This window comes from Dromaius novaehollandiae, chromosome 27 (genome assembly GCF_036370855.1).
Source record: "Dromaius novaehollandiae isolate bDroNov1 chromosome 27, bDroNov1.hap1, whole genome shotgun sequence".
NCBI classification, from domain to species: domain Eukaryota; kingdom Metazoa; phylum Chordata; class Aves; order Casuariiformes; family Dromaiidae; genus Dromaius; species Dromaius novaehollandiae.
The window spans coordinates 3,061,460-3,305,252 of NC_088124.1; the positions used below are offsets into that span (position 1 = coordinate 3,061,460).

At 52.9% G+C, this 243,793-nt stretch overlaps 16 protein-coding genes and 3 long non-coding RNA genes across 47 annotated transcripts; 10 read left to right on the top strand and 9 right to left on the bottom strand.

The window, feature by feature from the left end:
- Positions 1-3,819: 3,819 nt before the first annotated feature.
- On the bottom strand, positions 3,820-16,880 carry MAPK13 (mitogen-activated protein kinase 13). Of its 2 annotated transcripts, XM_026111873.2 has the most exons (12): positions 16,664-16,880; positions 12,030-12,159; positions 11,591-11,649; positions 10,450-10,558; positions 9,226-9,255; positions 8,760-8,807; positions 7,681-7,795; positions 7,253-7,324; positions 6,600-6,679; positions 5,991-6,069; positions 4,476-4,652; positions 3,820-4,125 (listed from the first exon to the last, which is right to left on the bottom strand). In XM_026111873.2, the coding sequence occupies exons 1-12, from the start codon at positions 16,780-16,782 to the stop codon at positions 4,046-4,048; spliced, it is 1,098 nt and encodes a 365-aa protein (XP_025967658.1). In that variant the 5' UTR covers positions 16,783-16,880; the 3' UTR covers positions 3,820-4,045. The 2 variants fall into 2 exon arrangements, with proteins under 2 accessions (XP_025967658.1, XP_025967657.1); XM_026111872.2 differs by having other exon boundaries at positions 3,820-4,652.
- An 820-nt stretch (positions 16,881-17,700) lies between these two features.
- On the top strand, positions 17,701-27,042 carry LOC112990266 (uncharacterized). The gene is made up of 2 exons (XR_010385282.1): positions 17,701-18,832; positions 23,188-27,042. It is a non-coding gene; the product is annotated as an uncharacterized LOC112990266 (long non-coding RNA).
- MAPK14 (mitogen-activated protein kinase 14) lies at positions 19,515-47,512 on the bottom strand. 2 transcript variants are annotated; one of them, XM_026111875.2, is made up of 12 exons: positions 47,222-47,512; positions 38,602-38,731; positions 35,016-35,074; positions 34,531-34,642; positions 33,970-33,999; positions 33,458-33,505; positions 32,884-32,998; positions 31,748-31,819; positions 23,595-23,674; positions 22,940-23,018; positions 22,424-22,597; positions 19,515-21,962 (listed from the first exon to the last, which is right to left on the bottom strand). In XM_026111875.2, the coding sequence occupies exons 1-12, from the start codon at positions 47,335-47,337 to the stop codon at positions 21,895-21,897; spliced, it is 1,083 nt and encodes a 360-aa protein (XP_025967660.1). In that variant the 5' UTR covers positions 47,338-47,512; the 3' UTR covers positions 19,515-21,894. The 2 variants fall into 2 exon arrangements, with proteins under 2 accessions (XP_025967660.1, XP_025967659.1); XM_026111874.2 differs by lacking the exon at positions 23,595-23,674 and adding an exon at positions 25,797-25,876 and having other exon boundaries at positions 47,222-47,508.
- LOC135323760 (uncharacterized) lies at positions 40,236-43,304 on the top strand. Its single transcript, XR_010385283.1, has 2 exons — positions 40,236-40,508; positions 42,005-43,304. It is a non-coding gene; the product is annotated as an uncharacterized LOC135323760 (long non-coding RNA).
- Positions 47,513-47,669: 157 nt separating the features above from the next.
- SLC26A8 (solute carrier family 26 member 8) lies at positions 47,670-70,217 on the top strand. Of its 7 annotated transcripts, XM_064498176.1 has the most exons (22): positions 47,670-47,880; positions 49,133-49,236; positions 50,531-50,787; positions 53,283-53,422; positions 54,212-54,328; positions 55,253-55,428; positions 55,934-56,098; positions 56,799-56,948; positions 57,365-57,447; positions 57,827-57,974; positions 58,885-58,998; positions 59,243-59,320; positions 60,340-60,435; positions 61,588-61,694; positions 63,198-63,267; positions 64,061-64,153; positions 64,245-64,379; positions 65,663-66,022; positions 67,284-67,338; positions 67,468-67,658; positions 68,800-69,059; positions 69,624-70,217. In XM_064498176.1, the coding sequence occupies exons 3-21, from the start codon at positions 50,618-50,620 to the stop codon at positions 69,013-69,015; spliced, it is 2,664 nt and encodes an 887-aa protein (XP_064354246.1). In that variant the 5' UTR covers positions 47,670-47,880; positions 49,133-49,236; positions 50,531-50,617; the 3' UTR covers positions 69,016-69,059; positions 69,624-70,217. The 7 variants fall into 7 exon arrangements, with proteins under 7 accessions (XP_064354246.1, XP_064354245.1, XP_064354249.1 ...); XM_064498175.1 differs by having other exon boundaries at positions 68,800-70,217; XM_026111887.2 differs by lacking the exon at positions 47,670-47,880 and adding an exon at positions 48,316-48,623 and having other exon boundaries at positions 68,800-70,217.
- A 2,991-nt stretch (positions 70,218-73,208) lies between these two features.
- SRPK1 (SRSF protein kinase 1) lies at positions 73,209-101,234 on the top strand. Of its 3 annotated transcripts, XR_010385284.1 has the most exons (17): positions 73,209-73,569; positions 73,658-73,718; positions 85,346-85,464; positions 87,231-87,339; positions 87,601-87,688; positions 87,897-87,984; positions 89,468-89,574; positions 90,283-90,448; positions 91,559-91,584; positions 92,077-92,290; positions 92,535-92,963; positions 94,242-94,342; positions 95,265-95,372; positions 96,724-96,793; positions 97,397-97,489; positions 98,704-99,783; positions 100,325-101,234. XR_010385284.1 is itself a non-coding variant. In XM_064498181.1 (16 exons), the coding sequence occupies exons 1-16, from the start codon at positions 73,224-73,226 to the stop codon at positions 98,886-98,888; spliced, it is 2,310 nt and encodes a 769-aa protein (XP_064354251.1). In that variant the 5' UTR covers positions 73,209-73,223; the 3' UTR covers positions 98,889-101,234. The 3 variants fall into 3 exon arrangements, 2 of the variants coding, with proteins under 2 accessions (XP_064354251.1, XP_064354252.1); XM_064498181.1 differs by having other exon boundaries at positions 98,704-101,234; XM_064498182.1 differs by lacking the exon at positions 73,209-73,569 and adding an exon at positions 81,652-82,007 and having other exon boundaries at positions 98,704-101,234.
- Positions 73,929-81,020, top strand: LOC135323761 (uncharacterized). The gene is made up of 2 exons (XR_010385285.1): positions 73,929-78,869; positions 80,359-81,020. It is a non-coding gene; the product is annotated as an uncharacterized LOC135323761 (long non-coding RNA).
- Positions 101,235-102,056: 822 nt separating the features above from the next.
- LHFPL5 (LHFPL tetraspan subfamily member 5) lies at positions 102,057-104,401 on the bottom strand. Its single transcript, XM_026112033.2, has 4 exons — positions 103,955-104,401; positions 103,003-103,239; positions 102,617-102,654; positions 102,057-102,284 (listed from the first exon to the last, which is right to left on the bottom strand). Exons 1-3 carry the CDS (start codon positions 104,364-104,366, stop codon positions 102,638-102,640), a joined length of 666 nt encoding a protein of 221 aa, XP_025967818.2. The 5' UTR covers positions 104,367-104,401; the 3' UTR covers positions 102,057-102,284; positions 102,617-102,637.
- Positions 104,402-105,782: 1,381 nt separating this feature from the next.
- On the top strand, positions 105,783-106,498 carry CLPS (colipase). Its single transcript, XM_026111886.2, has 3 exons — positions 105,783-105,940; positions 106,083-106,205; positions 106,300-106,498. Exons 1-3 carry the CDS (start codon positions 105,851-105,853, stop codon positions 106,435-106,437), a joined length of 351 nt encoding a protein of 116 aa, XP_025967671.1. The 5' UTR covers positions 105,783-105,850; the 3' UTR covers positions 106,438-106,498.
- A 36-nt stretch (positions 106,499-106,534) lies between these two features.
- On the bottom strand, positions 106,535-111,228 carry ARMC12 (armadillo repeat containing 12). The gene is given in 5 exon segments (XM_064498110.1): positions 106,535-106,888; positions 106,966-107,295; positions 107,389-107,523; positions 107,614-107,783; positions 107,786-111,228. Coding segments are annotated over 5 exon segments (1,185 nt in total). The 5' UTR covers positions 107,982-111,228.
- A 1,171-nt stretch (positions 111,229-112,399) lies between these two features.
- FKBP5 (FKBP prolyl isomerase 5) lies at positions 112,400-146,989 on the top strand. Of its 2 annotated transcripts, XM_064498273.1 has the most exons (11): positions 112,400-112,530; positions 130,308-130,436; positions 131,298-131,442; positions 131,761-131,903; positions 132,851-132,965; positions 138,630-138,786; positions 139,912-140,002; positions 141,261-141,344; positions 142,661-142,846; positions 143,896-144,135; positions 145,374-146,989. In XM_064498273.1, the coding sequence occupies exons 2-11, from the start codon at positions 130,332-130,334 to the stop codon at positions 145,479-145,481; spliced, it is 1,374 nt and encodes a 457-aa protein (XP_064354343.1). In that variant the 5' UTR covers positions 112,400-112,530; positions 130,308-130,331; the 3' UTR covers positions 145,482-146,989. The 2 variants fall into 2 exon arrangements, with proteins under 2 accessions (XP_064354343.1, XP_064354344.1); XM_064498274.1 differs by lacking the exon at positions 130,308-130,436 and having other exon boundaries at positions 112,453-112,530.
- Positions 146,990-148,713: 1,724 nt separating this feature from the next.
- Positions 148,714-155,650, top strand: TULP1 (TUB like protein 1). Its single transcript, XM_064498343.1, has 14 exons — positions 148,714-148,760; positions 149,420-149,465; positions 150,932-151,052; positions 151,166-151,315; positions 151,479-151,667; positions 151,777-151,890; positions 151,992-152,126; positions 152,281-152,390; positions 152,559-152,729; positions 152,815-152,927; positions 153,037-153,145; positions 153,235-153,333; positions 153,579-153,750; positions 154,544-155,650. Exons 1-14 carry the CDS (start codon positions 148,714-148,716, stop codon positions 154,675-154,677), a joined length of 1,710 nt encoding a protein of 569 aa, XP_064354413.1. The 3' UTR covers positions 154,678-155,650.
- A 3,775-nt stretch (positions 155,651-159,425) lies between these two features.
- Positions 159,426-178,484, top strand: TEAD3 (TEA domain transcription factor 3). 5 transcript variants are annotated; one of them, XM_064498302.1, is made up of 14 exons: positions 159,426-159,555; positions 165,794-166,047; positions 169,119-169,183; positions 170,947-171,009; positions 171,141-171,203; positions 173,436-173,447; positions 173,709-173,846; positions 174,039-174,082; positions 174,189-174,250; positions 174,617-174,750; positions 175,015-175,188; positions 175,364-175,504; positions 175,988-176,140; positions 176,268-178,484. In XM_064498302.1, exons 2-14 carry the CDS (start codon positions 165,912-165,914, stop codon positions 176,379-176,381), a joined length of 1,299 nt encoding a protein of 432 aa, XP_064354372.1. In that variant the 5' UTR covers positions 159,426-159,555; positions 165,794-165,911; the 3' UTR covers positions 176,382-178,484. The 5 variants fall into 5 exon arrangements, with proteins under 5 accessions (XP_064354372.1, XP_064354373.1, XP_064354374.1 ...); XM_064498303.1 differs by lacking the exon at positions 173,436-173,447; XM_064498304.1 differs by lacking the exon at positions 171,141-171,203.
- A 697-nt stretch (positions 178,485-179,181) lies between these two features.
- Positions 179,182-183,690, top strand: SMPD2 (sphingomyelin phosphodiesterase 2). Its single transcript, XM_064497941.1, has 11 exons — positions 179,182-179,425; positions 180,235-180,322; positions 180,588-180,684; positions 180,752-180,828; positions 181,107-181,200; positions 181,293-181,382; positions 181,690-181,772; positions 181,881-182,013; positions 182,119-182,223; positions 182,309-182,465; positions 182,873-183,690. Exons 2-11 carry the CDS (start codon positions 180,273-180,275, stop codon positions 183,214-183,216), a joined length of 1,230 nt encoding a protein of 409 aa, XP_064354011.1. The 5' UTR covers positions 179,182-179,425; positions 180,235-180,272; the 3' UTR covers positions 183,217-183,690.
- On the bottom strand, positions 183,678-196,432 carry MICAL1 (microtubule associated monooxygenase, calponin and LIM domain containing 1). The gene is made up of 26 exons (XM_026111861.2): positions 195,933-196,432; positions 195,213-195,425; positions 192,226-192,506; positions 191,915-192,122; positions 191,646-191,762; positions 191,318-191,419; positions 191,082-191,237; positions 190,859-190,959; positions 190,390-190,647; positions 189,896-190,011; positions 189,668-189,794; positions 189,328-189,400; positions 188,818-188,965; positions 188,554-188,741; positions 188,315-188,424; positions 188,131-188,181; positions 187,901-187,966; positions 187,449-187,617; positions 186,543-186,625; positions 185,930-186,407; positions 185,586-185,653; positions 185,329-185,427; positions 185,143-185,236; positions 184,961-185,060; positions 184,730-184,803; positions 183,678-184,647 (listed from the first exon to the last, which is right to left on the bottom strand). Exons 3-26 carry the CDS (start codon positions 192,484-192,486, stop codon positions 184,517-184,519), a joined length of 3,378 nt encoding a protein of 1,125 aa, XP_025967646.2. The 5' UTR covers positions 192,487-192,506; positions 195,213-195,425; positions 195,933-196,432; the 3' UTR covers positions 183,678-184,516.
- A 404-nt stretch (positions 196,433-196,836) lies between these two features.
- Positions 196,837-206,384, bottom strand: LOC112990151 (inositol 1,4,5-triphosphate receptor associated 2-like). 5 transcript variants are annotated; one of them, XM_026111696.2, is made up of 18 exons: positions 205,894-206,384; positions 203,720-203,801; positions 203,249-203,289; positions 203,016-203,171; positions 201,943-201,992; positions 201,544-201,620; positions 201,310-201,373; positions 200,729-200,804; positions 200,391-200,418; positions 199,597-199,737; positions 199,350-199,481; positions 198,803-198,950; positions 198,385-198,437; positions 198,056-198,150; positions 197,776-197,826; positions 197,637-197,695; positions 197,473-197,553; positions 196,945-197,087 (listed from the first exon to the last, which is right to left on the bottom strand). In XM_026111696.2, the coding sequence occupies exons 4-17, from the start codon at positions 203,135-203,137 to the stop codon at positions 197,519-197,521; spliced, it is 1,131 nt and encodes a 376-aa protein (XP_025967481.2). In that variant the 5' UTR covers positions 203,138-203,171; positions 203,249-203,289; positions 203,720-203,801; positions 205,894-206,384; the 3' UTR covers positions 196,945-197,087; positions 197,473-197,518. The 5 variants fall into 5 exon arrangements, with proteins under 5 accessions (XP_064354116.1, XP_025967480.2, XP_064354117.1 ...); XM_064498046.1 differs by lacking the exon at positions 198,056-198,150 and having other exon boundaries at positions 196,837-197,087; positions 203,249-203,337; positions 205,894-206,380; XM_026111695.2 differs by lacking the exon at positions 198,056-198,150 and having other exon boundaries at positions 196,837-197,087; positions 205,894-206,379.
- A 3,305-nt stretch (positions 206,385-209,689) lies between these two features.
- FANCE (FA complementation group E) lies at positions 209,690-215,031 on the bottom strand. 2 transcript variants are annotated; one of them, XM_026112056.2, is made up of 13 exons: positions 214,600-215,031; positions 214,083-214,332; positions 213,406-213,767; positions 213,137-213,300; positions 212,621-212,665; positions 212,271-212,330; positions 212,018-212,161; positions 211,819-211,942; positions 211,110-211,185; positions 210,884-210,950; positions 210,641-210,766; positions 210,292-210,392; positions 209,690-210,100 (listed from the first exon to the last, which is right to left on the bottom strand). In XM_026112056.2, the coding sequence occupies exons 1-13, from the start codon at positions 214,616-214,618 to the stop codon at positions 210,097-210,099; spliced, it is 1,542 nt and encodes a 513-aa protein (XP_025967841.2). In that variant the 5' UTR covers positions 214,619-215,031; the 3' UTR covers positions 209,690-210,096. The 2 variants fall into 2 exon arrangements, with proteins under 2 accessions (XP_025967841.2, XP_025967840.2); XM_026112055.2 differs by having other exon boundaries at positions 213,137-213,767.
- Positions 215,032-215,081: 50 nt separating this feature from the next.
- Positions 215,082-218,078, bottom strand: LOC112990285 (probable E3 ubiquitin-protein ligase makorin-1). Its single transcript, XM_026111913.2, has 8 exons — positions 217,999-218,078; positions 217,277-217,396; positions 216,853-217,145; positions 216,516-216,604; positions 216,197-216,387; positions 215,853-215,963; positions 215,642-215,771; positions 215,082-215,567 (listed from the first exon to the last, which is right to left on the bottom strand). Exons 1-8 carry the CDS (start codon positions 218,067-218,069, stop codon positions 215,412-215,414), a joined length of 1,161 nt encoding a protein of 386 aa, XP_025967698.2. The 5' UTR covers positions 218,070-218,078; the 3' UTR covers positions 215,082-215,411.
- Positions 218,079-219,099: 1,021 nt separating this feature from the next.
- PPARD (peroxisome proliferator activated receptor delta) lies at positions 219,100-243,431 on the bottom strand. Of its 9 annotated transcripts, none has more exons than XM_064498290.1 (9): positions 243,285-243,337; positions 241,762-241,870; positions 238,032-238,120; positions 225,441-225,675; positions 224,360-224,511; positions 223,397-223,535; positions 222,491-222,693; positions 221,711-222,164; positions 219,100-221,466 (listed from the first exon to the last, which is right to left on the bottom strand). In XM_064498290.1, the coding sequence occupies exons 4-9, from the start codon at positions 225,574-225,576 to the stop codon at positions 221,219-221,221; spliced, it is 1,332 nt and encodes a 443-aa protein (XP_064354360.1). In that variant the 5' UTR covers positions 225,577-225,675; positions 238,032-238,120; positions 241,762-241,870; positions 243,285-243,337; the 3' UTR covers positions 219,100-221,218. The 9 variants fall into 9 exon arrangements, with proteins under 9 accessions (XP_064354360.1, XP_064354359.1, XP_064354365.1 ...); XM_064498289.1 differs by having other exon boundaries at positions 241,762-241,947; XM_064498295.1 differs by lacking the exon at positions 241,762-241,870 and having other exon boundaries at positions 221,711-222,161; positions 243,331-243,425.
- Between the last annotated feature and the right edge of the window lie 362 nt (positions 243,432-243,793).

Here is a 243,793-nt window from a genome sequence, read left to right on the forward strand (position 1 = left end):
GGACCCATGCACGTTAAAGGTTAAAAGCACTAGAAGTGATTAGCCCAAGCCACAGTTTATTTCAGTTGGATTTGCAAGTGCTCAGTTGCCCTTTCTAAAACCCTGGTTTTGTGTGGAATATCTATAACCCTGTTCAGTCCCACTGACTTCAGAGGGGATGACACATGCTTGCAGCAGTATCAGCTAAGTGATATATATGCTTAAGGCATTCTTTTTAAACCTTAGCATGCATATCATTAACTAAAAAAGCTTTTTAAAACAAAGTGTTCTGAAGAAAGATCTGAAATAATGGCTGATAGCGGAAGGACTATAATTTTCCCAGTGACATGTAGCTAAAAGGAGTTAAATCACCTTTATTCAACCAAAAATGAATGGGGCTTAAAGATATATACTAACCTTTCAGTATTATTTAATAGAACACAATCCAACAAAAAGGAGTTATCAATCATCCAAAGTGTTGACTGAATCAATTGTGAAGCAACATTGGCTGAATATTGCATTATTAAGCTGCATAAAGCCACGTGCTCAGAAAATGGCCTTGTAGAGAGAATTTAGGCAAATATCACATATACCACATTCATTTGGAAACAGTGACATTTTCAGAGTGTAGTGATGCTGACAGTCTTGAACATAACTGCAATTAATGCAGTGAGTATTCATCCATTTAGAGGAAAGAATGAATTAATACTGGCTATTTTGGTCTTCATTCAATCTCTCTTTCATCTCTTGTTTCTCTTAGTAGGAAAAAGAGAGCCATAATCATGTTACCAGCCAACACTCCACTGACCCACGATAATGGGAACCTGCAGAGGATTAGGAACACTTTCCCTGATAGCTTAGGCAAGATTGAGACACGGGAATATGAAAACATATTGTCACCATTTTTACAGTATTGCATTAGAGTTTCTCAGACATATTTATAATTTCCTGTGTTTTCCTTATATCCCATTATCACATATTTTAAAAACCTGAAAATGATCTAGTCATGAAATGTCTAGTCTGTTACTTAGAATGTGAAATATATTCTATTTTTTTTTCCTCTGGGATGAAATAAATGTACTGTTTTCTAAGAAGCTGGAGATATTTTCCAAAAGATCTGCATTGGAAGGTTTCTAGGTGGTATCCAAAACCTGGTGGGTATTGTCTCTCTGTTGAAAAAATTCTAGTAAGTTTGCAGTATCTCTAGAGAAAGAAAAATAATTTCTTCATCTGTTTTTTCTTTCCCACTTACATCTAAGTACCTAATAAATAAGTCCCATAAATTTGCAACTCACAGAGCTAATGAGCTGTCCAAAACCTTATGTAAAAAGATTGTTTGCAATGAAGGCTTCACTTTCCAAATATAAAAATTAGTGCTTCCTAAACTCAGAAATAAGTGCAGGAGTAACACACAAAAAAATTTTAGGATGAGCATCTGTATGTTATGTGAGGTAGGCACAAAGAAATTGTATCTGTATAAATTTTTATCATACATCCTTAATATAAACATAGCAAACATACTTCTTTTTCGTGGCTTAATTTATGGAATTTTGGCTATTCACTTAATGGCTGAATGATTTTTATCACCCAATTTTGTATTTAAAAGTACATAAACTGCACAAGGGGAAAGAACTAACGAAAGGAATGTACATCAATTATGTGTCAGTGTGGGTCATCTAATAGGTGCACCTGCACCTCGGTGTAAGATCATTTCTTCCTTTGACTAATAGCATCTGTCAGGGTCACGCACACACCCTATGTCTTGTGCTGATTCTTTAGTATTTTAAACCTTGGCCTGAGTCACTGATTCTGTCAAGTAGGTATTTTTCAAGTACCTTTCATAAAATGTGAATATGAACTTTTTTTTTGTAAAGTAGTTCATTCCTCTTGAGTAAAAAGTGTTTTGAAGTACTATATGGACACTGATATAGTTAGGCTTTACGAAGGGACACTGTCTTTCTCCTATCAATCCACTCCATTTCCTACTATCTGTCATTCGAGTTCCTGTTTGGTACATCACATAGAAAACAGAAATATGTGCATACATCCACAGTTCTTGGGCTTGCAGAACATGAACTCGCCACACTTGTCAAGATACAGGAAAATGCAGAGAGCAGTGAGCCTCCAACGCCTAAACACCAAGCTGCTTTTTACCAGGGCATAGGCAGCTTTGTGCATGGGCAGCTTTATATAGGTGCAGCCCTCCAAGATGTGTAAGGCAGCTGCGCAGGACTCTTCTCTGACCTCTGTTAAAGATTATGCAGTGGACAGGGCAGCCAAGTCATATGCCAGGTTCAAAAAGACAGTATTTCAACTGTAGGAAGAGGAAAGAGTGGTCCCTTACGCTCCTGTAACCGTGGTTCTTCAAGATGCAGTCAGAAGGACCCCACAGCCTGCCCGCCATCCCAGCTTTTTGGAGTACGTTGTAGCAAAGACATTGAATTTCAAGGGAACTGAGGGATGTCACAGCTGCCCTGTGCTTGCTGTCCTTACCTAAGAGTGCAGCGAGGCACAGGGTGCATACATGGCCCAGACAGATATGACTCAAGGGGAACTGCATTTCATCAGTGTGGAGCACCTGTGCAGCCACATCAGGATAACAAATCAGAAATGCAAAACCTTAAAAGGAAACTGCAGTAAAGGGGATCTGTGACATTTTAACTTATCCACTAAAAGACATTTTCTACACTGTCTTAGTTTTTGTGAGGTATTCTGTTTACTAAGATTATCTTATGGATATAATTTATAAAGATACTGAGTGAAGGAGCTAATTTGATAACTAGAAGTTATCAAGAAACCAAGAAACTAAGATATCTGAAGATATTTTCTGTGCTCACTGACCAAGCTGAATTATTGTGTTCCTTTTCCTGCTTATGCTAGATTGTTCATGCAACATATTTTTATGCTTTTTTCTCCAATATAGGATTTTTTTTTGTTACTTACTTTGGGAGCAAAGCCCCAGGACTGGCATTTGACTATTAAAAAATTTCCAAGTGCTTCAATATTGAGGAATGAACAGGTCTTTCAGGCAACAGAAGCAGAGGATCCCTAGCTTAGCTGATCCCTCAAAGTGGAGGAAATGAGAATATAAGGGGTCACATCACTGGACTGTGTGACAAAATACCAGCCCTGCTGAGCGATAAAGGCAGTCTGTAGCAGGCAGGCAGGGGTAACTCCAGAGAGAGCATACTCGGAGAGAGATAAGCACAGCTGAGAAAGAACCGTTGGAGAAACCAGGCTGAGGATAAAGGAAGAGGCCCTGATAAGGGCAAGCTGGACTGTCTGCATTATAACCCAGCTCCTTGGGATATGAAGTCCACAAAGATATGAAAGTGGACATGATCTCCCAGGTTACGTTTGCAGCTAGCAAGAAGAAGGTGGCACTGATCAAAATCCAGGGATGGGAGAAGCAGAGAAAGAAGAGCTAATGGCTGTCCATAAGTGGAAGCACCCTAGTAGGGAGTTTTGTGTATAGCAAGTGGCCAGGTCAGAAGTTTAGAGCCTCTCCAAACGTAGACTCATTCCAAGATGGATTAAATTCTGATGATGTCCTGGGAGCCTAAGTCATCACAGCAACCTCGCTGTGCTGCATGCAGTTTGTCTGCTAAGAGAAAGGGGATGGCATCTAAGTTAGGTTGGATAGTCTTGTTATGCTTAATTTCGCTATTTTGGATTATTTTGCTTGGTACTCACTTCCCAATTTTACCTTTTTCTTCATCTTATCCATAATTAATGTACAAAAACTTGTTACTGGAAAGAGTAATAAGAAAAACAATGACACCTCTGATTTCTCAAGTGGATGAATATATAAGCAAAGAAACACCAAGTAAAATTCTCCCATTTGGAGTTTCAACGAGAGTGTATTTATCTTTAGTGTTGAGAACTGTTTGAGTTACATTCCCCTCTGTTAGTACAAAGTCCAATGCCCACAGCATGGTGTCATCCTTGTGTTCACACACAAGGAAGTCCTACAGGCCAAATGATAATTAAGAGCAAGGCAATGTGGTGCAAATCCCATCTGTCATTCAGCACAAGAAACGAATTCCAGTCACAGCTGCTTCAGTTGCTACAATGACATTCCACTTCGCCTCTTTGAGTCCTTCCGTGCAATTGGACTGAAGGACAAGATTTCCTTGTAAATATGCTCTTGAAAAACAGAACAAAATAATCGTGAATATCACTACCATGTTACTGTCATTTGATTTTAGCGGACACAAATGAAACTTTGATCATTACATGGACTAAGAGGAAGTATTCAGCTGAAAGGATATGACAGGTGTAAGCTGGGAGGAAGAGAAAGACAAAGTGTAGAGATCTTAGCTGAATGCATAAAGACAAGAGCAAGGAAAGGGAGACACACACTGTTTATCACTGAGGCATAGTAGTAAAGCCAGCCTTACTCAGCATGTGCACAGGAAACAGAAAAAAGAGGCAGGAAAGTCCCATGCTAGCCAGGGACAGGATGATGAGAACTTCAAAGAAGATAAACTTCTTACTTCTCCACTCATCTATTGAAAGTTTTTCATGTTCCAGAGAATCATCATAGGACTGTTGTGCTTCTGTCTCCTCCTCAGTGTCTCGAAACTGATCAAAATAGGGGTGGGCCAAAGCCTCTGTGGCTGTAAGGCGCTTTTCCACATCTAGCTGCAACATCTTGTCAAGCAGGTCCACTGCTGCAGGAGGAGACAGGAATATTGCTAAGCAGGTACAATGCAGAACGGCTATCCCGTGCATGAATCCCCAAAGTGATAGCACTAGTGATTCCAGTACTACTGTTTCCAGACATGAAAAAGAAACAGATTCCTCAACCTGGCCAAAGTAGCGTGGAATTCCCATTAGTCAGGATGCAAAATCCACCACACAGCATCCTCAAGTAGCTCTTAGCAAACAGAAGTCTAGTTCTGACTAAGGTGTAAAATAGGCAGAAATAACAGATTAATCCTGAATAGGCCTTGCTGCATGGATGGAGCTGCAAGAACACAAACAGCAAGCCAGTAACTTCAAGATAGATATTTTCAGTTTTAATCATTTGCTTTCACTATGACCCTTGTAACTCAAAGTGGTCTTAACATGAGTAATCTATAAAGAAATCTATACCTCCCTGCTAAACAGGAAGGCAGGAAACTCAGATACCAACCAGTCTGTCAACCCTTTTCCCCCTTGGTTTTAACAGCTTAATGCTTTCTTCCTCTCAGCTTTTAGAAGTGTTTTTCTCACTCACATCTATAAGCTGCGTAGGGAAAGAGCTACTTGTAGGAGATCAATTTTTACCCTGAAAATTGCACGTTTCAATTGCCTGCTAAATATCGAAAGGTACAGGTGTTTAACACACAATTATGATCTAAGCTGTACTCTTCCCACATGAAGAAATGAATACTTGAATGGACTACGGAACTTTTTTGGCTCTTTACCAAAACTTATGATGCCTTGGATTCAGGGCTGGGAAATAATAATGAAAAAGAAGAGCTGGTTTGTTCATTTGAACGCTACTAATGGCAATATCACCTGCTTGGCTACAAGCAACAAGCTTGGAAACCAGTATTAGCCAAAATTCATCCTAACTCACACCAAATGGAGCTGAAAGTGTTACAAGATTACATGCAACTTTCCTAGTCCCACAGTTTGCACCCTGCAACCTAGACATCCTGTTATAAATCATTTGCTCTCTTCTGGCTGGCTGATGCAAGAGTCAAAAGTTTATCTTTTCCTAAAATACTGTATTTTACAGGCCATGTCACTTTAAAATAATAATAATAAAAAAGAAACAGCCAAGAACAGCAGAATATTGCTATTGTAGTGCTATTTTATCTCCTACAAGATAAAGAATTATTTTGCTTTTAGCTTACACACATTTGCCCTGGAGAGGGCTAGCCTGCTGCAGGGGCATAATCTGCAAGGGAGGAAGTAGCATGAAGTGATGAGAAAGAAGAGAAACAAAATTGCAGCTGTGATGTTCAGCCTACCTTATTTCTAGCAGTAAAAATATGTGAGAAGTACTGAAGATGACTTACCCTGAGGATTGGCTTTGGGGAAAAGCACAGACAAATCCTTCTTGGGAATTTTTGGAAGGGACTTGATATAACTTTTAGCCTAAAAGAAATAGGAAAGCACAGCACACACATTTACTGCAAGTCAACAAGTGCAAGGGAGCTGTAAAGTAGAGCTTTTGGTTTAGGCCTAGATGAGCAATGGAGAATGAAAAGAACAGCAAATTATCCTAGATGTCACACTTCAACAACCAGCTTGTGAGGAACTATTTTTATCAGTTCTTTGAGATACACAAATACTCCCACCTAGAAAATGGCCAGACGAAAGGAGGGAGATGCTTTGCTGAGCCATGAGGCACCTTACCTGGGAGTCCTAACTTCCAGTGCCTACAATCTACACGTGTTCTCAAAGCAACACGGTAAACATTAAAGTCAAATACATCAGATGTGCCACTAAAAGAGAAATGTCTTCCCTTCCCTGGCAGGAGGGAAAGATTCTCTCTCTCTCTCCTGTTCAAATGACTGATTTAAAAGCAACATCCCTCCCATCTCGAAGACAACGTAAAGTCAATCGCTCTCCACCATGCCTCTGACAGCAAGGCTCTGAATAATAGCCACAGTGAGCTTCCTTACCGCTTTGTCTTCCAGCTTCTCCACGAAATCTTCTCCTGGATACCCCGTTACTTTCAGGATCTGAGTCAGTTGATCTAGGTCTGGCATGCTGCATTAAAGATTATCGATCTAGGAGCAAGCCCCGGACCCTACCCAACAGCTCAATACTATGTGGAGGAAGGCCTGAGGACCTCTGAGAGGTATGAGTAGGTTACGATACAAACCCCGCAGAGACACACAAGCAGAGACTCACTATCCTGGCAAAAAGAACTCCAAGACAGCTTCTCTTTCCGAGACGCAATCTGTCCACAAAAGGATTCCTTTGCTGGCACAACTTCATCAACAGAGAATTTTGCTGGCACAAATCTGCCAGGGTATATGCCCACAGGTTTTGGGATCTCCCTATGCAAGGGTTTGGGGATGAAGCTGTGGCTATGCAAGGTTAGATCCTTGATGTACGGTACACTTAGCCAGCACAGAGGTGTATTTCCAGCGGTGGCTTGGCCCTTCCACTGTTTCCCTCACCAAAAAGACCCCACTAGTCCCCTGTGACTACCTCTTAGTAAACCAGACCTATACCCCTTTCTCTTGGTAGCTTCATATTCATAAAAGCATTTTCACATGTGCTAAGAATTTACTGCCCCCCAGGGAACAGGTTCCGTTTGAAAGGATACAATCTTTTCCTTTAAAGAGCGTTTTCCCGGTCAGCATTTCTGCCATGATACAGCCAATAGACCAGATATCCACTGTTCAGGGAGAAACAGAAAAAAAGAATGATACAAGCTTCAAGGAAGAAATGATTGCTGCGGCTGTCTCCTGCTTTTTCAGTCTGCAGAAGGCACTGATTTCAATTTCACTCTCATTTTCCACCCTCCACTGTTCTTTCTATGCTACTACAATCATTGCCTTCAGCTTTTCCCACAAGCGCCAGCTTTGGGAGCCGTCCAGCTGGGACCGTGTCAGCCCAGCTCTGCTCTAGGAGAGACGTTGATGATAAAGAACAAAAACATCTGGAGGATTACATGAGATTTGACCCAGGCATGACAGGGGGATCTTTCAGCTTGTCAGCAGACAGTCACACAGCTGAAGCAATGCAACTCACCTGTCTGGTTGTAATGCATCCAGTTCAGAATGACTTCTGGTGCTCTGTACCAGCGTGTAACCACATAGCCTGTCATTTCAGCATCTGCGTGTCTTGCCAAGCCGAAGTCTAAAATCTGCAGTTCACCAAAGGAAAAGGGAGAAGGAAGGGCAGGAAAGAAAAGAGAAATCCTACAGGCAAGTGAGAATCTACTTCTATGAGGAAATGAAACACATCCAATCAGATAATAATGAAGTTCTTACTATAACAGAGCCACCCATGGGATGGTTCAAAGAACTAACAGGTTTGTCTTAATTCCACTGTAAATTGCAAGCAGGCTGCAAAACCAGTTGTCGTGTGAAGACCCTGAGGAAAGGGATCTGTGTTGTGTGCTTCCTGGGATGTCACTTCCTTTCTTGAAACTTAAGTTTCAGCTCTATGAGTTTTTTTCATTGAGTTCTTCTATAACCTGGAGGGCAAGGCATGCTCCCAGGCCAATACGGCTCACCATATCCTATAAAAACACTCTGCAGCTGACAGGGAATGACCTTTCCCTCAATACTGGAGATGAACATGGTATGACCCAATCTTTACAGGCAATAGAGCCACTCCCTGTAACACACATTAGAGAATGTATGCTAGACCATCACGCCACACAGCTGTAAGCAATCCCTTTAGAGCAATGCTGAAAACAACTTCGTTTAGAATCACAACCATCCTCTTTCAAGTCCACGTCAAAGAGAACAAAAGGGTAACTGTGGTTGAATTCAGTTATCCTTCAGGGATCATTCGTCTAATGCAAGTATTGCTCAGCGGTATTGAATTTATTTAGGAAGTCATTATGAACTTCAGTACAGCAGGAATTACAGTGACAGGATGTTCATTCCAAGTCTTGGGCCCTGATTCAGCAAGTTACATAAGCAGGGGGGTATTTCCCACTGACTTCAACCAGCGTGTAATGAAATACCTTGAATCAAGTCTCAGAACACAAGAGGAAACATGACGATGCCTGAATGCCAGGATTCCTGCTCACGAAGCAGTTCAGCAGCAATCTGACACGCTACATGCTACAAGCTGCAAAGTGGTGCTTTTTCACCTACCTTTAGTTGACAGTCTTCATTCACAGCCAGATTGCCTGGCTTCAGGTCCTAAAACAGACAAGATCAGAATAATAAGGACATTATGACCTGCACCTCATCAACATGAGACTTAGTCAAATCTCAGCTTGCCTTTGATGGTGTACCGCAAACAATACAGCAAAGACAATGTGCCTGGTATATTATACAGCTCTAGATTATGGAAATGATTTTATTTGTTCTGAAACAGTTTTCATTCTAAAAACATCAGCTTGTCAGAAAATACATCATTTCCTCAAAATACTGCACAGGTAACGGAGCAAATCCAAACAAGTATAAGGTGTAGGAGGGAAAAGAGGGAGAACTCTAGAGAGAACTAAGAAAAGATGAGACTATTAGTGAAATGATGTTTAGGAGTTTATTAATTTTATGACTGAGCTGTGTTTCTCTCAAATAGACAAAATTAGAATAATAGTGCACATGAACTTACCCTGTGAACGATTCCAGCAGAATGAATGTACTGAAATAAAAAAGAGTCACAATATGATCACCAGCAGACAGATCTTTCTTTTCTCCAAAAAATCAGAGAAAGGAGAGCTACCAACATGAATTTGCTGAAAACACAATCTCTGGAACCTTCTGCAAGCCCCTGGCCCTCAGTGCTAACTCCACAGTAGAGTTTACAGTCACAAAGGAGAAACAATGTCTGCTAAAACAAAACAGCCTAGCCAGCAATCTGAAATTCTGCACTGAATTGCTGACAGTATTTTGCAATTATACTGCCAGCCTAAAGAGGCATAGAACAGAAGAGGCGGTATGGAACAATAGTTCCTTAGAGGAGTAAATATTTTAATAGCTTAAAATTTATCAAATAAAGGAATCAGAATCACAGACAAGAACGTGGTCAGTAGATGACATGAACATTTTGTTGTTCTGTGTGATAAACCATATGAAAAATTCAGTCTCTTTGTTAAAACACAAAATTGGGAGTAAGGTTAGAGTTTTGAAGACTAACTACATGGCTTTTATCGCACCAGTTAAACCCTTTGTATATTCTTTCCCCCTTTATTTGAAGTCAAGATAATGGCAATCTGGAGAAAGGTGTTATTAAGGTGAACTCATTAATGCCTTTAAACCACTGTTTTGACTTTAGCTGAAGGGTATTAGAGAGGGGAGTATTAAGACATTATCTCTACCTTTCAGGGTTTGGAGTGATTGTTTTCTGTTCCCCCAATGCCAGTTAAAAAAGAAGCATATTCCTTGCTCATGGTACTGGATAGAAAATTATTCCCTCTGTCTTCTTTGCTAAGAGCCTGAATGAAGAATTTAACAGAAGCTCCATTCGCTAAAAGCCTCTTACTTTCTACATACAGTTTTGCTAGGAGCTTCGGCAAGTCAAACAGTAACCCAGTTGCTGTCAGGGAAAAACATCACAAGGTCTATGAGTGCTGGATTATTTCAGTAACTGATCGACTGATGTGAAAGAGCACTCATTTTGGTTGATATGTGCTAGAACAAGAGTAGTTCAATAACAAATATCTGTTATCAGTGGATGCCATTAAAAATACAAATCTTCCATATGATGTTCAAAAGGTTATTTGTTGTGGTCAGCCCAGAGGTGATACAGAACAAGATCTACTCCCAGAGGAGATAGGGTGAGTCACTACATCTGCTGGTACCCAAGCCTTGTTGTAGTGTCTCTATATCCACCTACCTTCAACCCTTTCAGCATTTGGTAGACCAGGTACTGGATCTTTTCATCACTGAATTCATGTCCCATGATCTTTTGTAAATCTGTCTGCATGTATGGCATCACCAGGTAGCTAAAAGGCAGGAAGACAAGGCCCTGAGTCTAGAAGAAAAACATAAGGAACCGGGCTAGCCTTGTTCTCACTTGTTTTGCTCCTGCAACTGTGCAACTTACTGCAACTAAGACTGGCTGTTTTAACTATGTTCCTGGTTAACTAAGATGGCCTGCAGTGATGATGGAATTTCTATGTGCTCTCAAAATTGCTTTCTCCTCCCCTCAAATTAGGTACCTAACATCAAACATGAACAAGGATTTTCCAAACTTTAATGGTCCTGAATTAGTTTACTTTACTCAACTGGTGTTCAATTCCAGACTGTCTTACACCATCTGGTAGCTGAAACATTTTGTGCAGCTTTAAAGAGAATCTTGCAAAACTGCTGCATTGGGTCCCAAATTTATCCCTGTAATACTCCTCAACCCTGCCTCAGAAGACAACATCTAGCTCTATTCAGTTGTTGGCCTGCCTGCTGAGACTGCTAATTAGTTGCCAGTCCTCCAGTGGGAACCGCTCTGAGAATCATCAAACACTTTACGTGTAGCTTGCTAAATACGCAGCCATCAGCTGAAATCCAAACCCGGGCATACGCTGTTAGTACCCAAGGACTGGGAAGTGAAACCAACTGGTCCAACCTGACCATTAAAACTGAGGGAAATGCTAAAGAAAGAACAGCCAGAATTAAGGTAAAAAATAAATCAGATCTTTAAAATTCTCTCTGTTTAATTATTCTACAGCCTGATAAATGATACTGCTCCCATTCTAACTACAGCCTCCTGGTTCAGCAGTCACATTGCCGGTGCATTAGCATGTATCATGCTACATGTGACATACTCGTGGAATATAGTGCCTCTGAGTTATATATGTTGGTAACCGGCACCGACCTTTGCTTTTGATTCCCCTTGTTATTTGGGGATGTCTGGCTTTAGCGTGGTCCCTTTCCAAATCAGCCTGCAGAACCGCACCTCAAAACAATATATTATTCAGATACCAAATCTGAAAATGTCTTGGTTAATGACTGAATCTAGATAGAGCAACCCCCAAACTTACAAGTCCTGGAATCCATGGTAAGAGGGGGCAGACGTGAAGACATCAAGCAGCCCAATGACCTGATGGATAAAAGAAGTCCAAACTTAAACCTGGAGAGCATTTGCTGTGGAAGTAAGCCTCACGTAACAGCTCTCCATTGGCACATGCACGTGTGACCATTGAGAAGTCTATCTGAGGAACCTGAGAATTCCTCACTGTGACGTGCAGCTACTTTTCCTCTTACTAATACATGAGAGCACCCATTACACGCATCTGTTCAAGTCTGGTGCCAACCAGGTGCAGTAGGCAGGTAGCAGTTACAAACCCCAAGACTATGTGCATGTGCTCAATGCAGGGACCTCTCAATTAAAATAAAGGTGCTGCCACCAGAAAAGACTTGCTCCCCAGCAGCAAGAAAGTTCCCCCTACTTCAGTGGAATGGAGAGAAATAAGTACTTACATTCTCATGTTGCATATGCTTCAACAGCATGAGCTCTCTGTACGCTCTCTTGGCAAAGGTCTCTGACTGGAACGGGCGGCACAGCTTCTTGATAGCCACTTTTTCACCTGTCTTCTTGTCTATGGCTGAACTGCAGCAGACAAATACAAACCAGTTGTGACTTTGGCCATGTGTTTTAACAATACTTTACCACAATACTAAAACAAGTTCCCTCCTAGAGAAGAGCCAATTCTGGACTTCACAAAGGAGCAGCAAAGAAAGGCCCCTTGATCTTTCTGCGCTGGCAGACAAATACAACGGAGTTCTGCACACACAGGTCTGCTGCGTGACTTGGGTCAGCCGGTCACAGCCCCTGCTCTTTGGAGGACTAGCAGGATGCCAAGTAAATTATTAGTGGCTAGTCTTCATTCCCTTTAACACTTGCTTTAACCTGCAGAAATAAGCTGTGAGCAGTGAGAAGAGGGAAACACAAACGGTTAAAGGTCAGGATTAGCTATAATTCTGCTCCGTATGCCTTCTCCTTCCTTAACTCACGAAGATAAGGGAACAAAGCAATTTCCGCTTTGCCATCTGCCTGGAGGCTGCTGTCTTTTAAGGTGGGTCAGCCTTCTTTACAGTCTTCTGGAGCAAAGGCAGTAGATGTCACCCTCTGAAAACATAAGCTACTGGATTTAATTCTTCAGAATCCAGAATCTTTGATGCTCTAAGTACTTCTGTATAAAAGCAGTTCCCAGCCTGACAGTGAGATTCTTTTATAAAGCTATCGAAAACATGGCACAACAGCCTTAGCTGGAGACAAGGCTGAAAGAGATGGGTTCTCTAATTACATTTCAGAACTGGAAACCAGGAACCTTCAGCTTTCTGTTCCTAGCTCTGCTCTGACTTAAGGTAAAATACTAGTATTTTATGAGTCTCACAGGCTTGTAATTTTGAGACAACAATGCTAAACTGACTGTGTTAAAACAAGGTTACTCCAAAGGTCATAATAATCACACGTGGATTTAAAATCTGTGAGTATTTGCAAAATGTTCAGAACGTGAGAAGCACTGTGTGGCTTTTGGTACTGTCCAGTCAGAGAGAGGGAGAGAGAGTAGTGTCTCATACCTTGAGATGTTTTTTAAGGTCAAAGCATTTATTAATATTGCTAATATACTCTCAGGAATCACTTGTAAGGCCGCATTGTCTCCATCTTACATCTTGGTTTTCAGGGCTATGAAGGGGAGTCTCCATGCACCCCCTTACGCATTGCTGCCTCAGCCCTTCCCTGACCCCTTCAAGAGGCAAACAGATGAAGGAAGGGCTTTCCAAGCCAAACCTCACCCTGGCTTTCCAGAGCAGTTCCCACTGCTTTATTAATCCTTATCTCATCTCACAAGGAAACTCAAGGGCAATAAACTGGCATGTTTATTTCCATGGCTTTTAGCTGTACAGCCTAACCAAGCCCATGTGAATGTTAGTGTTAGCACTTTGCACACTTCCTCCACAGGCAGCTTCAGCCTCACACAGACACAGTCCTTCTGCTTCCTTCTCTGAAGAGATGCAGGATTTGCCCCCACTGCTGTCCCACACCGCCAGGCTCCAGCCACAGCTCCTTGCTCAGGACTCTCCGAGCCTGGGAGGGGCAGGTAACACAAAGCTGTAAGGCAGAGGCAACGTTACAGTGATCTCCAAAGCTGTCACTCAGATGCAAGGGCAAAGCCTTCATAAATGGAATAAACAGGAAAATAACAGTCTATAATAACACAGTACGCCTGGAGTCAAATGGTGCATTTCACTGGGTTTAGGGCAGACCTGGAGTAGGATAGGCTGGAATATCCTGCTCAGCATGGCTTTCCATTTGGGTTAAGAATGGAAAGAGGTTATCAGTTCCTTGCTGCAAATCTTGGAAGTCTGTTAAACAGCTTGCTTTAATTGTTAGCCACAAGTCATCAGTTGTGGTGTGTTTTCCAGCAGTCTGGCCTATCAACAGCTCTCATCTAGCAAGCAGAGACAACATCTCTGATACTGTCAGATAATCTCTCTGTTTTTGGCCACTAAGGTCCCTTCTAGCTGCTCTAAGTTGAGAGTGATGAGAGCAGATGTATCCTTTGACAGCTTCAGTACAAGTGATGTAGCCAAAGCATTCAGCTGGAAAAAGCAAAGGAAGTGCTGGAATAGCTACACAGGATAGCGCCAGTGCTGAAGAGATGACATAAGAGTATATCTTATGCGGAAAGTGAAAATTTATCTCAGTTTCAGGAGGACTCCAGCAGGTATCAACAGAAGGGGCAGCACAGTATAGAAGTTCCCTGAGGAGCAAGGGAAATAAGGGGAAATGACTTGGACCACAGTCAAACAGCTTCTGCAGACTGCTGCAGTACCCAAGCCAAGTTTCCTATTCTCAGAGCATCTGTTTTTTCCTCTGTTCCTAGCTTCTGGCCTACAGGGCAAATATCTAACCCCACCATTCAACAGTTTGTCAACACAGGAGACTTTGGGTGATGTAGCTTCAGTCTGCCCACCATAAACAGCATTACTTTCACCCTTGCCATAAGTCATAGCTAAGAGTTAATTCAGCTGACACAACCAAGAAGATCCCACAATGTTCTTACCAGCATAGGTTTAATGAATAGCTGGAAGTTCAGAATGATGCCAAGGCCAACGTCAAGACAAGGGCACGCAAGCACTTTGCAGGCCTGCAGAGGTGGCCTGGAGTGCGGCTGAAGCTCTTACCGCAGAGCGTGGGACCCCAGGTGCTCCAGCATGCCGTACTGACAGCTATGCTGGAAGCCAAGGGACAGAGCCACTGTCCCTGGATCTGCTGAAAGAGGTTGGCAAGACCAATGCTTGCTATGTTAGAAGACTCTCTTTGCAGAGTTGCATTCAGCTGAAAGCCAAGCTGCTACAGATTTCAGAAGAATTAATGAGGGAAAAAACATGTCTTTCCTGTTTTTCCTGAATCAGTTGCTCAGCTATCCTAGACCACTCAAGAATCCGTAAAAGCAGACAGCTTGACTATAATGCTGCGATAGAAAGCAGCTTCCCACCAATTCCCAGCAGAGGACAGCAAATCCTAACTCCACACACTTCCACTTGTCTTTGCACAGGCATTGGCACCAAACCTGCTCGGTCCAGCACGCATTGTCCATGCCAAATTAATGCCGTTCAGTACCCTGAATCTAGTTTAGTGCACACCCATCCTGCCCTGAGATTCTCCAGAGCAGCTGAGACATTCAAAGGGACCAGTAAAGGATTTGTTTTGCTGTTTTTTTTTCTGGTGGGGAAGGAAAACTTGGAAGGATTTTTCTTCATGTTTTTATCTTCTCATTCCATCCCTTTTTCTTTTTTTTTAGCCTTCCTATTTGACTTTACTTCTTTTTTCATATATAAAAAACAGAAAACATTACAAATATCAAAAGTCTCAAGTGCAGTCTTTCCTGATTTTGCCGGACTCATTCAAGTGTCTCAGAAACGCACCTTGCACATTAAAAACAAAGTAGAAAAAGAAAACATTCACCGCCTCTGTGTGCGACATAAATAGGGAGCCAGGGGACAAACCCAGAACTTAGGCCCTAGGGTTTGGGGATTCCTGCAGTGACAGACAGACACTTTGCAGAACACCTAGAAAAGGGGACACACCTCTTTTGCTCTGCCTGTCGTGTAATGAAACAAGCACTAAGTTCAGATACTATCAATGGACTGCTTCACATTTAACCCTTTTAAAAGTCAGCAAAGTCTTCCCAGATTTATAGCAGTGTAACTAAACAAGATCTGACTTTCTGTGTTTGTTTGCATTGCAGGCACCTTTGCCCAGCAGCTTCACGCTGCTCTCTTGGTGGTGGAGGATTATCATCGACCCGGCAGGAAGTTCCAATCTTTTACTTCATCTCAGTTTAAAATAAATTGTATCTACTTCATGAATTCAAGCTGGAAGCAGTAACAAGAAGTCATATTTAGCAAGTTTTCTCCCTAGATAGTCAGACATCAGCTGCCTCTGACTAGCAGCAACTAACGTTTGCCTGACCCGTTACTGAAAGCACGCTGAGAAGGACGTGCCTTGACCATCGCTGTCTCTAGAGGTTGGTGCTTTGTTTCACTACCGAACTCTCCCAGTATTTACAAACTGTTTTCAAATATCTGAGCTTTATTTCCCTTGCTGCCAGACTGACACAATTCCTTCCTTTCCATAGGCTAGAGACTAAGGCAGGCTTGAAGGCTCCAAGGCTCCCAAAGTCAAGGTAATATCACGAGCTGGTTTTGTTGCGCCTGGCAATGCTGCCCACCTCCTGTGCCCTCAGATCACCCCGCCGGCTCTGCCTGTCGGCGTGTGCCAGCCAAGGGCAACAGGAAGCCTGCACAGGCGAGCTCAGGTACGAGACGAGGCTCTCCCCTCTCTGCCCACCCGGAGTAACCATGGGAGGAAACGCCGATTTCTTCAAGCAACCAGGTCTCTAAACCATAGCAGGTCACTACTCACACCAGGGCACCCAAGGGAGGCAGGAGACAAACCACCTTCATCACGCATGCAAACACCCTTCATAATGGAGGGGTGCTAAGAAGCACCTCCTTGTTTCCCCCCCCAGAGCGATACTTTAAACCCCCCCAGCCTGCCCCTTGCTCCCGCCCGCCCGGAGGCAGGCAGGACCCCCACTCACCACACCGAGCCGTAGGCCCCGGACCCCACGGGGTGGATGGACGTGTATCTCCTGGGCAGCTCCCAGACGGTTTTGTTCACTTCCTGTCTAAAAAAGCCTCTTCTCCTTGCGATGCTCATCGCCCGGCGGGTGCGGGAGTGACAGCCCCCCAGACTACCGAAATACAGCCGGACTTCTGGAGCAGACAGGGACACCGAGGCCTTCTGTGCACGGCAAAAAGGCTCTAACTAGTTTCCTTCTCCGTTTTCAGCTGTTGTGAGCGTGAAGGGACATGTCTCTCGGCCCTCCTCCCTCCGCCTCCACATTGGCTGAGATGAGGCATCAGGTTTCCAGTCAGACACGCCTCGACCTTGCACAGGTACTTCTGGACTCTCCCATAGGAGCCGGGAGCGCCAAGCCCCAGCGCAGACACACCTCCCGCTCACGCGCCCCACGGCAAGCTCTGCGCAGGGACGGCAGAGAGGCAGTCCCCGTCCAGGACGCGCAAACGCCGGCCGCTGATCTCACCGCTTCTGCTGCTCCCGGGAGTGGCAGGGAGAGCAACCAGGCTGCCAGCGCACACCAAGAAACGCCTTCGTGGGGCTAGGAGGGGGTCTCGTGAAATCACCGCTCTGAACAAGTGGATGAGTAAGAAGCTGTTGAGCCGGGGAATCTGGGGTCACGTTTGATGCAGAGGACAAACCACAGCACCTCGTCGGACAAGAAGGGACGTTCTTCTCTCCAGCGGACGGAGGAGTGTTCCAGGCTCGCGATGAAGGACACCGGGAGTTTTGGGTGTCAGTCTGATCACTGGGATAATCCACAGAAGAGCAAGGAAGTTATGGTGATTTTCTCCTAAGCTCCTGGCCTGTTTTCCCAGCAGAGTAGATGCAGTAAAAGCAGGCTGAGGCTCTCTGCTGGCATCAGGTGACTGCAGGTTCCCGAGCTGCTGGGAGATGGGACCATCCCGAGAAGTGCGCATGCCCGAGGCTTCGCTGGGTCTTGTTAAAATTGTTCCAGTTCCATTTCCTGCAGCAAGTCTAACCCCTTCTCGGGTGTTCTTGGACAGCACAAAAGACAAATTTACTGCTCTTCTACTGGTACCACGTCAGACCAGTAGACCCAGATGGCCTGTACGAGAAGGCCTATTCCCGGTAAGCAGAGAATGCTTCAATATTTTGTTCTAGCTTTACAAGAATGAGGTGGTGCTTTGAAGGTGCATCCTACATACTTTCCAAAGGAAGTGACTAAGTTGTGTCTTAACGAGCTAGACCAGCTTTGCCCTACACCCCCAGCCCTCATTTCTGCTTATATCCCCTACTAGCTTACTACTTGTAATCCTTAAAGGTGTCCCTGCTTTTAGCATGTCTATACAGCAATATTAGAGCTCGGATAGCTGATGAGTAGAAATTATGGAAAATGGTGCCATCAGTTTTCAAGAGAAGATTCATTTTACCTGGGTGTAGGTGACCACTGCAACATATACTGTTCTTGAAACAGCAATGGTAAGGTCTGCTTTTTTTTGTAAAATACAAATTAGGGATAATGTGCTGTTAAAGTTTTAAATTTGCATGTGCATACAGATGTAAACAAACCCTACACTGGCTATAGCAACACTACAGTCAGGAAATAAAAGACTGGTTTGGTTCTATAAATATACCTGTGAGCAAGAGGTATCACAGCAAAAACTATTGGTACATAAAATTACGTATGAGTTGTATGTTTGCTTAACACACATCTCTTGCTCAACTATCTGTGCACACACACAAAGTTAATCAGCGCACAATTAAGAAGTTATAAATATCTAGGACATGTCTTGGCTGTAACAAGATGAATCAAATCAAGTGACCAATTTAAAATCAAACAGGAAGCCTTGGGGTATTTTGAGATAATCATTTCATTTTGTAGTTGTAGTTTGTTGTTTTCCAATTTGATTCTCACCGATTTTAATATTTTTTGCTAACCAGGATAATATTACAACTGAGCACATTCAGGAACTGTACCTTGGGTTTTTTTGATTTGGGTTCCTCCCCCCCTCCAGAAAACAATGAATGACATGTCTTGCTTAGTATTTTTTCTCCCCTTTTGATTTGTACCATAGTGAGCAAAGGTGAAAACAAGCAGAAAGTAGTCAAGGAAAAAAAAATCTTCGTAACTATTCAAATCAACTGCTGCACAGCTTTGTGACAGGTAAGTGTACAAGTTGTAGATTTCAGCTATTTAATTTGGATCAGCATGTGTCTCCTTGTTTTATCAATACCTGGGAACTTCAAACATTGAGGCTTTTATTAGAGAGTTTGAAGAATGCAGCTTTATTCAGTCATTCTTCTGATTGTTTTTCTGAACAAATGGCACGGATACATGACAGAAGTTTAAAATCTCCATTATGGACAGCCATGATTGATTGCTCTTACAGGAGCCTCTTGCTCCTCTAAGTACCTTTTCTACCACCAACTAGATGACAGCTGAAGAGCAAGACAAAAACTCATCTCTTTATAAAGAGCAAAAAAAAAAAAAATCTACACTACTGGAGAAGAGATCCAGATCTGGGCAAGTAGCGGAACACTGGTCTACTGTGTTGAATAAAGTCCTTCCTAGACTAAACAGAGAACAAAAATACTTTTACTGGTTCCAATACTCATGGTCAGACTATAAGCTAGTTTTGTATCAGTCAAAGAATTCACCTTGGAGAAATATGGACGTAGAAGTCTAGTGTAAGCAGACAGAGTAATAAAAAAGGTGAAGAGCTAACCAATCTTGCCCCCTCACTATCATACACAAGTTCCTGTATGACACAAGCGAGAGATTCATACCTTGCTAAAACAAAATGTTTAGCACGAGAGGTTTGTAAGTACCATCAGCCCAGTAAATCTGAAAAATAGGTTTTATTTTTAAACCAGTGGTATTGTGACATCTTATCTGGCATAACCAATTACAGCAAAATTCATGGATAGAAACAATATAGCAGATCTCTTCTTTGAAGTGCATCCTCCTGTTCAGTTTCCGGGCAGCTGAACAGCATTGCACTGAAGGTAGGGAGTGCATGCCACATGGGCTCCCATTAGAGTACAGACTTCGAATGAAACATTCCCACTCACACACACGCGCATACACACACATACACACATACACACACACACACACACACACAATGTCTATATTTTTAAAAATCTTTAGCAATATTTCCGCATGAAATCACACTGTAGCATCTACACATAAAATGGCTGATAAAAATAATCTTGCTGTAGGTTTACAGAGAATATCTACATTTTCATTTGAATACCTGGACTGCTGGTCCAGCAGAAAGGGGAGGTTTTCTGTCTTGATTTTCTTGGTCTGGGGAGAGTTCTATCCCAGAGCATGAAATAACTGCTCTCTCCATCTCACCCCAAACTTCTGTAGAGCGTTTGACCTGAAGAGATCACTGGAAAGTAGCCTAGGAAGAATCAATGGCTTTATCATTCATGTCCCATCCCTTTGTGCTGCCTCTTCAAACACAGGGTAAAAACACTAAAAACAGTTTCTTTCCGTCCCATAAGTAACGAGGATACAAAATACTGCAAAAGCCTTTCTCCTCACATACACAGGTACATTGTCCACACAGGATGCCTGCAACAGATGAATGTCTAAAAATGCCTCCTCCCCGAGTCCTAAAATTGGGCTCCTGAGCTCCTCAGGTACAGTGCTAACACAAAAATGCTGGAAAAAACCTCCCTCCTGCCAGTCTCTAACTCTGGGCATTTCATTCATTCAGAGTCCTGTAAAATACAAAAGTATCTGAACCATTATTGTATTCAAACATACTCCCTTTTCCTATTTCCTCAGGCAGAGATCAACCTGCTAAAAAGCAGCCAAGCAGCTCTTGTCCAAGAAGGTAAAAGAACCTCTAGTAAAATGCTATTTTTACTTTTATATACATATATATATATTTATATGTATATATATGTATTTATAGATTTAGACAGCGAAAGAGAGATTGTGGTTTTATGCCTGCTTATTTCTTTGCTTTGGATTCCAACATTTCTAAAAAATTCTCTTCAGGAAATAACTTACATTCCAGCACAAGATGCCAATTGTTTCTTTGAAGAACACTTTTTACACTTGATCTCACAAAAGACTTCCATCCCAATCTCTCTTTCTCTGAAACCATAAGACCAGAACAAAGAAAAAGGTGCATGTTTATATGCTGTATATTTTATCCTTTTCCCATCAGAGCCTTCCGAATGGCAGGTATTTCACACTGAGCTGCAGCACAAGAGGGAGGATGCTATGATTACATGGCACTGGCTGAGGTACTCAGTAAAATAGCTCACTGATGATTTAACTGCCCCAGTGCCATCCCCAAAAAGTAAAAACAAGAACCAAGTAGCTCTACATGCACATACAGCTATGACATGCAAAAACACCCCACCTCTTAAGGAACAAAATACACAAACATGTGGCTAGCAAGAACCTTCTCCAGCCTCTCTTTCCTGGGAACTAATGCTGGGAAGCCTCAGAATGAAAGGAGGGGAAGAGGGAGAAATACAGGAATACCCAATCCAGGGAGAGACACTTGGAAGGTTATTTCCTGATTACATAGTGTTCATGCCTGGCTATCTGGGAGCCTTCACCCTGAAAACAGCAGGGTCAGATTTCCACTCCAGACTTCCTTTCCCCTCTTTCCCCATTAGTTTAAGGCACAAACATATTTACAATTTCTATCAAAACCTGCTCATGTTCCAAGACAGCCATTAGAAGGCCTGTACATTCTGCTGTACACTGTACCAGGAAAATCTGGATGTAAATCAGCCACCTGGCATGGAACAAGGGCATATCTCAACCCCACCTTCAGTCCTGAAGAAAATGGAGGACTCTAAGACCAAAACCCAACTTTCATTACTGTGAGGTTACTTAACTGTAGAACTGATACAATGGCAACGATCGTGACCAAACCTTATATGTCACCTTCCCCGCCTTGCCCCACCAGTGGTGCAAACTTGTTGACCACTGTCACTCTGGAAAGAGCAAAGAGCAGTCAGAATAGGTCTTCAGAGGCTTGTCCCAGGCTGTACACAGAATACAAGAGAGCATGCAGCATGTTTACATAGATTCAACTTTCTTCCCTCCCCCCACCCTCCCCAATTCAACACACACAAAACCCCTCCACCAAGGAGAATATTGTTGTGACGAGGCACTTGAATATTTGGAGAGTCCCTATGAAAAGGCCTTCCCCTCACAGTGAAGTGGGACAAACAGAAAAGAGCAGTTTCTCAGGACTCCATCTCCTCTTGGTCAAGCGGTGGTGGCACAAAGCTGATTACTTCATCATAAGTCAAGCCTGGTGGGAAAGGAATGACAAAAACTTAAGACTGTATTAAAGATATACCTCATGTGAGAAAACCTGCAATAATCTTAAAGGTTCTTCCTAGCAATATTTCAAAAAGAAAAATACGCTTTAATTTAGAAGAAAAAAAAATGCATATATCACCTCAAAGACTAACATACTCAGTAAAAGATACTTCCAGAGCCATGAGGACATGTGAATAAGTTTGAAACTATAAAGATACGAGCAACTGTGTTACCTACATGTTTGGATGCTAATAATAATAATTAGTTACCATAGATCATGCTAATTACGTACACACCATGTGATAGATTCACTCAGTGCAAGGACCTTAGAACGACAACATTTTCATCAGCTTCTTTTGTGCCTCTAACTCCCAAGGACTAGGTGAACTAACTTATAGCATGTGCCACAAGAGAATCAGGTTGACACACTCCCCTCTCGCCAAGACTCACTTTTCCATTCCTCAATCTCAAGTTCTCTGCTTTCAAAAGACTGGTCATAGGGGTCTGCCACTGGTTCATCATCTGGATCATGATACTGAGCAAAGTAGGCGTGAGCCAAGGCTTCAGCTGCAGTAATTCGTTTGTCTGTATCCAGTACCAACATCTTCTCTAGCAAGTCCACAGCTGCAAAAGCCCCAAAACAGAAAAAGAAAGGATTTTACACAGTGAGCTGTGTGACATTTTTATTTTGCAATTAAGTTCATAATAGGCCAATATATACGAGGAATCTACAATTTTTCAAGACCTGCCTCACCACTCCTAATTTCTTCCTCTCATATCCTACAGCCTATATATACTTTTCACACTTTCAAAAGGGCATATATCTCTTTTCCAAACTACTTTTGCAGTCAAAACAAAACTTGAGAAAAGTCTTGGTATCGCAGGACATGCCAAGTTCAACTTCATTAACAACGTGTGAGACTTTTAATGCCAGGAAGAGCACAAAATTTAAAATGCAAGCCTTACCTAGTGGATTGGCACCAATAAACACATTTTCAAAGTTCATTTTCGGCATATAAGACAAAGACTGAATGTAGTTTCTTGCCTGTGGAAACAAATATTCTGTTGAGCTGTAATACCACCGAGCCACCAAGACAGAGTACACTTCAGTCATCCTAAAGCACTGCTTGCATATGGCCTGTCATCTTACTTTGCTTCCTCTTTACTTACTCTGATATGTACTAAGCCCACCAATGTTATCCTTTCTCAAACAGAGGCCATTCAAGATAGCGAAGGAAGAGCTCACATTACTTGAAGTGCATGCAGGACCGAAAATGCATTTATGCGGATCTAAGCATGGCTGCGAGAGCTGACTGCCTTGGAGTCCCCATAAGGCTTGTGCAGTATTCCATCCTTACGGTATCTGTTGGCAAGCCATACAGCTGGCATCCACACAACGCAAAACCAACTCACACTCAGATTCTCCCACGTCTCAAAGTCAGTGGCTGAGTATGCACTGTCCAAACGTCAAGTTTTCATTTAGTACAAAGATCTTGCTGAAGAACAGGTAGTTAATTCAATACCCACCCCATGCCACATGCGAGCATTTCATTTACAGAAGCAGTGAACACTAGAAGTGATGACCTGCACTGCAAACCCCCCACATCTGCTCAGGTCTCACCTCATGGCTGGGCATCCTGTTAATGAGATATGCAGGGGGTGTTCCCGTCAGACGCATGATCTGCTGAAGCTGGTTAATATCTTAAGTGCCTAGTCAAGGGCTTTGTTAAAAACAGTGCAAAAAACCATTTCAAACAGAAAACAGCTGCATACAAAGCATCTCTTCTGCAAACTACAAGGCACAGACCAAACAGGCAAGGTCCACTAATTTTGTCAAATACTTGTGAGAAGTTTAGCAACTGGACTAGTGAACACTTAAAGCAATGGAGAATTACTGATCACTTGCTAACAGGGTCAGTACAGAAAGGAAGCATTTCTGTCTGCCACTAGCAGAACTAAACTACAGCATGATCACTTTCACGTTTCCCAACACTTTAAGCCATCAGAGTAGAGATCTCCTTTGGCTGAAGCAGCTCCTCAAAAGGAGGAGTCCTTGCTTTTCCTAGGCTGCTGCAGCTACACACAACCCAGGAAAATGAACAACAAAAACATCTTATATTCTGCACTGGTTACAAGATTCTTTTTTCTTACTGCATAAAAAGTTCTTAAGCTCCTTGTGGTGCAAAGTAAAATCAGCTCACAATTGACACCTCCTTCTAAACAGCCATGAATGCACTCTGATATGTGGGTGAGGTGACAGAAGGCAATAAATGCAAAATTAGCAAAACATTAGCATTGCATAACACAGAGTTAGCTGATGTCAGTGAACAGGACAGAGAAAATAAGAGCAACGAAAGTGATGCAGGAAGAAAACAAATACAGAACTCATTACAGTGACACACTAAAGCCCCTCAAATACTTCACAGCTTTGCTATCTTCATATAACATAAAAATATAGCAGAAACAGTACCTCACTTTTTTTTTTTTAAACAGATTCTTGACTTGGATTTAACTAAGACTAATTCTTCTTTTTATTGCACAAGGTTAAAAGAAAAAGATATATACTTCAATCTTACATATACAAACCAATCTTATGTTTAACCTAGTTAACCGTTAAAGCTTGTTTCTCTCGCTAATCCCCTGAACTTCAGACTACCCTTCATCAGGGTCCCATAAGGTCAGTTCACAGATGCCTGAAGCCACCTGCTTTACTCAGTTCTACCTTTCCAAAAGACATCCCAGTGCTTTTTAAATTGGCATGGTATTCAGCAAGTTTACCAATTCATCTGGCAATTTATAGCTACCCTAATGTTTTGCACTTACCATCACTGTTACATGAGAAATGTTACAAGCTGCAGTACAAAATAATCTTCTCACCACTTTCCACTGCACTGATCATCTATTACTGAACAGCGATGATAGCTTGCTGAAGCATGTTGCTAGTTACCTCTAAGCAAGTTCATTGCTCTCTATGCACCAACTTGTTCACCTGTACTGTTACAGCATTCCTTGGTCTAATTTCTGTGCACTTCATTTTCAGAAACAGGTAAAGTTAAATGCTGTTTAATGCTACCTTCACAGAATTTCACAATCCAAGATTAAATCAACTAATACAGAAAAGATGGTAGGGCTGAAAATATGGGTCACCCTTCAAAAAGGAATCTCCAGACAGCTTTTTGCTGTTATCTTGATAAAAAGGCCCCATGCAACAGCACCCTTTAAATGCATGGCGTGATTGCTTATATACTCGGCAGGCTGTATACTGCGTGCCTTGAAAACGGCTTCCGCAAAAGAGCGCCTAAAAGGCATTCGGGATTTTACAGCACAAAACTAAAGATGGTGGGAATAGTGTTTCAGAAAGTAATCATACATGAACACCCAAAAAGGGACGGTGTATGTTTAGAGGATGACACACTTGCTACTGTTTAAAGTTTCCCTCACCAGAAAGATCTTTGGATAGGCAATCTGGAGGAGTAATAATTGAGACAAGTCTCAAGCTCTTAGTTGTGAAAATGCTTTCCCAGTAGCATCTGATCATCCAACATATCATGAGGTAAAAACCCACAAACTGAAAGAAAAATCACAAAGCAGTAACATGAGAATATGGAAGGAAGAAATCATACCATAGGTAAAGTTAAGAGGAATAAAGATCAGATAACACTCAGCGTATGAACTCAAAAGACATCCAGGAGTGAAGAATGACAAAGGAAGAAAAACAACAGAAAAGAAATTCCAACACGTACTACAGAGAGACTACAGGAGGGCAACACACAAATCTGGGACTTCCAAAAGGGCAGATATTACAATCAAAGTGTAAACTCACAGACTCTGAGGAGATTTTCTTCAAAAGCTCGGGCCCTGGGGTTCCAACGAGTCTCAAAATGAGCTTCAACTGATCAATATCTAATGATGGACCATAAAGGAAAATGCTGGGACAAATCAAAATGAAAAGTGCAAAGTATCAGCCTATAAACGTTGAAAAGTTAATGTCTGCCAAGGCCTCAACTAAAACATGATTTTAAGCAAACTGTATTCATTCCTCTTATATAAAATTGAGTATCCCCTTTTAATACAACTCTGTCTATATCATACAGATTGAATGACTTGGCTACAAGTATGCCACATGCATTGGTCACTGTGTCCTTGACTATCATGGAGCAGGAGACAAAACCTTTGCCCCACTGGCAAAGGATCAGTTTGCATGCTCACTTCATCCTTTTAGACCCCACAGCCAAAGCAGCAGCAGTTAGCAGTATTAAGTTGTATTAGTGACAGATGAAGTAAAGCAGAAGGCTAAAAAGTATAGGCGCTAATATTAAAAAAGAAAAAAAAGATTAAGGCCTTTTGTGAACACACTCCAAGATAAATTCAACCACTCATTAAAAACTTAGCAAGTAAGAAAATGACTCGACCCTGCTCACCATCCACAGCTTTGCTATAGCATCTCTAACCCTGATCGGATGGATGCACCTTTCTCGCACCCAGACTAGCTGCTAGAGACAAGAGCGGCGATGCAGCCAGCAGAGGGTGCTCGCTCTTACCGGCTCCCACCAGGGATGAGCAGGGCCAGGAAGGAAAAGGAGTACCTGGATCTTCCCTCTAACACTACAGACACACAACTGGAGGTTTGGGGAGGGAAACAGAGGACCACCAGAATATGACCTCAAGTTTAATCTCTCTATGCAGAAAGCTCCTGGTCATAAAACTGCAGATGGAAAGAATGTTCTATCCAGAACTCTGCTTCCACCAGGCCACTTATTCATCTGAGCTGTCCTCTTTAAAAAGGCAGAAAAACTAAATATTTGGGATACCTGACAAAATATAAACTTGGGAAAAAATCCATTAAAGAAAAGTTATACATCTAATACTCAAGACAGTAAGGAGACACAAGGTATCTTTTTAAAATCATTAGAAGAATAATCCATCCCTTCTCTGAATTATCCTCCATGATGCCTCTCAAAGCACACTAGTGATTTCAGACTGTCTGTAATGTTCATATTTGCCCTTAAAATTACATCAAACTCGTTACATATTTTCCTTTCAATAAAAATAGTCCACTTACTAGAAAATGTTTTTCTGGAATCAATGCCTTCCTGATGTTATAAGATACAGTTACAATTCCTTGTTATAACATCTTCTAACTCAAATACTACAAGAATTCTATGCTTGCTTCAGAAATTATCTCACAGTGAAATAATTCTATTTATGTAAAAAGCAATTTTGCACCTATCAAGAGATTTTTTTAAAGAACCTGTTTTTTAAAAAGCCTCAGAGTTCTGCTAATACTGGCAAACTGTGTGTGTAGTAAAAATCAATACTTTGCTAAAACCGTTATCTTTTAATGTAAAACTTGGTCTACAATTTTACATCTAAAAGGAATGAAAAAATGGAAATAGCACCTTGTAAGAACACCTGAACTAAGTTCTCATTGTTCACATTTGAAGTTGCTTGGCCGATTCCCATCTACTTAAACACTCGAAAAAAGGCTAAATCCTATGTATCTAGTTGGATTTAGCTTAAATGGCTAACTCATAATTAACAACACTTAAAATGAAATCAGTGTATCTGCTGGTGCAGAAGAATTACCAGAGGGTGCTATACAAACTTAAATTGGCTTTTCTTCAGTGCCATATAAAACAGCCCTTGTACCTCTCACTTATTCTTGTGCATGAAGCAGTTGTGCAAGTTTAGGACTGCTGGCATGCCTCAGAAGTCACATGCCATACTTCAGTTTAAATATTTAAATTCTTTTAAAGGCATTTAAAACCATGTGCACCAGGTGTGCCAACAATATTGTCGCTCAGTTTGCTGTCAGCTCTCTTCTCAAGGGACAGTATGCTATTGGAATACACTTGTGTAATATGCTTCAGTGCCTTCTCAGATAAACAAAAGACAGAATGTATAATGGACACTGCCATATGCATGCCCAAACCCAACCACTGCATCTAGTTTTAGGCCTGCCGTCTACAACCTGCTGAATTACAGCATTCATTTAACTACACGACCTACCAGTGTTCCTGGGAAATGAGCCATAAGCAATTAAAGACAGGAAACATGTTTAGTAAATACAAAGCAAAAGAAAAAGAAAAGTGCATGGAGAAGGAAAGCAGAGCATGCAAACCCCCAAAACCATCACAACAGGTACCCCCAAAGACTGGTCAGTCTCAGTGATTCTAAAATTCAGAAAACAGTATTCCATCACCATCAGTAGCAGGCATTGCAAGAATATAAGAGCTTATCCAGGTAAAGCAAAGTTTGAAAGGTGATGTAGCTGACTCCACAAGCAAGAATAAGATATATCAGGAGAATGTGTAATTTCGAACTGGTTAGTTATGTTGAAATTCCCATCCTACTGAGTAAAAATAATAATAAATATTCTTCACAGTTTAAACAGAACACAGTCAACTTAAAACATACAGGAAAAGAAAATTGACTAAACTCATCAAAACATTGAAGGTTTTATTTGTACATTATATCATTTTAATACAACTTTAATTGTCACACTTAAAGTCAACTTTCCTACTTGTTTGTGTGAATCATTCATATTATGAGCGCTGTAAGAAAATTAGGAATACACATTTTTAACACAAACTGATCTTGGCATAAGACAGGTATGATAATCAATACCAAAAGGAAAGTCTCTAGCTATGTCTGACGTTAAAAACTTGAAGGACTTTGATTTTTGTTATCTCAACTTCTTGTCTCTGACAAAAAAAATCAATATTAATGTCTTTCCCACAACCCTCCTCCCCCCTTCTTTATCTCCTAACAGAGATTTTGACAATGCTACAACTCCAACTTTCATCCAAATATTGCTCCCCACACACACATTACAATAGGAACAATTCAAGTTAGTTCACATTCACTTACAGAATAAGCTATAAATATTGTAATGATCCTGCAGATCACAGTTTTTTTTCTAAGAGTATCTACAATTCTTGCTTTAAGTCACTGATAGCCATGGTCAAAATCTCTACAAATTAGATCCCTCAGACCTTAAAACTAAATTTGGCATTAGTTTATCATGGCATAATGATCACAAACACCAAAAATCATCTCCAATTACAGCTTTATTACTTACCAGAGTGAATTAACTGTACACCTTGCCTGTACTGAACCCCACTACAAGTAATATATGCACCTCTGGGCCGTGTAAAGGAATATCTGGTGGACTATAAATAATATCACACAACTGCTAAATCCTTGGTGAAAGAGACCAATATTTGAATCAGAGAGCCATCTAGAGAAGAGCATGATTGTCCTGAGCATGCTGAAAAGGCATTACCTATTCATTCATTTTGAAAAAATTAAGCTATAGAGTTGAGAAGATTGATGTCTTGAGACCAAAAAGTAACAAGAACATCACTTTTTCAGTTGCTGGAAGAGAGCAGTTTCTAGCTTCCCAAACATCCAGAAAACATGGCCGCATTGCCTCAAACTGCAATGTTAATCCCCTAGAACTGCGCTGGACATATTATGTCCTCAGCTACTAGAAGCATGATAAATATACTCGAGATTTAAGCATGCTAATACTAATTCCAAAGCCAGCAAATGCCTGATGACACTGGAGGAGGAACACACCTTGTTGATTAAGCCGCAGCAAATCTGCGGGCACAAAGAAACTGCTAAGAGCCCAGAAGTACCCAACAGGATCCAGGTCTGGAAAATTCCTAAAACTCTATCAAAAGAAGGCATATATAAGGATTTCAAAGAGCTTTCCAAGACAGAGAAAAGCTAGAACCCATCATTATCTTAGTTCTACTTGCTGTCTTTAGATGTCAGCAAACAGAGTGAAAGCTGATAGCTTGTTGCCTTTCTGGATCCTTGGATATGTGCTACATGCACAAACAAGATACATAACTACAAACACCGCTTCCCTTATAATTCTAACCTCATGATCAAACAGCACGTGTATTATTTAAAGTGGGGAACCACACAAGCAAACTGTAAGAACTATAGTACCCAAAGGCTTCTCCACCATGGAGAGGGGCTGGGCCTTATTCTTCTTAAAATATAATCTAGTACTGATTCAGAAAAGAAAAAGCATCTAATGGGATTCAAAAGTGTTACTACGATTTGTGGAAAAAAGAGAATATTTAAAGTAAAGACTTGCAAGCATCTTCAGGGAGATATAAATTTAATGAAGTATCTTAGTATGACAAAGCAAACAATCTCTAAAGCAAAATTTATTTTGCATAGTGGCTATTTTTGGGCTATAATTCACAGCTAAAAAAATTTGGAGAAAAAAATTCAGGCTTGGAAGGAAGAAAATCATTTTGTTCAATTCATAAAGAACACATTGTGAAGCATTTCTTACATGCTGCAAATCCCATTAGAAACTATTTTATTTACAAGCATCAAGTTTTAAAATCTAAGATGTCACTGTTAACCTAGAACATCAATTGTTGATTTCTCATTTTTTCTTGAAACAACAACAACAAAAAAATCCACCCAAGCCAAATTATCCATGCTAAATCAGCTAATAGAAATAAGGCAACTTTTTACAGCTTCTAAGCCACTTTCATGTTAGTTCTGCTTCTGTCTCTCACAAGAGAAAAATATGGCAAAGATGACTAAATAGTAGAGTACAGCTAGTTCAACAAATTCAGAGAGATGACATATGAGAGATTGTAAGACAGAGACAGGCAAAAAAAGAGGAAAAAAAGGATAAAGTTAAAGCACATTGAAAGAAGAGATGAAACAAAGTGTCAAAAATGGAGTGAAAGTCACCCTCCCCCCAACCCCTAAAGAGTTTTGGAACCTAGATGCTTTCCAAAAGTAACATAGTACACAGAAGATTAACACTTCCAACACTTGTTTTTCTTGTAAATAAATGCTAACATATTTCAATTATTTTATTAGTAAATACCAATACATTAACAAAGTTATTAAAATAAACAAACTGTGGTTGAAAGAATACTTTAGAACATAATTTTGGTAAAAAATGGGCCAATATCATCCTCTCTGGCAAATAAAGCCCAATTTTTAGGCAATGAAGAGTCTTGGCAGAAGTGAATTACCACTATATAGTATGTGGCTGAACAAACTAAAACTTTCAGCATAAAAATGTGCATCAAGTCTTCATTCTAAGTTCCTGGGGAAAATATGCCCAACTCCTACAAAAAATTATTCTGCCTCATTGATTTGCCAGAACATCCTACCCAGTCCACTTCGGTGCCACAAAAATAATTCTGAAAAGATTTTATACAAGCTTGAGTTTTCACATCAGTACAAGCATACAGTGAAAGGCAGCACACAATCTATTTACACTCAAGCATGGAAATGGAACCTAAACATTTCTGAACAATTTGGAATGAGATCATCAGCACTACAGAACCTGCAAATCTACTGCTTTCACAACATACCATCAGGATACAGAAGAGAGGCCATCCCTTCCCAGAAGGGATGCTTCACATTTGTTAGAAGCCTGAAGCATGAGAGAATTCACAGCAGACAGACAACTTCATGCAGTTATTTTTTATAGACTCAAAGAGCAATGTATTTAAATAAACTTAAATTAAAGTAATTCCCAGAAACAAACAACACATGAATAATCCTAGTGATGCTAATAGACAATAAAAAGGAAGAGCTCTGCCTCCTTGCACACTGTAATGATTTCATGTGCAGCAAATCAAGAACTCACCTCATACTGTGAGTAAAAGATGACATTAATAAAAAAACAAAACAAAACAAAAAACAGAACCTGTTTCCTTGAGAAGTATATGAAAATCTCTAACTTACATTTCAAGAAAATATATTACTTTCAAAGGATACGGTCTGTACCAGGGAACAACGTTCTTCCAGTCAACAGTTCAGCCATAATGCAGCCCACTGACCAAATATCAACTGAACAAAATAAAATAAATAAAAAGAATGTAATGCAGAAAAATAAAATCTCAATAGAATCACCCTATTCAACAAGTACAAACAACTTTTTACTTCAATAGTCTTATGGTGTTGAAACAATCTGGGACACGTTGCAAGCTAACTGATACTGTTCAGTAACCACTTCATCTAAGACTTGTCCAAATAACATAATACTACTAGATCAGGTAAATTTTCCTTCCTGAGCATAACACACATTGGACACCAACGAGCTAGGGAGGAATCTACAAAATGGAAGAAGAAACCGCCTGTTCAAGATAGCTTTGAGGAATGAACTTGCATATGGTCTTACGTAAGTTCTACCCAAATGACCACTAACTATTATATTGCAGATGACAGAAAAGTCCATACACATGTAAGAGGAAAAAAGAAAAGAAGAAAAAGTAGTAAGATATGAAATTAGCATAGCACATTATTTCCATTGATTCATATGGAGATACTCTTGTACTAGAATAACTATTCCCAGAATTATTCTTCTTCTCTGTACCTGACCTGAAAGTATTTTAGGGGAGGGCGGTGGGTTGCTGAGAAGCTACTGGAAACTGGGGGGAAGACATAGCTGGGAAGAGGTGGCTAAGAAGAGATGAAGGGAAGGGAACTTGATATGCATTCTCAGCATTTCTTCATTCCATAATTCCAGACATTTTGCAGGGTATTCCCAGCAGCTTCCTCGAAACACACCTTTTTCTCATCCAGATACAGTCCATCCACTTACTTTAAAAACTACTGTGCTAGGAAAAGTAAGGAGTAAGCACTGATGACATTTTGCTGATTGCCATTTCAAAGGATCAGGTTTAAAGAAATCTTGTGAATACTGTCACAATGATTCATAACTTATGCCTATTAGACTGCGGACAAAATACGTAATTCTATGCCTGCCTTCTTTCAACCACCCTAACTGAAGTGTAATTACTGTAACTGCCAGTTTATGCAATCAAGTGCAAAGGAACATGTTCATAGGACAACCTCATTGACTTTAACTAAATTCAGGAACTGAAATGCTTTGTACTAGTTAAAGGTATTACCTGTCTGGTTATAATGCATCCAGTTCAGCATGATCTCAGGAGCCCTGTACCACCTGGTAGCCACATACCCAGTCATCTCATCATCCGTGTGTCGGGCCAAGCCAAAATCCAGGATCTACAGAACAGAAAGACATCTGCCAACTACTGCAATGGAACAATGCAAACTAGTTAGAGCAAATAACCAGGCAATTCTTGGACTGGGTGGAGGAGAGGTGGTGCAACTGCAAAAGCAGATTATGAAACTACATTTCACAACCTGTTAAATAACACTAGCCTAGAAAAGCACAGGACTCAGCCAGAGTTGCATCTGAATACCTTATCTCTAAAAGAACTAAACCCAAACTAAAGCTGGTAAGTCTTTACTTTCATGATGATTCATTAAATACACGTAAACGTATACAGAAAAAAAATGAATTCTGCATAAACATCCTTACAGCCCTTTACAGCTGGGAAAGACATGATTAATTTGGGGCATCAAAGTATTTCCATGGAAATTATTTTGTTCCTTTAATTCCAAGAGACATTCACAAGGCATTTGTTCAAACCACAGCCAAACCAGTTGTCATTAGATTACCTTCAGCTCACAGTCTTCATTTACAGCTAGGTTACTAGGTTTTAAATCCTAAAAATTAAACAACATCAGCATTAACAGCAGAATGTATGTCACTGCACAAGCCTAAGTAGATAAAAATGTAAATTCAGATAGAAAACAGATTCTAACTGGCTGTCAATATCAACTCTCCATACTTGGGAAAATAATTTTGTCCCAGAGCCAGCTATCTTTTCTGCAGTCCTCAGAAGTGTCATATATAAGCAAAAACACATTAATGGCTTATCATAACATTGCTGCTGTAGATACATATTATACAAATAGGGAACCTATTTGGAAAGATACAAGACAGAGGCAGGAACAGAAACTAAGGATCTTGACAACCACTACCTTTTTCTAACCATTTGACTGTTTAGCTGCAATAATTTTCAGAAAATTTCTTCTCACTTCTAGAGTTGCTACATTATAAGGTTCAGTGCTACATTCTTTAAACACACTGCTTCAGTATAGGAAGTAATCTTAGGATAAATACTCACTCTGTGTATTATGTCAGCTGAATGGATGTACTGTAAGGCAAGATGACAGATTTTACAGAACAGCACAAGTAGCCTTCTTCTCATTTCCTCACTAGACAATACTGCCCTACCCCGTCCCACACAATTCAAATAGTATAGTTTGTTTGCAGAGGGAACCAAGTATAGCATATGTCTGTGGGTTTCAAGGACGTAGGTGTTTCAGTCTCCCCTTACGAACACCCTGCCACCAAAAGTGGAATGACAGAAGTAGAAGAGACTGAAGAAATGGAAGATGCACAATCAGAGTAGATTAAAGGACAGCATAATTCATAATTTTCCAGACTCTGCCCCCAGTAATGTATAGGGCTATCTTCTTAACTTTTACATAGCTTTACTGATATAGAGCTCCAATGAGGTATGAAGAAAAAGAGCAATAAGAAAAGATTATCCTCTAATACATTAGGAAAATTAATAGATGCTCCACTATGTAGTCATATGAATCTCTGAGGATATCATATTCATTAAGAACTTCAACCTGCCATTGATGAACTATCAACATTCAGCGAGGACAGATGCAAGTACCTTCAGTCCCCGAAGAATTTGATATATGAGGAACTGCACATGGTCATCTGTGAGTTTCTGGCATTTCACAATGTTGTTCAGATCTGCTCCCATAAGGTGCGTCACCAAGTACCTACGAACAAAAGAAAATACATAGGCTATGAAGCAATCTCTTCAACGGGATTAGGATGAATACTCCTTATGGCCCTCCAATGGCAGGGCTGGCTGCCCCAAAGCACAGAGTTGCATGAAATAGTTCGTGACACATTAAATAACATGGAAGATAACATGGCCCAACTCCTACAGCACTGGTGAACAAAACGCAAGTGAACAAGTCTGAAGAGTCCAATAGCTTAGGATCTCCTACTATCTTTTGTGTTAGATTTCAGAATTGTTTGAGAATAACAACAGATAAAATGAAGGTGGCAAATATTCCTGTAATAGTTTGGGAGATATAAGGAAGATACAAAAGGTGCTTTGTTCCAGTCTGCAGAAAAGTTACCTACACATCATTGAATTCTTCTAGTGACTTGGCAGGTGTGAACACATCCAACAAACCAATCACCTAGAAAGGAAAAGGTAACATGAGAAAGTTCATACATTCATAGTATAGTATGATACAGTTAATAGGATCCTTAATGGAATAGGAACTATTCATTCCAATAGATTTCTCATTTCCAGCTACATGAATCATTTGGGTGAAGAAAATTTAGTGTTCAAACAACATCAGGAACAAGGGTTCAGCTTTTGTGTAAAAATTATTATGGTTACAATATACAGCTGTCTTCTCACACATTTAAAGCATCAAAAAGGAGGCATCACAAATCAACGCAACAAAAGGGAGGTGTAAACACTGGTGTACAATGTCTTATTTCAAAAGCCAACTAAAATTTGTCCAGACAAACCATACACTGAAAGCAGTTTGCTTCCTGCTCAGCACTCAGTCACACCGTTGATTAGATGGTAAACTCAGAATGGGGAAGACAATGTCATTTTTTTCATTTGTACTAAGTAATGCCTAGAAAAATTCAAGGATACAAGCAACGAATAATAATGACTATACTAGAAAGCAAGTCAGGAAAATAGTGTAATGCACTGAGGACCCAATTTGCAGGAACAGCTGACAGCTTCACATTGTCACTTTTATTTTCTGCCCTAAGAGCATCTACTCCACCTTTCACTTTACAGTGAAACTGTTCTAACAAAAAAGAGTAAAAAGGTATGAATGTGTCACTTTGGAAAAGAATAACTATATCTTATTTTCCCATAAATATCTTCTAAGTCATTTACAGCATTAAAAAAATCCATTTGGTGGACTGTTTTAATTCACTGAGATGTGCTTTTAAATCCTATTTTCCTTCCCTTAATAGCAAATAATATTTTATATTAGGAATATATGAGATAATGGGAAAGGTTCTCTCCATCCACCTCCAAAGAACCCCTCTACCCATTTTAAGTCAGCATCTCACTTGACTCGGATACACATTGCTTTGCTATCAAGCACATTTCTGCAGCTTCAGTAATGGTTCAAATGTGAATAAGAAACTAATAGCAGGATTCCTGTGTTTTCCATTGGCACCACCCTTCCTCCCCATCCTTTATGCTTGTCAAGGATGTCAAAATTGTTAACTTTAAGTAGATAACTGAGGACAAAAGTTTTGAGGCGCCTAGACTGTATTTCTAGAAAAAAAGAGCAAGTGAAGTAGGAAATAAAAGCCTCTATCTAATCTGATCTGCATCGTATATTATAGATTACATGTTCATGGAGGAAACTGAAGAGAGAAACCACTTTCCTGCCTCTTTTCATACATATCACTCAGTAACTCATATCATACAGTAACTCCATTTCTAGACAGACATTTTCTTCAAACTGTAATATTTGCTTCCATCCAGTATAGTAAATTCTCATGCTTATGGTTTCTCTCTCCAGTGGACTCTTCCATATCAGAATTTATTTAAAGAAAAATTCAACATTATCCATCCAGTTTATCATGAAAAGAAAAAAACTGACTTTGCTATCCAGACATCAGCCTTTTCATTTATCACTTTTATCTTCCTACGCTACCATATCTTTCATTAAAGAAGTTTCACAAACACTTAAATATGGTTATTCTGCTATGCGTCACTGACTCAGTTCTAAGGAATCACGGTCATCACTAGATTCAGAACCTAACTGCTACCCTTTTGCTTTCTCCTCTCAGCATTCTAGGTTGTCACAAAGCTTATTAACTTCATATGGCACCAGATTCAAGTTTCCTTCCACATCTGCTCAGTGTTGTGCTTACAAGCACAACAAGCCCTCCTGCAACTTGAAAATACAATGCAGACACACTTGAGCGCTCTGCAGCTCCATTTATTTGCTCCAGATGAACATGACCAGCCTAGATACAGGATACAGGAAACTGTCCTAAACTGGAGCTCCTTAAAACGCCATACCTACCAGATTTGCTAAAGTGTTCTGTGCCATGTAAAATCAAGTCTTTTGCTTCCAAGCCCAGATCAGACCGGTCAATAAGGGCATTAAAAAGCCTGCCTGAACTGGCTCTAAACATCTCTGTGTCTGCAGCATTTTTAAACAGCAACCTAGATAAACTTCCCACAGATAGGTGACAATATGATGAACTCATAAGAAACACTTCTATACCAAAGCAACCTAAACAACATCCTTTTATTCCTTATTCTCAAAGCTATGTAGGCTCCTTGCAATACTAAAGCAAAAATATTAATAAACGCCAGACAAACTGTTTTAGCACCAGTTGCAGTCTAATTTGCACTGCTTAATCCTAACAGCTTAGATTAAAAGACTAACACTCTTCTTTTTAAACATACATTTGAAGCTTTCCGCTACAACTGTTTGGAGAACATTTCAGTTCAGAGAAGGCCCAGAAGAAAGAAAGAAAGGAAAAAAAAAAACAAAAAACAAGGGAATGGGTACTACACAGGATCAAATATTACCTTCCACTGTTAAGATAATGGTATCAAATACAATCTTTCCACATCCAGGCGCTGAGGAAGCATTGTTGAGAAGCATTTTACATGGTGCAAAGATGCATTAAAAGTTCCAATTATACTAGCCACGCTAAAAATGCCAAGATGATTTAAGGGATACCAGTCGCTGACTGAGGTGGTTAGAAGCCACAACACGCAACCGCCTCTACCACAAAAGCAGGAATTCTGAACAGACTATACAGGGAGAACCTTGCAATGAAATTAGCCTTGTTTTTTGCACTAGATAAAGATACTAGGCTTGCTCAGCCCATTTCCAAAACAGTATTTCCTTTCTGCTAAGCTGTAGTTCACTTGGAGAAAAGTCAAGACCCTTCCTCCTGACACTGTCAGCTCTACAGAGGACAAGTTATGCGACTTTTTGCTCCGCTGAATCTGCATGCTATATAAATATGCTGATATCTTAATGCCACAAACAAAGAAGTTTACAACTGTTTTCTAGACCAAATGGAGGTTATACTGAAAAATGATTAGACACGATATAGTACAGCTCAACATAACATTTATCAGATTGTCCTATTTTATTTCCTTTTTGATGATTTAAACGGATGGCTTGAAAGAAAGGACATCTGAACTTTTTTCCATTTTTTTCCCAGCTTTATCCACAGGAATCTAGAGAATATCTACTCCACACCCTTCCAACGTAAGGCAAGCCAAAAAAAGCAAAAAGGAAAAACCCTGCAGAATACACTACTAAAGTCAACTTTGAGTTGTTTTTTTGTTTTGTTTTTTTAAATAAATTCTTAACGTCACAAAATCTACAGCTTGTTACAGCAAGAGAACAGGAGAATGGAAGCACATCACTTGTGACCTAAACTCTTAAAACAGCAAGAATTTGCTAGACAGCAATTCCCAGATGATTCTAGACAATATTAGACTTTTTAATACAAAATTGGTTATGTTCTACTTTTTATCTGCATGTTTTACTTCAATCATAATCCCTTATACTACTATAAGCTTTGTACTTAGTATTAGAAAAACCTGCACAACAAGATTCTTAAATGCAATCATGCTGGATATTCAGGCTGATGCTCACTGGAGGGTCCAACTTTAATCCAGCTTTTCACACCATCTCCTTCAACTTACATTTTCATGTTTCATATGCTTAAGTAGCCGTAGTTCTCGGTAGGTCCTTTTGGCATGGATGATAGACTGAAATGGTCGGGACAGCTTCTTCACAGCCACACGCAACCCAGTTTTTGTGTCAAAGGCAGAACTACAATTAAAAATTAACCAAATTAGCAAAATGAGCTATTTACAAACACCTCCAAACCCACAGTTTTAGCAAGTACCTGGCGACTGAGCCACAATCAACTATTTCCCATTTTTCCAATGAACACCATTTATAAGCACCCTGGTCCACAACCCCCAACCTTGCTCCCCCCAAATACCCACACATTTACACAACTATTGATTTATACAGAAAATGTTTAGAAGATGAGAAGTCTTGTTCACACAGTAAAGGAGAATAAGTAGGTCTAAAAAGAAATTTTATAGAAAAGAAATGTTTGTGTTTTTTCTCTCTAAAAGACAGTTATGCTCTTGAACACAAATACGGCAAAAAAAACTAAGGAGAGAAGAAGTACTTGTAAATATTATCTGTATTCCTAAATATATTTTCATACACCACACATCATCACAAAACAATTTGCTATGCTCAAGATACTATCTTTTGTGGTTTAAGTCCATACAAAAATCCCAAACCTGCTCCTAATATAATCAACCATGATGGTTAATAATCTCAATTGAAGTGGGAAATCAAACCTCTTTTTAAATCACATTTAATCCTAAATCTCCTGTTATATAAAAAAATGCATGTGAACAATGTATAGCTGTACGATACCAACATTTTTTCCTTTAGCAGAAACTCTGTACATCAAAATGTTTCGTCTTAGAACCCATGATGACTAACTCAACTCTATTCAAGAACTTTTTAAAATATTATATGTATTTCATTCTCACATTGTAAAATCATCTTTTGAAACAAATAAATTGCATAAAGACCTATTTATTTATAATAATCAAGAGCAGAATCCTGACACTTAAAACAACAGTAAGTTTGACACATGAAGAATACTGCTACGTTAAAACTTCTTGTTCACTGCATCTGCAGTCTTCCAGAGCTTAGGACTTATATTGGAGGAACTAAAGTAGGTGTTTAGCTGTGAACTAAATTACTCCTCTTTCTTGTCTCCTTTGACGTTCTTATCTAAAACTAGCTCTGGTTTGTCAAAAAGGAAGGAGGAGGAAAAGCAGAGGATGTGAAATCGAGGTTACACTTGATGCATGATAACAAACAAGGAGAAAGTATAAAAAGGAGAAAGTCAGAGACAACATTTGTTTATTTTCCTGCTGCATTTTGATTTAGGCCAGACTCCTGATTCCATTTAAAAGTGAGTATGCACTAGTTCTTGATAAACATTAAGTAAAAGGGAAAGCCTTACATTTATAAACAAAGTGTGAGGCAGCTCCAGTAACAGGAAGTCCAATACCAAACACAGAGGGGGGAAAAAAGAGTAGTCCAAAATTGTGTACACAAATAAATTTACAGTTGCCATTTATTCTTAAAGCAACTAATTGGACTTCACTTGCAACAAGCACCTTACCCAGAAGTTGTACAATTTCCAAGGAATTTGCTTTATGAGGCTTATGAGAAATAGGAGAACTAGACAGCAAAATATAAACTTATTTCTACAAGTAATAATCCTTCTCCTAGGTTCTGCAAGAGAATGGAAAAACCCACTGTGCAGCTATCATGGAAGAGGAGCATCTCTTTCTGTATAAGGGACATCAGTGTACAAATGCCTGAAAGAGTTCTCTGGAAGAGAGATGAAAATACAGCTAGAAACAAGATCACAGGAGCACCAAACTGCCATAGTTGAATAAGTGAAACCACATCATACCGTCTCAAAGAAAGGAAGAAAAGAGTAGATTTCATACATATGTGAGCTATCTTCTAAACCTCATTCAGCCTGGACAAACAAAATAAGCCAGTAAGCATTCATATTTTAATCTCGATTTCAAATTATTAACTTTTCACACACTACTACAACATGTCTCCATTTAAGCTGCAAACACTGCAGGAAACATAAAACACTCATTTTTAAGTTTCATGAACAGTGTTTTGCAATATACAGACACACTTAATTCAGGGTCTAGTTGTATGGCAATATTTTAACAATACTCAAGGTGTTTTCTAGGACTTGCTGCAAAAATAAGATTAGTCATCATAATTCAACCCAGACTGTTGTGAATTAGTCATGAATCTTTACCAGCTTTCAACCATTTCAGCTGCAAAAGGCAGCATATACTAGTATCTCTTTCATCTTGAAAAGAAGGGGATCCCCTGCATATTAACCACCTTCACAGCTGTTATCTCTATAATCAGATTTCCCTCTCTATTTCCACAAGATTCTCTTTAGAGATTTCAGAAATACAGGACATAATGCAAGGTATTTGAGAACCCACTGGAAATCAACTTCACCTCATTTTAATGACATTTTTGGGTCACATCAAGTCGTCAATCTGTAGTAGTAGAATTACAATCAGAAGAACTGAGAAACTAATCCCTAGAAATTAGTAAAATCTACCTCATAGCTAAAAAGCACATTTCATAGAAATCTGTCACCTTTAACTGACAAATAGCCTTCTTAAATGATCTACAACCTTCTCAGTTCTTCATGCTTCACCAGCTAATAATGACAAACACAGGATTCTCCCTTTTTACCATGCCCAGGAGTAATACTCATTGAAATTATATTAGGCATGAAGATAACTTCCAAGACTAATATTAGGTCACCCCATTTGTCTCTTACAAGGGCTTTTCCTTTGGAGTCCCATAGGCATATATTTGCCTCCACAACGTTTGAACTTGGATAAACCAAATTCACAGAGCACATCCAGAAGAGTCTACAATGAAAATCTACTACAAATACCCGTTATTTAGAACTTATAAAGTCTCTGTATGGTTAACGGGCTTCCTGTTCTGTGCATACCTTAATCTGGGTCAAGCCTTTATCACCATCACTACTGAAGACCCTTGCTCTGTATTTCTACAACTTCTCTTTTGATGCATATCTCCAAGTGGAAAACGTGATCCTCAAAACTTATCTCCACATTGCTGATTCAACGTTTAACTTTAAGGAGAAGAGCAGTAAGCCAGATAGCTCAAAAGAAGAATATATTTTGATTCACCATAGACAGGACAATACTAATCATTGAAGGTCTGTATAGTGTCCAGCAAGTAAGGGCCCCACAGTGAGCTATAGATTTTAGATAGTATCATAACACAAATAATATTCTAGTAATTCAATTTATTTTTCTTATTCCAGAAATTCTTAAATATCTACAAGAGCTAAAAGGTATTTTGTCCTCCTACTTTTGCAAAATTCACAGTTTTTCTCATATTTTATAAAAGTTGAAACAAATATGGTTGCTTTACTTCACAGATGTAAATCACAAAGAAATTTTTTTCCTTTTCTTCACACAGGAATTATTTATGGCACCAGAGCATAAACTGAGCTTGTCAGCAGAAATCCGGGGAAAGATGGTCTGCTAAGAATTCCCCCAAGTGAGAGAGAGACAACTGTGCTCGCTGAATACAACTTGCCAAGAGCTGGAAGATAGAAGCTTTGTAATATAAAGAACAAAGGCAGCAATCAGTTCATTCAAAATATATGAACCAGCTGTATCTTTACACAGGACTGGTGACACCTTCCTTACTTTTGCAGACTGGGCTACCTACTCACAAAAACAGAAGGGTAGGGACTGCAGAAAGATACTCCTGTTTAACCAGTGTAATGACACTGTGTACTAGCACAGGAAAGAAAATCTCATATTATTGCATGTTTGCAAACTAGAGTAACTCTTGAAGTCAGAAGAATTTTAAGCTGGGTCATATTTGGTGCCAGCAACTATTTCCCTACAGATGAAGGCATGCCGAGTAATTTTTTGCCAACACAGATAACAGCCTAATGGTTTTTACAAGTACAGAATGCAAGCGCTACACAACAGCTGTCATGTGGGAAAATATTTTAAAAAACACTGAGATGGCTTTCATCACAGACTTAAAACAGCTGTGTTACACTGATCATATTTAAGCTAAAAAAGCCCAATTGGGGAAAAACTGCATGACCCACATTTGAAACAAGACCAACACAAGTTCAGAATTTATCAGAGCTTCCATGTTTTATGACTTGTTATATACTATTGCACTATGGCACACAAAGTGCCTCCACCTCACTCAGAGTGAGCCACAACTACAATTCGGAGCTAACCTGAATAGAATCTTGAATATAAGAACAAGAATAAAACGATTATTCTAGAGAACCTATTGACTGATTCTACTTGAAGCTTCTCAGACGTAATATTTTAAAGTTGTCTGAGAAACCAAAGTACATGCAAAATTACTTAAAAGTACAATTTAAGATGGATAATCAGAATATTAATTTTTGTGCAAAGACTATTTAGCTCAAATAGTATTCCACTCATTGCTAGTGCCTATGCAAATACACAAGCTAACTGAAACTCTCTTTAGTGGTACTCTTGAAGATAATTTATGCATCCCTAGTTAAAGACAGAAAAAAGTTTATCGTTACAACCAGTCACTATCAAGTTCAGTCCATACATGCATTTCAATCAATTACCCACCCGACATACTATAAAAAGTTGTAAATCTTACTCTCCTCTGTTATGTTGGCTTCTACTTCTAAATAAGCTGGAAAAAAAAATCTTCCAGTAAGAAAGATATGTGATAGGTGCTTTAATATACAAAGTTCCCATCAAGTTAACACTACTTGCCTTCACTTTCAGAGCTGTGCTTACTCCTTTTCCATGTAAGACCCTCTCCTAGTCCATCTCCCTACCCACACGTGTTCTGCTTATACTACCACTTCATCCCACCCATAGCTTTGTATTCTTTTTCATACCACTCTTCCTGTATCTGCCACACCTTGCTGGAGAGGCAAACACCTGTCCCTCCAAATGCCCTCACATCCTTCAATACAGGATTAAGTCGAAAGATGCATATTGGCCCAAAAGATCTGCAGAGGAGCTGTTATCTCAAAAGTGATATTTAGGGTTGTCCTTCATTTCCTCCAGAGTCTAATGTTTTTAAATTCTTACATTCACAGTATTTTCCCTTTAGCTTAAAAACAGAGAAATTATCTCGGCATCTTCAAAATACCCAGGAAAGTCAGAGTCAGTGTTGGTATTCCGGTGTTTGACTCACAGCCGGGGGGTGGGGTGGGGGGGTGGAAATCACATTATTATAATACATTTTTTAAAATCAATTTTTTTGAATGGCTAACCTAACAGTCTACCAACGAGAAAAATTAAAAGATTCTTATGCAAAATTCTGGGGAGAAGTAGGCCTTGGCTGTTTAACTCCTTTCCAATTTAAATAAAGCCAGCCAGAAACCCTGCAAGGCAACTCACAAAACAGTTAGAGTACATAGATATCAATACAACGCACAAAGCACTGTTGCAGAAATGCATCAACCAAATAAATGCTTTAGAGTATATTGAATTTGCCTTCATAACATTTTAGAAACTGATTGCACAGAGTGTCAAAACACCCAACTGTTCGTTTAGCTTAGAACTGGCTGAATTAATGCCTTTTGCACTGACTTCCCCTAGCACATAAAAGAAATGAAGAGATCCTCTAGCTAAACTGTGAGTCACTGATCAATCCCAACTCCATTCAGCAACTTCCCACTGCAATATGCTGCATTACCTAAACCCCCATCTTTCTTACATGAAGTACTGCAAGACTGGCGCTTCAGGAACCCACATTTGTTCTACTGCAGACCTTGTTACAGATTTTGACAAAATCTTTTTGATGCAAAAAAGTGGTGTGTTATATGAATATGCAAAACTGTTGCAAGAACAAATGTAATAATATTTCATACAACAGATGCCACAATAATTATTACATGACTTAGCAGTGAACAATCTGAGCATACATATCAATGTTTTTCAAAGTTTTGGAACTAAGTCCCTACTTGCACTTCTATACACTTTCAGTTTTTAAAAACAGATCCTGAAAAGTATCTGAGTTGTCTCTTTGAGCATCCTTCTTCCAACACTGCGCACAATACGTCAGAAAACATCGGAATATTTGCCCTAACTTTAAGCACGTGACTTGGGTGCCTTAAGCTGCCTGAAGAAAATGCCTCTCTCTCTCTCCATCCACTGACTTCAAAATAAAGTCAGGTTCTTATCTGCAGGTGTCCTAAGCCACACTTAAACCACACACTTAAATAGCTTACAGCAGACAGCTCCATAATCTAAATGATTCATTTGCTGGCTCAGTTATTCATTTTTTATTTTTTTTTCCCTACTCTCTAGAAATTCCTCATTTTTAACTCTTTCACCTTGATAGGTAAATAAACAGCAGAATATCCTATTATATTCTAATACAATAACGTGATAGACATACCGGGAAGTATGTTTAACCATCCAGTTTAAATGTGGTTAAAACCCTGCAATTTACTATCCCAACATACACGTACTCCCCCCAAAAAATGTCTCAAACGAAACTAGATAGCTTTTTCCTGGAAAAGGAGGGAGAAGAGGAAGAAAAAGAAAAATCTTTAAACAGGCAGAGAATGGAACAAGTCATCTTAGGAATATCATAAATACCATGCATCACCATTTGCAGCTTAACAATGTTAAAGATCAAAGAAAATAATATATGCAATTTTTATTTTAATCCTGACATGCTTTCCATACTACTAGTCTTTCTGAATTGCATGTTTTCTGAAATATGTATTTTTAGCAGAAAAACATCAACATGGACAGTATTAAGACCCATGTGCCACATGTCTGAAATTGCTTCCAATGAAAAATTGTTTCATCTGGTCTGAATGCAGTTGCACAATCTTTGAAAGTTTTGACACAGCAAAACAGGAAATTCATGATGCAAACTCTTCAGTTATTGGTTGTGAAAACAAACATTGGAAGTATGACAAGCACAATGGAGATTGTGGGGAGGTGGAAAAGAGAAGAGGAAAGGGTTAGATTGTGTAGGGCAAACCTTAAAAATACAATGGACAAGGCATTCAGCAAATTAACTTCCTATTATACTTAGTGAGTTATGAAACTAAGCGGTTAAAGGGGTATTTATCAGCTAGGGCAGTCAGGCCCTTCTTCACTAGAACTAAATCTTTCTAGTATAAAAAACTGTCAATACATTCAGTTAATCTTGCTAATAGAATGGTTTAGCCTTTGTCTTTTATGAAATGTAAGCATTTATACATTTGGTGAACAGCAATTTTAAGAATACATGTTATTTAAACAGAACTTACTAACAATTTTATAAGCCATTGTTATCTTAAACTTACTATGTTAAAAACAGCAGAGAACTCTTTCTTTAAAACTGCAGCATGTGCAAAACAACTCTTTATTAGTACAGTTTCGGTATGCATTCCTCTTTATGATATTCATAATATGACACATAAATTATATTCATGATATAAAGTTGCACATTATGCTAATGAAAAAACATGCATGTCTGCTCAAATACAGCAGCAAAACAGATGTGCAACCATTATGCATTCGCATTAAAAAATTCTGATCATAGTTTGACAGAGCCAAAGAACGGAGAATAAAAACTAGAATATTAAAGAAGTTTCTTAATAAAAGGACACAGTAATCTGTGAATACTTTTATGCGACTCCATTATATGACTGCTAAAGTCTAGGTGTCAAACTGATTCAAATTTATTTTAAGTGATGTGTGCAGCCCAGTTAATTTACGTTTAATGAGCCAACATCCTTTAGCAGAGAAACTACAATTGAAGGAAGCATTGTTGTATTTAGCACGTGTAACCTGTCATACATTTTGTTCATATTAGGTAAGCATTAAAAACTAAACTCTTTTCCCTTCCAGGATCTCCACATTTCTGCAGGCCTGATACCAGGACTTTGCTCTTCCCAGGCAATGCATATTGCAGTAATTCTGTCATTCTACAGCAAGAGAACAAGTTTTCCTGTGTTGATCTACCAAGAAAATAATATCGATACTCATAAACCTACTGTTACAAGTCAGGGATGCAAAAAACGTCCTCATAGCCCTCCGGCCGTCATCTCTGCCTATCAAAAGATCCCGGTTAAAAATGCAGTTGCCTCAGATACAACCTATCCTTCGAGTCCAGCAAAAAAATAGAACTAGAGCTGCCAGACCCTCAGCTCTGCAAAGCTACCGGGGACTTGCCAGCCTCCATCGCTCTCCACCCCCCACCTAGTAACTGGAAGAAGGCACAGTGAAATATGTCTACATGAGATCACGCTGGGGTGGGGGGGTGGGGGGGTGTTGGGACATGATTATCTTCCCCTGCAAAAATGTTTTAGTGCCACCTGCCATGTGGTGCAATCCGACGCATTCCACAGACAAGACAGTGGCTCCCCGGCAGTATCGCTGCGAAACCGAGGAAGAAAGTGGTTCTCGGAGGAGGTTGACCCAAACCCGGGGGGGGGGGGGGCACCCCCAAGGAGACGAGCAAACCCCCTGCGCTGAGCCTGCTCTGCACGACGAGCGCCCTGCACGCGTCCCCGCGAGCCGGGGCAGCTCTCCAGGCGGGCAGAGCCCCGCGGGTGCCCGGCAGCCTCCTCACCCTCGCGGCGGTGCAGGGCGGCGGGGCAGCGGCCGAGGCACCGGCCTGAGGCGCCCCCTCCGCCCCCGCGCTCTGCCCCCTCCCCGCACTCACCAGACGGAGCCGTAGGCCCCGGAGCCGACCGGGGAGAGGTTCTGGTAGCGCTCGGGCACCTCCCATACCGTCTTGTTCAGCTCCTGTCGGTAAAACTTGGGCCGCTCCTGAGACATCTCGGCTCCGGAGCCCGCCCCGCCCGGCCCGGCGGGAGGGGGAGGCTCTGCCCGCGGTTGCAGCAGCACCACTACCACCGCCGCCACCTCCAGCAGTAGCAGCGGCTCCTTCCTTCCTCCTTCCCCCTCCCCGCCTCGCTCCTCCGGCAGGCGGAGGCAGCCGTGCGGCAGCAATGCCCTCCCCCCCGCCGCCGCCGCCGGCCCCTCACGCCGCCGACCGTTGGCCGCCGCCCCGCCCGCTCGCGCGCGCCCCCTCGCCTCGCGCCGCCGCTGCCCCCTCCCGCCCTGGCGTGGGGGGGGGGGGGGCGGAGGTCTCGCGCGGGTGGCGGCGCCGCTCTCGCGCCCCCCCCGCCTCGCGGGCGCGCGCGCGCTGAGGTGACGGGGGTGGAGTGGGGGGGGGAGTGGGGGCGCCTCGCGCCCGGGCGTTGGGAGGCGCCGCGCGCCCACCTGGTGCCCTCGCCCTGTCACCGCCTCCCCCCTTCTCTCTCGCCCGGCTCGCCGCCCGCCTGCCGCGGACCGCGAGCGGCGGCACCGCCCCGTGAGGTGAGGCGAGGCGAGGCGAGGCGCGGCGGGGGTCGTCCTGCCGGCAGCGAGCGGGGCGCAGGGCTAACGGACAGGGCAGTGGAGGTGGGGGGGAACACTCCCGTCGCAGGTAGGACGGTGACGGCGAAGGCGACACCACAGCGACTGCCCCACCCCCTGCCTGCCCGCTGCGCCCCGCCCCTCGCGGCACAGCCCCGGCTGGGCTGAGGCTGAGGCGACGGCCACCGCCCCCTCCCGTCCCTATCCCGGGCCGCTGGGGCCCAATCGCTCGGGGCGGCCGCTCTCGCGAGAGCTGGGGCGCCGAGGGCAGAGATGACCCAATATGGAACCAGCGCGGGGGTCCTCTCGCGAGAGCGGGAGAGGGGGCGGGAGAGGGGGCGGGGCCTGGCGGAGGGCGCCAATGACGTCGCGGAGGGGGTGGGGCAGCGTGGTGGGGGCCCGGGTCTCCCCCCGCCCGGGTCCCCTGCGCCCCATAGCGCGGGGCCGGCCGGGCCCAAGGCCCGGGATGAACCTTCGCCGCCACCAACAAGCTAAATTTCCACCAGTGCTTCCCCTTTTTTCGCGTTTTCATGGACCCCGCTTAACTCTGCTGCACAGTTGCCCTTAGGGCGTGCTTGAAATAAGAAGAAAAGGAAAATCAATGAATAAACCTACTTAACACAGCATTTCTGCAAGCCCCGGGTAACCTCTTAGGGTCACTGCTGAGTAACTGCCCATCGAGACATATCTGGAGCTGCCCCTAGGTATCATGCTTCCGGAGTCCTGCAAGCCAGTCTGAATTACTCTCGTAATCCTCCTACAGGCACTTTGTCCCCTTTTGGGGGCTTCACGCCACCAGTAATGGGGAGAACTAAGCCCCCTCTGCCTAGATTTCCTGGTGCTTGTTTCCCAGTTCTATGTTTAGAGAATAAACTATTTCTCAATACTGTAATACTGCCTTACACTATCAAAGATATGTACCTGCTTGCTTTCAAGTATGTGCCTAAGACCAGTTGAAATCACTGGGTGCTGCAGGCTAAGCATGTTTTGTAGTGAAGCCCACAGTGTTTTCACCAGGTAGCAAGTACAGAATTGCATAGCAAGTAGTGCGAGGGATTTGCGTATAAGGCCCTTTGCCGTTTGATCTCAAGCTTGAGGAGGATGAGTTTTGTTAGCAATATTGTGCAAGACAGACATGTTCTGAATGGAATATGCGAACTTGCTTTTAAAACGATGGCTTCCCATCTCAAAAACCTTCTTGTTCTCTACACAGGCTAACAGAATGGGACCCTGTCCTCTGCCTCTATGAGTCATCGTTGAAGTCCAAATAACAGGAGTGAACAAGAGCTGAACTTTACCACTGCTTGTGTCTAAAAGGTAGCTTACTTTGTGGCATGCTGGGCTTTTTAATGCCTTTCATCAGCAGACTCTAGCCTCTTGTTAGTTTTGCTTTTATTATTTTACCTTGAAAAGGTGATCATGTTCAAAGATGTCACAGATAGGTAAGACTTTAAAAGCTTGTACTGGGTCTGAAGATCAAATGAATAAAAATGGCTCTTAAGTCTATCTAGGGAAGATCTAGATTTATCTTCTCTGTAAGAAGAGGGAGGAACTGTGCCCTAATGATGGAGTGTGTTTGAGACTCGCCTACCACCAGCTCTTTCTGGGGTTTAGAGCGACTGGGGTGTGTGTACATGTCTGTGGCTGTGTCTCACAAGACAGTAGAGTCAGTGTCAAGAGTCCCTGTTGCTGTATCAGAAGTAGCACGGTTCAGTGATGCAAACCGCTAGACATGTACACTGACCCTGGCAGTTCAGGAAATGAAATAAGAGGAGGAAACTTTAATCCCAATGAATTTTTTTGCAAGTTCTGCTACGCTTAGACTACTTTCTGAAGAGACTCCTACTGCTAACTCACAGCCTTTTTATATTTCCTCCTTTCCTGCATGTTACTACATGTTATCACACTGCTTTATGTGTAGTCTCTGTACTTGCACTTCAGAACTCTGGATTTGAATCTTTTTCTGCTTTGGCTGTCTGTATAAGACCTTTGCCTCAGATCTTGTCTTGCACTGGACCTTTACTTACTCAGTATTCCCTCAGGGAACTCACGTCTTACTTACTCTGAGTAATAGGGATTGAACTCAGATCTCCTTCACGATATTAAAACACTAAGGAATGGGAGTCAGATACTCTGAGGATTATAAAACCTGAACTATATCAGATACAGATTTTACACAGCAAGTTGCAGAATTGATATGGCCTCAGATTTAGCTGCTCTCTATATGATTCAAATCTAGACCTTTTTCCTCCAGGGCTGGAAACAAGGAGATTTAGAACTGGTTCTCCAGCTGCAGTAGGATTGTGGAAGGGGATCCAGTTTCCTAAACACAGGCCTGGTTTGGGGATCACAAAATGGAGGGGACCCAGACTGGTCCTTCCCACGGAGCTGGAACAGGCCAGGTTCCAGAAGGACCCAATGTTCCTGAAAGTGATTTGGCAGTTGATTTCTCTGATCCTAAGAGCAGCAGGTCCTTCATGGATTTCAGTTCCAAAGCTTTGGCTTTTTGTTCCACAGGAGTTATGCTGGGATGGGCTGATCACATATTATACTTTTTATTGTTTTTGTTTTTAAGAGAGACTTCAGTAATGACCCCGTTTCTTTCCTTCAGCCTTACTGCCAAGAACAAGCTCTGTGATTTTGGCCTCCAGCATTTGCTGTTCCTCTGGTTTTGACTGTCCATGATCAGAAGGACTGTATGGAGCTAGATGATGATATCGTTAGGGCGTACGGACAACCAGCAGTATACAGAGTCCAAAGAGAAGTACAAACTGAGGAGCACTTCCAGACATACTTTGAAAGAAAGCTCTCCTCTACCCTGTGCGGAGAAATACAAATCCCTGGAGTCCACCAACGTCTCCAATGCAGGTGAGTTATATGCAAGGAATTTGGCAGATGTGAAGAAACTACGGCGCCTCTTCAAGCCCAAGTGTAAAAAAAGGTGCTAACTTTCCGCTGCTGGTAATTAAAATGCTAAACTGCCCTGACTGATAACTGAAGCAGCACACCCAGGTATGGCAATTCACACCTGAAGCATGAGAGATCAACTTAGCACTGCACTAAGAACGCTGCCATTTGCAATCTGCAAGAGTCTCTGTTCACTTTAGGACTGTGATAGCATAAGGGATATATGCACTGTAGAGAGAAACTAGCAGTAGTTTCGGTCCTCTCCAGTGCTTCCCTTAGCCCAGTTGGCATACACAAGCTTGCATCTGCTTTCTCTGGTTTGTGGATTTTGCTACTTTTGTTTCTTAAATTTCAAGACCCATTTTCTGTTCCTTCTTAGCTGGGGATATGGAAAGTTGCATAATGGTATGACTGAGATTGGCCAAAGTACTTTTTCTTTATTTTGGAGCTGTGTTCCTGTATTCTTTGAGAATAATGGGTGAGGCAAGCATACTGATATAGCACTAACGCTTCAGCAGCCTGTTTCTCCCGTTCTGGGACGTTATCTGCCAAGATTCTCTTTTGGGCATTGTACTGGAGTTAGAAGCATCTCTTCTTCCAGAGGAGCCCTGCAGGCTGCAGGCACACCAGAAGGCAGTCTCTTTTGGCAGCATTTGAGGATTCCTGATATTCTTCCAGCAAGGCAAATATAATCAAAAATAGGAAGCTCTTTCATCAGCTTCCCTTTCAGTTTTGTTTGATTATGAATACTCTCAGTTTTCTTTCTTTGGATCCTGAGGGGACTGGCAATGGTTATGGTTGTGTCTACTCTGCACAGCCCTCATGAGAAAGCAAATATAAAATCTCTGATTCATCATTTATCCAAGCTTTGTTTCAGCAGTTCACAAGAACTAAAATGTATATTGAAATTTAAAGTGTTGTTCTGGGTCCGTGGCAGGACTTGAGACCCAAGGCTAGCCACGGGTGAGCTTCCACAAGACGTGCTGAGCTTGCTGCAATCTAACAGCTCGCTGCAGCCAGAAGGGACAGGACCACACAGGGAAAGAGAGTTGGGTAGTCAGACCTCCCTCCTTCTGTACAGCTAGCTCTTATATCAGCTCAGCTATGGGTGGAACTGCAGCCTAAAGCTGTGGATTGTGTTTTACTTATGCTACTGTGAAGCAATTTCCTGGTGGTAAGTGAAGGCAAATGGAATCGTAATTTGAGTTGCTACTGTGTTTTCTAGTTTTTCATTCATCTTGAAGACTTGTCATCAAGATTAATCTCTGCGATAATGAGATCTGCTAGATTGTGGAATAGCCGCCTGTTCCAGCACTGTCCTTTCATATATTAAAAAAAAAAAAAAAAAAAAGGAGATTGGATAAAGTTCTGGAGCCAGAGAAACAAAATTACTTGATGGAGAGGGTTGAACTGTGCATAATTATGATGTGATCATCAAACAATCTGCCCACCCAGAAACGCCTGATGCAACAAAATAAGTCCTGTGCGGAGATCAAAGAGAGAATTTTGCTTTTAAGTTATAGCTAATATTGTTTGAAACTTTATCATTGTATTTACTGCTTAGTAAGAAAATCTCTTTATTCCCTCCCCCAACTCCTTGTTTAAGCCCCATGTCTATCTTGCTTCCTCATACTCTTCCCTGTTGCTTCCCACTTCCCTATCTCATGTTTTCTCTGTTCTCCATTTTGTATCCACTTGTCAGCCCAGTATATTGTCACTTTGGATAATAAAATGATGGAAGGGAACTCAATTCTGTGACATTTACTGGAGTTTAGTCTCCACAGCCACTCTTCAAGGCTGCCTGAAGCCCTGGGCGGACGCTGCATCGCTCATATTTGGTTTGTAATTGGAAAATCACCAATACTGCCAGTGGATTAGAAAGGGGAAGAAGGAGCACAGGGCTGTGGGGTTAGTCAGGGTTTACCTACTGGAAATTCTGATTCAGAAACCTATAGGGAGATTAACTGTTGTAGGTCAGGTCCTCCTTGCATCCCCGTATTAAATACTGTAATACAGGAAGCACTTCACTGTTCCCCGAGAGGTAGGAGCAGCTTGTCTATTTTTTTTTTCCACGGATGTAGTGTTTTTATATTTTCCTTCTAGCCTAGAATAGGAGGAATCAAAATACCATCTCCCATTTTTCTTCTGTGTTAATGAGGTCAAGTAATTGATGCATTTGGAGCTCTGGGCTCTGGAGCCGAGAGGATATCATGGGAAAGGCACACAGGGTATTTGCGATTCATCCGAATGGAATGCAAAGGCATGGGGGTGCCTGTGTAGGATTCATGTTATGTGCCAGCTGGAGCTGCAAAATGCTCGTGCCTACGTGGGTCGCGGTTATATGGTGCCTGCAGAGAGCTAGCCATAGCAGCGTGGAGAGGATGAGGCCATGCAAAAGCGCTACAGAGGTGGAGATAGTCAAAGGCATCACACGTGACTTATCTGATTCTTTGCAGCTTCTCCTGGGGAAGGTTCAGAAAGATCATACTCAAGCTGTTTCCTGTCCTGAATTGGCTTTTTTCGTATCGGTTCAGAGAGTGGCTCTTGAGAGACATACACGCGGGCTTAAGTGTTGGGATGTTTCAGATTCCTCAAGGTAGGCAGGGGGAAGAAAATACTCTTGCTTCCTTTTGTATATCATCATTTTCATATTTTAATTTTTACGTCCTGCATATTTTCCTGTTCTTTCTAAATGTGATGGGATTATGTGGGAACTTTAATCATACAAGTTCCATAATTCATTAACCAATTTGTTTGCATATTCTCAGGAAAAAAAAGAAGGTGTTCTATAATCAGACAGTACCTGGTATAATTTCAAGGGCAGGACATTACTTTTTTTCACACGCAAAGTTTCCCTTAAACTAACTCAAAAATATAGACAACAGCAGCATTTTCCTATATTGGGAACAAAATAACATGGTCTTTAAGATCCACCCTGCAAAATCAAGTGTGTTAGATGCTCACATGCATAGCCACCCCACTAGCAGGTAGCCTAAAAGGAAAGTCATTTTGGTTCTTCACCGAGTTTCTAGTTAGCAAGTGCCTATGTTGTAACACAACTGTTGTTTTTTGTTACTAACTGGCCTCAGTGGCTTTATCAGCTCCTGGACTCCCTAAAAAATATGTGGTGGGAGTTGAATGGCCTTCTTGCCCACTTGGCCTGTTGGCCAGTTGGCATGTTTAGACCCAGACTGGCATGTGAGAGGTAGTGTAACAGAGACCAGCACTCACGCTGCCTCTGTTGTGATGGTTCCATTAAAAATATAATGGGATCTTCATTAGGGTGGTCAGGTTTTCATCAGCAAAATTTTAGTAAAAAATATTAACCAGAGATAGAGATTTTTCCCAGTTTGCTTGATTTTAGAAATAGATTTTTGCTTTCCAGGACTGTTAGGAGTTTTGCTGACCAGGTTACCTTTGCCAGTTATCAATGGCTTCTATTCTGCGTTCTGCTGCTCAATGACATATGTCATTTTTGGGACTTCACATCATATCTCAATTGGTGAGGTTTATTTTGTACTGCAAAATGTTTCTACAGGAGTTAGAGATTACATGCAAAGCTGTTTCAAAAGCTGGGAAGATGTCCTAATTTATTCATTTGTTTAATCTCATGTGCCAATGTTATTTAGGTGAGATTCCAGACCCCCAAATTCTCAATTCCTCAGTTCCACTTCTGCAGCTGATTTATGGTGAGAATTTCAGCAAGCCAGTCAAGTCTCAGCTGCAAGGTGCTTTAAACCCCTGCACAACAAGAGCTACCACAGCTCCTGCATCACAGACAGCAGTGCAAAAGGAGACAGCTGGAATGTCTTGGAGGCGTCTCCTACATAAAGTAAAGGGCCAGCACAAGCTGCTTCCCATTTACCCCCAGGATGTGACTGTGAATCATGATTTAACTCCTGGTCAGCCCCTGAGGCCATGCAGTTTCTTGCCATGATCGAACTGTTGATGGTTTTGCATTCTTAATTTATTCAGACACTAGATTATTAAAAAGATGTTTACATCCAAGAAGGCCCTTCACATTATCATAATAAGGGGATATATGGAGCTCCTGGCCTCTTCGGTAACTTGGCACTTCTGTCTCTGACTGACTGTATTTCTCAGCCTTTCTGGCAGCTCGTGGCGATGCATCCATTTTGTGTTTTATATCAAAATATTTTTGTCATGCACCTGACCAGCTTAAGAGGCTTCACTTGTAAAATTGTAGAAGGAGTCTGAACTTTTCAGATGGGACTTCAGGAACTTTAGGTGCTTGTTCAGAAATAGTAAGTTATGCAAACGGATTATATACGTGAGTGAAAATAAACTGTCTCGTACTGCAGAGACTGATGGTGGGAGGGAGAGATGGATGTGTGGTTTTAAGACAGACCTTTCTTGCAACACCTCGTGCAGTTCCATTTTCTGTTCTCTGTTCTGTTGGTTCCAGGCTCATTCAGCATCCTAAATGCAATGGTGGCAAACATTCTGAAGACTCTTAATTTCAGCGAAATATCGTCCTCTAATGGCTCATTAGCCAATTTCTCAGACCCTACATTTATGAAGAATTACATGGAGGCCTTGACACTTACTGCATCAACAACATTTTTGACTGGCATCATTCAGGTAGAAGATGAATCTATTTTAGCTCCGTAAGGATGTACCCTTATATGCATTCTTGTACAAGTGAAAGAATTAGAACTGCTTGCATATTCTAACCACAAATACTAAGCTCGGCACATTTGAATACATATGTTGTGCAATATGGAACATGAAGGTCTGCTTCTTCCTCTCACAATGTCTGAAAAAGATGTGTGGTATGTTCAAGAGGCATGTGTCCATGATTAATACATACATGTGTGAAAGAAATGATTGTCTTTTATGTTGGCCTATTCTCCAGCATGTGGACCCTTAGGTAGTCCCGCATAACTGCACACACTTGATGTAAAGTGCTCTCATTTTGGTGTGGCAGTGTCTTGCTCTTAAGCACGCATGATGAATATAGCATGTTGCAAATAACTATCCATCACGTATGGCCGTGAAGAGTTATGCTCTTAAAATATGGAAACTAGAAGGGCGGGTTAGACACTGATAATTATATCACATCTCGCTTCTCATTTGTTCACTACAGTTGCTGTTAGGCTGCTTTTGCCTGGGGTTTGTCACAACATATTTGCCAAAGACTCTCATTGATGCTTACCTCACTGCCGCAGCATTGCATGTCATTGTATCGCAGTTTACCTTTATCTTTGGCATCATGATTGACTTCCACAAGGGCCCCCTGGACATTTTCTATGTGAGTAAATTTATTATTGGTCAAAAAATATGCATGTTTGCTGGACAGGAAAGAAAAGAACAGCTTCAGAAATTGAAGGCAATTTTTGGCTATGTCAGTTGGTGGGGGACATTTGTGCAATTCCCAGCTGTGGTTTACTTCACCTTCCTGTTGTCTTGAACAGCATATGGAGATTATTAACTTGTGGGACATGCAATAAAAACGGTCTATGTGCACATTTTTAATCACTAATGTAGTTCTAGAATTTTCAGCATGTCTATAATTGTTATAGAGGAAGGGCTATAAGAAAAGGTATTTTTTCCACAGTCGATCATCACAGGCAAACTTTTGGGCACACAGTATCTTTATTATATACCAGAGACATACAATCAGCAGACTCTAAGCTAAATACAAATTAAAGCCAATTTTTCTTAATTTAATAATATTGATCAGACAACTTGAAAGAAGCGGTAGTGTAGGAGAGAGGGGAATGATGGTGCAGGGACAGATCAGAGTTAATTGTGGCAGTGTTTTCTCTGCAGGCACCAACAGGCAAGATGGATCTTTAAATACTGTTTTGTTCTTAGCATCTCCCCACTGAAAACACCACTGTGGCAGAAAGGATGAGTTCAAGTGTCAGGGCAACCTATGTCAACCTCCCAGAATGTAAAAGTAGTGGTAGTATCTGATTCTGGTCCTCTCTGTGATGTTTCATTTGCAGAATCTATTTCATTACTTCTTAGTTCTCCCAAAGGCGAATGCCACCAGCATATTGCTATTTTTGGTTTGTGTGGGCATGCTACGAGTCAGTAAATATATCAAGATAACATATAAGCATAATCCTATTGCATTTCCTATGGAACTTCTCTTGGTAAGCCTTCTCCATATTTCTGTTGTGATACCTGAACTAACACAGAGCTCAAGAACGTCCTGTCCGAGATGATGCTGAGGGTCTGAGTCCCATTAACAGCTTTGTCCCTGATGAGCGGGGTGGCTTTCAGCAGTGACTTCCTATCTTTGTTCTTCCCCTGGTACTGTGAAAATAAAACATTACAAGGGGCCATGAGGACTAATTATTTTGAACTGCTATGGGAATGAAAATTACTTTATAGAGGAGCCCTCTCTGGAAACCCAGCTCTAGACTTCTTGTCTTTAGTACTAATGAAACATCTGTGGTTAATTCCTTTAAATACTCCTACAAGATTAACTGTGCTTAGATATATTGTGTACAGTTTCAGGAGCAAATGCTGAATAACCTCTGATATTGCTTCTTGTTTTCTTTTCCAGATTATCACAGTCACAATTATTTCTAATTGTATTCATCTTCACGCTGAATCTAGTAAGGTTGTGCTCAGTATGATTCCTCACAGGTTAGTTACCTATGCCGTTAATGAGATTGTGCTTTTGACATACAAAAGAGATGTTTCAGCCTGTTACTGCAATCTCACCTGGGCTGATTTTGCACTGGGAAGCCCAGTTGTAGGGATAAGTCTTCAAGAGCTGTAATTGCATCATTGTTTCAGAGCATACATAACAGAATGTAAACCACAGTTTTCCTTATTAGATTGACGTTTTGTCTGCACACAAAGAAAGGAATTTGCATTTAGTGTGAGATGGAGGCAAACAGTCTTACAGATTTAGAGCATTTCCTGTGGGGTGCAGAATGCCTCTGATGTTGATGCGGGGTATAGGGTTATTTTGCACAGAGTTCACAGCAAGTCTAAACTTATCTGTTCTCTGATCCTGCAGGTTTCTGCCTCCTACACCGCCAGATTTATCAAACCTCAACAAGATTGTATTCCATGCCTTCTCCCTCGCTATTGTAAGCTACTTCCTTCTTGTTTTTGTGGGAAAGAGATATGCTTCACTTCACAACTACAATATTGCCAGCAATCAGGTGAGAACAAAAATGCACATACTTCCTAGGCCAAGAAGCAAACTGAACTCTCCTAGTAAAGCCATGAACTACCTGAGAGTGGTAGAAACACAGGTTTTGCAGCAACTTGCATACCATCCTGCATGAAAGAGTAGGCGTTATAAGCCCATAATGTGAAAGCCAAGGTATGCCCTTTTTTGATCAAGAGGCCTTTGTATATCCCCACTGAATGGGATGAACCTCCCACCGCTGCAGCTGAACCCTGAGGACCGTTGGTGTTTTGAATCCATAGTGCTATAAAAACACACAGCATTAATAGCTGAAATTCTAAATGTAGTTCTTTTCTGTATCTGGCTAGCTACCATCCCAGTATAAGGATCCTCTACCCAGAGTGACTGCTTTGAGAGACTTTTAAGCTATAAGTGTGTTAGTTTCCAGTGGGCTAGAATTAGTAAGCATTAGCTGTTTTGCCATACTCCCTGTTTAGCTTGTTGTGATGGCTTGGAATATTTATTAGGATGGAATTAAGCCAGTAAGGAAGCCAGCCTGACTTCTTGTAGCCTTTTGGAATAAATATCAAGGGAATGTCTTTTCCACTCAGAGTTTGTCCAGGTGCACTATGCTGTATACTGAGATTTGCTATGTGTCAGCTTGGAAGTCAATCCTTTATAGCTTTGGAGTTCTCAGTGGATTTCTTTGAAAGAAGGAACTTGATTTTTGGGGCCTCAGCTGTGAAAACTTTGTGCTTTTAAAGATAGCTCATGTAACCATAGCAGACCTTGCTTTTGAGAAGGTCTCCTAAACTTAGCAAAATAGTTGAGCAACCAGCAAGTATGAGCATAAAAAAATGTGATTTTTTATAAGTTACTTCTGTTAAGGTAAGTCATTCATTTGGGGTTTTTTTCTGCTTCATCCTGTTTCTGTTTTACAGGAGCTAATAGCTGTGGGGCTATGCAATATTTCCAGCTCATTTTTCAAAAGCTTTGCTGTCAGCTGTGCTCTTTCTGGAACTGTCATTCAAGAGAAGACAGGTGGAAGAACACAGGTGAGCTGGGCTGGATTTGTCAAGCTTCCAAATACCATACGTGCTTCACTGCATCATGTAAGTCAGAAGTCAGAAGTATTCTGGCATTTGTACCATCCTTTGCAGCACGCCCGCAGCCTTTGTTAAATGTCCCATACTTATTTTTCCCAGTCTGTGGTGTTAAACAGACCATATCTACTTGTTCAGAGAGGACAAGTGAGAAAATGGTTTTGGAAGGCCTCTCTGATGAAGTATTTCTATTCAGTTAGCAGCAGCGATTGGAGCATCCATAATGCTGGTGTTTGTGCTGAAACTAAGATACTTCTTCCAGGCTTTGCCTAATGTAAGTGAATGTGAGACTGTTATGGTAGCAGCCTACTTATTTTCTGAGCATAACATAAAATTTTTCTGGGACAATTAGGGATTCTGCACTAGAGTTGATTGTTTTCGGGAATTGATGAAACCAAAGCAATGGCTTTAAACTCCCCTCAATTTCAGAAGGCTACAGTATTAGATAATAAATATCGCATCTCTGTCCCATCTCTGACTACCAGAACAAGCTAAAATTCGTTGGCTAAAACAGGATTGAAATTTTATTGCCAGGATCTACAATTTGAATGTTGTATTTCACTTTTGGTCTCCCATCTTGCAAGCTTTTATACACCCATATAACACAATCACAAGTGGCTACAAACATTTTGTTGCTGTAGATTATTCAGTCTTGAGTCTCTACTCATCTCTTAATATGTTATCTGGACTTTCTTTTTTTCTGTCTTTTTTTTTGAGAAACCACTGTCACAGAGCATTACTTCCTGATTTTTCCTGGCCTCCTTGTAAGATGGGAGAATAAATCCCTTTCCTAAAACTAGCTGACAAAACAGAATTTAACCATCTACTTCTCTTCAGTCTGCTTTTCCCTGCCAAGAGGGGCTGTTTCAACAAGTGGTGTCAAGCAGCTTCCTAAATCTGGCTATGAGCTGCCCATGCTGATTGAAACCATTCTTTGAAACAGCAATTCTTACTTCTATAGATAGCGTTGGCCTGTCTCCTAGTGTTGCAGGAGGCATAGGGATTCACTGAGGAACACTGTAATGGAAACTACACATAGCATTTCAAGAGGAAATCCAGTTGTATTTGCAGAAATTATTGTGAAATCAAATGAGGTTATACACTAGTTTCATGTTGATTTGCAGATCAGAGGAAAACTGTTACATACATCCACAATAATTATGGAACTAAAGCTCTTACAGGATTTTAATCTCGAGCAGTTTAGCCACTGCTTGGGTATCTGTTGTCTAGCATATTTGTAGTTGCAAAGAAAAATTAATAAGATAATAGATGCTATTTTTCTGATTTTCACAGGGTGTACTGGCTGCTATTGTGGTAGTTAACATGCTCCCATTTCTTGAAAAATTTCTGGACATCCCAACCCTTTGGAGACAGGATAAGTATCATTTAGTAAGTGACAAAAAAGCCCATCTAGGAACTGGAAGGTGCTTTAAAGGGAGAAATGCATATTTTGGGAGGGCAAGGCAAACAGTGGTCATTCTCTTAGAAATGGGATCGTTTGAAATAGCCATCAGAAGAATTGTACTGAAACCCCTACAAATTTGCTTGCAATTTCTTCTGTACAGGCAGAACTGATCATTGCAGCTGGTTCCCAGATCCTCTGAGAAGGAGATTGTCTAACTATCAACTGGGGCCACATTCTCTTGTGAGCACTTGTGCAGGATTTCGCTCTCATTAAGAGAAGGGCCCCCAATATGATACGGTTTCTCCTGACTATTGAAACCTCTTAAAAGGCTGGAGATTTGAGCTGCGTGTCAGATTTATAGTTCCTGGGGTCTGAGGATTGTGAAGGCTTAGCCAATACTCTATTGATGGCAGGAAGGATAAAAAATCTGCCAGGTCTGCTTCTGTCATTTCCTGAAAGTGATTTAATACAGCTGACCGTAGCAGGAATCATTCCTTTCCATCTGTGCTATGGGTTTCAGCATCAGAAGTTCTTTCGTTAAAGACCAATCTATCTGGGGCTCTCCATGTAGTTTCGTTTCCTCAGAAACAAAGTGCTTGCCAGGAGGCAAGTTCTCAGCACCTTGTTTCAGCCACACCTGGCTATTTGCCTCGTTCTTCCAAGGCAGGCCAGTGCTGTGGAGGCATCTACACAGCCAGCATTGCAACTCTGGCTCCATGCTGTATGTCCCCAGATGCAGGGCAAAGTAAGGGGGAAGTCTGTCTTATCAGTAACTGTAGTTGAGTTATGTGGTTTGAGGTCCCACACCTTTTTGCTGTGATCATGGTTTGTGACTGCTTTGAAGATTGGCTTGTTCCAGAGGTGACAACAAAATTTTTTACCTATTACCATTTCTAACCTCTTTTTCTGCTGCATTTTGAAAATGCCACCCAGAATAGCTCAACTGAGAAGTCAGCCAGGCCTTCTGAGTCTTACAGTAGCCCTGCTTAGCAGATGCCACCTCAGACATATCTATTCAGCACAGAATGAAGTGGATTTGACTGAATTTATACCTCTGGGATTGTTGGCTAGGGCTGAGTTTGGAGGTCATTTCACATCTTTTTACTACTAATATTCTCTCTGTCTCTTATTCAAAGGTTATTTGGCTGGTAACTTTTGCAGCAGTCCTATGTCTTGGTCTTGATGTTGGTTTAGCAATCTCCATGGGATTTACCTTCTTCGTAATCACCGTTAGGTCACACAGGTACTTGTAATTTTTACAGCAAAATACTGACTTTTCTTAGAGTTGATGTTTATGTGTAGCTGTATATGTGAAAATGGAAAAGCAGCTTCTGTAAACACTTCAGTCAGACCTTCTGGAGTCTCTCTAATGCTATCTGTCACCCTAGTGCATAAACTAGTAATCTCTTTCTATTCAAGTTTATGGGCTCTGGATCAGTCCTCCCTACAAGTGTGCCATGCAACTGGAGAAGACTGGTCACTGTGGTGTAGGCATAGCAAGGAAAGGTGATCTACATACACACTTCCATGAGAGATAAAATGAGATATTGTATCTTTATTTCAAATGTGTTTCTCAGTCTTCATTGACATTCTCCAAGTTGCTCTGTCTTCTCCCTAAACTCAGTCGCTGATAGGGAAGGGAGATTGCCTCAAACAGACACAACTAAGCTTATTAGCTACTAACCCAACCAGCAGAATCACTCGTAAATCCAAGCCACATCTCATGAGATTTACCATGAGAGGGAGGTGCTTGTCTAAGTAGACTGAAGTCTGTAGAATAACGTGCAAAGAGTTAGGAAAAGCCTCAGCTGCTGCCGGTATCAAACTGCTTGTGAAAGCTGTTCCAGAGCGGCTCTGAAAGAACGCTTTCAGAGCGCTGGAACGATGGAAAGATTTCAGCTGGTGTCTGAAACTCACTGCATACCTCTGCTCAGAGTTATCCTCTTGGGTTTGCCTTGGGATTTAATGAGCATTGTGAAAGGGCAGTTCTGCAGCCGTTGTTCAATTAAGCATCTTCATTGATCATATTACCCGCAGGGTATGTAAAACTGCTTATCAGTTTCCGAGGAGTTGAGGGCTTTATGCTGACAACACACAGAAAAGCATGGAAAGTTACCTGCAAACAGATGTCTTTGAATAGAGTGTCTTACTTAATGTTTTCCATACTCAGGGCCCACTTGCATTTTCCAGTGACTGGACAGCCAGTCACATGTTTATTCCACCCATGCCATGAACTGACCAGAATCTGCCCAAAAAACGTGCAGCAGCACCACTAGCAAGTCCCCAAAGTAAGACATTCTCCCTAGAGGCAGGCTGTATGAATTGAAGCAAAATGCTGTGCTAATACTGCTGCACGACCTCTGGGTCAGACCTAGCCTGCGTGTAGCCAGCTCCAAGCCCACGTTATAACTGCCTCTACCTGTCTGTGTAGATGCATCTTTGAGGAGGGCTGTGGGGAGACGGAGAGGGAACACACTTCCTGGTGTAATAACAATATTGTGAGTGTTCCAGAGCTAGAAATGAGACATGATATATTTTTGAGGGCACCAGTGTACCTGAAGGGTGTGCTTGTGTACTGCTCCCCTCCTGAAAGAACCCTAATTATGAGTGAATAACTTTCTGTATTCACACCCCTCAAGTTGCACTTGGTGTATCCAGTGAAGAAGAGAGAAATGAAGATCAGGCTTTTAGGAACAGATGGTTTCTCTCTGTTCTCTGTGAAAACCTAATAAACATCTTGTTTCAGGATGAAGATGGTGGTGCTGGGACAGATTCCAAACATGAATATTTATAGAAGTTTATCCGTCTACAGAGCTGTAAGAGGAAACAAAAAAACAAATGTTCCATCTCTCTATAATCCAGCTTCTTTCCTTAAATGCCTAGGGGTGACCATTTAGACTCAGCTCATTTGATTCAAACTTTTAAAATCTAAGAACATTTAAGTGTCTTTAATGAGAAGTGCTCCTGATACCTAGCTCAGTCTGCTTGGGCCAGGTTGAGCTCCTAGTATCCGTGTGTGCGGTCGCCGCAGTGGAAGCCGCAGCGCTGTCATTTCCAGAGCTGTTGGGAATTTTTTGCTGACCTGCTTTTCTCAGTCTGGTTTTGTCCACACTACATATGTTTTCACAATAACAACTGTGCACATGCTAGACTGACTCACAGATTCTCCTGGCGATGGGACAACAGGTAGGGAGGGCTCAGGCCTTTTTAACACATTGTCGGCAAGACCTGCACCAAATGGAGTTAGGCAGTGCTGCAGTAAAGGACTTTGCCGCATGAGTACGTTCCCAGTGCTGTGCTGATGGAGCTGAAAAGGTGGAATTATATAAGCTTATGATATAACAGTTTGGCTTGGTTTATATTATAGCAGGCAACTGCCATCAGTGGTAGGAAACCTGCTGGAGGTATGTTTTTAACTGCAAGAAGTGTAGATTAGTTCATGCTAATTAGGCCCATGCTACCGATACCACTACCAGGATGCAATGTGAAGGGACAAATTCTGTCCTGAGGGTGGGACCTTGCAGTCCGCTGCCTAGGCAGTGTTAGCTGGAAGGGGGATAATAGCTGATGGTAGGTATAACCCCCACAGAGCCAACTCTTGTTTTACAGGCTATGGAGATTGAAGGTGTTAAAATCTTCCAGTGCTGTTCTTCCATTTCTTTTGCAAATATGAAGCACTTCAAAAACTACTTGTTACGCAAGGTAAATGACACTTTTCCAGTCAGCAGAAGTTTCTAAGATCCTGCATTAGGCAGATAAAACTCTGTCCAACAAAACTGTTTTTCTTTTTCAGATGGACATGAAAGCGGTGCCTCTTGATGAAAATGAAATGAGGGCTTTAATTTCAGTTAGTCTGTCTGACACTGCAGTGCAAGGAAAAGATCTTAAATGCGCTTGTGTCTGCGATCCACCTGAACCAGCACCTAGGGTCAGCTTTAGAAAAATATTTATCTAATCTGTCTGTTTGAGGTGCCTGGTTTTATGTTGCTAAGAACAATGTTCTTAACTTGTCAGAAGGTAAAAGGCTGCAAATGTTTATATAAAGCATATATATATTTGCTGTTTGAAAATAAGCAAACATTACCACTGTATTTCTTCACACTTACACTTTCTGTGATAGAACAATACAAGCTCAGCTTACTGGGTGCATGGACTAGCTATTGAAATATTCAGCATATCCACTCCTCTCCTCAGCTGAAAGAATGAATTTTGCCAGGCGCTCCAGTAGGAATCTTCTTTCCCCACAGAAACGAGAGAACTCCCTTGGTTATCTGAGGGATTTGTTCTGCTCTCAATATTGCCAAGCACAAGTACTAAATACCTCAAAGGCAGCTACAATCATCACAATCAGAGGATTTCTTGTGTCTTTACTACAATTGGCTGATGTATGTCTTCTAGAGAGTCAGTCATATCCCTCTTTATCTGAATTTTCCAGTTCTTAGACAAATATATGGAAGGAACTTAGGGAATGGACTGTCCTCAGAAGGTATTTTTCAAATAGTCACACGTGATTTGTAAAGGTCCTTGTATAAGAAATGACTTGAGAGAAAGTAGTTTGGGAAAGATGCAGTGCTGAGGTGCTTAGGAGTTGAAAGTGATAGTGCTGATTTAACATCATCTTCCAAAGTGCAAAAATGCAGAGTGACTTTTCCTTTCTTGTATCACAAAAATTAAAGAACACATTTGGAACTATGAAGAAAAAAAGATCAGTTAAATTTGCCCACTCTGTAACCCGCTGCCATAGAAAGAAAGTAGCTGAACAAAGGTCTGCAGAACTCAGCCAGTAAGGGTCAGCTTACTGTTGCTCAGAAAGGCAACATATCTTCAAAATTCAAAGAAGGAAAATAAAAAGTCTTCTTATAGTGGGAAGAGATGTTGCGTGAAGCCGTGGGCACTGTCTTTTTTTTTTTTTTTTTCTTTTCCTTCATGAAAGTTAAAAGTAACAAGTAATATTCCAGTGTCACAGGCCATTTCAAGGTGTGGAAGAGTGAGGTAGGCACTGAAGGCACTCTGCTAACCACATCTGAGGCTTGCCTGAGTCACCTACTACTTTGCATACTCTTGTGCTATACTTAGTGTTATTTCAGAGGTGTTTCTACCATGAGAGAAGAAATATCATATGATTTACAGTCTTATTTGCAGCAAAAAAAATTTCCACCCCCTAGGCCCAGTTCTTCCAGCCACTGGCGTACTCTCCCTTTTCCGTCTTAGATACCATACACAGAGAAACTGGTGAAGCGACATCACACAGACAGCGGTTCCTCATCATCTTCAGTTAATTTGGTGCATTGGTCAAAGTATGGAGATAGACCCAGCTCTAGGACACTCTCGGTGGGAACAGCCCAAGCACAGTCTGCATCCCCAGGGCTTAAAACAGGACTTGAGACTGAAAAGAGCCAGGACGAAGGGAGGGGAGCTTGCCTTTCGTCACCCTCTGCGATAGACGATTCCTCAGTGCTGCTGCATCAGGAAGAACAAAAAACGCGTTTGCTGTGTCCAGTCCACACCATTATTTTAGACTTCAGCATGGTACAATTTGTTGATTTGCAAGCCTCAGACTTACTGCGACAGGTAAGCAACCTAAATGCATGTAAATGCAAAACCTGAAGTTTACTCGATGTCATATCGCTTGTTAGCCTAAAATGCCCTGCTACGTAACAATCTGCATATCTTCCAGTTGGCCTTAGAGGGTGCAAGATTTAGCTATTGCATTTCACAAATTAATAGCTTCCCAAAGAAACACACTTTTTTTTGTTGTTTTTAAACAGAAGGCCCATGTCCAATACAAAGGACATGCAAAAACCTGTCATCTGTCGTCACTGGTTCCAGAATTATATAAACTAAAACCACATTTATAAAAATGTCTAATTTGTTTTTCCCATTTTGGCAGTTTATTTTTTCTTCTAGCTGGACGCTTAAAAAAATCTCTCTGCCTTAGAAATATCAGATATAAAACTACCAGCTGTCTTCTCTGAGAGTGATTTTGTTATTATTGCTGATTGCCTAATTAGCCTTCTCTTTGAAGTATGCCTTGAATTTCTTAGCCTTCAAGTGGGGATCCTAGCCAATGGAGATATATTTAGCGAAAATAAATTTCATGTAGCTGTGCCTCTCAGAAAGATGCAGTTCCAGATGGATTCTTACTCAGCTCCCTCAAACTCTGTAGCTCAACTTCAAAAGGTTTCTGTTTGATAACAGGTTAGACTAAGACTTCTTGGGAATAATTGTGCACTGAGCTGATCTCCCAGAAATCCTTGAAGAATTATTTGCCATCCATTTAATAGTTTTCCCCTTGAGAGTCTTGAGATCTTCTAATTACAAAGGGCTGGGTATTGGGAAAATGGTGAGAGTCTATCCACTCTAAAATCTGATTCCTTTAAGACTAAGGTGATCTATCAAAAAATGTCGGATGTGAAAATTGAGGCAACCAGAATTACAGGTCATGTTTGAAAATAATAGGTTCCCAAACCCCTTGTTTACACATGGGCACGGCATCTGTATATGTAGATTCATTTCACGTTAGCCTGTTCCTATGAGAACTTCTTGTTTAAGCAAAGAAATAACACCGTGTGCTGCACAGCGTACTGTAGGAGGGCCAGAATGGGATCTGGCTGTGACCTGCCCTGGTTTTTGGAGTCAGCATTCATCAGGATCTTGGACACCTTGCCTGTTTAATGCTGAACTAAGAAGCAGGATTTGAGACATTGGAATAAGGGTATTCTCCAAAGATGTAAAATTAGAAGGGAGTTTTTCTTTCCCTATTTATGTCTTACCTTCTAGTGTGCCTGTATAAAGCAGAGTTGCTAATGCCAGTCTGGAATTCTTTCCACAGATCTTCTATATGTTTCACAATATTGGTATTACAGTCCTGATAGCCAGCTGTCACTGTGAGTATAGTATTTGTTTACTAATACTGACTTATCATCGGGGTAAATTTTAAAATTCAGTGAAATGTTTTAGCCATACCACTTGGTGTGACTTTTGTTGATTTGCTTATTTTCCCCGCTTTCTTACAGTCTCTGTGATAGCAATCTTTGAGAAGAATGATTTCTTTGACAGCTGTATCACCAAAGAAAGGTTTTTTCTAACTCTACATGATGCTGTGCTGGCCGCTTTGGAGAAGCATCAAAGGCAAGAGGAGCTAGAACTTGCCAGTCGACCTACTGAGAGAGAGTTTGCTGAAGAAGCATTCGCTGAGCAGCAGAAGGTAGAATTTTAGCTTACATTTAAGCTGCCTTGTTGTTAAGCTATCCTATCAGTAACTTAACAACCTTGTGATGTGGCAGAGGAGACAGGGCAGAGGGGATGCTCTTTTGAATTCTCCTGGTTTTCACATGTACTTGGCTGTTTGCAATGGATAAAGATAAAAAAAATTGATAATCCAATTTGTTCTTTTGAGTCCTGTGCTCCTGTTTGGGGGAGGCACCTGTGTGTGCAGCCTGGAGAGGAGTTTTGTGGCAGGGGATGATTTTGTTGCATTTGTCTGACAGAGCAAGGACTCTACCAGGGCAGAGTGAAAGCTCCAAGTTTTCATTCCAAAGGTTACTACACCAGCTCTCTTGGGGCTGATGGAAGAAATGAAGGACAGTGTTAGCCAGATTTCCTAAAGAAATGAAGCTTATGCACATGCTCTTTCTGTGTGTCAGTTCTCTGCAATAATTTTTAAGCTCACTGGCGCTCTCAGCCAAGTTTGGAGAGGGTAGACAGTTGCAAGTTCCAGGAAAAGCCCTTCTTGTGAGTACCAGATTCCAGTAATTGCCCCACCTAGGGAAAGAACCCAGCCTTGGCTAATCCTCTTATGCATACAGCCCAGCTGGGCTCCTGTAGCTGATGGAGGGGAGAATGAAGGAAAAAAAATCCAGATCTGCAGGAAAGTGGGCTTCTTGAGTTCTGCTGCTCATGGAACAGCTTGCTTAACTCTCTAATCTTGCCATTGTACAGAATGGTCTAAAGCAAGCTTATCGACCTTCCTGACTGTCTCCCCCCTAGAAAAATCTTCATAAGGATGGAGGTGATGGTATATATTCACTGGTCTCCTTTTAACAGAGGTGTGGGGAGTGTCAGGAGCAGTTTCCAGGCAGGAGGTGCCAGTGGTTTCCCCAGAGTCCACTTTGAGACGAGGCTGGGCTGGGTGTGCAGAGGGGACCGACAGCAGCCCAGCGATGCGAGCTTCGGCAGCCGCTGTGAGCTCACTGCCTTGGCAGCTGGGGATTTGAACTACCCTGTGCTCCCACGCCAGCATAGCCCTCTTGCTGCTCACGTGACGTTGCCTTGGCATGGGAACTGCGCTGGACTGGCTCAACACATTGGCCACCCTTGGCCTACAGTAATCTTTGTGTACATTTCAGGAAAGAAGTTTGCTCTTGGAGAAGAACAAAGATTTTTCCTCTGTGAAGAGCTCTGAAAACGAATTTCTGCATGACGAGCCAGTATCCGTTATCTCAGGCTCAACTCAAAATGAAGTAGAGCCAAGTTCTCTCCAGCAGTATGATACTCCAGGCCTTCAGCTGGATTTACAGCACACAGGCTGGGAGGAGAGATGGAAGTATACCAGCAATCCCTGAATTACAAGTGTTCAGGAACTGGGATTTCAGTAGAGAGGAGAAAGGTACAGTTAAGCGACAGTTCAGTTCTTACCAGCATTTGATCCTGTTTTTTTTTTATTTTGTCTTGTTCAGAGTTCTTAAAATAGACAACTTGACTAATGCCTCCATTAATTCTGTTGTTCTGAACAAAAAGCAACATTTATATGATTACTTTGAAGTGCTTCCAAATAGATATGCCACCCATAATGGAGAAAGCAGAAAAATGTCAATGTACAAGATAGAATTAGCTATAAAGCTTGGAATTATCAAATGACTCGCGCTTGTTTTCCAAAAGTCTGTAAATCTTAGTTTAAGTGCTCTAACTTAGCACTTTTTATATATTTATTGCTTGCTAGTAAATACATCTAATCTGCCGCATTTCAACAGGTTACATGCAGGCAATTTCATTATCTTCCGATGTGTGTAGAATTATGTGAATCTTTACAGAAAAGCATTTTACTATTAATATTCCACACTTTGATACTGTCTGCACTATCATAACATGACATCAGTCCTCTGAGTATTTTTTCCTTGCTCCCTCCCTGATCGACTATAACTAAATCCTGGTAAACAATTTTTCTTTTCAGGTTTTGGTAGTCCTTTACTGAAATAGTGAAGAATGGAGTAATGTATTCGCCTCATTCTGAAGAGCCAGCAAAATTAGAATGAGATACACTTAGCACTTGGGGGGAAAAAAATCTACTTCTTAATTATTTTTTCTTTAGATCAGCCATAGAGTTTGAAGCAGTAATATCAGTACAGATGTGTGAACTAGGATTGCACTGAAAGCAGATGCTTTTAACTATAGGAGTAATATAGCTCACAAGACTTTACCATGCCCTCAGCTGGAGGATTATCCCATGGCTCAGACTGCCTAATGTGGAGAGTTGTAGGTGAAACTAATTTTAGATGGGTAGCCAGCACAGTGTCTGTGTACCATTCGGACCCTACTTTAGGGGAAAGATTGGATTTAAGTGAGGCATCCTTTATGAACAGATCCCATGCTCTGGCCTAAGTTCCTTAACCTGTGAACAGCTCTGACTTTTGCTGCTGGGCGTTGTGTTGTTTCTCAATGTGGAATAGCAAGGTGGCTTCTCTGGATTCTGCTGCTTCTGGCTGCTAAGTTTTAGCAATGATACAATGGCTAATAGGAATTTTAATATTAAACTATCTCTAATGTATTCCAGTGAGTCCTTCTCGTCTTTTTTCTTTTTTCCTTTAAGTTCTTACTGTTTCCAAGTAGTTTCTGGAGGAAAGACATAGTACTGCATGTGTAAACTGCAGTGGTAAATGACTTTAGTGAACATTCTGGGTAGAGTTGCTTACCGTGGAGGAAACTGAGTCCTGGAGCCCTCATACCTTTTGGACTGAAAGACAGGAAAAACTGAAAGCTTAAATAGTATTGAGTAATTCTCAAACCACATATGCTTCCCTGCATTGTTTTGGACAGTGGCTTCAAGCCAAGCTCCTCTCAGTGCTGTTCAAAACAGAGTAATACGAAAACCATGAAAAGCATGACCCTAATTTCCAGATTCTGTTGGCTCTCCTGTGGCAGCCTTGATTTAAGATGAAGTGGCTTTCCTAACTCTTGGCACCATGGCAAGTCTCCATTGCAAACTTTGGAGATTTTTTTGTTGGCTTGCTCAGCAAAGATCTGAATCTTTCCTTCCCACCCCCATGACTGTGCACAGTTGAGCACCAGGGGACAACTCAGACGTCAGTATGTTAGCTTTCAAATTATGGGTATTCGTGCTGCAAAACAAATATCTCGCTGAGAGGAAGTCCAGACAATCCTGATCTTTTTCCCTTATAGCTGTGCAGTGATTTAACTCTGCCCCTGCATACATACACAAGGCTTCTGTGTTTAGCCAAGCACAAGTCCCTGGACACAGGCTGTGAAGGGACAAAGCACGTACTTTATGGCCAAGGACTCCACCTATACCTCTAAAAAGCCACAGAAGTAGAAGTCAGAGTTCAAAGGCCTGTCTGTAATCATGTGTTTGTAGGCAGCTTGACGTTCTCACCTGACCTAGTTGCAACTACAGTTGTTTGGTGCACATAGCAGCTCTTTTGATGCCCTTCCCAGCTAGCGTGATGCCGTGTTTTTGCAGCAGGGCATGCTGCAGAATCCCAGGCAGCTCTCCCATGGCACTGAATTAGAGGATCCAGATCCTGGAACATCACCATGCCTACTACCACTGCAGAGTGCAAAGTATATGTAACCCCCCGAAACCCAATTGTCATTTTATTAACATTTTACATTGGTTCATACTGGCTAGAAAAGACATAAAGCAGTAGAGGAACCTCAGGAGTTGTGCACAGAGTGGCAGAAGCAGTTCTCGGGGCGATGCGCTGTGGTGTGTCACACTGCACGTGGAGCTATGAAGAAAGACGAGATAAACCGGTTGTGTGTGGGCATAGTTGGGGACATTTATGCTGCTTTAACAATTAGTGCCAGGCTGTTGTGGAAAGACAAGGCTGTCCTGGCCTGGGGTCAGCAACCTTCGAGGCTGCCGCTTCCGATTCTGTTTTTCTATCCCAGATTGGAAGAGTCCTGGAAGAAACTCAGCGGTGAAGATGCTCCTACCACTGATGAGTAGTGTCGTGCTTCTGTGCGAGACCTCTGCACGAGGCTCCCCGTTCAGACCGCAGCGCAGGCAGCTGCCCAAGGGACCGCGATACCCGTCTCTGCGCTCGCTTCGCTGTGTTGCTTTCCAGATCTGGCCACGTGCCACCCTTGATGTCCTCACCTCGGGTTGCTGAAGCCTGGCCTAGGCCACAGGAAGTAGGAAGCACAGCAGTAGTCATGGCAGGTGTGAACACCCCTTGTCGGAGCCAACTCTGTGAGTCATTTATTACAAATACGGGACAACAGATCCCACTTCAGGCACGGGAACATGCCACCTGTAAATTGAGATTGTAATAGTTTCTCTGCCAGCGGACTGTTTATATTGCGACTTCTCTGAGGTAGGAATTACCTTACAGTGTTGCTGCATGGTCGGTACTAGCAGAGGAGAGACTCCGTCATGCTTAAAGCCTCTCAGCTCGAGCTTAGATTGAACACAGTAACTGTGCAAAGAAGGTCCACATTTGGGAGTAGGGCTGCCCCTCTCCCGTTGCATTGCACTAATATCATGAAAACTAGTGTTGTAGTTTTTCACTTAAAACTCTTTGCAGGGGAACAGGTAGAAGGACTAAATATTTCATTCCCAGAGCTTGTCGTAATAAGGCAACAACTAGAAATTATGAAGAGGATTTTTGTGTCTTCCAAAATTGCACGCTTGCGTATCTGAGACTGTATTTGCCTTTCCATGGAAATATTTACAGTCTGCTGCCAAAGGGCCACTGCTCTTGGGCACGCTTCACAACGCCAACTCCTGGCGCCGAAAACCAGTGCGCACGTTGCTTCCGTAGCTTTTTCCAGCTCCATGTTGGTGCCTCCCTCTGCTGGCTGCGGGGCCGGGATGGGAGAGCACCGGAGCACAGCGCGCGGAGGCCCCGCCGTGGAAACGGGGCCCACGTCCCCGACCAGCACCCAGCAGCACGCGCCAGTGCCCGAACTGCGGGAAGAGCTCGCGACCAAAACGGCGTCCAACGGAACCGCAGAGGGGAATGGACGATTGTGCAAGTTCTAAGCAACATATAACCCCCTGCATACGCACAGGGGTTTCTGCAGTACTCAGAGCAAAGACGCTACCATAACCCCGTAGCCTGCAAGTGCAATGTGTTGTGTGATACAGATATTAAATGACGCCGGTGTCCCAGCCCTGACTCTCATGGTGGCTCAGTGCGTTGTACGCGCGGTACTGACAGATCTTCCCCCTGCCAAAGTTTATCTACAATGCCGAGGGAAAGGCTACGACGTTAGGGGAAGCCAGGCACGTTGCGGCCAGCAGGGCGCCGCAGCCGGAGGCGCCCCGTCTGCGCGAGCTCCCCCGGGCAGCGGCTGACGGAGGTCCCCGGCCGTTGTACCGGGCAGGCCGCACCGCGCGGAACGCCACGGGCGCGTCCGCCCTGATGTCACGGCGCGTGGCGACGGCCCTGCGGGCACCGGCGGCGGCGCGCTGCGCCTGACGTCACGCGCGCGGCGCTGACGCCACACACGCGAGCGCCGACATCACAAGCCCGCGCGCGCCCTCGGCCGGCCCGGCCGCGCTCTCCGCTGCCGCGCGTGCGCGCTCGGCACCATGTCCCTCCTGCAGGCGCCGCCAGGCCCCGCGGCGGGCGGGAGGGGGCGGGGCCAGGAGCGGGGGGGCGGGGCCGCCCCGGGCAGCCCCGGCTCTGGCCTCTCCCCCAGCAGCAGCGCGAGCGGCACCACCAGCACCGCCACCAGCAGCAGTAGCGGGGGCGGCGGCCGCCGCCATAACAACGACGAGGGCGAGGCCGCGTGGTGGCGCGCGCCGCGGCGCGCGAAGGTGCCCAAACCGCGCATGCTCCGCCCGGCGCGGCCTGGCGCGGCGCAGGGGACGGGCCCAGCGCGCAGGCGCGCGGGGCACCCGGGGCTACCGGCGCTAGCGGCCATGGAGCGGAAAGGTGAGCGCCGCGCCCCCCCCCCCCCCCCGGCCGCGCGGCCCCCCCTCGCCCCTCCACCCCCCCCTCACGCCTCTCTCTCTCCCCGCAGTGCTGGCGCTGCAGGCCCGAAAGAAGCGGACCAAAGCCAAGAAGGACAAGGCCCAGAGGAAGTAAGTGCGGCCCCGGCCTCCCGCCGGCGGCGCTCGGGGCCCCGCGGCTCCCCCGCCGCTTTGTTAGGCCCCGCGGGGAAGGGGCTCCGCGGCGCGCTGGGCCGCGGCGGCGCGCTCGGGCCGCGGGGGGGGCTGGCGGCCGGCGCCGTGCGGCGGGGGGGAGCGTGGTGTCGCCGCAGGCCCGTTTCGCGGCGCCCGGCGGGGGTGGGGGGCGCCCCGCGCTGCGGGCTTTGCCTCCCCCGGGGCTCCCCGGCACCGTAACGGCGACGGTTGCCGCCTGCTCCCGCTGTGCCCCGCGAGCCGGGCCCGGTGGCGGGGCCCCGTGCCCGTTTCGCTCCGTGTCCTGCCCCGCTCGGTCGTCCGCAAACCCTTCCGGACCTGCCGACTGCAGCAGCCGGCTTCTCTTCGCTCTTTTCCCTGATTTATTATTATTGTTTTTTCCCCCCGCCTTAATCTTGTCCTGAAAACGTTACAGTGTCCTGTTTGCTGCTCTGACTTCGATGCTCTTGTGTGGCTTCTCTCCCACCGCAGGAATCTCACAGATCTTTATATGTGGTGAGCTGCTGGATGCAGATAGAAAAAACTAAAAGATCTGGAGTAAATATTAAACAATGGCTTTAACAGAATGCTTTAAGTGCTGCACTCAGGGCTGCTGACGGATTCCTTTCTAGTGAAGGGTGGTGTGAATCTTAGAGCCAGTCCTGTATGCTCATAAAATGCTGCTTTTCTGTGCAAAAACTCTGGTACCTACAAGGTTTTAGACTTGCTGGTGCCTAGGAATCAAAGGCATTTACCAAGGCTTGGGGGGTTGGGAGCTGGATGGGTTTTTTTAGGCTTAGAGTAACACTTTCTTAGTCATTTCCTCTGACAGATCACAAGGGTTTTTTTCAATTTTCTGGTCGATTTTTGCCTGCAGCAAGGATTCAGTTGGTTTGAGACAGGGGTTCTCAGAGGTGAGGAAGATTAGATGCAGCTCTTGGGGGGGGGGGTGTATATATATATTTCTGTGCTACTTGGTAGACACCGCCAGATATCTTGAAGATAGCATGAGGACAATTTTAAAGACCCTGTTCTCCTTCTATAGTATTATGTGTCTTAATTTCTGAATGAGTAATCATTTGTTCAATTATATGCCTGCCTGCTGTCTTTCTTTGTCCAGCTGCAGATAAGCAATGCTGACTCTACCAATAGAGTTCACAGTTGCAGTTGGTAAGACTGTTACTTGTATGAATCCTGAAACTGCTGAATGATAACTCCCAGTTCTGGCATGTATTTAAAAAATCCTTTTTAACCAAATAGCTAGAACTGGTACTTACTAGCGCACTGCTGGTTAGCTATCGATTTTGCTGCCAGCCTTGTTTTGAGTGGGCAATACTATTTGTAAAATGCTGTGCTTGTCTTCTTAAATTGCACACTTTCCCAACTCTGTTTTCTAGTATCGTAGGTTTACTGGATCCTACCTCAGAAATTAAAGAGACTTGCTTGTGCATCATGCTCTGTGTCAGACAGTGAAAAGAACCCAATGTTAGCATCTAATTTAGAGGCACAGTACCACAAGGTTTATGCTAGTTAAATGCAAAGCTGTTCTAGTTAAATCCTCTGAAATAGGCTTAACTGGGTTCTTGTAAGACTTTTTCATAAAACCTAAACTTGCATCCTGAAACACATGCAATGTTCTTTTAACATCTAATGTTCAGTGGTAGTTGGTTGGATTATACACTTTATTTTTTTCTATATGAAAGATAGGGGTTTTTATCCTTTTTTACTAACTTTAAAAAAGTACAGATTGGTAATTATTTGAAGCTATCTCATTATAGGTAAGTATAACAATGCAAAGAATGTTCTGAAGAGATTTGAAGTAATTCAAATTATCTTTCACTTTAGAAATGACCTACACCTGCTTCAAATTTACTATCAATCCAGTCTGGTTAAAAAACAGAGAGGAAAAGCTACTTGTAAAGAAAAGGTTCAAACAAATGAAAATCGACTGTGCAAAGTGCAAAGCTAGAAAGTTATCTCAGTTTCTCATCCTCCAGTAGTTAAAATTGCTGCTATTTAGGTTCAGATAAGAGGGTTTTACTTAAATAACCCCTTTAGGCTGGTCTTAAGTGCTAATTACAGTTCCATGTGTAAGACTCTTTTTTATGGGGTGGTCAACAAAGTTCTTTATTTTCTGCAGTTTCATATTGTTCCTCTTTCTTCTACCCCTCTTGAAGTTTATTTGACATCGGTGGAGGAGTAAGAGCATTGATCCAAGTGTACTCTTTTGCTGAAAGAGAACAGGCAAAGATTCTTGGTAGTATGAAGGTGAGAACCTGTGTCTTCCTTTTCCGGTGAAACTACCCAAAGTCTTGTGGGAACCTGGAAGAATCATCAGATTGGCTGTCTCAAATCTTTGCTGAGAAAAGTTCTGCTTGACTAGCCTGCTATTCTGTCGTATGCCTCCTGTAGTGCGGTTGGAAGAGTAATGTGGCTGTGCACCTTTTGGCCCAGCTCCCGTTTCGGTGAGAATTGAGGAGGAGGAGGAAGGACAGGGAGAGTGACGGCTGAATGACTTGGAGGAACAAAAAGCAAGCGTAAATATAGGGAGATCCTGAGTGCTAACGTTGACTGCCACTGGGTTGCTTTGTGGCCTTGAGTGAAGCACTTATTTCAGTTTCTTCTTATCTCGGTCCTTTCTATCAAAAAGGCAGGGAATTGAAGTTGCTTTAATCTAAATTATTTTTAGAAGGTGAGAGAGGTGAGTTTCCACTTGGTGCTCATCTTAATATTAAGAATATGTAAGGAAGTGTGCACGTCAAAGCTTAAGTTGTTAGTAGGATGTTGAGTTTGGTGTGTAGGATATTGCAATGCATGTTGTTGCCGAAAGATAGCTGTGGCTGAAAGTTATCTGGAAAGTGTGTGATATATTAATTTTATCACTTCATGGGTGAGAGGTGTGAAGATCTCGGGCACTGTGAGTCAGTTGTTCCCAAAGGCACCAAAAAGCCAAAATCTTTTTCTTTTTTAAAAAAGGAGGTTGCATGCTTACAAGCTTTTTCCTTACTAAAACTATTATCAGTTTGACCATGAACTTTTCAGAGGGGTGGATCTTGTGAGGTTTATTCAGATACTTAGTTTTGCCTGATGGTCAGAAATACAGCAGATTTTGCAGTTGTTTAAAGCAGTTACTAATCTCACTAGAGCTCAGTATTGGTAAGCAAACATTATTTGTAGAATTTGTACTGGTCTTTAGGAAGATCAGGGAGCTGCACAGTGTTTTTTCCGGGAACAGTTCTTGTCCTAGGTTTCATCTTAATGCTTCAAGGGAACTGAAAACAATACTTCTGTATTCTGGTATTTTACGTGCAGTGTTGGATGGGGAACTCCATGAATGCACCGAGAGAAAGGTGCGATGGGAGCCTCGACCAGTTAGGCTTTCGTGTGGCCACGAGGCGGCTGCTGCTTGCTTCGCAGGCCCATGGCACAGAACAGACTGCACATGTAATTGTCCTAATCCTTTGGTTCATTAAAGTAGTGTCTGCGTTAGGAAGCAGTGCCAACTAACAGGAGTTTAAAAGGTTGAGGGGCAGGTTGTGTGTGTGGTTTTTTGATTTTTGAGGACCCCACATACTGTTTGGAGGGGATTGTTGCTGTGAATTCGCTCTAGTCTGGACAGAGCATTCATTAGTGCCTGAAGTGATTCTGGTGCAGATAATCTACGCAGTTTTGTCCAGGAGATATCCATTTCCTATGCTGCAAGACTGCTGCACTATGTGAATCAAAGCCCGGTAAGTGAGGAAGAGCAGGGATTTGCTTCAGAAGTGTGTTTCTGTCTGAACTGAAATACAAATGTAGCTGCGCTTTAACTGTGCCTCCAGTAAATTATAATGGGATTAGGTACTTGTGACTGTTAGTGTTTTGCTGGCAATTATGATCTGTGAGGTGTTTGTTTCTTATCTGCATTGTATATTGCAGACACAGAAGATCATACTGTTCTCTCTGTGTGAGGAAGAATCACTCCTTAGTATACCGCTGAGCTTAAGATATAGGACTTAAAACTAGACTGAAAAAATTATCCAAATTCAAAGCAGTTACAGCAACTGAACTACTCAGTTTCTTGTCTGTTTCTATATTCTGGTTCATTTCCTCTGGCATGAAGAACTTAAATGTATTACTGGAACCAGCCTACAAGCCTGTATGATGTCCAGATAATGGGTATTTTGCTGGCAAGCCCTGGTAAAAATACTGTTTCATCTAGTCTAGCGTCTTGCTTCAGCGGTGACTTTTACCTTATGTTTCAGTAAGAAGTTGGCCCACTTGTGCACAAAACCAACAGTTCTGTGTGCTCAGGGAATGAGGGCTATTGAATTGTTCATGCCTCAAAGCATGAATTATTACAGTAAGCATGAATAACTGCAAAGGTAACGGTAGCCATACAGTTACGGTATGTGACTTGTTCTGAAAAATGTAGGTTGGCTGTAGCATTCTGCCTCTGGGTGCCCTGGTTAATTTATGTGATCCTTTATGGGCTCTGGTGAATGGGGGATACTTTTTCTTTGGACTTTGAATAGTTCCTCAAGTTCTCTCTACCACTGGAGGGAGAGCAAGAGCAGAGTTGAGTTGGTACAATGCCACTGTCTTGGCTCCCCTCCCTTTCCCCAAATGCATGCAATATTCAGTATTTTCAGGAAGCAACTGGATTACAGCTATCTGTGATTCTCTGACCAGCCTCTTGACGTGCAGTGAAGCCTCACTTCTTTCTTTCTTCTCCCTAACGGAAAAAACAAAAGGATTTCTTGATGAAGAGAGACTAAGAGGTTGGTAATTTTTCCATCTATGCACTCTGGGAAGCAGAAAGCTCCTAGTGTTTTTATACTTTTTCAGTTTGTTATTGTATATCTTGCTTACGTGACTTTTCTGCTTTCTTTGGAAAGCCTTGGATTTATGACAGCGCTCTCGAGTTCCTCCTCAGCTTCCTTCTTAAACCTTGCCCTGGATCAAGATCTCGAATTATGTTTTCCTCGCTTGTCTTCCAGAGTTAATACCAGGGCTACAAATTTCATAAGTATTTTAAACATACGTTTAAAGTAGAGTCAGAACTTGAAGCCTCGCCCACAGGATTTTTCATTCAAATACAGACATGATCATCAGACTTCAGAATGACAGGAGGTAACTTAAAGCTCTGCTGGTTTCCATGGAGGGCCCTTAGTTTGTGTAGCTGAAATAGCAGACGGTTCTACAAACAACTCGTTAAGTACTTGTGTGGGGGAGTAGGTATTGGGAGCAAGAAACTTAATTGCTTTTATTATTTGTACATTAGTACCATTCTCATGTGAAATTCATTATGACTGATCTTCAAATTGAACTCCCACTGATCTACTGAACAAAAGTATGTATTGGTGCCTCTGAGTTCAGTTCTTTCAAAACTAAATGTTAGACTATCTCCAGTCCTCTACATTCCTAACAATGGTATTCCTGTAAGTTTATAGCACTCAAATAATTGGCCTTCAACAGCAAGTATTGCAGATCTGCCTTACTGGCAGAAAATGCCAGTTCTTTATTCAGAAAAAATATGGATGGGAGAGTGAATGGTTTGCATGTAATTACAAAATAATGTGGATTACAAATTCATAACTCCCCCACAAAATACGCTTTACAATTCCCCCTTCCAAATACTTTAATATGCCTTGAGCAGAAAGGGTAAAGTGCATGCACGCAAGAAAGTACTTCTGCAGTTTCAGACCTGAATTCATACTGCAAGTTTGAATCTAAACAGTTATTTACTGAATACTAGGTTTGCCTGCGGATCTCCTGCGTGTAAGCACATTGGGGGCTGGCAACAGAAGCAGTCATTCTTCAGACTAGATGTGCCTTAACATGATCTTGAAATTGCAGGCACACTGAGGAATAATAATGAGATGCAGTCTGGCAAGCATACTTCCCTTAAAGAGACATTGTCTCGATGCACAGATGTAAAAATAGGAGAGAAATTCTAAATGCTGGCTTTTCGCCATGCCAGATGGAGCTTCAGTCTATTTTTCCCCCCCCCAGTAAAAGCAAGAAAATCATAACAACACTTGAAACAAGATCTTGCTGCGGTGGGTATACAATCATGAAAATCACTGGCTGGATGGATAAGGTGGAAAGCAACACGACCTTTAGCAAGACTCGCAGAGTATGTTTTAGTACTCTTATCTGTGTCACCTACAGTATGACCTGGATTAGTCTTAAGTTCACTGAAATGAAATCTGTTTGGGGATGTAAGTCTTATGTGGGTAACTTGATCTCCCGAATAAGGAGTGACAGTGTTTATAAAGATTGTGCTGCAGGCTTCTTAAAAATCATCTAGAAAGCAATTGTCCTCAGTTATCTACAGATGCAATTTATATCATATCTGCAAATATCAAAGGAGTGGAAAACTGAGGTAGAGAAGAGAGGAAGAAGGAGAGAGTGTATATGCAAAAAAGTTGGCGCATCTATAAGGATGATAGTATGACAAAAGCAATTTGGATTAAATATATGCTGTTCTCTCTGCTTGATGGCAGAAGGGTCCATATTTCCCTCTCTTCTAAGCAAGTAGATGTGTAGCATGTATAGTATTTCTAATGTTTGGGGGACAAGGGAAAATACTGCTTCAAAACTCTTCTGTTTTGTACAGGAAATACCAGAAGTCGCTTATACATAATGCCCTTAAATAGGAGAACCGAAAACCTATTGTCAAGCATATTATGTAAGTTGTTGGGGTGGAGAAAGCGAGTTCTGAGTTTTGACAGTGAAGTTTCATGCCGAGACTTGGCTGTTTTAATGTCTTCACTACTAATTTAGAGAGAGCAGCAAAGGGCCTAGCGCTGGTGTCGCTCCACCGCAAGCAGTGTAAAGGACGTGAGTGCAGACAGTGCAGTGAAAACCAGTCGGCATGATTGTCGTCGTCGTCTCCCTTCTTGTCCTCCCATTGCTAGTGGATCTGCAAGAACGTGTGCTGCGGTCGAGGCTTCTTAATGTTGTTTTTACCTTATTTTTACTGTGTGGACCAGAGAAGGGATTTTATGGGAGCCCGGCAAGGGAATGCAAAAATGTTTTCTCTAAACTCTTTGGATGCTTTGTGAGGAAGGAGTGATTGACTGAAATCGTAGTTGCTGCAAGTAATCATTACTGTCTCTGCTGTGAAAAGGAGGCGAGCAGAGGTGTTGTGTGATGTATTCAGTGAGTGTGGAGCAAAATACTGGCTGTCGTGGAAAACTTTGCATGTTAGCACCTCTTCTAATAGGAAGAGGTTTGGCAACTCTTATTAAACTGTATTAGAAGGATGTTCAAACTTAATTCTGTGGGTTTTTAAGGTGAAAATATTTCAGACAAACAGCAAGCTGAGTTTATTAAGAATCCAATTCTTTAAGCCTGCCCGTTTAAAACTGCAGAGCCAGCTTCAGAGCGTCTTCCACTGGCAAACCTTTCTCAGTAGCAGAGAAAATCTCTTAAATTATTACTTGGTAACGTCACATTGTTGCGGACCTGTTTCCCTTATCACTTACACAAACCAGCAGGGTAAACACGCACAGGAAATGGGTCGTAATTCTTGTACATCACTGGAGGAAGATAATAATTGCCTGCTCCTGCGAAGAATATTCAGTTACCTTTTTTTAAGATCTGGTGAAGATTTGACCGCTTCTCCCACTGTTTTGTCACTTTTAGGCGTAAAGGATAAGTTCTTCTTATAACTCTGGATGGAGAGGTTTGGGATTACTTCAGAAAGCGCATTTTTACTTTGAACACCCTTTCTCTCCTGTGCGATTGCTCTGGTATTTCTGTATCAGAAGGGTTGGACTGTTGGCAATTGCTGTGAACCTTGCATTCGCCAGAGCTTTGAATCTAGTGGACTGTTGAATAGGCAAATAAAACCGGCTTGTTGAGGAAGATGAAACAAAGTATCCGACCGAATTTCTAATTTCATTAGGGGGAAGATTGAAACAGGTAAACATCAAGAGCATGAGCTGAATCCGTTTACGCACAACCCCTAACACGGCTGAATTTGCAGGAAGATCAGCTGAGAGCAGCCGCCAGCCTTGCTGCAAGGCCCTGTACCTGCAATGCAGTGCTGTGCATCTGCAGCTAGGTGGTGGAGGCAAATCCCTTCCCTCCCTCGCGCTTGCACAAAGCTTTGCTGCGTTCGAAAAGAACCAGCCCTCAGCCTGCCGCTGATGCGCCTCGGCTCCCCGAGCAGTCTGCCATCTCATTTTTAATGGCTCTTTCGAAAACTATTGGACTGTCTTCAGGGATACCTTTATCGATGGGAGGCCGTGCTTCGTGCAGGTAGGTTGGCCTCTCTGTCTTTATTTTTTTTGTCATGCGTGAGTCGCAGTTCAGGCATTCCGGCGAGAACGAGGACTTTTGGGGGTCTCTAAATATGGGTTTGCATGAATTCCATAAAAGAAATTGCATTTTGCCTTAAAGCATTGCTGTTCCATCCTGTCTTTTCTTCCTTGAGTAAAATATGACTGTGTAGCTGTAGAGAGACACTGCAAATCCAGTTAATTCTGTTGATTAATTAGGGCATTGAGGCAGCATAAGTAAAAGGTGACCAAGGTATTTTTAAGTAGAATAGGGGTAGATATCTATAAACCCTAAAACTGTTGATTTTTTTTGAAGTGTAAATTATTAAAACCATTTTTCATAAGCTTTTTATATAATTTATCTACACTTTGCAGTATTACTGACAGCTGTTTCAGCTGTCTTTAAATACAGGATTTGGATCTTTTTTGCTCTCTTTAGCAGCCCTTTGTGCCTGTTAGCAGGCTGCTGTCTGAGTGAAGGCTGCAGACATGAGGGTTGTGCTTGTGTGTGTCAGTTTTTTCTGTTGTATTAATATATATTCTGCGCTGATTAATACTCTTCTTTAATCCCTCTCTGCAGTTGACGTGGTCAGTTTAGGGGAAGAAGGTGGTGGGCTCAAATGACAGCTAATGAATTTTCCCAGGAAGGCAAAGGAGTGAGATGTGTTTTCGAGGAGATTTGAAAAGGAAATGGTATTGCCAAAACGTATGCAAGCCAAACACAGCCATGTATTAGATGAGTTGGTATAATAGAATATATTATACAAGCGAAGGGCTTCCTAGGAGCGCATTCAGGTCCCCAGGACGGGCTCGGATGCAGGCTGGAGGGTGTGTCGTAGACGACGCTGTCAGCAGTGTGATTTGTGGGCTGCCCCTTAGGAGGGTACATGCAGCTTCCGAAGGAATGTTTTTACTGCTTCCAGTAACTTCTTTCTCTACGCACGCAATTACTGTTATCCAAAAGCACTGTGACTGCAGAAGAGCGTGACATTTCTGTCTACCTCTGTGATTCTTGGGACGAATGTCCTTCTGAATCTGTTCCTACCCCCTGCGTTTTGCACACAAAAGTGAAAAACTTGAAATGGCTTTGGAGGAATTACGCTCTGGTTCCTGTGCTCCGGGTGTGGCTGCTGGGCTTAAATTCTCCCCCGTGTAATTCTTTGTGCTGGTCGTCCTTACCTTGTCCGCACAATTTGGTATCTCCCAGCATCCAGTCTCTCCTTCAGCTGGTCTGTCTGTATCCTTGCATTTGCTGCCTGCTCTCGTTTGGGAATAGTTTGTGAGTTTATCCATAGCTCAATTGTTCCTAAAGAAACGCTGCAGTTTTGAAGTAGCTTTTTGACCTGATCTCTGAGATTTTGTTCAGTTGTTGATAAATGTCCCATTAGCCTGACAGCAGTGTAATGGACTGTCTGGCAGTTTTTTGGCATGTAGTTCGAGACCACTGATCTATGTTGCTTATCTGGTTCTGAATCCTGAAATCAAGAGGCCTTACTAGACCTGACAACAGACCCAAAGTGTCGGGTGATATGGTTGGGCTTGGGATGACCTTTGTAGCTGCTCTTCACTTCAACAGACTTCAGTTCCAGATTGATCATGGCTTAATTTGAAGCTATTTACAGATGCGAATGAGTGAGTGTTCCTTTCATACTCCGTGAATATTTAAGATTACATAGCGTTAATGTATTAAACAGTGAAAATCTCAGCAAAGTTCGTGCATAGGTAGAAGCTGAACGTGCCTTCTGCTTATAACTACTGAAAATTGAAATATTAAATTTTTGTCAGACGGTTCCAGATCAGCTGGCATGGCCATGATGTGATGCACGTGACTCCACCTGGGTTGTGAGCTGCAGAAACTGCATCCAAAAGCCCACATGTATTAGCTTATCTACTAACACAACCAGTGGTCGTCTCAGCAGTTACTCCTTCTCTGCGGAAAAGGAAAGTTGAATTTGTAATAGTGTTGGAAGGCATCAGTTATATCTACTGCTTTACTGGAACAATAGTTTGAATACAAGAAACTTCCGCTAATTCACACTGTCAGGGAAGCTGACTGTAAAGAATGTTATCTTGTGCTTGTACGTCATGGTATAAAGAAATAAATTGTTGGTTGCCTACCTCTCTGGACAACTCCAGCCTTTTTTTATATGTCGTACTTCTAAGAAAAGAAAGCTTAATGTTGATATCCTGCAGCACTTTGCTATTAAATCTTGCTAATATAACTGGACTACAGGCACTGTGTGTATTTTAAATGCTCATTTTCTACAAAACCATTGTGAAAATCTTTTTCTTTAAGGCTTCATAACTCTGTAGGGCATTAACTTTTATTTACTTTCTGTTCCATATTATCGTGCCATGAACTGTTGCCATTGCCTGTAGGCAGTGTGCTGCCATGAAGGATTAGGAGGGGAGTCGAGCGTAATTTTAATGCATGAGAGCCATAGGCTGACCTTTGCCAACGTGATCTTCACAGGCAGAAACTTAGAGTAGCATAGCATATTGCGTGAAAAGCTAAAACGGACAAAATTCAGGTTTTTGTTTATGAATGTAGGAGTGAAAAATACACCACCTGGGTGCCTGATTTCTATCCCTCACAATCACAAGCTCGCGGAAGGCTTTGCAGCACATCTGCTCTGCGCACTCCCACTCGCCGTAGTTCACGCAACGCACATAGGTAGCACTCTAACAAACTTCAGATCTTCAATGAAAAGACAAACTAGAAGGGTAGCATACCGCGTGGGAGCAGAAAAAATCAAGGGCAATGTCAGGTGGCGGAGAGACTTCTAAGGTGTTAGAAGCTGAAGGATTGTTAGCTCTGCCTTTCATCTCTGCAATGTCAAAGAGACAAAGGGCACAAGTTCTAAAATACCAATTTAATGTTTTTGAAGGTGTAAGCGTTAATTGATATTAGTCTTTAAAGTGACATGCATCAGCATTTAAATCTTCAGATTTTATATGAGGTGTCATCTTAAAATTTGCTTTAGAAAATCCTCAGTGATGAGTAAAGGGCTGGGAAGGGTTTCAAAGGGACTGATATTTTGATGGAATCAGTAGGTTTGTAATTCGTTATCCCGTCTGGGCTTTTCTTCCTTCTGCTATAAAAATGCATCTAGTGCATTAAGTTGTATTTCTCACTAGTACATGAAAAATTATTTATATCTACCTCGATACTAGTTTAGGAATAAAAGCATGTAAATACAGAAGTCCTTTTTTCTGAAGGCTGAATATTGCATCTCCTCCAGTACCAGCAATCTCTCATATAAAACATAAGCTATTGAAGTCTAACGCTAGTGAGACTTGGAACGTGCTCTCTTCCAGGCCTGACACTCAGCATCGGGGCCCTGCTGCTCATTCTGAGAATGATCTTCCAGAACAAGAGGAAGAAATTCTGGGATCAGATGATGATGAACAGGAGGATCCAAATGATTACTGTAAAGGTGAGGACTTGCCTGCTTAAGGTGCAGCTTGCTCGATGTAATCTAAAGATTCCCTTGATTCTCTGTCTGCTACAGAGAGTGAAAATATGCAGTTTCTTTGCTTATTTTAAATGCTTTTTGAAATTGCAGATGATAAAACTATGTTCCATGATTGCCTCTGTTTCTTTCTATTTCCGGTTAGTTTGAAAAAATGTTATCAGTCAAGGCCTGAGATGGAGAGCTCTGTTTTTATTGCCTGTGTTTAATGATGTTAGCTTTTCCTCTGTGCTAGAGGATTTATAGGTGTTTTGAAAACAGTAAAAGTGAGTAGGTATTCAAATCACTTTCTAATTCTTTTTTTTTGTTTTTTAAGATCATCATCTAAGTATCCCTGCTTTAAATAATTTATATATGTGTCTCTGTAAATATCATCTTACCTCTGTTTCTCAGATAGAAACTGAGATACAGAACAGATGGAAGTATCAGAGTATCTAATTCAATACCAAAAGGATCAGGCTTTTTTCAGAGTATTTGCTGTATTTAAAAAAAAGAATCCTGATCATGGAGTTTTAACTGAAAAACTAGCTGAAGTTTGAATGTGTGCCCCCAATTCCAGTCACTTTATAAGCCTACTTCTGTGCTTACTATTTATGTATGTATTGGGTAAGGTAGAGGGAGAACCCTGTAACAAACAGGTTATTCATGGGTTTAAAAATGCAAAGTAAAAATAGCATGGAGAGCTTCAATTGTAATGTTTCTTACACTTCAGTGCTTGCCTTCAAAGGGTTTAAGTTTTAGCATGCTACCCAACTATTTGTGGGATTTTTGTTTGTTGTGAAGCAAATGGGAAGAAGAAACGCCATTGTGTGGATTAGTGATCTATGCAGCTGCCACTATTGCGGCTGAAACCTTTAAGTGAAGAGAAGGGACTTCTGCTACTTGAGCTAATGAAATAATTGATAGCAATTACATGTATGTTTTGTTTGTGAACCAGTCAGTCGAGAGAAATAAATCTCCCTGGCAAAGCGTGCGTTTCATGGATATTTGCAGGCCACAGCTGAATATTAAGCATCCGGAATCTAGGGTATAATTCCAGATTCTGTCAAAAAATTGTTCCTTAACAATTACAGAGCTTTTTGCTCTAATCTGTCTTCTAGTTCCCCTCTTTCCCTTGCATCCTTCTCTGGCTTTTTATATCGTTATATTTCAGTCATGGTATTTTCCTGGGACTGCCTGGTTACCAGCTGAGAAATACTAGGGATACAGGGAGGGAACTCTCTGATTTTCAGCTGTGATGTTAACTGTTGGAGCGCTTTTCGTTCAGGAAAGCAGTAGCAAGGGAAACTCCGCTGGGGTCTGGGATGGAGTATTCTTCACGGGGATAGAGCGTGCAAAAGCAGTGTTAAGATTTAGCTGTAAGAGTCTTAAAAATCAGTTATTGAACATCAGACTGCAGTTTTCAAAGGCTGTCAGCCTGGTAAACTTTAGATACTACAGTGATAATCTCCTATGTTGAAAGGAGGGAAAGTCAGTCGTTCTAGTTCAGTAATATTAAAAGAATATTTTTCATTCAACTCCAGGGCTCTTTGCTGCTGTTTCCCTAACATATATTGTATGCTTGTTCTAGCAAGATCCAATTAGAGAAACATTTGCATTTCTCCGTATGATTAAATATTTAAACACATCAAATGCGTGCGCCTCAAGTTGTGGTGCTTGTTCCACATACCTGTTCCTCAGCACTTGTGTGATCTCTTGATATATCAACTTCCCACTGTTTTTTTCCCTAGGTGGCTATCACCTTGTGAAAATAGGAGATCTCTTTAACGGGCGGTACCATGTGATTCGAAAGCTTGGATGGGGCCACTTCTCCACTGTATGGCTAGCCTGGGACATCCAGTAAGTCTCTGTATTTAGCTTGTGTTTCTGACAGGAATGCACAGGAGTTGCACAAGCAATTAATTTTATGAAAAATTAATACAATGATGTATGGAGGAGACCCAAAGACTATTTTCGAAAGAGTGTTTAAATCTTATTTTTCCATGATGCTTGAGTCTTAAATAAGTAGCTTTTATATGCAAGAGAATTAGGTTAATCCTGGAGAATAACTTCTTTGTGTGAGCGTTAACAGTCTCCAATTTACTTACCGTGTGTGCTTAGAGGGAAGAGATTTGTGGCAATGAAAGTGGTGAAGAGCGCGGAGCACTACACAGAAACAGCATTGGATGAAATCAAGCTGCTAAAGTCGGTGAGTGCCTCAGAGTGGCCTTCATTTGATTTGTTTTTGGAGTTCACATTAGTCAGTTAATGTGCCTGGTCTTTTGGATCATCTAGTTGAAAAGAACTTGGGTAGGGACCTTAGCAGTTATTAGTGCAGCAGATGTGCACTCCAAAAATATATTCTCAGCTAGTAATTGCCCTAAGGAGCACAGATTTAATCCTCTTTCTCTCTGCAGGTCCGCAACAGTGATCCAAATGATCCAAATAAAGAGAGGGTTGTTCAGTTATTAGATGACTTCAAGATTTCAGGAGTTAATGGTTCTCGTATCCTTTTGTGGAAGATAGCGAAGAATTGCATAAAGGTGGGAGTCCCCTGGGCGGCTGCTGTGCCAGGGGCTGGTGAGCAATACCTAGGCAACCCCTTCGCTGCCTGAGGAAATCTGCAAAATCATTGCCCTGTGTGGGCCTTGAAGCCGCCTGCGCAGCTCAGATCTAAAGTGACCGTTCAGTCTGCAAGTCTGACGTCGTATGCGTAAGTCGTGGAGACGGTGCTGCTTAGTCATGCTTTTAACATGAGAGATGGGATGGCTGCGTCTGATTGTGAATCAGCACTAAATAACTAATGCTGAAATTTAGTTAGTCCATCTATCCCCACGCCTCAGTTTTACAAGCAGCTAGTAATAAAACTCCTTATTTAAGTAAAGCGTTACAAAATGTTAAGATCAATAAGTAAAAATAGCAAAGGTGTGCAGTCTGTAACTTGATAATAAGGAAGTTTTCTAGTTAGGGAAGCATTTTACCTTCGTCCTTGACCAACATCGTTAACAGGTTTAAAGTGTATTGCTTTGAAAATCCCGTGTAGTTCAGTGAGCAAACTTCTAATAGGGGGTCATTTATGGGAAGTCTTAATGCACCCTTAAAATTTGCAAGTTGTGTGCATTTCTGCTTTGCAGAATCTTGAACTTCATTTCGGTGAGAATTACTAGACTGCTTGAGAGAATCAGGCTGTAGGTTATAAATTTTCTAAAGCTTTTAGAAAACTGTAGTCACGTAATATATTTCCTCTTATGTTAGCTCTTTTCCCTAGAACCTAGCATTGAGTCAGTTGTTACTTTATATTGTATTTCTTGCACTCTTGTGAAACATGCATGCATGCTTTCTGCCAATGTAGGAGAAAAATAACCTAATAAAATTCTACGAGTTTGGCTTTTAAAGCAAAAGCAGAATACTGAATGTGTCCCTAGAGTAGCTGTTCAGACCTGGCAGACAAAAAGAAGTTAATGTAAACACTGAAGTCCAGGCTTGTAAAAACTTTGTTTTGCTGGTAAAGAAGCAAGGATAAAAATAACTTAATTGTTCTGAGGGTGACTTATCAACTGGAAATTTAGTTATTTTTTTGAGGTAACACTGAAACAGAGAGATATGGGTTTAAATTTGCCTGGGGCAAGAGCCTAAACTGTTCCAAACTTATGTTCTCAGCTTGAAGCTCTTTCAGTGCTAGCAGGAAATACTAACGCATGGTTGCTTGTGCATCTGGCTTCCACCCAGGGTGTGATACTGCTACTGCTGCTTTAGCACCATTCTTTTGAACTATCTCTGTCCCTCTGTATTTAAAGGTTTTATGTAACAGTACTGATGTATATGTAAAAGGATGGTGCTGTTCAGGAAGGCAACTGCTCTCTAAGCTTAGTGAGAAGGGAGAGGGTTCTTTAATATAGAAACACGTCACTGGTATAGATTCCCCAAGCCTGTGAATTCAGGACTCATTGGATTAGGATGTTGCTCTTTTTCCTTGACCGAGTTCCAGATATCTGTATGGTGTTTGAAGTTCTAGGGCATCATCTCCTGAAATGGATCATCAAATCAAATTATCAAGGGCTTCCGCTCCCTTGTGTCAAAAAGATCATCAAACAGGTATGTTTCACTTCTCACTGCACTGTTTGCCTCAACTCGGTGAGAACTTTTTCATTGGGGAGAAATCCAAGAAAATGAGAGTTAAAAATCAGTGGTATAGCCTGTCATGCAACAAATATCATTTTTGGGTTAATATTTCCTTTCTCTACTGCAAAAACTTTCTGCTGCAGATACTTCTTTTCTGTCACTTAAACCATGATGGCGCAGTGGGAGGCCAGCTTTGCTTTTAACCTCTTCTTACCCTGTTCATTCCTCACAAGTGCAAGTAGTTCTTCTTATAACTTCTGTCGCAGTAAGCATGGTGCTTAATGATGAGGAAAGCAAGAGAAACCTGTTCCCCCTAGTGTATTGCTTAAGGAGAAAGATCTTTCTACGCTGGAGGGTGGAAAGGGAAGGAAAGCATGATTTTATTATAGGGCATTAAGGTTAGATTTTCTCTGTGGTAAGCTAAGTTGCGAAGGTAAAGAGACAGTGTTTTAACTTTATAGTTGAAATCTGTATATGAATCTAGAAACTCTGGAACTCGGTAATTAACTCTTACGATATCAGTGGTTATCTGGAATATTCTTGGACATAAAAATCCTTCCAGTTCACTAGTCATCCTGGGCAGCTACTGAATTCAGGTTTTGTATTTTTCCTTTCTCTTCATTTTCGGTTTGCTTATTCTTTGCTTTTTCTAATGGTTGGTTTCATTCTCCCCATCTGCAGGTTCTTCAGGGTCTTGATTACTTGCACACAAAGTGTCGGATCATTCATACAGATATTAAACCTGAGAACATTCTTCTGTGCGTTAACGACCAGTATATTCGCAGGTTGGCTGCGGAAGCAACAGAGTGGCAGAGATCTGGGGCTCCCCCACCATCTGGCTCTGCAGGTGCTTTTTTTTTTTTTTTTTTTTTTTTTTTTTTTTTTTCCCCCCCCCCTTCCTGAAAACTGGTCCTCTTCTCCAAAAAAGTCATAACTGATCTCATAAGGGAAAATGTCCCACTTTGCATTAAGTACAGTGGACCAGTACTGCAAGCAACTTTGGAAAAGGCAGCTGTAAATTGTGAAGCTAGTCATAAGTTCTAACTCGATGACACTCAGGAAACTAGTCATTTGCATCAGAAAAATGGAGGAAGGATAAATTCATGCTGACACCTGCTTTTAATGCAGTTGATCTGACACAGATAAAGTGGTAGGACAGTCATTTAAAAAACGTGTTAGCCTTTTATGGAATGCACTGCATAGATGTGGTTGCACTCAAAATAGTACTTAAGGGAACATGTGGTGAGGCACTTCTCACATTTTCTACAAAAGCTTATCTCCTTTCACTGTGAGATGCTGGAAATGCATTTTGGGGAAGTCTCAACAAGATGATTTACCTGTTAGAGTTGTCATTTGCATACATCTGGGAAGTTTAAAGAACAGTAAGTAGTTTCCCTGACATGCTAGCATCCCTGAAGAGCAGAGAGCAAATTCTCTTTTGTTCCTAGTTCTTGTTTTTCATGTTCCTCCTCAGAATTTCTGTCTGTACCAGTCTGCAGGTTTCAGGAACTATTACAGTGCATGCTGCAAGGCCCTGTCTGTCATAATCTTGCAGCACCAATGTTAGCTAAGCCCACCATAACATAGCTTAGTTGGGTTAGGTCAGGGAAGCTCCCTTTGGTATTTTAATGTTTCAGTTTGCATTTTCTCAGTAAGATGCATAATGCATGCAGTAAATAAAGCTGCATGACAGGCAGTTTGTCTTTGGTATCAGTCAGGCAAATACTATCTGGGATTTTAATTGCACATTTACTCATGTTTTTCTCAGTTTTTTTTTTTTTATTCTTGCTATACCTTTGTAGAGAAATGAAGGCTTCAAAATAAACATATGTTGATCTCTTTAAAATCTTGTTACCAGACCACATTGGAAAAAGCTTACCTTTACATAGGAGCATAGTTGCAGGGTTTTTTATATAAATGTACTAACTCGCTACCTTCCTTTTCCTTTCTGTTTCAGTGAGCACAGCACCACAGCCAAAACCAGTAAGTGTAACAGCTTTCATCTATAAGTATGCATCTATTTATATTATCTCTCCATTGTTTCATAACGCAGTTAGCATTAAGAGAAAGCAGCGTTGTAGCCATATCAGAAGGAAAAGTGTGATTTGTTCATGTTTGTCCTTGGAGATGCTTATTGGGTTCAATGCTGTCTTGGGGATGCAAGTAGTTCTATCTCAAATATGTCACCAGCACTAGCAGTGGTTTTGGTGGTCTCAGAGTACGTTGGTCATCTGTGATCCCTCATTTGGAGAGCGCTGTAGATTTCTCAGGTTAGGACAGAGATGCCCTGATATGGCAACAGACAACAGCTCCAAGGGACCTTGTATCTGCTGTGTATTTGGGAGAACTCCAGAGTTCTCATCCCATACTGCTTCCTTGGCTCTAAAATAAGTGAAAACCTGAAGCACTCCAAATTTATTGAAATATGAAACAAAGTCAAATGTTTGAGGTGTTCCTCTGCTTGCTTCTGTGTAGGCTGACAAAATGTCAAAGAATAAGAAAAAGAAGTTGAAAAAGAAGCAGAAACGACAAGCTGAGTTGTTAGAGAAACGAATGCAAGAGATAGAGGAAATGGAGAAGGAAGCAAGCCCTGGGCAAACACTGCCTGAAGAGGAAGAAGAAGCTCAGAGCCCTCTGGAAATGCTGTTAAAAGTTAGCCCACCGGATGAAGGTGTCAGCAAAAAGACAGGTATGGACCTAAAGTATTGCAAGAGCAGCACAGGGTTGCTGTTGTCATTCAACCTTCTGTATATTACATTGCACCACTCTAAAGAGGCTAGGAAATTTTTTTTATTACAGATTGAATTAATGAATGACTGTTCTGTTAGATTTTGAGGACAGTCTGTTTCTGAAGGCTCCCTGAACAGCTTCAGCCATTATTTTATTAAGACATTCTGCTATCTTAAGAATCTTCTCATTTCTCCCTCTTCCAGCTGAAGTCATTGTTCAAGAGCAGTCTATTCTAATGGAAAGCAGTGCAGAAAAATGCGTACCAGAAATAAATTGCAACGGAGTGATACAACTGACGGACTTCTCAGGCTCTGGCAATCAAGGGTCTGTGCGACTTGAGGATGACCTTCATAATGCCAATAGCTGTGGCGATTGCCCTCTCACGCAGAAGGAGGAGAGCCTCCGTAGCTGTAATTACAATCAGCGTAATGGTGACTCAGAAACCAGGCCTCAAGAAACAATGTCGGACTCATTCGTGCCCTTAGTTTCGGAAGATTCCATGGTGTGTCAGCCCACGTCGAGCGAAGAGCAATCATTCAGCGAGCAGGAGATTAGCCATTTGCAAGAGAGCATCCGGACAGAGATACCTTCAGAGGATGAGAATGAGAATAATAGTCCCTCAGAGAACAAAGGTACAAGAGGAGCCCTTCGAGAAAGGGCCCCCCTCCCCCTTGGTCTGGGAGAATTGTATTGTAGCACTTGGAGCACTCTTTCATTATATTTAGAAACTTAAATCTGCAAATTGTCACCAGTTGTTAGAATATGGGATAAGTACAGTTAAGTCTGTTCTGATAGTTCTGCTTTATCACGGAGCAAAGGTAACTCCTCACTTGAGATGAATAAATGTTTCCCTGGAAATACAAACCAACCAAAACAAAGCTTATATAGTGTAAGGAAGACTGTTTAATAGTTCTGTTTATATGTAATTTGCTTCAGGCAAAAAACACTGCAAGGCCTGTAGGTTTAGGAGAACACGGTGCACAATAGTGTACTGCAGTTAAATAAATAAATATTCTTAAGAACTTGTATCGATTGATAAAATTTAAAACTCTCCACTGCTTTTTTGAGTCAAGGTCTGGTCAAGTATATCTGCTTGGAGAGGAAGGGAGAAACTAACACTTGTGCTTTTTTTGCCTTTTTTTTTTTTCTTTTAAGTTTTCTGTAGTGTTTTCCTGGTGGCAATGCTGCTGGGGAGCTTCATGCATGAAAGAGGAGCGAGTGAAATTTAACGATATGGAAACCGGGACCTTACTCAGTCAGATGCCCCTGCTAGATTACTATGTTTATTTTGCTTCTCAGAACTGTCTCCTGGCTTGCTTGAGAGCTATAACTGGATATAATTTAGTGACTTCATATTTTTGCTCTCCACCATGTCCGTCAAGGTCTTTCCCAAAACATACTTTAGATCTTGTAGTTGTCTGTTTTGCTGCTATGGGTGATGGCTACGGTGAGAAGATGCTGTCATACTTGGACTCTACTCCTTCAAGGATTTAGGAAGACTTCTTATGGGTTCAGAGGCTTGTTTCACTTCTGGCAGTACCCTTTTTTAAAAAGCTTGCCTTAATATAGACAAACTCATTTTCTTTAAAGCTATGCACCACTCTTGCATACACTTGCCTCTTCTCCCACTGTGCAACACAAAGTCTCTGTGCTGGTTATATTATCTAGAATATTCTAATTCTTTCCTGTGTTTACCAACCTTTGAGGGTCTTAATGTTGGTAGCTCTTTTGCTCAAATTGCACAGATGGATGTTTGTTTATTTGTTTGTTTACAGCTAGCTTCAGGGAAGGGAAAGTTCTGACCAGTAAGCAATATCCTGCCTGAGTAGGGAGAGGGCTATAGGATTTGGATGACAGATGGTGACACTGCCCATTTAGCTTTAATCAGCTGTTGTGCGTATTGCCTTTAGGAAAATCGACTGCTGGGAATTTCCTTCTTAATCCCCTTGAGCCCAAGAATGCAGATAAGCTCAAAGTGAAGATAGCTGACCTAGGAAATGCCTGCTGGGTGGTAAGTTTAAAATCTTTTCACATTGCATGCTTAAACCCGCTAATTCATTCCCAGTAGGCCAAGACTGAAAAGAATCTGTAAAATAGAATCTATTTTATACCTGCTTGTAAAAGTAGTGATAATTTGAAACTATGTTGAAAAAAGGAGGAGAACAAAGTAAGTAATGGTCTTCTAACATAGCATTTCAGCCTGTGTTCTGGGTGCCTCTTTGGTCACCAGATTATTTGAAAGAGGCCTTTGGCCAGTGTCCTGTATGATCTGCCCCAGTCTGTATTCATGAAACTTCTGCACGGTCTGTAGCTCCCCTGGAGAAGGAGAAAGTTGAAAACAGTTGCTCTGACGTGCTAGTTCTGTAGTTTATTAGCTTGTCAAGCTGTTTCAGTGGATTCATAAGCACATGAAAGAGACTCATAAATAGCTTTATTCTCCGATGGCTGTGCTGCACTATTTTTAAATGTTTGTCACTTCAAATAGGCAGAATAGAATCTTCCTTTCTTTTTCTCTTTTTAATGGCAAAATGCTTGAGATCTTAAAGACTGATGCAAACTCAAAATTCCGTATTAGGCTTGCAGCAGTTGGTGAGGTGCCGTCTCTTGCAGTGATGTTGCTTATCTGTTTTAAGGTAGATGAATCTACCTGACCTATCGTGACCTGATAGTAGAGAGTACAGCTTCTAAAACAGTCTTCCCTGTTTGGCTGTTATTGCTTGCTTTCATCTAAATTGCTGGACTCTCTTCCTTAAGGAAGTGTCTTGTGTAGAGCCTTTAAATATTTCCTTATATTCCTACAAGTATTGTTTGAGATGTAAAGTTCAGATGAAACATAATGGGAATGAGCTCTGACTTGCTCTGGCCTTCCAGGTTATTGATTCTTGTCCTTTAAAAGCTCTCTAACCATTTAATAAACCATTTCTTCTGTTTAGCACAAGCACTTCACTGAAGACATCCAGACAAGACAATACCGATCCTTGGAGGTGTTGATAGGATCGGGGTATAACACCCCTGCTGACATTTGGAGCACAGCATGTATGGTGAGTGGTGTCATCCCGGGAGGATTTTTAGGTGGTGCTGCAGGGCATTCTGGGAAACTCAGGTGTGCTCCAGACTACAGAATTACTAGCTGAGTCTGGCCAAAAACAGGGGGGGAACCCCAAAACCACCAATACATATTCAGCCAACTTCTAGACTTGCTGAATACCATGTTTCTATACTGAAGTCAGTGTTTCTTTCATCTTTTATCACCATATTTCAAATATAGCTGTACTTTGAGATCGTGCTTCATGGAAAAGCAAGAGAAATATGCAATTCTGAAGATGAAAGTCTTTTTTGTAAAGAGTCTTTCCACTGCATCAACCACTGTTTCATAGATGTCTTCAGTATAATTTTATATTTTAGTCTCATACATCCTCTGCCTTGTTTGGAATCACTTTGTAATCTCTGAGTAATGCTGAGATGAGGCTGAAGCTGTTCCCGTAATAGCTAGCAAATGTAGAATATGATGATTTAAAAAAAAAAAAAAAAAAACAGTCTAGTCAGTTACTACATGTGTCTTTGGTGTCCCCTTTCTGTATCTTCTACAAATTACAGCTCGTTTTTCTATTTTAAGCTTGGAAAATATTGAGTGAACTCGTTTTTGCTGTCTCGGGAAACAAGCTGTGATTTTGATGAATGTGGTAAAAACAGAATGGAGTAGGGTCATGTTGTCTCTGCAGAACTTATGGTCAAAATCATGCAGCGCTGACTCTTGAGTGCCTAATTCCATAGTTTGGCTACAGCAGTCCTCAAAGAAAATTAAGAATACAGAAAGTCATAGGTACTGTTTTGAGTAAAAGTGAATACATAAAAGGATTTAAATTCCATGATGTATTTACCCTTTAGGAGTGGTAAATTGAGAAATGAATGCAAACATTTTTTTTTTCTCATTTAAAATGTGTTTTCACATCTGAGAATGAATGGTCTGAGATGAACTGTGTTGAAAAATGTCTTTTTAACATCTGAAACTTTGCAGGGAAAGAACCGTAGTTTAAAAAAAAAATCTGTAGAGTTGGAACATGATATCAAGTTTTGCAAAATGCTGTTGAGGGGGAAGAGGGGCTAAGCATGTGAAAAGCCTTCATTTTGTACAATTACAAAGTTAATATATTACGAACTCTCCATTTTACTATGATCCAGAATTCATCACAGTTCTGAGTCTATGAAGTTTTTAAATGCAACGAAGTAGTTGAACATGTTAAGATGATAGTGGTGTATTAGAGTTTTTACAGGTTAGTCTTCCCACCGCTGTGATTCTGGCATGCAGAGGTATGCAGAATCAACCTGCAGTGCTTCTAGCAATGTACAAGTGCATTAAAGTGGTATAACATATGCTTTCTGTTTATTTAGGCCTTTGAATTAGCAACAGGAGACTATCTGTTTGAGCCTCATTCTGGAGAAGACTACTCACGGGATGAAGGTGCGTTTAAGTCTTTCCTTCTTAATTTGGGACATGAGATGCAATGGAGGCTTCTTCAGAATGAGAACCTTCTCTTAGAAGTCTGCAATATAAAAGTGCCTTGCAAAAAGATGTTCACCCAAATTAGTGATGTTAGAGAACAACTGTGGTTAAGGCTCTGCAGTGAGACACCATGCAATAAGAGTCCGTGTTCTTGTTCTGGTATTTACCACTCCTTTTACCACTGTCCTCTCTATCTTGCTTCTGAGACTACTGAGTTCCTGCAAATGGCCCTTACCTCTTCACACACACCCCCATATGTCATCTTTTTCCTTGTCCTTTGTAATCTGATTTCAGGTTCTGTCTTCCCAGTGCATCTGAGCCATGCTTGTAAAGCTCATAGTGATACCTCTGAGATTATGGTTAGGTTATAATAACACACTGGGATGCAAGGGATGCTTAACTATATTGTGCATAACTCATCTTACTTGTGGATCTCAAAGTAATTTACAAAGGAGATTAAGTGTCTTTTGTCCTCACATCCCAGAAGAGGAAACTGGGATGTGGGGTGGGGATGTCTTGTATGGATGTATCATACTGTCTTTTTCTTTTGAAAATACACAGATCACATTGCATTGATCATAGAACTTCTGGGGAAAATACCTCGCAAGCTCATTTTGGCAGGAAAATATTCCAAGGAGTTTTTCACCAAAAAAGGTAAAAGGAAACAAAGCAAATGTCACCTTGCCCCCACCCCATACACAAGAGTGCCTTTCTAAAAATACCAATTAAAAATAATCTCAACAAAGACGTATCTTTTAAATCTTCCCTCTGTTTTATGAAAGGCTTTTTTAGCAAAGCTGCAACTAAATGTAAGGTATTCTTTTCTGCTAAAAATATACTACATCCCCATACTTGACATCTTGGTGTAGATCAAATGCGACAGGTTGAAGAACAGTTCTGTAAGTAGCTCCTCAGATTTGAGACTGCTTCAGATAGCTGAGCTTTGTCAACTAGAGGTGTTTACTTGTCTGAAGTCTTCTCTAGACAGCTTTGTTCTATTTCTAGTGTGACAGTCACTTAAATGGTACCTTGCATCCTGAGCCACGTTGCTTCAGATTATAAAGATAACTGCTGTTGCAGGCCCTCTGACCTAGTCTAAGGGAAGAGGCCCTGTACGTGGCAGACAGCTGTCTTCTCCGTTCAGGCTGGTAAACCCAGAGTCTGGTTTTCAGCACAGAGACCTTCTGCCCTAAACAGGAAACCCGACACATTTTGCCATGTTGCTAATCTTAAAACCCTAAGTACACCAGAAATGTATGAAGACTCAAGAACAAATTTTTCACCTAGTTTAATACTAAAAATAGCCAACCTTCTTTTTCGTAGTAGTGTATCACTTCCTCAAACAATGCTGCACATATTCCAAAGTCTACAAAACAGTGTATGCCTGTCATGTCAGCCTGTATAATTAGTGATTAATAAAGTTAATATATGCTGGTATTAGATCAGAAATAGCAGGAGGGAGAAGGGAGCCTTCAAGGACTACATTTCTAAAATGGCCTGCAAAAGCAGATAGGAAAGTGATCTGAATTGTTTCTAAACTATACTGTCCCAAGCTGTGGTGTTGGTTCCATGTAGAGTAAAGACCTTGAAATCCTTCAGCATTTTCTGGGTGTCTCCTATGTTCTTTGCTTTCCAGTCACAGAACTTTTCTTCAGTTTTAGCTGCTTAAATGTTTTGAAATGAGCTACTTAAACCTAGGTTTTAGTCTCACTTCTTCCTTCAGCACTCCCCACACCTTTTGCCTTTGCCTTTCCTGTGCTAAAATACTCAGTTTCTGGACTCAGCCGGTCATGCTAGCTGCTTGGCCTGTTTCGGTCAGCCCCTCTGCCGCTATGATTTGCACTCAACGCATCTGTCTTGGTTTTCAGGTGATCTGAAGCACATCACCAAACTGAAGCCGTGGGGCCTTTTCGAAGTTCTGGTGGAAAAATACGAGTGGTCCCAAGATGAGGCAGCTGCATTCACAGACTTCTTATTACCTATGTTGGAGCTGATCCCGGAGAAACGAGCTACAGCAGCGGAGTGTCTCAGGCACCCCTGGCTTAGCTCCTAGAGGCTTCAACCCAATGCCACAGCACTACACTCTCGTTTACAACATAGCATACACACACCCAGCTGCCCCTTCCCAAATCCATTTTTTTTCCTTGTTCATTTTCAGTGTGAAGTTCTTCCTTCAAGGCTTCCAAGATTTTAGATAAAATCTAACGTGTTCTGCTGAGTTTGCTTGTGTGACTCAATGGGGACTCTCCTCAGCCAGTGGGCATCATCTGTGTTTTGCCTTGATAGGGCTTTGCCAAAGACTAATTGACTGGAATATGAAGTTTTTCCTGAGTCTCCTCACTGTTACGCAGCATGTGCGGTAGATGTGAGCTCATCTGTGCTGAGATAGCTCCCTTAACTAAATTTCAACTGTCCTTTGTTTGTGAGGGGGACGTGAAGATCTGAACTCATCCTTATCTCACTGACTCAGGAGTCAATTTCCCACGGTTTATCCAGTAGCTGGCAATGGGGTGAGAAGTAACAGAGGGCACCGAGGTGGTGTTAATTCCATGTAGAGCAAAGACCTTGAAATCCTCCATCATTTTCTAGGTGTCTGCTGTGTTCTTTCCTTTCCAGTCACGTAACTTTTCTTTAGTTTTAGCTGCCTAAATCTTTTGAAATGAGCTATTTAAATTTAGGTTTTAGTATCATTTATTTCTTCCCCCAGTGTGCCCCTGCCCCTTTACTTTTTCCCCTCCCTGTGCCCAGATAGTCAGAATAGTTTCTAAATTCAGCAACGTTTACTGTGTGATTTCAAATGCCTGAGCCTGTGACTAAAAGGTGACGAGGAAAATAAGCAAAAGCTGGAACTGACTAAACGCACAATCTTCAGCATGCAGATGGGAGCACCCTTTGGCTGCAGAGAGGTAGCCTTGTTGCAGGCAACTCTTCCAATGTTTTAGTGAGCTGTAAGTTTTTTCTTTTTTATCCCTTACTGGCACTTTTTTGCCTTGCTTGAGGCAGTTGCTGCATCCGTGAGAGCCTGGCTTTCACTAATGCGGTGTACTCTGGCTCTTACTTTTTGACCATTCACTTTTTCCCAGATGAAGGGTGGCAGCATCTGTATCACAGCCACGCGATAGCCCTTGACTTGGAAACTCAACACTTGAAAGCCCAACTGAAAAATTTCTTTTGTGTTAACTTGCTTCAGGTGCTGGCCTTCAGAAATAACTTCCCAGACTGGGATTGCCTTTCAGTTTCTGGGGCATTAACACAAGGAGAGCTAACATAGGTGGGAGAGAACTGACTGACTTTTCCATGTAGATACCGAATTAGAAGCTGTTTCTAGAGATACCCTAAATAAAATGTTCTGTTGATTTACTGTATAAACTTCTCAGAGGGGGTTGGATATAATAAGTAAATGGGTTAATTTTAATTAAAAGTTGAATCATTGTGGTATTTTGCAAGTTCTATGATGGTTTCTTCTAGACTTGTCCATCCTTATTACAGATTCAGTGCATCCTACTCTAAAGCAAGATTTGGCAGTGTTGAGACTTCAGAGGCACTTCCTCACCCTGGACCAAATGGGCCTTTGGATTCGTGGTAGTTCTCAGAGGACAGAAGTACTGCAGGAACATCCTGGAGGCCAAGCAGCTGCGCTCTGAGGCGATACGTTGCCAAAGCAGCCGAGATGACTGTTGCGTGTCACTTCTCTGTTTGTGTTTGAAACTCTGGTTCATGAGGATTGTTCATTCATGAAACTTGATGTCATTTTAATCCACTTGAAAAGCATTTCTCCAGTCCAGTGCCTGATTCGGCTTATTAATGCAATTCATGCTGCATGCTCCTTTAGGGATAGGTCAGGTTCTCTATGCATCTAAGCTAAAATTAAAAGAAGGAAACATACCAAAAGAGTTTTAAAATGCCGATTTGACTTTTTTCCCCTTTCATCTGGAGTTTTCCCAGTTCAGTGTCGCTTCCATATCTGTTACAGAGGGACTGCAGCCAGGACTGGATTCTAGCGTACCTACTGTCTAAATACTGTGAAGATATATTGGCAGGGCACACAACTTCGGTTGCCGTCTTGGAAGCTCACCCAGTCCTGCGTACTTCGAACTGGCCGATGAGAATCGTTTCTAGCAGAGGTCTGCACACTTTGCCGAGAGCTTCTGCCCGTCCTTCCCTGCCCTCTGCCACCCTGACTGGAGGAGGACGTTTTTTTACCCAGATAGCCAAGGCTAGAGCCAGCTTGGGAGCTGACGACCCACAGGATCAGCTGTCAGGATTCAGTCTTGTACCTTGTGCTCGTTCACTTGGGGGTTGTTAAATTTCCAAATTGCCGTAAAGTGCTCACACTAAAGGATTTGTACTTGCTGTGTCAGTCTAAAACCTGAAGGAAAATACATTTTTATTCTTTCTACTTGGGTGCTTTGTCTTTTTTTTTCTTTGTAAAAGCGGTACAATAAATAGATTATTTAGTATTCCTCCTATGTTCCCTCTGCAAACCTGTTCTTTCAGAGCTGGTGAATTTTCCATGTCTGATAGCACTTAATTTTGTTTCCCTAGAATCAGATCCAGGGAGATGGCACAAATAAGGGTTTTGTTACTGGTACTGTGACCCCACTTTTAATGGGGAAAAGCAGTAAATATCAGGATAACTGCTGGAATTTACCATTCTAAAATGTTTTCCCCCACCCCAACTCCTTTCCGCTGTCTTCACTAGCATGAAGTCTTAACAAAACACCCCAGAACGCGCGGCCTGGGCTGGAGCCTGCGGCAGGCGGGTGTCCGATGCGACGTGCAGCGATGGCTGAACCAGATTAGCAGCAGGTTCCCGTGTGCAGCGAGCTGATGCTGACACTCACCATCTGCTGTGGTTGGAAAGTGCTGTTCCCTGGTGTGCTGGGGCCAGCGGCTTTTTGCCAGAAAAGTGCCCTGCTTGAGGGGTGATGTTTCATTTACTGTTGCCCAGAGTGGGAGGTAAACGGAGTTGTGGTAGCGCTTTCCTTGCAGGGTAATGCAGGTGGCTGCTAGCTGATGCTGGTTAAGTAGCATTTTCTCCGTTCACGTGGATTTTTGAAAGGTGATGTGAGAGAGGCTGAATCATGGGGGGGTTTTTCTCTTTTTTTTTTTTTTTTCCCCCCAAACATGTGCAAGATCATAGGGCCTCCCTGGGACCCGGTGCAGGATTTCCCCAGCCCCACGATCATCAGCATCAAATCGAAAACAGAATTTCTTTCTTTTTCCTTTTTTTATTCAGAAGGAATTTCCTGGAAAGAAGGTATACAAACCCCGAGAAGAAGCAAACTGCACCCCTTTCCCTGCCCCGTCCCCAGCATTGCTGATGGACTCTCCGACCTGCGTCCGGTTCAGTTGGGCTTTTCCCACCGGAGAAGGGGAGCGGAAAACGGTCCCTCATGGGAACAGAGCAGCTGCAGCAAACCCACACGCGCTGATAAACTTAACGCTCCTGCAAAAGTCAGTTTAAAGAAAAAGGTTAAGTTCCTCGGAGGTGACCGAGGAAGGGCTCTAGGTGTCCCTGGGGAGAGAAGCAGGTGACCCACTGTCGAGCGGGGCAGGACCGCAGCTTTTAAGCTTTTTTTGGTCACTCAGCAGGAACTTCTGCTTTCCTGCTGCCAGGAGGCAAAAGCACAGATTTCCCGTCTACCTACAGCTAAACCCGATGCGAATACGGCACCAGCATCACCGTACTTGTCACCCCCCCGCCATCCTCAAAACGCACCACTGGTAGCACAGACACGCGGGAGAAGTGTTAGAATCGGTTCTGCGGACCTCACTTACTGCGGCGATCGGCGCTATCGGTCACTCATTGCCTTCCTCTGTAAAACAAACGATAATCGCGGTGTTAACGGGCCGTGGGAAGGTAACAGGGAAGGTGCAGGCGTGTTTCCTGGCTGGGTCTCAAGGAGCGGGGAAAAGCCCCAGCATGCACACACAGCCGTGCTCTGCTTTTTGCTCATGCCATAGGGGGAAAAATGCAGGAAGAAAAGATGAAGTATTTTAATATTGAGCTGTTTTTAACGCCTCAAATGCTGAATGTCGGGAAATGTGATGTTTGATGGGGGGCTGCTGCATCCCTGGCCGCACGCCTTCCCTGCAGGTTAGCGAGCCGGGAGCCAATGCGTGGCCTTCCCAGGGGATCTGTACTCGGCCCTAGCCCCATTTACCTTTATTTTCCACTTTAAAATCCGACGGGAGGAGGTTGTCCTGCCGGTTGCCCAGCACGAAGGCCAGGAAGGAGAGGATGAGGGCGTCGAGGATGCCGATGATGCAGAGGATGTACGCCCAGCGCACCGTGCAGGCGCCCAGCGTGTACTTGTCCGTCTTGTCCCCGCACATGCGCTTCACCTCGGCCGAGTCCCAGCCGTCGGGGTAGATGAGGCAGCCGATCATGAGGCCGGTGGCTGCGGGCGAGGGAGGGAGACGGGCGGCTGCGGGTGGGGGCTGCTCCGTCCTGCCCGCCCGAGCCGCTTTGCAAGGACAAGAGCTTTGCAATAGCTGCTTTGCCACCAAAACCAGAGCCTTTCGGCGGGGGCCGTGTGCCGCACGCGAGGCCTCCGCTCGCAGAGGGGGAGGTCGGCGCGCCCCATCTCCCCCCAGAGCCCTTTAGTTATTGAAGCGAGACCCGCAGCGGGCCGAGATGTTCTCCAAGCAAAACCAGGCAGGTCTGCAGGCTCGAGCCCCTTGCCATGGTTTTCCTCGTCCATCTCCGTGCGGGATGCGGCTGCACGGCCCCCGGCACGGCCGGAGATCCGCCGCCCGCGGAGGGCGGCTGAGCTGCTCCCAAGCCTCTTATCTAAATCCTGCCCCGAGCTCGCCTCCTCCGCCGGGAGCCGGCGCGACGCCCCAGCTCCGGCCGCCGGGGCCCCCAGGCACCGTCCGGGCCGCGGCCGAGGGCCGGGTTGGGTTTCGGCGGTGCTCGCCGGGGCGTCTCGGGTGTCCGCTCCGGGCAGGCGGCCGGAGAATGTGATCCGTGCGGCCTGGCTCCACTGCCCATACCGCTGCCCCGGGGGGGCCTGTTTCGGCTCTGCCCCCCCGCAGCGCAGGCGGGACCCCTCGGCCCCGGGGGGCTCATTCCCCCCACCCGCGGCATCTCCTCGCCCCCCCGGCCCCGCTCACCTGCCGCCAGCTGCATCCAGGCGCAGACCTTGTAGACGGTGGCGGCGTTGCAGAAGAAGAAGAGGCTGAAGCAGAGGATGGAGCCGACGATGAGGAAGGTGGAGATGCCCACGAAGAACATGGCGGTTTTGAAGGCACTGGAGGGGATGGTGCCGAAGTCGAGCGGGCTGCCCTTGCAGATGAGCTCGCCGGTGAGCGCGTTGCCGATGCAGTAGGAGAAGAGGCCGAAGTAGCCGGCCTGCGGCGTGTCGATGCTGTCGCCGATCCAGTAGGGCTGGATGAAGGTCACCACCATGAGGATGGAGAAGCAGAGGGTGAAGAGGGCCCACAGCACCCCCATGGCCCGCGCGTTGCGCACGTAGTTGGTGTGATAAATCCGCGCGGCCTCCTGCGCCGGCAGCAGCTTGGGCATGGCCCCCCCGGGCCCCGCCGCGGCCCCCCCCCGCCGCCCCGGCCCCGGCCCCGGCCCCGGCCCCGGCCCCGGCCCCGGCCCCGGCCCCGGCGAGCGGCGGCGGCGGCGCTGCGGGATGCGCCGAGCTGCGCCGCGCCGCCCGCCCGCCCCCGGCTGCGCCGAGCGCCGGGCCCGGAGGCGCCCCGGGATGCACCGGGAGCCCCCGCCCCGGGAGCGACCCCGCCCCGGGATGCGCCGGGATGCGCCGGGAGCCCCCGCCCCGGGAGCGACCCCTCCCCGGGAAGTGCCCCCGTCCCGGGATGCACCGGGATGTACCGGGAGCCCCCGCCCCGGGAGGGACCCCGGGATGCGCCGCCCGCCTCCGTCCCGGGATGCACCGGGATGCACCGGGATGCACCGAGTACCCCCGCCCGGGAAGTGCCCCCGCCCCGGGATGCACCGGGAGGCGCCGCCGGCCACCCCCCCCCCCCCCCGCGCCGTGCCGTGCGCCCTGGGATGCGCCGTGCACCCCACAATGTGCGCTGGGATGTGCCGTTGCCCCCGACCCCGTGAGCCGTGTGCCCCGGGGTGCAGCCTGTGTCCCCAGCGTTGCACCCCGGGGTGGGCTGTGCACCCCAGGATAGGTCCTGGGCCATGGGGTGTGCCACGTGCCCCCCGCTGCGCACCTTGGGATGTGCCTCGGGCTGTGCTGCGGACTGCCGCCGTGTGCCCCCGGGAAGCACCCTGGGTTGCTCCCCCGCTTGTGCTTTGCACCCCTGGGTGGCCATGGGTCCCCGCCACGCGCCCGGGCTGCGTCGCGTGTCCCCACTGTGCACCCAGGGTGGGCTGTGTGCCTCGGGAGGCATCACATCCTCTGGGATGCACCGTGGGATGCACGCCGGGATGCACGCTGGGATGCACCGCGGGATGTGCCCTGGGATGCACTGCAGGATGCACCATGGGATGCACTGTGGGATGTGCTCCGGGATGCACTGCAGGATGCACCATGGGATGTACCACAGGCTGTGCCCCGGGATGCACCATGGGATGTGCCCCGGGATGCGCCCTGGGATGCGGGCTGGGACGCACCATGGGATGTGCCCCGGGATGCGCCCTGGGATGCGGGCTGGGACGCACCATGGGATGCGCCTCAGGATGCCCTGCGGGATGCACCGCACGATGCGCCCCAGGGACCACCATGCACCCTGGGCCGCCCCCTCTGCCCTCCCAGCTCTGCCGTGCTGGGGATCAGCTGGTGCAACTGGAGTCCCCTGGCACGGGGTCCCTGGAGCCGGCTGCGCCTGGGCCCTGGCAGCGCTCGCCCCGGGCCACGCCGGCGGGAGCTGCAAACGGGCTGAGGCGTTAATCATTGCCGAGCGCAGCGCGAAAGCTGCGCCGTTCCCAGAGCCGTTTTATCGGGTGACCCCGCCGAGCCCGTCGCCGGCGCCAGAGCAAACACGGCGCGGGGATAAAGCGGGGGCGCGGGCGGCGGCGGCGTGCCCACCATGGCGCGAGCGCTGCTGCTCTGCCTGCTGCTCGTGGCCTCGGCCCTGGCCTCGCCGCTCGCCTCGGAGCAGGGGCTCATCTTCAACCTGGTAGGACCTCGGCGGCCCGGCGGCCCCAACGGCCCCGGGGGGGTTGCAAGGGGGTGGCGGGCGCCGTTCGCCAGGGCGGCGGGCGCTCGCCGGGGTTTGAAGGCGGCAGGGGAGGTGTGACCCCCCCCCCACCGCCTCGCAGGACACGGAGGAGCTCTGCCTGCAGAGCATCCAGTGCAAGAGCGGCTGCTGCTACCGGAGCAGCGCCCTCAGCCTGGCCCGCTGCATGCCCAAGGCGGCCGAGACCCAGGAGTGCTCCCCCCAGGTACGCGGCCCCCCGGGCTGCTCCACGGCGCGGGGTCGGGGGGGGGACGGGGGGGCCGCCCCACGCGCTCTGCCCTGCCTGCCTCCCCCCGCAGAGCATCTACAGCGTCTACTACAAGTGTCCCTGCGAGAGCGGCCTCACCTGCGACGCCGACGGCAGCCTGCTGGGCGCCATCACCAACACCAACTTCGGCGTCTGCAAGGACCCCGGGGATGCGGAGCAGCGCCGCTGACCCCCCCGTGCCCCCCCCAGCCGCCCTCTCGCGGCGGGGCCAGTAAAAAGCATCTGCGGCCGAGCGGCGTTTGCTTTATCGCCCGCGCGGGGAAGCCCTAGGGAACGCTCTCGGCATCGGCGTCGGCGTCGGCGTTGGCGTCGACGTTGGCGTTGGCGTCGGCGTCGGCGTCGGCGTCCTCCTTGGCGAGCTGCAGGCTGAGGCTGGCCCTGCAGGCCTGCAGCTGCACCTCCTCCTCGGGGTGCACGAAGAGGGCCAGGAGGCGGTCGGCCAGGCGCGAGGCCTCGCCGAAGAGCGCCCGGTGCAGCGAGCGGGCCCCGCAGCGGCGGCGGGCGGCCCGGCCCGCGGGGCTCAGGCAGCCCTCGCCGAGCACCTCCAGCAGCACCAGCGCCTCGAAGAGGAGGCCGCCGGGCCGCGAGGGGTGCAGCAAGCTCAGGAAGTCGGGCTGCACCTGGGGAAAGGGGGCGGCGCTGGGATCCCCTTAACTCTGCCCCTCGGGGGGGCCACCCGGGACCCCCCCCCCAGTACCTGGCAGCTGAGGATGTCGTAGAGGAGCTCTTCCTTCCGGGCCATCTTGATGAGCAGCTTGAGCACCTGCACCTGCGGGAGGCAGCCGGGGGCGGTGGGCCGGGACCCGAACCCCCCTCGGCGGTGGCCGTGGCGGGGCCGGACGCCGCGGGCTACCTGGGCCCCGGCGGTGCCGCTCTGCAGGAGGTGCAGGAGGGCCGGGGCGGCGCGGCGCAGCGGCGGGTGCGCGTGCTCAGGCAGGGGCAGCCCGTTGAGCAGCCGCAGCCCGGCCACGTGCGTCTCCGCGTCCCACGTGGAGGTCACCAGCTCCAGCACCTTGGGGACGTACTCCTGCACGGGGGGGGCGGACAGCCGAGGTGGGGGGGGGGGGGCTCAGCCGTGGGGGACCCGCGCGCCGCCCCCACCCCGGCGCCCCGAACCTGCCTGGATTTGGACCCTGAACTTGGGGATGGCGGAGAAGGCCTTGAGGGCGTTGAGCGCCTGGACGCGCACCTCCCGCTCCCCGTCGCCCAGGCAGGAGGCCACGGGGCGCAGGTCCTCGTCGGCGCAGGCGGCGGCCTGCGGCGGGCGAGAGGGGCCGGGGTGAGGGCGGCGGGGGCGGCGCGGGGGGGCCACGGGGGCGCGGGGCCGCCCCGCCGCGGGCCTCACCTCGGCCTGCAGCAGGTAGACGCAGCGGGCGACGCCGTTGAGGAGCAGGGCGCGGGCGCCGCCGTCCTGCCGCCGTGACAGGGCGGCCAGCAGCTCCCGCAGCTCCCGCGAGTCCCCTGCGCCCGGGGGCTGCGTGGCCAGGCCTGCGCGAGCCGGGCTCAGCGCCGGGGGGGCACCGAGGCCCGGCCGGGGGCGGGGGGGGACACACACGGCGGGATGGACTCACGGGCGATGCTGAGGGGCTCGGCGTCGCCGGGGGGGCTGCTGAGCCCCGCCTGGATGGTCTTGTAGAGCAGGTAGACGGCTCCGGCGCCCGTGGCCACGCTCAGCACGTAGCGGCCCGTCCACCTCTCCCAGCACGCCGCCATCCTGCTGCCACCCCCCCCGCCCCGGGCCCCCCCCCCGGCTTTGTGACCTCAGGGCCGGCACAGCAGGGCCGGGGCGGGGGGGGATGCATTAAATACACATAGGAAACGCCAGCCGAAAGCTCCCGGTGGGACCCCCCCGCCCGGGTGTGGATGCTGCGGGTGCTCCCGGCCCCCCCGGGGGCCATGGGACCAGCAGAGGGCAGCCGCGCCGTGGCCGCCGCCACCGGTGTCCCCCCCCCCCCCGGCCCCGGGGACCCCCCCGGCGGTGGCTCGGCCTTGGGAGCCCCCAAGCCAGGGTTTCCCCCCCCAGCCTGGAGGGGCCCCTGGGGTCCTCAGCCTCTGCCCCCCACCTTGTTATTTATAAGGGGGATTTTTGGAGGGGTGCGGGAATGGGGGGGAAACGGGGGTTTTGGGGGGCTGAGCACCCACTGGCTGTGTCAGTCCAGCCCAGCACGATGCAACCCCCCCCCCCCAGCACCTGGGGAGGAAAAGCCACAGCGAGGAGGAGGAGGAGGGAGGCCGAAGAGCCGCGGCGGAGGCCCAAGCGGTCACCTCACACCGCCGCAACCCCCCCCTCCGCCCCATTGCAACCCCCCCTCCGCCCCATTGCAACCCCCCCCGTGCACGCCGCCGGCAGCACCCGTGGGTGCCGGGCCGGGGGGGGGGCACGGCGGCGGCGGCGAGGCCCAGCGTGCCCTGGCGCGGGGCTCCCCGGAGGCCGCCGGCGCCGTCCCCCCCCCGCGGCCGCGCTGTTTGGGACGCGAGGGTACAGGATGTTCTGTTCTCGCTCCGCTCCCGGCCGCCCGCCTCCCTCTCTCCTCCTCCCCCCTTTCCTGCCGCCCGTGGCCTTCACCTCCTCTTCCCGCGCCGCCTTTAACCCTTCTCCCGCTGCCGCCCCAGGGCCGGCGGCGCTTTTTAATTTCCCCCCTTTAATTTAGCCTGATTCCCACCCCGCTGCACCCCGCGGAGTATCCCGGCTCCGCGAAACCCCCGGGAAGGGCGAAACGCGGTGCCGTCGCTCCCAGGCAGCGGGATGCTGCGCCGCGGGATGCAGCCCCGGCTTGGGGGGTTTCCCCCCAAATCCCGGCCCGGGTTACGCGGGAAGAGGCCTGGGGATGGAGCTGGCTGCCTGTCGCCGTGCGGCGCTTTCTTTGGAGGAAAAGCAACCTTTCGAGCAAAAAAGAAGGAAAAAAAAAGCGGTGAAACGCTCTCGGGGTTTTTTTTTGCTCCGAGCCAAAACCAAGTGCTGGTGACTCAGCCCAGATGGGAGAGCAGGGCCCCCCCCACGCCGCTTCGGTGCTGCTAAACCGGGTTATGGGGGGGGACATCGTTTGGGGGGCTTCGCGGCGCGGGATCCCCCGAGGATGCTGCGCCGAGCCGCGGGAAAGCCCGGCCGGCTGAGGACTGCGCAGCTCGTGTCAGCAGTGGGCAGCCGTGCTGACGCTTCCCGGCCGCCGCAGGGAGGGGAAAAGCAGCAAACCGCTCTGGCAAACCCCCTCCTTGCAAACCAACCCCCCCCAGCTGGGGCCAAACCCCGGGGCCGCTTCCCGCCGGAGCATCCCGGCGCCTCCGGGCGGGCCGTGCCGAGCCGAGCCGGTCCCTGCCGCCGCGGCGGAGGTTGGTACAGTTTGTTACGTCCAGGCCGGAATGTACTTTGTGCTAAAAGTGGCCCGAGTCCAGCTCTGCAAAGCGGGACTTTATTTAGACGCCGTGCTCCAGCCCCGCTGCATCCTGCCGCCGCTCGCTGGGGGGGCTCATCCCCCCCCCCCCCCCCCCGCCACAGTGGGGAGCTGAGATTTCCCGGCGCCCGTTCCTGCGCTTCATCACCCAAGCGGGGTGTCCGTGGGGCCCGGACCCCGCTCCGGCCCCCGGCGCCGGGATCAGCCGCCCGGCGCGACGGGTTTAACTCGGAGCCCGCGGACGGCTGCCAAGAGAAGATAAAAAAAACCCAACAACAGAAGAAAACCTGTTTCCTTTGATCTCCCACGTGCTCAGCGATTCACCGATGCGGCTTTCCGATTCGAAGCCAGGCGGGAGGCACTGCTCTTCCCTCCTCTCTCGCTTGTTTAAGGCAGATTAACTGGGGTTATTTTTAGGGAAAGGCACGGATGAATAAAAATATCCCCCTTTCTGCGTTTTGCTCTCCAGGTGCCGGGGGCCGCGGGGCTCTCGCGGGGTTCAGCGGGGGCCGCCGGGCGCTCGGGGCGGCCGGAGGGGTCCGGGCACCGGCGGGACAAGTGCGGCCAGCTGCACGGCCGGGGAACAACCCGTCCCCCTGGCAGCGGCCGCAAAGCTCCCGAGATTATTTATGGGTCTGCTGGCTCCGGAGGAGCAGGTTTGCTCCGAGCTTGTGTTACAGGCCTCGGCGGCCGGGGCTGGGGCGGCTGCCGGCCCCGGGGACATTCGGGACCCCCGAGTGATGCACGGGGGGATACAGCATTTTGCAAGGTGCCTCGGCAAGGGTTTCGCCCCGGACGTGCCGCTGCGCTGTTTTTGCGGAGCGTTTTTTTCCCTGCGGCTCCGGCAGCACCCCGGGCTTGGCAGAGCATCTCCCGAACGCTCCTTGCCGCAGCGTCCAAACGCCGCATGGAGAAAACGCTCCCTGGATCAAATGTGCCATGCATGCAATGCTCCAAGGATAAAACACTCCAGGGATACGCTATTCCATGGATAAAAGGCTCCATGGATAAATGCTCCGTGGATAAATGCTCCATGGAATAAACTGCTCCATGGGTAAAATGTGCCATGGGTAAGTGCTCCAAGGATAAAATGCTCCATGGATAAAATGCAAAGCACATCCCCACCCCATTCCCTCATCCTGGGGTCTGCACATTCCCATCCCATTCAAAACGCCTCCGCGTTTGCCTCCGGAGCACCCAGCGCTGCTGCAGGATCCGGCGCACCGAAGGTCCCGGCCGCGGCGGCCGTGAGTGGCGGCTCAGGCCATCACTGGGGCGTCAGGGCTGGGGTGCCCTCGCACAGCGCCGGGGCTGTGGGACCCAGGCACGGAGAGGGGGTGAAGCGAGGACTTTCCTGGCTTTTGGAAGTTTATGTCAGGCTTTAATGCACGTGTGTTTTCTATTTTTTGTTTTTTTAATTGAATTTCCCTTTTTATGCGGCTGCAAAATTAGGAAGGGGGGGCGGGTTTGCAGCACACCTCTGCCCCGGCGGCGAGGCGGGCAGGAGCATCACGGGGCCTCGAAAGGCCACTTAGAAAATAAAACTACTCGCCAAGTATTTTGCTTTTTTTTTTTTCTTTTTCCTAAACAAACAAATCGGCCGTTTCTGTGGCGCGAGGGCAAACCAGCGTGGCCCCCCCGGCCCCCCCCCGGCTGCTCGCTCCAGGCTTGGCGCTACCGGCCGGGGCCGCGCGGCGAAGCTGCCAGCCCGGGGACCGCGCGCTCGCAAAGCCGCAACGTTTATTTGCTAAGTGGAAATTTAAAGCGCTGCGAGGCAGCGCCGGAAACGTTTAAAAGCCGACGGCCGCGTCGGGCTGCCGGGCCGCTGCCTCCTCTTCCTCCCCGGCGCGATGTCCCCGCGCTCTTCGTTGCTTTGCCCCCTCGGCTCCGCCGCTGCCATCGTCCGAAAGCCCAGAAGCGGCGATAGGATATTCGCTTAAAATGCGTTTTCTTTTTCCTAAGCTCGAGCGGTATTTTGACGCCGCTCTTAGAGAAAATCTTATCTGTTTTACACCGAATAGTGACATTTTTTGCTTGTCCCAGCGGTCGAGGTGTCCTCGCAAAGAGCGCCTTTCTGTCCCTGGCCTTTAGGCATGGGAGCACGCTTATTTTTCTAGCGTGGTTTTAACCCTAATAACCCCCGGGGCATTGCCCACCCCCCCGGGGCATTGCACGGGGCTGGGGTCCCCGGGGCATTGCACGGGGCTGGGGTCCCCGGGGGACACTGCAAGGACCCGCAGCAGCCCTGGGGACACTGCAAGGGGCCGAGGTGCCCCCGGGTGCTGCGTGGGGCCGCGGTGCCCCTGAGGCTTTGCACGGGCTTGGTTGATCCTGGGGGCACTGGATGGGGCCAGGATGCCGGGGGGGCCATTGCATGGGGCGGGAGCCTCCCCCTATCCCTGGGCATTGCATGGAGCTCCCCGGGGCATTGCACGGGGCTGTCCCCCCCCCGACCCCCGGGCATTGCACGGACCCCCCCGGGGCATTGCACGGCGCCGCCCCCCCCACCCCCGGCATTGCACGGCGCCCCCGGGCCTCGCCCGCCCCCGGGCATCGCGCGGGCCGCCCGGCGCTGGGGTCGCTTTGCCGCCGCTGCCCGGCAAGTGCGCGGGGCGGGGCGGGCCGGCAGGGGGCGGGCCGGCGCGCGGGAGAGGGGGGCGGGGAAACCTCCTCATTTGCATATCGCCGCTACTCGAGCCAATGAAGAGGCGCTGCGGGCGCCGTCGGTCGGGACGGGCAGGCAGGGCGACCAATGGGACGCGGGGAAGGGGGCGGGGCGCAGCGGCCGGGGAGACTCGGGCCGGCGCGGGCGCGCGGTGCCACTTGGAGCCGGGCGGCGCAGCGGAGCGTGAGCGGCTGCGGCGGGGCAGGTAGGGCCGCCGGGGGGGCCCGTGTGGGGCTGGGGGGCTCTGCGTGGGGCTGGGAGGGGGCTGCATGGGCCCTGCGTGGGGCTGGGGGGGTTGTGGGGGTCTCTGTGAGGCTGGGAGGGCTCTGTGTGGGGCCGGGGGGCGTCCCTGTGGGGCCGGGGGGGCCCTGTGCGGGTCTGTTGAAGCTGGGAGGCCCTGTGTGGGGCTGGATAGGGCTGGGGGGGCCTGTGTGGGGCTGGGAGGGGAGCTAGGTATGGGTCTGGGGGGGCCGTGTGTTGGTCTGTGTGGGGCTGGTGGGGGGGGCCGTATGGGTCTGGAGGGCCCTATGTGGCCCTGCATGGAGCTGGGGGGGGCCTATATGGGTCTGCATGGGGCTGGCAGAGGGGCCCTCTATGGGTCTGGTGGAGCTCTGTATGGGGCTGGCAGGGGGGTGTCTGCATGGGTTTGTATGGGGCTGGTGGGGGGGAAAGGCATGTATGGGGCTGGGGAGGCATGTATGGGGCTGGGGGGTGTCTGTATGGGTTTGTATGGGGCTGGTGGGGGGGAAAGGCATGTATGGGGCTGGGGGGGTGTCTGTATGGGTTTGTATGGGGCTGGGGGGGGAAGGCATGTATGGGGCTGGGGGGGCATGTATGGGGCTGGGGGGGGTGTCTGTATGGGTTTGTATGGGGCTGGGGGGGGCCTGTATGGGTCTGCATAGGGCTGGTGGGGCAGGGCCCTATATGGGTCCATATGAGGCTGGGGGGGGGGCTGCCTGTGTCTGCAGCTCCCTGGGGCTGGGGGGGTCTGTGTGGGGCTGGGGGGTGCCAGGCCTGCGCGGGAGGCTCCCCGAGGCCACGCTGTGGGAGCCCGTGGCCTTGCCGCGCTTCGTCGCCAGCGCTTAGCGAAAAAGTTCAATTTTCCTCTTTGCTCCCCGCGTGGAATTCCACTTGTTTCCGAAATCGCGCGGCGTCTTCGCGCCGGGTGACCGCGACCCTCGCTGCGGGCGACCCGGCGTCTTTTGCCACCGTGTCGTTCTGCAAAACGCGCTAAAATTGGAGTCGATGCCCCTTAGTTTGCGCTGATGGGGTAGTACCCAAGCGAGGTTGCTCTTTCCCTCAGTTACGAAGGCACAGAGTTGGCATAAAATGAGGTTCCTGCGCTTGGTTACTACTGTTTTCTCTAATAACATCAACCAAAAATATCATATAGGGTGTAGACATAAATATATAGTTTCATTTGGAGTAATTGTAGCAGATTGCCCAAGTTAAATGGGATTTTTGTTGTTTTTTTCCTCTCTCAGCTCCCACTCTTTTCTCCCTCCTCTTAATAGACAGAATAGCTCTTTCAAAGCTACTATTTTCTAGCATGTAAATGCATATTCAGATAAGTGTATTGTTTTCACAAAAGAGTATTTTACGTGATGAGCTGGGAGAGCTTTTGAAGGATAAATTCGCCAGTCATGCATCGCGGCTCTGCGTGCTGAGCTCCGGCGGAGGCTCCGGCGCTGCAGTCAAGTTTCTGTCTTCGCTGTGAAATTGTGCATGTTAAACAAACAGGGCTTTGCTACGGTCGGTTAATGCTGCAGATGAGGCTGGTGAGCTGCTATTTCGTGGAATTTCCTTCCATCAGACAAGTGTATTGAACCTAAGTTTATATTAAAAAAAAAATCCCCCCTGCGTCCCCCCCCCCCCCCCCCCCAAAAAACAACCAAGAGTTGATACTTTAGTATTTTAAAGGTAATGCTTGTTTAAATGCTAGCTCTCTGTAACGAGCCGTTAAGCTGGATTCGGGACATCTGTTGGGGGACCAAATCTGTGCTAGAAACTGGGATTACAAGTAAAAAGTGGAAAGCACAAATTGTTCTTTCCTGCAAAATGTGTCGGAGCCACGTTGCTTCTCCTTTTTCCTCGCCCTGCCCCGTGAATACACAGAAGGGGAAGAAAGCAAATTAAATCTGTTAGATGGAGCTTTTATCTGGCTTTTATCGGCAGTTTACAGAGGTGCAATAGGCTTTGACCAAACTAAGGTTTTTCTAATCAGAATATTAACCAAGGATTTGCCTTCAACTTTGAAGCTGTTGAACGTTGTAGTTTGTAGTCTGAAATGCATAGATTGTTATCTCCAACTTTGTGTTGTATCAATGGGATAAAACTTGCTTGAGGGGGTGTAAACACCAGTGCGGTGAGGAAATGCTTGCTGCAGTTTGCGAAGGGTTAACTAGGAGTAACGGGGTTGAGTGAAAATAACTTTTCTGCGGTGCTAAGAGCTTTACAGAGCAAAGATGTACTGCTAGCGCTTGGCCCTGCGGAGTAACGTTATATAGGACATGATGAATGAGGACAGTAACATCTGAGAAGCAGGAGGATGAAGGCAGAAAAGGATGAGATGTTACAGTAAAACTGCGTGTTCAGGGTTGCCGCAGGTCATCTTGTGCTTCGCGGTGTGCTTGCAAAATGAGTGGAGCCTTTCTGCAATAAGAGGAGAAGTGTTGCTGGTATGGGGGAAACTGGGGGAAACCGGGAGCAATCTGCTCTCCTTTCTGCTCCCAAATCGTGTTATTTGGGGGAAATAACTTAAACACCCCATCTCATAATTATCTGTGAAATGGGGATCAATATCCCATTCTCTGGGATTCTCGTAACAGTAAGTTGAACCAAAAATGTTGTTTGGCTGAGCAAATCTGTAAATCCCCGTTTACAAATGCCCCTGTTTTTGGCTCTTTGCAATGCTGCAAAACGCCCAAGGTTTTGTGCCTGGAGGCACCGTTCCTGCGCTGAGGAGGACGCGGGCCCCAAAGCAGGCGGGAGCGCGCGGCCCGAGGCCCTTCGGCAGCCGGGAAAAGGCGAGAAAGGGCGGCTGGGAAGGTGCGTGTTGCTCCCCTGCCGGGAGAGACATGGGAGCAGGGGTCCTCCCGAAGGAGGGGTTTTTAGGAGAGCGGCACCTTCGTTGGAGGAAGGCTGCGGGATGGGTCCTGGACGAGTTAAGCAAGCGGTGCTCGGACTGGGGAGAACGCGTGATGGCATGAAAAAAGCAGATTTCTGGGGAACTGGTGCAGAAGTTATCACTTCTGCTGAAACTCCCTCGGGGGGAGGGACTCGCGCGTGACCTGCGGTTTTGGGCAGAAGGGGACGAAAGGACGGGTGTGCAGGGGGAAGGTGCCTCCCGAGGTCTCTGCAGCGTGTCTGTGAGCGGGTCCTGGTGCTGGAGGGGGTCTCGGAGGCCCCTTGGGGCTCATCCCCCAAACCAGGAGCGGAGGGATTTGGAAAGACGTGGGCTACTAGCGATGCCCATGCCGCTGCCAGCCTTAGCAGAGGCATTGGCTGGGCACGGCTAGAAGCCGAGAAGTTGCTTTTTCCGTGGGGAAATGCACAAAAAGGAAGATGTTTTGGGACGGGGAGAATTACCACTGAGTTTCCCCAAGGTCCTTTGGATACTGCTTAGTGCCGTCTACGTACAGCAGCTTGCGAAATACATAGCAACTGCCTCCCCCCCTTTATGTTTTTTAAACTAAGGACAGGGAATCCCAGCTTCCCAGGTCTGCACAGTACGTATCCGAATTATTTCAAGGTCCTTTCCCAGTGCTATTAGCATCTCTCCCACTGAGACGAGCTTAAAAAATAAGGACAATTCCCAAGAAAAAGACTTTTAAGCTGGAGGAGACTATAGCGGGTGAATAAGGGCTGCCAGCAAGGAGATTTCTAGAAAGCCTGAACCAAGCAGTGTTGTTCAAGAACATCAGTACCTTGCTGTGTCATTAGGTGGGTTTTAATTACAGGCTTGCAAAAGACACTGTGTACCAGGTGGGGTGAGAAGGAGAAAGTTTGCTGTAAGGCTTGATTGGAGATAGTCAGTATTAAGATTTCTGTCAGTCTTGCAAGTCATCTGGTTGCAGCTCCTCGTATTGATGTTCCTGGCTGAGCAGAGAAAGTACCTTAATAAAGTGCTTGGAGAATAATTAACTCTGCTGGGTGAGGTTAGGGAGAAAGAGTTGCATTTTGTTAACGTTTTTACCTAAATGGGATTATTTTTAGTGCTGTCGGAGGACCTGGATGTTTTATGGCAGTTGAACTTTGGTAAGCCGTGTGCTGGAAGTTACTCCGTTTGCTTTGGAGCTAAACCCTTCCAGAAATGTCTCGTGGAGCATGTTTTTGTGTTTCATTGACGTGTCTTATAAATGTGTGAGAGGGGACTGAAATTTGAATGGCGCTGGGTGGTTCCTGCTGCGCGGGGATGCGGCCGCCGTCGGGAGGAGGAAAGGCAGATAAACATGTTTCAAAAGCATCCCTGGAGGTTGCGCAATGTGGTGTGTAAATCTTTAATCTCCTGCTCCCTGGATCCCTTGGTCAGTGTTTGGAAAACAGCGTCGAATGCTATCCAGAAAGGAGCAGGCATGATTTAAAATTGCAGTCCCTGGGAATAATTTACCAGCGGTGAAACGGGACGGATATTATTTACTTGCAGTGGGCTTCACACTTAGCAGCGCTCGGTGCTTTTTCCCCACTGACTCTATTGAGATGCCAGATTACTGTGATGTAAAATAACAGCTTCAAGGTCTGCCTCTGAATTTAGCTACGCTGCACGCAGTGCATGTTTTGAAGTTGGAAAAACCCCCCTGCGCCGGCCGCGAGCCCCTCCGTAGCGAGCGGCTGTTCGGACTGGGAACGTTTCGGAGAGAGCTGGGGCGAGGACTTTGCAAAAACTTTTTTCTTTCTTTTTCAAAAGCAGGCTGTTATTTAAATTGGGGCATAATGACTTTTCCTGGCTAAAACTTTGTGCATTTATACCTACCTCTTGAGGGAGCTGCAGAGCTCTAACCTCCATATATCATTCGCATCAGTGGGAAATAATAAATTACTTAGCTAGTTCTTTTTTTTAAGGCTATATATTCGTGGGTGTGAATTGGTAATGAGTGTTGTAATGTATGAGTTGCTAATATAAATTTTGTCATATAGCTGACGAGCTTTTTCCATAATCGGTAATTGGGGTTGAAATAAGTATTTCTGCTTTTGCAAATGACTGTGTTTGAAAACTGGGGAAATAGTGAAGTAGTAAAGTAACCATCAACAGCTAAGAGGTGGGCTGATGAGAGACTGCAATTAAATCATCTCCTGGCTGAGATGTTCTGTGTTCATAAATAGTATTATTGCTTTTAGAAAATGAGCCTAATTAAAAATAATCCCATTTCAAGTACTTTTGATTTATGTTAGATTTTGTCATTTACTGAAATAAAACCGACTCGAGGAAGCCCTGTCTCGTTTTGTTTGCAAATAATATTTCTGGATTGCTACCTCGTTCCCAGGACGTAGGGCTCGAAGCGCCGTCGCGGAGGTCTCGGCTAATAGTACTGGCAGGTACCTTCCCGCTGGCTTATTTGTGGATCGGAAGGGGAAAACGAACTTGCTTGCTTTTTCCAGCTCTGGATCTTAACTCTGGAAGAGCCGCTCTGAAGAGAGCCGGTGTAATGGGAGGAAAAGGGGGGGGGAAATGTTCTGTCTGCGTCTCCAGAAGACGCGATGCCTGTCAAGAAAAATTGGTGTTAGCACTCTATTAAATGAGCGCTTAGCCAGAAACACCAGCTTGCTCAGTGGTTTGACATTCACTATATTCTGTCAGCATGTTATGTTAGCTTAACTTTTGTTTTTTATTTAATGTGTTTTTTTTTTTTTGAAGTTGCATAAAGCTCACACTTCGGTGTACATTATGGTAACTTGACATTAAAATGGAATTCTGTTTAAAGCAAAGTGTTGTTTTTTTTCCTTTCCAAATACAGCTTTTCAGTGATACCTTGTTGAACGTGTAGGTACCGTGTCACCTCCCCTGCTCCAGCTGGGCACGCGGGTGCCGTCAGCCTGCGCCTTGCACCCGTTTCCACCCCTCTCGGCGGGTGGCAGGCAGGGAAAGGGGTCGCCCGAAAAGCCGGGCGTTGACGGGGAGTCAGTCCTGCGGCCGCCTTGCCAGCCTTCCGAAAGCGCTCCCGAGATCCGGGGGGATGAGCTCCCGGGGGCTGGGAACATCTGCGAGCTCTTCTGGCCGGACTCCCAGTGCCACCTCCCTTTTTCCAGGCTGGGCTCCTCCTGCGTTCGGAGGAAACTGAGTTGCCGCTTGTGGCATTTCCTTGTCCTCTCCAAGGAAACCTGATTTGGCCCTGGAGCAGGCTTGTGTTTCGAAACACGCCAGGAACTGCTGTTTGCCTTAATGCAAAGGGCTTATGTACCATTTACGCCCCTGTGGCTTAAGGAGGTCTCGACCGCCTGGGTATTTCGGGGGCTGCCCCGTCGTGGTGTCTGGGGCTTGCGCATGGGATTATGACCAGTTAAATACAGCATTTCTAATATAATGAGCATACAGGCAACTTGCTGCTCGAATCCCTGCTTAGTTAGGCCCGTGAAGAGCTCGAGGATTTTGCAGGGTTGGGTGGCTGGCGGTGGTGCTGCTGGTTGCAGGTGTGGCAGGCTGAGGGGTTGGAGGGACTGCCATGGTCCAGCCTCATATGACTGAAAATACACTCATTTGTTGTAGATAGCCCTAAACCTTGTTTGCAGACATTGAGATGCTTTTACAGATAGAAAACTAACTCTAACTTAAAACTAATTGGCCTGTTTATCCTGGAGAAAACACTGAATTGGAATGGAGCTGGCAAACAAGAGTAACGTTTCTTGCTTGTTCCATTTTGTATTTATTTTAGTTCCCCCAAGATGTCTTTTGAAATTAAATTTGCTCAGCATTGGCATAATCGTTGCCACAAAGGAGGCTTTGAGCCTGGCTGTCCCTGGGAACAGATTTAAATGAGGGCTGACAGGTTGAGGTGTACCGTGGTGTGCCGTACAGGGAGGAGAAATTCAAACTGATCGGCCAGAGGAAGAATAATCCTTTCTGATATCCAGAAAAGCCTGGTCGAGTCCATTTTCCCTGGCGGTTCGCTGCTTGTTGTCCCCAGTCTAGCTGGGCCCTGTGTTTTGATGGATGTACAGAAATAAATCCTCCTCTTGGGGGGGAGGAAAAAGCACAGTCAAAGAAGCCTGCCCATTTTAGATGGCAAAAACAGAGAGAAGATGCCAAGGAGTGGGTAGTGGGATGTCAAGTACTTTCTCACTTTTTAAAGATGATTTATATAACCTGCTTGGATGTGTTTTTTTCCTCTCCAGTTATATAATCCTAATTTATGAAAGCATTAGGAAATTGCATTCCCTACTGTTATGTGATCATCTATATATAATGGCCCCTAAGCTTGTTACAGTGCTGCCATCATCCCATCTACCAGCAATCTCCGGAGCAGCCATGGCAGGTGTGCACTATGTATTTATATTTTTTTGCACTCATCCAAGGCTGTGTCACCCACTCAAGAAACCGAAGACTGGAGGGTTGGGAAACAGTATATTGGATTGCATGTGCGGGGTGGTGCTTGTTTAAAAACCCGCTCTTTCCTAGCCTCTTTCCGCTGATAGAAAGCGGAAGCTTTGTCGATAGATTAATCGGATTGCTGTTTCCCGGCTCCCGTCGGTAGTTTTGGGATGAGCCCTCTGGGATGTGCAGCTCAGCCACGTGTGGTTAAGATCTGTCGTGACTTTTCCCGGGGGAGTGCCCGGCTCCCTGGTTAGCGAGAGCCGTACTCGCAGCTTAAATCATCTCGTGGCTGTTGCTGCCTCAAGAGCACGAGGGATACGAGGCAAAAGCCAAAGAGTGTCAGATTTGTAAAACCCTCCTAGATCGCATCCAGCCCCTGGAATCTTCTCCCTCTGGAAGAAGAACAGGCCGTAAATGTTTATGGGGTTTTGCTTCCGTAGTACGTTAGTCTCGGAATAAAGAACGAGGAGGGGGGGAAAGGTGCTGGCATCGGCTTTCTTGTTTTTTTCCACTTACTATTAAGGCTGACAGCGTTTTGTCTCTGGGGCAGGGTACCGCACGCCGAACGTTATGTAAGAATACGGGCTCTTAATGGGCCCCTTGTAACGCGGAGGGCAGTGGGTTGAGTCAAAAGCAGCTTTGTCCGTGCAAGTCCCTATTTTGAAGCAACCTGGAAAAATTACAGCCCGGGAGCTTCTTTGGAGGTAGAACTTCGCTTCGTTTTGTTACTGATGCCTTGCTAAATAACCAATTAAATAGCCAAATTATTTTTCATAGACTTATGTTGCGCTCTAAACGGCCATGCAAAAGGGACTTTTGAAACTCTGCAGACTGTCGCTCCTGTTAGCGTAATTCAGCTAACGTTCGAGAGATGCAGACAAGCTGAACCAATTTTGCTTTCTGTAGAAATATTTATTCTGGCACCAGGCGAAGAATAGTGAGCCATCCTGCTCACTTGTTCCTCTTGCTGCATCTGAAATTTGAGGGCAGCCTTTTATTCATCATATTTTAAGAACTAGTTATGACTTGGATCCTAACTGAAACCACTTCAGAAGCTTAAAAATATTATCTAGGCAAAGTGATTGATCCAGCGTGACAGGAACACGTGCCATCACCTATGTTAGCTGCGTTCAGTAGTTTCCTTTCCCCCCTCTCCTCCCTTCGTTATTCTTTTAATTAAAAGCCCCCATTGCTGCCACCCTTCTGTTAATTCCAAAATTGCCTTGGGGGGGAGGTTTGGGAGGGATATCAGAGAAGGTAAATACTATTGGCATGTTGGCAGGTACTGCTACCCTGTGATAAGCCCCTCTTGCTTATAGTGCTGTGCCTCGGTGCTGTGACCGCATATATAATCCATAGGTGAGGCTACAGAAGAAGCAGGTCTGGGGCAGGGATGCTTAAGAGAAGGTGCAGAATGAGCTTGAAACGCTGGGCAATGGTTGTGGAGTGGAGAAGAGCTGTGTGCTCTGGGGGACGGCGGTGGCTGCTGAGAAGAAAGGATGCTCGGGGGGAAGGTGTCTTTTAAGAGCAGCTTTTCTCCTCGGCTCTGCAGCATCGCTGAAGCTGCGTGTGCAGATAGCCTTGCCTCCGAGCAATGGGTAAAGCACGAGGAGAGCTGGAGACTGTCCCTGCAGGTCTCCGTGGCTGACACGTAGCTCTGGCAGCGTTGTCCTGCGCGCTCGAGGCAGGAGAGGTCTCCGTGTCCTTGCACAACCGCGCTCGTGCAGGAAGAGGATGGGGCCACGTCAGACCGTGCAGCTGCACCGTGTTTGACGGGTTCATCTGTCCCTTTGCTCTCGTGGCAGTGTTCGGCGCTGTCCTCGCGCCCGTGTCCCTTCCAACACCCGCTCCGCGTTGCCCGTGCTGGGAAGGGGTGCGAGGTGGTGCTGGGACACGGCTGGCGGTGGAGGACTCCTGATGGTGTCCAGCGCGTGCTGATGTGATGGGCAGGAGCTTTTGGGGGCTGCGTGGGTGCCCCCAGCACGCTGGGGGTGTTGGGGTCTCCGTGGCCTGGCAGGGCTCTTAGGCACCGTCTGCGCTGTAATAACTTGGTGCATTTTGTATAATGTGGACGTCTCTCCCTCGAAGCTGGCAGAGGGAGCAAGAGCAGGGAAAAGGCTATGAGGAGTGTGGTTGTCGGGGCGTTTTGGAGTTGACGTTAGCAGGGGAGCCCTCAAAGGAGACGCTAAAAACCCAGGTGCCCTTTGGATGTGTGCTGGATGCGTAAGGTTGAAATGCTTTGGGCCGTCCAGCTTTCGCATCCGTGATGGCAGTGCCCCCTGCTCCGCTCGGGGACCGCGGCGCGGCTCGCTCTTCCCGGGCCCGGGAGAGGCGGTGGGGATGGTCCGCGAGTCCCCAGGAGCAGAAGGAGTTAATGCTCCGTAATTCCCCTCGAGCAGCCCGCGCTGTGAGCTAACTCTGATAAATGAGTACACGGAGTTCGCTTTAGTCCACAGTGAGTCATAATTCACACTGTGCGTTTAACAATTAAGGTTCAGCAGGGTACTCGGCAATTAAAGTGGCTCTGTTTGTTTTTTGTTTTAATAAAAGTTGCCATGACTTACTCCCGGTGATGTTAGCTCCTTGCACAACGTGTGTGCTAGAAGGTAGATCAGTCCATGTGAGTTTTACTCCAGCAGTGATCACTTTTAAACTCATAACCTTTCTTTCTTTAAGGAGGGGGGGGAAAAAAGTCAAATGGCCAAGTTTAAAAAAAAAAAAAAAAAAATTGTTAATTCAAGCTGTGACACATTCAGAAAGTACAAATCTGAGAAATGATACTCTGCTTTTGAGTAGACCTTTACGCGTTTGAGTAGCTCTGCTTGCGCTGCTGATGGTGAAAGGGAGGGATGGGGAAACACAATTCCCGAAATACTGGTAAGTGTGAGAGGTAGTTTCCCCGTCCCTTAGAGGCCATGTGTATAACATTTGGGCAGATGTATGTCTGGGATTGAGCTGAAGTTTATTTGGAGCTGCCTTTGTGTCTCTAATCCTGAAGTGGTTTCAGGAAGAACACTATGTGCCTTCTTGGGAAGCGAGTCAGATCTCAAAATAAATGACTAATGAAGTAATACAGCACTGAAGATTTCTTTTTATCAGATTTGCACAGCCCGGCTAGCGGAAGAATCTTCTCTTAATGGCAACTGAGCAAAGTGCAAATTATTCTGTTTGCTTTTAGTTGTCCTAATACAGATTTGAAAGCCTGCAGCTGCGTAACGTGGACGGGAAGCCTGGGCAGCAGAGTTGGCTTGGAGAAGGTTGTATTTTCTTAGAAATCCTAATTGCAATTTGTCACTGACTCAAATACCATCTCTCTCTGGATCTCTGCTCCGCAGGCTGGTGTTAGAGGCCTCTTCAAACACTGTCACCTGGGAAAGTCACTGATTTATTTTCTTCCTGTTTCCTACTACATATAAACACGTTGTTCAATAAGTATTTATTTTATCGGAGAAGAGTTTTCTCAATCGGAGCGAAGTGAAACCACATTAAAACAGTGAAGAGAAACTTTGGCTGTTGCACTAATTGGGTCATTCTTCCTTATCTCGTCCCGGTGCAGCTGCTCATGGCTGGTGGCGGCCGGCGGACGCGGCTGGGGCTTTGCAGAGATGCTCGCCCCACCTGGTCGGGGCCAAAAGCTTTACAAGTAGCTCGAGATTGTGGCCCAGGTCCCTTTTGCAGCGTTGCATGTGCTGGTTTTGGGGCTATCTTTTGTGTGTTAAAGCAACCAGCTCCCTCGTGTTGCAATCTGAAACTTTTAGGGATGTTGCGGTGTTGTGGAAGTGAAAGTACTTTGTGCTAAGTGGATCTTAAAGAAAAGAAAGGCGGGGGGGCAAAACCAGCTTTTATTTCTCTGTTCTGTTAACTTTCAGTGTGACTCTTAGCAATGGTCAATAAAAAATTGGACAGGCTAGAGGGCCTTTTTTTTTTTTTTTTTAAGCTGATGTTAAGATACTAAATGGTGTGTTGTGGGGAAATAGCAAATAAATCCATCTTTCCATTGCTGTGGGGAATAAACTTAGAGGCTCCGTGCGCCAAGTGTTGTTCCCGCGGTCTCTGCAGAGTCGCACAAGAGCCCCGTGGAGCAGCCCTTGCGCTCGCCTCTCGCAACGCTCTCCTTTCCCGTGAAGTCCAGGGATGAGGAGGAGCCGCTTCTCCTTGCGTATCCCAAGTCACTTGGTTTCCCTGGCCCTTCCGTGCAGGAGAGCGATGTGGGTTTTCCCGGCTTTAAAAGTAGGATGGGATTTAGCAAAGACGGCACCCGCGTGCGGGTGATTCCTTGCTTGCGTTGGCTCGCAGAGGAGCCGGCTGCCGAGGGTGCTTCTCTCCGCCATCCCGTCACCTCCCTCCTGACGCTCGTGGACTGCGGTCTGGGTTATGCCCATGGCACAAAGCCGTGATCTCAGTTCTCTCTTCTCGTTAAATCCTGAATTAGAAAGCAGCGTGTGGGCTTTCAGTTTTTTCTTCCAGTGACTTCTGCGAAATTCCTGTTCGGTGGCGGGGTGGGTTGCCGCCCAGGACCCCCGCTGTTCGCCAGGCGCCTCCGGCTATCGCATGGCGTTAGGGCAAAATCCTTCAAAACGAGACCTCTTGTTTTTCCTTCCCCCTCCCTTTACGCTCCTGCCCGCGTCCAAGAGACGCTTACAAAATTAAGTTTCCATTTGGAGCTGGAAAGTTCCCGGTATGTTGATTTCTAGGAAATGTGGCTCGGGTTTGTTGCGGAGCGTGTTTTGTGAAACTCTAGCATGTGTGATACCTGTCTGTCCTTGAGCTGCAGGTCAGACATCTGTATCCCATTCGCCGCTCTGGATTTTCCTGCGTTTCTTTAAGCAGCAAGATAGCAACATCTGTGCAGCGAGCGGGCTGTAAAAATGAATGGCTTGTTTTTATGGTGTGGATTTTTTGCGTAGTGTAGTATGCATTTGTACCGTGTAGTCTCTGCTTTCCTAGAATTGTGTTTTCTAGTAGATTTTTGTTTGGAAGGCACAAGCAAAGAAGAAATTAAAAACACCAACTTAAAATGCTTCCATTATATTTCACGCTGCCTGTTTTTTCCATGACCGCATGTGGTGCCGCATGTCTGCCACGGGCTGCAGACAGGCTGAAAAATGAGCAAAGCCCGGAGGATAACGGAGGTGGCCGGCCACCGCGGGGCGAAGAGGTGGAGAAGACGCCAGCAAGATGCTAAAAACAAGTCCTCTACAAGCAAGGCAGGATGCATTTGCTGAAGCAACAGCTGAATTAACTTCTGTTTGCGCAGGGGTGCAAAAATCTGGGTCAGAGCCACAGCACTGCCTGGCCGCATTGGGGACGCGCACGTGCGCGCTCGGCCGGGGGAATCTATGCCCGGTGCTTCATCTGCCTGCGTGCATCGATTACTGCCGTTCCCGGGCTGGAGGCTGGAAGTGTTCACTTGGCCAATGTTTTCAGCTGCTCGCACTAATGTGCTGGGTGCTGTTTGGGGAAACAACAGATTCCCCCCCCCCCCCCCCCCCCCCAAGAACGGGAAATACAGCAGTGGTGCTTTTGAGCAAGTCTAGGATTTCATGTTTACTTAGCAGCGCTCGAAGCAAGCTGGGTTCGAGGCCCTCGCACATGTCGGCACTGTGTCTCGGTTTTGGTGCGTTCAGCACATGGTAGTCCAGTTAAAACACGTCACGCATGTGCGGACGGAGTGGCCTCGCTTACGGGCCTCCTTGTTTGTTCTCGTTCATCTAGAATTTCGTTCGTCTAGAAGTTGTTTAACGTATTTCATAATTAATTAACACTTAAATAGTTGCACCTGAAGGAGAAGTTGCGTCCAGATGTTGAACCCTATGGATTTGTCTGGGTTTTAAAACTTGTTTATTATAGCTGCTAAATTGCATATAAGGCAGTTGTGTTAGAAAGCAATGACTTTTTTTTTTTTTTTTTTTTTTTAAGTGTTCTTAAGTAACTTTACCTTTTTGCGGTGGCTGCGGAAAGTACATTTAAACAGCTCTGTGTGTTCCCCAAAGGAAGCAGTTTGAGCAAGACTGGCGAGCGGTTGCTTTGCTGGCGCTTCTGGACTTGGGCAAAGCGGCAGCGACCTGTCTGGAGATGCAGGACCGAGGCCGATCTTGGGCTTCAGAGTTAGAGCCAAGGCGCTTTTGGCATTTACTGGCCTTTTGGACTTTGCTTTGGAGCAGAAAGCATTAAATTGTACGAAAGCGCTCCATGGTAAATAACGTGACTCTGTCCTAGGACGCTTCCCATCACCTTTATTCTCCGTGTGTGCAAATTCCTTCCGTTTGGCTTTTAAGCCGAAGGCCTGAGCGCTGTGAAACTGCCGAGCAGGTGCACTTGTCAGTGAAGGAGGGTTTTGCAATTCGCCTGTCCCATCCTTTTCTCCTTTCCCCCCACCCCGTTTTTATTTCTATCCCATGAAAAATAAGCAGTGGGGGTGTTTGGGGGAGTGGGGGCTGCTGTGCTCGGTTTCATTCACAGGCTTCCCAAGAGCGCGTTAAAACACACATGACGTCCAGCTCGCAAAGCTGTTCAGGGTAACGTAGCCATGGGAGAGCAGGATGTGTTTGGGGTAAGTCTGTCAGAAACGCTGAGCCGCTTTGGCTTGGGATAATTAATTCCCTTCTTTTAGCCAGAACACGCTCGGCTCCACAATGAGAAATTTCAGGCTCTGACATCTCAGGCAAGTTTACAAGGCTCGTAGCGAGAGTCCCTGTTTCCCTGTGCCAGGAGACGTATTTAAATCTCGGGGAGTAGCAGATTTTCTACAACTGTTTGTTTCAAATTAATTGAAAATTTGGATTCTAGCCAGCCTCTCTGGCTACACTTGTGCCTCTGAAAGGCTGCTCTAAGCTGGAGATAAGCAGGAGCAGAGCAGTCTTTTTAAAACCTAGTTAGAGACATTTTTGTGAGATGAAGGCTCTCGAGCTCTTTCATAACGTGGACCACATCTTAATAGACGGTCTTGTGGGCTCCATCCCTCCCACTGCTTCTGACGCAGGCCACCTCCCCTCCCACCCGTGCTGGATGGCTTCCCTGGACGACTGCAGTAATTGCTTACGTAGAAAAATAATAAGAAGGATGCGTATAATGTATTTTTAGATGTCTCTTGGTGTGATTTAGCAACTGGCAATACGGAGCCAGCGTAGACTGATCCGTCTTCTGCATCCCAGCAGCGACGGCTTTGCGGACCTCGGGAGCGTCTGCGCTGGAGGTGACCCTTCGTCTACAGCGATCCCCCTCTCGGGCTCGTTAGTGAATGAGTTCTGCGTTGCTTGAGCTTTACAGCACCGGTGGGACGGAGCAATGCTGCTGCCGCTCGAGTCGCTCATCGAAGCAGCAAGGAGAGCGTGGGCTAAACGCGTGTGGAGGTGTCCGTCACGGGTGTTTTCCTGCTTCCCCTGCACGCGTCTGCCCGTGGACTTCACGTGCAAAGACCCCGGTGCGCGGGGCCTGTGGGACCGCTGTTGTCACCGGGGCTGGTGCATCTGCAGCACAGCTCGGAGCCGCGCTGGCAGCCCCTCGGCTAGCCCGCCGCGCTTGCAGCACCCGTGCCACCGCGGGCAAAGCCTCCCTTTCCTTCCCCGAAAGAGCATATCCACCACGGCCGCTATAAAAGCAGCCGGAGCGTGGTAGCTGGTGGCCCAGGAGAAAAGCCCTGCGCCCAAAGTCCTGCTTGCAGGCTGCCGAGGAGAGGTTTTGAGGTTGCGGCGTGGCAGTGAGCTTGCTTTAGGGGAGCGGGATAAACAGATTTCTCCACACCTATAGGCAGTGCGTATGTTATTTTGCTGCTCTTAACGCTACCCCGTGCAGGAGGCAGGAAACTCGGCCGGCGGTGTTTATTTTCGCCCGCCCCGGCGCGCGTGCGAGGGTGCTCGGAGCAGGAGCTGCGCGCTCCGAGGAACTCGGGTGCACTCGACGCTTTCTGCAGCGCAGCCCTTGGGGGGGAATAAATAACCGCGAGCTGAATGTCAAGCCCTCGCTACGGTGTATGGTGAGTGTCCTTGCTGGGGATAAAAGCTCCTCCCAATGCACAAAAAGCAAGTGTGGAGTTGATGTGCTTCTAATTGCTGCCTTGAATACATATCCAAGGCTGGGGGCAGAAAGCTAGTGTGTTCAGCAGGATGCTGCTGCTTAGAAGCTGAATCAATTTATAAATAGTAAGAGTACAAATCTTGCTACCGAAGGGTGTGGGGTTTTTTCTCCCCACCCTTTAGTGTTTTTTAGGTGTTGCCATCTGAAACCTAAGCGGACCAGGGGAAACGCACTAGACGCAAAACCCTGTGAAGTGCCACCCCGACGGTGGTTATAATCGAAGGCTGCAGAAAGTGGCTCCCCTGTTTCTCTGTTTGCTTTGTCCATTTAGAGCTCTTTGTGTCTCGTTGGTTTCCTGTGTTTAGTGTGGGCTCGAATTCAGCTCTTCCCTTTTAACGCTGGGTGCAAGAAGTGTAATTATTCTTACAGCATGACTTATCTGCCTTTAAAGTTGAAAACATCCTTTCTTTTCTGTTTATGAATCCCCAAATGAATGATTTCTCCTGCCGGTTAGCATCAGCCTCCACACCAAAGACTGTGGGAAAGTTTTGCAATTATAGTGACTTTAATGGGTCTGTTTTATGTCTAAAAAAACCATTGCTTTCTAATTCTGTGTCACGTGGCTCCTTGATTACGTGTTGCGCAGCAGTGTGGCTACCAAAATTGAGTCTTACAATCTGAAGGAAATCATCGGGAAATATATTTTTTTTAAACTCCAGGCAATTCTTCTCTAACTGGGCAGTATTTATAAGAATCTGCCTTTGACGAAAAACGTGGCCTTTCTGACACCTCGGCTGGTTGCGCAAGGGGTTTTAAAGATGTCGCATGTGCTCTGCATGCGTGTGTCTTATGTTCCATCCTGGTGATATTTTCCCATAAAAACAAATGATCGCGGACCAATAGAAAAGACTTTGTGCCTGTTTAAAAAATTAAATCTTTCCGATATTCTAGTCATGTTTTGGTTTGGCAATTTTGTTTGTCCCCCCTCCTCTCTTGCCTTCCCTGCAGTCGCTCTGCCGGGTGCTGCGTGCCAGCGTCGCCCGTCTCCAAGTCGCGGTCGCTGGCTGGGGTGAGCTCGTCTCTCCAACACAATTGTTGCTCTGGGCAGTCGTTTGCTCAAAACATCATTTTTTCTTTTTTTTTAAAGCCTTTCTGTGAAATTTCTTTTCATCCACCCAAATAGCTGGCATTCTTCTGCTGTTGGGGTTTTTTGCCTTTAATTTTTAGGGAGGATGTTTGCTGTGTTTTCAGGTCTTTCCACTTGGGGTAATGCCTCCTTTGTCCGAGACTCTCAGCCTACTCTCTCTTTTTTTGGATATTCTTGGTGGGCAAGAGAAAACGAGTCATGCCTGGGGTTGAAGTGTTGATTTAAGAATAATATAGTCACTGACGAAACAGTAAGTAATCCTTTGTGGAAAATCATCCTCATAGACTGTTTGTATAAAATAATTCAAAACACAATGCTAGCCTGCTGCAAACATTTCTAGCAAACACACCAGAGGGGCTGCGTCTCTCCAAGTGCCAGAAGAGAAGGGCGAACGTTTGGTGGCAGAAAGCCCTTTGCTTCTTGACTGTGAGCGCTTCGGTCTCAGCTTTGCTGCTAGACCATGTGCAGTGCTGTCGAAGGCTGGCAAAGCAGGCGCTTTAAGCGCCAGTCTCATGCCGAAGCCTCTCCGATTGCTTTCATCCTGCCCCGGGTTTCATGCCGAAGCGTCAAGAGAGCATCATCGGAGAAGATCCCAGCGGTTTGGCGTCTGTCACTCTGAGATCGGTTTTCATTTTGCCTCGCTTGGCTAGCGTGCCAGGCGGTGCCGTTTACCTGCTGGCACGTTTTTCTGCAAACCTCTTGCTGGGGGCCTCTCCTGGGGCGATATGAGAGATGTGGTGTTGCAACATTGACCCGAAAGTCAAAGCTGGGAGAGCTGTGAAATTATCCGTAGCTCCGTGAAATGAGCATCCTTGTTGCTTTGGCCAGTCTAGGAGGCTAAAAAGTCCCCGTCAGAGCTGATGCTGGTGGTAAAGGAGTTGTAGGGCTGTTCAGCAGAAATCTTGCGGTAGGAGCCCGGGCTTCAGTGGTGCAGGGTGCTGAGGACAGCAAGTTAACGGCTGCTCCCCGACACGGTAGCGATTCACCGGGTGGTGAAACAGCCCGCTGTCAGCCTGGTGCATGAAACGAAATCTATGGTTTTTGTGCGCCTTGTGGTTCAGTAGCTCTGAGCTTGGGTGGCCCCTGGGAAAGGATTTTCCGCTCTGCATGCTCGAGATGTACTCTAAACTTCCTGCGCAGGCCAAGCAGAAGAGCGGGGTTCGTAATTATTTTTTAACCCTTTCCTCCGTCCCCTTACGCGACCTCCTGCGCCGCTTTCGCGGCTCTCACCAGGAGCCCGGGCCGTGCCTGCGTGCGTCGCAGCTCAGCGCGGCGTGCGGTGTCTCCCCAGGTGTGGTGCTTATGAAAGGAGACCATGACTACTGATGAGGCCACCAAAAATGAAGGGGAGGTGCAGGCGGCGGCTCTTGCCGAGCGCGGGGAGGACATCACGCCTGCTCAAGACCGCGGGGTCCTCAAGGTGAGGCAACTGGCAGGAGGGTCAAACCTTTCCATCTCCCCGCTTTGGAGCGGGTAATCGTGTTGGCTCTCTGAATCCCCAGCCCTTGGGTGGCCTGCTGCTTCCAGGACCGCAAGACTGATCCCTTTGAAAGCAGGAGGAGATTAGCATGTCCAGTAACACTTGGAATAATGAAGGATGGAGTGGCCTTTGAGACAAACTACAGCACAGATTCAGTCTGCTCAATGAATTTCACTGCTGTCGTGTTTCTAATCAGATTATTAGCTGTAAATCCACAATGCATTTCTGTGTGTGACTCATAGACATTAGAAAGAGCACATTACTTAGGTCATCTACTCTGCTCTGTAACCCCTTTTTCATATTCAGGGCCATTTCTGGATAGTTCTTCAAACCAGCGCTTGCTCTTCTCCAGTTGAATAGGACCTTTCCTCTAATAATAGCATCCTCCCCTGCCTCCATCCTGAGCCTGAGAACTGCTTGTTCCAGGCTGTAGCATTAAAAAAAAAAAAAAAAAAAAAGTGTTGACAAGAAGCAAGTAGTGAAATGACACACCCCTGTGAGTAAAATTTGTACGGACAGAAAGCAAATGTAATTGCGTTCGCCTCAGATTTCTGACTGTGCTGTTTATTCAGACACCTCCGCAGAGCTTCAAAGTACATGCAGATCCCTGTGCTGAGGTCTGCCACGCTCGCTTACGACGAAAATCGTGGCTTAAGTTTGGGATTTGTTTTTAGGGGTTGGTAGGAGGGTGAATGCAATTGCCCCCTCGCTAGCTTTCCCGTGGGTTCGGGCAGCAGCTGGAGACCTGGGTTGGGTGCAGGGGAGCAGCAATAACCGCTCACGTGGGACACTCTCTCCTAGATTATTAAAAGGCCTGGGAATGAGGATGAGTCTCCCATGATTGGAGACAAGGTTTATGTCCACTACAAAGGAAAACTGGCCAATGGCAAAAAATTCGACTCCAGCCGGGATAGGAATGAGCCGTTTGTCTTCAGCCTCGGCAAAGGTAAGGAGAGGGGCCGCAGCGGTTAGCCGTGCTGCTGGGGCCCGTTCGCGGGCACGGGGTGGCACAAGACCGCCCAAAACCCAGGAGCGCTGGGGACCGCAGGCTGTGGGGTTGCCGTCCCAGCTGTGGCACTGCTGGGTCTGGGGGAACAGCACCGTGTCTCCGCAGGACAAGGGACCATGTCAGCCCTGCGTTTTCAAGCGACTTCTCAATCCGCAGTGTCTGTTTTTGGGGTGCCCTCCTTGTGACGCCCAAACTGCCGAAAATCCAGCTTGGGCTGTAGATCACTCTCCTGCCTGACATCTGCCTTTCTCCTAGGCCAGGTAATCAAGGCATGGGACATTGGGGTCGCTACCATGAAGAAGGGAGAGATCTGCTACTTGCTGTGCAAACCGGAGTACGCGTACGGCTCTGCTGGCAGCGCCCCCAAAATCCCCTCCAACGCAACCCTCTTTTTTGAGGCAAGTACGGTGGAGATCCTGGGTGGGGAAGCTGCGGGGCTGGGCTGCTGCGGGCGAGTTAGCGCTTTCCCTTCGGCTTTGCCAGCCAGCTCAAAAACAGCTTGGATTCCTGAAATGTGTCCCTCTGCTCCAGGAACCGATGCCAGTGTTTTCTCAGAAATGTGTGTCTGAACTGGAGAGGCTGTGACCAAAGAGCAACTCTGCTGCGCAGCCCGGCAGAGAGGTCTGGCTGGGAAGCACAGGGAGAGCGCTGGCACGGAGGGGAGAACAAATAGATTCCCGAATTAAAAACACACACGAAAGGAGAAAACAGCTCGGAAATGCCTTCATGTGCTAAAAATCGATTAATGCCACTGAGCGGTATGAAAGCAAGTTTTTGGCACGGTGGAGCGGCAGGTCAGCTAAGCTGTGTACTTTGCGTATACGCTCACTTGGCAGCGCCTCGCACATAAAAGCAATAAAACCTCAGCAGAAGAAATGGGTCTGTCGTAAATTAAGGCTCAGTCCCTCTAAGTCCCGACGGCTGTTCAGTTGCCTTCGGTAGCCACAGGTCTGAGCATGACTGGTATCGTCAGCAAACTAAGTGGGAACTCCTAGTGATGCTATTCCTGGGCTGCCTTCGAAGCAGGTTTCATAGCACCTTCCAGCGCTGGTTGTGTTATACCCTTACAGCATTAATAAACTTAGTTTTACTGTTACTTTGTGTTACATTTCAGGTACTGGATGTGGCCCAATTTCTAATAAATTGGGTCTATTATACTGCGGCTTGGAGCTGGCTTTTATGGGCAACTCTTGCTTGTCAGCTGAACGGAGAACTAGTTTGCTTGGCTTTCCAGCGCTGGGATGAACTGTTGCTTTATGGGTTTTTTGTTGTTGTTCTCCTCTCCTCCCCCTCCACCCGGAGCTCTGCCTACCTTGGGGGTGTGTTTCTCTTTTTATGCTTTTAGGTTGAGTTGCTTGATTTCAAAGGTGAGGACTTGTTTGAGGATGGAGGGATAATCCGGAGAATCAAGAGGAAGGGAGAAGGCTATTCCAACCCCAACGAAGGCGCTACGGTAGAAAGTGAGTATCAACGTATCTGTACGCGCCAGAGTGATGGGACGGGACTGGTGGCCCTCTTTGCCTTCAGAGGCGGAAGTCTAAGTTGGAGCAGCCTTTTATTTCTTTTTCCTTTTTTCCCCACAACTCGCTAGCGGAGCGCTCCGGGAGCCACGCTGCCCGGGCAGCTGTAGAAAGTGCATTGGCCGTGTTTCGTGGTGGGGAGTAGTCATTCGATCTGTCTCAGGGCCAAGCAGGATGGAGAGGAGTTGGGAGGGCAGCGGTTAACTGTCTGCCTGTGGATGTCAGCATTTGATATGTTCATACAAAATTCTCCCTTGGCACGTCCCGCGGTGGCCGTTCCAGAACTGCTGGCTCAAAGGGTTTACTGGAAAACCTCAAATGGAGGGAGCAGCCAGCTGATGATGGAGTGACCACTTGAATATAACCTGCGCTCTGTTTTCTTAGTCATGTTGGCCCCGAGTTCTGCCGTTGGCCCGCTCTGGTTTTGACAAGGAACAAATTTCTGCAAGCCCTGGAGCTCTTAGCTTGCTGCTGGAGAGCTTGCTCCCGTAGGGCACGGGGGGTGGTTCCTCCTCTGCTCTCTCCTCTAACCATTTTGCACACTTGCCATTTCTGCTCCGCTGTCCGAGCGGCTGCAAGGATGCAGTTGTCTTCAGGACCAGCGCGTTGGCTGCTTTGAAAATCCAGGCTCTGACTTGTCTCGCAGGCAGCTGATTAAAACTTTGACTCTTAGCGGTGGTAGCGCTGAAGTCTTTGCTTGATTACATTACTTGCTAAGTGTTTCAGGCACGTCTCCTTGTCTGAAGGAGGCAATAGGCAGTTTCTTTGGACTCCTTGTTCCAATGTTTATTGTCATTTTGGTGGTTTCTATTGCCTTTACTGCAGAATGGAGCCTTTTCTTTTCCCTTCCATGTGGCCAGAGGATTGCTGCTAACTTCTGATTGCTGCTAACGGGAGGGAGTAAATTAATACAAAGGATTTGCTGAAGTCAGTATGGTCTTAACTGACATCAGAAATTGGCTGAAAGATAATGAGCTCGGATCTCATTCAGATCCCTCTGAACACCCTCTCCATAAACGCGATGGAGTAATTCCGGTCACGTTTCTAGAGCAAACATTTCACATAGGGTGGGAGTTAAGCTAGGGAGAAAGCCAGATTTTTTCTTTTTTTTTTTTTCTTCCCAAGAACAACTCGGCCATAGAGTTGGAGCGAACTAGATATGTAAGGCATTTAGTTTCTCCTCTCCCTTTCAGAACTTCTGTGCATCAAGAGTCTGATTAACTTCCTTTAGCGAAGGAGGAATTGGATCTGGACTGTTACAGCACGTAAAACTTCCTGCCTTAAACAACTAGTTCTTCTAGCTTTTAGTTCTTTTTACTAGACATTTTTAAGAAATAAACCCTAAAATTTTTTTCACTGAGTCAGATGTGATTTTCTGCCTATCACACATTAAATAGCATAATTGTATACATTGTAACCAGCTGGGAGTAGAGTTTCAAGCTTTACTTCACTGTATCAAAGGTTAAATTAAAAAAAGACTAAATATAACTGAAATCATAATTTCTGCATTCCTTCTTAGTACTGATTTTTTTTATTTTATTTAAATAGGCTATTAGGTTTGGCTGTGATAGGCAGCTGTATGCCCGGTGTCGAGGGAAGGAGGAGAGCTGGCTCTCCTGCGCGCTTTCTCCGTTGCCGCGTGCTGCTTGAATCTCTCTCGAATATGACAATGGTCTAATTACTCAGAACAGGACTGAGTCAGGAAGAGGGAAAACACAAATGAGTAATCATTTCTCTGAAAGAGCCTAAAGAGCCAAATTGCTGGTCCGGAATAACTTTTCAGGAGCGATTCTCTTCTCGTATGTGTGCAGTCCTAAAGCCTGCTTTTTTTTTTCCCCCCCCCTCCCTTAAACTATTTCAAATGAATGTTTAGTTTTGAGCAAATGCTGAAAGTGGGAGCACACGCACAGTCAAAATAATAGAGATTAATGCCCTCTGAGGCAATCTTGCATAACACACGCTGCCTGTGCAGGGCAGAGATCAGGAACTCTGTGCTAATCCCAGTGGCAACACTTGTGCCGTGCCAGCAGCTTGATTCATGGCAATTTACTAATGTGGCCTTTAATTCATTTGGATCTACCCATATGCGTGGGGCCTGGATACCCTTAAATACGTTCCAGTGAGAAAGGAGGGGAAGGGATAGTACCAGGCAACCCGGCAGCCTTTCAGGGGAGTTTTGGGTGCAGATAGGCTTTTTTACAAATGCAACAGTCTGTAGTACCACTTACCTTGGAGGGTTTTGCCCCGGCCTGCCTGGAGGGCACCCTGAGCACGGAGCTGCTCTGGGGATGGGCTCCCAGCCTGGCACGGCGGCACTCGGAAATTCGTGAAGCAGGGGGAGCAGCGAGGGTTTATCTTATTTGTGTATTCGGGAGCCAGAGGGGTGATGAAACCCAGGAGCCACCTCTGTACAGGGCTCTCATTCGATCGTCTTCTCCTGAGCCCCGTGTTAACTCAGGGAGTAGTACAAAGGTGCCCAGCATTGCTGCTATAATTAGACTGGAAGAAAATGTACGCTTCCAAGAGTGAGCATCTCTGGCCTGGAGTTTTGAAAGCACTTTTATAGGTTTAAGTTTTACAGACCATAATTCACAGTTCCGGTTCCTAAAACACAGGCTGCAGCAGCGATCTGGCATTCCAGCTTTTGTTACAACCTTCCCCCCTCCTCCCCATTTTAATCTGAGTACAAATTGCTGTCAGCACATCAAGTTCATGTGCCAGCCACACTCAGTACACTGTGTTCTGAGCTCTTCAAAAACAAAATCGCTGCAGGCACTGAGAGAACAATAAGTCAGTGCTGCAACCGAAGTGATGTTCGGCAGCCCGGCGGGGGCTTTTCTCTCTGTAATCCAAGAGTAACTGCAGCCAGCTGACCTGCTTCAGATAGCACCGAAATACTCCTGGAAACCGGAGCAGAGATTTCCTTGTTGCCGGTGTATTTTATATGCGATTAAAGCAGAATGAAACTCCTCTGCTTCCCTTGAAGGAAGGGGACTGGGAGCTTGTGTCCTCCGGTGTGTCCTATTTTAAGGCTTGCTCTTTCGGTCACTGCCGTGTCACTCTGGTGACAGGTTACCTGGTGGTGGTGTAGCATCAGAGATGGTGCTTATTTCAGGGCCACGGGTTGTTGGCACAGAGCAGACCGGAGCCGTATTCACTGGGAACATGCAAGCTGATGGGAGGGAGGTAACGTGGTGCAGTAAGGTTGCTGGGTTACCTGTATTTTAGGCAGAATGTTCCTTTATCCTACTTTTAGGAAAATAATCAGCTTGGGTTGAGTAGTACAAGAGTAGAGGTTAGCCCCGGTGTAGCTGAGCTTTCCCTTTGCTCTTGCGTCAGGCCTCTGCAGCGGGGGATAAGCGAGGAGCTGGAGGGTTTGCTGCAACTGTCCTGCAGCACACGTAGCCCGGGAGCCGGCGGCACGCAGCTGGTGGTGGTGCTGCTCATCCCGAGCCCAGAGAGCACGCAGCCGGCCCGTGCACAGGTGATGGGCGCAGGGTGCACCTCAGGGTGCTGGAGAGCCCCCGAGCATCCCCCCAGGCATCGTGCAAGCTCGTGGCTTTGGTGAGGGGCCTGGAGCTGTTGCGTGGGGGGACTGCGGGGAGGGAGCTTGGCTTCCCGTCCCCACGGTGGGGAGAACATCCCCGGGCTCTGCTCCGGCATGGACTCTGTGCCGTGTCAGCGAGAACGGCCGTGTTTAATGCCCCAGGGCTGGACCTGCCCTATAAAAGGCTGCGTACCTCCTGCAAGCGCTGCTGCAGCTGCTCTTGCTTAATCTGTGAATTTCTTTCTGGGGACTTGGTGCTCCAAGGACACAGGACGGGGCAGCGTCTGCAGGCGGGCGCTGGCAGGACAGGCTGCCGCTTTCCCGTAAGCAAGCTTACGTTACTGCTGGGTTTGTTCACCTCTGCGGGTGAACTCTGCCGTCTCCTGTGGTTTCTGCTGGAGAGCCTGTTGATCTTTCTTGTGCTTGCGTCCTGCCATCTCCCCGTGAGGTCCAGGACAAGATGTTTCGTGCCCTTTAGTAACTCGGGTTGCATCTCTCTCTGATGCAGGGACTCCGAAGCGAGCCAGCAGCTCTTAACAAAATGATGTGCAAGGCTGCAGGCTGCCTTTTAGTTTCTTTAATAGCATCCTGTGGTGCTCCTGGGATCCTCTGCCGGAGGCAGGGTTTTAAAGAGAAGCTCATTTTCAATTCCTTCCCCGCTGGTTTGCAGCGCTGTGTTTGGAGGGAGGAGAGAGCACCCAGCACTTCACTGCCAGCGCCCTGGACCTTTGGGCTGCGGCCGGCAGGTGGAAAGTGAACTCTTGCCAGTTAGAAAGAGGGCTGTTTTCTTTCCAAGGGTCTCTGCTGTATTGTCCTCTTCTCCCCACTGCACCGGCTTGCGTTTGGGGAATATCATCTTATTTCAGCTCTGCAGCGTACTAAGGTAAAGCTCATTTCCTTCCAGGCTGTGAGGAAACACACGTCTTCCCCGCTCCAAGGGCTGGCAACACCAGCCTGGCAAGTGGCTCCAAAGTCTTTAAGCACAACTTTGACAGCGTTAATGCCTACTATGAGTTTTTCTTTTGGAAGTTTTTTTTTTTTTACTTTTTAATAGTATATTGGGATTTCTTATGAAATTGCTTTTATTGTGTATATTTACCTGCACACACGTATATGAATTGTGCTTTGGAAATAAAGTGCAAAGAACAAAAACTGTCCCTAAAGCATGTAACCATCTGCAGGACTGAATAAATAAAGAGCAATCCTGCTTTGGAAATCTAGCCAGAAGTGCCAGGTGGCAAATGTGTCAGGTACCTGTTGTCCGCTCTGGCTGTGTTTGTGCCAGCTCCTCAGACTAGAACAGCGTGGCTATTAGTTGAAGATTAAAAAAATGTTTATCTTGTACTTTTGGTTCTTGGAGGCAGGAGAACATAGCCTTGTTATTTGAGGTATAAGGTGAGCGTATAGCACTGCATGGAAGATTTGTAATCATAATGATAAAGCTCTGGGTGTGTGGCAGCTTGCCAGGAGCAATATCCAGTTCCAGTAAGACTGACTCGTACGGTTTTGTACAAGAGGAACATATTAGTCATCGTGTTTATCTGTTGTCTGGTCCTTGCTTAGACAAGATGTGGCTTTGCTGCTTTTCAGTAATGCTCGTTTCTAAACCCTCCCATCCCTTTCTGTTCACCAGGGGCTCGTTTCGCTGGCCGCTGGCCAGTGTCACGCCGGCAGACAGTGGCCCGTCCTCCCCGCCCTGCCGAGCTCCCCGGTGCTCGCAGCGCCCTGGCTCGGCCGCGGCGTTTGCTGGAGCCCGGGAGCTCGGAGCAGATGTCATGGTTGAGCAGGATTTGCTCAGCGCCGTTAACTGCAGCTGTGCAGATACCAAACGCACTCCCGTTTCCCTGAGACAGCCCACCTCACCAATGCGGAAAATGCCTTATAAAATGCTTGCTCCAGAGCCCAGCCGCCCTGCCGGGGATGGAACTCCTAACTGTGGCCGAAAGCCACCCGCCGCGGGTTTTGTTCGCTTGATGCCGGTTAAGTAGCCTTAACTGCACGTTTGGGGCACTTTTGTGGGCTGTGCTGGCATCTCGCTCTGCTCTGCCCCCCTGCAGTTCACCTGGAGGGATTCTGCGGGGGCACCAGGTTCGACTGCAAAGACGTGAAGTTTGTTGTTGGCGAAGGGGAGGACCACGACATCCCCATTGGAATAGACAAAGCGCTGGAGAAGATGCAGAGGGGAGAGCACTGCATCCTCTACCTTGGGCCACGGTAAGGGATGCTCCGCTCTGGGGGCACGGTGCCGTTACTTGCAAGCGCTCGGTTTCAAGTGACCAACATCGGAGGCGGTTTTAGCGTTTCTGGAGGGCAGCAGTTCTGAGAATAGGAGCCTCTCAGGAGGGCTCAGATTAGCAACCCCAGTAGGAACAGCAGGAATGGCTAGTGGCATCTAGGCAGGGATCTCGAGCTGCTTTAAAAAGCAGGTAAGATGGCAAGGTGCTTTATCTGACTCCTGTGGCTGAAAGAGAAAGGACTTCCCTGGAAATTGCCAGGGCTGGGTCCCTACACAAGCAGAGATGCTGCAGAGAACACTGCTGTTCTCACTTCATGGAATATAAACAGGAGAATTTTGGCACCTGCACAAGACATGTCCTGTTCTCACGCACTGCTTTAGGTATGTATCTGTTTAATATAGTCTGAGCTATTGTGATTTATGCGTATTACTAATAAAACCTCTATCTCAGCAATTGTAAGAGAAGTTCATGTCGCTGGGCTGGCCGTGGGAGCTATCAGAAAGGTATTTAAGCAGACTCGATGCACCCTGTTGTGGCTGGAGAGGATGAGCCCAGATATCTACCGCATCTTATGTTGTAGCACATCTGTGCTTGAGAAGATTAGTATCATTCTGATCCCAAAATGTTAAACAGTAGAAAGCTATGGACCAAGAGCTGGATGTGAAAGCAGAGTTAACTTTTTGCAAATTAAGATTGCTTTTATGGCCAAAGCCTGTCTAAATGAAGATTTTTAGGGGCTTAGTTTTTTCACGTGACTTTCAAAGGTGCCGGTTCATTAAGGAAAGTTTTTAAAAGGGAATAAGATAATTTGTGGAAGGAAAAAGGGGCTGAAGAGCATGTGGGCAAATCATCTCCGAGGGGAAGCTGTGCACCGCGGTGGGATGCTGCGGGAATGGTGCTGAGTGTGCTTCCGTCTCGGAGGTGACACCGCCACGGAGGAAGCTCTTGGCACAGGGTCCCCGTCCAACATCTGGTTTGTCTCTGGAGCCTCGCGTGTAGCTTCCCACTCGCGTCACCCCGGGAGCACAGACGTTGGGAGCGCCGGACAAAGCACCTCATCCCTCACCCTTTCCTCTGCGGCTTTGTTTTTCTCTCCTTCCAGCTACGGCTTTGGCGAGGCAGGGAAGCCGAAATACGGCATCCAGGCGAACGCGGAGCTGGTGTACGAAGTTACGCTAAAAAGCTTTGAAAAGGTGAGGGTAGAGCTGCTCTTGTGCCTTGCAGAAACTCCCAGGCACGCAGTTTCCCTTTGAAACGTTCACCCTTTGTCCCTGGCGCGGCTGCAACGCGGCCCCTGCTGAAGTAGATACGTCAACAAGGATCTCTGTGTTCTTAATTTGTTCTTGTGTGTTGGTTTGTTTTATTTTTCTGGCCAGGGTCCAAGGCTGGTTCTCTTATTTGTTCCTTTTGTACTTTTTTTTTTTTTTTTTTCCTCCCTGGGCTGCACAGAAAAAAGTTTGTGTCCCGCCAGATGGCTCGGAGGAGGGCAGGGCCGGCGTGCCGAACACGCTGTGCCCTTGGCGGAGGCCGGGGCCGGAGGCGGCCGGGCTGGCGGGCACCACGGGACACGGCGGGCACCGCGGGAGCCGTCCCTGGGGCAGGGCAGGTGCTGCCTGGCCCGGCTGGGCTGATCTTGGAGGAGGGTTTTCCAGGCTGGATTCACTCCTTAGCCCTGGCGAGAGCAGGGACGTGAGACTTGCAGGTTCGATGCTTTCCCTCTCTGTTGGGAGATGTCTCTTCCCACTCTTCTTACCCGTTGGGGTTTATTTTTCCTGGGCTCTTTCATCCTGGGAGGTTGTAGTCGACAAACCACACTACTTTTAAGGCTGAGCTCAGAGTAAAGTCCTGTACCTGGCCCTGATTTACCTCTTGTAGCGGGTTCATACTCTTTCCGTCTCTGTGCTCCAGGTGTGCCCCACTGCGTGTACAGCGCCTGGTGCTCTGTTCCCTATTCCCTGTCCCCTCCAGCCCCTCAAATCCAGAAGGCCCCGGATCCTCCCGCTGTCATGCTGCCCTGACGAGCCCCACTTGTTAAAGAGAAATCCTAGAAAGCCTTGTGGGTCTGCCTGCCCTGGAGGACACACTCCTGCACTGCAGCGTCCCTTTAATTTTTGCTCCCTGTGAAAATTCCTAATGGTGCATGTGTTCAGTGGACGGCTCCAGGATTTCTCGGTGGTGATACCCCCGTGCTTTGCTCTCGCCGTGCTGTCCTCCCACTAACCCCAGGGGACACGGCCACTTCCAAGTTGTAGCAGAGGGCAAATTTCGTCAGTGCTCCAGTGAGTCAGTGGAGAGAAGTGCAGGGTTTTGGAGCCAGTTTGTTTAGAAATCCAGGGTCTGTAAAAGTCAGTGTTTGTTGTGGGGCCCGGGGACACTCCCCGCACCGCAAGCTTCTGCTGGTATTGTTTTCTGCTGTGCCTTGCAGTGATTGCTCTGAGTGTTTATTTGCAGGCCAAAGAGTCGTGGGAGATGGACACCAAAGAAAAGCTCGAGCAGGCTGCTATTGTCAAGGAGAAAGGGACGATGTACTTCAAGGTTCGTAAACTTGGCGAAACCTGAATTGGCACAACGGGACTGTGCTGCTTGGGTTTGGAAACAAATTCCAGTTGACCTTCAGAGACACAACTTAGCATTCCTGAGCAGGCGTAAATGTCGGAGAATTCACCCCTCCCAAACAGCGCTGGGCAAAGCAAATCCTGCTTTTCCCTCTTCCCCATATAACAAACGAGCACTGGGAGAGATGCGTCCTTCCCAGAGTGACCTGGTGCTGCAGGTAGGGAAGGTCCACCCCGAGCTGCCCTCGCCTCCCTGCCTACTCTCCTGAGCTAGCAGGCACCCTGAGAAACATCCTCCTCTTCTGGCATTGCCTGGCTTTTGGGCATTGTCACAGAGTCTCTGTGATTTCTGACTTCTGGGACTTGGAGCCAGAGCAAAGCAATTAGGCGTTGACACAAGTAGCGAAAATAAAAGCAACTTTTTCAGGATACTGGTTGTAAAACATCCCAGCAGTCCTGCCTCCATGCGTACTCCCTGCAGAGAGGGACGGCTCTGCTGGTGCTCCCATACTGTGGGGCTCTGACCACTGTTTTTCTCTTCCCTTACAAAATACTTGGCAGTAGCTGCTGTTCTGGGTCTGCTGCTAAGTCGAGTGGATCCCTGACTTGACTGATGCGATAGCACTGCTTGCCCCTAGCAGCAGAGCTGTGCTGGTGCAACCACCCTGCTGTGGTAGTAGGGACTGTTGGAGGATGTGGCTCCAGGCACAAGGGTTGGTGTGCGTCAGCCTTCATGAAATTAGACTGCTCTGAGAGGACACAGTGTTTTGGGGCACTTTAGTCTCCAGATCTTCCTCTCCGTGCAGCATCTTGTTTGTTCACGCTGCCTTTGCTGCAATCCCACTGTTTAAACACGGTGAGCTGTGGATGGAGGAGCTGGTGGCTGCTCAGTCATCTCCCACAAATGCGGTGAGACCTGCCCTCCAGGTACACACTTGCAGCTCTGCTGGTTTGGGATTGGAAAGGGAAACTTTGCTGTCATTTCAGCAGTAGCCCTGCCAATGTCCACTGCCAGCAAATGTTTGGGCTGAGAGCATCTCCCGGTGCTCCTCTCTGCTATGAGGAGAGGAGGAAAGTAAGATCTGACTTGGCTCTTCAGTGGGGCTGAACACCTGCAGCTCCAGTCAAACTCCAGTGTGTTTGTAGGTACCTTGGCACCTGCACCATCCTCCTTCATTTATTTATTTAACGCACCATATGTTAAACTTCATAACTTTCCGGAACGTTTTGGAAGCAGATCTGCTTCGGTTTGTCTGCTCAGGTTCCTCAAGCCCAGTCTTCTTTGCTCCATCTCAGGAAGGCAAGTACTTGCAGGCAGTGATCCAGTACGGAAAGATTGTGTCGTGGTTAGAAATGGAGTATGGCTTATCTGAGAAAGAGTCAAAAGCTTCAGATTCCTTCTTGCTGGCTGCCTTCCTCAACCTGGCCATGTGCTACCTGAAGCTGCGCGAGTACACCAAAGCTGTTGAGTGCTGCGATAAGGTAAAGATGCACGAGCCCATGGGTTGCAGGGTGCTCTTTCTGCCTGCTTTTACTGGGAGTTGTTTCTGTTGGGTTTGTTTTGATCTTTTTCCTCCCCTGAACTGAGTTTCTCTGCACCAGAAGCAATTTCCAAATTGCAGTGCATTGAGAGGGTCCCCTCTAATTCCTGTGCTTGGGGTGTTCACAAATGCTGCGTATTTTGAGACTGCAGGAGCAAAAGTATCTTTGGAGTTCGAAATTCATCTGTCTGCAGTCTGGATATGCACTTACTGCTTCTTACATACCTCTGCATTGAAAACCAGATCTCCTTTGGCCCATGTGAACAGACCCCGTGTGGATTGACAGCCCAAGGATGCGATTGCTAAAGCAGGGAGACAAAAACACACTTGATCCACAGCAGTTCATGAGCTCTCTTGACTCTGAGCTCTCTGTGCTCCTCTGGGCTCAGGTTTAGCATTTGCACATGAATTCTTGCTTGTGTGGGTTTGTCTCCCACTTGCTCTGTCACTCTTGGGGGATTTTATGCAATTAGAAATATTTAATCAACTAAAGCGTATTAATGACCTGCCAACTGATAATGGAGATGAGTAAATTTTTGCAGAGCCAGATGCAAGTGCTCTGGAGACTTGAAGCCTTCTCTCTTGTCCTGATTTCAGTATGCTTAATGAGGTTTCAAACCTGACGAGCTCTTTGAAAGAGACCCAGGTTGACGTTAACAGAGCATTTATAAACCAGCAGGGTAGCAGACTGCACAAAGAGTTACTGTATAACTGTGGGGCTGCACATTATGGAACCACTTCTTGGTAATATCTTCCTTTGAGAAAAGTTTATTGCATTTTCAGCAAGGAGGACGTTTCTGTGCCTTTACTGTGTTTTTTAGTTACACAAGGTATAAAATGGCGTTAGTATGAGTGAGGCCGGTAGCTGAGTAGCAAATACGAGTGCTCTGTGTCGTCAGAGTTAACGCAGGGCCAGGCTTTCCCTGTGCGAGACCATCGCGATAGGTGGATGCCTCTGTGTCCTGCTAACATGGGACCGTGTGTTTGCAGGCATTAGGACTGGATCAAGACAACGAGAAGGGTTTGTACAGGAGGGGCGAAGCCAGACTGTTAATGAATGAATTTGAACTGGCAAAATGCGACTTTCAAAAAGTTCTGGAAGTGAATCCGCAGAACAAGGCTGCAAAGTCCCAGATCTCCGTGTGCCAGAAGAAGACAAAGGAGCACAACGAGCGGGACAGGAGGATATACGCCAACATGTTCAAGAAGTTTGCAGAGAGAGATGCAAAGGTTTGTGTTGCACGGGTGCTGAAGCCCATTCCTTGTGACCGTCTAGCTCTGCGTTGAAGGTTGCCCTTCATGAGAAGAGGTTAATCGTAGACTAGGTTGAGGGTGGACGGAGGGGTTGCTGAGGTCTCGAAGCACAGCCTTCACCTGGTGGGCACAGGCTATGGACAGAGCCCACAGTGAGAAGCTACCGCTTGTTTTCTGGCCTGTGTGATGCAGAAGCTGCTGTCAGGTGGTCAGTTGTCAGTAAGAGTACTTACAGTGTGTACTCATGACAGCTGATAACAGGTTTGGCATTTGTACTTAATTTTGCCGTTCTCAGCTAGTGGCCGTTGATGACCTCCTGGTCACCAGCAATCAGGGTAAAATGAAATGTCATCCAGCCTCTGGCAAGGCCGAGGGTATTTTGAGACATGATAGTATGGGTTTCCTGAATCTCGTAACGGAATACGCTGCTCCTCTGCTTGTACAAGAGAGATCGCTGTCTTATAACGGGCTCTAGTCCAAAATTCCTCTAAACAAAAACCGATGCACGGTGTACTGTAACAAGAGAGGACACAGCTCTGCAGCCAGTCTGTGTGGATAGCTTTTAACATAATCTCTTCTGAACTGGTGCCTGAAAAGGAGCCTGTGGAATAAATGACTGTTCTGGAGACGGAGTGGAAGGATCCCAGGGTGACTGGACTTTCTGATTACGGTAGAAAGTGGAGCCACTCAGGCGAGCTGCTCCCAGATTGTTGCTGCAGTAGTTTGTGGTACTACATAACGGTTTGGGCAGCAGACTTTAAGAGTAATAGTTGCCACTATAGCAGGCGTAAGGTTTTCCCATTCCTTAGTGCTTCTCTACTGCACCTGCCTATAAGCCATAGCTCTGCCCTGTAACTCTGCTCTGGAGCTGCTGTTTTATTTCCTCCTCCTCCTCCTCCTCCTCCTCCTCCATGCCCCGGCATGCGTCTCGGTGAGATCGCTCTGTGACGATATCCCATGCCCATCAGGGCAGGTCACGTTATACCCGGAGAATCCGATACCTTCCCAAACAGCTCCTCTGGACCCTGTTTGCCAAGAGAAACGGAGTTTCATCTCTGTGAGCCGCCAAGAAAACACGAGCCTCTGCTCTGAGCGTCCTGCCCAGCGCTTGAGAAGGGGGGACAGGCTGGGGGGAGATCCTTTGCATCACTAGGTCCAGTTGCACTTAGCAAAGCTTTTTTGTGTCTGACTTTGGTGTATTTGCTGTTTTGCAGGAAGCGGCTAGCAAAATTGGGATAGAGAAGGAGGCAGAGAAGGCTGCTTGCGAAAAGAGGCTCAAAACTCCGGAGTCGGAAGGCCGAGAGTCTGAAGGCCACGTATGATGGAGGAGAGGGCGGAAGGGAGACCCTCCTGCCTCGGCCCGCACCGAAACAGGTTTCTGCCAGAACTCAGGACTCGCCAGTGTTTTATTGTAAAGCTTGTTACAGTTTGTGTGATTGTGGAAGCAAAAATGCCTCACAAAGTTTAAAAAAAAAAAAAAAACAAACCCAGTCCTGCTGCTGCGGGTGCGCTTAGCAGCAGAGCGTGAGCAGAGGGACAGTGTGGGACCACACCAAGTGGAACAAAGAGCTTTTAAAGGCTTTTTTTTGTTTTTTTTTTTTTTGTTTTTTTGTTTTTCTTTTAAACTCTTGGCTTTCGGGAGGTTTACCTAGACAGCTTATTCCAACTCATTTGACTTCATGTCAACTGTCCGTGCGGTGTCCTGGGTCCTCTGAAATGAGTTAGGACGTGGGAGCTGTCTGTTGCACAATTCAGTATTGCGTTCGGTTGTACTGTTGTAGCACCGCACTGGCCTGGGATCCAAAAAAATTGCGACTGACGTGCTGCCGACTCCAGGTATCGCGCTGTATCCGAGAGAACAAAGTGCAGAGGGGTGCGACGGGGTCTCGGGGCCCAGCAGTGTTACGGGCTCTACGCCAGAAGCAGAGAAGCCTATTTCTCTTCTACCTTCTTCCTCCTCTTCCTCCAGTGCCGACCGTAAGCGGTTTTCTGCAGCATGGGCTGGCTTCTCGGGGAACCGACCACCTTGGATCGCGCTGCGGATTGCCAGCGGACGCTTCCCGAGTGTTTTCTGTAGCGGTGGCTTTGGGGGGAGGCTCGGATTTCTCTCCTGGTGGTTTCTTGCGTGTCTCTGAAGGTGTTGCAATGTGAAGCTAGTACTGAGAATTAAAACATACTGCATTTCAGCAATTTTCCTGCTTCCTTTTAGGAAATTGTTACAATGGTTCCCACTAGTGCTGCTACAGATACCTTTCTCGTCACTTCCATTGTAACCCCTCTGTTTAGGGATTTATAATTTGGCTTTAAAGTAGTTTCGTTGGGGGGGGATTTATTTTAAGTTTTCGAGAGGCCGCGTTGTGTTTTTTATCTTGTTGGAGCGCGTAACTGCTTTCCAACGCTGCTGCTTTCAGGCACTTAATTTACAGCCTGCGCACTATCAATTAGTCCAAATTTTTTAAATTGGAGTTTTATAGCTTGTTAGGGGTCGATACACACACACACACAAAACAAATAAGCAGGTTGAAATATTGTGGTTCAGGAACTCTCTGGTCTCTTGCTACACTGGTGCCGTGGATTTATGGTTGGCCGGTGGCGCGGGGCCGCGTTCGTGCGGCGAGACGCGAGGCTCGGACGTGGCAGGGGACAACCGACCCGACCGGGGGAGCCTTCCCCTCGCTGTTACTGCTGAAACCTCGTACGTCGTCTGCCTTCAACCTTAAGGGACACTGTCACTACCTTTTAAGAACAGCTTTGGGTTTTTTTTTTTATTTTTATTGTCTGTTCTTTGTAATACCCCTTTTGAAGCTTGAAAATAAACAACTTAAAGTGCTTTTCCTATCAATTCTGTTCTCTGTTCAGCGAAGGGTGACCGCAGCGGGGGCGATGGATGTGCTCTCCCGCTGTCTAACAGTGCAGTGCCAGCGCCCGCGGGGACACGCACCCGTCTCCAGCGGCAGCTCCAGTCGTTTCGGAATTATTTGCGTCTCCCAGGACCGATGCGGCCCTGGTTACTGCACCGCCATTCTCATTTCCTTGTTATTGGCACCATCATTCCTGCGCTGGCTGGAGAGATGGGGAAGGGCCAGCAGGCCCGCGGGTGTCACGCGGGGGTCTCAGCGCTGCTGCTTTTCCACCCCATGGGGTTTTATCCGGATGCGCGGGGCAGGAGCCGTTAGCCCAGCTCCTGCGCTGAAGATTTCAGGGCAGCAGAGAGCAAGGCGAGAGGTTTGCAGCCGCGCTGCCCTCCCTGCAGGAGCCCAGACAGCCCGCTCTTAGGAGACGGAGAATAAACCAGATTTGTTTAAAATTCCTCCTCCCTCGTCGTTCAGACGGCGCCTGAAGCTTTAGCGTTATTTTTCAAGCCCGTCTGTTTTTTCACCTGCCGCAGCCGTTCCCAGCGGGTGCCTCGTCGCCGAAGGCCGGGCTGGCACGGCAGCAGCTGCGTGGTCCTGGGGCTTCCTTGCCGGGCGCTGCCCTTTCGGGGCATGAGAGCCGAGCGGAGGCTCCGAAGCTTGGCCGTGCTCCCCACCGTGCTGCGGCAGCTCCGGCCGTGACACCGTTCATGGGAGTGAAAGGATGTTTGCAGCAGGGATGGAGGAAGGGTGAAGCACGTGGGCCAGGGTGGTTAGCGAGCGGCTGGGGCACGAGTGCTGCCTGTGCACCGCGGCTACGCGATCCCGGGTTTTGCAGCACCCCAATCCCCCTGGCCGGGCTTTGGAGGGGGAACATCCCCCGGGGCGGAGGTGGGCAGGGTGCTGGGGTGGATGGGTGGGTGCTGGAGGATGCCGGGCAAAGAGCTCGCTTTCCACTTCTGCCAGAGGGGCCAAAAACGTCGAGCGGCGTCAGCCCAAGCCCTGTTTTCTTTATGGAACAAGCCCGGCTTGTTCCAGGCGGACGGAGCGGCCGCTCCCGGGCTCTCCCCTGCTCCCGCGGCAGGACCCGCGTCTCGGGCGGCCGCCGCGGGCTCCAGCTGCCACCTAGCGGCGCGGGGACCCGGGCCCGGGCGGCCCCCGGCTGCGGCAGCGGCCAGAGCCCCCCGGACGGGGCGACGGGCCGGCGAAGCCGCGGCGGTTTGGGAGCCGGGGGGGGGGGGGGGTTTGCCCCGAATAAGTGCCTGAAACTGCCCCGCTTGTTGCAATATCCTGGCCGATCTTGCGGGGCTGCCGCCCGGTGCTGATGCTCCAGGCTTCTCGCTGCTCCGGCTTTGCTATTGGAAAGTGTTTTCAGTGGCAGCTCTGGGAAACAGCAAGTGGCCTTCAAAGGGGAGTATTTAAGGAGCTGCTGTTGGCAAAGAAGCAAAACCTGAGCAGCAAAGTGCAGGGGTGCGAAAGCCACCTGCCCCGGTGCTGCCTTGCAGCCGTGTCTGCGCCCTGGATGGGAGCCCGCGGGCCACCTCTGCCCCCGTCGTCCCGGATTACGGGGACAGCTGGCGTGCCCTGAGCCTCACCACGGCCCCTGAAATCCTCTTACCGAGCCGCAGGGCGAATAAAAAGTGAATCGTCTCCCGCGCTCCCTGCTCCGCCGGCCAGGGAAGTGGGCGGCCGCGGGGCTGCGATGCCGCTGCACGCCGAGATCCTGCGGGAGGTCTGGGCCGCCGAGAGGTGAGCGCTGGCAGCGGGTGGCTCCGGGGGGCTGGGGACCCTGGGGGGTATCGCAAGGGACCTCGACCGGTGGAGAAGAGAAGCCTTCTTTCGGGGGGGTTTCTCCAAATTAACCTTTCTGCTCCCTGGCCGAGTGCTGCTTGCAGAGCTCGACCCGGTCGGGAAGGAGACTCGCTGCTCGGCGCGTTTGCAAGCCAGGGAGCTGCTTTGCAGTGGGAACGAAAGGCTGCTGTTTCCCTCCCCTGTGAGAAATCGGGTCCGTTTTGACACAGCATCGTCAAAAATTCCTCTTTTGGCTGATACTGGCGTGGTATCTCACGACACCGAGGTTTTACTGTCACAGAACGAAACGAATGGGAGCGAGGAACAGGGCTGGAGCAGTTTGCACAGCCAGCAGCCAGGATCAGCGCTGGGGCTTTTCCACCTAGGCAGGGCCACGAGCGGGCCCCAAAGCAGGTTTTGCCCCCAGCACCCCGAGGCAGGATCCCACGGGTCTGTCCTGCCCCTTGGAGCTGCCCCATGTGTGGTGGGGGGAAGGGGGCAGAGGGTCCCGCGGCGCTTGGCTGGAGCATCCCGGCTGCTGGAGGATGGTTAACTCTCCTCCAAAGTCCCCAAACGTGACGACAGCCTTTGCCCCTCTGCTTTGTGTCCCCGCGCAGCATGGATGAGGAGCCCGCGAGCCCCCAGCCCCACAAGCCCAAGCAGGTGAGGAAACGGTCCGTGGGGGAGTGGGCAGCCCACGCGCGGGGAGGGGGGGGCGTCATGGGAGCCCATGTCCCGCGCGAAAGGCCAAAAACATGGAAAAAGCCCCAAGCGGAGAAGCACGGGGCGAAGCCCCTCTGCGAGCGCTGGCCGTCTTCTTGCAAAACGCCTGCGGATTGCAACGTGCTGCCCCCACGCCGCGGGATCTGCTGCAGGATCCCGCCCGGACGAAACTCTTGGGAGAGAGCTGGAAAAGCGCTTTCCTGGCGGCAGGGGCACCCGGATGCAGCCAGCACAGCTCATCCCGCCTTGCAGAGCCCCGCAGCTGGCACCTAGCACCCACGCGTTTCTCGTCCGGCTAATCGGCACACCGCAGGCCCCGCGTCCGATAAATCACCGTTATTTATAGCCCTGGCTCAGCGGGATTAGGTGTGCCGCGTCTAATCCCTTCACTTCCCCTCGGCCTTGCTTCGCGCTGACCTCAATCCCGGAGAAACCGGGTTCCTCCCTGCTATTTCGGGGCCCGGCGCTGCTGGCCGAAGTCTCTTCACCGACCTGCAGTTTTCGACGTGGGCGAGAGAGCAGGGCCCGGGGCTGCCCGGCTCGGCTGGCCCTGCCCCGTGTCCTGTCTTGTCCCGGGGGATGAGCCAAGGCCCAGGCCGGTCCTGCGGTGGGCTCCCTCCAATGGTTCTCTCCCGGGCAGGGATGCCACCTTCCCTGAAAGCGAGCAGAGGAGACTCCCATTGCATCCCATCCCATTGCGTCCCATCCTGTCCCGTCCCATCCCATCCCATCCCATCCCATCCCACCCCATCCCATTCCTTCCATCCTGTCCTGTCCCGTCCCATCCCATTGTGTCCTGTCCCATCCCATCTCATCCCATCCCATCCCGTCCCATTGCATCCCATTCCTTCCATCCCATCCCGTCCCATCCCATCCCACCCCATCCCATTCCTTCCATCCTGTCCTGTCCCGTCCCATCCCATTGTGTCCTGTCCCATCCCATCTCATCCCATCCCATCCCGTCCCATTGCATCCCATTCCTTCCAGCCCATCCCGTCCCATCCCATCCCATCCCATCCCATTCCTTCCATCCCATCCCACCCCACCCCAGGGGCTGGGGTCTCCTGCAAGCCTGTGGCCTGACCGGGCCACAGCAGGAGACTGCCTAAATCATCCAGGGGTCCTAACTGCACAAACATCCCATGTTTAAACCCAAAACCAAGCCGGTGGCGGGGCCGGACCCTGTCCCCGCCGGTCTCCGGGGCCGCCTAGGAGAGGAGCGCTTCTTCGGCTCGCTCTCCCCCCGAGACGTGGTGGTTTCCGCCCTCGCGTGCCAGCCGGGAGGCCGGAGCGGGGACGTCCCTCCTTCCCCGCGGGGCCGGTGCAAAGCCCAACCGACCGCGTTTCGGAAAGGGCCCCCCCCCCCCCCCACACACACGTTAAAGCAGCGGGGCCTGTGTCCGCAGCTGGGCCAGAAGCCGAAGAAGAAGCGGCAGGAGCCCCCGGCGGAGGCCAAGCCCCGGCGGCTGAAGGTGAAGACGGCGGGAGAGGCGTGTGCCGCCGAGGAGCCCCGCGCCCCGGCCCAGGGTGAGCGGCAGGCCGGACCCCCCCCCCGCACCCCCGCGGGACCCGGGGGGCGGCTTTTCCCGTGGGCTCCGTCCGCGGCGCCCTCCACCTCGGGGGTCCCTTGAACCCGGCAGGCGTCAAGAAGCTGAGGAAGAAGAAGGAGGAGAAAGGGGAGGAAGAGGGCGACAAGGACCCCTGCTCCAAGTCCGTCAGAGAGCCCCGGAGGAAGAAGGAGAGTCCGGCCTCCCAGCTGCTCGTCGCCAAGGCCGCGAGGAAGAAGCAAGGTGAGGGGGGCACCGCGGTGGTGCCCCCAGCCCCTGGTGCGGCCGCGGACCCCCGGGACCGACCCATAGCCCCTCGCCGGGGCCCGCGGCCACGAGATGGCGGTGCGCCTTTGCGCGCCCGTCCGGCGCCGGACACGGCCGAGCGGGGATGAGCCGGGATGAGCCGCTCCGTCCGCCCGGTGTTTTAAGTTTCGTCCCCTCCGGACAGAGGCTGCCGAGGACTCGGAGGACTCGGAGGAAGAGGAGGAGGAAGAGGAGGTGGCGAATAAAGACCCACCGAAGAAACTCAAGAAGAAGGTGCCCAAGGAGACGCCCTCGGGCGAAAGCAAGGAGAAGGCGGCGAAGCCGAAGGGTGAGCGTCCCCCGGCACCCGGCCCTCGCGGGATGGGGGGCTGCCTCGGCGGGGGGCTCCGCAGCCGCCTCCTCCGTGCAACCCCCCCTCGTCTGCCCGGTCCCGCCAGGGTACAAGAGCAACCCAGAGGGCAAGGCCAGAGCCACCAAAAGCATCAAGAAGGAGCAGACGTCCATGTTCCAAGTGAACGGGGAGAAGAAGGAGAAGAAAAGCAAGAAGAAAGGTACGGGGTGTATGTGGGGGGGTGCAGCCCTGCGCCCACGCGGCCATCGCGGGGGGTCCCGGCGCCCCGTGACGCTCGCCCCCGCGGCCCCGCTCGCCCAGCCGCGGCCGGCAGCGAGGAGGAGGACGACTCCGACTCCAGCACCAAGCCCATCAGGTCGGAGAAGAAGAAAAACCCGGCGTCGCTCTTCCAGACGGGCGGGGACCCCCCCAAGGAGAAGAGGACCAAGAAGAAAGGTGAGAGCTGGGTTTTTCTGGCCGAGGAGGAGGAGGAGGAAGACTCCCCTCTGCCTTGGGCAGCATTGGCACAGGGACCTGCCGAGCGCGGGTTTTCGGGAGCGGCGGAGCCGGGGCTCCCCCCCAGCACCCGCTGCCCCTCTCTGCCCCCCAGCTCCTCCCAGAGCGGCCGAGGCCGGCAGCGCGGAGGAGACCCCGGAGGCGGCGCAGAAGAACTCCAACAAGAAGGGCAAGGGGAAGAAGGGGAAGAAGGTAGGAAGCCCTGTGGCGCCGGTGGGGGATCCCTTCCCTGGGGAAGCAGCTCGGGGGGCCGGAGCATCCCCTCGGGTGGACGAAGCCCCCAGCAGTAGCATCACCCCGGGGCCGGGAGGAGGCACGGGGCAGCGCCGGGATGGAGACCACCCTGGCCGACGTCATCTCACCCCATGGCAGAAGGAGGAGCGGGCGCCGTCGCCCGCGGTCGAGGTGGGCAACCTGGAGGAGTTCGTGCTGCGGCCGGCGCCGCAGGGGCTGACTGTCAAGTGCCGGGTCACGCGCGACAAGAAGGGCATGGACCGGGGGCTCTACCCCACCTACTACCTCCACCTGGACAACGACAGAAAGGTGAGCGGGCGGCGGGCTGGGCCGGGGGCCGGCGGGGCGCCGGGCGGCTGACGGCCCCTTGCTCGCCCCGCGGTCGCCCTGCCAGGTGTTCCTGCTCGCCGGGCGGAAGCGCAAGAAGAGCAAGACCTCCAACTACCTCGTCTCCATCGACCCCACGGACCTGTCGCGGGGCGGCGAGAACTTCGTCGGCAAGCTGAGGTGGGAGCCCGAGCCCGGCCCCCCGCGGTGCATCACCGGGCCGAGGCGATGCGGGGGGGGCCGGCGGCGAACCCCCCCCCCCCAACCTGGTTCCCGCGCCCCCTCGCAGGTCCAACCTCATGGGCACCAAGTTCACCGTGTTCGACAACGGCGCCAACCCCGACCGGGCCAACGCCGACTGGTCCAACGTGCGGCAGGAGCTGGCGGCCGTGGTCTACGTAAGCGGGACGGCTGCCCCAGGGCGGGGGGGTCTCCGCGCGGCACCCCGCGGGCCGAGCTGCTTTTGCCCACGGGGTTTCTCTTGCAGGAGACGAACGTTTTGGGGTTCAAGGGACCCCGCAAGATGACGGTCATCATCCCCGGCATGAACTCCGATAACGAGAGGGTGCCGATCCGGCCCCGAAACGTAGGTCTGGGTGCAGCGAGCGGGGATGGGGCTCGCACTGATCGGGAACTCCCGGGACACCAAGTGGGTGGGGGCCACCTTGGATTTTCCCTGTTTTGGGGCTCGGAAAGACTTTCCAGTGTCCCTGCAATTAAAAGCCCTTCTGCAGGGGTGCGGGGACGGCCTCTATGTGTCTTTCCGCGGGGTGGGTGCTGCTGCGGGGGGGTGGCAGCTCTTCCCTCCCGCGGGGCTCTCGCCCTCCCCAGGACAACGACGGGCTCCTCATGAGGTGGCAGAACCGCAGCATGGACAACGTCATCGAGCTGCACAACAAGGCGCCCGTGTGGAACGACGAGACCCAGTCGTACGTCCTCAACTTCCACGGCCGCGTCACCCACGCCTCCGTCAAGAACTTCCAGATCGTGCACGGCGACGACCGTAAGTCGGGGCCGCGGCGCCCGGAGATGGGTGCCTGGAGACGGGCACCTGGAGATGGGCACCCAGAGATGGGCAATGGAGATGGGCACCCAGAGATGTGCACCCAGAGATGGGCGCTCAGAGAAGTGCACCCAGAGATGGGCACCCGGAGATGGGCACCCAGAGATGTGCACCCAGAGATGGGCACCTGGAGATGGGCACCCAGAGATGGGCACCCGGAGATGGGCGCTCAGAGATGGGCCCTCGGAGATGGGCACCCAAGCGATGTTGCATCCCTGCGGCCTCCTTCTTGCTCTGCTTTTTGTCCCTTTCCTTGGGGGCCGGGTGCCGTGCAGCCTCGGTTTGCAGGATCGCAGCGCGGCGGCGGTGGCCTGCCGCCGGTTTCGGTGACACCGGCCGAGATGCCACCAGAGGGAGCGCGCGGGTCACCTGTTGCCAGGCAGATTAGGGCAAGGACAGATCCTGCAGGGTGCTGAGCCCCGCTCGGGGCCGGGGAGCTCAATGGGCACCGCCACCCCGGGCGTTGCACCCCGGCACCCATCACTGGCCCCCCCCGCTGTGTCCCCACCGTCGCCGAGCCACGAAAGCCAAGCGCCCCGGCGCGGGCCACGGCCGGGCTCCCCGCGCCAGCAGCCGGCCGCGCGTCACCTGTCCCCTCCGCTCAGCGGCCATCGGCCTCCGGGGTGTTGGGTTACAGGCCAGAAAAAACCTGCCAGGGGCCCCCGGTTATTTTTACCGATTTCCTGTCACCCTCGTGCTGGTGACAAGGGGGGGGCACCCCTCTCTCCCGCAGCCGACTACATCGTGATGCAGTTCGGGCGCGTGGCCGACGACGCCTTCACCATGGACTACAACTACCCGCTGTGCGCCGTGCAGGCCTTCGCCATCGCCCTCTCCAGCTTCGACGGCAAGCTGGCCTGCGAGTAGCGGCCGGGCCGCGGAGCCGGGCCGTCGCCCGCGGCGTTCCCGTGGGGTGACCTGGGCTTCCCCGCGCTGCCCCCGCCTCCCTCTCCGGACAAATTCGGGAGCCACCGCCGGTCCCGGGCGTGCGGCAGAGTCAGGCCTGGGTATATTTAGCAGATGAGGCCGACTGTTATCCTGATTTCATCCCTCCGAGATGTTCCTTGGAAGCGAATCCTGGAAACGCGTCCTTTCCTTCTTTTTTTTCCATTTTTTTAGATTCGGTTTTGCACTTTATAGCACGCTTTAAATGAGGGAGGGCTTTGGGCGGCCTCCGCCGGCTCGCGCTGCCGCGTCCCGGAGGGGCGCGTGCCAAAAGCGTGCGCGCGGCCGCTGCCGGCTCTGCCCAAGGTCGGGGACCGGCAGCACGGCCGGCACCTGCCACCTCCGGCCGAGGGATTTCCTTCCGGAGCTGCGGGCGCGCGCGATGCTGCTGCTCGCGGCCCCAAAATAAGCCCAGCGGATGCAGAGCCGGTCACGGACCCGAGGGTCCCGAGCCAGTGCCGTGGAAGGAGCTGGGAGGCGAAGGGCCGCGGGGGCAGGAAGCCCGGGAGATGGATGGGGTTGTGCAAGAGGGATGCTCGTCCTCGGCGCCCGGTGTCGCAACGCCGCTGCCCCGCTGGGCAAAAGGCGGAAAACTACCCCGGCTCCGAAGACGGACGCAGGATCGTCCCATTTGGGGCTGTCTCCTCTTGCTGCTGTGGCTCTGGTTGCACAGGTCAAGCCCCTGGTGCCAGCAGGCTCTCCAGGACACGAGGTCACATCAAACCTGGGAGCGGGACAAGGCTCTCGGCACCTCCCCATTAACCCTGGGACCATGGGGACGTGATGGGGACAGCGTCCCACCTCTGGGGACATGGTGGTCCCGTCTCGGCCTCGGGAGAGGAGACTCAGCTTGCAGGGACCCGGGGCGGCAGGCGCCAACCGTTAGCCAACTTCTGCTCCGATGGCTCCCCAGACTTTGGCTGAGCCTTTTCCGAAAGCCGCACGGATCCGGGCGCTGTGATTCATGCGCGCATGGTTGTGTTTTGGGCAGCTGGAAGCAGCCAGCCTGGTTGAAGCTGGAAAGCCGAGACCTCCGGAGCGGGGAGGCTGCACTCAAACGCCCCAAGGAGAGCAGGACCACGCAGGGCTCGTCCCCACGGTGAGATCAGCGCCCGGCTCGCGAGCTGGAAGGACAAACAGCCCTTGCGGTTTGAGGCCAGAATCTCCCGGTTAGGTATGGCCAACAAATGTGGGAAAAGCAAGAGCTTTCAGCCCAAATCCAGCCGGGAAGCGCACATCTGTTTGGAATTGGGAAAAGATCAGCTCATGTTTGAGGGCTGCCTCTATTCGCACTTGTCTTGATTTCCTGTGCGCCGGTGGAAGCAGCAACGCAAAGCGCGGGGAAAGAGGAGGGTTTTGGCTCGAGGACCCCGCGAGGCCTCTGCAGGACCTGCGCGTACGGGGGCGGCAGCCCGAGCTCCCCTCGGCCGGGCGGCTCGGGGGGACGTGAGCCGTCCGTCTCTGGGGTCCTCTCCCTCCAGCCACCCAACACTTCTTGGTTTTGCCCATTGCAATCCACCCCCGAGTTCCCAGTGCACCACCAGCACACCGTGGCTTGAGCAATAGCATCCGAACCGAGCAAAAAAGCTGCATTCGCTGAAAAGAGCATCCGAAAACGAGCACCTTCCGCAGCGAGTCCAACGCACGAGCAACGCGAGCAGCACGCACACGCAGCCCGCGGCGATCCCAGCCCAGCAGCTGCACCAGATCCGCTACCCAAACCCACCTAACCCAGACCGACTGCAGCACAAGCAACGCACGAAACGATCTACCAGTGCACGAGCTATTCGGGCCTTTTCTTTGCGCTGCCGTCGACACCCGGGGAGCGGGAGAGTCGGAGCCCTCGCGACGTCCATCCACGTTGGGCGACGGGAAGCGTGACGGCGGCACGGGCAGGCCGACGCGTGCAGCGGAGAGGCGCGTGGGCGGGCGAGGAATGCTCCCTGCCCGAAAAGATCAAAAAAAGAGGGAACCTTATCGACTGGCGCTGAGCCCCGAGGCTGGTGCATCCCCCGGGAAAGGGTTTTCTCCATCCGGGAGGATGCCGTTTGCCCCCGGGCGGAGGGAGGGTGGGAGATGTCGAGGCTTTCCAAGCCGCAAGCGCGTCGGTGCGGCGCAGGCCGGTGCCGCGGGGTGGGTTTAAGGCCACGGTCGTTCGGATGGCAGCAAGTGCCCAGCGTGGTCCAGCGCTTTGAAGCGGCGATACATTAATTAATTAAAGAAGTGATCGCGACAGTGTGTTTTCCTCTCCCCTCACCCTCCCCGCGGGTTTATTTCAAAGACACTTTTCCCCGGATAAGCCGTGCTGAGCTCCGGGCTGCGGCTCCTTCTTGGTGCCGTAACCAGCCGGCAACGACGGGCCGGCCAATATTTTTCGACCGCTTTTAAAAAAGGAATCTTTTTTTAATTAGCGAATCTATTCCGGAGAAGTGTCGGAGTTTTACAGCGTTGTAGCTGTTCTTGGTTTGCTGCCTAGACTTGGATGTTCTGGCCATAAGAAAATATTATTTATGGCGTTGCTGCTCGCAGCTCTTTTATATTGTAATTTGGGAAAGGAAGTCGCTGTTCCCACCGATGGCCAAAGAACAGCAGACAGGAGGATGATGGACTTCTGAAGAGGCGGGGGTTGATAGGCAGCGCTGAAGCAAACCACCAAACCCGGGCTCGAACCGCCGCGCTGCCGGATAAGTTGATCCCAACATCAGAGGCAGCCGGAGCGGCGGCTGTCACCGAAGCCATGGCGGAGCCCACGGACGCTTCGCGCGCATGTTGTGCCCCGCAGCCCCGCGGCCGCTCCCCGGCACGGCCCTGCATGTGCTCCTAAACGTTTGCAGAGCGGCTCTTTATTCGCAGCCGTTTGCTCATGCCTTACTCAGCCCAAGCTCCTATTGAGCTCAATTAAGCCTGTCATCTCCCGGAGAAGCCCACGTCGGTTTTGCCCAAGTAAGGGATGAGTAACGAACGCTGCGAAGGGCCCTTGGAGAATAGCAGCCATTTTGCTGCAGTTCTCGGGCCAGATCCTGACGGCCAGCGCCAGGCCGAGGGAGGGGGAATGCGACGCCGCTTTATTAATCACAGGAGCCTGCTGCAAGCGCCGGACGCCGCGGAGCGCGGTGCTTCGGAGGCTGCCGCGCTGGCTGTCCCGGCCCCGACCCCTCGAACGGAGCGGAGTTGGGCAGGAAAAGCGGAAAGCCGCATTTCGGCGAGGGCTGGGATGCTACCGCCCGGCGGGTGGCTCACGGGAAATGACCGTGGCCTTGCTCCGAGCTGGTTTTCCCCTGGGAAATTGAAACTGCGTGGGCTTAAATCCCCTTCCCGGGCACCGTGGGATGGGGACGGGTGTGCGGGAGAGATGGAGAATGTGGAGGCTGGTGGGGTGTGCAGAGGGGGATGAAGGCCATGAGGATGGGGATGAGGGCGTGAGACTGGGGATGAGGGTGTGTGGAGGAGGATGAGGCCAGAGGATGGGGATGAAGGCCATGAGGATGGAGCTGAGGGCGTGAGATTGGGGAGGAGGACGTATAGAGAAGGATGAGGCCATGAGGATGGGGATGAGGGCGTGAGGGTGGGGATGAAGGTGTGAAGATGGGGACAAGGGTGTGTGGAGGGGGATGAGGGTGTGTGGAGGGGGATGAAGGCATGAGGATGGGAATGAGGGTGTGCAGTGGGGATGAAGAGGAAGATGAGGCCATGAGGATGGGGATGAAGGCGTTAGGACGGGGATGAAGGTGTGAAGATGGGGACAAGGGTGTGTGGAGGGGGATGAGGGTGTGTGGAGGGGGATGAAGGCATGAGGATGGGAATGAGGGTGTGCAGTGGGGATGAAGAGGAAGATGAGGGTGTGTGGAGGGGGATGAAGGCGTTAGGACGGGGATGAAGGCATGCAGACGGGGACAAGGGTGTGTGGAGGCGGATGAAGGCCATGGGGATGAGGGCGTGAGGATGGGGATGAGGGCACGCAGAGAAGGACGAGGCCATGAGGATGGGGATGAGGGCGTGAGGGCAGGGATGGAGGTGTGAGGATGGGGACAAGGGTGTGTGGAGGGGGATGAGGGTGTGTGGCGGGGATGAAGGTACGACGATGGGGACGAGGGTGTGTGGAGGGGGATAATGAGGAAGACGAGGGTGTGTGGAGGCAGATGATGGTGACAGGACGGGGATGAAGGCACGCGGATGGGGACGAGGGTGTGCAGAGGGGGATGCCGGCAGGCTGGGGCCAGGCGACGGGGCAGGAGCCACCCCAAGGCCGGGGCTGCGTCCCGCCAGGGCAGCGCGGTTCGCTGGGGGCCGGGGGGGAGCCTGCGGGCCGGACGAGGAGGAGGAGGAGGAGGAGGAGGAGGAGGAGGAGGAGGAAGGCTCCTAGAGGGCGCTGCCGGAGCCGGGGCCGAGCCGGGCCGGGCTCCAAGGCCGGGCTGGGAGGCGGCGTGCGGGGCAGCCCGCGGCGGTGCCACCGCGTCGCCCTTCCCGGCGCCGGGCACCGACCCCGCGCGGCTCCCCGCGCCCGGGCGGCGGAGGGTAACGCCGGGGGCCGGCGGGGCCGGGCCGGGCCGGGCCGGCGGCGGGAGGCAGGGCCGGGGGAGGGCGGGCAGCGCCGGCCCGGCCCCGCCGCCTCCTGATTGACTCCCAACTTTCTGCTCCTCCCTTGCATAAACTTTCCCGTCGCTGCGCCTGGCTCCGTGCGCGGACTCCGGAGCCAGCCGCGCTCCCGCATTCCTGCCGCCTCCCGCCGCCCGGCCCGGCCCGGCCCCGGCCCCGCTCCCGGCCCCGCCGCCGGCCCCGCGCCTCCGCAGCGCGCAGCAGGTACGTGCCCGGCCCGGCCCGGCCCGGCCCGGCCCGGCCGCTCCCGGCCCTTCCCCGCCTGCCGCCGCCCTCGGCGGGGCCCCGCGCGGCAGCCCGGGCTGCTCCCCGCCGCCGCCACCACCGAGCGCCGGCCCCGCCGGGGCAGCGCCCCCCCCGCGTCCCCCCCCTCGGGGCCGCCCTTCGCCGCGGCGGGGGGCGCACCGGGGGGGGGGGGGGGCTCCCCGCTCCGCCTCCTCCGGCGCTCCCGGCGCTTCCAGGTTCGAGCCCGACCGGGGCTGCTCGGCGCCGCCTCGCCGCTCCGCTCCCCACCGCCGCGGCCCCGTGTATACATCCATCCATCCATCCATATGTGTGTCTGTACGTGTGTGCGTGTCCCCCCCCCCGGGACTTTGGATCTCTGGGGCTGGCGGCGGCCCGCAGGGTTACAAAGAGGCCTTGTGCGCCCTGCGTGCCCGCCGTCGGGGCAGGCACGGCGCGGACATGATGCCTTACGTAAACCGCCCCGTCGGGCCGGGCGAAGCGCGAAGGCGGGGGGCCGCGGTGGTCCCCTCCCGCCCCGGGGTCCCCTCCCGCCCGCCCGCCGACCGTCCCCGCAACGCCTCGCGCCTCGTCACGGGGCGCATCGCTGGCTCGCCGGCAATTAGGGGTGTAATTTCCAGCGGTGCGTCATCTGTATTATTATTATTATTTTATTTTTGCACCCTCCTTGTTGGGTTTGTTGTTGTGTTGTTGCTTTGTCTTTGCTTTTTTTTTTTTTTTTTTTCCCCTCTCGATTCGGAAGGAAAAGTCGCGCCCAGCCCTCGCGGTGCCGCCCGGCCCCGGCCCCGCGCGAAGCCTTCGGCCCGAGGCAGAAGCCGGCCGGCGACGGCGCGTCGGGGCGAGCCGGGGCCGGGCCGCCGTCCCCCCGCGGCCGGAGCGATAATCTCCTGGTGTCAGGCGCGGCGGGGTATTTTTGGGCTCCGGCGTCCTTCCTCCCCTCCTATCGCTTTACCGGGACGTGTGCGCCGTGAGTCAGGGATTTCACGCCGCTCGCCGGGCCGGGGGCCCCTCCGCGCCCGCCGCTTCCCGACGGTGCCGTCGCGGCACCCCGGGACAAGGGGGACGGCGGCCCGGCTCCGGGGCCGCGCTCCCGCCGCCGCTGGCACCGGCCCGACTTTAATAACAAAAATAACCCTTCGAAAGCGGCTGCGATTCGGGTGTGAAACCGAGCGGCTGCCCAAGCGGTTTCCCTGCCGTCGCTCCCGGCTTCGGGAATGGCAGTGCCTGGTGGATTCGGACCTGCCGAGCCCTCCCGGGGCCGGGATCCTCCTGCGCGGATGCACCGCAGGCAGCACAGCGGCTCCCCAAAAAAGTCAACCAACTTTTCCCTCTCTTTTTTTTCCTCTTTTTCTTACAAAAACCTCGAAGATGGTTGCAAACGAGTCGCTGCCCAATGGCCGCGTCGCCCGGAGCACCTCGGACGCCGCGGCAGGGCCGGCCGTGCCCGGGGTTTTCCCGCCGCCGGGCCACACTTCCCGCCCGGCGCCCGCTCTCCGGGACGGCAGCCGCGGCGCGGGGGTGTCGGGGACGGCCGCGGGCGCTCTTGTGAAACGCTCCGGGCCGCGCGCGGCGGGGCGGCCGCCTGCCTCCGCTTCCCCGGCGCCTCCGTGTTACCCGTCTGTAAAATGGGAGCAACGTGCCGCGGCTCGCTCGCGCTGCCGAAGGCCCTTTCCCGGGGCAGCCGCGGCGATGCGCCCGCTCGGCGTCCCGGGACCCGGAGGAGCGGGAAGGTCGGCGGTGCTGAGCGACGCTTGGCCGGTGAATCCCCCCGCCGGCGGCAGCGACGGTGGCTCCGGCCCTGAACGCGAGCTGGAAACGTTCGCTTGCAGGTGGCCCGGGGCCGCGGGCGCGACGGGAGCGACGGAGGCGGCCGGAGGATCCCCTTCCCCCTCGCCTCCCGGAGAATCGATACAAAGCCGGAGCATGTGTTGGCAGAGCTCCCCGCGTCTTGGCGGGGGGGACGGGGACGGGACGGCAGAGCTGGATCTAATTTTAGGAGCTGGGCAGAGCCGAGCAGGAAGCGAGCGGCAGGAGGAACGGCTCGCGCCCGCCAGCCCCGGCCGGGATTTAGGGGGAGCGCCGGGAGCCGGGACCCCGGATCTGCCGTGGGACGGGCGCCGGAGCAGGGCCTGTTTCGGGAGCCCGGTGGGGGAAATACCCGCCGGCGGCAGGGCCGTGCCCCGTTTTGGGAACGCCATCCCGCACGCCGCCGCGCCAGGCCTCCCGCGTTCCCGGCCAGGCCGCGCTCCGGCCCCTCGCCGCCCCGTGCCTCGGTTTCCCCGTCGGCACGACTCGGCCCCGCGCGGGGACCCTCGCCCGGCAGCGCCAGGCCTCGCCGTCTCCTCGCGACTGTCTCCTCCTCGCTCCTCGTAAAATTAGATCCAGCTGTTCCCAATAGCCGCTGACTTCTCTCCGGAAGATGTGCGCAGCTCCGAGAGCCGGAGCGGCGCGAGTGGAGGATGGGCCGCCGCGCTCGTGCCAGCTCCCGCGCAGGCAGCCCGGCTCCCCCGGCCGCGGCAGCGTGCCGAAGCGGGGCGAGGAGGGAGCGGCCCCGAGCCGGGCACCTCTGCTCGCTCCCTTGCAGCGGGGCGACGACGGCCGCGGGGCGATGAAGGCCACGTGCCGCTTCCGCGACGTCCCGTGTCCGTCCGTCCGTCCCCGCGCCCGGGTTTCGGCCCCCGGGCGCAGCTGCTCCCCGCGCAGCGTTGGGTTTCGCGGGGGCGGAGGCGGCCGGGGGCGGGTGCGAAACGCGCCAAGGCCTTCCTCCTCCTCCTCTTCCTCCCCGCCGGGAGAAACGGGGGCCGCGTGCCCCCCTGTGCGTGCCAGCTCTGCCCCGAGCCCCGGCAAGCGGGATGCTCCGGCTTCCCCGCGGAGCGGCACCGGGTTTGGGGCGCGCGGCCCCTTGGGTGCCCGGCGGGTGCCACGGGTGCCCGGCGGGCGGCTCCGGCCCCGCTGCCTGCAGCCGGCTCGTTTCATAACCCGGAGAGCAATTAGGGCTGTCAGGGCTTTCTATTTACGCGCCGCGCGGTGCAACGCCCCGGCCCGGCCGCGAGGGCGGGAGGGAGGGAATTGGGCCAGGGAGCGGAGTCGGGGCGAGGTGTCCGTCCGTCCAAGGTGTCCGTCCGTCCATCTGTCCGCTGCGACGGCCGGGCGGGAGGTTGGAGCAGGCGCGTCTTGGTCCTTCCCTAGCCATGCGCCCGTCTCCCGCCCGGCCGGCGACGGAGGGGCAGGAGGGGACCCGCCGCCCGTGCCGGGGGGATTTGCACGACTCCCTTCCCTCCTCCGTGCCCCCGTTTTTTTCCCCGTGCGTACGAGGCCCAATCGTGCCCCAGCCGGAGGCAGCAGCCCCGCGCCGGCCCCGAGCATCCCGCGGGCGAGGACCAGTGCTGCCGGGGACGCCGGGGGCTGGCGGGCGCCCCGCTCCCCTGGCAGCGCCGCGGACCCCGGTGGGCTGCTGCCACGTGGCCTCCTGCGGTTTCCCCGCTCCGATTGCTTCCTGAGCGCCGCGCCAAGCCGGAAGGGACAGGAAGCGATAGAGGAAAGGAAATTAGTCAGGCCGTCTCGCGGGGAGCCGCCGGGACGGGAGGCGCCGGGGCCGCGTGAGCCCGGGACGGGAGGGAGCCGGGGCGGCCGAGCAGCGCTCCGGAGCTGGGAACACCTTCCCGCTCGGGTGCAACCGGAGCGCTCGCGCTGCTGCCCGCCTCCCTCCCGGCATCGGGGTGACGGTGGGGGGCTGCAAAAAGCACGTCGCCCCCCCGGCGCTTGACTTATTGCAGAAAGCGCCACGGGATGCTGCGTGGGCTCGACACCCCGGCGAGGTGCCACCCGCCTCCCTGGGTGCTATAAATGCCCGTCGGCCGCTGCACCCATGGGGGCCGGGCGCCCCTTCCCGAGCATCCCCTTTCCTGGGCGATGCCGGGGCCGCGGGCAGCTTCCCGGGCACCGATCCCTGGGGATCTGCAAGGGAGCAGCGCCGAGGCGCTCGGCACCAGCGCGGGGAGGCCGGGCCGGCTGCGGAGGTGGGGGCACGGGGTTGCCGGGCCTGGCAGGGGGTCCGGGCGCCGCGGCGGGGCAGGATGAGGCCGTGGCCCCGCACGGCGGGGCGGCGCTTTGGTGGCGGCGCGGGCGAGCGGCTCGGCGCCGCGCTGCGCCCGTCCTGCCCGGGCTTGTCGCTGAACTTTTATCCTTTCGCCACGGGGTCCGGGCGGGGGAAGGAGGCCGCCTCGGCCGCCCACGGCGGGGGCGGCGGGCAGCCGGCTCGCGCCTCCCCCCCGCCCCGGTACCGCCGCCCCGGAGCATCCTCCGCGCCGCGCACCCCGAGGCCGCCGGGGTTTTGGGCGCTCGGCCCGGGGGCTTCGGCCCGGCCGGCGGCAGGGCGGCGTCGACGTGTTTTGGGGAGGCCGGTCGCCTCTCCGCCCCGCTCGGGTCGGGCAGGCCGATACCTCCGAAGCCGGTCCGGCCCGGCCGGTTCCCTAATTGCCGGGGTCGGGGCTGTTTTGCAAGGCCTGGGTGGAGCGGCCTACGTCAAGCGGGGCCCGGCGCCGGCCCTGCCTGCAGGAAACGCAACGCCGGGGCCTGGCGAGAAGCAGGTTTGGGGAAGGAGGAGTTTCGGCCTCACACCTTGGCCCTGCCGTGCCGCCGCCTCGCCGCGCTGCCCCGTGCCGCGGCCGGGAGCGAGGGGGTGGCACGGCCCCCCGGCACCGCGGCCTCCCGTCCTGCCCGGGGAAGGGGCCCCGGACGCCCCGCTCGGGGGGCTCGGGGGGGCCGCGCGGCCGGCCGTCCCCGCCATCCCGCCCCGCCGGCTGGCTCCGGCGATCCAGTTCTCCTTATTTGGCCACGGCGGCTCTGCGAGAGGGGGGAGCCGGGAAGGGGGGCCGGCGGGCTGACATCACGGCCGGGAGACGGAGCAGGAGCAGGAGGAGGAGGAGGAGGAGGAGGAGGAGGAGGAGGGGGGGGGAAAGTTTCTTTTAAAAAAAAAAAAAAAAAAAAAAGCGGCAGGCCTCGCGGCGCTCGAGCCAGCGGGCTGCTGCAGTTCCTTTAAAAGGAGATGTCTGCGCCGGAGACCTTTGTACGCTCCCAGCCCGCCCGGGAAGCGCCCCGGCCGCGGCAGGCACCTCTCCGCTCCCCGCCGCCGGCAGCTGCCGCCAAACGTGTTGCAAAACGCTGCCCCGGGCCCGGGGGGGCGGCGGGGGCGGCCCCGGGGGCGTCGCAGCGGCGGCCGGAGGTGCCGGGGCGGCCGGCGGGCACCTGGTTCCCGGGCAGGGAGCGGGGCGGGAGCCGCCGAGGTCTCTGCGTTGGGGCCTTCGAGCCCTGGTCGCTGCCGCCCGCCGGTGCCCCGCGGCGATCTGGGCTGGGCTGTGTGTACCCTACCCAAACCTGGCTGTACCCTACCCAAACCTGGCTGTATCCTACCCAAACCTGGGCTGGGCTGTGTTTATCCTACCCAAATTTGGCTGTACCCTACCCAAACCTGGCTGTATCCTACCCAAACCTGGGCTGGGCTGTGTGTACTCTACCCAAACCTGGCTGTACCCTACCCAAATCTGGCTGTATCCTACCCAAATCTGGGCTGGGCTGTGTGTACCCTACCCAAACCTGGCTGTACCCTACCCAAATCTGGGCTGGGCTGTGTGTACCCTACCCAAACCTGGCGGTATCCTACCCAAACCTGGCTGTATCCTACCCAAACCTGGGCTGGGCTGTGTGTACCCTACCCAAACCTGGCTTTGTCTTACCCAAATCTGGGCTGGGCTGTGTGTACCCTACCCAAACCTGACTCTATCCTACCCAAACCTGACTCTATTCTACCCAAACCTGGCTGAATCTTACCCAAACCTGGGCTGGGCTATGTGTATCCTACCCAAATCTGGCTGTACCCTACCCAAACCTGGCTGTATCCTACCCAAACCTGGGCTGGGCTGTGTGTATCCTACCCAAACCTGGTTCTATCCTACCCAAACCTGGGCTGGGCTGTTTCCTGCCCCCGTTTTCCTCGGGATGTGTCAGCCCTGGATGGCAGGTCACTCGGAGGCTTGGCCCGGCCCGTTTTGGGGCAGAAAAGCCCGGCTCGGTGCCCACGGCAGGCGCGTGGGCCTCTCCCGGGTGGACACAGCTCCTGGGTGCGAGCGGGGTGCCGGAGCCGCGGGTGCACCGCGCACGGTGCCGGGTCTGACGGGTGCCCCCCCCCCTCTGCCGGCAGGTCGTCGCGTGTCGGTCGGGGCTCGGGCTCGGAGCCCAGGGCAGCCAGCACCATAGCGTCCAACAGCTGGAACGCCAGCGGCAGCCCCGGGGAGGGGCGGGAAGATGGCCAGGACGGCATGGACAAGAGTCTGGACAACGACGCCGAGGGCGTGTGGAGCCCGGACATCGAGCAGAGCTTCCAGGAGGCGCTGGCCATCTACCCGCCCTGCGGCCGGCGGAAAATCATCCTCTCCGATGAGGGCAAGATGTACGGTGAGTGGCGGCGGGGGGCACCGGGCCGCGGGAATTGCCTGGTTTTTGCTCCCGGCGACAGCATCCTCGCGGAGGACGGGACGGCCGGGCGAGCGGCACGGCGTTCCCGGGCGGCCGGGGCGCCTCCGAGCCGGAGCGATGCCCCTGCGGCGTTGCAAAGCGGGACGGCGGCCGGACCCCGGCGGTGCCGTCGCCTCCCTCCCTCCGCCGCTCCCTCCCTCCTTCCCTCCCTCCGTCTCTCGGCCCTGCCGGACCGACTGGTTTGGTGGAGCCGTCAGGCAGGGAGCAGGGAGCGGAGCGGGGCCCCGGCGCCCGGGCTTGGGCGTGAAGGCGGCTGCGCCTGGCCCCGCGCGCCGCTCATAAACAAAACACTTCCTTCTGCTCGCCGGGCTCCTCCGGCCCGTCCCCGCTCCCGCTCCCGTTCCCAAACTGCAGCTTGGCTCCCCTTCGCCATTCCCCGCATGGCCGGCAAATCCCGGCAGGGACTTCGGAGGCGTTGGCAGCTTTGCGAGCGCTGCCCTGCCCCGCGGAGCAGCCCGGGGCTGGCTGCTGCCTGGCCGCGTGGAATGAGTTTGCAAGGGCTCAGCCTGGTTTCTCGCAGTCGGTTTTCCCCAAACCCCTTGGTTTTCCCCAAATCCCGTGGTTTTCCTGGCTGGTTGCAGCAGGGAGGAGGCCGGGCCGGGCTCCTTTCCCTGCTGGGCCGCACTGGGGCGATGCACGGGGCGGATGGCTCAGCCGCGCGGTGACTTTGGGCTCGGCACGCGGGTGCTGCTGGAAACACCGGACGGGCAACACCGGGGGTGCCGGGAGGGGCACCGGGGCGGCGGGAGCCATCCGTCCCATTGCATCCCTGTGCCGGTGCCCTTGGAGGCGCCCGCGGAGGCCGAAGGCTGGCCGAGGGGGGCCGGGAGCCGTCCCCGGCATCGGCGGTGCCCCCGCGGGGGGGGTTGCGGTGGGCTGCCCGCGGGAGCGATGCCCCCGGGAGCCGCGGGGCCCCCCCGGCCGGGGCTGGCGGCCGAGGGAAGCGCAGGGCTTCCCAAGCGGGCGCATTTTTCGGATTTCTCCAGGAATAGCTGAAGTGCCGCTGGGAGCCTGGCCTCCGCTCAGCACACCCCGGCGCGCAGACCGGTTTTTCCAGCCTTTCGGAGACATCTGGCAGCCGCTTAAAGAGACAGCGGCCCCCGTCGCCTTTCATCTCCCGGCAGCCCTCCGCGGCGCCCGAACCAACGCCGCTCCGGCGGGCTGCGGGGCGGCCCGGGACCCCCGGCGCGCACGGGGCCGCGGCGCCTCGCTGCGGGGGAGCAGCCTCCAAAACGAGCCGCGCCACAGCGATTTTTTGCAAAGTGCTGGCCGGGCCTGGGTATCGCTGGGGGGTTTTTTGGGGGCTGGGGGTGCCCCGCGGCACGATGCCCTTGTGCCAATGCAGGCATCCCGCGAGGAAAGAAACACCCCAGCATCCCGCGGGAAAAATCCCACCCCAGCATCCCGCGGGAAAAAACCCGCCCCGGCATCCCACGGGAAAAGAAAAACCCGCCCCGGCATCCCGCGGGAAAAAAACCGCCCCGTGCTCGAGCTGCCCATGCAAACGCGGGGCGCCGGCTGCAAAATTCGCTTTCACCCGGTGCCAGGCTCGGGGACGGGTGCCAGGGTGGTGGCAGCCCCCCGAGCGGGGCAGGGGACGGCGGGCGCGTGCCCGGGTGCCCTGGGAGCAGGTGGCCGCCGGGACGCCCCGGTGCCGCTCGCCGGCCGCCGGCTCGTCCCCCGGGTTATTTTTAACGGGGCCCGTCCGACTGGTTCACGCGGTGGTGTCAGGGGAGAGGAATTTGGGGAATGCGGTAATTTGGAGGAGGCCGTGCCCTCGCCGAGGCGGTGGCACGGCTCCCGGTGAATCACCGGGACGCGGGGGGGACGCGGGGGCGCGGGGCAGCCCCCCGCGCATCCCGGCCGCCCGCGAGACCCCTGCCCGTAGCCGGGGCATCCCTCCGAGGCCGCTCCGGTGCGGCCGCGGGAATAGGCGCTGGGTTTGCCGGGAGCAGGCGCTGCCGTGCGGTACCCGCCGCCACGGTGGTGGCCGCGAGCCCTTTGCACCGCGGGGGCGGCCCGGAGGGGCTAGCGGGGCCGCCTGGGGGTCCCGGGGGGCCGCGAGGGGGGCCGGCACGGGGAGCCCGGGGCCCCGGCAGCCCCGGTGGCACCTGGCCCTGTCCGTTCCCGCGCCGCGAGCGGGACCGCAAGGCGGGGGGGACCCATCCGCCACGTCCCCCGCCCCAGCCCGGAGCGCCCAGTTGCTCCGGGGGCCGGGTGGGGGCCGGCCAGGGTGGGGGTTATTTTTTAAGATTTTTTTTTTTCTTTTTAAAGCCGAAACCCGCTCCAAGGGCATTTCGACAAGTTCCAACCACGACCATCTGGTCCATTAAAATAAATCTGGCGTGCCTGGCCGCCCCCGTGCGCGGGGGGCGCGGCGGCGGGGGGACGGGGCCCGCGGCCGGGAGAAGAAAGCTCCCAGCTGCTCTGACGTTTGAACGTAGATTGGCCACAGCTGGCCCGTAAAATGTGGTGCAAAAGCACTTCTGCTTCGAATTAGGGCCCAGGACATTAGGAAATACTGGTGGAAAGGCCAGCGCGGCTGCAAACGCTAGCGGGGGGCTGCTGGGGGGACCCAGACCCCCGCCCAGACCCCGTGGGAACCGCTGCAGGCAGCGGGTTGATTTTTCCCCGTTGCAAGCGTCCGTCCTGGCTGGGGTGGCATTTGGGGGGTCACGGCGTTTGGGGACACCCCCAGCCCCTGCGTGCCCCCCTTGCAGCACCCTGTTATTGCCCCCAGTGCCAGCAGCACCCCGGGGGGTGGCAGCTGCCAGGTGGGACCTGCTGCCACCGCCTCGTCCCCTCCGTCCACCGCGTTTTGTCCCCTCGGGCCGGACAGCCGTCAAGGCAGCGCCATCTCCCGGCAGAGCCGGCTTTGTTAGGCCTGGCTTCATTAGGGCCTGGCTTGGTTAGGGTGGGCTGGAGCGAGCCCCCGGGGGCACGGGGGGGCCCCGCTGCGTGGCCCTGACGGCGGCTTCGCTCTCGCCCAGGTCGCAATGAACTGATCGCCAGGTACATCAAGCTGCGCACGGGGAAGACGCGGACGAGAAAGCAGGTAAGGCTCGCTCTGCCTTTCGTCTCCACCGGGGAGGGGGGGAATCGGCTGCGGGGGGCCCGGCCCGGGGCCGGTTTTCGGGAGGGGGTAGCAGGTAAGGTGGCGGCGTGGTGGGCAGCGTGTTTCTGGCCAGCGTCACCGCGGCAAGGGCTGCCGGCGAGGACCGCTCCTCCTCCGTCCTTCATCCGCACCCGCTCCGCGCGAGGATCTTACCCCGGGAGCGGGTTCGCTCTGCCGTAATTACCTTCAAACTGGTGTTTTCCCGTCCGGGAACGCCTGCGATCCTGCCGGGGTCGGAGGGCTCTGCCGCAGGCGCGGGGCCCGCACGAAGGATGCTCTGCTGCCGGACCGGCAGCGGGGCCCGAGCATCGTCCCTTCGCGCTTGGAGGCCTCGGCTCGCGGAGCAGCCGTAGCTCGGGCAGCCCGTGTTTCACCAAGCTCCCTGCGCGGGTGTCCAGGCCCGCGCTTAAGCGGTTTTGTCCTCGGCCTGAGCCCTGGGGGGGTTTTTCTCTTTATAACGGAGCTGGATGTCCAGCTCTGGTGCTCGACGTCTCCATTGAAGCAGTGTGCGCGCGTGCGCATCGCTCTTTGCTTCTCCGTCTGCATCCAGAGACCTTTCCCACCTCTGCTCCTCACCGGCATGGGGAGAGCGGCTTTGTGCCCCGCACGCCGTGGGCGAGGCGCTCCCAAAATCCCTGGGCCGAAACCGAGCCGCCCCCGGAGGGCAGGCCATGGGGAGCCCCCCGAGTAAATCCGGAGCCCGGGATGGAGGGCGCGCGGCAGGGATGCCGGCAGTGCGGGGAGCGCCCGGTGGCAGTTCCCGCTGTTATCCGGCGGGATCGGGGTCGCATCCATCCCGGCTGCACACCCTCACTGTGTCCTTGTGCCGGAGACCAGGAGCAATTCCCCGCAGCCCGTTCATAACACGGCCGGTGGCTCTTCCCTCCTCGCCGCGTTGTCCCTAGCCTGGGAGCAGTGCCCGGCCGGCCGGAGCTGGGCTGCGTGTCCGGCAGACCCAGGCCTTTCCCAGAAGGATGTTGCCGGGCTGCTGCATGTTGCTCGCCCTCCCCACGGCAGGGCTTCAGGGCGGCAGGGCGTTCCCAGCTTCCTCGAACCCCTGGGATTGGGGTACCCTCATCCCTCCGGGCACAGGGAGGAGAAAATCCTTCCAGGACTGGTGTTGCAGAGAGAGGGACCGAGGCGGCATTTCGGAGAGGCTGAGACGGGCTCAGCCCGGGCTGGCCGCAGTCGTTGCACCGGGCTGGCACTGAGCAGGGCTTTATTTCTGCCGAAAAGCTTCACCTGGCCCCAGTGAAGCTCGGCCAGTGCTGGCGGAAGCGATGCTCGAAGGACGCGGAGGGACTTGGCTGTCCCTGCGCGGGCGCTCGCGGGAAAGGTGCCACATCCCGGCGGGCGCAGGGTCCCACGGGACGGCGCCGGGGGTTTCTCGGCTGTCTGGAAATCGGCCACTTTGTATACGGACCCTGTGCTTTGCGGAGCCCGGAGAGGAAAATCTCCGCTTGCCTTTCCCACCTCGTAATCTTGCAAAGGCTTCGCCCGGATCGGGGCGGCAGGTCCCCCTTTCTCTCCCTCTAGCTCCGCCGGCCCCCGGCTGCAGCACCGTCGGCGTCTCCAGGAGCATCGGCCGGCCCCGCCGGCCCCCCGCGCCGCGCGTCTCGGCCCCGGCGCGCTCTCGGGGCGCCGCAGGAACATGTCTTCATTCTCTCTGTGTTTTCCTTTCCGAACGGCTTGGCGGGCTCTAGGTGTCCAGCCACATACAGGTTCTAGCTCGGAAGAAGGTGCGGGAGTACCAGGTTGGCATCAAGGTACGTTGGAGCCCCTGCCCATGGGTCCGTGGCGGTGTTTCGATGAGCATGGGCAGCCCCTCTCCTTCCGCTCTCTTCCTCTGGTTGACGGCTCTGCTGTTCTCCCTCTCCTTCTGCTCTTCTCTCTGCAGGTCTCTAGCCACTTGCAGGTTCTAGCCCGGCGGAAATCTCGCGAGATTCAGTCCAAGCTGAAGGTACGCGCGTCCCCAGCTTCCTCGCCGCTCGCCCCGCGCTGACCACTAACGCCCTCAGCTCTGCCGTGTGCCGCTTTCTCGCCTTTTTATGTCTTTTCTCCCCGCTCCCGTGGCTCCTGGAACCAGATGTTTGCAAGCGGCGCCTTGGCGGGGAGGGACCGGGGCGCCCGGAGGGACAGGCGGCGGGATGCGGCGGCGGGATGCTCGTCCGCTGCGGACGCTGCCGGAGCTGGCGGCTCCCTGCCTGTGGCATCCCCCGCGTCCTCGGCGTGGGGACACCCTCCGTTTGCCTGGATGGGGGCTCAGCCCTATTGCAACGGGGGGGTTAAGCCCTCCCCGCCGCCACTCGCGTGCCGTACGCGGGACCCCCGCTGCTCCGGGCTGCCGGGGTTTCCCCAGGGAGGACCGGCCGCGGAGCGAGCAGAGGTCCAGCCCCGAGCGGGGAGGACCGAGGCGCCGGCATGGCCCTGCCAAAGCCAGGCTGGCCGAGAGCCCCGGCGCCGGCGGCACAAGCAGTGGCTCCCGGGAGAGATGCTCGGACGTGGCGGCGGCCGGGTGGGATGCCCGGATGCCTGGTGCCATCCGGGGACAGGCCGCAGTTCCAGGGGCCAAGGGAGCCGAGCGAGGAAAAACTGGATCGTCCTCTCTTCTCTGGTTGCTTCTCTTTCTGTCCTTCCCTCTTTTAACTGGAGATGGACTAACCTTTCCGTAGCCGCTTCCCACCGTTCCCGGTTTTGTTTGGGGGGGGGGGGGCAGCGGGAGGGCACGGGCAGGTTCGGAGACGCCGCCGAGGGACCGAACCCTCCGCAACCCGTGTGCCGGGTCGGACCGGGCTGGCGGCCCCGGTGCTCCCGCCTCGGCCCAGCACCGTTAACCGGGAGCATCTCCCAGGCTGCTCCGGACAGGACCTGCTTCCCTGCGCCTGGCAGAGGCTCCGGGAGCCCTAAAAGCTTTTTAGCCCCCTCCATTCGCGATGGCCGCAAAGTCGCCTCTCCCAGCGCTTTTTTGGCAAGGCCTGGTCGGTCCCGGAGGCTTGGCGGTGCCGGTGCACCGGGATGGGGGCCCCGGGGGCCGCTCCTGCGCCCGGGCTGATTTGCGGCGAGGAGCCAGGAGAGGGCACCCGAAATGGTTTCGGGAGGCTCCTCTGGGTTTGTAGGTCCACAAACTGCTCAGACCCGGATGAGGGGCAGGCGGGCCAGGAGCGGCCCGGGAAGGCCTTTCCGCACCGGGCCCCCCTAAGGGATGCGGCTTGCAGGGTCTCGGGGAAGCCAAAGCCAGCGAGGAGCCCCGAAAGGGGCAGGTGGAGGGGGACCGAGGCCAGCGGTGGCTCTTCTGGCGCTGATCCCAGCCCAGGGCATCCCTGGACGTAAAGTGTCATTTCCCAGCTGTTTTGGGGGGCAAATCTGGAGCAGAGAGCGCTGTGCTCCCATCCAGCACGGCACCACTTGCCCTGTGCGACTGAAACTCCCTTGCTGGAGCGTTTCCTTAATTTTTTGAGACACAGTCACGTGCCGCTGAGCTGCTCGTCCTCCCGGCGTGTGCCTGCTTGCAGAGCCCCGATACTCCCCGCCCTGCCAGCAAATGCTATTGATCTGTAAAATGCAGAGTCCTGCTGCGCCGCGGGCGCGGAGCAATTACCCCATTGATCCCTGAGGCTCTCCAGAGGGAGAGCAGGGGGTGGGGGGCAGGTGTGGGCATGCAGGGTGCACGGGGCGGCTGGGGGAGCGCCCCCGCCCCGGGCGAGACCTCGGTGCCCGATGGCCCCGGTGAGCTTAGCTCCACGGCAAAAGCAAAAAGAAAGGAAAAAACACCCTGTTTTGGAGTCCCATCTCGTAGAAATGCACAGGCAGCTTAGGAGAGGGTCTGTGCCCCGGCACTGCCTTCGGGTGCCGATAGGGGAGTTTGTGCAAGTATTCCCGTGCCGCGGGGATGCACGGCCCCTTCCCCGGCTCCCGGCACAGCAGCAGCCCCTTCCACCCCTTCTTTCCACCTCCCTGTTGGAAATTTTTGAGGAAAGGTCTTCAAGGCCATGAATAAGGCAGTGGAGCGGCTCGGGTTGCTCTGCGTGTTCGCCCGAGCCCGGCGACCCCCTCGAGGAGCCGGGGCCGCTTCCTTAGCAGGGAGAGAGGGGCTTCGTTCCCCAAACTGGGCTCCATGCGTGGTGGGGGGGGTTGTGGACGCCGCGGCTCCCGCGATGCTCTAACCATTTCCTTTCCTCTCTTTTGCATACAGGCCATGAACTTGGTAAGTTGGCTTCGTGTTTGCGGCTCCCTTATTTGCCCCCCGGCGCCGGGCAGCTCGTGCCCGGCAAGATCGAAGGGTCAATACGGGGGGGGTTGGGTCCCCTCGGCGCCCCGGCCCCTTTGCTGGGCTGCACCGCCGGGTCCGCGCGTTGCAGAAGCCGCTGGGAGCGCTCGGATGAGGGGGGTGTCGGGGGTGTCCGTCAGTCCGTCCGGCTCCCTGCGTAACCTCCGTGTCTCTCCTCTCCCGCTTTCCCCCCCGTAGGACCAGGTCTCGAAGGACAAGGCGCTGCAGAGCATGGCTTCCATGTCCTCCGCGCAGATCGTCTCGGCCAGCGTCCTGCAGAACAAGCTCAGTCCCCCTCCTCCTCTTCCTCAGGCTGTCTTCTCTGCTGCCCCCAGGGTGAGGGCTCGCCGCCGCGGGGGGGGGGACGGAGAGGCCGGGGGGGTCCGCCAGCTCCGGGGCCGTGGAGGTGGCACCGGGACAGCTGCCTTTCCCGGAGGAAGAGGCGGGCGGGAGGAAGGGCTGGGGCCAGGGCCCTTGCGCCGGGGCACGCTGCACGCTCCTGACTCTTCCCTGTGCTGTTTCCCGCAGTTTTGGAGCGGGCCGATCCCCGGACAGCCTGGACCCTCTCAGGAGTGAGTACCGAGCCCCCCCCGAAGCCCGGGCTGCCCGCCCCCGGCAGCTCCTCGCCCTCGCGCAGGGCTGGAGGCTCCTCGCCTGACGCCGCACTCTCTTTTTCAGCATTAAACCGTTTGCACAGCCAGCTTACCCCATCCAGCCGCCCATGCCTCCGTCGCTCGCCAGTAAGTGCCGTCCCCCCCGCGCCCCAAAACGGTGCTGGGGCCGCCCCGGGGTGGCTTCCTTCCCTCTTCCCCGTGCTGCCCTCCCTGCCGGGTCCCCTGCCCACCCCGGCCGGGATAAAAGGCTGTGCTTAAACCGGACAGGAGCCCCGCTTAGCTCTGCTTCGGGAGCTGGACCACTTCTCCCAGCAGGGACTGTCCCGACTCGGCCTGTCTGCCGAGGAGCAGGGCCAGCACGTGCCGTGTTTTGGCTATGAAACAAGCGCCCGTGGGAAAGCAGCTGTCCTGGGGGACGCGGGAGCGTGGGGTGGGAAATGAGGAGAAGCCGAGCTTTGCTCTGGGCCCGGCTCACGGCTGCTGCTCCCCCAGGTTACGAGCCCTTGGCTCCGCTCCCACCAGCCGCCTCGGCCGTGCCCGTCTGGCAGGACCGCACCATCGCCTCCGCCAAGCTCCGGCTCCTCGAGTACTCCGCGTTCATGGAGGTGCCGCGGGACGCCGAAACGGTGAGAGTCCCCTCGTGGTCCCCAGCCCCGCTCTGCTGCCTGCAGGGAGCTCGTCTGGGCTGGGAGACGGGGCAAAGTCCGGCAGGTCCCCATCCCTGCGCTTGGTAGCGCTGAGCATCCAAAAGCGAAAGCGCCCGTAGGAGCTGCGGGGTGACGGCAAGGCTGGAGAGATGCTGGAGGACACGTTGGGTCACTGTGCTCCTCCAGCACGGTGGCCTTGCTCTCACGCGCGGCTGACCCATCTCTTCCCCCCACCCCTTACAGTATAGCAAACACCTCTTTGTGCACATCGGCCAGACGAACCCGTCGTACAGCGATCCTCTGCTGGAGGCCGTAGACATCCGCCAGATCTATGACAAGTTCCCCGAGAAGAAAGGTGGCCTCAAGGAGCTCTACGAGCGAGGGCCCCAGAACTCCTTCTTCCTCGTCAAGTTCTGGGTAAGGTCCCCGTCCGGGGCACCAGGGCTCTTCCTCGAGCCGGGGGTGTCAAGCAGCCGTGCCTTCCCCCGGGACGCGGCTCGTTGCAGGCTGGGGCACCCCGCGCGCGTCCCCGGTAGGAGCTTGGTGCACTCGCTTGTAACGGGCTCTTTCTCCATCCTTTCGGGCACGCCAGGCGGATCTGAACAGCACTATCCAGGACGGGCCGGGGACTTTCTACGGCGTCAGCAGCCAGTACAGCAGTGCAGAGAATATGACCATCACGGTCTCCACCAAGGTGTGCTCCTTCGGGAAGCAGGTGGTGGAGAAAGTGGAGGTGAGTCCTTCCCCCCCGAGCATCATGGAAAGGTGGGAATTGGGTCTCCCGTGGGTCCCAGGGCAGCGTGGGAAGGCTAAAGGCCCAGAATGGAGGTGTAGGACAGCTGGGTGCCATGCCCAGGCCTGCACATGAGCCACTGCGTTACGTGGCTGTGAGTTAGTGCCCAGGGTCCTGGGCAACGTGCCCTAGGTGACCCTGCTTGAGTAGGAGGGTTGGACTAGATGATCTCCAGAGGTCCCTTCCAACCTCAACCATTCTGTGATTTCTTCTGTGGGCCATGTCATCTCCCTGAGTGGAGCGGAGAGGGTGTCTCCAAGATGTCCTAGTTGGCTCCCACACGTGTGAGCCTGTCTCCTGCAGTGTTTCCACGCCAGGGCCATCCCGGCGGAGCGCGTCAGGCGTGCTCTGCCGGTGCCGCGCTGCCCTTAGCCGTCGCCCGCTCCCGGGGCGGCTGCCTCACCACCTCGCTGTCCCTCGCAGACAGAGTACGCGCGGCTGGAGAACGGCCGGTTCGTCTACCGGATCCATCGGTCTCCCATGTGCGAGTACATGATCAACTTCATCCACAAACTCAAGCACCTCCCGGAGAAGTACATGATGAACAGCGTCCTGGAGAATTTCACCATCCTGCAGGTACCTCCTCTCCTTTCTCCTTGGTGCAGATGGAGCGGCTGCACCCGGGGCGATGCGGCCCCCCCAGCTAACGCCCGCCGCCCGTCGGCGTCGCCCCCCGCTAACCCGGCTCTGGCCTCTCTCGCAGGTTGTAACGAACAGGGATACCCAGGAAACCTTGCTCTGCATAGCCTTCGTCTTCGAGGTCTCCACCAGCGAGCACGGCGCCCAGCACCACGTGTACAAGTTGGTCAAGGACTAGGGGCCCCCTGGGCCAGGCGGGGGGCGCAGGGGAGGGAGGGGGCCGGGCAGACCAGCCGCCCGCACGCGTTGCCTCGTGAGAAACCCTTTGGAGAGAGGAGGAGGAGGAGGAGGAGGAGGAAGACAAACAAATAGCCAAAAAAGACTGACTTGCGATCACAGATGTTTTCTACTTAGGAACAGTTTCTTTTTTTTTAAATAAATAAAAAAAAAAAAAGAAGAACGGCAAAGGAACTGTACGGAGAGAGGAGGACCGTGCCCGGCGCTGGAAGGGGAAGGACCGGTCCCCGGCGCCGAGCGCGGGCTGCCGGGGCGGAGGATGAGGATGAGCCCTGCCTTGGGCCGGCCGCCGGGGCCCGAGGGGAGCGGCAGGAGCGCGGCCGGGCGGAGGGACTCGGAAAAAAGAGAGAAAAAGAGAAAAGTCGATGGCGGGGGGCATTGATACGTGCAAACTGTATATTTTTTTTAAGGCTCATTTTCCCCCATTTTTAAAAATTTAAGTGCTATTTAGTACTTTTTGGAAAAAAAAACACGTTTGCAATGGGACAGTGACCCTTTCCTGCGCCTCTGCGGGATCAGGGACCTGCTCCCCTTGTGCCGGCGACCGGGGAAGGTGGAAGAGCCGAGTTCGCCGGTTCGAATCCCGAGAGAGGCAGGAAGCGGCCGCCCGCGGAGGGAGGACGCGGGGACGGAGGAGGTGGCTTGTGCAGGGGAAGCGTTGGGATTTAGGGAGCGTGTTTCGGGTGGTCACGGCTGGTAGCCGGCTGCGTGCACGTGCTTTTGGGGAGGAAGCGCGGGGGGGTCAGAGCCTGACGTACCCCCGTCACAGCTTGTCGAGGTGGAAGGAGGAAAGAGCTGCAGTGGTGGATTTGCCTGTTTTAATTTGCGTCTGTAAATTTTCCGTCTTTTTCTCCCCCTTCTCCCTTTTTCGGCTTTTTCTGTATTGACAATTTTCCTGGTTTAAGTTTTTCCCTGCAGCAGCGCGCCCGGGAGAGGGGCTCGTGTGGGGAGGAGGTGTCGGGGCCCGGGGGGCCGGGCGGTGCAGAGCGGGGCACAGCGAGGGCAGGTCCTGGGCAGAGCATCCCCGCGAGCGGGATGCGGGAGGGGACGCGGAGGCAGAGAGCGGCGGCGCTTTGGGGCAGAGGGGGGCAGCACGGGGGGGGCACGGGGCCGCGGGGGCCAGAGCTGGACCTCTCGGTTCATGGGGGTTTCTCCGGCCGGGCTCTTGCCGGAGGGGAGCGACGGTGGTGGAGGTGCAGAGCCAAGTGCTGAGGGTGGCGGGGAGCATTTCTAGGGGTGCTGGAGCCCATGGTGGATATAGGCAGTGGTTTTTATATATATATATATATGTATATGTGTGTGTGTGGCTATAGGCTCGGTGCTATCGGGCAGCCTGCTGCAGAGCACTTTTGCAGCGAGCCCCTTTAGCATCTCCCCCCGCGGCCCCGTAGCTCAGGAACTGGCGCAGCCTCCGCAGCATCGCGGAGCCGGCGGCGCCCGCTGCCTTCTCTTATGTAGCATGTTCGTTTGTTGTTGGGTTTTTTTTTTTTCTTTCTTTCGTTCTTTCGTTTCACTCGCTGGTCTAAAACTCTGGGAATCCAAGCTCAAGCAGCCCCGTCCTCCCGCCGGCCTCGCCGCTGCCCCCGCGGAGCCAAACTCCTCTTTAACTGGACTGGTTTGCGCCTCCCTCCATCCCGCGCGGCCCCGGCCGAGGCCCCCGTGCACGGACGGGCTTTCGCCCGGCTCCCGGAGCCCCTTTCTCAGCCCCCCCCCAGCCCCTCCGTTCTCCTCCGGTGTATTTATGAATTTCACATGAAGTACTGTTTTATTTTTTTAAAGACTTTGTAAAGCTTACCAGGGTTACGATCACCATTTTTAGAGCTGTGTCAGTCCACAATGTTAAAAAATCCATTTTTTTATGTATTATATTTTTTGTGTATTTTTTTTTAATCCAGCTGTGATGGGTTGTATCATATATTTGTTGTGTTTACTGTATCTGTCCAACTTCAAAGCGAGGAGACTGTGGAGCTCCTGAGAAAACTACAGTCTGCTGAAAAAAAAAAAAAAAACCATTAAAATTATTTGATCATGGGTTGCTCAAGCAGCTCTGAAGTTCCTGTTTTTCATCCCTTGCGGCGCGCCGCGGCCGGCCCGGGAAGCCCCGGCGTTGGGCAACGCGTTGCCGTCACCCCGGCGCTCTCGCGTCGCGCATCCCGCTGCTCTGCCGGGGGCTGGACCCGTTTTGGGGAGATGCTCTGCCCATCCCGTCCCCTCGGGGCTGCAGCAGGGGAAGGGGCGTCCCTGTCCCCCGGGAAGGGCAGCGCAAAGCCGCCCTGCTTCGCGCCCGGCCCCTCTGCTTGGGCACCCCGTCCCTCTCCCCATGCACCGTCTTCCCCACTGCACCCCATCCCTCTCTCCATGCAGCCCCCTCCCCGTTGCAGCATGTCCCTCTCCCCGTTGCACCCCCTCCCTCTCTCCATGCAGCCCCCTCCCCGTTGCAGCACCACTGCACCCCATTCCTCCCCCCATGCACCCCCCATGCCCCTCCCCATCACCCCCTCCTTGGTCCCCATGCCCCCCCAGCACCCCATCCCTCTCCCCATTGCACCCCGTCCCTCTCCCCATTGCACCCCGGTCCCTCCTCCCATTGCATCTCGTCCCTCTCCCCCCGGCCCGCGCCCCGCCTCCCCGTCCCGTCCCGTCCCGTCCCCTTCCGAGCCGCAGCGCTGCCCGCCGGGACTCGTAGTCCCGCCGCTCCCGCCCCGCCCCGGCCCGGGCACCGCGCCGCGCTCCGCCCCGCTCCGCCCCGCTCCCGGCCCCGCTCCGCCCCGGGCCGCCTGTTGCTCCGCGCCGGGTGGGTCCGGCCGCCCCGCCCCGCTCCCGGCTCCGCTCCCGGCTCCGCTCCGCCCCGCGCCGCCGGTCCGGTGGCGGCAGGAGCCCGGTCCCGCCGCGGCCGCCCCCGGCTTTGCAGGCTGCCGCCAGCTTTGACGTGGAGCAGGAGCCTCGAGGAGGAGAAGTTCCTGCAAGTTTGGGAAAAAAAACACGGTAAGGAGAGAGAAAAAGCAGCGAGGAACCACCTGCAGCCAGAGCTCAACCCCGTATTAGACACCGGGGAATCCACAGCAGAGCGCGCTGCGGGGAGCTGGCGCCGCGTGAGGCAGGATTATCCATGCCGGGATAATCCCGCCACGGCGCACAAAGCCCGGGCAGCCTGAGCCCGGCTCGCTCGGTCCCGGCAGTGCCGGGCCGGGCCGGGAGAGCAGCCGGCAGCGGGCCGAGCCGAGTCAGCCCCCGCCTCGCCGCCGGCTTTTGGGGAAGTGTCTGGCCTGGGAAAGGAGGAAGCCGGGCTGGGAGAAAGCCGTGGCCGGGCCGCGGAGGGCATCCCGCTGCCGGTGAGGCCGGCTGAGAAGGTCGTGGCCGTAACGCAGCCGCACGGGCGACCCGAGCGTTTTGGTCCAGATGTGGCACCAGCCCCTCGGAGCATCCCGTCAGCCGGGGCGGATAAACCCGTCCCGGAAGGGCGGATTTCCAGCAGCCCGCGAAAGCAGCTGGCAGGAGCAGTAGCGCCGGGACGTGCAAGTTGCTACGTGTCCGTCGGGCTCCCGGCGTGCGGGTCCGAAGGGGAGGGGAGCTCGGGAAGGACCTGAGCCGGAGCGGTGGGGGGACCATCCGGTGGGTTTGGGGGGCAGTTTGCATTTGCTTTTTTGCTTTTAAAACCTAAAGCCGGGCGGCAAAGCCGCTGGGAGATGAGCATCGTGATACGCCGGGGTCGTCGAACTCGCTGCCTTTCTGGCGGCGTCGCTCCGTGCCCTGGAGCTCCGAGCTGAGCGCTTCTCCCCGGCTTTTCCCTGCAGGCGCGCTGGAGCCCGGCGGGACGGCTCGGCTCGCCGCGATGGAGGAAGGTCCTGCGCTGCAGCTCCGTGTCTTCGACCTCAACTGCTGGTGAGTCCGGAGTTTGCCGGCTCTATCGCCGGGCGGAGCGGAGATCGGAGTGGCCGGGATGGGTACGGATAGCACGGACGCCCCACGCGCGGATGGGTGCCCACCTCCTGGGGATGCGCCTTGAGGTGCCCTGAGCTGGAGAGACCCAAAGCGGAGCAGGCGGTGCTGCCGTGTCCCCGTCCTCCCCGTGCCGCCTGCGTCCGCCTCCGGGCCCCGGCAGCCCCCCGGCGCCTCCGGCTACCCCCGAGGCCCCCGTCTCCCGCAGGGCCATCCGCTACCTGAGCAAGCGGCGGCAGGAGCGCGTGCAGCTCGTCGGGGACACGCTGCGCCGGGAGGGCTTCGACCTGGTGCTCCTGCAGGAGGTGAGGGCGAGGGGAGGCGGGAGGGAGCCGAGCGTGCCCGTGCTCAGCCCGTCCCGCTGTCCCGCAGGTGTGGAGCGAGTGGGACTACAGTGTCCTGAAGGAGAAGCTGGGCGGCTGCCACCCCTTCTCCCACTACTTCAGGAGGTGAGAGGGGCCGGAGCAGGGCTGTGCTGCGTCCGCGGCACGAGGGACGCTTGGTGATGACCTGGAAAGCCTGGTGGGGTCCGTTAGGTCACCTCGGGCACTGTGGCAGGTCACGGTCCTCCGTCCCCCAGCCGTCACGAGCTCCAGCTGGAGCGGCACCATGCCAGAGCCGGCGCCGGGGCCCAGGCGTCCGGGTTCCCCACCGTCCTTCGCTCGGGGGTGGAGGGTGGGATAGACGAGGCGTCCGCGTCGGCTCACCGTGCCTCTCCGTCCTGCAGCGGGGTGATCGGCAGCGGCCTCTGCGTCTTCTCCAGGTTCCCCATCCTGGACGCGTTCCTCTACCGGTACTCGCTGAACGGCTACCCCTACATGGTGAGCCGGGGGGGGGGGGACAGCGCGGCCCCAGGTCCCCGCGCCGGGGACGCCTCGCCAGCCCCGTCCCGCTCTCCCCTTCCCCCCGGCAGCTCCAGCACGGAGACTGGTTCTGCGGCAAATCCGTAGGGCTCGTCGTCATTAAGATCTCCGGGATCGTCTTCAACGTCTACGTGACCCACGTGAGTGTCCCGGGAAGGAGCCGGCGGGGAGGGGGAGTGGGGGGACGGGACGGAGGGTCCCCCGGGGGGGGCGGCCAGGCTGGGATTGGGGGGGTTACGTGGTTGGGCATGCCGCGGTCCCGCTGGGCAAGCCGAGCCGATGGGACAACGTCCCGGCTGTCCCAGGACGGGCGGGATGGGGGCAGAAGGGCTGGAGCTAAGAGGCTGCGGGGAGCCGGCCTGGAGGGGTGGTGCCGGGGGGGGGACACGGAGCAGGGGAGGTGCCGGTGAGGGGGGGTCACGGCCACGTTGCCCCCCCCGTCGCCAGCTGCACGCCGAGTACTGCCGGGAGAAGGACGCTTACCTGCCCCACCGCGTGGTGCAGGCCTGGGAGCTGGCGCAGTTCATCCGGTGAGCAGTGGGGGCTCGGCGGCGCTGGGGGGGCTGCCAGAGCTGGGGGGGGGGGTAACCGTGGCGGGGGGGGGGGGCTGGGGCGAGGGTCCCTGCCCGTCCCTGCAGGCACACCTCCGCGGGGGCCGACGTGGTGCTGCTGGGGGGGGACCTGAACATGCACCCCGAGGACGTGGGCATCCGGCTGCTGCGCGGCTGGACGGGGCTGCGCGACGCCTTCGCCGAAGCCAAGCGCTTTGAGGTGAGCAGCGGCCCCGGGGGGGGCACCGGCAGCCCCCCACCGCGTGCCCGGTCCCCCCCCCCCCCCGCCCGGGGAGGGAAGGCCGACGGGCCGGTTCGCTCGCAGGGCTGCGAAGACGGCTGCACCCTCGTCCCGGACAACTGCTTCGCCGCCAAGACGGAGCTGCAGCCCTTCCCGCTGGGCATCCGCATCGACTACATCCTCTACAAGGCAAGGGGGCCCCAAAAATCCCCGCGGCCCCCGCCGGGGGGGGGGGGACAGCCTCGGCGTAACCCCGCTGCCCCCCCTCGCCCAGGCCGCGGCCCGTTTTGCGGTGCGGTGCGAAGAGCTGCGGACCACGACGGGGACGGCGCCGGGCAGGGACATCCCCTACTCGGACCACGAGGCCGTGATGGCCACGCTGCTCGTGCGCAGGCAGGGCCCGGCCCCGGGGCCGACCCTCGGCAGAGCCGGTGAGAGGCGGGGGGGGACGGCGCCGGGGTCCCCCGCATGCCGGGAGGGCTGGCGGAGGGCAGGACCGGTCCCCCCCATGCGGGTTTGGGGTGGTTTCCCCTCGTTTGGGGCTTGCCGGGAGGAGAGAGGCGCCGAGATGGGCCGCGCTGAGCCCGACGCCGCGGTGATGGGCACGGCGGGGAGGAAAAGGGCCGTGCGACGGGCGGCGCTGAGCCCGACACCGCGGTGATGGGCACGGCGGGGAGGAAAAGGGCCGCGCGACGGGTGGCGCTGAGCCCGACGCCGCGGTGATGGGCACGGCGGGGAGGAAAAGGGCCACGCGACGGGCGGCGCTGAGCCCGACGCCGTGGTGATGGGCACGGCCGGGAGGAAAAGGGCCGCGCCGAGCCGCCCCTCTCGCCCGCAGCGCCGGCCCTGGCGGACGTGGTGAACGAAGCGCGGACCGAGGTGCGCGTGGGGCTGCACGCGGCGCAGCGCCAGCGCTACTCCGCGGGCAGGATGGCCGTGCTGGCCCTGCTGCTGCTGCTGGTGCAGGCGGCCGCCGGCCTGGCCTCGCTGGCGGGCTGGGCGGCCGGGCAGCCCTTCCCCAGGCTCTCCTTCTCCCTGCTGGCCGTCCTCGCCGGCGGCGTGCTGCTGCTCGCCACCGTCCTCCACCTCTTCCACACCATGGAGGTGAAGATGCTGCAGGGCACGGAGGAGGAGATGCGCCTGGCGCTCCGCGCGCTGCAGCAGCGCCTGGCCGCTGCCTGAGCCCCCCCGGCGGGTGCCAGCGCCGTCCCCTGCCCGGCCCGGCCCGGCCCGCGGCCTCTCCGCCTGCTCGGCTGCCGGCGTCGGAAGCGGTGGAGCGCGCGGCGGAGCGACCCGCGCGGGACGGATCTGTAGCGTCCACCCCTCGTGGGAACCACGGCGGAGGCGGTTTTAATTGCAATTTTTTTTTGTTTGTTTTAACGTGCCCTGCCTGACTCGTGGACCTTTGGGGGGGCCTAAAGGACCCAGAGATTTGGGATTATCCTGGTTAATTCTGGTTACGATGGAGCCCTCTGCCCCGGGTGGCTGCCGATGGGCAGGAGATGCTGCAGTGTCTTCTCCAGCCTCCCGCCGGGGCTCTGCCGGGGCGTCGAACCGGAGCCTGGTCCCAGCAGCCGGGCCCAGCCGTGGTCTCTAGCCCTGCCGGCAGCTCGGCTGGACTGGGATAGAAAATAAAGGCGGTGTTTTAGCCCTTTTCCCAGGATCTGGGAAGCTTTATTCCGAGGCGGGGTGACAGCAGCGCAGGACGGTTGGTACCAGTGAGATACAGGTGGGAACGTGGTGGCAGCACGGATGGAAACAGCGGGACGGGAGTACTGTGCCCGTAACGGAGGACCCGCTCCCGGGACGCCGTTCCCCGTGGGAGAGCCGAGGGCCGCGTTCCCGGCGGGCCGAGGAGCCCTGGTTTCCTAGCGTGGCCGGGACCGTGGGGGTGCCGGCGTGGGCTGGGGTCCGGGGCTGGGCTGGGGCGTCCCAGCGCGGCTCCCGGGGGCTGCGGCCGCCGTCACCGCTCCGTGTCCGGCGCTGGCTGCAGTCACCCCTGTGCAGCCGGGAGCAGTTTGGGCTCGCTGAGCCAAGCCCTCGGCCGCGGGCTCTGGTTTCCCCGGAAAAGGCACCTCGTTCGCCCGGCGCCGGGGCTCTGCGGGGAGAAAAGCTTTCGGTGCTCCTGGCTTAGCCAGCAGGTCCCTCGGGAAGCGCCCGCGGCCGTGGGACCTGCGCTGGGAGAGACCCCAGTCCTCCATCGTCCTTCCTCTTGGGCGAGCACTAGGCAGAGCCCTGGCAGCCTGTGTGTTTCGTTTTTTCCCCCTGCAAATCCTGTTTCCAAGCAAGCACCAGGCAAGGACGACCCAGCCAAGCGTGGGGCCAGCCCCACGGAGGGACCAGCGCCCTCTCCGCCTCCCAGGGCCGGGATGCTCCTCGGTGTCTCCCCGGCCGTGCGTCCGGCAGCATCCGCCCCGCTCCGCGGCAGGCCCTGGCAAGCAGGGGTGATGCTCGGCCCCGGGAGGCAGCGGCAGGTCCTGGCTCAGGCCTGCAGCTCGCTGAGCCGCTTCTCCTCCTGGATGTGGATGAGGGTGTTGCGCTTGTTCACCACGTCCAGCAGCTGCGCCAGGATCTCCCGCTCGGCCGCCCGCTCCTCCGGCGTCTTCAGGGCTTCTGCAGGAGCGCAGGGGGCTGGAGCTGCAGGGCAGGTGGGGGCCAGGTCCACCCCCCCGCCCCGGCACGCGCGGCCGCTTACCCTCCTTGTGCATGTAGCGCCGCAGCTGCTGGTCGAGCTGGCACTGCTGCTCCTCCAGCTTCAGCTCCTGTACCCTGCGGGGAGGAGGCCGTGCTGGCTGCGGGGCTCCGGCCAGCTCGTCCCTCTTGCAGAGGGGACAGGTGGCCACAGGGGACAGAAATTGGGGGCGTCAGCTCCCCGCCGGAGGACGTGGCAGCCCGGGAGCATCCCCGGGGGCCAGGAGCATCTTACGCGATCATGAGGTCCGACTCCTCGGACACCAGGCTGTTCTTCTTCTGCACCACGTGGAGCAGCTGGTTCATCCACTGCGTCCTCAGGTCGCCCTGGGCGCCTGCGGGGCAGGGCAGCGCGTGAGCGGCAGCGGGGGCAGAGCCCCTCGCCCGGGGATGCGGGACCCCGGCCGGTGCTCCTACCCCCTTCCTCCCGGAGGAACTTCTCCAGCTTTATGCCCTGCTTCTCCACCTCCTGGAAGGTCACTTCGATCTCCTCCAGCCGCCGCTGGATGGCCTGCGTGGGAAGAGCAGCATTTTTTGCCCGCGGTCCGGCTCTTCCTGGGAATCGGGGACCGGGCTGGGCTGGCGCCGCCCCGGCAAGGCTACCTGCGCCTTGCAGAACCGCTTCATCTGGGCCTCCCGGGTCTGGCGGAGCCACGTCCGCTTCCAGGTCGGGTATTTCTCCGCCTCCTCCAGGATCAGGCACTGCAAATGGAAGCACAGCGTCCCCGTGTCCCGTCAGCCCCAGCGGAGCTGGACCCGAGGCCTCGGCACGGCGCTGTCGAGCCCAGGGATGCCCGCGAGACCCCCCCAGCTGCCGCCCCAGGCCGGCTGGATCACCGCTGCGCGGAGAAGCCACTCACCGGCTCTGCCACAGTGCCAAGGTCTGAGCCTTCCTCCTCCTCTTCCTCACTGTTGCTCTCCTCCGAAGCTGCCCAAAGAAAAGCGCTGTTATAAACTGGTGCCTCACAAGCATGGGGGGGAGCACCCCGGGGGGCGGGGGGGGTGCGGCAGCTTGTGAACAGCCTGTGGGCCCAGATGTGCATGGGAACGGAGTGGGCTGAGACCCCACAAACTCATCTCCCCTGGCAGCACGCGCCCAGCTGGGCCTGTCTCTGCGGGCAGGGAGGAGCGGGGAGGCTCGGGACAGGGCAGGGCCGTGCAGAGCCCCTCCATCTGCAAGAGACACCAGCTTGCAGCCACCTACCTTCCTCCTCCTCTGCTTCTTCCTCCTCCTCCTCCTTCTCCTCTTCCTCCTCCTGTCCTTGCCCTGGGGCGGCGAGCAAGGTGGGCGCTGCTCTGAGCCTCAACCTGGGCGGCTTTTGTGGCGGCTCGGGCTCCCCATCCGCCGTCAGGCTCAGCGTGGACAGCTTGAGCTTCTCCAGGGGCGTCAGGACGATCTTCCTCCTGCCCCCGCTCTCCTCACCCTCCTCCGGCGCCCCGCAGGGCTCTGCTCCGGGGCCCTGCTGCTCCCTCGCTTCCTCGGCCACCGGCTCCGGGGCCGGCTGCTCCATCGCGTCCTGCTCCCTGGGGCCGGCTGCATCCTCCGCTGCCGGCGGCGACTCCCGCAAGGCTGCCAGCGGCGGCACTGGGGTGCTGGGGAGCCCCGGCCGAGTGGGTGCTGCCTCCTCGGGGGCCGCGCGCGGGCTCCCCGTGTCAGGGGACGGGGGTCTGCCGGCAGCATCCTAGGGCAGAGGCGACAGCAGAGGGTGATGCAGCGCGGGGCCGTGCTGGAGCAGCCCCCAGCGCCTTTCGGGGCCCAGCACGCTGCCTCTGCGCTGCCCCCCCCATTTCACCCAGCGTGGTTTGTGGCTACTCACCCCATCGGGCAGCGCCGGGGGCTCCTCCTGGGGCAGCTCCATGCCGGGGAGATTGGGGTAGTGAAGCGAGCAGTAGAAATGACCTGGGGACCCAGAGCTGTGTTGCAGGCTAGGAAGGAGGCTGCAATGTGGGGAACCCGTGGGCTGCAATGTGGGAACCCCGTGGGCTGCAATGCGGGGACACCGTGGGCTGCAATGCAGGGACACCGTGGGCTGCAACTTGGGGACACCGTGGGCTCCAACTTGGGGACCCCATTGGCTGCACTGCAGGGTCCCCATGGACTGCAATGCAGGGACCCCATGGGCTGCAGCGTGGGGACACTGTGGGCTGTAATGTGGGGACCCCATTGGCTACAATGCAGGGACACCATGGGCTGCAAAGAGGGGACAGTGTGCGCTGCAACAGGGGGGCACCATGGCCTGCAACATGGGGACACCGTGGGCTGCAATGTGGGGACATCATGGGCTGCAACACAGGGACGCTGTGGGCTGCAATGTGGGGACACCGTGGGCTGCAACGTGGGGACCCCATGGGCTGCAGTGTGGGGACACTGGGCTGCAACACAGGGACACCGTGGGCTGCAACACGGGGACACCGTGGGCCGCAACGTGGGGACATCGTGGGCTGCAACATGGGGACACTGGGCTGCAACATGGGGACACTGTGGGCTGCAATGCAGGAACACCATGAGCCGCAATGAAGGGACCCCATGGGCTGCAAGGTGGGGACACCGAGGGCTGCAACGCGGGGACACCGAGGGCTGCAACGCGGGGACCCTGCCGCAGCTCGCCAGCACGCATCCCGGGCAGAGAGCCAGCGGCGCAGCCTGCAGCAGCAGCGCTGGGGGTTTCCTCCCCACGACCTGGGGGAAAAGCGCCCTCCGGCCCCCGCCGCAGCCCGCTCACCGTCCTCCTCGTCGAAGGCGTAGTCGCCCAGGCGCAGGGTGGCCCCGCACCGGCGGCACTGGAAGCAGCCGCGGTGGAAGAAGCGGCCCTCGGCGCTCGCCCGCTCCACGATGTAGACGCGGCGGCCGCAGAAGTAGCAAGCGTCGCTGCTGTCGCCGCGCGCCGCGGGCTGCGGGAGCGCAGGGCAGGCTGCGAAGGGCCCGGGGACGCCGGGGCCCTCCCGGCCCCCCCCTCCAAAAGCAGCTCTGGGTGGCTCGGGAAGGGCTTGCCGGCACCGGAGAGGGAGCGGCAGGTCTTTGCTCCGGAAAACCAGTTGGGTCAGGAAGCGCGCTGGGAGGAGTGCCGAGCCTGTGGGTGTTGCTCTGCGCAGCCCGAATCCCGGCCCTCGGCTCGGCCCCATCGCCGGCCCCATCCAACCCGCTCCCGGGGTGACGCGGGTGGCGAGGACCCACCTGGCCGGGGTCCGGGGGCTGTTCGTGGCCATCGTCCCAAACGTCTCCATCTGGCCCCGGGTCCAGCTAAAACGCAACCTGAGGTGAAGGCTCGGCACCGCCACCAAGTGCAGGGATGGGGATCCCGTCCGCGGGGATGACCTGCCGGAGGGGATTGGGGTCCCAGGGACGCAGACCCCTCATCCCTGGACGTGTCCCGTCCCCCGAGGTGCTCGCCGGGGCAAACCCACCTCCGCTTCCCTGCGGCTCCTCTTGGGCTCGGCATCCTTCTGGGCACTGTCCTGCAAAGGCAGCGGGAGCAGCTGGGAGCGGGGCCGGCAGCCGACCGCGGCACGCAGCATCACAGCGGGTGCCCCGAGGGGCTGCCGGGATGGGATGGGATGGGATGGGATGGGATGGGATGGGGGTCCTCACCTGGGCGCGCTTCAGGGTCAGAGTCCGGCTCTTCTGCAGCTTGCTGAGGAAGAGGATGGCGCCCTTGGTGCCGCGGGGCGGCAGCGGCTTCTCGGCGACTTCCTCCGACCCTGCGAGAGGGGACGTGGCCGCGCTCGTGGGATGGATCCAGCCAGCGGGGCAGAGCCCTGCTCCCCGCTCCAGGAGGGAGCCGGGATGAGGACATGCCACGGCCAGGACAGGACCCCAGTGGCTCCCACCTGGAGAAGGCTTGAAGGCCTCGTAAAACTGGCTGAGGTAGGTGATGAGCCCCAGGCGGCTGGGTTCCGCCATGGAGGCCATCTCGGCGCTGGAGAGCACGGGCTGGATGCCCAGCTCCTGCTCCGCCGCGTCCAGCACGGTCTGGTGCCTCCTGACGGGGTCCAGCGGGTCCACGGCGTCGAAATCCCTGCGGAGAGACGGGGGCACGGTGGGACCGGCTCGGCGGGGCGGGGGGCTCCGGGGACCCCGGCGCGCGCACTCACACGAGGTCGGGGCGGAAGCGGTGGACGAGGGCGCAGAGGGCCAGGCCGCTGCTCCAGGACTGCGTGAAGTCGGCCACCTCCACGCCGCGGTAGCCGGCCGTGCTGGCCCGGCACCAGCTCAGCAGCTCCTCGTAGGCGTCCCCGGCCACTGCGGGGGGACACAGCACACGTGGCATCGGGACAGCATCCCGCAGCAGCCCGTCCCCTCCCGCGGCGCCTCTGCTTTTGGACCCGCCGGGACGTGATGCTGCCGGCCGGCCAACACCCCGGCATCCATCGAGCCCCACGGGGCGACGAAGCAGCCATGGCTCTTCCATGGAGCATCAGGTCCATGCTGAGCACAGGAGGGGGACAAATCCCTCCGGAGAGGCACCGGGAGTGGAAACAGCCCTGCCAGCAAGGCTCCCACAGAGGGAAACCGAGGACGGGGAGGAAAAATCAGGGCTGCGGGGCAGGGAGGGGAGAGCCGGGCACCGGGCAGGGGGCCGGGGCGGGAGCAGCCGCTCTCACCCGTGCTGAGCCGGTTCTCGCTCTTCGCCTTGTGGTCCACCTCCACCAAGCCCACCAGGTAGAGGTCCTGGACCTGCCGGCGGGGACATCAGGCGGCGGGTTACTGACTGCAGGAGGCCGGCGTCCCCCGTGCAGGATACTGGTCCTGGCAAGGGGGGGACACCTGGACCCCTCCCAGGAGCAGACACGTTGGCTGGGGTGCTGTGGCGCGGGGAATGCATCCAATGCCCTGGTGCTGCAGCATCGCCCCGAAACTCAGCTCCCCTCCCCAAACGGGAAAGGGACACTGGTTGTGCCCCCCTCCCCGCCCCAGAGGCCCGCGGAGGGACGCGGCGGGTACCTGGCTGGGTTTGATGGCCTGCAGGTTGATGTTGGGGTAGCGGGTGGCGGGGTCGATGCTGTACTGGCTCACGTTCTTGTTGGTGTTGTCCGGGGAGGTTTGCGAGAGGAGCTGGTAGATGCTCTCCCTGGGGGCGGGGGCGGGGACGAGGCCAGGCTCAGCCCCAGCGACGGGACCCTCCCGGGCCAGCTTAGCCCAGGGCAACGCGCGCCCGCCGGCGGCTCTCACCTCTCGGCCAGCACCTCCAGCGGCGGGGTCCCGGCCGCCCAGCGCCGCACCATCCACGCCGCGTCGAAGGCGGCGAGGAAGCCCCTGGCCACGCCGGTGCCGAGCGGCCAGAAGGGCTGCGAAGCCAAAGCAGAGCCGGGCATGGAGCCGGGCGGGTCGGCAGCGCCCGGCCGAGGCGCCGGGAGGAGGCCGGGAGCTGCCGGGACTTGGCCGGAGATGAAAGCCAGGCGAGACACGCAGGGAGCGGGCGAGACATGGCTCCCCCGCCCAAACTGCCCCCCCCGGGTGCTGGGACGCGGTGGGGGGGGGTTGGAGAAGGGGACAACATCTGGGAAGCATCCCGGTGCCAGGCCCACGGGAGCAGGGATGGGGGCACGCTGCAGGGATGGGAAACCCCCTCTCCCAGCCCCAGTGGGGGAGGCAGGGAGAGGGGAAACTGAGGCAGGGGGAAGCGGGCAGGAGCTGCCGTGGGTTGCGTGGAGCCGGGTCCTCACCTCCACCAAGCAGTCGCCCACCAGCCCGAGGAGCAGGCGGGTGCCGTGGTGCTCCCACACCAGGGCCGCGTTCTCCGAGCGGGTCATGCAGGTGAAGTCGAACACGTCGACGTCCGGCAGGCCCCAGTGGTTGAGGGCGAACTCCAGCTTGGGCAGGCGGTAGTTGGTGGAGAAGTTGGCCGCTTCTTTGGCGTAGCTGAGGAGCGCTTCCCGGTTGACGTTGTCCGGGGCCAGGAGGCTCTCCGTGTCCGGCTTGTCCTGCGGGAACGGGGATGGGGACATGGATGGGGTGAAGCTGGCTGCCCTCAGGCAGGTCCCAGGTCCATCAACGGGAGCTTTCCCACCCCAGGACCTTGCCATCCCCATGGCACGGGGATGCCCGGCAGAACCAGCGCCCACAGCTCAGCCGCCTGCATCCCCACTCCGGGCTTCGAGCCAAGGCGCTGGGGCCGGCTCCTGCCCCCCTCACCTGGAGGATGACCCCCATCTTGAGCAGGCTCTGCTTCTTGGCCGTCATGACGAAGTAGTGAGTGTCGTCCTTGTAGTAGACGATGTTTTCCAAGTCGATACCTGGCGTGCGGCAGAGACCGGGGCCGTGCTGAGCCCGGCGGCGACGCGGCATCCCTCCCGGCCCGGGGGGGCCGTCCCTGGGGCAGCACCCCCGGGACCCGCGCTGAGGCCAGGCCACCCACCCGTCTTGTTGTAGAGGTTTTGGAAGAACTGCTGGTTGTAGATGCGGGCCACGCCGCTGATCTCGGCCACCTCCACCTCGGCCCGGCTGTGGCGGTTGACGAAGTTGGTGGTGATGCCGATGGCCAGCTTGCCGCGGGTCTCCTTCCGCTGGAAGCCTGCGGGGGGGCAGCAGTGTGAGCACCCACCCAGACCCGCCACGGGGCTCATAGCCCTGCCCAGCGCGGCCCCCGCTCACCTTTGGGGACAAATTTGCCGCCTCCGGCCGAGATGAGGACGTCGAACGTGTAGCGGCTCAGGGGCGAGGTGCTGGGCTGCAGCGCGGCCCGCCAGCCACCGCCTGCCGGGGCGAGAGGCGGCGTCAGGGGAGGCACCCGCCTCCCGGGACCATGTCACGAGCGTGCCAGGTCTCTGCTGAGACACGCTCCAGAGGAAACGCTTCTACCCCATCCCGCCCCCCACCCCGAAGGCACATCCCAGATGGCCTGGGGGCTCACGGCGCCCACCCGAAGCCCAGCCCTTGTCCCCAAGGCTGCTGGGTCCCCCCCCCCACAGCGCTGCCTTACCCTGTCCGCCTGCCTTGCCCGCGGGGGGCAGGACGCCCTTAAACTGCACGTTGATGTGAACCTCCACCCCCAGGAGCAGAGCCACCTTCAGCAGGATCAGCTGGAGCTGCCGGATACCTGGAAAGCGAGAGAGGGCTGCGTCCCCCCCAGCACCCTCGCCCCGTCCTGGGGCCACGCACCCCACGGCGGGTGCGCCGGGGCAGCCCAGGGGTCCCCAGGGGCTGGGGCCGGGGTGCTGAGCGGGTCCCCAGCGTCGTCCCCCCACTCACTGATGTGGTCCAGCGTGCCGGTGCAGAAGCGCCCGTAAAACTTCTTGGCGCCCAGCGCCCGCAGGTCGTGGATGGTGAAGGGCCAGAGGTGCAGGACGTTGTTGCGGGAGAAGGAGTCCCTCTTCTCCACCAGCACCACGCGGGCGCCCAGCAGCGCCAGCTCGATGGCCGCGCGCAGCCCGCAGGGGCCGGCCCCCACCACCAGGCACTGCGGCGAGACACGGCGAGGTGAGGCGGGCACGGCCCCGTCCGCGGCGGGTGGGGACGCGGAGGTGTCGCCGGCGGCACGCCGCGCCGCGGGCGCCGGGTACCTTGGTGCCGGCGCAGGCCGTGCCCTGGTCATAGTCCTCGTGGGCGGCTTTCTTATCCAGCTTGCTCCACAGCGCCTTGGCGCTCCAGGAGTTGAGGGCAGCCCTGAGGCCGTGGTAGAGGGGCAGCCCGGCGCCCTGCAGCGCCAGCCGCTGCCGCAGCTCCCGGAAGGCGCCCAGCACCTCCTGGCACCGGCCGGCCCGCAGGAACCGCTCGAAGAGGACGTGGGCCGCCTCGCCCGGCTCGCCGCCCACCGCGCTCATCCCGGCTTGGCCCCGGCAGCCTGGCGAGGGGAGGCGATGGGGCGGCTGAGTTGGGGGGGGGTCCCTCCTGGCCCCCCCGGCCGGTACCCGCTCCCCCACCGCCCAGCCGCCGCCAGCTAATTAAACCCATCCGAATGGGGCCCCGCGGGGACCTCACCCCCCTGCAGATTTGGGTCCCTTCCCGGCAGCAGCCGGAGGATCTTCCCGTGGGCGCTGCGCCTGGCGAGCCACGGTGTCACCCTGCACGAGGGTGACGTCAGGGGAGGGGACGGGGAGGGCTGCGCCCTGCCACGCGCACCTGCGGCAAGCAAGAGCAGCCGCCGCCGCTTCCTTCCTCCTCGCCCGCGGCCTCGCCGGGGGCCCCAGCTTGGGGGACGACCCGTTGCACCCGCTGCCCCCAAAAGCAGCAGGATCTTCCCTGCTGTGAAGCCAGCGCTGGGGCAGAAAGCAGGATTGACCCATCCTGCAGCCCGGCTTCTGCAACCGGAGCGGGGCGACTGTGCCCGCCGCCGCGGAGCGTGCCGGCCGCGAGGAGCAGGAGCGGAAAGATTAGCACAGAGGAAGCGTTGTGGGGAAATCAAACAAAAAACACACGCACCGCTGTGCCGATGGTCCTGCCAGGCACCTCTTACCCGCGGGAACACGGTGCATCGCAGCCCCCGAGGACCCCAACGCTGTCCCCAGCGTCTCCCACCCACAGCCCCCCATGCATGATGGCTGCAGGCTGGGGCAGCGCTGGGGGGCTGCAAAGGTGGAAGTGGGGGGAGGGAGGTGGCAAAGGGCTCGTCCCCCCGAAAACCAGAGCACTCGCACCTTTGAGCTGCTCGTGTCTGACCTCGGTGCGCGCGCCGGGCACCTCGCACGCGGCAGCACCCCGAAGTCCCCACGAAGGGGAGGAAGGCAGCAGCCGGCCCCGGCGGCTTTGCAGCAAGGTGCGGGACGGGGAAAGGCTTCGTTCCCAGGCCGAGCTGCCATTTTTGGGGTCGTGGGCGGAAAAGGGGTGTTTAAGTGCTGGATGAATTAGCAGCCCAAATGCTAGCTGCGTTTTTTCAAGCCTGTTTTCTCTCCAGCAACGTGGCCTGGGTGCGAGCCGGCACGCTGCCGCTGCACCGGGGAACGGCTGTCCAAAACCATCCGAACCAGCGTGGCTGGAGGGCAACGGAGACCTGGGGACACATTTTGGCTCTTCCTCCAGAGCAGCTCCAGCCCCCTGACCATGCCGCTGGGGACCGGGACATCCGGGCAATAAACCACCGCCGTGGCCGGTGCCATCCCGCAGCATCCCTGGCACCGGCTGCTTTTCCTTCTGGGCCTCTCCAGCTGCCGGAGGCAGGGACCAGCCCGAGCCCTCGGCTCCCCAGCGCCGCGGGACACGGGACGCGGAGCAAGGGGCAGCGCTGCCGTCACAGGGATCCGGCCAGGCAGCACGGAGGAGGCACAACAACGAGCTCTGTGTTGCGTTCGGGTCCTGGGGAACCGGGGCGCGTGCTGTCACACCGCGACCTCCGGGCACCATCCAGCCCCTGTGGCATTTCCAAACCCACGCAAGAATTTCATCCCAACCAGCCAAGAAGGACGGAAACCCCCAGGGATACTCGGCTCCTGCAAGTCGGATGCAAACAGGCGGCGGGGTCCCCAGAGACGCAGGGCCCAGGAGCAGCGCGAGGGGCCGCGGGAAGAGCTTTTCCCACACTGCAGCAGCCCGGCAGCTCCGCGCCGGCAGGGATGTCTCCAGCGCCGGCGGGCGGGATGGAGGGTCTCTGGGGGCCGCCTGGCGTCTGGGCCCAAATTCCTGTTTTGGACGTCGTGCCTGCCGGCCAGGCCGCTTCTGGGCGGCGAGCGCTGTTTTTCCTGCTATTTATGCGCCCGGACGAAACACGGCAGGGCTCTGCCCCGGAAAGCGCCGTCATCCCAGCGCTTGGCAGCAGGGACGCGGGACGGGCAGGGAGATCCCCTTGGCCAGCCCTGTGGAAACCTGCTCTAATTTGGCCGTATTTTAGTCCCTTGAGGGGGGGCCCTGCTCCGGTCCCGGGGGTGTTTTGCGGGAGCAGCGGGACATGGAGGCGGGGGAGCACAAATACTCCCCAGTCCAGCTGTGCTGCTGGGCTCAGCTTCACCCCCCCCCCTCGCCCAGCACCAGCCCTTCAGGGTGCACGGGGGGGTGCTGCCTCTTGCAGCCGAATTTCAGCACAAGGAGGAAGCCCGCGAGCAGCCGGGATTTGCACCCTCCAGCGTCTCCCTCGCCCTTGAGCCACAACCCACGAGGATGCTGTGGGGGGCCAGGAGCCGGGGGGGGGACCGGCATCCCCGGCCGGGCAGAGCCCCAAGCCCTGAGCTGCACTGGGTCCTGGGAAAGGGCGCGGGGGGGCGGCGGGGCCGGGAGCATCCTTCCCCCCGGCTCCAGCGTGGCGGGTCCAAGCCGGGGAAATCCAGACAAAGAGCTGCCACCGCCGCACGGAGCATCACGCCAGACACCGCAGCCCTGGGGACACCGGGGCTGCGGGACGGCACCGGGGCACAGAGAGCCGGAGCCCACCCAACCCCCATCCCTTGAAATCACCCCCCACTCCCGCAGCGGGGCTGGGAGCGATGCTCCGCGGTGGGCGCAGGGGCCCAGGCGTGCTGGCAGGATGCTCTCCCCACCGCGGCGGCCGCGACTCCAGGAAAGCGGATGCATGCATGCCCCCCCCCCCCCGGATGCTCTGCTCCTTCCCCTCCCCACTCACCTCCAGGGCCCCGCGGATGGGGAAACCGAGGCACAGCCCGGGGCTGGGGCCGGGGCTCGAGCTGGTCGCAGCTGGGCAAGGGCGCGTGGGAGACCGGCTCGTGCTCTCTGCCAGCAGCCGCCGCGAGGACCCAGGCGTCCTGGCTGCTCCGTCCTGGAGCAGCCCAGCTCCCGCCGGCGTGGGAGGAGGGGGCAGGGCCCCTCCGGCTCTGTCCTGTTCCGAGAAGTGCCGAATTTTACTGCAGTTCTGTCTTTCGGGAGGTTTTCAGCAACCGGGCTGCTTAGGGGGTTGCACCGCCTGCAACGTTGCTGCCGCGAGTCCGACCGCTCCCCTGCTCCGGCAGGACCCGGGAAGTCTGCCGAAGTGCCACCAACATCTGCAGAGCACCACTTCCCCCGCACTCATTCCTCCGGGTGAGGAACCAGCCTCTTTGCAAGGCAAATCGAAAGCCTCCTGCGCTCACAACCAACTACTTCGCTTTCCTCTGGTGCCGTCCCCTCCCCGGCGCTAACCGCTGCGCCGCACCGTACTTCCTCCCCGGCCAGAAATAGAGCCCAGGAGCCGGATCCTGCTCCAGGCAGGCGGGACCCTGCTCGGCACCAGCCTCAGAGCCAGGTCCCGTATCTCCACCAGCGCCAAGCCCACTGCGGCCCTCAAAGAGAAGTTGGTGGCAGCGTGGCTGTGTCCCACGGTGGGACCCTCCCCGGGGGATGAAGGTACCTGGGAGCAGAGGATGGAGCCGCTCGGTGACCCAAGGTCGCTCTTAGCCGGATGCTTTCTGGGGTTTGCCAGTGGCCACGTCCTCCTGGCCTCTCGCCTCGGCCGAGGCCACCGCGGTGACACCGGGGCCAACCTGCCCGGAGGCTCGCGGGGCTGGTGACTCACGGGCGCAGTGCACGCTGGCAAGCGGGTTATGTCAGCAGCCCGTGAGTCACCCGCGGCACTGCCGGCGGGTGGAAAGGGCCAGCCCCGCGCCTCCATCGCCGCAACGCCCTCGAGCGCCGGCTTCCCGCAGGGCTCGGCGCAGAGCCCCGCTCCGGCCGGGCCCCGGCCGCCCCGCAGCTCAGCTTGGGGCGCTTCGAGGCGCCCGCCCCGGGCAGAGCTCCTCGGTGCAGAGGCCGCCGGGAGCAGGAGCCGGGCAGGCGGAGGAGGATGTGGAAAGCGTGAGTCTGAGGGAGAGCGGGCGCTTTTCCAGCATGCCGGAACTGCTGGAAACAGCTCCCTCTGTGAGCGCTTCGCAGTGCTAGGAAAAACCGTGAACACTAATCGGCTCCTTCCTGGCTGAGATTCACCCCAGGGAAGGCCACAGCCCGTGCTCCCTTGAGTCTCGTTAGAGCGTTGCAGCCCCATGGCAGGGGCCCCCGGGGCCCGAGCCCAGGGCCCCTCCCTGAGGTCACCCGGGATGAAGATGCTCCAGGGCAGAGGCCTGGGCTACCGCTCTAATGCAAATCCAGGGATGCTCACAGGCAGCCCAGGGAGGAGGGCAGAGGCCCTCAGCATGCCAAGGGAACGGTCAAACTCATAGCACCCACCAGGGCTGCTGCAGCTCTCCCAGGAGCTGGCTCCAACCAAGCCTCAGACTCCAACCCCCTTCCACACACACACTCCACTCCACTCCACCATCAAAAATCCCAAATTTTTTTCAGATTTTATTATTTTAAGGTCTTGATTTTCTGAGGAGGTAGGAAGGAGCTGCCTCCTCCTCCCCGCTCCAGCTAGGCCTTGGGTGATGCTGTGGGTTGCAGCTTCTGCAGCTCCAGGACAGGGATGAGGAAGAGGAAGACGAGGCCAAGGAGAAGCAGCCAGATTAAAATGCCGTAGTGCTGTGGGAGGAAGAGCCACGGCCACCACAGCTCCTTCGGGGACACCTTGGACCTGGGGAGGAGGAGACAGGGGACCCTCATCACCTAGGGGGGCAGAGGAGGGGGCTCAGCACCCCACCTCCGCCCCGCGGCCTGGTAGGGACGATGAGAGGGTCTGGATGAGGCTCAACCAACCCCCAAAACTCATCAGCTGCTTTTGCAAAGCTGAGCGACACGAGCCTTGCGGCAGCCCTGGGGAGGGCACAGGACCTGCGATGCACGGGGGAACTGAGGTGCAGGGATGGACTGCGGACCTCACACTCCCTCCCCAAATCCCTGCTCCCCACATCACAGGGGGGATGTCCACAGTGCCACGGGGGGCAGAAGGACGGGAGGGTGCCGGGGAGGCTGCCGGCCCTGTCCGGTGCCGCAGCCAGGGTCCGCGGGGCACCGCTCACGTGAGCTCCGGCTGCTCCGGCTCCTCGCTCTCCCTGGGCTCCCCCGTCACCGTGCTCCTTGGCCGCAGCTCTGGCTCGCTCCTGGGGAGGGAGAAGATGCCGCTGGGGAACAGCATGGTGTCCCAAAGGGCACTGGGTGCCTCCCCGTGAACCGGTGCTGTTACCTGGGGGTGCTGGGCTGGGGCAGCGCTGGCTCCGCGCAGCCGTCCAGGCCGGTACCTGCCTGGGCACCCGAGACAGGAGCGTGAGTGAGGACACGGCGGCAGCGCGCGGGTCCCGCTCGCCCTCCACGCGCGCCCTTACCAGGAGCTGCTTGGGAACGACGGCGATGCTGACCCTCCGGCGGGCCGACACCTGCGGGGAAGGAAGCGGCGGCGGTGAGCACCAGCCCCTGCTCCGCGCCCGCCGTCCTTCCCCGAGCATCCCCCCTCCACCCCGCCGCCGAGCAACGCCGCCGGCCTCGCGCCGCCCTGGGGAAGCCGGGGAGGTGAGGGAGGGCGAAAGCGGAGAGGCTGGCACCTGTCCTTGCTGCTCCGGCCGCGGCGGCGGGGCTGCTCGCCCCCTCCCCGAGCCGGCCCCCTACCTCCTCTTGAGCTGCAGGGGACTCGGTGCCGTACTCGAGCGGGTGCTAGACAACGGCCTCCTCTTAGCCGAGGCCCCGGCTCTGCCTCTACGACCCTGCAATGCAGAGGGACCTGCCTGAGACCCCCCAGCCCGCGGCCCCCCCCCCCCGGCTCCCCTGCCCACGGCCCTCGGGGGCCGCCCCTACGTTTCGCCTCCCCCGGCGCGTTTCTGGCAGCGGCGGTGCCCGTGGGCTAGCGCGTGCGTGGGGACTGCCGGGCAGGGGAGAGGGGCGAGGTGGGGGACGCGGGGGCTCCGCGGCACTGGGAAAGGCGCCGGCGCTCCGGTTACCTGCTGGAAATTGCGCAGCAGGGGGTGAGGCCTCAGCCGCGGCTCCGCGTCATCTGCGAGCAGAGAGAAAGGTCTTAAAATCGCTGGGAAAGGAGGAAGAGGGGACCGATGCACGGGCAAGCGAGGGGTGATGCGAGTGCACGCCTCCCTCCCATCCACGGCTGCCTCCCGGGCCACCAGCAGCTGCTCTCGCACTGCATCGGCTGCGACAGCGGCTTCTTGCATTTGTCCCACAGCTGCAGCCGTCAGCTGTCACCCAGCCCCAGCCCCTGGCTCATGCAGGGCCAGCTGCCACCGTCCAGCTCTGCAGCACAGGGTCAAACCGCCTCCTGGGCCCCAGCACGGGTTTGGGACCAAGTCCCGCAGACTCGCCACGTGCAAAGACCATGCTGGGCCCCAACGGCAGAGCCCACCTCACCCTGCGTCTCCGCCAGCTGCCGGTTGCGAGAGTTTTGCTGGATGAGCCGCTTCATGTCCTCCAGCTCCGCGTGCTCCCGCACGTGGTGCCGCTTCAGGTTCTCCACGTGCTGGACCATCACCTCCGCCGCTCGGCTCATCCGGGCCTCCTGGGGCAGGCGGGATGGAGGGGAGGGATCAGGTCCCCAGGAGCTCTCCCCACTCTGCCCATGACACTCTCCCAGGTCGCCAAGGACCCACGTCCCTGCGGGTCCCTCACTGGGCATATCAGAGACCGTGCCGTCCCCCCAGGCCAACTGCAGTGCAAACACATCCCGCTCCTGCTCCCAAGGGCAGGGACGGAGTAGGGCAGATTCCTTGGACCCCGGCATTTGCCAAGATCAGGTCTGCCCAGCACCAGGAGGAGGTGGGACAGACCCCAGCCAGCCCCGGGATGGGTCTCCAAGCCACCACCCAGCGCCCTTGAAGCCTCAGCCACCGGCCCCAGCAGCGGGTCAGCCCCCTCCCTCCATCTCCACCGCGGACGGGAGCCCCCGTAACGCACGGACCTGGTGGACGGCCCCCAGCTTCTCCGCGGCGCTGGTTGCCCGCTCGATGGCTGCCGCCAGCACTGCCAGGTTGCGCTGCAGCCGCTCCAGCGTGTCCCTGCCGTCCGGGGCCGCGCAGGACAGGCCCAGCCTCTGCGGAGCGGAGGGCGAGGGCGGGAGCCCGGCCGAGCAGAACCGTCCAAACCCGCCCAAGCCCCCGGAGCCCGATGTCCCAGCAGACGCCAGGACCCCCCGGGTGGCCACCTACCTCCAGGGCGGCCCGGCACTGCCCCAGCTCCTCCTGGATGTTTTCCTCCGCCACATCCCGCGCCCGCTTCTCCACCTCGACCCGCTGCCGCAGGGTGAACATGTCGCAGCTAAAAGCCAGGGCCAGGTGGGCGAAGGCGGCCTGCGGGGCAGGAGGGCGTGAGGACAGCTCAGGGCTCCCCGCACCCCCAGGGGACACCCGGCGCTGAGACATTGCTGCCACCAAGACACAGCAGGACCCCACCGCAGGCCCTAGTGTGCTGCCAAAGCTAATTAGCACTTACCTCTCCCCAGCGCTCATTAGCCTGATGCAAGCTGGGGATGGTCCCGTGTGATGCCCAGCCTGAGCGAGACGCGTCCCCCAGGCAGACGCTAACGCGGGGACAGCCCCAGCCCTCCCGGTGAGGGCACGCGCCAGGCAGACGCCAGCCCTCGCTGCAGATCCCGGCTGACAAGCAGGACAGCAAAGCCTGAGTCAGCCCTGGCACGCGGAGGACAATTATTTTTATTAGCACGGCTTCTCCCACCTCCTCGTCTAAGGGCAACCCTTGCAAGCCGCAGAGCGCTCCGCGGGATTGCTGGGCATGCAGAGGACGGGCTCGTCTGGTCGTGCAAACGCAGCTGCCTCCCAACACCAACAGCGTCACCAGAAATGGTTATTGCAAGGAGGCTGCCAGGGGACTGCAGTGCCTGGAAGGAGGCCAGGAGCAGGGCACAGCTCCTGGGCGACGCAGGCTGCGATCCGGTGGGGCGCCCACCTCCCTGCCCACCCATCCTGCCCCGGACAGCCCTTACCTCCACGTCCTGCTCCGTCAAAGCCGCTCTGCAAAAGGAGAGTGCTGTTAGAGGCATCGTGGGGACAGCAGGGCCTCAGAAACACCCTGAGCCCTTGCTCCAGCGAGCGGGGCTGGCAGCAGAGGGTGCTGGCCTCCAGCAGAAGTGGGACCAAAGTGTCCTTGCCCTGAGAGGGAGACCAGCTCTTGTGCCATGGAAAAGGAGGAAAACCCAGTCCCTGGACCTCTCTGCTGGATTCTTCTCGGGCACACATTGCCCTAGAGCCTGGCATTGCCACGGTCCCCGGGATGTCCCACCCTCTGGCCCTGGGCAGGAGGCAGGGCGCCTGCCGGGCTCACCTGTGCAGGCCCAGCCGCTCCAGCACCGAGAGCTCTGTGGGAAAACTCAGCAGCGGGTCCTCGGGGCTTTCTGCATCTGCGATGGGAGGCAGTAACAAATCTGGAGAAACAGCGCTTATGAAGGGGAAGAGCTCGGAGAGAGACAGAGTCCAGCTCCTCCTGGGTCTCCATCCGGGTGGGTTCATCCTCTCCGGCTTGCAGCAGCGCAGCCATTTGGACGTGGGAGCCCCGAGGGATCCCGCCTATCGGGTGCGATGGGGACTGGCCTTCTGTCTCGACGAGCCTCCCTTCTGCCTCTGAGCCAAGCCCTTCGCTTGGCCCTTCTCCCCCTGCCCTCCCCAGCCTGCCCCGTCTCCCACCCAGGGTCCCAAGGTGTCCCCAGCACAGGGTCCCACAGCTGCCAGAGGTGCAGGGCCGCACAAGCAAGGGCAGGCAGATGTCCCATTCCCCCCCCCGGCATTGGGTCCCCCCTTCCCCAGGTCCCTGCCAAGGGGGCTGAGCCCCACCAGGCCACCGCGCTGAGCCCAAGCTTGTCCCCAGGCCCTTTGAGCCATAAAGTGGGGACACGGGGACTCACCCACCTTCCTCCGTCCTGTCACTGTCCCCAGCGTGCACGGCCAGCTCCTGCCTCTCTGCACCTGGCACCTAGAAAAAATAAGATAAATAAATAACAACTCCCTGGTGCTGGAGAGCATCCCAAGAAGAGCAGCACCGAGCAACTGCCCACGTTGGGGAGTCCCTGTGCTGCCGGCACAGAGCAGTCCCGGGACCGGCCGTGCTGCAGCCCCCTGAACCCCCCGCGACCTCCCTCTCACCTCCTGGATGTGCTCCATGCTCTGCTCGCTCCCAGCCGAAGCCCCCTCCGAGCCCCCCCGCGGGCCGCTCATCCTCCCTGGGGACAGAAAGGGCGGTGGGAGCCGGGCGCCAGCGTCGCCCTCCCCAGCCCGGCGCTGCTCCGCGGGAGCTCGCCGCTGAGCCGAGCCCCGGGCCAGGAGCCAGCGCAGGGACCAGGAGACGCGATTCATCCTAGGCAGCAGCTCCCGCAAGGGGATCGCCAGCGGCCTCAGAGCAGCATCGCCGGGCATCGATTGGGGCTATTAAAATGCGGAGGGCGACTGCTACCTCCACCTGCCCGAGCCCAGCAGGAGGGGGGACCCTTCTCCCCGAGGACCAGTGCATGAAGCCCCCCCATCCCCACCTCGAGCTGCCCTTACCTTCATCCGGAGGTGCCAGGGGACCGGGCAGCTCTACCTGCTGCTCCCTACTGCAGGAGGGACGGAAAGGAGCCCAGGTAAATCCCAGAGAAACTCCCATGGCAGAGGCAAGCCCATGGGGCAGCGTGCCACCCCCCCCCCCCACCGCCTTCTCCAGCCTCCCCAGCAAGCCAGCAGCACCCCTACCCCAGGGCCTCAGCCCCGCGTTGGGATGCTCCCCCCGGATCCGGGTGCTTTCCGAGCGCTGCTTTGCAGCTCTGCTCCCCCCGGCATGTGCGGAGCAGCCCTGGCGCTTCCCACGCCTGCCCACTCCGTTCACCGCAGCCAGAGGATGCTGCAGCATCCTCGCTCAGCGCCTCTCCCGCCCCGGCGAGCCGGGGACCGAGGAACCTGCCAGAGCCATTTCCAGCCGGGAATGAGTCACCGGCCCACAGCGGTGCTTCTCGTCGCTACGTTTCTTCCCCCGGCTGCCAAGGGGACCTGGCAGTCCTGCCTGCCAGCCGGCCCCATCGCGGGCACCGCAGCGACCCGGCTGCCGGCAGAGCCCTGGTGCCATCTGATGTCCCCGTCACGGGAACGACGGGCCCGGGCTGGCTGCCGCACGCGCGCCCACCCTCCCAAACCGCGCCGGGCAGGCCTTGCTGCCCCCGGACCCCCAGGCTCGGGTGCAAGGAGGAGGCCCAGCAGCGTCGCTGCTTGCTGGGGGTCAGGGATGCTCCAGCACGCCAGGAACTGCAGGTCCTCACGTGCATCCGTGGGGGCAAAGGGGCTGCCGCGAGGCACGGGGACAACCAACGCGCCCCAGCCCCACGTGCCCGGCTGGGAAAGGGGGAAGGTTTGAGGTGACAGCGTCCAAACTCTGCTCCTGACTCCAGCAGCGAAGGCAACAGGGACTTTCCCTCTCCTCCGCCCAAGCCAGGGGCCCCTTCTCGAGACCGGTGACCATGGCAGAAGTGGCCACTGCCCCCAAATGCCCCTCGGTGCCTCCGAGCGGGCGCTGCCGTACCCATCCCGCAGCCCAGGCCCCTCACACGTGCCCGGGGAGCAGCGGGGCGAGCGGTTCATGCACGTACCTCCGAGGCTCGGGGCTCGAGGGGCAGTTCTCCCTCTGCCACCGCCTCTCCGCGTGCCCCTGGGCAAGTCTCTGCGCCTCCTGCTCCCCCTTCCCAAGCGAGGCTTCTGGAAACGGCTTCATTTGCAAAGTGCTGAGGCTCCCAGGACGAGCACACCTATCGTGAGACACGTATTAGCTGTGCACAGATGGGAGAACGCCTCTAAATGTTTTATTTTTAAAGCATTTTCTCACCCAGCAGCAGCTCCAAGCTCCTCTGCTTAGCGTGGAGGCATCTGTGGGAAAAGAGGTGGAGAGGCCTGCTTTGATCCAGGCTGGCGCTGCTGGGGTTTGCACGGGCACGGAGAGAGGGAAACAAGGGATCTACAGCGAGCCGTGTTTCCGCACTCCGCTGCGGGCGGACTTTCCCACTCCCCCCCTTCCATTTCACTCCCACCCTTGGTCTCCAGTGGGGCAAGATGCTTCTCCACGAGATGGTCGCTGCTGCAGAGCACTCGCTATTCGAGTCCTGGCAATAGCAGCCCCTGGAGCCTGCTGATTTTAGGAGATCTCAGGCAGCTGTACGGGCGCTCACTCGCTATCTTTGCTTTACGGATAGAAATACTGAGGCACGCGGCTCATCTGCAGTGTGGCCTAAGCAAGTCCCCGGGAAGACAGACCTCGGGCTTCCTCGCAGCGTGACCAAACGCCTCCCCGGGTAGTTACCTGCCTCAACGTGCCACAAACAGCTGAAGGAAGATGCTGGGGCCACCCCGGCTCGGACCCGGGACTCAGCGCCGTTGGGTCCCTGGGAGGGATGAAGGAAAGAGGAGATGGATGGAGCACAGCTGGATGCTCGTCCGTTAGCTGCCGGCCGCGGGAGCCTCCGTGGAGGGGAGAGCAACCGGCATCCGCGGCAGCACGAGCTGCCAGGGAACAGCTCAACGCGAGAAGGCCTTTAAAGGAGATGCGAGCCGCAGCCACCGCGCGCTCCCCTCCTGCGAGCGGCCCGGAGCGCCCTTCGCGGCGCCGGGGCGGCCTGAGCCGTTTGCAGGTGGCGATGCAACCTCTGCTGCCGGGCTCGGGGCCGGCTCCTGCGCCCGCTCGCCCAGAGCTACGGCTGTACCCGGACAGGGAAGCCCCCGCCGCCTCCGCTGGGCTCGACGTCCGTCTCCCATGGCCTCTCCAGCACATCCAGATCGTTTTTCCCCTGCGTCCATGCCAACCCAGTCTCCCCCATCCAACACCTCTAAGCTCTGCCCGGGACCCCCATCCCTCCTGCCCCACTTCTCCCCACCCTCACCCAGGCCTTTTGATCAAACCCATCGAATCCGCTAAAGCAGCTTTCTCCCCGTAATGAGCTTATGGGGAGGCAGGAGAGGCGCTCAGCGCTGCAGAGGACCGGCCACGGGGCAAGCGGTGGCCGTGCCCAAGCCTCTGCCACGGCAGGAGGAACGAGACAGGTCCTCGGGGTCTGGAAATCCCTTAAGCCGTCAGAGGTCAGGCAGCAAACGGCACCTCGCAGCCCCAGGACAGAGCCAGCCCGGCCTCAGGCCCCTCTGCCGAGGGCGCAGGATGCGGCCCTGGGGCAGGGGAGCAGCCGGGGAGAGCTCATCCTTCGCAGGTTCAAACAGGGACCTTGCTGGGTGCAAGGGGGGGGGTGGTTCAAACCCCCCGAAACTTGAGGGCTGGGTTTCCCCTCCGGGGACAAACATCTCCTGCTGAGACTCAGCGCAAAGGTGGAAGGACCAAGAAATCCTAAGTCATCTTGGGGGAAACATAGCCCCAAACCCCCGTCTTGCCTTCTCTGTAACACAAGTAAATAGCAACACGGGCAGTGGTGCGCACGATTAGTACCGCTTAATAACAAATTAGCGCAGCATAAGTTCACGCTGCAAATGGAGATGGGACTTGCCGGCAGCGGGACATCCAGGGGAAGCTGCTTTGCCCCCGAGCTGGCAGAGCTGCAAGAGGAGGTGCCGCCGCAGGGATGCTCAGCGCCGGCCGTGCTCGGGCCACACCAGCACCGAGGCCGGTACCTCCGTGCGCGTCCGGCCGGAGGCAGCGAGCACAGGTGCCGCGAGGAAGCAGGAAGCCAGAGCTTCCCCCCGCGCCGAGCGGCAGCTTCCCCAGGCGCTCGAGGAGCTTGCCAGCTGACCAGGACGGACCTCGAAAGGCAGATGAATTCTTCAGGCATGAAGTCAAGCTTGCATAACCCCTAGCAGTCGCATCGGGGCTAGCCAGCCTCCACGGTAGGGAGGGAGTCCCCAGCCGAGGGAAAGACCTCTCCTTCTGGCCGAGATTCAGTGGAGGGAGCCCGGGCACCCGATGCCGCACCACCACTCCCCCCCCTGCACACGAGGGGCTGTTTGCGCCCACCCGCCTAAACAAAACATTTTATCACTCGATCGAGTGCCTTTTCCAGCTGAGCACAAGCTCTCTCCTTCAACACGCAGCCCCGCGAAGCAGCACACCGCAACGCCAGCCCCAGCCCACCCGCGGGAGCGGCACCCTGCCCCGGGCTGAGCCCCGTGGCAACAGCACCCCGGGCTCGCGAGCCGCTGCTCCTGCTCCGGGCTCCCAGCAAGCCGGAGCCTTGCACAAAGTTGCTCGGCGGGACACAAAGGACACCATCACTTTTGTCTCCCACACCGGAGAAGGGCTTTCCTGCTCAAAAGCTCCTCTAGCCCCCCTGCACACACACGCTGGTACCGGTGACTTGAGAGACCTTGCTCCTTTCTGCAAACCATCATGTTCAAAAAGCCTCTAAAAGCACTTGCTAAAACCCTTGGGTGCTCCCCCCGCCTTTTTAAACCAGGGAGCATCTAAATCACAATTACAATCTAGATACTATAGGGGCTTTAAACAAGCAAAACCAGCCCAGATCCCCATGCACCGACCTGTTCAGCAGGGACAACGCAGACGAAACAAGAACCTGCCGGGAGCTGCCGCGGCTCCGGGTTGGCCCCTCGCGGCCCTGCCAGCAAGGCCCCCGCCGGCACTGCGGCCGTCTACCGCCGCGGCATCTCCCCGGGCGCCTCCTGAAGCTTCCTGAACTCGCTCGCGGACAGCGGAGACTGCGGTCATCTGGATTAGCCACTTGTCGGCTTGGAAAGAAGGCTGCTCAGACCGACGCTGGCAGCTACTGCTGATGCGGCAAACGTGATTTATGAGGTCTGTGCAGGGGCCCCAGTCCTGCAACAAGCACAAAACAAAACCCTGACCCTCGGCCAAATTCACCTTCCCCGGCCCTGATCTCCCCAGCTGACAAGTGCCCGGCGGCTGCCGGACTGCACAGGACGCTGTTATGATTAAAAGGTCACTGGCAAAACAAAAACAATAAAAAAGCATGTTTGCTTCTTTTGGTTTAGTTTTAAATTCCAGGCTGAAATATGAGCCTGCTGTCTACTAAGCCTCTCCCCCAAGCAGTTCGGTCTCGTGTCTGGACCAACTTTCAACGCAAAACTGTCAGCGCTGGCGTGCTGGGGGTTACACGCACCTGAGTGACAGCTCATCACTGAAATTCGGTCACCTCCAGGGTGGAGGTGCTTAACCATTGCTGCAGGAAGGGCCAGAGCAGCTGCCACGGCTTGGGCAAGGCGGCAGCTCCTGTTGGGAGCGGGGCAGCCCCCCACGGGGGTCGCACCATTTCCAGGAAAGCGGCTGTGGGTTTTAGACCTTTGCAACAAGGTGTTGCACAGCCCGAGGTGGGTCCTACACGGCTCCGTCCCACAAGCGGCACTGCCTGGGGTCCAACGCCTGCGGATGCAGCAGTCACGTCCCTCTCCCACCCACCAGAGACTCTGGGGTCTGATGATGGCACCAGCGGGTGACTGGGGTAGTGGAGAGCGACCGTGTTTTCATGAAACTGGTTCAAAAGTTACTGTGGGAGGATGGGGAAACAACGTAGAGGATATCACCCACGCTATTGCCTAAGATTCATTTCCTTAAAAGAAAACTACTGGTCAAAAAAGGGAGTTCCCCTCTCCACCATTAAGGACATAAGCCTCTATAAACAGAAGAGGAAGCAGATAAGGAACCACTCACCAAATAAGCCAGGTCAAAAACATACACTGCTGCACACGTGCAGCCAGAGGACGCCCTCTGCAAGCCAACGCTTCAGGCCTTTCGCTTCCCCAGCACCTCTCTTAAATCAGGCCCTGCCCAGGGGACCAGCCCAGGACAAACTGTCTCAGGCTTTCTATTCATGGATAAAGCTCTGCTGAACTATAAAACCTGGATGGTATTTTATGACACTTCCACCTCTTTGCGCTGTCTGGGCTGGATTTTAAAATTCTTGGGAGGGTCAAGCAGATGCTAAAGGAAAGGATTTGGGGAGGGTGTTACAAACCACCACCTGAACAAGCCATATCCTCCCAGCATGTCCAGGAGCTCCAGGGTTCACTCCAGTTCTCACAACACAACTATTACCTTGCACATCCCCCACACCACAGAGGACCCTTGGGCACACGACAAGCCGCAGGCAGGAGCAAAGACACAGCTAAGAAGTCTCTTCACCCAAGCCAGCTTCCCAACAGAACAGGAACCCACCTCGGCGTTTGCAAGGCCAAGCCCTGCCTGGCTCCTGCTGCTTGCAAAACCACGTAGGCTGGCCCCAAACGCAGCTCCCGGGAACTCCGGGTGAGCTGGAAGTGCAAGCTGCATATGGCACATAGCAGCTGGGAATAGCCTGGGAAAATGAGACAGCCTCCTAAAGAAACCAGTGAGCAGCTGTAAAACCAAGCACCCCACAAAGACGAGATGCACACTACAGCTGCGTGATTTAAAGCCATTTATTGCTGCCCAGACAGAAGCGCTGGGGCTTACCCACAGTGCTTGATACATAACACACACATGTTCAGCCGGTTTCTTCAGCAAGGACATCGCTGGCCTGGTGAACACCGGAGACAAGTCCGTCCTCTGTCACCTTCACGTGACCACCAGCCACGGGTGGGCAGAGCACCGGGGGACAAGGACACTGAGGTCGCTTCTGGTGGGAGAGGCTTTGCAGGGAAACGGCCCCGACTGCAGCCTGCTGCCTAATAAAGCCAGAACAGCAGGCTCAGACCTTAATGATCAGGGCACAATGTCTATTTATGTCGCATTATGGGCAGCCCTGCAATAGCTTCAAGGGGCCTGGCCACGAAGACGTTGGCATGCAAATACATCAACAGTTTGGCTCTCTTGAAGCTTCTTTCCTCCAGCTAGCGCAGACTTTGAAGCATCATCCGTCCGCCGCCACCTAAAATAGCTTAAGGGACTCGCTGTGAAGAAATCTCTGCTCTCCATGTTAAGAGCATCACTTAATGCTTCGGAGTTTCATTCCCTAGCTGGGTCTCACCGTTAACGAGGTTTCCCGAGGGAAAGGACCATGGTGGCTGCTTCACACAGAAACACGAGACCCAGGTGCCTCCTACGGCTGCAGGGGAGAAGAGGGAGACTCATGGTGGAAAATTCAGGTTTATCAGCTCTTCGCCTACACCCCAGCACCCCACATTAAGTTACGAGCTCTCCTTTCCCTACCAAACACTGCCACCACTCACCAATTTTCCCCTATGCAAAATAAACTGAATTATGGCTGCTTCTGCCTGGGGTTTCCCTCAAGGACAGCAATCAGATGAAGCCCGGGAGCGCCGGAGGCGGAAAGAAACGAAGATCCAAGGGTGAAAGAAATGACATTTGTAAATCCCATGGTTCAGATTAAAACCCAGCGGATCAACGCGGCAGTGCCCAGAAACCGGTTTATCTGCCGGGCAGAGCAGCCGCTGTGCACAAACCTGCCGTTTTTGTCACGCTTCACTCCAGCCGCTATAAAATCAAAGTGGTCAGTTAAGCCTAACTCAAAAGTATCATCGCCTTCCCACAGCCTCCCGTTGATTGCCACCTTGATTCAGCAGCGTGCTGAGGACATGACGGATCGAGGATCCTTGAACACAACCGAGCAACGCCGCCATTTACCAGGACCCAGCACCGGGGCACAGGAGAGGCTCGTTTTGAGGGAACGAGCCTGCTCAGTGCAGATCAACTATTTATTCTTTCTGTCCCAACCGCTCCAGTTACCGCAGCCCGAGAACATCTGACACTCTCTGCCCTTCAGCACCAGCTGCCGAAAGCCGCCGACAGGCCCCGGCCCGCGGCAGGGCTGTCCGGCCCTTGCGCCTCCGCAGCGCCCCCTGCGCCGCCATCTTGGGAGAGGCGGCAGGCGGCGCCATCTTGAGCGTGGCGGGGAGGGAGGCGGGAGGCGCCATGTTGAGCGCGGCGGGGCGCCCATGGCGGCCGCGCTGCCACCGCAACACGGGGCGGAGCTGCCGCCGCAGCCGCTTTAAGCGCGTTTTCACCGAGGTCCCTCCAGTCCTGCCCGCCTGCCTCGTAGCACCCACGGGGGAGGCTACTACAGCCTGGGAGAGCCGGGGGGGTTGTGGCAGGGCTGGGAAATGGCCCCCTCATGCCACCCACCCCTCCCAGCCCAGCTGGTCTCTAGGGCATGCGGCCATGCCCATAGCAAAACCCTCCAAATTCAGGCATTTCTCAGGGCCATCTGCCAGGAAACCACGCTAGAAATTGCACAGGACACGAGACACCTGCTTGCTCATGGCACAGCTTCAGATATGGCTTTTGGAGATAGCACAGGGAGACCAGGAAAGGCTCAACAGCAGCCAAGCCCCATCCAGGCTCCCAGAGACAGACCGGACCCAGTGAAGCTTGGAAACGTATTCAGTGTTTAAGCATGAAACCCCTCATCTTCAAGCCCAAAAGAGCGCGGCAGGCCACAGTTGTCACACCACTGCAGACCGAACTGCGGCCACTACAAGGGGTGTTCGCTCACTGTGCAGCCCCTCGCTTCGGTTTCCTCCCAGCGACCGCCACATTGCAGGCTCCACGGGGCTCGGCTGCAAGAGGTGGTTGTGTAGGTCCATGGCAGAAACGCGGGCGTAGCGTGCGCCCGCATCCCACGCGGCTGTTGGGGCCCGGTCCTGGAGTCCCCACTACGCTGGCATGCAACCCCAGCGAGGGATGCCTGCTGCAGCCGCTGCCTCTCTAAAGAGCATCCGCTGCACAAGGAAGCCAGCACCAGTCTCCCTTGCTGCTCCCCTTCACCACCATCACCTGGAAAGAGGGGAGAAATCAGAGATCTCCCAGGAATAGGGAAGCCCAGCCCAGGTTCCCTCCAGCACACTTTCTGCTGGCATCTCGGCAGTTTCCCATCACACACCAGGAAACAGGAGAGCAGAGATGCTCCCATCCCCTCTCCGAGCCTGCCCAGCCCTACGGAAGAGGATGCATTTTTGTATTTTCACCTGGGAGGTGCTTCTTCCAGCAAAGCCTGCAGCGATTTCTTCAGCACCGCATTGCTCTGACCCAGAGCGGCAGACAGACGGCTCCGATGGGCTGCTGTGACCTGGGAAGGAGACAAGCACGGTGCTGAGACCCCGCTCGCCGCTGAGGCTCGTAGCACAGCCAGTGCTCTCCGTTTCACTCCCGGCAAGCATTGCTAGCTCCTGAAGAGCAGAGCTGCATTCCCAGGAGTCTACCTGAGACACAGGCCCAGCTCTTGGGAGCAGTCCAGCTCACCCATCTGGTCTGCCACATCCAGCTCCCCAGAAAGCCCAAATTCAGCACCTAGCCTTAAATGCTGGTCTTACTCACATGGCTTTGGTACAAGGTGAGCACAGCTGTCACCAGCTTGGCATAATTCAGTGACGTGGCAAAGGCTGGGGCCTGCCGGCACAGAGTGAGGACCAGGAGATCGAAGAGCTCAGGGGGCAGCACCTCCTGGAAGAGAGGCACACGCAGGGAGGAGGAGGAGAAGAGGCCCTTGCTCCAGCACTCTGAGCACTGCAGGGGTCAGCAACGAAACCTGGGGGACAAGGGGCAGGGGGGTCCACTCACCTGCCTCCCCAGCACCGCCTGCACAACCAGCAGGAGCCTCTCTGACAAAGGCACCTCTAGGACCTGGCTGCAAAGGACCGTAAAGAAGAGATGCAGCTGGGCTGCGAGGGTTGGATGTGGTGCACTGCTCGCAGCCACGCTGGCTCTCCCCAGTGGCCGTAGCCAGGCAGGCCTGAGGCAGGCGTGGGGGCACAAGCAAACACGCTCTGCTCCCGTATTCCTTTACCTCAACACCAGTCTCACATACTCCGGCTCCAGGCACTCCTCCACCAGCTCACACACCAGCTTGGTCTGCTCGGGGCCTGCAAGGGCAAAGCAGAGGGGCAGAGCCTCCAGAGGCTGCCAAATCCAAAGGGATGCACCCAGCACCCCCTCACCTAGGGGGGTATGACCTAGTCAGGACACCCAGAAATCAGGCCCCCTTCTAAAACTTGGGAGAATTCAGTTTCCTTTGTCCATCTGCAGCAAGGGTTTAATTGCCACCAGTCCCCATCAAAGGGAGATGCTGCCCTTTGAGGATTCATGCAGACTCTCTTCTCATACAGAGCCACCCCCGGGACAGTTTCGTCCCCAGAATTAGCAGTTGGCAGGAAGCCCCACGCCTGTGGAGGGATGGCAGCTTCCCTCCAGGGGAGCCAATGCCGGAAACCAGCCGTGCTCCCCATCCCTGTTCATCTCAGGCATCTGTAACCCCGTCTCCCATCCTAACATCCAAGTGTTCACCTTTCCAGGTTAAACAAGCCCTCTGTAGTTCCCAGTGCACATTTTAGGTGATAAACACCCCTCGAGAGACTGTACTCTGCAGCTAGAGCTTCCCTTTCTGCTGGATGGAGCCATGTGCAGCCCACAGCCTCTCTCCAGCTCCTTCAGCTGTTCCCAAAACAAGCTGCATCTCTTCCGAGAGCGGCTGAAAGGAGGGCACGAGCCCAGCTCACCTTCCCCGGGCTCCTGCAGGACTGGAGCTACCAGGACTCGGCAGAAGGCCTGGGCGTACTTGGAGCAGAACGAGGCCAGGGCAGCCATGAGGTGGCGGGAGGGCGGCTGGGCGAGTGCCAGCACCTACGGACAGAGCAAGCAGGGGATCAGGATGGGGGCAAGGGAGACGCGACCCAAAACCTCTGCCAGGGCACTTACCCGTGCGAGGAAGAGCTGCTCTGCCAGGATGGCTGCGCTGGTGTAGCTGAGATCAGGGGTGAGAGCCAGCAGCCAGGTGCAGAAACGCACCAGGAGATGCTCTGGGCAGGTGGAGAGCTGCAGGAAGGAGCACAGCCCCTCGAGCTGGTGGACGCAGAGAGGACAGGGAGGTGAGGGCCAGCAGCAGGCCCTTCGCAGCACCGGGCACCCAGCAGCCCATCCCAGAGGTTGCTGCCAGGATGCTAACGCTCACCTGGCCGGGAGAGCAGTCGTTCAGGATGCGCAGCTCGGGTGGGACGCTCAGCTCCGGGTGCTGCAGGGAAACGCACTCTTTGAGTAAGAGATCTCCGTCAAATAAACCAGAACAGCTCCCAGGTTTGTTTCCTCCTTACTGCCTCCCAGCACTGACTCCCCCAGCACAGTCACTGCTGCGCTACTCATCGTACAGTGACACTTTGCAAGTTGGACATAGGGATCAGCACATGAGCTCAAGGGAGGTAGCAGCTGGGCTGTTTTTTGATGCCCCTCCAGACCTTCCTGGAGGCCCTGGGATGAGCCAGCTCAGACCATCTGCTCCAAGGAGAGGCAGAAGCAAACACTTACATTGGAGTCCATCTGCAGCAGCATCTTCAGCCTTGGCCCATGCATCTGGGGAAAATGAGATGAAAGGAACAAAACATCAGATTTTAAAGGAGAAATAGGTGCCCTGGCTGGAAGATGGAAGCAAATCACTCTGGTGGGGCATTGCTGGCTCATTTTACTTCCCCGATTTCCATGAAAAGGACAGTGGGAGGCCAATTAAAAAGTCAACTAATGATTTGTGAAGCAATTTCCCACATCATTTGGTTTTGAAACTGGGCAACATAGCTATATGCACCAGCCCTGCATCACCCACGTTTTGAAAGGGAAGGTGAGTAAAAAGAAACAAAACACCCCCACGCAACACAGCCCCACCACAACTGCTGTTTGCTGTCAGTCTCAGCTCAGCTCCCTGCTCACGAGGCTGCCGCAGGCGATGGGGGGATGCTCCCAGGGCCACCTCCACCTCTCCAGCAGTGCTGTGCTGGGCAGGGCAGGACAGGGTCAAGAAACTAAAGGGATTTGAAAGCCACCCGGTACCTGGAGAAAGGACTGGACCTCCGCTGCCAGCTCCGCCTGCGAGTTCTGCCTGGCCTCGCTCGGCTCCACAGCCACATCCTGCTGGGAGCTTTCCAGAGCAGACCCAACCGGGCTCTGAGCAGATCTGTCCCCTGATGTCTCCCCAGGCAGCTCCTCTTGGGGTCCTGGGAGGTACAGGTCAAATGCGTCCTCTTCCAGCAGCAACCTTTTCCCATGCCTCTCCTCTTTCAACTCCAGGCTCTCTTCTGACGCTTTCTTGCGTTTCCCACCTTGAAACGCAGAGTCAGCCGTGTCCTCGGCAGGACTTGGCCCTTTTCTGACGCACCAGCTCAGTCTCCTCTGCCCCTCTGGTTTGCTCTGGGCATTGCCCGCAATTTTCTGGCACAGGCATCGAAGCTGCTGTTGGCACGCATCCGTCAGGGCGGCAGGGGATGGGGACCTCTCCTCTCCCCCCAGCCCCCGCCGGAGCAGGTCTCCCAGCGTCTGCACCCAGGGATCCGCACCGGGGTGCTGCCCCACGGCCTGAAGCAGCCGGCTGAGGCCATCCCGCGGCACCACGGCTTGCGCCACGTGCAGCAGAGAGAAGAGGTTCCTTTGGCACACAACGGGGAGAAGCAGCAGCAGTGGCTTGCTAAAGAAGGGGAAAGAGGGAGAGAGACATCAGGGCAAAGCCCAGCAAGGCTCCGAGTCCTCGTGTGTTAACTTGCCCTATAGGACCATGTCTAAATGGGCTCAAACACGACAGGACACAGCCAATGTCCATAAAAGCTTTTTGCAGATAGGACCTACGAGACCCGCAGGCCTCCTGCCAACGTCCTGGCTTCCCAGTCTGACCATTGCACTGGAGGGAAGAGGATGCATGTTGCAGAATTGGGTACCCAACAGGCCAAACCACCCACGCCACACTGGGAAGCTCCCAGGAGCTTTGGAAACGTGGCCAACTCACACAGCCAGGGTCTTCTCCGGCCCCTCCAGCGTGGGCTCCTCCGAGCACAGGGCTGCCATGAAAGCCTGCCAGGAAAACGCCTGCCCCGGTCCCTCGCCAGCCTGGCCGCGCTGCAGCGCTCTGAGAGCAGCCAGAGTCCCGGACGAGCCTGATGCCAGCGCGTGGAGCAGGAGGCGGGATGGCTTGTCGAACCGCTTCAGCCAGGGCCGCTCCATCACTGCAGGACTACCAGGGGCGCTTGGTGGGTCAACTGCAGGAGAATCGAGGAGAGGCTGATCTGGGTCACAGCAGAAAGGGTGCAAGGAGAATCAGCACATCTGGGACCTGGTGGATCTTCAGGTGGTTGCTCTTATCCTGCTCCCAGCTGGGGTGGTCACAGTCACAGTCTATCACTCAAGGATGCAGAAGCATTACCGGGCTGAGGACTGCAGTTGTGCCCAAGGACTGAGCACTCCCCCAAGCCCTCTAAAATAAAACCACCACATCACAGCTTCCCCGTCGCTAATTCAAAGCTCACCATTAGCAGCTATTCCCATCGGCACCTCCTCTCCCAGGGAGCGCAGGGGCCCTCCTGCCCCCCTCGTCCTGGGGGGGCAACCTGGCCCCGCAGCACCGGGCTGGCCGTGCCGGGCAGCGCCCGGTCCCGCAGCAACCCGCCCCGGGGCGGCGGCAGCTCGGGCCGGGCCCCGCACGCTGCTCCCCCACCGCGCCCGGAGCCTCCGCACCGCTTCCGCGCCCGTCGCGTTTCAGGCGCGCTCAGCGCGCCGCGTATGCAAATGACATGCAAATTAGCCCGTATGCAAATCAGCCCTTAAAGGAACCGCAGGCTCCGCCCCCAGGAAGGAGCGCCCCACACAGCAGCTTTACGCAGAGCTCCTTTTATTTCATAGTTTCCACACTTGGCTTAAAAAGGCGGTTTAAAACAGCACAGCGCAGCTGCCAGCCGCACGGGCATTAAAAACATCCCCCCCCCCCACCAGCACCCACCCCCCGCCCTGCAGCCCCCCAGCAAAGCACCCCTCAGTGCAAGCACTGCCCTGCCAAGGGCAGGGGGGAGAAGGGGACGGTGCCCCCATCACCAAAGGACCACTGCAGCCCCTTCGCCCCCTCGCCTTTGCGGAGGGGAGGACACGGTTGGTCCCCCATGGGTGGGAGGTAGACGAACAGCAGCGTCCGCGTCCCACCGAGCAGCCAGGGACACCCCAGCCCACGCAGAGCCACCAAGGCGGTGACCGCAGGCAGCTGAGCACTGCAAAAGGAGATTCTGGGAGGGGAAGCAAAGGTTTTGTCATCGCAGAGCGTCAGGACCCGCGGGGTGTCCCAGAGGGCCTAGTCGGAGTCGCTGAAGTCCGTGAAGAAGCTCTCCTGGCCGTAAGGCGGGTACCGGCCGTTGGCCTCCATCAGGGCCAGGGCAAGTGCCCACTCGAGGATGCAGAGCTCCTCGTCCTCCTCGTCCGAGCTCTCCAGCAGAGCGGGGTCGAACTCCTGCAACACAGGACAAGGTTCGCTCCAGCCCCGGAGGACAGACGGGCACCGAGCCGGGGGTGCTGCCCACTTACAGCCGGGATCCTCGGCCGCCGCTGCCTGTGCCGAGAGGTCCGGCCAGCCGGGAGCTCGTGCAGGTAGATGCAGTCCGACTTGAACGGGCAGCGGCCGCGGCTCCGGACAAAGAACTTGCACCTTCTTTTCCTAGGAGATTTGGCAGCATCGTTACAAGCTTGGGGGCAGAAAGAGCACAGGCATCGCCGAAACGCGCTGCCAGGCACTCACCCCATCCGGGCCTTGAAGGATTCGATCAGCTTCTCCTTCTCATCCGCCTCCCAGACCCAGTATTTGTGGGGGATGTAGTAGCCGGACGTGACACGGCACTCGGGGCAGGCCCTGGGAAAAGGCCACACGTGCAAGGGGCCTTCCAAGCCCGGAAAAAGCGAGGGGAAAGGAGCCCCAGGAGGACAACACAGCCCGAGAGCCTTGGTGGCCTCCTCCAGCACCAGGGTCCCAGCACCACTGAGCACAAGAGGGTGAATTGCTCCCGAGCATCCCCATCCCTGCAGCCCCAGGGGGATCTAGGGGAGCGGGTCGGGCCCCGAGGGGCGGCCGGCCGCGGCGCTCACTTGATGACGGCGGTCTGGAAGTCCCGGCTGCGGCGCCACGTGCGGATGCAGCCCAGGCAGTACGCGTGGCCGCAGTTGGGGAGGATGCCGAAGAGCCGCTCCTCCGGCAGCGCCTTCTCGTACACGCGGTCCATGCAGATGCCGCACACCACGGCCTCGCTCCGTGCCCTCCGCACCGCCTCCGCGGCCGCCTGCGAGCAGAGCCGCAGCGTTTTGCGACCGGCCCAGTGCTGCCCTGCTCCGAGCCCCCAAACCCCCCCGCTCACCGCAGGCCCAGGACACCCTGCACCCCCATGCACGGCCACCGATGCAAACCCACCTCTGCGTGCTCAGCCCCCGTCGCCATCTCCGCCATCACTCCCGCACCGGAGGGAGCCGGCCGCCATCCCAGCGCTCCCAGTCTGGGGCCTGAGGGCAGGAGAGCTCTCAGAGGGGAAAAGCCCATCCCACCCCATCACCAACGACCCCCGGCTGCCCGCAGGCTTTAGCGGCGTAGCTCCCCACCCCGCGAAGCTGCTGGAAGGGCTTCACGCAGCCCCAGCTGGGGCCGCCTGGGAGATGGAGGAAGGAGCAGTTGGGCAAGGACAGACACGTGTGTTGGATGCCCACCACCCCCGGGAGCCACAGCCCACCCCCCTGTTCAGTCCAGCACCTACCTGAGGCCCCTGGAGCACACGCAGGGACGAGTTCTCCAGCGACAGCCTGGCTGGGGGGATTATCAGGCGCTGGGACATTCTCCTTGTCCTCCTCCTCCAGCTGCAAGCTCGGGAACCTGGAGGTCAGCTGCGTAGCGCTGGGCTCGGCCGGGGCTGAGCGGTGCCTGGCTCCCCCCCAGCTCCGGGCCAGCACCTGGGGCAGGCGGGTGGCCTCCGAGCCCTGGTAGCCGGGGGGCACGGTGGGCTCGGGGCCCCGTCGGCTCCCCGCCGGCTCCTCTTGGACGTGCTGGTAGCTGGAGGAGCCCAGGGACACGCATGTAGAAGGGTGCGTTGGCCCAACGCAGCACCCCTGCCCATCCCCGCAGCATCAGGCCTGGCCACACACACCCCCCCCCCATCCCAGCCCCCCGCCCCGCAGCCTCACCTGCAGCGCTCCCCGTAGCTGCAAAACCCGCTCTGGAAGTACCTGCAGACCTGGGCCGACTTTCTGTCGTGGGCGAAACGGCAACTCTGGCCCCATCGGCAGGAGCCACGGGCAAAATTCCTGCAAGCCGGAGACGTCCGCGTGGATGGGGGCCGGGGCCAGCACCTGCCAGCCCTGCACCCCCCCGGCCACCCCGAAACACAGGGCCCAGGTGTGACCCCCCCAACTGGGCTCCAGCTGGACAGGGCTGCCTTTTGGGAGCCCCCAGGCTGGTGCCTCCCCCCATCCCGGGGACCGGCCGAGCAGCTCCCATGGAGAGCAGAGCCCAGCAGGGCATGGGGCGCCCCACACACACCCCCCGCCCCATCCAGCCTTATCTCCCTGCTAATTGCTGAGCAAACGAAGGCCAGGCCGGGGCTGGGCCGGCTGCTGGGGCCGGAGCAGTTTCGGCAAAGCCTGGGGGCACGAAAGGCAGCAGGAGCCCTCGGCCGGGGGGGTTGCAGCGAGATGGGTGCCCCAGGGACCCCCTGCTCGGGGTGGGGGGGGGGCAGCCTGGACAGACGGACAGGCTCAGGCGCCTGGAGCCCCACACCGTGAGACCCTCAGCCGGGGGAAGGGGGCTCCGGGGGCACCACAACCCACCTCAGCCCCCAGGAAGGGGCTCACAGCCCATCCCCAGCCTGTGGCCCCCGGCAGCCGTGCCCGGCCCCCCCCAGCCCTACCTGCACAGGGGTCTCGGGCGGCCCCCCCCGGCCCTGAGCGCCCCCGATGCCACCAGCAGCCCCGGCTCCATCTCGCAGCCAGCAGAGCCGAGGGGGCTGGGAGCCCTCCCGGGGCTATTTATGGCCCGGGCTGGGCCGGGGGGGGAGCCGCGGGTCCCACCCAGGTGACCCTCACCCGCCCGCCCAGCACCTTAACCCTTCCCCTGCCGGCTCCCCTCACCCAGCCATGAGGCTGGGGCTCTCCATCCCCCCGCTTCGGGGAGGGGGGGTGCAGTGGCATGGGGTGAGGTGTCCCCGGCGGACCCCCCCCCAGGAGGGGGCCAAGGCTGGCCCGGCCTCGCGGGGAGGCCAAAGGCAGCTTCTTCCCCCCCCCCCCCCCCCTTAGCAGTGCCAGCTCGCTCTTTGCTCAGCCGGGGAGCCGTGCAACGTACAGCGCCTTGCACCGTACAGCACCTTGCACTGTGCAGCGTACAGCGCCTTGCACTGCACAACGTACAGCACCGTGCCCCGCACAGTGTACAGCGCCTTGCACCATGCAGCCTGCTGCTGGACGGAGGGACCGTCCCCGGCGCTCCGGCCTCACACAGCCCCAGCCTGGCTGGGATTTCCCTGGGCAAAGCCTGTGTGAGCAGCGCCCAGCTCCCATCCCCGTGGCACAGATGCAGGCGGCACAGAAACCCCAGCAACCCGGGGCAGGTCGCACCGGCAGCCCCGGCCCTGGCAGCCCCTCCGTGTTTTATTGCCACTGAGATGAGGGGCCACTGCAGCCCGCGCCCTGATGCAGCTTCGGGACCGTCCGGCTCCACCTCGGACCCTCTCCTGATCCGCAAGCGGAGGAGACGCCCGGCATCTCGGTGCTGGTGGGTGAAGGAAGAGCCGTGGCAGATTTTTGGGAGGAAGCTCCCAGCTCCAAGGCTGAGCTCTTGCTTACAACCGGCTCTTGTTGCCTTTAGGCTCGACAGCGAACACAGGGGGAAAAACCCCACCGGCAAGACCTGGGCGATCCTGGCGCTCCCCATCATCTCTGCTGGAAAACCGCCCCAAGAGCAGCCCGGTGCCGAGGGAAACCCCCCCAGAGAGGCTGGCAGAGCACCAAAAAGGTTCTTAAATATTTAGTTCAGATTTATTTAAAGTCAAGTCAGTCTGTGGACGCTATTTATATTATTAAAAACACTTGGAGGTTTGTACTTCTAGCAAAAATATACATTTCAGGTTGAGGGTTGTTACACTGTCGGGAGATGGGGAAGAGCACAAAGTTCCTCAGGCGACGACAGCGCGAGTCCCGCGGTGCCGGGACCACAGGACGGCACGGAGCGGGGTCACCAGGAGCTCGGGAAGGGACAAATCCGTGACGATGCCGCACGCACCCCCCCGTAACTCCTTCCACGAGGGGACTTCAAAGTGCTTTAGCGACGCTCATCCGCAGAGGGCCTCCCCCGGGGGCGGCGAAGGGAGAGGGGCTCTTTGGGGCGGAGGGCAGGGAAACCGAGGCACGGCGCGGGCCAGCAGCGGGGCATCTGCGGAGCCGCTTTGCCTGCCGGCGGCTTTTGGGGATGCCGCGGGAGCAGCCGGCCCCGCGAGGCGGAGGGGGAGCACGGCGCTCCTCCCCTTCGTGTTTTAAAGGAATTATTGCACCAGGGAGATCCACTACCCTGAAGAGGAGCAAAAATAAAATCAAAATGACTAATGAAATCCCACGAGGCCCCGGGGGGTTATCAGTACTTTAATAAGGCTGCTCAGGACACGCAGGGGGTGAGTGCTGCTTCTTAGGTCACCCGCTGTCACCCAGCGAGGGCCCTCGGCCCGGCTCCTGTCCCCTCTGGGAGCAAGGGCGCCATGGCCCCAGCGCCGGGCTCACCCCCCGGGCGCCTTTCACTACTGCTGCTGAAACGGCGAGGTGAAGCCCCGGCGCTGGGTGATGGGTTCAGGCAGAGCCCGAAGCTTCAAGGCCGCCCCGGCGCCCAGGGGGAGGGCATGGCCCGTCCGGCCGCGTCCCCCCGCCAGGCTCCACGGGCCGGGAAGTCCCTGGTTTGGTGGCCGTCCCATCCTCCCTCCCCCTTTACAAATCCTTGGCTTTTAGACTGTTTTACAGCTCTTTGCATCGAATGTTTGAATTAATCCTCACGTGGCTGCTGCGAGGGGGAGGGCAGGCAACAATCTGGCTCCCTTTTACAGATGGGGAAACTGAGGCAGGGCAGTTAAGAGGCAAGTGAAAGGCCACGCAGAAAGCTGGGGGCAACGCCAGCCCTGCCTGCCGCGATTCGGGTCCCCCGCTCTCCCCAACGCTGCCGTCCAGCTCTCGCGGGGCTGCTCTGCTGGCACGCCAGCCCGGAAAGCGTGGCATTGCCGGAGCCGAGCTCTTCTGCGGCCCCCCTGGGCCGGGGCTGCCACGTTCAACGTCAAGGGCTCTGCCTAGGGCCGGGGGAGCTGGCCCTGACTCTCCGAGGGGAAGAGCAGCCCCTCCGTGCCGGTGCTGCTGGAAGGCTTTTCCTTGCCCTGGCACGAGCCCCTCTGAAACGGGGCACCAGGACCAGGGCCACGCAGCGCGTGCTGGCACACCGAGGGCTCCCGCACATCGCTCGTGGAAGGCAGAGATCACACAGTTCTCACTGGAGATACGAATACGCCATACAGCGAGGGGGGGCTGCAGCTGAGGGTCTCTTCTGCTAGAACAGCTGTACCCGTCTTCAAATACTTTCCCTTTTCTTTGGAAAAGAGAGAAACTTCCTATCGTTACACTGTCCTAGACTTCACGGCTCAGGACTAAGTCTTCAGAGTGCAATACAAAAAGAGAATAAAAATACGCTGTAAGTGCTGTTGCTGGCCCTGCCGGATAACCACCATGCTCTGGTCTCCTAAACCGGAGCATCCCCGCGCCGTTCCCAAGCTGCCGCAGGAACCCCACCATCCGTGGCACGTAAACCAGCTGGCCGCTCCAGAGGCAACGGGGAGCAGCCGAAGGGCAGGGCCACAGTAACGGAAACAGTAGCTTATGATTTGCCTTTGTAAATTTGTTAGTGTGTGTTAACGGAAGCCCTGGCCTACCAGGTGGCGGCTGCAAAATCCTATGGCGTCTTGTCCTATGTACCGTACGTCAGCAACACGTAGAAAAGAGTTTCCAGTAGAAGAAACGGAAGACATGGGGAAGGGTTTTCTTTGTTTTTGTACAAAGAGTCTTGCTGGGAATCCATGGCTTCGATCGCTCATAAATAACAGGTCCTTAGTACATGTCCTTGTAGATCTCCTGCAGAAGCGGGTGCAGAGATGTCTCTGTCTCCGTCTTCTTGATCTTCTGCACCAGCTGGGCGTGCTCCGTCACCAGCTGCCGCAGGTCGGCCATCTTCTGCAGCAGCTTGGGGAAGAGGTACTGAGCGTCCGGATGGTTGCTCTGCAGGTGAAACTCCAGCGCTCGGAGGATGTTGTCTTGTATCTCCTCCACCTGCTTCACGTTCATCAGGCCAGGGCGGTCTGTGGGAGGGGAGAGGCAAGTAGCCATGGGGTGGCACAGCCCTCCGAAGCACACGCTGCTCCCAGAAAAACGGAGACAGGGACTGTAACCCACCCACCATCATTCTGGGCCAGCAAACCATCTGCCGAGCCGCAGGGGCAGCTGCAGACCAACCAACCCAGCCCAGACCAGACCAGCCCGAAACCCCCCTAAGTGAAGAAGGACTTTTCCTGATGCTCAAGTAACTGAGAGCAACCCACTCACCTCCACATAGGATAATGGCAGCCACAAACAGAGACAGGTCACTGTCATCCAGCTCCAGCGCATTGAACTTCACAGCAAACTCAAATTTGGGCTCCATGATCTCGTTGAAGGGCTTGCGCAGGCTACGCAGGAACTCACGGGTCACGAACCCATTCCCGTTGGCCACCAAGAGCCCATCCTTGTTCATGATAGAGGCCAGCATGGCAAAGATGGCCTCGTGCACCCCGTACTTAAGCAGAGTCACTTGGTCGTTCAAGTAGAGGCCTACAAAGCTGGGGATGCTCTTGGCAAACTCAGTGAGCTCCCGCACAGTCTCCACCGTGGTGCACTGGCAGCGGTAGAAGACGTGGACCCCAATCTCCTTGTAGGGGGGAATCCCGTTCACTAGCTGTTTCCAGACCAGTCCCTTTTCTGCCTGCCACAAGGTGTCCATGTCATGGATCACAAAAGGCTGCTTGAAAGAGAAGCAAACTGTTAGAAACCACCCACAGGGACTTGAGCCACCAGCTCTATCAAGGACACTTGCATCTGTCTGACTGTCCCTATTGTACCTTTGCTGTCCTCTCCCCACTGGGGCTCACGGTCCCCAAGCAATCTGCACCCACGTACAACAGTGGAAGCTGGCAGAGCAACGGGAATTTTCCCAGCAAGGGGCAGGGCTTATACAGCCCTTCTGACTGCAGCTGGTGCATGTGAAATAGTTACAGCAGGACAAAGATGTTGAGCATCTCCAAGAGAATAGCCCCCCACGTTGGTTGCTGCCCCGAGAAGGGAACTTACTGGGGTGCTGCTGGCCTTCCCGGTCAAGATACTTCTCGCCTTCTTTTTGGTCATGTTGAAGTTTTTCAGGTAGGCGTTGTAGATGTGCTTGGAGAAAGCTTTCAGGTCGGCCACCTGCGGGTTCTGGCAGCTGATCTCACTCGCCGTCAGCCCCGCTACCAGCTTCCTCTTCTCTGCCTCCGGCATGCGGCCAAAGCGGATCGCTGCGAGGGATCAAAATCAGTCAGTCAGGGAGACATGGAAGGACCCCAGGAGACACCTCCAGGGAGGCAGGGGTCTGCTCTGCCACCACAGACGTAGGTCTGTTGGCAAACACCTGCAACTATACTACACAATGCCCCTCCAGGGCTTTGATTCCTCCAACATCAACACCTTTACAGACCAGCCATTATTGCTACCCTTGCCAACGCAACCTCACACTGAAGCTCTCATCACCACTCATTTGGGTTCTCTCACTAGCCCTGCTTCTCAGATAAGCATCTTGGCTAGGCCAGGAACAAGATGGTTATGCCTAAAGTTTAAAAATCACAGGACAGAAGAGCTATCTATGTGTCTAGTTCCTGCTGGGTCAACCCCTAGGGGGAAGCCATGGGCCTAGAGCCAGCCCGCAAGGCGGGAACCAGTGGCAATAAAACACTCAGCTTTGTAGCCCATGACTGGGACAAATCCTTGCAAGAGAACAGGCCCATTCTGGTATGGAAGAAAGAGTTGAAGAGTCAAAGGCCCAACGCACTGGGTTTGAAAGAACATGATTCTCCAGCAAGAACAAAGCCAAGAGATAAAGCAAGCTGCACACAGCATCCCCCATGTGAATCCTTCAGAGCAAGCAGTGCTCTGCTCCGGGCTCACGTGGTGGATGGCCCGGTGGCACGTGGCACCCAGCCAGCCAGACCCGGGGACACTCACCATTATGCGACATGCCCAGCGAGAGGCATTTCTGGAAGCGGCAATACTGACATTTGTTCCGGTTCTTCTTCTGAATCTTGCAGCTCCGCTCGCACTTCTCATACTCCAGCTTCATGCGGATCGTCCGGCGGAAGAAACCCTGCAGGGAGGCGGCACAGAGCCGGACGCAGAGCAGGGAGACAAGGGAACAGCAGTGTTAGCAGTCGTGGTTCAGGACCACGCTGACTTATTACTCGCGGGAGCCTCGCGAAGGTTCAGTTGTGTGGGGAGGAAGGAGAGATGGTGGGGCAGGGCCCTCTCATCCTCCGCTCAGTATCTTTGACACAAGCAGAGCCTCTATCACAAGAAGAGCTCAGGTGGTGGGAGAAGGAGGCTGCAGAGGAGGAATCACAGCCCCTGGGGCCGGTGCTGGAGAACTGCTTGTGTGATACCGCACATATCCAGCAGGGAGGGATGGAGGAATAGGCTCCGGGCGGCAGGCCTTCCCCAGCCTGCAGGAATGTCTGGCAGGACTGGGCTGGCTAACACAGCCCTGCTGGCATCTGCTGTGGGGGAAAGAATTTCAGAGGCACATCCAAACGGCAGCCAGCTATCCCAGGGGGATAAACACACAGCTCGCTGCTGATCTGCAGCACAGAATGGCCAGAAAGCATCTTTAAAAGCAAGGCCAGGATCCTCATGGGGATAGAAGGATTTGGCTTACAAAGTAAAGCACAGGGGGGTAAGATTTTAGCTATTAGCATCTCAGCTTCCTCCCCCAGGACAGTGTTTGTGTGCCTGTCTGTGCTCTCCATGCTCTCAGGACAGGTTGCAAATGATTTTTTTTTTTTTTTTTTTTTACAATCACTTAACCCTGTGTCCCTGCTTTGCTGTAGACCTACTTGCCTGAAGAGGAGTTGTGTTCCCTGCAGTTTAACCTCTGCTTGGCATTGCTGAACCAAACGCTTTCCAGGGCAAGCCTACCTTGCAGCCCTCGCAGGCATGCACGCCGTAGTGAAACCCCGAGGCTTTGTCTCCGCAGACCCTGCACTCCACGTTCAGCATTCCCGAGGCCGCCTCCTCGCAGCCCATCTGCAGTTGGTCCGACAGGGAGGGAGAGGAGCTCTGCGAAAGGTCTGCAAACATGCAAAGAGAAACGTCCTCTTGGGTAGCAGCCACAAGCACAGAGTCGCATCTAACTCCTGCAGCAGTAGAGAGGCTGACAAAGAATTGCCAGCACTGTCCCAGCCTGTCACTGACATTGCATTTGGACAGTAAACTGCTGAAATTAGGTACTGGCTACAGCCTGATGCCATGCACAGAGCCAAGAGTGCTCCCAGCAGCTAAGAGACTCCACATCAATGTCCATTTCTTCCTTTTGGCATTCCTGTTTCAGCAGTGAAACCAAACAGCAAATTTTACAAGCCCCGGTTGGCAGGCCTCTGGGGCGGAGCTGCTGAGCTGGATTGCCCAGGGCTCTGGAGAAGGCTCTTTAGCAGCAACAAAACTTCCTCTCCCAGCTCCTACAATCAGTTTGCACTGAAGACCTAAAGAAGCTGACCAGGGAAATGTTCTCAGGCACCCTGGGAATCTTTCCCCCTCCGACACACACAACCTGGGACATAACATTACCCACCTATCCTTTCCGGTTCTATCTCCCAACCGTTTGCTGATGGCTGTGCAGTGAGCCACCTTCTCGCTGCAGAGGAAGAAATAAGCCTCCCCATAACTTGGCTCTTGATGAATTATTTCACAAAAGGGAAGAGATTAAAATAAACCAAACTCCATTCACATGCAGGTCCTCTGCCCTTCGCAGCTGAACACGCTGCCCAGAGGACGTGGCTGCAGCCAGCTCCTGATGCTCCCAGGGAAGAGGAGCTCCTGCAGTGGTTCCTTTGCAGCTTGAAGTTAGCTACGGCAGGAGGAGGGATTTGCTCCTGTCTTTTGGTGTCTCCACTCAGGCAGTTTCTGCCACCGCAGCCGGTCCCGCTTGGCGAAGCTGCCTCGTCGCCTCCCGCACACCCTGGGTGGACCCATGGGGCCCAGCTGGGTCCACACCACTCACCTGTGTAGCTGCTTGAAGGCAGCGAGCTGTCTGGTCCTCCACTTGGGTCTGAGGCTCCACTCGCCACCATCACTGCCTCTTCCTCTTCCTCCTCCTCTTCCCTGACCTCAGGTACTTCCTCCTGTAGTTGTTCCATAATTGATCACCCCTCAGTGCCAAGACTGCAATCCCTGTCATAGCTCTGGCATCATCCGCGTCTATCCGAGATGGACCCTACCAGGCTGTTCCTGCTAGCCTGCGGGGAAGAGAGAAGGCACACGGGGTCAGCCCTAAGGGCACCACCGAAACTCCGTGGCGGCAGCGGAGGGGAGGGCAGAGCAGTGCACAGCCACGCTAGCCCTGCCCTGGTTTTTCTCCCTATTCAGGGAGCCAGGCAGGCCCCAGGGTCTTTTAAAGATCACTTCACTCTGCAGGACTTGATTTGCACTAAGCAAAACCTTGCCAGGATCACGTTTAAACCTCAGCATAGAGCCCAGACCACAGATCAGCCCAGGGAGCTGCCTGGGCTTCTGCCCAGGGAGCTGGGGCCCAGGGCTCCCCAGCTTGCAGGGACCGTGCACCCACAGCAGCAGCACTGCCCTGGGCAACGTCCCCAGGCTGGTAGCGGTAACGCCCTGGGATGTCACGGCAGCACCCCAGGCTGGGTGTCCGGCAGCGCCAACATGCTGCTGTTTCCAAACTCCGCAGGTGGGGAAGGCTTTGGGGAAGGCGAACGCAGGACCATCGCCAGTCCAGGCACCGCAGCATCTCCCCAAGGCTCCCGGCGCACGAAGGAGAGCCGGCAGCACTGGCACCGCGTTGGAAGCAGGGAAGCCGCATCCCAGACCTGGCCCAAGGCCAGGCGAGGAGGCAGCGACAGGACAGGGAGCCCAGTGCCTGAAACACGAGGGGCTGCGTTCAACCACTTAACTTCACGCATCCGCCGGACGCCGAGGCTCCGTTTACCCGCTACGGTCAGCAAACGGGGACCCCGAGAGCACAACTCGTCCCGTCCCCCAGGAAAGATTTAGGCACTAACAGCTTCACCCTCCGTCCCCACCTACCAAGGCAGAGCTCGGACTCACGGACGGTGGCATGAGGAGAGCGGCCGAGGAGGCGCAGGGGCTCGGGGCCCGCAGTGAGGAGGTGCCGGGAGAGCCGGGCTTGGCGCAGCAGCACGCGGCGGCCGAAAGCCCCAGGCCCCCGCACGAGCTACCCGCGAGACCGACCGCTTCCTGCCAGCCCCCGCGCTCCGCGGCATCCACGCTCCTTCCCGTTACAGTGCTCCCCGTCGCAGCGTCTGTGTTTGTTTTTATTCATCGTGTTGTAACTGGCCCCGGTTCCTCTGCCAAGAGCCACTCGGTGAAACGTGTTCCTGTTGCTCCGCACAGCTGCCGGGCGGGCCGAGCCACAGGGTCCAGCAGCGGGATCGCGACAGGCTGCACAATCCAGCCAGTGTCTTAATCCCGCGTTTCCTGTGGGAGGACCAGCAATGGCCCCGGCCTCCCCCCTCGCGCTTCCTCTCCTTGTTTGCGTTAGTCCATCACAAACAGCCCACAAAAAAACTCAGGCCCTGCAAGCGTCGACGACGCAGCGCCTGCACTGCGGAGCCCGCGGCGGGGCTCTGCAGGGAGAGGGTCGGGGGCACGGCTCGAGCACCCCTCCCCGCGGCTCCCCGGCCTCGTCCCCCGCTCAGCAGAGCCCCAGCCCCAGCACTTCGGACTTGGGCCGCAGCCAGCTCCTTCGGCTTGCTCAGCCCTCGGTGCGGAGCAAGGTCAGAGCTCCCCGCAAGATCGAGCAAAAGACGGTGCCAAGGCAGGAGACAAAACCAGCAAAGAGGAGGTTGAACGCAAACGGGGGACAAAGCCAGGATCCAAGGCACCTCCAGGAGCTGGTGCCGCACCAGAGCCTGGGTCTCCTGGGCAAAGTGCTTTTCCACTCTACACTGCGAGGTTAGATTTGCAGAGAAGACCACAGGCAGATCTATTCCAAGGAGCTGGGAAAAGTATGTTCAAGGCAAGCAGAAAACCTAATTGCCCCATTCTCCTTTAGGGAAGGAGCTGGCAGAGAGGCAGGGCGGTGCGTGCGCTTGAGCAAGTGCGGCGCGCTCCCTCCCAGTGCCTCCTCGCAAGCACTGAGGGACCATTCACGGGCTGTGTTATCCTTGGCCTCCCCTCGCACGGCCCGCTCGGTGGGACATGGCACACACGCAGGAAAACCTATTCAGAGGTGGAGTGCAAGGAGCTGAATCTTTCTTTTTAAAGGCTATATGTGCACAAACATCAGGAAAACGCTTTTGCCGAGAACAGCAGTTAATGGGGGAAGTCTGTGGCAGGAGAAACCAGTCTATGATGGAAAATACATCCAGCATCACCTTATTCAGCTTCTTATTAGCTCCCCTTTGTTTCTGGCATCCATCAGAAAAGGTAAGCACAGGCCACTTGGTTTAAACCCCGTGCAGACGTAGCCCTCTGCAAAGCCTCCTCGGCTTCACAGCGCGTTGCCATCAGAATAACCCCGGCGCCTTCTTCCAGCTGCGCTGCTGGCACGCTGTCCCCGCGGCGTCACGCGGGGCTGGGGCTCGCGGAGGCACGGCCTTGCCTGCTGCCAGGGAGAGCACCAGCCTGGCCCCATCCTGCAAACGGCCAGAACTTCACAGCACCAGGCAGACTCCCACGCGAGGGTGAGCGATGAGCTTTAGCATCACGTAAGGTGCTGGCTCAGCCCTGCTGAGCACCGCGCTGTACTTACGCAGGGAGTGACGACGCGGGGACAGCCCGGTGACCTGCTGGGCCCTCCTGGCTTTGCTCTCTGCCGGTCCAGCCACAGCAGTCGGGCTGCACACCCGCACGGGCACAGTCGGGAGCCTCAGGCCATCGACCTGCCTTGGTGGTCTGCTCGGCGCTGTGTGTTTCTGGGGTGGCAGCTAGAGTCTGTGACGTGCAGCTCGCTCCCTGAAAGCCAAAGCGGCCCCAAACCTCTGCTCAGAGCCAGTCTGCCTAGAGATGAACACGCGGCCCCGAGAGGGAGACGGGGAAAGCAGAGGGCTAAACGCATTCAGACAGCGACGCTGGAGCTGGGGCTCCAGCTAAGGTTCCCCAGGCGAATGCAGGCCTCCGAGCAAGACTAGGGATTCAGATCCCACCCTTGGAGAGCGGCTGGAGAGCCAAAGAGAGAAAAGCTTTTACCAGAAAGCTCTGAATTTATTGTTTTAATATCATCTTGCAGGCCAAGAGTACGGGGGCCTGGTCAGAGGGGAGCTGAGAACTGTTTGCACACCTGCCTTTTCCTTAGCTGTTTCCCCTGTTTTCCAAACAACAGGGATGGAGGGAGAGGAGCGGACGAAGAGGGATTAATTTCACGAGGGAGCCCGCACCCCCTGCATCCGGCAGAGGAAAGGCCAGGCAGCGGCAGCCGGGATGAAAGGCAGGGCAGGGGCCGTGCCCGCACACCCCGGCGCGCAGCGAGCCGGCTCGGCAGGGCCCCGCGCTGCCGGAGCAGAGGTGCGGCCCCTCCGCCCTCCCCGCCGGGGCTCGGGGCACTGGCGTGGCAGCACAAAGGCGCCGCGTGCAGAGACTTCAGGGCCTTACTTTGGGCAAGGTTTCAGGCGGAGTATTAAGTTTAAAGAAAACGCCAGTGTTGACTTGATTAGAGCGGGCAAAAACAGCTTGTTTGATTTTCTAGCGCTGAATTCTTCCGGCAGGCGTAGAAGGGAAGCGCATGGAGAGAGCGAACAACCGCGCCAGCCGTCAGGATGCTTCCCTCCATCCCAGGCACCAGGGAGATTCCCTCCTACCAGCCTGATCCCTCCAGGAGAGCAAAGGCGAGCACTTGGGGACAGAAACTGTTTGCACAGGATCACACAGAAACAGGGACGGGTACAAAAGGGGACGTGCCACCCCTCTGCTCCATCCCCTGGCACGCACACCCTCCTTACCCATGGGCGCGCAGCGTGCGAGGGCTTCGAGCTGCGGGGAGAAGGACAGATCCCTCCCCGGTGCACCCACCCCCTTTTTCCACTCAGCAGCTGTCCCAGCACAGCGATGGAAAGAGAGGATGGAAACAAGGACAAGGGGCCGCAAATTCCTCGTTAAGCTTCTCCAGAGAAACCAGGCAAATCTGTTTCCCTTCCTTTTCCCACAGGATGGGAACAAGCCGGAGGGCAAGCATCTCGTGACTCGCTCTCTCCTTGCCTCAATCCCTGTTCAAACGAGCTTCTGCAACCCCAGACCAGGCACCACGCTCCCGCGCAGCAGCCTGCGGCCGTCGGAGGCTCCGTTTGCGGGCAGGGGGCTGAGCGAGGCGCCGGGTTTGGGCAGAAGCCTCTTTGCTAAAACCGGGAGCAGGCGGCTACGCCGGGCTGAAGCATGGTCTCGGCTGAGCAGGAATGGAGGCAGGGACACGGCACGATGGGGAAAAAAGATAAGGAAAAACAAGGAATATGCATGAAGGAGGAGAAAGCAGCCATCAGTGGAGCGCACACAGCGCCAGCATGCTGGGGCTTGCAACGAAATTAGACAAATCTTCAGCCTCAAGGTGAAGCATGGACATGCCGAAACGAATGGCCGTATTTCTCCAGAGCCGAGCAAAATCCAAGCCTCCATCCCGGCGTTTAGCAACCTGCAGCTCCCACACTGCAGCCTAGAACTCCTCCTGGATGATCAGCATTTGAACCTTGAAGCTAAGTTCAGAGACGGCAGCAGCTGACACACCAGCGAGGAAGCGCCCACTTCCCCGTGGTCCGAGGGCAGGAGGGGAAGCACGACGATGTGACGGGGACGCCGGGTGTCTCGCCAGTATTAAAATACTGCCCACTGAGCAAAGTGTCACAAGGAAGGGACGTGCATTTCAGCACAGACGCTAGGGCGCTGGCAGCCAGCCAGCTATAAAATAAGAGCAAGGAAGTACTCCTAATTAGGAGGACCTCATCTGTAAAACAGGTGTAGTTTCACCGGTGGTGAGCTCAGGCAAGGAGTAACTCCAGCATGCTTGTTGGGGTGCAGAGGTGACTCCTCTGCCTCCCTCCAGCAGGGCAAACATTTGTTTCCAATATACTTCGACAGATGCGAGTTGGAGGCAGCTCCCAGCCAAGTCCCCATTGCACTCGAGTGTCACAACACAATCTTCCCTGCAAGATGGGGATTTCCAAGCAAAAAAAGTGCCAGAAAAGGCCCAAACCTCCCAAGGGACACAACTCGCCAAGCTGGTCTGCTCAAAGCTCTGGTTCCTTGAGTTATTGCACCAAGAATCGGGAAAGGAAATCAATTTACCACGGGAGCACTTCTGCGTTAACTTTCATCTGGATGAGTAAAAATGCACTGGCCAAATTCAAGGTCAACAGAAGTGAAACCTTTTGGAAGGGGCGAGAGGAGAACTCAACCCTCCGCACATCAGTGCTTTCTGTGACATGCAGCACGTACCGAATCCACACAAAAACTGAACTGAATCCATAAAAAAAATTAATCACATCTTGTTAGCCACTATTTGCAGATGTCCCTTGGGTTGTGTTACTCCTTCCAGTATCTGCTGATCAAGTACCTGTCTCTATTCCCCCTCCTACACATCAGCTACTACTAATAAAAGCCATGGAAGAGCTAAGCAGATGCTGCAATGCAAGAAAGGTAACTAAGTGCAAAAAACAGGATAGGCAAACACTGAAAACATGTTTGTGTTTGTTCTTGAAAGATCACCACGCCTCCTCATTAGCTAATGAGATCTCAGCAGCGCTTACTTCCCCCGTGCTTCCTCCCGCGTGCAGAAGGCTTGGCCGCGAGGCAGGCTTCAGGCAGCAAACCGAGCGGCCACCAAGGCTAGCAGGGAGGAGCGCTCCCAGCACACGGCCCGAGCCAGACACTCAGCGCTGGATTTTCCCCTTAAAGGATCTGTTCAGACATTGCATGGAGAGCCCCACCACGCCAGCCCACGCCTGGGGGCTTTGTCACCCAAATTCCCCCACCTCGTGAAAGCCGATCGATTTAAAAAGAAGTGAACAGACACCTGAAAGGCTGCAGTTATCTTGTCTGTACATCGAGTTTGGCCGTGGTAGAAGTTTAGCCTGCTTGCAGGTCCTTATTACTAACAGTGGCCTGGAGGCAAGTTAAATTCTACTTGGCAGCAAAGAAGGGGGAGCTGAGGTCCCTCCAGAGCCCAGATGCAGCTCGGACATTACATACGCTCCTTGGCATCCCCGAGCAGAGACAGCGCTTTCTTGCTGTAAACCAAACACATGATTCACTGCAGAGCAAGCCGACTCGCTACCGCGTGCCTCTTCCAGGAAGAGCCAGAGCACGACCCGCCACCACGCTCACGGGTCACCGAGTCTGCAAAGGCACCGCTCAGCCACGAGCGCACTCAGGTCCCTTGACCTTCCCTCCAGCGCTGCTCCGTGACAGGCTTACATCTGCTCTTCACAAAGGACGAGCCCAGCTGACCAAGAAGCAGGGTGCTGCCTGAGCTGCTATGATCACATTGCTGCTAATTACTCAGAAACATGTGACAGAGAGGTACAGGAGATTCCCCTTGCTCGCCTTGAGCAGTCAGGCTTGCCAAAATGAATCACGCATCTACCATATGTTTTAACTCACCCACTTCCTGGACACGGAGGGAAAAAAAAGTTAAAGTTATGAAACCTCACTGGATTCTTCTCTTTTTGTACCACAGTTGATGCTGTCCCCAGTAACAGGTCATCATGTTTTGCCCCAAAAGGAACTTGCTGCTCTCTCCCCTCTGCAGGGTTTCTTTGGAAAGCAAGAGGCATTGCAGAAACAGTGGCAAATCAGACTTTGGGCAATCAACCCAACCCAGACCCACAATATCATGCAAAAGGAGTCTCTGTTGGGCTGTCCATCTCCTGCAGTCCATGTTTCAGGAGCTGAAGACGTCCCTTGCTCCAGAGGCTCCAAATAAGCATTTGAGGTGCTGCAAAATCTTGAGTTGGCACACACTAGGAGAAGGTTAATGCTTCAACACGAATTGTCCCTACACATCTTCCCCCCTTTCCGGCAAAGGGACTCTATACCCTCTTCAGCCCCTAATGAGCCGGGCTCTGCAGCTCCCTCTTACAAAAGGGGGAACAGCAGGGCATGCAGTGAGGAGCTGAGCAGCCACAGGTTATCTAAAGTCCCGCTTCATGACCTTCAGCAACTCCTGTCAACCCCCATGCCTCTATTTCCTCCTTCGTCTGAAAAAAATTAGGTTTTACACTGCTTCCTTCCTGATCCTTTCCTTGCTGCATGAGCCAACAGAGACGGCATGTTTTGGAAATGCAGAGGAACACATTAGTGCCCAACGTCATTGTTTATTCCCGTGTTACGGGTTTTGACACCTGCTCACGGTCACGCTCCGCAAGGCTCGCCTTCCCGGCCCCCGTGCCGGCACAACGTGCCGCTCGTGACAGTCTCGTCCCTCCGCGCATTCCCATACGCAGCGTTTCCAGGATTACTTTCAGCAAACAAACTGGCTAGTCTCATCCTGGAAATTGCTGACCGATATTTGCGTTTTGCTGTCAGCTCGGGGCAGCTCCCGGCACACAGAGGCAGGAGAGGGATGTGTGTTTCTGACTCACTGGAACGAGGACCACAGCCAAGAAACAAGCAAGCACCAGAAAGGTGACACCATCAGAGCATCTTAGCATTGGAAATGAAACAGAAGCGGTGCCATTTGAGAAGATCATTAATTCCAGCAGTGAGAAAGGACCATCTCCACATCACACCAGGGCATGGCAGGGGCTGCCTGACCAGTCTCATGATGTTAGGCAATATATTCCTCCCCTGCCCATCCAGTCCTCAGGGCTGCCTGTGGGCTCTTCTGGCTACGGAGCGGGCATGCAGGACATCGTGTTGCTTTCAGCAAGACAGACAACATCTGCTGCCTGGCTCCAGCTTCGCAAAACAAGCTTGTTCCACGCTGCGTACAGACCAACCACTTCAGACAGCATGTCAGAAAGGCAATCTGCTGTCTTCTCACCACCTCCTACGCTCTGGAGACAACAGGAGGGCCTGAACTAGCTCTTCCAGGCTGGCTGCTGGGAAGCCGCGACAGGACTTTGGTAACGGCACTTCAAACTTAGTGCACAACCTCCACAAAACTGCTGGGGGAGAGACACGAAGGGGCTCGCACAGGGCACCAGAGATGGTTAGCATCCGCAGAGGACTTTGTCCATGGGCTTCTGTCCCACTCTTGTGCTCCCATAGGTACTCGCTGCCCCAGAACAGTGTTTTACATTTGTGCTGCATGCGTCTGCAGGGCTGTACAGGCCTCGGCTGCTGCTCCACAAGCTCTAATTTTCACTTCCCTGCTTCTTCTCTGGAAATGCCAGAGAAGCCTTCTGGGAACCATTACCCTTCCTTTTACAACCCTGAAGGAAGGGGAGGCCGGTGGCTCAGAGGACTCAGTAACCTGCTATAAACCGATGCTTTCTGAAACTCCTGCTGCATGTTGTTCCAAGGCGCTTGTTTGCTTACAGACCCCTTGTCCTCACGGACCTGAGCGAGCCACGTGGAAGGATCTGGTTTCAGGAACATCAGTAATTATAGAACAGGGCTGACTGAGGGAGGAGCTCGCGGGAACAACAACAACATTAACATTACCCAAGGCAGACAGTGGGTACTAGGTGTTACAGGCTCAAAGCACCATTTAAATGGAAAACCAGGAAAGCGGGAAGTGGAACAAGCTGACAGGCCAGCTGTCACCGCAAACTCCAGTTAGAGCGCTTTATTTGTGGGAAGACAGGGTGGCAGCAAGTGACACTGCCTGTCTGCACCACTGCTCACACCAGAACATGTCTTAGTTCTTCCTGAAGTCTCAGCGTCACTGGGACATCAAGCGAGCATCACCCCTGCTTCGGACAGGGCAATCAGACCCACAGAGAAGTGATGGGGGAAGATGAAAGTTGGAAATGGAAGCCAGGAGTCCTGACTGTTCCAAAACAGCAGAATAAAACCAAGTTTTCTATGACCAGTGTTTGCAACTCTATCAGCAGTAGGCCAATGCATCCACAGCTAGCTCTAGATCTTAAGCATGTGCATGCAGCCAGGTGCCTGGGACCGAACCCCCAGCAGGCCAGTAAGACTTCTTGCTAGGCTGCCAGGTCTCCAAGATCCAGGAAACTACCCATAAAAAACAGTAGCACGCCTCCTCCTCTTGCAGCATCTGGGATTTTAGATCCCATGTGCTAACCAGAAAAAGTCTACCAGCCTGTAAATTTTCCTATCCTTTCTCACGGACATCCAGAAGAGTGCTACTAGTTTTGTAGATCCTAACAAAATATCCCAGGCACTAGCCATTCAGCTCTGATCCCAGGACACAGCTGACATTGAGTGATTATGCCCAGGCACAAGTTCAGATGATTCAGCAGGGCCTGGGAATGCACGCACTGAAACTGTTAGAACAAATCACCGTGTTCACTTCATCTCCATTTCAACCACAGAGCAGAAAAAAAGAGCAAATCCAAGTTTGAGTGCATCTGTCTCCTTACAGAAAACTCCTGAGAGCGTTAAAATAACTTTGTTACACAAACTAGTTCAACATCCTCTTAGGGAACTGGAGAATGATGTTTCCTTACTATTTTTGGCCACATTCATACAGTAAAAGCTGACTGGAAGAGCAGAGTTTCCCGTGTTTTCAACAGCGATACAAACAGCAAGTCTGTCAGCATGATTCTGCCAAGACACCTCTGCCAATTAGAAGACCTTAGTGCATGCTCCTGACCATCTGGATTTCTGCCTCAGCCTCTGGAAACCAAAATACTCAAGCAAAGCATGAGCACCGTTCACAGCACCCACCAAAATACTCAAGCAAAGCATGAGCACCGTTCACAACACCCTCATGTCTTCAGCACGATCTTGGGTCTACAGAAGGAGAAGCAGAGGTACAAAGAAGTCGATAACACTATCGCTTCCTGATACAGTGAGATGCTGGGGGCTCAGCAGACCCCCTCAAGGTCCAACCTCAAGCCCACGCTCACCATCAGCCTCCACAGAGCCCAGTGTCCCTAAGTCACATGACATAATGACACCTACCCACACGGACACGCGAGCCCACAAACTTGCTGCACATCCGTGCCTGACTGCCAGCTCTCATGTGGTTAGCAGCTTTCAAGGTCCAACAGCTCTAGTGAAATCCATATAATCAACTTAAAAGCAAAAAGTGGACCTACCTGGGCATTTTCAGAAATATTCCAGATTTGCATTAAGATGAAATTGAGACTTCCATTTAAAAAAATGTTTCTAAAAAGGCAGGCAGGATAAGGATTTGAACTTAGGTTTCCAACACTGAGGCAAGCACACTGAACACTGGTTATTTTGAATGTGCTTCACCTGTCCCCTCTTGGGCCTAACAAACTTTTTCATAATGAGAACTTCATCACCACTAGTTTGTTTCAGAGCAAAGTTTGTCTTAACAGACCATCAAAAAACGCTTCCCTATCAGTTCAGGTAGGAATGCGCATCTGCCCTTTTAAACCACTGGACCGCTTCCTGTCTCCATCCCACATCTCCATTGCGGAGTTCAACTTGCACGTTCTGGCTTTGGCTATTTACAGTTCCAGTTCCCAGATCAGGGCAAACCAGGCAAGACAGCACTGGGGCAATGCTTCTTGCTAACACGGACGCTATCTGGCTGATGCTATCCACAAGCCTCAGAAAGACGTGCTCCAGCTTGACCCAGCACCATGAGAAACGTCATGATTTCTTGCCTATGCTTTAATTGTCCCACTTCCTCTCGGTCAGGATTCCTCTCCAAACTGCAGCCACTGCAAAACCTGCTCCTCTGAGCGGGACCCGTGCAAGAGGATCCCTGGGGCACCAACACACATGCTGCCTTTAGCAACCATGCTGCAGGAAGCACCCCAACACATATGTGTACTTTGGAGCCCTTTAGAAAGCCAGTTTGAAAGATCTGACCCAAATGACCTCAGACTATTCAAAAACTCTTGGCAAGGTCTTAAAGGACAGAGGGTTTTCCAGATACTATGATTACAGGTGGGAAGTTTAGAGCATTTCAAGATGTTATCTTGAAACTATGCTGCATCTTGAGTCAGTTCTGCTCTGTACCCCTCTTGCAATCAAGCAGGGCTCCACTGAATGACATCTAAAATCCTTTATTTTGGGGAAGAGGCATTTTGCAATCCCCTTGACCAAAAGGCTTCATATTGGCACCGTTCTCTGCTGAACCCTGCTTTAGCAAAGTAATTTGCAAAGCATTCCACTAATGTAAGTAAGTGCATTTCATGGTACAGAATAAAAAAATTAGCTCTCCTACAGAAAAATCCTGCTAATACTCACTAAGAAAATCACTTCTGCTTGCTCCGACTTCCTCAGAGCTAGAGAGATTACTGCAACCAGCAACCTGCAACCACAGACAAATCTGTGGCTATCAGCAAGTGCAACTGTTCCCACTATAAAGCAGGGCAGCCAGTACAAATCACCAACTAAACCAAACCCTTTAGACCTTCCTAGTCCGAACACGCCAGGCCAGGGCTTCTGACAGCAAACGATCCTTCAGCCCTAAGCACCGTAACATCATCTCACTCGACTGAAACCGTTTGCCTGTCAGGTCCCACTGTGTGAGGGAATCCAAGAGTCGCTGGTTGTGCTGGTCTCTCCATCTCTAAGAACATCTGCAGATTTCCAGTTTGTAATTCAAGAGCCACAGATGATACATTCCCCGAAACACTACAAGATGCGCTGTACAAAAATACTGATTTGTCAACAGGCAACACACTAGAGAGGAGACCACTTAACATCAGTAAACAATTCTGCACAACAATGCTTTTCTGATCAACAAAGCCTTACGTGGCTCATTACAAAACCCTTTCCGCACACTGCACAGATCCTTGGAAGTTTGTGTCTCAAATGCCAGAACAGAGACAGCAGAACAGTTGCACAAACTTTAGGAGACTCACATTTTATACAGAAAACCACATCTCTGTTCAGCCAAATACCTCAGATGCATGTCGCGGCAAAAGTAAATCAACCCCCTACACACAGCAACAGCACTGTTACAAGCTACACGACGCATTTGGGTGCAATGCGACTGCACTGTATTTAGAGTGAAGAATTTCAAGCATCGCCTCAGAGGTCTACACTAGGACAACAGTCTTCTGAGCACATCTCTACCATGTCCTCAAAAACCCTGCTTCAGCTCTGTAATAACCCAGTCAGTTTTTGTCTGTGTTAGGCAGTTACATACTAATAGATGACATAGATATCACTGTAAGATTGTGTGTCCAGATTGTTAAACAATTATTTACCTAAGCATGGTTCATTATCTCAGCCGCCCTCCCCAGTCTAGAAGAGGCAATTTCAGTTGTAAAATCACAGTGAAATAATCAAAAATTTATTTGCTTCACTTCAAAAGGTAACAGTCTGCTCAGAGAAACAGCGCTAGACCGTGATACTTAGAGCATACTCCTAAGCAGCACTGTTCAGAAGCTGAACAAAAACAAGGGAACGAATTTAATTTAGGAAATTTAAGCAAGTCTAAATGTGTGGACGTGAGTGAAACTTGCTAAAAGCAAGCTGTACTTCACATGCTCTTCCCTATCTCAAATGTTTAAAAATGTAAATAGTAAGTGTTTTGGTAGATCGCATGCATGTGGAAGCGAAGGGTTACCTCTCTGGAGCAGCTGTCCCCGTCTGCCTGTTGGTAAAAGCCACCGTTTAGTTACCATGTCAGCATGGAGAGCTGAAAATCGAAGTAATCTGCAAGAGAACACAACATGAATTTCCACTGCTGTGCTGAAGGCCAGATATTTATGCTGCTGAAGAACTGGGACGGATCCAGCTACAGCTCTGAAATTTAAACACACACTCCCTCTACAGCACGCTGCAACCATAAGCTGGGGTAACTCCCCTTGTGTTGCGCAGAGGAAGGCAGACGGAGTCGGCATGAGATCACAACCACGTTCTGGAGGCTTTCACAGCTTTCACAGATTGGGAATCAGAGCTACTTCCAGACGTCCCAGAGGAGATGTCTGCGCCCCTGATCAGCCTCTGAGCTGGGGGATCCTCATTAGAACATTATCTTTACTTGATATCATCAGCATTTAGGGGTTGACTACACTGGACTTTTACGACAATGTGTTACGTTGATGCTAAAGCACGGATCTCATTGGAAAGGTCTCTCACGGCCATAAGGTTATTTGTTTACTTCACATACTTAATCCATCTTTAAGAGGCTGCAAGAAGGTTACTGCAACTTTAACTTCCCTCTTGGATGGTTGAAACTTAACGATTCGACAGAGAATTCACTCCTGCTGGTTTCCCCACTAACTTTGCAAACAGCATTGTACCAATTTCAAGCACAGGAGAGCAGTAAGAGACCAGTGCTGGGGGGGGGGGAAAAACAGCTTATGAGACTTTGAACTAGAGGACTTAGAGAAAATATGTTCTATTTTTAGACACAGTTATGCAGACTAACTGGACTAACATATTAAACAAAGATGCTGCGAACATGATGCTGCTTGAACCCACGTACCCTCCCTGACATTACACAGGCTTAGCTGCTCCTCCCACACCACTGGAAAAGCCCCGTCTGGTATTGCTACATCTTTCAACATGAGCCGGCGCACACGGCGGCCAAGCGCTTGCAAACACGCGCAGCATCATCAGCCTCCGACCAAGAGCAGGGCAGCTCAGCAAGGCAAGCCCGCTATTTCGGGGCAGGGGCTGAATCCCGTCCAGCGCGGCGTTACCTCCTGCACCTCCTCAGCCTGACGTCACGCCGCGCGCTACGGCTGCTCGGAGCAGCACGACAACAGCAACGGGAGAAAGCAAATGCCCTGCTCCAGGAGCCAAGGCCTCGACTCCCTGCGCTCCTGGACCGACCAGTAGCGAGTGCAGATGGCGTTTCCCACGCGGTCAGGCAGTCCCAGCTACACCCAGGGGAGGGCACGAGCGTGAAATCCACTGACACAATTATAGCCCCTTGCAGGGGAGCATCTTCCTCTTTACAGGCAAAAATATAAAACAACAACAAACCCCACAGTCCCCCTTGAAGAAAGCGATTACCTTCATTTTAAAGGTAGTGAAGCTGAGACACAAGCAGCTCTGCACACAGGCAAATCTGCACGAAGGTCACCAAGCGAGCAGAGGAGCACGGGTTCAACGCCCAGCCCTCCGCTTTAGTGATGGCCATAAAACCACACGCAGCAATTCACTTTCAAGGCAGGATGTTAGAGCGACAGCAAGTTTCTCATCCCCTCTCCCAAAACGGAAAGTAGTTTTTCCTAAATGCCCAAGACGAAGTTTTTCATTAATCTCCTCGACAGGGAACAATAATAAACTCATTACATCTCCGCTGGCACATCAGGAGCGGGCTTTCTCATCTCCACCAGCAATAAAACCCATCCCAGGATTGGTGACAAAGCGTAACGTTGACATTGTCAACAAGCGCATGAATCACGTGCACAAATCACGCGCTGAGCTTGCTCCCATCACACACTCCGGACAGCTCGCTCCTGCTGCCAGAGATCTGACAATAAAACTAACTTACTGCCTCACCTTGTCCTGCTCGCAGCTCAGTGCCAGGGCACGTCCCATCACCATCGCGGACAAGGCAGCACTTGCACCGACGCAGCAGGGCACGGAAGGAACCCGCCAGCACCCCCCTCCTGAAAGCTCCCTCGCTTATTCTAAGTCGACACGTAATAAGTCACAGAGAAAACTCGCACTTCAGCACAACTGGGAGTACGTTTGTATCAGAAGGGAAAGGGGAATCAACACAGGAGCAAGGGACTCTGTAAGAAACTCTCTCCGGAGGAAGGCAAAGCAGTTCAGGAACTAGAAATGGGACACGGACTCTTTCCTACCAGGGTCACTGGTTCAAAATCCAGGTAAGAACCGCAGTCATTGCCATCTGACAGCAGTCCAAATGCCCAGGGAAAAGGATGAGGCTGCATACTGCAGCCCAGCCTCTCCTGGAGCAGAGCCACGGAGCGAGGTCACTGCTGCCACCGGCCTCTCTCGGAGCAAGGGGCTCAGATCTATGCAGGCGATCGCAGCTGCATCCTCTTTCCGCACTGGGATCCCTCTGGATCAGCACATTGCCAGGACCCTACAGCACCTCAGACGTCCGCTCACCACTGCCCAGCCACAGGAAACACGCGGCCCCCTTCCCGGGGGCTCTCCCGACACACAGGGGCTCAGCAGACCGATGCCTTCCCATGAGCTATGTTCACCAGCGCCCGCAAGGCCTCCCAGGACAGCCGTTTGGAAGGAAAGGTTGCCAACGCTGACTCCGGGAGATAAGTCACGCTGGGAGGCTGCTTGAGGCAATGCACTTACTAGATACACTACGATCAATGACAGACATGCTTTAGGAAAAGCAGACATGGGACTGTTACGCAGGGTCACTTTTCTCTACTGCTCCACTGACAAGCTGCATCTTCAGCTGCTTGGCCTCTCTGTGCCTTGATTTTCCATCCCTAAACCAGGGACACTAAAACACACCTATCTCATAAGCACGTTTTGAGCCTTAAATCATTGGTTTCTGTGAATAGGTTTGAATCCTTCTGATCACAAGCAAACAGGGCAGTGAAACATCATCTGAGGCAGAGGCAGCGCACACAAACTCTTCGAAGCACAGCAAGGACAGGAGCCCTTCTGAGCACATGAAAAGGGAAGGTCAAAGCTCACCTGGGGGGAAACAGTTCAACATAGTGATGGGATCCTTGTGGACAATAATAATAGAGCTTGGAGCTAGCTAACAAGGAAGGAAAAAATGCAACAGGCTGGTAGAATAAAATGAAGAAGGGAAAGAAGATTAGGTATCTCATTTAAATGTCCTGCCACCTACTTCTGTGCGCTCCTTTACCTTTCACACAGGATTTTACAAGCGCTTTATACAATTATTAAGCAACCAACCCAGCTAGCAAAGCATGTACCACCTTTCTGCATCCAGCTATGAGCATCTGCAGCACTAGGCACCGTTTCCAGCCCAAAACACCTGGACAGTGCTGAGACGTGGAGCTTGCAGAAGTTCACCTCAGAGAAGCAGATCTCACGAGGGAGCAATGTGATCTCTGTACAGAGCTCTCATGTCCTTTAGAGTCACTGTATAATAAAGGCAGTGCTACTCCCAGTTTAGAGCTGGCAAAGGCGAGGCAGGGAAAGTAAACATCTTTTATCTGAGACTTCAGGAAAAGCTGCAGCAGCTTTCCCCGACATATGGAGCAGACTATGGAGATAGATCATTACAGGTCTCCCAGCCTAATCGCAAACCCATGCTGCTGGTCCAGAACCAGGCATCCCGCACCATCAGACCCCAGACTCCTTTCTCCTCCGTGGACACAAGTTTCCCTTCAAAACTCCCCCTTCCAGCCGCGAGTCACCACAAAGCCGACCTGCCCTCCGTGGGGTGAGGCAGGCCTGCAGCAAAGCCTAGCCCCGGGCAAGGGCTCCCAGCGACAGTGCAGGTCCCATGGGGCGCTCAGGTCCTTCCTCGCCAGGAACCTTTCGTCCCACACACCAGCAAAGCATCATCCTAAGCCTCCTGCTTCTCCTCCCCGACGGTGCCCCTCACTGGGACCCTAAAATCCCAGGTCGGTTCCTCCTTTACCTGCACCCATACGCCCCATCTCCTCCGACCTACACCCTCAGAGAGCCCCCGGCCTCACCCTCCATGCCCCGCTCCCCATTACCCCCACAGAGCCTCATCCCCAGTCCCCATCCCCCACTGCAGCCCCCTACCGCTGTCTCCTTCTGCCCCTCTGCCCCATGCCCTGCCTCCCCACGCGCTCACAGTGCCCCACATCTCAGTCCCACACCCCCATCTCCTTCCACCCATGCCCCCCAAACCCCTGCCCCGCTGTACCACACCCCCAGGGCCAGCCCCCTGCCCACATCCTCCCCCCAGGCTCCCCAAGACCCCTGTCCCAGCCCCACACCCCAAGGCTTCTGCTCCAGCTCAATGCCCCTGTCCCCCTGACCCACACCCCGTCCCCCCACATGCTTCCATGCAACCCAGCCCCACACCTCTGTGTCCCTGACCCACACATACCCCATGTTCCTGACCCCCACATACCCATCCCCTCAGCCCCACACCCCTGTGTCCCTGACCCCCACATACCCCATGTCCCTGTCCCCTCAGCCCCACACCCCTGTGACCCTGACCCACACATACCCCATGTCCCTGTCCCCTCAGCCCCACATCCCTGTGACCCTGACCCACACATACCCCATGTCCCTGTCCCCTCAGCCCCACATCCCTGTGTCCCTGACCCCCACATACCCCATGTCCCTGTCCCCTCAGCCCCACACCCCTGTGACCCTGACCCACACATACCCCATGTCCCTGTCCCCTCAGCCCCACATCCCTGTGACCCTGACCCATACATACCCCATGTCCCTGTCCCCTCAGCCCCACACCCCTGTGTCCCTGACCCCCACATACCCCATGTCCCTGTCCCCTCAGCCCCACATCCCTGTGACCCTGACCCACACATACCCCATGTTCCTGACCCCCACATACCCATCCCCTCAGCCCCACACCCCTGTGTCCCTGACCCACACATACCCCATGTCCCTGTCCCCTCAGCCCCACATCCCTGTGACCCTGACCCACACATACCCCATGTTCCTGACCCCCACATACCCATCCCCTCAGCCCCACACCCCTGTGTCCCTGACCCCCACATGCACCATGTTCCTGACCCCCACATACCCATCCCCTCAGCCCCACACCCATGTGCCCCTGACCCCCACATGCCCGCCCCCCCCAGCCCCACACCCCTGTGTCCTTGTCCCCCTGACCTCCACCCCCCTGCCCCTTTGCCCCCCATATCCCTCGCCCCACACCCCTGGGCCCTTTCTGCCCCCCACGTACCCCGGGCCCCCCACACCTCCCGGACCCCCGCCCCACACTCACGGCCCCCCGCAGCCCCAGGCTCCCGCCCCGGTGCCCCCGGTCTCACCTCCCGCGGCGGCCCCGGCCCCGCGCTTCCCCCCGCCGCCGGCGCACCGCTGCCCCCCCACACCCGCACGTCACACGCACCCGCCCTGACGCCACCGCATACCCAGCGCCCCGCAGCCAATCGCCGCCGCCGGGAAGTCGTTACCGCATCACCACAGCAACGGCCCAAGCCCGCCCCGCCCCGCCCCGCGCGCGCGCCGCTCCCCGCCCCGCCGCGCGGCGCCCTCTGGCGGGCGCCGGCGCCACCCCGCCCTTCCCGGCGGGCGCGGCGCCTCATGGGACATGTAGGCGCTGCCCGCAAGGCATGCTGGGTAGGGTAGGCGGGGGGGGTAGCTAAGATGGCGGGGCGGGGCGTTGCGCTGTGAGGGCGCTACGGGCTCCCTCTGCCGCGGGGAGGTGTCTGCTCGGCCCCGAGGAGCCAGGCTGGCCCGTTAGCGCCCTCAGCATCGCTGCCCACACGCCAC

Bases quoted from the DNA above. Each gene is read 5' to 3' on its own strand.
- LOC112990285 (XM_026111913.2), bottom strand. From the start codon at position 218,069: ATGGAGCCGGGGCTGCTGGTGGCATCGGGGGCGCTCAGGGCCGGGGGG. The intron at 217,146-217,276 runs GTGAGGCTGCGG...GGGCTCCTCCAG, and splicing joins AGCTACGGGGAGCGCTGCAG to CTACCAGCACGTCCAAGAGG. The intron at 215,568-215,641 runs GTAAGTGGGCAG...CCTGTGTTGCAG, and splicing joins GGCGGCCGAGGATCCCGGCT to GAGTTCGACCCCGCTCTGCT.
- LHFPL5 (XM_026112033.2), bottom strand. From the start codon at position 104,366: ATGCCCAAGCTGCTGCCGGCGCAGGAGGCCGCGCGGATTTATCACACC. The intron at 103,240-103,954 runs GTGAGCGGGGCC...CCTCGCCCGCAG, and splicing joins CTGGATGCAGCTGGCGGCAG to CCACCGGCCTCATGATCGGC.
- CLPS (XM_026111886.2), top strand. From the start codon at position 105,851: ATGGCGCGAGCGCTGCTGCTCTGCCTGCTGCTCGTGGCCTCGGCCCTG. The intron at 105,941-106,082 runs GTAGGACCTCGG...ACCGCCTCGCAG, and splicing joins AGGGGCTCATCTTCAACCTG to GACACGGAGGAGCTCTGCCT. The intron at 106,206-106,299 runs GTACGCGGCCCC...CTCCCCCCGCAG, and splicing joins CCCAGGAGTGCTCCCCCCAG to AGCATCTACAGCGTCTACTA.
- FANCE (XM_026112055.2), bottom strand. The intron at 210,951-211,109 runs GTAAAGGAATAC...GGTCCTTTGCAG, and splicing joins TATGTGAGACTGGTGTTGAG to CCAGGTCCTAGAGGTGCCTT. The intron at 210,393-210,640 runs GTGAGTAAGACC...TCTCCTTCCCAG, and splicing joins TCACCTTGTACCAAAGCCAT to GTCACAGCAGCCCATCGGAG.
- SLC26A8 (XM_064498175.1), top strand. From the start codon at position 50,618: ATGGAGCTAGATGATGATATCGTTAGGGCGTACGGACAACCAGCAGTA. The intron at 50,788-53,282 runs GTGAGTTATATG...GATTCTTTGCAG, and splicing joins CACCAACGTCTCCAATGCAG to CTTCTCCTGGGGAAGGTTCA. The intron at 63,268-64,060 runs GTAAGAGGAAAC...CTTGTTTTACAG, and splicing joins GTTTATCCGTCTACAGAGCT to GCTATGGAGATTGAAGGTGT.
- PPARD (XM_064498294.1), bottom strand. From the start codon at position 225,576: ATGGAACAACTACAGGAGGAAGTACCTGAGGTCAGGGAAGAGGAGGAG. The intron at 223,536-224,359 runs GTAGGCTTGCCC...GCCTCCCTGCAG, and splicing joins ATGCCTGCGAGGGCTGCAAG to GGTTTCTTCCGCCGGACGAT. The intron at 222,165-222,490 runs GTAAGTTCCCTT...TTCTCTTTCAAG, and splicing joins GGAAGGCCAGCAGCACCCCA to CAGCCTTTTGTGATCCATGA.
- MAPK13 (XM_026111872.2), bottom strand. From the start codon at position 16,782: ATGAGCATCGCAAGGAGAAGAGGCTTTTTTAGACAGGAAGTGAACAAA. The intron at 9,256-10,449 runs GTAGGTGGATAT...TTTTTATTTCAG, and splicing joins AAATGCTGAAAGGGTTGAAG to TACATTCATTCTGCTGGAAT. The intron at 6,070-6,599 runs GTAAGGAAGCTC...TATTTCTTTTAG, and splicing joins AGAAGCTGGAAGACAAAGCG to GCTAAAAGTTATATCAAGTC.
- MICAL1 (XM_026111861.2), bottom strand. From the start codon at position 192,486: ATGAGCGCGGTGGGCGGCGAGCCGGGCGAGGCGGCCCACGTCCTCTTC. The intron at 185,061-185,142 runs GTAGGAGCACCG...CCTGCCCCGCAG, and splicing joins GTTCCTCCGGGAGGAAGGGG to GCGCCCAGGGCGACCTGAGG. The intron at 184,804-184,960 runs GTAAGATGCTCC...TCCTCCCCGCAG, and splicing joins GAGTCGGACCTCATGATCGC to GGTACAGGAGCTGAAGCTGG.
- SMPD2 (XM_064497941.1), top strand. From the start codon at position 180,273: ATGGAGGAAGGTCCTGCGCTGCAGCTCCGTGTCTTCGACCTCAACTGC. The intron at 181,201-181,292 runs GTGAGCCGGGGG...TCCCCCCGGCAG, and splicing joins TGAACGGCTACCCCTACATG to CTCCAGCACGGAGACTGGTT. The intron at 181,383-181,689 runs GTGAGTGTCCCG...CCCCGTCGCCAG, and splicing joins TCAACGTCTACGTGACCCAC to CTGCACGCCGAGTACTGCCG.
- TEAD3 (XM_064498302.1), top strand. From the start codon at position 165,912: ATGGACAAGAGTCTGGACAACGACGCCGAGGGCGTGTGGAGCCCGGAC. The intron at 171,010-171,140 runs GTACGTTGGAGC...TTCTCTCTGCAG, and splicing joins AGTACCAGGTTGGCATCAAG to GTCTCTAGCCACTTGCAGGT. The intron at 173,847-174,038 runs GTGAGGGCTCGC...TGTTTCCCGCAG, and splicing joins TCTTCTCTGCTGCCCCCAGG to TTTTGGAGCGGGCCGATCCC.
- LOC112990151 (XM_064498046.1), bottom strand. From the start codon at position 203,137: ATGAAGCCGTTTCCAGAAGCCTCGCTTGGGAAGGGGGAGCAGGAGGCG. The intron at 199,738-200,390 runs GTAAGGGCTGTC...CCTGCCCCGCAG, and splicing joins TGACGGAGCAGGACGTGGAG to GCCGCCTTCGCCCACCTGGC. The intron at 197,827-198,384 runs GTAACCGGAGCG...CCTTCCCCGCAG, and splicing joins TGCTGCGCAATTTCCAGCAG to GTGTCGGCCCGCCGGAGGGT.
- FKBP5 (XM_064498273.1), top strand. From the start codon at position 130,332: ATGACTACTGATGAGGCCACCAAAAATGAAGGGGAGGTGCAGGCGGCG. The intron at 131,443-131,760 runs GTAAGGAGAGGG...CCTTTCTCCTAG, and splicing joins TGTCTTCAGCCTCGGCAAAG to GCCAGGTAATCAAGGCATGG. The intron at 140,003-141,260 runs GTGAGGGTAGAG...GTTTATTTGCAG, and splicing joins CGCTAAAAAGCTTTGAAAAG to GCCAAAGAGTCGTGGGAGAT.
- MAPK14 (XM_026111875.2), bottom strand. From the start codon at position 47,337: ATGTCTCAGGAGCGGCCCAAGTTTTACCGACAGGAGCTGAACAAGACG. The intron at 34,000-34,530 runs GTACTTGCATCT...CTTGCCTTACAG, and splicing joins AAATTCTTCGGGGACTGAAG to TACATCCATTCAGCTGACAT. The intron at 21,963-22,423 runs GTGAGTCTTGGC...CTTTCCCACCAG, and splicing joins TGAGATTGAGGAATGGAAAA to GCTTGACTTATGATGAAGTA.
- TULP1 (XM_064498343.1), top strand. From the start codon at position 148,714: ATGCCGCTGCACGCCGAGATCCTGCGGGAGGTCTGGGCCGCCGAGAG. The intron at 151,316-151,478 runs GTGAGGGGGGCA...AGCCGGGATGAG, and splicing joins GGCCGCGAGGAAGAAGCAAG to CCGCTCCGTCCGCCCGGTGT. The intron at 153,751-154,543 runs GTAAGTCGGGGC...TCTCTCCCGCAG, and splicing joins GATCGTGCACGGCGACGACC to CCGACTACATCGTGATGCAG.
- SRPK1 (XM_064498181.1), top strand. From the start codon at position 73,224: ATGTCCCTCCTGCAGGCGCCGCCAGGCCCCGCGGCGGGCGGGAGGGGG. The intron at 92,291-92,534 runs GTATGGACCTAA...TCCCTCTTCCAG, and splicing joins AGGTGTCAGCAAAAAGACAG to CTGAAGTCATTGTTCAAGAG. The intron at 92,964-94,241 runs GTACAAGAGGAG...TATTGCCTTTAG, and splicing joins TAGTCCCTCAGAGAACAAAG to GAAAATCGACTGCTGGGAAT.